Raw genomic sequence first — 288,358 nt, forward strand, 5'->3', positions numbered from 1 at the left:
CTTGATAAACCCTGTGCCAAATCCTAATGCCTTAAGAGTATGCCAGAGAAAATCCCAATCCACTGTATCGAAGGCTTTATTTATGTCAAAGGATGCTATAGTCGAGCTTCTTCCTTCGGCTCTAATAATCTGAATATAAGTAAAAATTCTGCGGAGATTATGCGTGGTGGTTTTACCCCTCATAAACCCCGCTTGATCCTGATGAACCACTTCCTGTATAACTCTACTTAATCTGTTTGCCATTACTTTGGTTATGATTTTAACGTCCGTTGTTAATAAAGAAATTGGTCTATAGGACTCGACCCTAAGGGGGTCTTTGTCCTTTTTGGGAAGAACTATAATGGTCGCCTCTGCCATCGAAAAGGGTAAAGATTCATTGCTATCCAACTCATGACATACCTGGAGAATGCGTGGTCCTAACACTTCCCTATAGCATTGATACAATTCACCCGGCAGGCCATCTGGACCGGGGGCCTTAGCTAGCGGGAGGGAACTGATAACCTGATTCAGTTCCTCTATAGTCACAGGTGCCTCTAATAATTGCTGTGCTTCGGGAGAGAGCTGAGGCAGTTCTAATGCAGCAAAGTACTGCTCTAGTTTTTCCATGTCAGTCACGTTATTAGAGGTATATACTTTACTGAAATGGGCCGCGAACTCTTCCAGGATGTCAGGAGTAGACGTCAGAGGTAGTTCTGATTCTGATATAATTCTTGTAACTGAGTTAGTGGGTCTGTCCCTCTTAAGCAAGTAGGCTAGCGATTTACCAACTTTGTCGAAGTTGGCAAACTGCTGATTGGCATCGGCCTTAAGCCTCCTGTAATTTATTTCTTGGATATATTCTAGCCAAGAATTTTGGGATTCTTGCCAGGCCAGTCGATCCTCTTCAGCTCTAGTTACTAGATAAGTGTTCTCCAGATTGGTTACCCTTGTTTCCATTTCAATTGCTTTCTTCCGATGTTGACTTTTCAGGAAGAAGATTTGTTTGATCAGAATTCCTCTCAAATAGGCCTTAAAAAGAAAAAAAAAAGATATGTGAGCCTTGCTGGTTAACTACTTTGCGGCCAGCTGTTTTTTGCCAGGAAAAGTCCCATCCAGCCAGGCAGCAGCATCATCAGATGATGTAAAAAACTTTGAAGATCCATTAAATTCAACACGAAGTTTGGCAGGATAGATCATGGAGTATTTCAATTCAAGTTCTCTCAGCCTTGCTTTCACTGCGTTAAATTTTAATCTGTCTTTCTGGATTTCTAACGGATAGTCCGGGAATGCGGAGATTTTTTTCCCCATATAAGCAAGATCTGGCTTTTGTCTAGCTAGACGCAGAACAGTGTCCCGATCTCTTGCATTTAACAATTTAGCAATTAAAGTACGGGTAGGGCCACCTGGTGGAAGGGGTCTTGAGGGTACACGGTGGGCTCTTTCGATGGCAAATTGGGCAGAGAAGACATCCCTACCGAATATGGAAGTTAACCAGTCTTCTAGGAATTTATCTGGCCTGTCGCCTTCTACCCTTTCCTCAAATCCTAGGAACCGTACATTATTTCGACGGTTTCTTCCTTCCAAGTCTGAAAGCTTATGACGTAATTCAGACACCTGTCCTGCTAGTGACTTTATATGGGCTTTTAGAGGGTTGACGTCGTCCTCGATCACAGAGATACGATTCTCTGCTTGTAATACTCTATCTTTAATTTTATTCACATCCTCGTGAAGAAGTGTAATATCAGCTTGAACTTTGTGTATTTGGCCGGTCAGGTTTGATTCGCATGTGTTTATGGCCACTAGTAGCTGTTGTAAAGTAACTTCATCTGTGGCTTGCACTGTGTTGAGTTCAGGGGGTTTCTTAGAGGGAGTAGTCTGAGGGGTATTCGGCTGTGAGGAAGAAGCATGAGAGTTCGCTGCTTGTGTTTGCACACGTGCATATTTTTCCAGTCGGGCTGCAGCTGCAGTTTGGCTGGATTTGCCCATTTTGTAACAGGCTGCAATTTCAAGGTACAATTATATTTGGGGCTAGTAAATAGCTTAGTTTACAGTCCAATGTCCCTTGATTTTACTAGCTATAATAACACATGCTGCCCAAACACTTAGCCTGTAGAATCTGCACACATCAGCCAGGAAAGTCACAGCCCCTCTTTCTTACCCCTCGCAGTTCAGCGCTGGAACAGGTGCAGTAACACTCAGTGGCCTCCTCCGTACCGCGTCTCACAGCTTTCCAATAGCCGGGCTCCAATGCCCAGCAGCCTTCTCCCCGCTGACTAGAGCTGCGGCGTCTTCCTCTGCACGTGCCCCGGCACCTCTGCCGCCTACCAGAGTTCCCCTGGCTGATGACGTCTGTTCGCCGTTCTCCTGCTGCTCGCCCAGTGTAGGCTGCAGGCACCGGAAACAGCGCTGGACACACAGCGCAGCACACCAGACTCCTATTCAGGAAAGGAGCGCCACTAGAGGTGAGCCACCCGACCGGTCCTTTACTCGTACTGCTGCCGGGATCTGTGCATTTTTATCCACCTTTACTTGGCGTTAGGCATGGGGAAGGAGCTGACTAGCCAGGGGAGCCGACACTACCTCCCTCACTCACACGCCGCCGTGGCCACGCCCCCCTTCACATTTTACTTTTAACTTGTTTCCAACAGCTACTAATAAGGCATTTTATATTAATGCTAAGACCCACTTTAATGCGATTCTAGATTAACACTAGAATACATCTAACACCACATTCATTTTTATACACACGGTAATAAGGCTGCCCACTCAAATCCAATTTTCTTTGTGGTGCTAGATCACATAATCCAGTTGTGTCATTAAACACTAGTACAGGTAACAGGGTTCACAAGGGAAAAGGAGTCCTTGAAGTGTTCTGTGCCTTCTATGCTGATCTCTATGCCCAACACTATATGGACACTAATAAGAAGAAGGCTTTTTTGTAAGGTGGTCTTTGTCCCCAATATTTCGGACAATCAGGCGGATTCTCTCTTAGCCTCGATTTCCACTGAAGACATATTAGCACCCATTAAAGTCAACACATCCTGATGGCTTTTCTGGAGCATTCTATAAAATACTTGCTCCACAGATAGCTGAGACTCTCCGGGATGTCTTTAATAAAATATTCGAGGGTCAACAAATTCTCTTATATTTTAGTTTGGTTATTGTTAGAGTATTACCAATACCTGGCCGTAACCTTGAGGAGAGGAAGAGGGGATATACTTAGCGCTCACCCTGTAGAGCCAGGATCTTATCGTCCGATTGCCCTCCTCGATGTCTATGATAAACTATTAAGTAAAATACTCGCTGATCGATTGAAATTTATATTAATAACGATGGCCTTGGATGACCGACTGGTTCTATTTTTAGCAGGCACTCTGTGGTTAATGTCTTAAAAGTATTGGCTGCAGTTCAGAAGTTAAATTTAGGAAGTGGCTCAGGTAATCATGTTATCAATTCCCTTGATGCTGAAAAGGCGTTGGACCTGGTCGCGTGGGATCTGCTGTATAAGTCTTTACATTAATTTGGTTTCTCTTCATCGTTTACTTTTATGTGTCTTTACCATTCCCCGCTTAACCCAAAAAGTAATGGCTATATTTCTTCCCTGATCCTAGAGAGGTACACACCAGGGGTGCACATTGTCCCCCTTTCTGTTCCTCCTCACCCTTGAGCCATTGGTGAGTAACATCCGGGCCAATCCACTTATTCATGGTATCTCCATTGACTCAACCACATTAAAAATATGTTTATTTGTTGATGTCATGCTATTGTTTGTCTCCAACTTATCAGTCCCTGCTATTTTAGATACCTTGGCAAATTTTGGTACTTTGCTGATTACAAGATCAATGTTCATAAATCAGAGGTATTGATTGTTACTGTCTCCAATACTCCTCGGTTATCCCAGCTGATTTTGAGATTTCAGCTCAGAGCATTAAATTCTTAAGGCCCCCATACATCGAGGCGATTTGGTCCGATTTCGGCCGATTGCGACCAATCGGCCTGTTAAATCGGACCAAATCGCCTCTCCCTGACATGCAGTCTGGTTCGATTCGCGGTCCCGTGCGCATCGGACCCGACTAGGTGGTCTGACTGGCTGACCGTCCGACCACCCGTTCTGGGGCGGGCGGGAAGCAGGGACGCATGCGATCCATCACAACGGATCGGATCGAGACGTCGCAGGCAGTGTATGGGCACCTTTAGGGGTTGTTATTACTGCCCATATGTCCCATGTCTATGGCGCTAACGTCGCTCCTGTTATTAATAAGATTTTCCGTTTACTAGACATTTGGAAATATTTGCCTCTCTCATTATCAGATGGAGCTTCTGTCCTTAAATCTGTTATTTTCCCTTAGATATCTTTTTTTTCCAATGCTTCCAACCCACATTTCAAAACATGACATTAAAATACTATGCATTTTTCCTATTTCTTTGCCAAGGTAGGAAGCCACATATAGCAAGGACTAAATTATACCTTAGTAGAAAAGATGGCGATCTAAGTATTCCCAATATTTTGTTATTTTCTCAATCAGTGTTTTTAGATACATTCTATATTTGTATACAGGTACTGATTTTTATACACACAAGATTTCCTTACTCCCCGGCTGCACTTCTTCATGCCCTTCCTTCAGCAACACCTTCGGCAGATCTGTTGGACTTTCTGTTTGGGGACACTTATGATGTTTCGGTAGCAATCAACAAAAAGGTTAAACATCCGACACACAGTCCCCTAATAAACTACGTTTTGGGGTAACCCCATTTTCCAAGATACTAAACGATTTCTCGATAGGTGTGATGATTTCTCAGACGTTGCCTGGTAATACCTCTCTGGCGGTCGCTTGCTATCTTCTGCCGTCAAACTCAGTGGAATCGACTAAGGGTGGTCCACCATGAGAGTGTTTCACTATGTTTATACTGAAACCTTGATTCTATCACCCAAATGGGTTGTCCCATTACTTTTTTTGTCTTATCTGTATTATAAAATTAATAAATCGTAAAAAATGTTTTTTGAGCAAACCTTTATGTTGAACATCTTTAAATAAAATGCAAGAGGAAATAACAATTACATTGTATATTTGTTACTAAAACCTTTACATTCTAGAGAATTACAACAGCCCCCCCCTCCCCCTCCCCAATACATAACACACGTAAACTTCTCTGGAACTCGGGTGCTGTCCCAATATGTTAATGTACATCTTTTGCTGCACTAACCAGTGAGACTCTGAACAAACTGGCATTACTTCGGTTCTCTTTGGGAGGAATTTCTCAGTCCCCGTATAAATGTCGCCTGTCACCGGTTGATGCTCATTACATAGTTAGTTGGAAAAAGCCCGGTGTACTCTCCCAGCCTCCCCAGCCACCAAGAGTCATTAGAGTTGTCTATTACTTCAATGATGTCACCGACATGGAAACTGAGTTCATCTGGTTCCAAGGCTTTGAAGTCATAAAGAGCTTTAACCAGCCGTGCCCGAGTGTGCTGGGGTGATACCTGGAGACAAAAGAAAGTCAATGAATCAACCCAGTAACACATGCCTATGTGCCTCAAATAATTATCAGTCACACCATGTCAAAAAATATATATAGTAGGTGCAAATGCAACCTTAAATGACTAATTAGGTTTATGTTGTATAGACACAAATATTTGTATAATATAAAATGGAAATAGATTGCAGCAGCCACACTAATATTAGTAATACTTTCAATGGTATGTAGATGCAACCAGCCAATAAGAATCATCCATTTATCGGCATTATCATACGTTCATATTGTGCTCTAGACTAGAGGTCAAGTACTGTGAAGTTATCTCCTAACAGGTTTTTATGGATACATTTGTGTGACCGCGCCCAGGGCTATTTTTGGGCCCGAATGCTGTTCCTGAAGCTCTTTTAAAAAGTGACATCATCAGGAACGGCATTCCCAGGACCTTTGCAGCCTGCATTGCTGTCGGTCTCCTCCACCGCTGCTTCCTTGGAGGGGAGGAGAGCGCATTGCACATCTCTCCTTTCCCTCACTGTGTCCCTGTTATACTTACCTACTTTTGAAAACTAGTTTCAGGGAGATTATAGTTGGTAATAGAATTTTGCACAGTGCCCCCTTGAGGGGGCACTCAATCCATGTGAATCCAGCTGGCCATTGAGGGGGCTATGTGAATCCAGCTGGCCATTTAAAATGTGGCTGGGCCGTTAGCCAATCCTGGCTGCCAGGAGGACACCGGACTGGGGTGAGAGCAGGAGAGGCGCGTGCTGTGTTCTCCTCTCCCCAACAGCAGCAGCAGCAACAACAGTGAGTTGCAGCAGACTGTGGCAGTAGCAGCAACGGTGAGTTACACTGCTGGTGGGAAATTCTGGCACCGTGGGGCATTTCTGGCACTGTGGGGGCATATCTGTCAGTGTAGGGATATATCTGGCACTGTAGGGGCATATAAGGCACTGTGGGGGTATACCTGGCACCGTGGGGGCATATGTGTATCTGGCACCGTGGGGGCATATGTGTATCTGGCACCGTGGGGGCATATGTGTATCTGGCACCGTGGAGGCATAGGTGTATCTGGCACTATTGGGAGCATATGTGTATCTGACACTGCACTATTGGGGTCATATGTGTATCCCGCCCCTATTTTCATTGGCCAAGCCCCATGAGGCATGTGATCACACCCCACTAAGTATTTTTTTAGACTTGTGCCACTGGCTGGGGGGCATTGTGTAACTGGCACTGCTGGTGGCATGTGTATATTTGACACTTAGAAACATAGAATTTTGGGGGGGGGGGGGGGCATTGTGTACATATAGAATAGAATAGAATCAACTTTATTGGCCATGTATGCTTGCGCACACTCCGAATTTTTTGTGGATTACATATGGCACTGTTGAGGGCATTATGTGTTAAAAATAAGTTTATGCACCAATTGATGCACCCCCTTTGGTTGCTCCTCCCACATCACCTCTGACTTCTGCATCGCCCACAGTTCCTGAACCTATTTTCTGACAAAAACAGCCCTGACCGCACCCTTAAGGTATACAGCCAACATTTCCATGCCATCTCCAGCATCTGGTCTTACCGGATACTTCTTTAAAATTTGCATAGGAAAAATGCAGAAATCTTTTTTGTGTTCATGAGCAGCACAAAAGGGGTGCATTTTGGCTAATAATAATAATAATAATTAATAATGTGTTTATTCTCAGTCGTACGTCTGCCCCTGAGTCCCTACAGGCTGAAAGCAAAACGCCAATGTGCCAGATTCAGTAAAGCAAAAAAGCAGGTAACTGTGTGTGGAACACACTATGGGGGTCATTCGGACTCGGTAAGATGCAAAGCTTGCAGTTTACCTAGTCCCTGTAACGCCGCCCCGCCACCGAATACACGCCCGCCTGCCACCGTATCCCCTCGTAACCATGCTAGAGGATGTGTTAGGAAGACTCATCCCCTCACATGTGCCAACAGCAGGAGAAATCATTCGATGGTCGGCGAACATCAAATGATCTCTCCTGTAAATGGATTGGATTTCTTGTGCGCAATCACAAGTGCAGCTCACCTCCTTTACCAGGAGTTATCAACCTGGTCAGAACAAGGCATATACAAAAATAATTTTAGGAGGGCAGCGCTCTACTGTGGGTACTGATAGCCAATGATACACAAATAGGATATGTTTTACCCGTGTAGATCTCAGACCGCTTCTTTTCCACAGTTATTTCGTATGATCACATGTAAATAAAATGGACAAAAAAGGAAGAAAGTGGATTATTTACATGTGATCATACGAAATAACTGTGGAAAAGAAGCGTCCTGAGATCTACACCGGGTAAAACATATCCTATTTGTGTATCATTGGCTATCAGTACCCACAGTAGAGCGCTGCCCTCCTAGAATTATCTCTCCTGCCTTCACAAATATAAGTCAGTTGAGACTGACTTATATTTGCAGCCACCGGGACGACATGTGATATCAGCCGCTCGCCCCCGACAGCCATCGGCCTGCCATCGGGACGCCCATGAAATTCGGTTCACTGCGTTTGAACCAGAATCGGCCCTTATGTTGCAATGCAAGGGGAGCAAATACATTTATATTGTTTCTGTACAAGGTAAATACTATCTGCTTTTGCATGTAGCCCGCATATGTTAGAGGTATGGATCATTACGTCGACAAGCATTGGGTTGACACCATTAGGTTGACACGCAGAAAGGTTGACATGTCATTAGGTTGACACAAACATTAGGTCAACAGGGGCAAGGTCGACGGTCAAAAGGACGACATGGGTTTTTTCACTGTTTTTGTTTACCCCAATGTCGACACAGTCGCTCACACGCTCCGGGTACACTATTTTATTCTCCCACCATGCCCTAGTGGATGGCAGGTTATGCAATACCGCCTGTCGGCATATGTCAGCTCAAAAAACAGTGAAAAACCCCATGTCGACCTTTTGACCATCGACCTAATGCTTGTGTCGGCATGTCGACCTACTCCATGTCGACCTTTCTTTATGTCGACCTAACGACTGTAATGACCTAATGACCGATGTTAGACATCCTGGTACTTATGTAGTATCTGGGCATCCGATTTAGAAATCGGATCGCATCGCATCGCATGCGACCAAATCGTATGCGATGTGATGGTCAAGATTTTTCCATAGGATTCAATGTTAAAATGGTCTGAGTCCATTTTAACATAGAATTCAATGGGAAAAAGGGGTCCTTTTCCTTTCCCCACTATCCAAGTGGGCATGGAGTTGGATATAAACCCGCTCGCCACCGAGCCCGAAGCGTGGCGAGCGGACACAGAATACTTTTTAAGAAATATGCGTCCCCTCGCGGAGCACGCTTCGCTCGCCACGCTTCGGGCTCGGTGGCTCGCTGCGCTCGCCACGCTATATAAAATCAACTCTATGCCCACTTGGATAGTGGGGAAATGAACAGGACCTTCTTAACATTGAATCCTATGCAAAATCGCATCGCATCGCATCTGATTGTATGCCTTAAGGTGCCCATACACTAGTAAGATTTATCTTCAGATCTGGCTGGTTGGAACAAAAACATTGTTATGGATGAATGACAGTTTGTCAGTTTTCCAGCATTTCCAAGCAAATGGTCAACTGTAATTTGCTCTCATCCATACCCATGTCTTTGTTCCAACCAGACAGATCTGAAGATAAATCTGCGTGTGTATGGGCACCTTTAAGGTAAGGCATACAATCACAAAATCGGACGCCCAGATACTACATAAGTACCGACATCCTCAATTTTGCACTGCAGTTCAGATTTCAGTTTGAACAGACCGCACCCAAATCGAAATGTGTCTGCACATGTTACATCTGCCCCATCGGCAGAGCAACATGGCTTTACCTAATTGCTTGCTTTTTTGCTTTGCTTGCAAATCTGAATCAGGCCAAGCTTTCTAAAATATGGGACTTATATATAAATGTAATGGTCTCTGCTGACCTCTACTGGTCATGTTTCATATCGCAGAACTAAACATTAAACTATGTATGCAGAAAAAGCTTAAGACATAGGGCGGGATGTTCTAACATCTGCAGCCCAGCTCCGCCCCCCATCACTTACATAATTATCGCATATGCAATAATTATTGCAAAGGACAGCTCTTGTGTTAAGAGCTGTCCTTTGTGGTGGGAGGCAGCGGGTCCCAATGGGACCCGGCGGCTCCCCCCTCCCTCCCTTACCCGGCGCTGCTGCTGCGCCGGGCTCTCCTCCTCCCTGCACCCGGAAGAGGATCATAGCGCAGGGAGGAGGTCACAGGTTCAGGCAGTACAGCTCTGTGCTGCCTGAACACAGGTGAGGGGGTCGTTGCGGGGTGGCGGCGGGTCGCGGTAGAAGCTCATAGGCTTCTATGGGGCATAGCCAGATTTTTATGGTGAAGCCCCCGTCGCGCTAACCTGGCGGGGGATGCTTAGAGCATCCCAAAATGCGGTAAAAACTCCAATAACGGGGTTTTTACCGCATTTTTAGTTTAGAGAATCACCCCAATAAGCATACTTGCCTACCTGACCCTCTCCATGAGGGAGAACATGCTCTGTTCCTGGACATCCCTGGTAATGTATGATTGCCATCACCTGTGGTGAAACGCCTTTCTTATCAATTACCTAGCTCCCCACAGGTGATGGGTAGCCTACATTACCAGGGAAGTCCAGGAACAGAGCATGTTCTCCCTCATGGTGAGGGTCAGGTAGGTAAGTGTGAACATAAGTCATTGTGGCTCTTAAGACAAGCCCCCTGCACCTGCAGAAGTAAATAGATGAATGAATGAATGAATGAATGAATGAATGCAGGCACAGTAAAGGCATGTTTGTGTAACTGTGAACACATGCAAAATTGCAGCTAAATGCATATATGTCTCAGAAAGGTGTATTAGGTGCTGATGGTCAGGTCAGGCGCAAATACACCTATGGTGATAATAGTAACCAGCACTAGTGCATTGCTTGTAATAGGCTGATTGTGAATGTACTGTTGTGGCCAATAGTTGCTCTCTACATCTCTTGGGCAGATGTTATTTTTGATTGCGTGCTTTAACTATTATTATTATTTTTTTAAATACTTAAGATTATACAATGTCACTATTCCTAGCATTGCAAAGCAGGGAGATTTAGCCACCCGAGTCTCGCGAGTCTCCCAGATGTTCTGAGAGAGTAGGCAAGTAGGATGCCAGGTATTTAGTAATCTTTGTTGTTATGCTGATATGTAGAAATAAAACTGTGTAAACTTGGGCAAAAATCGCTGGCAATGTGGTCGCTGAGCGACCATATTGCCAGTGATTGGAGTGTGCATCGGCGATAAATCGCCGGGTGCGCGCTCCCATTTTTAACCCCCTTATGATCACTGGTAGCAGGAGCTTGCTACAGCTGGCATCATGCTCCATATCGGAGCTGAAGGAGCTTTAGTACATTTGGAAATGTGTTTTTACTGCATTTCTTCTTGCCCAGAGAATGAGCTGGAGGGAAACTTTTACATATAATAACTGTTATTGTTCCTTTTATCTTCTTATAATCTGATAATGCACTTTGTTAGTGCATCAAAAGGGATAGTCGGCATCCCAACGGTGGTCACATTACCAACAGGGGAATCCTGACACATTCCACTGGTAAGTATTATGGGTACTTGTTTCCTAGAACGGCACCCATCATGGGAATCGCATGTACATCGCATGCCATTATAATGGCATGCGATGCGACCAATGCGATGTCCGCGATTTTACATAGAAATGCATGGTACAATGTAAATCGCGTTGGTCGCATCGCATGCGGCCAAAAAATCGCATGCGATGCGACCGACGCGATTACCGATTTTACTTAGGGAACAATGTTAAAAGGCCCAATTGACCCGATTTCACATAGGGAACAATGTTAAATGGCCCACAGACCCCAAATAGCCACCCTGAAGTGTGAAATGGCCCCCCCAATTGTTAACGCCACCCCACGATCAACGTCAACCCGAAGCGTGGCGAGCGCAGCGATTCCGCAAGGGGCGGCGGTACGCGTCCTCCGACCTTTTCATACCCCCACTATCCACATCGGCGTGGAGTTGAAAATAGAAAGTGTGGCGAGCACAGCGAGCCACCGAGCCCGAAGCGTGGCGAGGGGACGCGGATACCTATGAAGCCCGCGAGGGGACGCGTATAGCTGTGAAGGGCTCGGTGGCTCACTGCGCTCGCCACACTTTCTATTCTCAACTCCACGCCGACGTGGATAGTGGGGGTATGAAAAGGTCGGAGGACGCGTACCGCCGCCCCTTGCGGGCTCGCTGCGTTCGCCACGCTTCGGGTTGATGTTGATCGTGGGGTGGCGTCAGAGGCGTAGCGAGCCCGGAGCCGGTGGAGCACACGCTCCAGGCACAGGAAGCTAGCCTGGCCCCGGAGCTGTGCCGGCACCGCCAGCTCATCCGCCCGCCTCCAACGTTGCCCTGCCCGCTCCCCCGCGAGAGACGTGCTGCTGCTGCGGCTATGTAAAATTCACAACACGTCTCCCGCACGCTGGACCGCTAGCCAATGGGCGCATGCGGTACAGAAGCCAATCAACTGGTGGCTGCTGGACCGCGAGCGCCTATTGGCTAGCGGTCCAGCGGGAGATATGAATTTTACATAGCAGCACTGCAGTTTCTCCCGGACACAGCAGGGAGCGGGGAGCCAGGAGGAGGGGAGGGAGGGGTGGACGCGACGCAGCGCAGCACAGCACAGCAGGGGGAGGGGTGAGGTAAGGTGCACCCTCCCACCCTGCTGCATCCACCCTGCATCACCCGCGCACCCACCCACCCTGCTGCACAAACCCACCCACCCTGCTGCAACCACAGACCCACTCAGCTGCACAAACCCACCCTGCTGCACAAACCCACCCACCCTGCTGCAAGCAGACACCCTCCCACCCTGCTGCACAAACCCAACCACCCATCCACCCTGCTGCACAAACCCAAATGCTGCACAAACCCACCCACCCACCCGGCTGCACAAACCCACCCACCCACCCTGCTGCAAAAACCCACCCTGCTGCACAAACCCACCCTGCTGCACAAACCCACCCACCCTGCTGCAAGCACACACCCACCCACCCTGCTGCACCCACCCACCAACCGTCCCACCCTGCTGCACCCACCCACCCTGCGGCACCAACCCACCCACCCTGCTGCACCCACCCACCCTGTTGCACAAACCCACCCTGCTGCACTAACCCACCCACCCTGCTGCAAGCACACACCCACCCACCCACCCTGCTGCACCCACCAACCATCCCACCCTGCTGCACCCACTCACCCTGCGGCACCAACCAACCCTCCCAGCCTGCTGCACCCACCCACCGACCCTTCCACCCTGCTGCACCCATCCTCCCACCTTGCTGCACAGCAGCCGGGAGCGGGCCGCTGCACAGTTCTGCACCCCTGGGCAACAAGCAAATTCAGTCCCCCTTGGCATCGAGCATGAAGCCCCTTGGCTTTGAGCATGAAGCCCCTGGCATTGAGCATCTAGGTAAGTGGCACTTATGTGTCAAATGTGTAATGGGCATTATGGTGTGTTATATAGTATGCAATGGGCATTGCGGAGTGTTATATAGTATGTCATGGGCATTGCGGTGTGTTATATAGTATGTCATGGGCATTGCGGAGTGTTATATAGTATGTCATGGGCATTGGGGAGTGTTATATAGTATGTCATGGGCATTGCGGAGTGTTATATAGTATGTCATGGGCATCATGTGTGGGCTTATGTGTAATTGGAATTACAAAGGTCACTAAAATGTTCAATGGGCATTACGGTGTGTGGTATAATGTTGGTCTGTGCCAACTTTTCACTGCGCAGGAGCCTCACCTATGACATATTGGGGGAGGGGCGCAAATCATGCCCTTGCTCCGGGCGCCGTGGCACCTAACTACACCACTGGGTGGCGTTAACAATTGGGGGGGCCATTGCACACTTCAGGGTGGCTATTTGGGGTCTGTGGGCCATTTAACATTGTTCCCTATGTGAAATCGGGTCAATTGGGCCATTTAACATTGTTCCCTTTGTAAAATTGCGGTAATCGCGTCGACGCGATTTTTTTCCTTGCGATGCCTAAGATCAATATCGTGGGCGCCATTCTAGGAAACAAGTACCGTATTATGGTTAGGGACTGGGTTAGGCTGCACAGGTAGAGCTAGGTTGTGAGATGGGCAGGGTTAGGGTTACAGTACTCACCTACATGTGTCTGTATTCTGACCATCAGGATCCTGTACACAACGCCCTCTAAACTATAAAAATTATCAATTTATTCCAGATTATTAATATTAGAAACAATTGTATATTGGTAGTTACCTTGTCTGTCTTTTCCAGTGAGCTTCTGTAGAAGGAATTATTGCACTGTACCGATGTCTGACTTCCAGTTGCACCACTGCAGGGCTGGCAGCAAAGACAGGAAAAAACATATTAAATCAGCATTTTATTGTAATAAATTTGGGGCCTGCACAGTTTTTAGCAAAATGGTTGCCACTATTCTGTGGCCATCTTGCAGTGGCAATTACTGTAGGTGACCCAGGCCATTGATGGATGTAATCTAGAGGCATAGGCCAGGTATTGGGCGATTAGAAATGAAATGATTATCAGGGCTGACTTTAGTAATATAATATGTGTTTTGGCCATTTACTTTGGTTAGAGATGTCTAGTCCACCTGCAACAGCTCCCATTATATAGCATTGTAGGTGTTTATGTTCGTTCAGAGCGCCTCAAGTCAGTGTTCCTTGCCAGGGCAGCCAAGGGGGGGGGGGGGGGGGGGGGGGGAGCGGATACTAATTACTCGGACCCAGGCTTGCTGGAGGGGCCATGGTCCGACCCCTCCCTTCCCCCTCCATCCCTCCCAGGTAGCAACAGCAGCACACACTTCTACAGCATGTACTGTGCTGATAGCAGGCTCAACATAAGCATCTCACTGACAGCGTGTGAGCTCATGCTGAGCCTACTGTCAGCACAGCACATGCTGTAGGTGTGTGCTGCTGCTGAGTTTAGAGTTTTTAGAGTTTTCTTTCACCCTCCTCTAAACATTCTGGGGGTGTGGTCCCACACATAGGCCACACCCCCAAAATTTTACCGGGGCCCAGCATTCCTCTCGGCTGCCCTGTTCCTTGCCTCTCTTCTCTTCCCCACCTCTTCCCTCTTATAAGCCCCTTCATTCTACCCTCCTCTCACTATCTCCTCTCCTCTAGCCAATTGAGGTTTGAACAATATTTTGGTGACTTTAATTCTGGGGTGATTATGATTAAAGAAGATGGCCTATAAAGGGCAAATAGTCTATATCCACACTATTATTTGGGGTTTATTTTCTAAGCTATTGAGAAATCTCAGGATAAGGCCCAGTTTGAACCTGAAACCATAAATTCATATGAAATTAATAGAAACCTGTTGTCAGAATAAGCTCATTAAGTGCCAATCGAACAATAATCTCAGGCGTCCCAGCACATGACTATTGGTAAATATACTAAGCTATCAAGAATCTTATGTTACTCTGTAGGGGAACTGGATGCCTTTTCCTGGGGTAGAAGGCAGCAAGCAGCAGCTAAGAAATCATACAAGTCCAGTCTTTGGGGTGCAACTGGCCGCAACCAGTTTTATTCAGCAGAAAATAAAAGTAAACAACAAAAGAAAATATTTTGCCTGTCTAAACACAGGATATTCCTAACTATCTCTAAACAAAACACCAAGTTTTCCAGTCACTACTGGATGGCTTACTTCAGGGCTGGGCAACACCGATCCTCCAGATGTTAATGAACTACACATCCCAGGATGCTTTGCATTAGTTTTGCTATGTGGCCATGCTGAAACTGATGCAAGGCATGCTGGGATGTGTAGTTCATCAACATTTGGAGGGCCGGTGTTGCCCAGCCCTGGCTTACTTGCATCAGAAAGCTTGTTCCTGGGGGCGTGGCCTGGTGGTGAAGGAGACGGGACGTTTCCTGGCAGAGCTCCTGCACACATTTGCCCTAAAATAAAGTTGCCCAACCGAAGTAGGTCTCCTGCTGCCTTGTGGCACCCCTCCCTGCCCTGTGGTGACTCTCCGGTCGGGGGTCGACGGAGCTGCGGAGCCGGGGGTAGGAGAGATCCTGCCCTGCGGGTTGCGGCCTGTCCCCCCAGGTGAAGCCGCGGCCTCAATTTTTGCACTTACCCGGCGCCTGAGCTCCAGAGTCCATTCGCGGCGAATCCCGGCCTCCGGAAGCGCCATTAAACACTGGGAGGTAAGCGCTGTCCTCCCCTGCCTGACCGAGTGTTCCCCCCCCTGACACAGCACGCTTGGCGTCCCGCGGGAGGTGTGGAGCTCCTGGAGTCTCTCTCCTTCCCCTCCGGCGGCGGCCATCTTGGAAACGGCCAGAGACGCAGGGGCTGCTGCACTGAGGAGACAGGAGGGGGGGTGAACTGACACAGTGTGCCGGACACCCCTTCTCCAGGGGGGGCCCTGGAGAGCTCTCTAAAAGCTGCCTGAAGTAAAAATAGGAGGCTTGGACTGAATACCCTGCAGGAGCCTGGTGGACTCTCCTAGGTGTTTCCCTGGCTTAGTGGAAGGCAGTGGGTGGATTGGAGCACTGTGAAGAAACAGAACTCCTGCAAACATAAGGAGAAGTAACCTTACAGACACAGGGATCTTATCACCTGAGGCTAAGAACCTTCACCTGTAAGCAGGAGAATCACAATTTAGGAACTTGGGTTGCTAAAATAGGAGAGTGTAAAAGGTGGTCATTCTGCTTGGACTTCATACATATCCCTATCTCTTTTGCTATCCGGGATCGCCACCTAGTGGTGAAAAAGAATTCAGCACCCAGCTGTAATATTCCTACTTTAATCCATCCTATACTCCATTGCTTTGACTTAGCTTGCAGACCAGTTGCATATTGGATAATTCTTCTTTACGAGGAGGATACCTCTTAAAAGACCCTCACTTCCACAGTTATACTTCATAGGAGCTTCTCCATGAGGATCTTCCTGTCCATCGTTGACAGGCCACTCCAGCAATAATGGCCTGACAAAAACAGTGATCCACGGGCCATGACCCCCTAAACACCCGCACAATATGGGGTGGTGCAGTCGCTAGTTTACCACCAGGCTGAATATACCTTTCAACTCTTCCAATGACACAACACTGCACTAAGGCTGTTCATATACCTACCTTCTATTAATAGCCCGTCTACCTATGGGGAAGACCAAGAAAGGCCTCCAGACGCCGGTGTCTAAAAACCCGAGCGACAGTCAAGCTAAACCCAATATCTTCCGGTATCTCACTCAGGGTCCCGGGACTAGTGCCGACGAGACTCAATCGCCTCCAGCCCGCTCAGAATCGCCACAAGACCCCCTCCAGATGGATTCCCTACCGAACCCCTCCATCTCGCAGAACTCAGAGGTCACACTGACAGAAGTCCTGACATACCTCCGTACCCTACCTACCAAAGCAGACCTCCCATCCAAAAAAGACTTTCTTGACTTGGAACAGTCATTACGCGAAACAATTAAAGTGGAAATTTCGACAATCCAATCTGATCTGAGTCAGGCGACGCAACGAGTCTCAGAATTGGAAGATCAAACCGAAGACATCGTCAATTATCAGGACAAACTCTACGAAACTGCCGCCATACATGCCCAAGAACTGGTTACTCTCCAACGCCGTTTAGATGATATCGATAACAGGGGGAGGAGAAATAATCTGCGGATAAAAGGTCTGACAGAAGATATTCAAGGCCCAGGCATTGTAGACGCGCTCACAAAAATCTTCAACGAGATAACCGAAGCCGGACCAGACAACTCTATTGTTTTTGATCGAGCCCATAGAGCCCTGAGACCCCGTGGGCTGCAAGCGGATAAACCTAGAGATGTCATCTGCCGCCTTCACTATCACAGAGTGAGAGAAGATATCTTAAACAAGGCTCGAAAATTAGAATCCATTGAATTTAAAGGCGACAGAATCCAAATATTCCCAGACCTTTCATGGAGCACCCTCCAACAGAGACGCCTTCTCAAACCCCTTACTGACCTACTTAAGCAGAAGAACATCAGATTTCGCTGGGGCTTCCCATTAAGTATTCAGGCGTCCCATGAAGGCAAACTGGTGACCCTACATGCCCCGGAAGATTTGGACTCATTCTGTAGAGCTCTAGACATCTCCAGACCGCACCTCGCTGAGTGGGTACACCTAACAAAACGGCTGGATCCTCCTTGCCCCCCGTCCGGTCACCCGCGTTGGCAGACGGTGGGAAAGAACTCCAGTGCAGCTACTCCATCCGTGGCGGCCAGACCTGACAGGGTATCGAACCTGGCTCCTCCCTGAGGCACTGATTATCAACTAAAGAGGGAGGGTTTGTTGAACTCATCTAAATGTTTTGTTTTTAGTTAAAAGCTCTGTCTATTGATAGGTGTCCCCGACCTCCTTTGGTAAAGTTGATGCCTGGATACCTTGGCCCTGTCCAAACACCCATGGGAAGTATTAGGGGAGTGGGGAAGAGTATAATTAAACCCCCGATGTTTTGATTGATTTAAATAAATAACTAAAATCACCCCAAATCTCAACATCTAGGTCTAACCCCTCCCCATGGGTATGTGAGCGGTTCCCGTATTGACAGGGTTCCTAGCAGTAGTAAAAGTGTAGTTCCATCTCCGGTCCCACTAACCCCGGAGTAGACGGATTCCACCTTATTTAACACCACCCGCTTCCCTCACATACTCATGCAATGCTCTGATCGAGCCGATAACCCTCAACTTACATGGGAACAGTGATTGATGAAGCCTCCCCCAGTGATCTCCCCCTTCTTGTGGGAAATTACACTTACCAGACATGGATAGCCCTTAGTTAGTTAGCATATCCAGTGTTTCAGTAATGTTACATAACTTAAATTGTTTGAAACAGTTCTAGTTTTATGTTTTGGTCTTAGCCTTACCTCGCGCCTGGTGGGGACTGCGACCACTTACCCCAGTTTGGGTAAACCACACTCTCCTTGGACTGTGATGCCCAACGGTAGCATCGCTAGCTCCAACAGTGGTTTTGTCTTTTTCTTGTTAAGAATTTGTAAATTTCTAATTTTTTCAAATGTTTCTCTTTTTACTTACTTCCTCCCCTTTACCCCCCCTCTCTCCGCCTCTCCCCTCCCTTTACCCAGGGACCACTCTACCTCCAAGCACCTGGAATGGGTATGGACATGGTATCTGAAACTCCGTGCTAGACAACCCTGACATGCCGCAATCTAATACAATGTCACTCAACTTTTGCTCCCTGAATGTGAAAGGGCTTAATGTGCCAGAGAAAAGGTCCACTTTAATTAGAGACCTTAGGTCTAGAAAGATTGATGTGGCTTTTCTACAAGAAACACATTTCAAGCTAGGTGCTTCTCCTAGGTTGACTAACCATTACTACCCTCTAGCATACTCTAGCAGTAATGCACTGGGAAAATCCCTTGGGGTTTCTCTGTTGCTGTCTCGCAGGATACGACCTATTGACATCTCACACCATACCCTGGTAGAGGGACGTTGCCAGGTATTGAAATGCACAATATCTTCACAAAAATACACATTTGTTAATGTTTACTTTCCTAATACAAGGCAGAGGCAATTCTTTGGTAGAGTCTTGCGGCTTATAGAGCCATTCAGGGAAGGTTGCCTCGTAATTGGTGGAGATTTTAACTGGTCCTTAGATCCTCAGCTGGACTGCAACCCAACCCCAAGTTCCCCTCGTGTGCGTGACCACCGTAAAATTAAGCAACTGTTACATGATCATCAACTGATAGACGCGTGGAGGATCTTTAACCCCTCAGTTAGGGACTACACATTTTTCTCGTCCCCCCACTCAGTGTACTCTCGCTTAGATTATTTTTTGGTAGATCACCAGTTTCTCCAACACTTTATACATAACGAAATTGGTCAGATTACCTGGTCTGTTCATGCCCCTGTCTACATCACAATGAAAGTACCATCCCCCTCCCCCCGCCCCTGGTCCTGGCGGTTTAATGAGCTCCTTCTTTCTGACATTAGATTAAAAAAAGAATTGGCCACAGCAATTTCAGAATATATCTCCAATAACGATAATAACCTAGCTTCTCCAATATCGGTATGGGAAGCTCATAAATGCGTACTAAGGGGAAAGTGTATACAGCTGGGATCTTTAATGAAGAAAGAGAGGGAAGCAAGGAAGGTGAAACTAATTGAACAGATAAAATCGTTGGAGACTTCCCATAAATCTACACTCTCCCCAGACACGCTAAGAGAATTAACGGAGACCAGAGCGACGCTCAATCAGTTATTGCGAGATAGAACCAAACTTGAGCTGCGCAAGTGTAGACACAAATATTATCTCTGGGGTAACAAACCCAGTTCCATGTTAGCAAGGGCCCTAAGAGCCCAAAGAGCACAGGCTTATGTTCAGAATGTGACTGACGCGGAAGGGAGACGGGTCCATACCTTCACCCAGATAGCAAAAGCTTTTGAAGAGTATTACACTCGGTTGTATAATTTGAGAGATGATCCCTCCCCATCGGAAAAAAAATTACTTAAACAGGAGATCAACAAATATCTAACAGCAGTGCGATTTCCTAAACTCTCGGAGACAGACCTGTCCTTACTAGAGAAGCCGTTTACTATAGAGGAACTGGAGCAAGCTCTGTCCAATACCCCCTCTGGAAAAAGCCCAGGCCAAGATGGTTTCCCGATAATTTACTACAAATCCTTCGGCACGACACTAATGCCCCTCTTCCTGAAGGCATGTAATGCCATCTCAAAGGAGAGGATCTTCTCCCCACAAAGTCTAGAGGCCCATATCTCTATTATCCCAAAAGAGGGAAAGGACCCGGCTCAGTGCTCGAGTTACAGGCCTATCTGACTTTTAAATACAGACCTAAAATTATTTGCTAAACTTCTTGCCTTAAGGTTTGGACCTCTTCTCCCGGGGGTGGTACATGGGGACCAGGTGGGCTTTGTCACTGGTAGGGAAGCAAAAGACAATACGACTAAGGTGATAGATTTGATACACTTTGCGAAGCTCGGAGAGGCCCATGTGGTCCTCCTGTCCACCGACGCGGAGAAGGCATTCGATAGGATAGACTGGACCTTCATGGAGACCCTTCTGGAACACATAGGATTAGGCCCGAAATGTCTCCACCGTATTTTGGCCTTATACAGTACCCCCACGGCCCGAATTCGGGTTAATGGAGCCCTTTCAAACTCTGTTGAGATTCGAAATGGCACCCGCCAGGGCTGCCCCTTATCTCCTCTGATCTTTGTGTTATGTATGGAGGCCCTGGCGCGTGCGATACGGATGAATGATAACATCAAAGGTATTCAGGTCGGCAGACACGAGCATAAATTGGCGTTATGTGCAGATGACCTATTGGCAACCATCTCGAGTCCAACCACATCGCTACCGTCTCTGATGTCGGAATTCGAGAAATTTGCACGTTTAACTAACTTTAAAATCAATTTTGCCAAGTCTGTAGCTCTGAATATATCTGCCCCAAGGGGTACAGTTGAAGGTCTTAAAAAGGCCTTTCCCTTCCACTGGCACCCAACATACATCAAATATTTAGGGGTCCTGTTGTCCAGAGATAACTCAAATCTTTACCAACTTAACTTTGTGCCTCTGCTTGCCAGCTTAAAAAACGTCTATTTCAAATTGGTCCATACTTAAATTATCCTGGTTGGGTAGAATTAACACGATTAAAATGAACATCCTCCCTAAAATATTATTCTTGCTCTAAGCCCTCCCAATCGTAATACCCCCCTCTTTCTTCAAAGAATTACAAAATATAGTGAGTAAATTTATCTGGGCGAATCGCAGACCTAGGATTGCTCAAAAAGTCCTTGTCCAAAGCCGTGAAAGAGGTGGCCTGCAGCTCCCCCACTTCCTCAGCTATTACCACTCGGTCCACATCACCAGAATTGTAGAAATGTCTAGGCCTACACCATCTAAACAGTGGCCGGCTATCGAAGGTCACTCGGTGGGAATGTCCCCAAAGGTAATCCCATGGCTCCGGAAGATCCCTGTGGTGAGACATCCCACCCTGACCCCAACACTTTCTTGTTGGTGTAGATACAGATCCCTGCGCTATTTTGACCCGGGTGTGACGCTCCTTACTCCGCTTATTAATAATCCTGAATTCCCTCCAGGATTTGAATTACGAAATCTCTATAGTCGCTTTTCAGTGGAAGTGTCACACCTGGGACAATTGGTGGATAGATCTGGCCTACGCTCCTTTGAGGAATTGCATAAAGATATTGGTCTCCCGACGGGCCTCTTTTGGTTCTACCTCCAGATTAGACATTATGTCTCCTCCCTTCCGAAACGAAATCAAGGCTGGGATCCAACCCCCTTTGAGTCGCTAATACTCTCTAAGGAGGCCCCGAACCACCTGATTTCTAAATTTTACCAAGTATGCCTTAGTAACCTACCAGACCCAACGCCTGCATACACGAGGGCGTGGCACAAGGAGCTGGGTCAGGATCTGTCGGGAGATCAATGGAGTCAAATATTTCAATTTGTTTTTGCATCCTCCTCTTCAATCCAAACTCTAGAAACCCAATATAAGATACTATCTCGATGGTATAGATGCCCCTCCATACTACACAAAATGAACAGCGCCCTACCCGACCTCTGCTGGAGATGCAACCAACATATCGGCACTCCCCTACATATCTGGTGGGCCTGCCCAGTTATCCAAGACTATTGGCACCAGATTCATACCGTCTCAGAAAAGATAATCAATTCCTCTCTTCCATTTACTCCTGAATTCTGGTTGCTTAATCTTATGGATATGCCCATCTCCCGATACAAGAAATCTCTAATTAGACACCTAATGAATGCGGCTAGGGCAGTCATTCCCTGTCATTGGAGAACTAACAGGGCCCCTCCCATCACGCACTGGTTCCGCAGAATAGACTTATATATGTCCATGGAAGATCTGTCATCCTTTCTGAAAGGTTCTCCCCAGACCTTTACAGCTACTTGGTTGAGCTGGCTCACCTATAAAGAATCATCAGATTACTCTCATCACATGAGACAGGTCGCTGGGTCGTAGAGATCCCTGGGTACAAATCTCCTCCCTCCTTCCCCCCCTCCCCTCCCCTCTATTCTTTACTTTCTTTTTGACACTCTACTTCCTTTTATAACCGGTACATCTTATTATGGGTACTAATTACATTGTCAATGTTTGATTGTTGAATACTTCCACATCATACCCTGAAAGACGGACTCAGCACCCTACGCCTGTATTTGTCTGTATTGTTCACTTGAGTGCATTACATTACATTGTTTTATTTCTGAGATGTATTGTGATTTTCTTTAATAAAAATTGATTGCACAAAAAAAAGAAAGCTTGTTCCTCTCACAGAGATTATGCTGAAGTGCTGATTAGCCCTCTGTGAGGCCAAACACCAGAGCTGGGCCTTTACTCAGCTTTAACGAAAAAGAAACATTCTCATGGAAGTTTTCCTGTTTCTAAAAGGTGTAAGACCAGAACCTAGGACAAATATACCTGCCCTCAAACACTATTCCAGTGTTCTTGTCACACTTAGAATAGGATCCAGTTGCAACTTAAAACCAACATTAATTTGAAATTATTAGGAACCTGAGGTTAGAAAAAGTGTATTATATGCCAATAGTTTAATAATAATGGAATAATAACCTTAGATATCCCAGAACATGACCAATTAGGGATAATAAATCTTCCCTCCTTTAAGGAACACAACTAAACTGGAAAAGTTAAACTCTAAACCAGGAGTCCTCAAACTAGTTTGCTCTGGGACCCCATCAGACAATAAAAATAGTTACAGGACCCCAGCAAGTTACTGCACAAGGTCATCACATCACATGTGTAGTCAACAGACAGCACATACATGCAGTGGCATAGCTAGGGTGAAGCACGCGCTCCGGACGCCGAAATATCACAGGGTGCCGGAGCAGTGTACTCTGCGGCCGGCTTCCTCGCCCCGCTCATCCACTCCCCGCTTCCCATTTCCTGGCCGGAGACGGAGTCCGCCGCTATTTTCAATTAGTCTTCCGACTGCCGGTGCTCCGACGGGGGATCTCGACTCACAGGGGCTATTCTCCCTTGTGGGGGTCCATGACCCCCATAGAGGGAGAATATAACCTGTGGCGAGCATAGTGAGCCACCAGAAATGCAGCATTGCGAGCGCAGCGAGACCACAAGGAGCTACTTTGCAATCGACCCCCTAGCGGAGCACCGGCAGTTGGGATCCCAACGTTGGGATACTGACTGTCGGGATCCTCACTGTCGGAGCCCCATACCACACCTGTGTGAAGCCATTTATTGTCAAACAACTGTGTTTACTCTTTTTAAATCATGATAATAACAGAAACTACCCAAATGACCCTGATCAAAAGTTTACATACCCTGGAGATTTTGGCCTGATAACATGCACACAAGTTGACACAAACAGGGTTGAATGGCTACTAAAGGTAACCATCCTCATCTGTGATCTGTTTGCTTGTAATCAGAGTGTGGACTCCTGAAAGACCCTTGCATCTTTCATCCAGTGCTGCACTGACGTGTCTGGTTCTGAGTCATGGGAAAAGCAAAAGATTTGTCAAAGGATCTGAGGTAAAAGGTAATTGAACTGTATAAAACAGGAAAGTGATATAAAAAGATATCCAAGCAATTGAGAATGCCAATCTGCAGTGTTCAAACTCTAAATAAGAAGTGGAAAATGATGGATTCTGTGGAAACAAAAATTTCAGCCACAACTTCCAGGAAAATTGTTCGGCATATAAATAAAACTCCACAAATAACTACAGCTGTAATACAGGACTCTCTGAAAAAAAGTGGTGTGGTTGTTTCAAGATGCACAATAAGGAGGCATTTGAAGAAAAATGGGCTGCAAGGTTGAGTCGCCAGAAGAAAGCCATTACTACGCAAATGCCACAAAGCATCCTGCTTACAATACTCCAAACAGCACAGAGACAAGCCTCAAAACTTCTGGAACAAAGTCATTTGGAGTGATGAGACCAAAATTTTACTTTTTAGCCACAACCATAAACGTTATATTTGGAGAGAAGTCAACAAGGCCTATGAAAGGTACACCATTCCTGCTTTGAAACACGGAGATGGATTGCTGATGTTTTGGTGATGTGTGAGCTACAAAGGCACTGGGAACTTAGTAAAAATTGATGGCAACATGAATGCAGCATGTTATCAGAAAATACTCGAGAAAAATTTGAAGTCATCAGCCCAGAAGCTGCACATGGGATGAACTTGGACGTTCCAGCATGACAATGATCCAAAACACAAGGCCAAGTCGACCTGTCATTGGCTACAGCAGCATAAAGTGAAGGTTCTGGAGTGGCCATCTCAGTCTCCTGACCTCAATATCATTGAGCCACTCTGGGGAGATCTCAGAGATGCAGTTCATGCAAGACAGCCCAAGAATTTACAGGAACTGGAGGCTTTTTGCCAAGAAGAATGGGCAGCTTTACCATCTGAGAAAATAAAGAGCCTCATCTACAACTACCACAAAAGACTTCAAACTGTCATTGATGTTGAAGAGGGCAATACACGGTATTAAGAACTGGGGTATGAAAACTTTTAATCATGGTCATTTGGGTAGTTTCTGTTGTCATTATGATTTAAAAAGAGTAAACACAACTGTTTGATAATAAATGGCTTCACCCAACCACTAACCATGAGTGAAAGAAAAGTTTGTGAGTTATCATTCATATTCTCTGACAAATGTCCAGAAAATCACCAATTCTGTGAGGGTATGTAAACTTATGAGCACAACTGTAGATGTCGAGATTCCAGCGCCTGTCTTCTGCTTGTGATTCAGGATTCCAGGGTCTGTATAGTGACTGCTGGAATCCCATCCACAGGTATGCCTTGTGACATTTTCTGTTTGTTGGAGGAAATAGAAGGCCTGGGATTAGGAGGCTTATGCCAAAGTTGTTCCAAAAAACCTGAAACCCATACCTTAGAAGGGTCACCCTTAACAGGTGGCAGTAGGCCATTCAGGAATGTATACCAGCCAAAGGGTGTTCTTTCTGAGACAAACTCACAGAGAGCATTGGGACTGTTTTTGACAGTTGACAATAAAGTCTCTTAGTTCAAGATTAACATAGTGACTTTCAAAGATCTATATGACAAGGGTCCAAGGTACCAGAAGCAAATTCTGATTCCATACTGCCCCGCTCAATTACTGCAATCTATTGATGAAGATCTTTTAGCAATACCTAGAACCTCCAGTAATTCATCTGAACCTTTTAGCCATGTGACTCCGACTCTTTTCCCCACACAAGAGGTCCCCACGCTAGAAACCTTCTGACTCAAGACTTTCCTGTTTAATCAGTTCAAACGGGCATCTTCTTTTCTGCTTTGCTGAAAACTAAATGATCTATGCAGTACATTTAATGGACGCTACGCTTGCACATTCAAATGGAGAGTGCAAGGCGAAATCTGTGGTAAGCTATATTGGTCCATGTTGTTGCGGATTGGTCACTTGTCTCTAATTGAATGCCTTCTGGCACTTTATCTGAGAGCGGAGGATGCACTGTAAATCCCAAATCTCTGCCAAGTCTGAGGAATCTGAATTGCATATGTGTCTGAAGAGGTGCACAAACACTTCAGCGATTTGGCCTCTTTTCATACAAATCCGACGGACCGGGACAAGAATTTGGATGAAAAGTGTCATATTGCATGTGTTTTGTCTCCGATTCCGATCAAATGTGCGTTTCCGTGGGCACTGGTTTAGAGTTGGAGATATTGGACCTGCTGCACGTAAGGTACAGCAGCGGTGAATGGGGTTCCATACAAAGTATTGCATGCAAAAGGACCACATGCATTATGTCACATGCAGTTCTGCTTCCAGGGACGCTCCTGGACGGTTCAAGGGAATTCTTATGTGACTTCTCTCTCCAAGAAGTTGCATAATTGTGTGGGCACCTTGAGTCATGTCTAGCCATCGATGGGTAGTGCTCCGATGGCATTCCCTACCAATGAATCAAGTCATTGTCTATTTACATACCGGTGGTTGGGCTGAGTCTTCTTCCAGAAGGAATATCTGTTTCAGTCTGGAGATGGATGTAGTTTTGTAATAATCAACAAGTTTATTCAGCGACTTGAATTTCTCCATCCATAAACTGTAATTTCCTAACTTGTCTCTTATGACCTTGAAGTGCTGCACATCAACTTCATGCCTAAATAAAATAATAATACAAAAACATGATAAAATAAGGAATCATATAAATTACTGTGTGAAACAGTGGGCTAGTCATCTTAAAGTATCATTCAAATCCAAAGTTACATTTTCATGTCTGAACCATATTAACTTAGTATTCCACTGTAGCTCAATGAAATAGTCCACTGGCCATCATACAAAAGTAGATGATAACAAAAAAAATCCAAGTTATCTGCAGCCATAAGTAGAGGAGTGTGCTAGTTAGTCATGATAACAGACAAAAATACAAACAAAAATGGCACTCATTTATCTGCAACACCAGGTTGATTTTCCCATGTAATTAATTGACAATTTAAGATGAAGAAAAAAATGGAAATTTTCCCAGAATCTCTCACTTTCTGATCCTTCTACCCAATTACATTTGGTATTATAGCTGCCTACCCTCCTGCATTATGCAGACTCCCTGAAATAGCAGCAATCTCCCTCATTAGTCTACCAATCTCCCTCATATCACCTAACCCATATTACACTGTTACATTTTTTGGGTAAAAAAAAGGAATGAGAGACAGATACATTTACATTGAATCATCAGCATTACTTCCCAGCACTTTAGCAAGTATAGTAGCACTTAGTAACTGCTTTAGGACTCATCTACATTTGGATATAAGTAATTTGAAAAGATTCCTCTCAGATGTAGCAGTACACACCCACGCTTCTAGGTGCCAAGTTCACAATCTCTTTTCACAATCTCTCCATATATGGAACTAGACACGCCCTCTGAGTGGAGCATGCCACGCCCCCTCAATGGGGCGCTGTGCAAAATTCTATTACCAACTATAATCTCCCTGAAACTAGTTTTCAAAAGTAGGCAAGTATGGTCAGTATCAATGCATTAAACAATCATAGACAAACACAGAAAGGACTAAACATATAAATTACTTTTTATACACTTGCAATGTCTTTTAAATCTCCATTCTTGTTTGAGCTATGAATAGATTTGATGAATTAAATAATAAAAATAGATCTGATATTAAAAAGTTGAAGAACATAAAAATGAAGCCTTCATCACTACCCAATGACCCCACGCTGGATACGCGGCAAATTGTTGGGTAAGGTGCAGTTTTAATAATCAGCAGCAGATGTCTCTATTTCACAAAAAATAGAATGGGTCCCTGGAAATTTTATTTTCTGAGCATTATCGTTACTCATCCTTCATGAAGGTACTGTAGCTCTGTGATGCTTCATGACCCTGTCTCCTTCTGTGAACCAGAATTGGAGATTGATCTGGCAAGGTCACTAGCTTAGGAAGCAGAAGAGTGTTCATTAACTCCTACAGGGCATTGCCAATATGATTCTTTTAAATGCTTGTATCGTCATTCTTATTCACTGCTTTACTTTAAATTACTGAATCCTCTGAGCCATGCAAAGTACAAGAGGATCTACAGATGGGCTCAAGGGTTTAATAATACTGATCGCAGCCTGGACAGTTACTATGGGGCACAGAGATATATGGAGCTGGGTGATATTAAGGCCATTAAAGATTACGGCAAATAGGGGAGTTCTACACTCCCATGTGTGTTGACTTAGTGAACCCTGCACTTTTCCTCTATGTTTTCATGCACATACCCAGCTAACACATAAGCACTACTTTGCTCTGTAAACATCTCCAGCTGAAGGGATGCACAGAATGAAGTGTTCCTGTATGCTGCCTGTAATATTAGGAATGGAAATCAGACACTGTTGTTTGGGTACCATCGATATTTCCTATCTGATGGAGATGTTTTTTCTGTTCAATATCGAAATTGCTATGGTTGCCACCATAGCATGTTACTACGCTATACTGGTGATGTCACAATTGTTTTTATTGAAGATATCAGGATATAGGTGATAGAAGAAAAACTGCAAACAATATGATAAGGTATAAACAGTGGCGGCTCTTACCAGTATAGAGGAGGGGGGCTGCCGCAGTGCGGGCCTTCCCCTCTGCTGCCGTCTGCTGCTCCCATTCACCGCCGTGCTCCCCGGCCGCGCACGCTCCCGAGTCCCCTGCACGGGGCCAGCATATGCGCAGTAACTTCATACATACTGTGCATGCGCTGGCCCAAGCCTCCGTCGGCTGCCTTTGCAGCAGCCCCCCGGAGGCTTGATTGGGTCCCCAGGTTCCGGCGCAGAGAGAGGCATCCCGGAGGGAGGGAACACCTCCCAATGGGATGCCTTGAGTGACTGGCAGGTCGGACATCCAATAGGAAGTCACTGCCAGTCACAGTGAAGCCAGAGCAGTCTTACAGACTGCATCTGGCTTCACTTTAGGCAGAGATAGTGGTGGATTTTACCGGGGGGGCTGCAGCCCATAGTTAAAAACCGCCACTGGGTATAAATCTCTCCTGGATTACAGTTGTACAGCATGTTTATGCTACAATAACATAGTGACAATCTTGGGCATAAGCAGACCCTTTTATAGAGCTAAGTAAACAACTTGTACCTGCAAAACCATCATGTTCATGTGCTGCTGGGGTGGAGGTTAATTGTGACTGGACACATGGCACCATTGTGAACAATTGATGTGGAAACTGAGGAACACCACGTGCCAATGATGTGAGAGTTAAATGGCGGCTGCCTAAGGGCTGACCAACACGCTACAATTATAAAATTAATCTGGGAGCTACCTGATGTATGCCTAGAATGACAGGTCAGTGAACCCTACGTTTGGAGCTTCAAAGCAAACAGATGGTCACTGCACCTATACTAATAAAGATGCATCGGCGGAAAAGACTTTGAGTTGTACGGCAGTATTAGAATTGGACCTAAGTTGATTGGCGAAGGGTTGCCTTCTCCAACAAGTCATGTTTTCTGTCTCATCAAAGGGATGGACATTGGTGTGTCATGTGAGAAATATTGGAGAACAAACACCCTGCAACCATTGCTAGAAGAACACAAGCTGGTGGTGGAAGTGTTATGGTTTTGGCAATGTTTTTTGGGGAATTCTCTGGGTCCACTTATCCAAGTGGATAGCACACACAACCGATTAGATTATGAATCACATACAACCAAACATGCTGATTGTCTTTCCTGGTGCAGATGAGATCTTCCAACAAGGCAATGTGACATGTCCCATAGCTAGAGATTTCCGATAGTGGTTGAACGAGCACACCCAAGACTTCCAAGTACTTCCTTGGCCTCCTAATTCCTAATTGAATCCAATTGGCAATCTGTGATACCACCTTCATTGTTGTGTTCACTCTATGGATCCTCCACCACACACCCTCCAGCAGCTGCGGGATACACTGCAGTCAGTATGGTTCCAGATACCTGTCCCAACCGACCAACACCTTATTGAGTCACTCCCAGCCTGACTAGCTGCTGTCTACGCGGTTTCTCTGGCTATTAGCTGGTAATCATAATAATGTGACTCCACTGTGAAGGTACATATCTCATTTCCCAGTGTCCCGGACATCGACTGAGGAGTGAAGTAGTGGAGTCAGACATGGGTGCAGGCATCAGGAGCAATTCTACTTCACTCCAGGCTCTACCTCAGAAGCAGCTCACCCGTTGGCGCATGTCATGTACTTTTGACGTCAGGGGTCCTTTATTCTGGTAGATTTTAGATTCAACCGTAGACTTTTGCTTAAAAATGTAGCACAGGTGGTTGTCTTTTAAAAATAGAATAGAGTGTGCTGGAGCTTACTATCTTGATACTTTATCATCTATATATATATATATATATATATATATATATATATATATATATATATATATATATATATATATATTCATACATTTATTTATGTATTAAAATACAATCTATGCTGTTTCTATCCTATATTCACAGCAGATTGTAAACTCCCTTCTCCCTTTTTCCAGTGGTCGCAATTAAAGCACACCCAGTTTTGTGATGTCATTTCCTGCATGCAAATCAGCCTGCTTCTGGGACATAACAGAACATTATATGCAAATACCCAAACCTAACCCTAGCTCTTTGCATGCCCGATGGGGGTGCATGTAGAGGTTTGGTGGTGCTCCTTGGCATTTCTTGTTACAAATAAAAATATATTTTTTTTAAAAAGCGGCACTGTGGAAACTCTTGTTTTTATATAGGGGCCGATTCACACCTGATAGCTGTTGAGTGAATGTGCAACAGTCAGTGTTCAGGTAGACACCACCCTGTTATAGTGAACTGCCCCCTTGCAAATTCATGTGCACGCCGAGCGAATGGATATGTACACCTTGCAAAGACGTCACAGCCAGGGGAATATGTTCAAAATCCTTTGTTACAGGCTAACCATCAAATAATTTTTTCACACAGCACCAGTCATCTCAGAGTAGCCAGCGACTTACTGGGCAGTTGCGGTGAAAACAGGCATATCCGGCCTGTTGCTGACGTCATACACCCTCCCCTAAAATGCTTCGGCATCTTAGGCACGTCTAGCTTTTTTTTCGTCCGGTTACCACCCCCGAGCGGCTTGCGAATAGAAAGAGCATAGGCGTGCGCAGCACATTTTATTAGGGGGTGCACCATCAAAGGGGTGTGCGTAGCTCCACCTATTGGGTGTGTCTAACACCGCCAATCAGGCATGTCTTCCGCACATCTATTGGCACTCTCTACAATATAAAGTCTCTCAGCCGCACCATAATCTCCTGCCTATTTCAGTTTTAATCTTCTAATTACTCTGTGTAACAGTACATGCAAATAATGTCAAAAACATATATAGATGACACACATATGTAGTGACATGACAATGGTCTAATACAATTAACAATGCAAACACACATATAATTGATTGATGGGCGTTTCTTTAAATTGAATACAGTTCTAAAAAGCAAAAGTCTTTGGTTAAAGGTATTGCTGGTATTGCTAGCGACAGAGGTGTTCATAAGGGTGGGCACAGCATTAGGGGGTGCCTGTGCACCCCTAACATTCAATGTGCGCACACCTATGAGAAAGACAGCGAGGAAATCCTAACACTCTATCAATAATCATCCGGCGTGCGAATTTACAGTGTGAGAACTGGTCTGAATAATATAAATAATAGCAACATGTAGGGTGAAATGTAATAGGGTGAGAGAATCAGAAAGTGAGCGATTTGGTAAGAAATCAGTTTTTTTAAATCGGCAATCATTTACAACCAGTTTGATTTTGCAGTGTAAATGATTGCCGCTTTTAAAACACTGATTTCTTACCAAATCGCTCACTTTCTGATTCTGTCACCCTATTACATTTCACCCATGGTATTTCAGGTATTTTATAGTCTCTCACATGTGATAGAATTTTGTATGTATTTATTTCAGTAAATAAGAGGCTCACTATTTCTTGCACACTTTACAGAGAAACCTGCAACAGACAAACATCTTCCAGAGCAGTTAATGCTGCAATAGCAAAGCAGATATAAATATTTCTGGTGAAATCAAACAGAACTGTCTCACACATACTGTATAAGAAGTGTCTTAGTGCTGGATGCATCCCTTTGGCATAATTTTACACGTTATGTAATATATACAGAGCCGTACTCATCTTAGCTGCTCTTGGCATGCCATTCGCCATGGCGCGTGTATGTTAGATGCCCGTGCTCCCCATTCGCGGCAATGAATGTGTGAGCGTGTGAGCCGGTCCCTGAGTGCAGTGAGTTGGATCCTTTCAGCAGGGGGGGGTGGTGTCGGCGGTATATACACCGGGGGTGTGTGTGTGTCGGTATTTAGGTCCGGGGGGTGGCGGTATGTACGCCCGGAGGAGGGGGGGGGGGGGGGGCAGCTCACCTGCTGCTTGCCAGGCGGAGGGGGAACGGGAACTGGGAGCCTGGGAGGTGCTGTGCGCGCATGCGCAGCAGCCCTCCCAAGGCCATTTTGGAAGCGGACAAAGTGCTGCGGGTGCTGCGGCCGCTGCCCGCGGCCCAGCCAGCCCAAGGGGGAGCGCGGCCGGCCCCTTTTTAATGAGTTTTGGGCCGGCCAACCAGGAAATGGCCCTGTTTCCCGGTGGGCCAATCCGCCCCTGACTTGTGGTGAAACACCTTTCTTATCAATTACCTCAGGTGATGGTAATCATACATTACCAGGGAAGTCCAGGAACAGAGCATTTTCTCCCTGAAGGAGAGGGTCAGGTAGGCAACACTGCTCTAACTGTACAACACATTTATTACATACAGGGCCTGATTCCGATGTGGCCGCAGCTTTGATGGTATTGATCCTGATCCTGATCCAGATGGTCATGCAAGGAAGGAATCATTGTCAAGTGATTGATAGGAAGAGGCAGTTTGGTGGAGGCAAAGGGAGTTGTGACATGTCTCAGTGCTTGACTACATTCTTGTATGCATAAAACATGGCACCAAATGTTGTATCTCCCGCAGCAATTCTGCACCATCATAGACAAGCACTCAGAGAGTTGATGTTACTCCCATCTGATTTTATGTTGCCAACTAAATTCTGTATGTGTCTGCTTGACACAAGTCATAACTCCCATCATTTGGAAGTAAGGGATCGGGACCTGCCGCGGCGAAGGCGTTGCCGGCTCGAAAAGGAGGCAGAGCTACTGAGCAGGTGGGCGTGAATCGGGTATAGGGGCATGGCCTAGGGCCACACCGCCCATTTTCATAATCTTCAGGGGCGTGCCCAGCGCTTCCCTAGCAGCTGGGCAGCCCCTGGCTCCTCCCCCTGGCCTCCCTCTCTCCTCCCTGCACTGAAAAGATGATATACGCAGACACACTGCATCTCTTCAGTGATTACCACTCTGCTCTCCAGCTCCCCTCAACAGCCCCCTCGCCCACGGCACATTGCCAGCCACGGTGACGGACAGCTGGACAGTCGCCAAATAGTGGTACTGTCCCACTGTAATCAGTGTATGCACAAGTGACCAATGTTCCCTCTAATTTTATGAAGACTGTGTGCGGCAAAAGATTTTGGCTGTGCAACTTTGGAAGGAAATTTTTATTTTTGTGCGTCACTTCTATATATAACTGGAAAATGACGTTCAGCATTTGTGTTAACTTTTCTTCAAAATGATATTAAACATTCAAAACATTTAAACATTCAAAACACAGCACATGATGTAGTTAATGGGTGAAACACACATGAATTTAGTCCACAACTGCAAAAAGTTGACCACTGCTGCTTTGTGCGCTCTGCTGTAATGTCTGTGCGCATGCTCGGCGAGTTGTGTGCGCGCGCACACGCGCACAGCTTAGAGGGAACACTGCAAGTGACCATCAATAATCGACTGCTGTTACCTCTGGGGAGAGATCATCATTTGTTCTGAAAGTAGTTACTATATATTGGCACGTTCCACTTGTTGAACTACAGGTTTCAGTAGTCTCTTTTATGCTGAAACTTGTAGTCCAACAATATCTGTTCAGCAGCTACAGGTTACCTCAGTGCTTCTTCCCCCACACAATTCCTCTGTGTTTCAGACTTGTTCTTGGGGCTTATGTCTGACAGTTGCCCACGCGTTCCAGGATGCCAGGATCACATCACAAGGAGATCTCTCTATAATGAGAAGCGAAGCTGCCTGCTGAGCAGAATGGAGCAGGCAAGGGATTAACCCCTGTGTCGCAAAGGCAAATACAATCGGTTTAATGCATCTATAGCGCAGTGCTAAATGTTATAATGGGGACCAGAATGTGCGCATACATGTGTGTATGGGTTTTTGCTAAAATGTTCTGAGAATGCACCGGACAGTACAATAACATTGTAAATAAAACAAATATAATAATTGACAGCAGGGGTAGAACAAGGAATTAGCAGGTTTAATGGAAAATGTTTGTAAGTGCCCAACAATATCAGTTCACCCATGGGGGTAAATTTACTAATACTGTGTTCACACTGCTCGTGTGAAATACCGGGCTCCGGGGACTGCAGCGCAACCCGATTTCCGGGACCCTCCCGGCCATTCCGGGAGGGTAGGCAACCCTGATCTAATGTGATCATGCCCAATACTCAATTCATGCTAGGTAAATATAGAACTACAGTATAAATATGTGCCGTGGTCAGGACATGTAGGTGCAATGTCTTATATCTGGTCAGTGTAATACAATTGATTACTTATAATGTACAGTAGTCATTTCATCTAATGTAGTGTCCAATCAATAGATTGTGCTGCACTAGTGTAAAACAGATAGGGGGAAATTTACTAAAATGTGTATTCTACTTGACATGTGATGTTGCTATGGGCAACCAATCAGATTGTACTTATTTATTTAGCACTCTCTAGAATATAGTAGACAGGATCTGATTGGTTGTCCATAGCACCATCACATGTGAAGTGAAATACACATCTTAGTATATTTCCCCCATAGTATTTTTATTGATTGTCCATTGTCTTGCTACTGCTAGGGGTGTCCTTAAACTCACATTAGACTTCTGCTGCTTATTATATTGAAGGAATAACAATACTGTTCGTTATTTACATATATACTTATATGTATCAATTTAGCAGTTGATATTAAATTCTGGACAAATACATTAGTCTTATACCGCTTTCACACTGCCAAAACGCTTCAAAAACCGGTATTTTTAAACGGTATTTAAAACGGGTCTGAGCCTTCACATTGCAGTAGATTACCGTTTTAAATACCGTTTAAGTACCATTCACATCATTCAATCCGTTTAATCCCCTGAACACGTTTTAAGGCAGAATGCAGGGGACAGCCTATCACAGGTCTGTAAGCTGTTGTTTTTACTAAATACTGTTTCAGAGCCATTCTCACTGCATAAAAAACGGCTCGGAAACGTGTAGGACTCTGCTTTTTAAACGTTTTGAAATACCGGTTATCTTTAACCGGTAAATGAACTCTGGCGCTTACCCACTGCAGCCTTAAACGTTTTGAAATGGGAAAAAAACGGCAATATACCGTTTAACAAGTGCTATGTGAAGATGTAGTATCCTTATCTGTATCAAGTGTAATGTAATTATATTATTATCATGTAACTAGGTCAAGTATGTTGAGCAGTTATATTGTGTAATAATAGGAGAGGGCTAAAATGCATACTCCAAAATGGTTCCTCCCGGGATGCCTCATTCCATAAACAAGATAACCACTGCATACTCCAAAATGGTTCCTCCCGGGATGCCTCATTCCATAAACAAGATAACCACCAGAGTTACTACTGCGGCAACATTGTGTTACAGTGTACAGTGACATAATGAGAGGCCATGTAGAGTAGTAGCACAGGAGCTACACACAAAATTAAGTTTATTAAACTAAAATGTGTAGGAAATTTACAACTTTCACAACATAGAAGTTTGCTATGGAAATGCAACTGAATCAGGAAAGACTGTAGAAAGTAGATCCGGTTAAAAGTACATGCCCAGATTATGTAGAGAGAGCCATGGGCATCATAGGCTTAAATATGGAGAAACATGTATGAGTGGTTGATTGTATAAATAGGATGAAGTCTGAATCTTAGCAGTAAATGGCTGTTCAAGTGGAGGTAATGTAGATCAGTGGTTCTCAACCTCGGTCTTCAAGGACCCCCGACAGAGCACGTTTTCCACGTCACCTGGCAGGTGCACAGGTGCACTCGTTATTCAAGGAAACATTTTAAAAGATGGCCTGCAGGGCATGACAGCCACCCGCCGGGGTTGGGAACACCTGGGCAGCATCTGAGCGGGTGCTCAGACGCTGCTCGACATTAGACAGCGCATGCGCAGTCTAATCCCAAAATCCCGGGATTTGGGGGTCAACTCCTGGGATCCTACCGATGCTGATCCTGGGATTGGCCACCCTACTTGAGAATGGGATCAAGAACAAATGTCACAGAAATCCAAAATATACACTGCAACAGCAACTGCATGTACATAGATATTTTCAACATATTGTCCTGTGCATGTATAACGTATGAACTTTGAAATGGTTTAGTCCGGCACCCTGCATTTTGGGATGTTCACATCCCCTCAGTGAACCGGCATTATTGCTGGTCCGCTGAAGTCATCAAGGGGTGCGGCATGGAGTCAGTTCGTCATCTGGGGCGGGGAGGAGGCAGCACTTAGAGCTGCTGCTGCTCCAAGTGCTCCATAGTTTGAACGGGAAACTGGTCGCTCGACCCATTTAACCCGTTCACACTGCACAGCAACATGGCAAAGAACCGGTAAGAACCCTTCTTTTTTACCGGTTCTTATTGCCGTGTTGCTACCCGTTTGCGGGACCTGGTAACCCCTTTCACATCGCATTATTACTGGGTTGAACCGGCAAGAAACTGGCTTGTACCCAGTAATTAGTTGCGATGTGAAAGTGTGCCTGCACTTTGTTTCTAATATTGCCTAATGGTAGGAACTAAAAATAGGTTGTCATGTTATTTAGATTCAATATCCTGTTACAACAGATTACCGATGTTTTGTTACTGTTTTGCAAATGTGCCTAAAAATATACAGTAATATCTAAATTTGTGTAATATTGTCCAATTAACTTGAACTGAACAGAAAAGCAATTATTCATTCAAAACTAAAACTGGAAAGAGGTTAAAGAACACCTACACTAAAGGCCCATACACACTGGGTGACTTTGAGCTGAAAGACGCTCAAAACAGCAAGTTTGAGCGGCTTTGAACTCAAAGCCGCCCAGTGTGTATGGCCCGGCGATGAGCGGTGAGCGCTGCTGCGCGCTCCCATATCATCACTGGGAAAGCCACTCATCTGCTGTTGCAAAATATCTGCTAAAAATACCAGCGTAAGGTAATCATTACAGGTCATTAAGATGAATAAAACTGTTTGCTTGACAATTTTCACACCTATTTTGACATATTCCCTTGGCACTCAAATGGTTAATGTTGTATTTAACTATATCCTGCACTGTTCATTTAATTTCATTGTCTGGGTACAATGGTTAACAAAAACGTGCTTTTTTAACCTTGTGCTTCTTAAGCCTCTATAACAGCTGGTCTCCTATAGAGAGGGTAAACCCAACCCTTAGTAATATACCAGACACAGAAAATATTTAAAGGTGACCAGCGCTGAAGCTCTTTATAGTAAAGCTGCTTCAATCCTTGTGGTCTCTCCTTAATAAGCAGTCTCCACACTTACATAAGTATTGAGTCACGAGTGCATATCAAAGGTATCTTTATGCGGTCGAGAGGTCCGTCTGGAATCTTATACGACACTTACATTATCTTTCTGTCAGCTGTGCACATAAAGGTATATTTGCCTGTAAGTTCCCCAGCTCAGACAGTAATGGTAAGACACTTACATAAGCCTCCTATCTCGCATTCCCATAAAGGTATCTTACACAGGATAGTAGTTGGAGGTATCGTAAAAAATAAGTGTTTAATAAAAAAAAGGCACAGACAATCCACAGAAGTAAAAATCCACAAAGATAAAAAATGAAAAATTCACATACAATAAAAATTGCTGCGAGGGAGACGGAGGGAGAGTTCTCACTGACATTCAGCGCGGCGCGCTGCAGACACAGCCAAGCTTGAGCTTAGGATTGGCATCAGTGAGTCCGGGCGTCTCCGTCCTCCCTTTCTTAAATGGCAGATTGTTCAAGATTGTCTGGGTATACACCGTCACTACATGATGATGAACCCACCTTTGCACCAAGAAGAGCAGAGGCAGAACTCTGGGAGGCAATGGAGTCATCTGCCGCCGGGCTCCTGCTCCCAAGGGGGCACCTCTCCTCCCCTGCAAGTTTAAATCAGTTAATTGAAAGCCATCAATATCACTTCTGCGGCTGAGTTCTGAGAAATATGTGTTCTCTCCTCCTCTCTCTCTCTATATATATAGATACAGACAAATGTAGTGAGCGATATAGATATAAATTGAACACATATATTTCAGAACAGACATATATTTAGTGGTGGTGGTGGTGGCGGGGGGGGGGGGGGGGGGGGGCAGAATATATATATCTTGCCACCGGGCAACTGGAGCGAACTTACTCCACTGCTAAGATGGGTTGTAACTAGGTTGGTGGGGAGTGTGGGTACACACCATCACTACATTTGATGAACACACCATTGCGCCAAGAAGGGTCATAACTAGGTTGGTGGGGAGTGTAAAGTTAGGGGGCGCTGTCGGTGTTACTTTTTAGTTATCTGTTTTAATTACTTTCACTTGTAGCTTCCTTCTTGCCCGGCATGGGTATGGCCGTCTATTGTAATGTGTTATTTAACCCTGGGAGTTCCAAGTCAATTTGTCAAAATAGGTGAGAACATTGCCAAGCAAACATATGTAGTCATCATAATCTGAAATGTTTACCTTATATAGGAAATATAATAATTATTTTACCCAACAATTTTTATTTGAAACTAAATAACAAATGTGAGTGGTGCTGGCATTTTTTGCGGATATTTTGAACAGCTCCCACAGAGATATTGCAAACAAATTGTTAATAAAAGGGTATTGTACTATAAATACAGGTATATATTATATGGGAAGGGACATGATTACATGGGCCTCCTCTGGATCAGTTTTGTGCCTTGTGTCCCTAGCGGAAAAATGGTGGTGGCAGTGTGTTTGTGTGTGTGTGTGTGCGGGGGGGGGGGGGGGGGGGTGTTGGGGAAGAGGCAATCATCCCTTCTAGTACAGGGCACAAAGAGGTCTAGTTACAACTATCAGCTATGATGTCACCATAGTGACTGGTCTAGGTAAGCGAATACACTTACTGATTGGCATTTCAATGTGTTAGGGTGCCCATACACGTTGCGAGAATCGCATGCGTGATTGGCTAGATCGCATCGCACCGCACGGCATGCGTTTTGCATGCAATGTACATGCAATGCGATGTGATCCGAAAGCAGTACAAAAAGTATGTGCAGCACATACTTTTTGTACTGTGCAATGCAATGCCCGCGGGAGCGCGCATTGCACGCTGCTATCGCAGCGTGTATGGCCACCTTAAGTCTTGCACTACGCAACCTATGCAGTTGAAAAAGTATTGGTTATTGGTTGTGCTGCACAGACAACATAATATATCACTGACATAACGTTTGCATACACCCACCAACCTACTAGTCATACAGTATAGTGGCCATTCTCTTGTAGTGTATACCCAGCATGTATTCTTTTGTAGGCTCTGTTTAGCTGCTTGCTGGAGATGCAGAAGATCTGGTGATCTAACAGCAGATGCATTTGGTGACCTCGAATGCACTTTGAATGCATCTCCTTCCATCCTGTCTAATAGCAATTACCAATACCTACTGTAAGTAATCCCTTCTATTCTCTTTAAATTGTAAATAATGTGTGTCTTAAGTATCAGCCTGTAATAAGCCAGTACCCTGATGATAACATGCCATCGGCATTTTTTCTCTGATGTAGTGATCCATGAGAAAATGGGAAAATTAGGTGTAGTCTCAATAAGTGTAGAGTATATGCAATAGACTTCCATAATTATACAGGTTGCGTATCCCTTATCCAAAATGCTCGGGACCAGAAGAATTTTGGATAATGGATTATTCCGTATTTCAGAATATTTTATATTTGAATGCGGTATCTTGCATTTATGTTTCATAAACACATGAAATACAGACACATATTTTATTTTTTCGCCAGCAGTGTCAGTTACAGATGTCTCCACTAGTACCAGTTACATATCATGTCCCCAGTAGTGCCAATTACAGATGTCCCCAGTAGTGCCAGCTACATATCATGTCCCCAGTAGTGTCAGTTACAGATGACCCCAGTAGTGCCAGCAACAGATGTCCCCAGTAGTGCCAGTTACAGATGTCCCCAGTAGTGCCAGCTACATATCATGTCCCCAGTAGTGCCAGTTACAGATGTCCCCAGTAGTGCCAGTTACATATCATGTCCCCAGTAGTGTCAGTTACAGATATCCCCAGTAGTGCCAGCTACATAACATGTCCCCAGTAGTGCCAGTTACATATCATGTCCCCAGTGGTGCTGTTACAGATGTCCCCAGTAGTGCCTGTTACATATCATGTCTTCAGTAGTGCTGTTACAGATGTCCCCAGTAGTGCCAGCTACATATCATGTCCTGAGTAGTGCCAGTTACAGATGTCCCCGGTAGTTTTGAGGGAAAAAAAAAGTACATTCTGGAATGTATGGTTTTCAGAATAATTTGGATAAGAGATATTTGGATTAGGGATATTACACCTGTATACTGCACATCAATCAATACACTCACTTTGTTAATTTATTGATGTTACCATGTAATTAAAACATGTATATGAAGGCAAAATAAACTTTTAATTATGTATATGACAGCAAGACAGGGAAATGTTTAGTTATTTTTTACTATACATAGTATAAAGAAGTACAAGAAGTACAAGAAAGGTTCCCAGCATATTCAACCCTGTTATCCAGAGATGCTCTGATGATGTCACTGACACTGTAACTGAGAGCTCTCTCAGCCAATTAGTGGCTTTCCATTTATTTGTAGGTATTTTACTTGCAGCTCGTCTCCCGGCTCAAGGCTTCCCCTGCCCGGCTCTCTGGAACCCCCTGCCCGGCACCTAGCTCCCTCAATGTCCCCTTGCCGGGATCCCTCTACCTGCAGCTCCCCGGGAGTTGCATGTGATAAATCGCATGAGATTTATCACATGCAAAACTTGGCACATCGAGTGAGTCCTCCCTGGAAGCTGCCGGGGAAATCAGGTCCGATTTCGGCCTAATGTCGGCCTTAACGCTGACCCTTCCACAACTTGGCACTGATGTCACATACCCTCACTTAAAACACTTGGACATGCCCCGGGCAGCCGAGAGGTATGCCGGGCCCTGGTAGCATTTTGGGGGCATGGCCTAATAGTGGGTGGTGTGGCCATCTCCGTGGTTAGGCCACGCCCCCACAACGTTTAGAGGGGGTGAAAAAGTCTAAAGTCGAGGGGGGTGGGGGTGTAATTGTCCCCTTCTCAGCAGCAGCAGCACACACCTACAGCATTTGCATTGCTAGCAGCAAGCTCACCATGAGCTCTCACGCTGTCATTGAGATGCTCATGCTGTACGTGTGTTCTGCTTCTGCTCATGAGGGACAAAGGGGAAGGGGTGTTGGACCAGGGCCCCCGCCGGGCCCCTCCTGCAAGACTGGGCCTGGGTAATTTGTTCCAGCACCCCCCCTCTCGGCGGCCCTGGACACGCCTGCTTTTTTTTCTTACACCCCTCCACCCCCCAGAAAGCGTCAGGTCACCAACCCCAAATGCTGGCTTCCTGTCAGTCAAATTTGCGAGGGGATTGTGATTAAATCAGGTTTGCCTACCCTCCCGGAATGGTCGGGAGTCTCCCGAAAATCGGGTCCCCCTCCCGGCCCCCGGAAGGGTGGGCAACCCTCCCGGATTCAGGAGGGACCCCCGCTGCGCCCCCGATCGCGGCATTTAAATGCCACAATCTGCGGGTCTCAGAGGACGGGGCGGCTAAAATGGCAAAATTGCATAATTTTAGCCCCGCCCCCTCCACGGAAATACGCAAATTCACCTGTTTAACATCATGGGGCGGGGCTTAGTGATGTCACGCTCAAGCCTCGCCCCCGAGCAGCTGCTGAAACTCTCCTCTCCGGGCTTTTCCCGGAGAGGAGAATATTTAAATGTCCAGTCATTTGATAATTGCGTGATCTGCAAATTGGAACATCAGCGACCGACTCTGAATAACCCCCGAGAACCAATCTGAGTAGGGCTGGTATGATAAGAGTATAAGGAACCAAAGACTTTCGGAAAGGGTTAGGTTTGGATAAAACACTCTGGGGCTTCTTGAAAAGGTTACATGTAAAAAACAAATGTTTCCCCTTATCACATGCTGTAAAGGCCCCCACACACTGGGCGATTCTGAGCTGAAAGCAGCTCCGTTTTGTTCTTTCAATTTAAAAGCCGACTAGTGTGGGTTGGGATCATTTGGTCTACAGCATGATGGTTGACAGTCATTAGGTCGACATGGGTCTAGGTCAACATGGGAAAAGGTGGACATGGATCTAGGTCGAAAGGTCATTAGCTCGATAGGTCGTTAGTTCGACAATGTCTAGGTCGACAGTCAAAAGGTCAACATGGGGATTTTCACTGTTTCACTGGGCACCAATATACATCTTACCATAGGCGAATCTAGAATTATGGTAATGGGTGGTCCCAGATGCAGACATAACAGTAGGGGACGTGGCCTCATGGGAAGGAGGCGTGGCATCACAAAAACGGGTGTTGTATTACACTTTAGACCATACACAGTAATGCCCATTACACATTTTAGCAAACTCAGTAATACCCATTACACATAAAGCCACACATCATGATGCCCATTACATACTATATAACAAACCGTAATGCCCATTACATATTTGCCACATAAGTGCTGCTTACCTACGTGCTCATTGCTAGGGGGTTCTTGCTTGATGGCACCATAGTACCCATTACACATGATGCCGCACATGATTAAAGGGGGGGCGGGCTGAGGCGAAAGCGGGGAGAAGAATTGGAGCGGAAGCTGCAGGGATGACAGTCATTGACAGCTGGGCAGAGAGCAGGGGGCTGCCCGACTGTATTCAGAGCACTGCAGTTCACGGCTGTTTGAAATAATACCCCTTTCACAACAGAAGATGCAGGGATTTACCCGGGAATATGGTCCCAGGATCATGCAGGGACATTCCCAAGCTGACCCCTTATACACCAGCCTAGTCCCTGCATTTTCTGGTGTGAGGGGGAGAGACAACCACTCCCCTCTCCTTACCCCCCTTTAACCAACCAGCTATATCTTCGGAACCAACTGACCCATTTACATGAGACAAGTATCATATTGAAGAACTTTTGAGTTGGCTTCGAATGATTTTGGTCCTGTGAAACTGGGCTGTTTGGTTCCAGAGAAATCTGCCCTCAAAGAACATAAATAGTCATGAAATTACATTTAAGAAATGAAAAAAATGGTTTAACCTCAATATCCCTGGAACCAATTAACCCATATGGATCCAGCCTGGTATCAGATTGAAGGCCCAGCAATTTGGGTTTGACTGAGATCAACCTCGAGCTTCAGTGATGCCGAAGGGGGAACTGGCAGCCATTGAACTAGGTGGGGGTCGGAATTAGTGGGTCCCATGTTATTCTATAGGGAAAACATTCCAGCTTTGCCTGGCCGTATCTCCGGTGCCCAGGGGGCTAGAGACACGGGGCTGGGCTCGTTGGAAAGCCCCTTCCCTCAGCTACAAAATGGGCTAATGGGTGGTCCTGTGCACCCCCGGACCACCCCCTAGATTCGCCTATGCATCTTACCTCTGGGCAACTGGGAGGAACTTACGCCACTGGTTATAGGTGCAGTGGCGTAACTATAGCACCGCAACCCCCGCGACCGCGGGGGGGTGCTATGCATGTGCGGGCGCCGGGGGCTGCAGTGCTATAGTTAAACCCCGCTGCCCGCCGCACCAACCCCCGCAAACCCCCCCATCCCCAGTCTTTACCTGTGTTCAGTACGCGCTGGTCCCGGCTCCCTTCTGCTGAGGACCACAACAAAATGGCCGCCCCCATATAGCACACAGTTCTCTGAAACTGTCTGCTGTATGGGGGCGGACATTTTGTGGTGGTCCTCATAGCATAAGGAGGGAGCCGGGACCAGCGCGTACTGAACCTAGGTAAGACGGCGGGCGGAGGGGCGGGTGAGTGGCTGGGCGCCCTCCCTTTAACGGCGGGGGGGCGCCCAAAATGTAGTTACGCCGCTGTATAGGTGCATGTCATCAGCCGCAGTAAGCACCTTTGCTGTGATTGGTGTACCTCAATACATATATATCTCATGTGAGCTGAATGAGGACTTACCTGTATAGACTTTTATACAAGTTGTGTGAGATGAAACACATTTTGTATGCATTTTCTGAATAAACAAATGTCATTCAGACTAATTGATGAGTCGCGTGACCACTCATCATGGATGCAAATAGCGGGTTTTTTCATATAGTGCATGTGAAGAAGCGTTTTACACAGGTTTGTCTGGGTTCCTATGCTGGGTTGGTCGCTACTTGGTCAGATCTGTTCTTCTGCCAAATAGAGAATTATTTGTTTCAGCTCAAAAGCCGACTAGTGTGGGTTGGGATCATTTGGTCTACAGCATGATGGTCGACGGTCATTAGGTCGACATGGGAAAAGGTCGACATGGGTCTAGGTCAACATAGGGAAAGGTGGACATGGTTCTAGGTGGAAAGGTCATTAGCTCGACAGGTCATTAGTTCGACAATGTCTAGGTCGACAGTCAAAAGGTCGACATGGGGTTTTTCACAGTTTTTTACCTGAATGTCAATACAGTCGACATGGACACAGTTTAACGTGCACCGCATCCCCTTGCATCACTCGCTACACTCGCAATGCGTCCGGCATGGTGCCTCGCTTCGCTCGGCACACTATTTTTTTCTCCCATCACACCCTAATGGATGGTAGAGCATAAAATACCTCCTCTCGGCACATGTCGGCTCAAAAAACAGTGCAATACCCCATGTTGACCTTTTTACTGTCGACCTAAACACTGTCCAGCTAATGACCTGTCGAACTAACGACCTGTCGAACTAATGTTTTTTCGACCTAGAACCATGTCGACCTTTTCCCATGTTGACCTAGACCCATGTAGACCTTTTCCCATGTCGACCTAATGTTGTCGACCTAATGACTGTCGACCAAATGACCACATCCCCTAGTGTGTATGGGCAAGCAATGAGCGGTGAGCGTTGATGTGTGCTCCGGCATCATCACTGGCCATGGCACTCATCTGATTGTATTACCAGCAGATGACCGATAAGGGGGATGGCTTTCCATAGCGTCCTGCTATGAAAAGTTCTCCACCCCGTCAAAATCGCTGGCAAGGGGGAAAAAATCACTCAGTGTGTATGGGCCTTTAGAGTGGTGTCCTATGAAAGTATTTTATACTGTGTTTTTATTCCATAACTTGTTTTTGAATAAATACGGTGTCATACCGAAATAAATGGGTTTTGCTTTGCTAGTGTCACTAAAAACCGATATTTTGCATTGACAGCTGTTGTAAAGCTGTAAGCAGAGTTTTGGGCCCGCAGCAAAAAAATCCTTCAAAAAAATGGCATCATAGAATTTGATGTTATTTCCCCTGCACCTGTCACACAAGGATTTAAACAGCTGTTAAAACATTTCTTGGATACTATGCAAAAGATTTGAAGTAGCAGAAAGAATACTCTGTAAATAATACTGAAGTGCTCTTATCCTTAGCTATGTACCTGCTGCATGATAAGATGTCCTGCAACACCAACTGAACACAGTGTGACCACCTGTAATACCAATGCATGGCTAGCATACCTGACTGAGATAGAGAATTCCCCTTTGGATGTCTGACTGGCACGAATGATGAAAGATCCAACTCGCTTGCCCATGAGTGCGTTCTCAGCTTCTGTGCGGGTAATGTTCTCACAATACCATCTGCCATAGGAAGATCAGAAGGAAGAGATTACTTCCGGCTGCACCATGTTTTCATTCATTAGTAAATATTCTATAAATATTTGAACCAAACAAATTAATTATTTTGTAACATATGGATTTGTAGTCAAGTACATTTAAAAATATACAGGGTGAAATTTAATAGGATGAGAGATTTGGTAAGAAATCTGGAGATTTCTTACCAAATCTCTCACTTTCTAAATCTCTCACCCTATTAAATTTCACCCCTTGACTTGACCCTTCTGAGCGACATCTTTTATTATATTGCCTAGTGGGGCAGAAGTATGAAGAAGTGATAAGGGAGGATAAGTAAGCCAGTGGAGGAGTTGCCCATGGCGACCAATCAGCTGCTCTGTATTATTTAATATTATGCTAATTATTATGCAAATTATAGATGTTACTTCATTGCTGATTGGTTGTCACAGGCAAGTTCTTTACTGGATCACTTCTCTTCCCTTATCACTGCTTCCTACATCTGCCCCAGTGTATACACTGAATTTACGATGTGCAATCTCGCGCATCGTTAATGACCCTCTCCCATGACCATCGCTCCCCCCCGTCTCCCTCCTCCCGTTGCTCTCTTCCCCGCCAGCATCGGCAAGTGTGTATGCGGTTGTGTAGGGCCCTTAAAAGACAAGTCATGCTGAGCTGTGTATAGTTGTAGGCAGAGGCGTAACTCTGGGAGGCAATGGAGTCATCTGCTGCTGGGCTCCTGCTCCAAACGGGGCACCTCTCCTCCCCTGTGAGTTTCAATCCATTAATTAAAACCATTGATATCGCTTCGCTTCTGTGGCTGTATTCTGAAATAGTCTCTCTCTCTCTCTCCACAGGAAAATACCTAAACCGCGCCCAAAGTGGAACAGTAGCAGCAACTCTAATGGACCCCTGTTAGCCGAGTCCAAATAGGCAAATAGAAATACAGAAATAGTTTACAGTGCGCTAAAGAAAACTCAACAATTTAAAATTGAACATTTAATAAGTAGTCTTCACAAAGACTTCAATCATTTAAAACACAGCAGGTCTGTTATTGGTATAGATGATGGTGCAGGCCCAACGCGTTTCGTCAACGAATTGACTTCATCAGGGGCTTAGCGGACGTTAAGTCGGCAAGATGTATTAACACTTCTGCAGGATACAGGATTTCATATAGTATCCAACAATTAAGGATGTATATCACAACACTGGACCATAAGTAGCAATAAACGTATAAGGTCGCCAAATGTGGGCAGATAGCACAACAGTGAGGTCTGTGACCAATATCAGCAGTTCACACAGTTATCTGGTAGGGTTCCTATGACACTCCTGAACCTATTAGAGTGAAACCGGAAGTGTACGGCTAGGGATCTGCTGTTGGATCCCTAGCTGTACACCATAGACCACTTCTACACATTATGCAACAAAATAGCATACGCAATTATAGGAAATGAGCCCAAGGAAATGAGCCCAAATTGGTGTAATGTACAATACCATATACCACTTCAACACATTATTCTACACAAAATTCACATAATGCCACATGGATTGAGCCAAAATTCACATAATGCCACATGAATTGAGCCAAAATTCACATAATGCCACATGGATTGAGCCAAAATTCACATAATGCCACATGGATTGAGCCAAAATTCACATAATGCCACAAAGATTACATGAAAATTCATAACAAGCGCAACAAAGAAGGACAATGCGCGCCATAGTCGCGCCAAAAATTTGCACCATGATTCCCATTACACGTTAAGCCACGGACCATTATATTATATTATACCCATTGTCAGCACTGTACAGTTGCCTCTATATTATATTATATATCAGTGTCTACTTAGCGTTTAAATTCATATTCTGACACAGAGAATAAGCCAATATTCACATTCTCACAGAGGCAATGAGTAAAAATTCACATTCTGACCCATGGTGCCAAATAACACACATGCCCCACGGTGCCAGATAACACACATGCCCCACGGTGCCAGATAACATACATGCCTCCACGGAGCCAGATAACACACATGCCCCCACGGTGCCAGATAACACACATGCCCCCACGGTGCCAGATAACACACATGCCCCCACGGTGCCAGATAACACACATGCCCCCACGGTGCCAGATAACACACATGCCCCCACGGTGCCAAATAACACACATGCCCCCACGGTGCCAGATAACACACATGCCCCCAAGGTGCCAGATAACACACATGCCCCCACGGTGCCAGATAACACACATGCCCCCACGGTGCCAGATAACACACATGCCCCCACGGTGCCAGATAACACACATGCCCCCACGGTGCCAGATAACACACATGCCCCCACGGTGCCAGATAACACACATGCCCCCACGGTGCCAAATAACACACATGCCCCCACGGTGCCAGATAACACACATGCCCCCACGGTGCCAGATAACACACATGCCCCCACGGTGCCAGATAACACACATGCCCCCACGGTGCCAGATAACACACATGCCCCCACGGTGCCAGATAACACACATGCCCCCACGGTGCCAGATAACACATATACCCCCATAAGATAACACACATGCCCCAACAGTGCCAAATAACACACATGCCCCCACCGTGCCAGATAACACATATGCCCCCACGGTGCCAGATAACACACATGCCCCCATAAGATAACACACATGCCCCAACAGTGCCAGATAACACACAGAAAAAAAGCATCTTACCGCTGACAGGCACATGGAGGGTTACTTCATGCACTAGCACTGCTCCCTGATGCTGGTAACTGCAGGCCGCTCTGCCCCCTCACAGCAGCCTCTCGCCTCCCTCTGCCATCTCACAGCAAGTAGCCGCGCTCCCTTCCTCCCTCCCTTTTCCCACCTCCGCGGCCAAATCCCTCATCCCTGCACTGTGCGGGTGCGCGGTGACGTCACACGTGCACCCGCGCAATGCACTATTGGGAACGCTGAAGCCAGGAGAGGCTTCAGAAGAAAATGTGCAGTATTACCCACATTTTCTTCTGAAGCCTCTCCTGGCTTCAGCATTCGGAACGGGGGGCAGGAGGACGGGCGGCAACTTAAAAGAGCAAAAAAAGTGTCAGAAATGACAGGGGGGGGACGTGCCTGGGTGCCCCCCCCCCTAAATCCGCCAGTGCCATAGTACTGCTCCATATGCACTTTTGTCACCTGTGCCTGTGCCATGCTAATACTTATACTTGCCTACTACTAGTTTCAGGGAGATTATAGTTGGTAATAGAATTTTGCACAGCACCCCATTGGGGGGGGGGGGGGGGGGGGGGGCTTGTCATGCTCCACCCAAATGGCGTGTCTAGTTCCATATATGGAGAGATTGTGAAAAGAGATTGTGAACGTGGCACCTAGAAGCGTGGGTGTGTACTGCTACATCTGAGAGGAATCTTCTAAAATGACTTATATCCAAATGTAGATGAGCCCCAAAGCAGTTAGTAAGAGATACTATACTGAACTTGCTCAAGAAAGGTCACTAATATGTATCAGGGATTGTTCCATATAAATAGCCACAAGCAATGCATGTAGCCTTCATTGTGGGATCACTGATTTATCACTAAAGCTGGGAAATGTTACTGATGATTCAGTGTAATGTATCTATCTCTCATTCCTCCCCCCCCCAAAATGTAACAGCTACATAGGTGTGCGCACATTAAGTGTTAGGGGTGCACAGGCACCCCCTTATGCTGTGCACACCCAACCTTATGAATGCCTTCCTGCTCCTAGCAATACCAGCAATACCTTTTACCAAAGACTTTTGCTTTTTAGAACTGTATTTCATTAAAAGAAGCGCCCAATCAATTATGTGTGTTTTGCATTGTTACTTGTACTAGAGCATTGTCATATCACTACATACCTGCGTCATCCATATATGTTTGTGATTTTATTTGCATGTACTGTTACACAGAGTAATTAGAAGAGTAATGGTGTGTACACACGGTCGACATGCTGCCGTGCGATGCGAGTCCCGATGCGATCTGAGGACATCGGGACTCGCATCGCACGGCAGCATGTCGACAGTGTAAGAACATGAAGGAGAGCAGAGGACAGTACCTGTCACCAGGGTGCCGGGATGTCAGCGTGCTGCGACACCCGGGGCCGCGGCACATCAAACAGCTCCCCCCGCCGTGCAGACATCAGGCCACACCCCCCGCCCTCCTCTTTAGGCGGACTTCTTCTGGGTCATCAGCCCTGCAGCGCAGCCCCAGGAGAAGCCCCTCTCCCTCTGGCCGCCGGAGCTATAGTGAGTATTCAGGCACAAAGACTATATAGTGCAGATCTGCACTATATAGTCTTGCCTGCCCTCACTATGTCGCTGCCGATTTGCGCTCACTCGGGAGCGCGCATCGGCAGCGCATCGGGCTCGCAATCCCTGAAAAGTACACAATCGGTATACGATATGGCTTCCGATGTGCACTATATCGTCAACATCGGAAGCCATATCGCACCCGTGTGTACACACCTTAAAACTGAAATATGCAAGAGATTATAGAGTGGCTGAGAGACATTTCATATTGTAGTGAGTGCCAATAGATGATGTAAGACACGCCTGATTGGCAGTGTTAGACACACCCAATGGATGTGTTAGACATGCCCAATAGGTGGTGTTAGGCACACCCCTTTGATGGTGCACCCCCTAATAAAATGTGCAGCGCACGCCTATGAACAGCTACATAATGTGGGCAAGGTGACATGAGGGAGATTGCTAGACTTATGAGGGAGAGAGGGAGATTGCTGCAATTTCAGGGAGTCTCCTGCAGAATGCAGGGGGGTAGGGAACTATGCTAATACTGTAGATTGATTCTTATCATCAATATAGACACGATAGCATATTTTTGGCACATTTGTAATGTTTTCCCATTTTTTTGTGTCAACATGAAATTTTTGCAGACAAATGTACATTCTCAATGTGATTTAAAATATGCAGACAATTATATTTATATTGAGGCTTGTCTCATCCAGCAAGTCACTCAGTGTTAATACACAGTGTGTAATGATTCATCTAAATAGTTCTAGACACAAATATGCCTAATTATGTGTATAATCAAACTCAGGTTTTTTCTGCTTGGTGAGTTATATTGTAAATGTCGGGGAAATGCCGCATATTAGCAGCTTTCTGATTTCTAATGTATAAAATAGACTTTAATATTGGAATACAGTAAGTATACATTTTTGGTCTTTGGCCAGCGCTGGAGATGTAAATGTTCTATTTTAGAGACGCTCCAATTTAATTCCCAACATCAATTATCTGCTTATTACTCACAGCTATGTTATTATCTTAATATTTACAAGGGACGTGCACTAATGTAATGTTCTATCTATAGACTAAAATGAGGACTATTGTTACATTATTTAAATGCTACTGAGAAACCTCTTCCAATATTTTTGCAGGGTGCTGGGGCAATGTGTTTGCAGGGTTTGTTTAACCCTTACATGCACCCATAGGCGTGCGCAGCTCATTTTATTAGGGGGTGCACAGTCAAAGGAGTGTGAGTAGCTCCACCTATTGGGCGTGTCTAACACTGCCAATCAGGCGTGTCTTCCATCATATATTGGCACTCGCTACAATATAAAAAGTCTCTCAGCCACACCATAATCTTCTGCCTATTTTAGTTTTCATCTTCTAATTACTCTGTGTAACACTAACAGCACATGCAAATAAAGTCATACACATACAGTATATGGATGACACAGGTATGTAGTGATATGACAATGGTCTAGTACAATTACCAATGCGAACACATATTATTGATTGATGGGCGCTTCTTTAAATGGAATACAGGTCTAAAAAGCAAAAGTCTTTGGTAAAAGGTATTTCTGGTATTGCTAGCGGCAGGGAGGTGTTCATAAGGGTGGGCACAGCATTAAGGGGTGCCTGTGCACCCCTAACACTCAATGTGCGCACGCCTATGCATGCACCTGGCCATGAAATTGATCCGAGCAACTTCCATTCTGTGTATTATTGTCCTGTGGGCCATGGACGGGATAAGTGGTTGGAAGGTATGCTGATCCTTGTAGTGTTATATTGGAGGATTTGTGGTGCTTCGAAGTGCTGTCAGTTAGCTCTCAAAAAAAAAAAAAAAAAAAAAATATATATATATATAGGGACTTTTGTCATACTACCATTGAAGAGACAAATAAAATACAATATTGGAAAATCATTACTTTATTCATTGTTTGGACCATTATGGAACTTACAGACTATTGAAATACTCTGGGTGCTATACCACTGTTGGGGAGTCATATATATATATATATATATATATATATATCCAAACCAATAGTGTTATGTAGCACCCTATATAATTAATCGAGATACCTCTAGTCTTTCCTTTATAATACCATGATTACCATCAGCATTTTCCGATATAAAACATTTATTAAAACATTTAAAACAGATCACAATACAAATCTTGAGGCAAGTTTTCTAGTACAGACGTATTCTTTGGATTTATGGATCGTAATGGTTTTCAATGGATCTATTATGTTAGAGATCTTTAGGCAATGGGCGGTTGCCCGTACTTGAAGATTGAAGAACTATTGTTTATTCATAATACTTGGTGTTTGGACACAGGAGAGCGCACATCTCTAGGAGCCAGAAAGGTCTTTTTTTGGACCACATCTTCACTCCTGTGATCCTTAAGGAGTTTGCTTATTGGAAATTGGAGTATACTCCCAAATATTATATAAGGGGACCACACTTCAAAAATTATACTCAAAAAAACTTTATTCAAATTAGGACTTAAGAACAGTAATGATTCATTAATGGTACCTAAAAATTATGAATAAACAATAGTTCTTCAATCTTCAAGTATGGGCAACCGCCCATTGCCTAAAGATCTCTAACATAATAGAAAGATCCAGGAGCGTACTCCTCTATCCATTAGAGTAAAAAACTTGAGCCTATAAACGGTCCCTGTATTTCTGCAAACTAGCAAAATTATTGTTGATAAAAGACCTATTAAGATCTAATATAAAATTGTTCACCCCTGATGAAGTCTCATAAAGAGACAAAACGCGTTGGATAACCATTGAAAACCATTACGATCCATAAATCCAAAGAATACGTCTGTACTAGAAAACTTGCCTCAAGATTTGTATTGTGATCTGTTTTAAATGTTTTAATAAATGTTTTATATCGGAAAATGCTGATGGTAATCATGGTATTATAAAGGAAAGACTAGAAGTATCTCGATTAATTATATAGGGCGCTACATAACACTATTGGTTTGGCTATTGGTTGTGGATCTCTCTAGTAGGAGATCAAGTGTTATCAAGCGACCGACCCTGCTTAGCGCAAACTCTAGAGATATTGTGTAATATATATATATATATATATATATATATATATATATATATATATATATATATAGAGAGAGAGAGAGAGAGAGAGAGAGACAGAAAGGCTGATGACAACATGGTTATGTTGAAACTTTGCTGTCTTTAAATTAAACATTGTTTCCATGTTTAAAATTGAAGCTCTATATAAGCCCGCCATGTAGGGCCGGCACCTATAGATATGGGTTCTTGTTTTCGGTACATGCATTTAAACAACTTATGATCTGAAAACAAGCCTGGATGCAACACTGCACCAGCTGCACAGTATTTCTGTGTGTTCTAGAACACAGGTTCTCAAAGTCGGTCCTCAGGACCCCACACAGTGCATGTGTGAAATAGTTAGCTCCACCTGTGGATCTTTTAAAATAAAAATTGATCCCATAACAAAAATAAAAAATAAAATGTATCCGTGAGTAATGAATGCACCTGCTGGGTGACCTGGAAAACATGAACTGTGTGGGGTCCTGAGGACAGAGTTTGAGAACCCCTGGTCTAGTACCAGAGACAGGTGATTGTACTGTGCTTAATAATTGATGCTAAATGTTCTGTTTACAGACAGACACAGGTTGAATTAGAAACATGTACAGTATACAGTATACATTCATTTTATTCTCCTTTATTCTCCTGACTCGCAGAAAAGGCTTCGGAGGTAAACAGAAATAAACAGGATAATTATATGCCGCATGCAATAGGATTTAGCCGGTTATATAATATCTTGTTTACTGATGTTTTATTTGAGACCTATTAGGATTAACCACTGGAGAAAAAATTTAAACATAATGAAATTCTGAAAACATCAAATATTTTCGATTGTCTTTTGTTTGTAGCAGTGTGAAATTAGCACTTAAATAGGAACATTACCTGCATAATGAAATCACTCTAATAACACAGAAGTCACAACACGCTCAGCAGCAGCAGAACGAGGCACAGTGAAGGCATATCTAAGCATTCTTATACAGTTATAGTTCCCCCGATTCAGACCTGATTGCACAGCTTCCTACATGTCAACCTAGTGGTGTTGACCTTATGCTTGTCGACGTACTTGCTGGTGACCTACTTATCCATAACCCCCCTCTTGTGTATCAATACAACCAAACGAGATGCCGAATCACAATCAAGGGTCGGGACCGAAGTAGTGTCCCAAAATCTTCACTCAGCATCTCACGTTGGCTGGGTGTCAATATCAGTGACAAACGTGAGATGTCTGTACCAGACACCATCACTAAAGGCCCCCATACACTAGGGTGACTTGTCCTTAGGACAAGTCGCCCCCGACTTCCCCCTGAGCTTCCCCGGCTGCTTGATTTTTTACATGTGATAAATCGTCTCGATTTATCACATGTAAAAAACCCGGGGAGCAGGGGGGGGGGGCTACAGAGGTGGGAGCAGGGGGGCTGGGGACACTGCGGGGACAGCGTCTGTGTCCCCCGCTGCTGGTAACGCTGCGGGGACAGCGTCTGTGTCCCCCGCTGCTGGTAACGCTGCGGGGACAGCGTCTGTGTCCCCCGCTGCTGGTAACGCTGCGGGGACAGCGTCTGTGTACCCCGCTGCTGGGGACGCTGCGGGGGACACAGGCGGCATAGAGCCGGGCAGGGGGAGCCGGCGGGAGCTGTCAGTGCTAGAAAAAAAAAGCCTATACAATGAATGGGCAGCCTGTGATTGGCTGAGCGCTCTCTCAGCCAATTGCTGACTGGCTGAGAGAGCGCTCAGCCAATCACAGGCCGCCCATGCATTGTATGGGCTTTTTTTTTTTATTCAATACTGACAGCTCCCGCCGGCTCCCCCTGCGCGGCTCTATGCCGCCTGTGTCTCCCGCAGCGTCCCCAGCCCCCCCTGCTCCCTCTACCGCCTCGCCGCCCCACTAGGTCCCAAGTCGGGTGGTCGGACGTGCAGCAGGTCCGACCACCCGACGCAGATCCGATGCGCACGGGACCGCGCATCGGATCTGAGGGGACATCAAAACTAGCCGATTTTGGTCCGATTTCGGCCAGATCCGACTGATCTGGCTGAAATCTGACCAAAATCGGCTAGTGTATGGGGGCCTTAAGCCAACAGGTCATAGAATATTTTGAATAAGGGAAGAAGGGATCACAAGTGATCTCTCTCGTTTCCAAATCTATGAAAAGGACGATCCCTATAAAAAGAGTGTCTATTGTTCATAATTGTGAACAAATTATCTAAATCATTTTTAGTATTACAATAAGAATGTAGTAGTAGGGGAGGGAGAATTTTTATAGCATTGATAAGCTTTAGATAATTTATCTTAAAGTGATTTGTAACTGGAAACGAGTCATTTTTTGTTTTGGGAAACAAAGACATCCCTGGGGAAATGTAATAGGATGAGAGATTCAGAAAGTGATAAATTTGGTAAGAAACCTCCAGTTATTTTAAAGCGGCAATCATTTCCACTGCAAAGCCAGTATGATTTTGCATTGTAAATGATTGCCACTTTAAAAAAAAAATGGAGATTTCTTTCCATATCTCTCAATTTCTGAATCTCTCATCCCACAAAGTGTCCCCCAATATCTTCAATAGAACTTCTGCCTTAGTAAATAAACCCCACAATGTGTAGCTAATGACATTGCTGAGAATTAGGAGAAATTAGCAATATTACTCTTAAAATGAAACTGATTCGCAGAAGGATGCAACAATAATGTGGCCAATGGATGACAGCCATTATCCAACATGCACAGTAACTGCATTCAAAGATTCATCTGCTGTGAAAAGCCACTATCTCTGAATCAGCCCCTTAATAGCCACCAGAAAGTATTGATATGAAATGCTTTGGGGGACAGATCTCTTAAATGATATTGATCTTTTTATATGTTACTGCACACCCATTGTAAATACCGACCTTGGAAAATGCATATCCACATAGTTTTTAGGAACATATCCCTCATTCCCCTGGAGTTCAGCCTTATACCAGTTATCGTCTGAGCCGAGAACCTGTTGAGAAAACATATAAAAAATATCATTGATCATTTCATCTTCCAATCTGCGTTTTATATTACACAATATGCCTATTTTTGGTGGACAGTATTTATAACCTCCATGAGCTGAGCTGTTCCCGAAGGTACCAACTTAATATACAGAGTCACATTAATCCTCATTTAAACCTGCAAACTCTCCAGGACATTCTCTTGTGCGATTTCCTCCAAAACATGTACAGTAGCTACTCTAAAGCACACTATCAGTCTCTAGAACAGGAAGACAAATAGCGGTTTTACTGTACGAAACACAGTCAAACAAAGAGTTCTTTGGTCAGAAAAAAATCCCTCTTGTTTCTAGACATTAGTTATCATCAAGAGGAGTGTCATTTAATATGTAACTGCCTTGTCATATATGTATTTAATTTTATTTGGGGCAGCAAGGACTGTGTAATGGTTAGCTTTACTGCCTCACAGCGCTGAGGTCATGGGTTCGATTCCCACCATGGCCCTAACTGTGCGGAGTTTGTATATTCTCCCTGTGCTTGTGTGGGGCCCAGGTACTCCGGTCTCCTCCCACAATCCAAAAATATACTGGTAGGCTAATTGGCTACCAACAAATTAACCCTAGAATGTCTGTGTGTGCATGTACATGTGGTAGTCAATATAGATTGTAAGCTCCACCGGGGCAGGGACTGATGTGAATGCTCAAATATTATCTGTAAAGCGCTCCGGAATATGTGTGCGCTATATAAGTAACTGGTAATAAATAAATAATAAAGAAATAAATGAACCAATAACTGCTTTGCTGTTCTGCTGCTTCTTCGGTTAGGGGTTGGTTTTGAGAATTCTAAATAATGATATATTTGGGTTTGGGAAATAAAATGTAAAAAATGATTTTTTTTTTTTAGTAATTTAAAATGACACAGACTGACCACTGAGCATTCTGGGCAATATATTCTATACGTTAAGAGGCAAAAAAAATTGTACCTGCCAGAACACATCACCACATGCAGAGGCAGAATTACCATTGATGCAGCAGGTGCAATGCACCGGGGCCCCTGAGGACATAGGGGCCCACTACAGAACCTGTCACCCACAGTTTTCCCCTGTCACACCCTGCTTCCCCCCGCCTCCCCCTGTCACCCAATGCCTCTCGCTGTCTCCCAGTGCTGTTTTGCATATTGTGAACCTGGGTTGGGGTGGAGGAGGGAGGCCTAAATTATATTTTTTCCACCTGAGTTCACCAGCGACAAGCTCCATCACTGACCACATGGCAGAAGGTATAGTTATAGGTGGCTAGCACAGTGGGAGTCCCAATCTGTCCCTCCACCAGACATACCCCTTCATATGCAGCTTCCTTGCATGCGGTGCCTCAATATTCTGCATTATTTGGCCACTCTCGGGTAAGCAGGGGGTTACCTTAAAATCAGGAGTTTCTCTGGCAAATTCTTGGAGAGCAGGTGAATACGGTGTAACTGGGAGGGACCTCAGCATGGATGGGAACTTCATCATACTATCACAAAGCGGTTCTACCTTGCAGTCTGAAGTTAGTCAGGTTGGGTATGGGTCAATGGGTCGACCAAATTAAGGTTGGCATGCATTGAGTCCACCACTGAAGGTCAACAGGCCTGAGGTCAACACATGAAAAGGTCGACATGGCTAAGGTTTGACAGTCAAAAGGTCAACTTGACTTTTCACTTTTTTTGTCCCGATTGTCGACACAGTCAACATGGACACCAAAGAAGTGCACCACGTCCCCTCGCCATGCTTCGGGCTATTATATTTTCCCTCCATGCCCGAGTGGATGGTAGGGCATCAAATACTGACTAGAAAAAAACTAAGATACAGCCCTAGAGTTTTTCCGGAAAGAGTTTAATACAATGGCTGAATAAAATAGTTTAATTAATAAACAGATGAATAAAAATATCTCACATTGTACATTTCATATGAGAATTCTCAAAAAATGGAAAAAAATCAATGATAAAAAATATATATAATGATGAATATGGATTTTCCAGCTAGCATTCAATATTATGGAGGATTTGCTTTGTGTCCAAATCAACACCGGTAGGTATATTGCTTTGTGTCCAAATCAACACCGGTAGGTATATATTTACCATCTAATAAATAAAAGTCTTAGCCGACTGAAACGTCGATAAGGAACCCACAGTTTGGAATCTCATTTTTCCATACCAGGACCCTTGAGTGCCGCCCTACCAGCCTGTGTTTGTATTCCGGTATCACATACCTTGGAGGGCACCGGGGCAAGTATCCACTGGCAACCAGGGGAGTGCCGGCCTCACCTACTCGCATGCTATATATATATATATATATATATATATATATATATATATATATTTATATATAAATATATAAAACAACTCCAATAGACCGGCACACTCACTGCTCCCACGCTGTAGATTACTTTGCTGGGTGCCCACACTAAGCGATTTGAACATACACTGTTGGGTGGTGCGGCACTCCCCGCATATTCAAGACAGGAGACGGGTTAAAAGGCAACGTTTCAATGTCCTTTATTGGACATTTTCATCAGGCTAACTGCATACAGAAATGTTACATACCTTTATAAACCATCGTGAAAGCAGGTCTACGTGCGCTCCCACCGTCCAGAGCATAGGTGCATCGGGACTGACGTCATTGCGCCGACCAATAGTGCAACCATCACCATAGAAACATGTAAACACAACAATACAATACAAACTGGCATAGAGGCAGGTTGCGCTAGCAACTACGGACAATAATCAATACTATGATATGAATGCATACTACAAGTAAAGTGCTACAGCAGAATTCATTGCACACACGTATAAGTACCAGGCAAAAAATTAAATAGAATGCAACAGATCATAAAGCTAAAGCTAGTAATAAGTATAAACAATGCGTGTCAAACAACTGATACCTAAATTCTCGTTCAAGCCCTTGGGTGCCAGTGTATCAAGGTGATGTATCCACCTCGTCTCGCACTTCAGGAGGAGGAGTCCACGGTTACCTCCTCTGATATTTAAAGGCACATGATCTATCATACGATACCTAAGTGATGGCAATGTGTGTTTAAATGCAACATATATATAAAACACACATAAACATATAAACATATCAAACAACTGAGTTCACTGGGAAATTGCATCTCAGAGTGCATTCACTGCGCTTCTGAATGTACTCTATTCATGCGACCCATTTTGTGAATGCAAGAACCTGCTTCCATTTGCTGTTCTTTGATCTTCACAGCATGTATAGAAGCACAAGTGCAAATACCAATATATGAGTCAGGGTTCAAACCTCCAGCTTGTATTATTATTGTTAAAATGTTATTTCTGTTTTTATTTAGCAATAATGCTGTGGACATTTCCAGCCATGTCATGTATCATTCTGATCCGCACAGCACTTACATTGTGGAATTCTGAACTTGGCAGTATCTAGGCATGGATTGTGTTTTAAGGCACTAGAATCAAGCAAGGATGAATAACTACTTTGTTGAATTTGGCACTCAGAAAGAAAGATATAGCTATACTGTAGCAGCAGGGTCATCATGGGGGTGGGTGGATGCAGGGACTGCAGTGCCAGGCCCAACCACCACAAGGCTAGGCCAGGTATACCAGCCACATGCGCTATGAAATCTGTATGCTTACATGTACCTATCCTTGTGATCTCTGACAACGAAAAAAGAGCATTTAGTGCCATGATGGCTAACCTATGACACTCGTGACACGATAAGACACTTTGACTGACACGTGTCTTACCAACCAGTGCGGAGAGTGAAAACCTGGAAGTGCGCAAGGGAAGCGGCTAAGCCAGCACACATGCTGCGCTTCCAGCTGGAAGGGGACAGAGGGGGCGTCGCCTGTCCCATGAAGGTAGCAGAGCTAGCTCCCGCTCTCTATAGTCCACCCCTGCTGCTGTAGTCGGGCCTGTGGAAGCACCGGCTGGGGACTACAGACCCACCTCCTGCCACTGAGTCCTGGCACCTGATCAACAGAGGCTACCAGAGGAGCTTTGGGCGAGGTGAGGACTTTGCTCCGGTGACCTGCTGTTGCAGCAGCCACTTTGAAAGGTGAGATCCTGCTATTTCTGTCCAGGAGACAAATTGTGGATGAAGGCACCCGACAAGCACCAGTAATTCAGAGGTTGTGCATGGCGCCCGACAAGGTGTGTATGTGTTTATATATATATATATATATATATATATATATATATATATATATATATATATATATATATATATACCTCCAATTTTTAGCTTGTAAATGACTGAGACCACTCAGTAACTGTTATATAAACGTTTTCGGTTTTACTAAACCTTCGTCAGATATGAAGGTTTAGTAAAACCGAAAACGTTTATATAACAGTTACTGAGTGGTCTCAGTCATTTACAAGCTAGCGAGTGCCGCCGTCTGTATATATATATATATATATATATATATATATATATATATATATATATATATATATATACACACACACACACACACATATAAACATATCAAACAACTGAGTTAAAAATAATCCTGTAGAACACAGGGAAATTGCATCAGAGTGCATCCACTGCGCTTCTGAATGTACTCTATTCATGCGACCCATTTTGTGAATGCAAGAACCTGCTTCCATTTTCTGTTCTTTGATCTTCACAACATGTATAGAAGCACAAGTGCAAATACCTCTATATGAGTCAGGGTTCAAACCTCCAGCTTGTATTATTATTATTATTATTTTTTTTTTTTTTTCAAAACTTTTTTATTGAAGAACTGTTCATTACATAAGTGTCATGCTCTTGTCATACATTGTCTTTTAAGATCATTAGTATACATTTTTACACAAGTAATACAAGAAACCATCTAATAAATGACTTTGCTTTTACAACATTAACAATGTGTCGTGTGTTTCCTGCTATAGTATAGACATCTTACGTTATAGTGGGTCATTTTCGCACCATTTTGTGGCAACAAGCCATGGTATGCACATTTAAGGGTGTTTACAATAACAAGTGAGGGATCCTTCAAAAGGGGGGTGTATTATGTTGTAGTAACATTAGATTATACCATGATGTTAGTTGGACAGCTTTCCTAAGGTTTATTTTTGTCGGTTCTGGTAAAGATTTTATATATGGCAACCAGATTGCAAAAAATTTTTTAGCCTTTGTGTCCTTATTTAATGACATCTCCAGCCAGTCCATCTGGAAAAGATGGGATATCCGGGGCACCAATAGGGGTATAGACAGAGTGTTAGATTGTATCCATTGCGATAAAATGGTTTTACGTGCTGCTGCGGCTATTTTAGATAGGAATATTCGTTGCCCCGCTGTTTGGCGGATGTTATTGGGTACTGGATATATGTCCCATATTGCCCATTCAGGGGTGGCGGTGAAAGTGATATTATATTGCGATTTGATATATGTACATACATTGCCCCAGAAGTTCTGGACCTCCGGACAACTCCACATACAATGCAGAGTGTTTGCTTCAGGCATTTTACATTTAAAGCAACAAGAGTCTTCTGCAGTACCCATCTGTAACATTCGTTTTGGAGTGTAATATGTTCTATGTAGTAACTTGTACTGCATTTCCATGTATGAGGCCGATATCAATGTTTTATTTAACCTTACAAAGGCAGACAAAAGGGAGGGTAATGTTATGTTGGGCAGGTCTACGGTCCATTTTGCCATACCTGATTCTAACGTGTCTACATCCAAGCGCCTTTTTATGTGTAGATATAATAGAGAGGTGGTACATGGTCTATTATGAGCATGTTTGATCATAATGTCTATGCCAGCATTCTTGTCAGTTGCCGGGATTCTTTTAACCTGGCTGGAGACATAACTTCTCAGTTGGTAATATACAAAGATGGGTAGATTCACCTCTGGATATTTTTCACATATTTGTTGGTAAGACATTATGGGGTCATCTCCATCTCCTATAAACTGGTACAATAATCTAAGACCTTTTGCTTCACAGCATTTGATCAATTTGGTGTTTTGTATTATCTGCCTGTTAGTATTAGTGTTATAAAGGACTGAGTTGAATATCGTGGCATGTGTGGACAGCTTGAGTCTAGAGCGTGTCATTCTCCATGCTTTACACGTCGTGGTGAACAATAGATTCCCTGCAATTTCAGGTGGATAGTCCGATGGTCTCATGTGGAGGAGACTCGGCAGAGGTATCTGTGGGCTCATTGCTTGCTCAAGCCCTGTGTCAGCATAGTAGTTTGTGGAGTGTATCCAGTCAATTGCGTATCTGAAGTTAGCTGCCAACATATAGCTTTTTATGCACGGTAAATTAATGCCTCCCAATGACACATGTTGTGACAATTTAAACATGGAAATTCTGGGCTTTTTTCCATCCCAAATAAATTTGCTAATTGCCGAGTTTATATTACGTAAATCAGCCTCTGTTATCAAAAGAGGGAGCATTTGGATGGTATACAATATCCTTGGAAAGGTGATCATTTTGATCATGTGACATCTTCCCAGGTAGGATAGAGGCAAGGACTTCCAGGATTTTAGGTCTGCCAACAACTTTGTTATGAGTGGTGGGTAATTTACCGTGTATAGTTGGGTTGGGTCTACTGGTATTTCAAGTCCTAAATATGTTAACGAGCTGTCTGCCCACATGAATGGGAACTCATTATACCATCCTGATTTGGCCCCTCTGTGCAGTGCCAGTGCTTTGGTTTTTGTTTTATTTATTATAAAGCCTGAAATGTCTTCAAATTCTTTTAATGTTTTTAAGAATCTTGGAAACGCTTCTTGGGGGTTAGTAAAATAAAGTAGTAAGTCATCGGCGTATGCCGAGACTTTCAATTCCGTTCCTCCACATTTTATTCCCTGCCAATCACCTTGTTGGTGAAATAGCCTAATCAGGGGATCAATGGCCAGATTAAATAACAGCGGGGAAAGTGGGCATCCCTGCCTGGTGCCTCGAGCTAGTACAAAGCTTGTTGTGTTTAGGCCATTTACAGTGAGGACTGCTGTGGGACTATTGTAAAGTTTGCGGAAAAAGGATATAAAATTTACCCCAAATTGTTGGGTGTGAAACACTCTTAGGAGATGAGGCCAGGACACCCTGTCAAATGCTTTATCTGCATCGCAGCTCACTAATAGAGAGCCCCCCTGTTTTGCTGACAGGGATTTAGTTAGGGCCGCCACTACTTGCCTAATATTATGTACGGATGATCTACCTTTAACGAAGCCTGTTTGGGATGGATGAAGTAGTTTCGGTAAAACCATTTGCAATCTGCGGGCCATTATGGTGGTCAGTATTTTTAAATCTTGGTTTAATAAGGAAATTGGGCGATAAGAGCCAACCAGAGTAGGATCCTTACCTGGTTTTGGTAGTAATATAATTCTTGCCTGGTTAAAGTCTGGGGGTGCGGCATGTCCAGCTAATATAGAGTTATAGAGTGACAGTAAATGTGTTTTGAGATGTGGTAGTATTATTTTGTAATAATCCGCTCCTAGGCCATCTGGGCCCGGCGATTTCCCCTTTGGGAGACCTTTTATGGTCGATTCTAATTCCAGATCCGTGATAGGTGTTGTTAAAGCTTCTCTTTCAGTTTGAGTTAATATTGGGAGCGACGCCCTCTTAAGGAAATCCATCCCTAATGCTGGATGGTCTGTAGGGGGGGGAGTATAGATTTGTGTAATAATTTAAGAAGGAGTCTGCTATGTCTGTTGTTTCAGTGAGTTGCCTCTGGTCTACGGTTATCTTATTGACGTGGTGTTGTGGGCGCTGTCCACGGACAATGGTAGCTAACAGTTTGCCAGATTTATTTCCCCATCTGAAATATCGCTGTTTTTGAAAGTCCAATGTGCACTGTGCTTTTTCAGTACATAGACTGTCGTATAATGCTTTGGCGTCGGTGTAGCATTGTCTGTTGGTTAAGGAGTCATCTCTTAACATAGCTTCATATGCGTCTGAAACAGCTGTGCTCAGTTCTAAGAATCTAGCATTTAGTTTTTTCTTCTTGGTTGAGGTGTATGATATTACATGTCCGCGTATCACTGGTTTGGACGCTGCCCAGAATAGATTAATGTCGTCTATGTGTTGAATGTTGTCATCGACATAATTTAGGAAATGCTGTTTTAATTCTAGTTGAAAGTCGGGGGAATCTGCTAGATACGAAGGAAACCTCCAGTTGTAGGAATGTCGTGTAGGTGTGGTTAGAGCCAGTTCAAACCATGTAGGAGCGTGGTCTGAGATCAGTATGGGTTCAATGCGGGCATTTTTAACCCTGTTTAGCATGTGTGTGGGTAGTAACCAAAAGTCTATTCTCGAGGAGGTGTGGTGAGGGTGAGAGTAGAAAGTGTAATCTCTCTCGACCGGATGTAAGTAGCGCCAAGGGTCTGCAATGTCCAGAGAGCTCATCAATAAGCCCAGAGCAGGGGGTGGCATGTCACCACTTGCATTGTTATTTCTATCTAGTGACTGTTTTTGCGTGGCATTAAAATCACCTCCTAGGATTACATGACCCTCAGCCCAGCCCTGTAATTGAACAAACAGATTTGTGTAGAAAACAGTATTGGGACCGTTGGGGGCATAGAGTGTTGCTAGGGTGAACAGCTCACCTTCTATCTTTAGTTTCAAAAACACATAGCGTCCCTCAGGGTCTTTCTGGGTGTCTATCACTTCATGTCTCAGGGATTTGTTAATGATGATGAGAACTCCCCTTCTCTTACTCGTATAGGAGGCTGCATAAAATTCCGTGAACCAGGTGTCCCTAAGGGTATTTCGGTCACCCTCCCTCCAATGTGTTTCCTGCAACACTGCCACATCCGGTTTCAGACGTTTCAAGTGCTGCAGGACCTTTTTCCTCTTGAGAGGGGTATTTAAACCCTCTATATTCCATGATAGGAATCGTATGTGCGTGCGTGTGACAAGCATATCAGCGGTTTGTGTGCTCATTTAACCAATACCTGTTAAGGGAATCATGTCAAATAGTGTAAACGTTTGTTCCGTGGGGACCCCAGTCCCAGTGAGCTGGGGCCTGTCCACGAAACTAGTTTTGTGGCTAATCCTATAGTGTGACCCACTATGCCTTTGTTGAAAATATCTAACAGTTCTTACAATATTTTTATTTTTACGAACCCAGTGATCAGGCCAACCTTGCCTGTTGTAACCGGTACTGTAACAATTGGCTAGATGACAGTTTAAGGGGGGGGGGAACTTTGTGTCCTTTTGACACTAACCGGATAATGCGCCCTTGGAGGGCAACTAGACTAAGTGTCACAATTTGAATCCAATAATACTGTAACCAAAACAACATTTTAACGCTATTTCAATGGGTATATACTTGCAAACATATGTCATCGATCATCAGTCAGCGTCCGACATGTGGGAAGCGTCATTCACAATAGAGTCCAGAAAGTTCTGTGCCGAGGTAACTGTGTCAAAGATATGTTGCTTTCCATCACGCTGCACACGTAACTTTGCTGGGTACAGCAGTGCGAACCTGATACCCGCCTCGAACAATGATGTGCATATGGGGGCGAATTCTCTTCTCTTCATCGCTACTTGATAGGAGAAGTCCTGGAATAGTAGCAGACGTTCTCCTTGGTACTGTAGGTCTCCTATTTTACGATATGCTTCCATCACAGTTATCTTGTCCAGATAGTTGAGGAATTTGAAAATAACCGGTCTCGGTCTTCTCCTTTTGTCCTGATTGTCGGGGCCTATGCGGTGTGCCCTCTCGATTTGTATTACACCCGCAGGTGGCAGGCATTTGAGTTCCTCTGGTAGCCATTTTGAAACCAGCTGTAATAGCTCACGGTGTTTAACTGATTCTGGTAGGCCAATGAGGCGTAGGTTATTCCTACGATTCCTGTTTTCCATATCTTCCAATTTCTCCTGGATGGCTAGTATGGTGGATTCCTGTGATGCTATCGTATTCTTTGCAGCGATGAGGTCATCTTCCACGTTTGAGATGCGTTGTTCCGCTTCTTCGAATCGTGAGCCGTATTCACCCAATTGCGAGACCACTGATTCTATGGCTTCCTTTATACCAGATAGTTTCTCGTCAAGTAGAGGTGAGAGTATGGCTGCAATTTCCTGTGCACGTAGCGTGGGGGAAGTGCTCTCTGTGGGGGGATCTATTTCCCGTGACGCTCTTTTGTCGGCCGGCGATGCTGGAGGGGTAGACTCATGCGTGGGCGAGGATCTTTTATCTTTATTTCTCACCGTAGGTGCGTTTCTCCCACCTCTCGGCGTTTTTCCAACATATTTATCCATTGCTGACATGTGTGTTCAGTCTCAGAGGCTGTGATAGCTTTCTTTCCTTAATATCAACTTGGATGGAGTAAATGACAGATGTGTTGTTTCACCACTTTTCCACAGGGAGGCAGTGTTGGCTTGTTTTAAAGATTTGTGGCTTACTTCAAGTTTAGCACTGAAGTGCTGTTTCTTGTCTTCTGGGGCTGTTATAATAATCGATGTGAGAGCCTGTGTACTTTTCCCCTGGTTGTTTGCTTCAGGGCTGCTCTGAGGTTAATGCTCAGTCTTCTGCGTGTCAGGTCTCTTTTTTTTTTGCTGTAGTTTGGTCTGATGAAGCACTGCCTTCCCCTAGTTATGCAGGGTTTATTATGCTTGATATGAGCTTTATGCTTGTGCAGGGTGCTTGGGGTGAGCCTTCTTATTACTTATGCGGAGTCTTTTACAGCTTTTTTTCTCCTTGTCAGGTGCTGTCTGTGTGTGCGCCTGCACCAAGATGGCGTCTGGTGCACTTTTGATTCTGCTCTCTGTGGGCAGTGTTCGTGAGCCTTATGTGGGTTTGGGAGGGTTAGGGCAGATGTAGGGTCTGGTGAGGGGTATTTGGGAGGCCCAGCCCGCTGAGGTGTCCCTGTTCCCCCTCCTCAGGTCACTTGCCTGCCGCTGCGTGTATCTCCGCTGCCGCCTGCCACATCCAATATGGCGCCCGCGATCTGGAGGCGCTCGGTCTCCTGTTCTCCGCTGCTCTGTCTCTTCTCCCCGTGTGATGAGGTCACCGCTCGGGTCCCCGGCGGTCTCCTGTTTTGGTCAGCTGGATTCACCCGGGCAGTGTTCTGGCGGTGAGTAGCCGGCGGGGGTGATCAGCGCGCTTTCAAGATGGCGCCCGCTCTCCTGTATCACGCCGATTCAGGCGCCAATTCCGGGGTATTTTGTGTGGTGGGGAGCCGGGTACCTGCCTCTTGCCCACCTCTATCTCCTAGTCGGGGGTCCACAGGGCCCTGGGACTCCTCCGCTGTATTTTTCTTGCCCTTGTAGGTGACTCTATGTATCTGGGGCTGGAGAGCTCCTTAAGATGCGGCCATCAGCTAGGTCCACCCACCGGAAGTCCCGTATTATTATTTTTAAAATGTTATTTCTGTTTTTATTTAGCAATAACATACCTCCCAACAGTCCCGATTTTAGCGGGACAGTCCCGATTATCAGGGCCTGTCCCGCTGTCCCACCCGCGGGCGGCAGTGTCCCGCGGTGTGGGGGGGCTGTTGGGAGTCCCCCCCTGTCAGCTGCTAAGCAGCGGGGAATAAACGCTGTGCGCATGCGCACAGCGTCTATTCCCGCAGCCAGGGGGCTGGGGGCATGGCTAGAGGCTCACAGAGCCTCTGGGTCATGCCCCCATAGCGGCAAAATGGGGGCGTGGCCTAGCGGGAGAGCCGAGAGTATAGGCCACGCCCCTGAATTAGGCCACACCCCCGAAAATTTCAACGCGTCTACGGCGCGCAGTAGCAGCGTCCCGCCTGCTGAACACGCAAAGTTGGGAGGTATGCAATAATGCTGTGGACATTTCCAGCCATGTCATGTATCATTCTAATCTGCGCAGCACTTACATTGTGGAATTCTGAATTTGGCACTCAGAAAGAAAGATATAGCTATACTGTAGCAGCAGGGTCATCATGGGGGTGGGGTAGGGGGGTGGGGGGATGCAGGGACTGCAGTGCCAGGCAGAGCCAGGCCCAACCACCACAAGGCTAGGCCAGGTGCACTATGAAATCTGTATGCTTCTTTACATGTACCTATCATTGTGATCTCTGACAACGAGAAAAGAGCATCTAGTGCCATGATGGCTAACCTATGACACTGAGTCCTGGCACCTGATCGACAGAGGCTACCAGAGGAGCTTTGGGCGAGACGAGGACTGGGCTCAGGTGACCTGCTGCTGTGGCAGCCACTTTGAAAGGTGAGATCCTGCTGTTTCTGTCCAGGAGACCTGCAGATTACCATCCCTGGGACACCTTTCCCACACAGTTTTCTGTTGAAAACTCTGCAGGCTCCAACCACACTATTCAGTGCTTCTATATGCACTGGTTGCTGCCTTTTTGACGGGTGTAGTATAGGGGTCCAACAGTGCGCTCGCCACACTTTCTATTCTCAACTCCACGCCGACGTGGATAGTGGGGGTATGAAAAGGTCGTAGGACGCGTACCGCCGCCCCTCGCGGGCTTGCTACGCTCGCCACGCTTCGGGTTCGCGTTGATAGTGGGGGTGGTACAGCCTCAAAAATGACATTTGGGGTCCATTGAACATGTTTCATACTAATTTCAATGCATTTGGATGCTTTTCTGTTAAAAATCGCATGCAATCGCATGCGATCAAATTGCATGCGATGCGATTTTTCCCCGTGCGATGGCCATCGTGGGAGCCGTGATACTCCACAAGTACCGAGACTGATATAAATGGCTACATATTCTCTGTAAAGCGCTGCGGAATATGTATACGCTATATAAATAATTGTTAATGAATAAAGGCTACAGGGCCATATGCACTAAGCTTCAAAAGTGATAAAATGGATAGTGATAAACAGCCGACCAATCAGCACCTGCCAGACATTTTTCAAACACAGTCTGTGACATGGAAGTTAGGAGCTGATTGGTTGGTCTCCATTTGTATCACTTTTGAAGCTCAGTGCATCTGCCCCTGTAACACATAAGCATCCTAGTTTCTGTATGAACATTATGAGAGACCTAGTTTTATGAATGTGACAATAAAAAAATAACTTTTTAAGTAAGGCCTGAGCATCTTATACATCGATCGTCATCACTCGTTCCTGAACGAATACAGTATGTTTCCCATTTGCCTATAAGGAATCGAAAATAAAGTTGAAAGTTCAAACTATGACCAGTGACTCACAGCTGGAAGGAGATCAGGTCAGGTGGACCGCGCTTTCGTCATCTGCAAAGTGTACGCGCTGGGTCATGTCATACTGATCATATTGATTCAGGTCTATTCCTGGCAGATAGAGATGTGATAACCTTTTCTTTGACAAACAGACATCCATTACTTTTTTTTATTGCAATCATATTCTCCTTTATTTACCATACGAGAGAAATGAAGGAATATATAGCTTTAAATAAAATACTCTGTGAATTGTCTGTGGGTATTTTTAACCCTTTGAGTGCCAATATCTCTGTGAGAGATGTGGAAAATATCGGCTAAAAATGCCAGCATCACTCACATTTGTTATATAAATTCAAATAAAAAAAATGTTGTGTGAAAAAAGATTATATTTCCCATATAAGGTAAACATTACAGGTCATTATGATGAATAAAATTGTTTGCTTGGCAATTTTTCACAAAAATTTTGTCAAATTCACTTGGCACTCAAGGGGTTCACAAAAAGATCTAAGGGGCTAATTTATTACATAGAACAGGTCACAAACTAACAAGAGTGTTTATGCTTGTCTGTTGGATCGCACACAGGCCCCCTTATCCCTTGTCTAAGAAAAAAATAACCCACCCTATTAAAGCCTCTTCCCAGAGTAATGAATCGCAGCAAGGCCTGTTTATCTGTACACTCTATGGAATTCACAAAGGTTTCTTTCTCCATGTTAATTGACTGAAGCTTTAAGAATGTGAATGGCGCGAGGTGAGAAGCCAGCAATTTCATTTCATCCCTCCAGCAATACATGGCTCCGATCTCTTGGGAAAAGAAGGCGCGAGGAGGGTATAACCTGAAATTGTATTTATTTAAAACGTTTTAGAGAGACAACAATCCTGAACTCGCCTCTGTCCAGGGAAATTAAAGCAGTTTTGTTATGGAGTGTCTTGTTTTCTAAAGAATTGTGGTAGAAAAAAACTAACATATTCGTTGCCAATACAAAATCATTTTATAGTTGCTACTGGCACAATTTGCAGCAGACATTCGTCATAGATTAAATGACTAGTAAGCCCGCACGAAGCAAAAGTTGCGAAAGCTAGTCTACTACTTTCTGTGTTTTTGCATGTGTCCGAAAGAGATGTAGTTTTACTCTCTGCCAGCAGATGGCAGTGTTTTGGGGACTCACAGACACTAGCCATATATGTATATATATATATATATATATATATATATATATATATATATATATATATATATATATGAACAACAAAAGTGGAAAAGCGCCAAATGATCTCTTCAACAAGTGATGGCTTAAAAAGTTAATAACAGTCCATGACTTGAAATGTTGTAAAAATACTCAAAGTAATAAACGGTTTGTCCGATATCTTTATTTGATTGTGAAGTTTTCGTGCATAATACAGAAGTGACCCAACGAGTTTCGTCTTATCAATCAAGACTTCACCAGGGGTATTAGTCTACAATGAATTATAACATAATTGTACAAATCAATTTACAATAAATATTTTTACGTGAGGTGAAAATTTATAGGACAGACTTCGAAGAGCTGTTATTTAGAGATCAGTATTAGAACGAGCTATATAAGAAATAGCTTGTTTTTGAAGTGACTATATTCGTGAATAATTTATCTAGAAAAATGAAAGAAAAGGAGGAAGTGGACATAGGAAGTGGTGAAGAAAAACGTGCTGACAGAATTATTTGAGGTATCATACCTTCCAATAGAGAAAATTGTGTTTGATTTGGTATTTTCCAGATTTGTCAAACCAAATTTTTTGGGATAGAAAATGCTCTCTATAGGATATAAGAGAGGGAGAATGGTTGTAACTGACCATTCTGAGTGGAATTTTTTTTTTAAGTGACACCCTAGCTAAAATAAGTGACTACATACCTAGGTATATGAATGAATCATAAAAGTTAACGAAACAAGGATTTCCACAATCAAGTAGTAGCTGGTACCTGTATAATTTAGATATTTATTTATCAAAGTGAAGTGTATGACGTGAAAAATATTCCCATAAGGGGAAAAAAATATACAGTATAAACAGTGCACATTCATTGCAAGGACTAATTTGTCCTATATTCCACATAGATGCTGTATATCATTACAGAAAATATGTATGGCATAACTTATGGATTATGGATCAAATTTTAAACCTAGATCCACTTATTACCCAATAGAGTCTAGAGGAAACAATATAGAGACATTTTTTTGAATTAGTTAAAAAAGATTTGGAAAATCTATGTAAAAATATTAAGAAAAGTAAGAACAATCTTAGGAGTCACAAAAGAGGAGAAATTAAAAAATTAGAACGGAATGAAAATATATTTATAAAAATGGCAGATAAGGGGGGGGGGGCATTGTCGTGCTAAATCGAGACGACTACTTGGAAGAGGCATATCAGTTGCTTAATGACGAGACCACTTATCTCAAAATAAAATCCAACCCCACCTCTGAAATAGTCAATAAGGTTAAAATATTGCTGGAAGAAGGTGTACGTAAAGGATGTGTCACAGAAAAAGAATGCAAACACATCTTAAATGAAAATCCTTTGATAGCGTTATTTTAATACATACTTAAAATTCATAAGCACCTAGAGAAACCGCCAGGCAATGCCAGCATTGATTCAGCCACCTCTAAACTCTCTGAATATGTCGACTTACTAATTCAAAAATATGTCATCAACTTGGATTCATTTGTCAAAGACTCCACACAAGTACTAGTATAGTTTGGGACGTCAGTCCTTTAGGACGTTAGGGGTCTAGTATCTGAAGGGTCTAGTTATAAAGGGTCATCTTAAAATTAATAGCAGCGTTATACCCGCGTTATAATATCTATAACTTCCTTGGATATCGATTGTGAATTGACTCCTCTCTATATTCCATCAACAGGTAAACCTATTTCAGATTTCTACTGCAGAACATCGCAGCTGTTTGCACTGATTTAAACGGGGTAAACCTATTTCAGATTTCTACTGCAGAACATCGCAGCTGTTTGCACTGATTTAAACGGGGTAAACCTATTTCAGATTTCTACTGCAGAACATCGCAGCTGTTTGCACTGATTTAAACGGGGTAAACCTATTTCAGATTTCTACTGCAGAACATCGCAGCTGTTTGCACTGATTTAAACGGGGTAAACCTATTTCAGATTTCTACTGCAGAACATCGCAGCTGTTTGCACTGATTTAAACGGGGTAAACCTATTTCAGATTTCTACTGCAGAACATCGCTTTAAATCTGTAAAAGCTGCTATTGTGGTTTTATCTGTGCTATGTGAAGAACTTAGAAATATTGGGATAGTGCTACTGCTCTTACATTGGTTTGGTCTGATTAGCACCTTTTGCTGGTGGGGGAGGTGTATTGGGAGGGGCAGCTAATTCAGGATGGCCATATGTTTGTTTTAGGCTTATATATTGAGTATAGTTTGGGACGTCAGTCCTTTAGGACGTTAGGGGTCTAGTATCTGAAGGGTCTAGTTATAAAGGGTCATCTTAAAATTAATAGCAGCGTTATACCCGCGTTAACCCGAAGGAAACCAGAAGGCAAAGAACAAACCATCATTACTGCTGAAGGACTGCATTATACCCAAAAAACTCAGGAATATCATGTGGCCTCAACTCACCTTTGCCATGAGTGGACCAGCCCCACCACCCCTACGGCTGAGAACACCTGGACTACCCCCAGCCCTACCCCTCATGGTGAGCATGGAGCTGTGAGGGGAAGCAGCAGGGTCAGCCTATGCACCAACACTTCACCCATCAATCCCTTGTAAAAGTGTCAGTCCACTGCAAATGTGTGTTCATGTCTTTTCTCTTCCCCCCCCTCCTCTCCTGCAGCACACATCAACCCCACCATGTGCTTTTTCCTGTATTGTGTACCTCCGCAGATTGCACACCCTGCCAGCGCTGACCTATGCAGTGCACCAAGCTGGTTGCCTCAGATGGTATCTCCGCGGACAGGATGTGGATCACGTGGATGTTTCTGTGCAGGGTTTATCATACTACTACAGAAGTATTTGCTTTCCAATATATGCATTGGGTCCTTGTATGGCTCGCCCCTTACAGTGTAACCTTCGTAGTGCGCCCTCCATGGCTGCCTCATCTGGTGCACTTGTGAATGGGATGAAAAATACATGGACCTGAGTATACATTGAAATCATCCATTTTGGGTAGTTTCTTTTAGGGGTAATCTATTTCACCCTGGGTAATCCTACGCAGAGCGCCTAAAATGGCTGCCGCACTTGGTACCTTGTCAGGGTGGAGTACACAACCCATGGAAGTTATTATCCAAAATGCTGCACCACTCCTGCATTATGCTTACTGTGTGCTCAGGGGCTTTTGTCTGTGACATGTCTGTTACTGTACCTCCAACATCCTCTGTATTATGTGCATTGTTTTTTTTTAATGTCTGTAAGCGCCTTGAGTCCTGCTGGAGAAAGTGCGCTATATAAATCTTACTTACTTACTTACTTACTTACTAACTTATATACAAAATATAACTTGGCATGATTCCTATATGTGGTGTACTATAGACGTAGAAGCTCTATATACATCTATTCCCCATGAAGGTGGGCTTACAGCTGTTCAGTATTATCTTGAAAAAGATGCCAGTGTGGATGAGGTTTTCAAAAAATTCATTATTGAATGTATAAAGTTAGTAATGATTAATAATGTATTTGTATTTCAAGGATAATACTTTTTACAGCTACAAGGGGTAGCTATGGGGACCCCGTACGCCCCAAGCTTAGCAAACCTGTACTTAGGCCAATGGGAAGAGAATAACACTCAATTAAATGTCACTTACAAACCTAATATTATAGGGTACAAGCGTTACATCGATGATATACTAATTGTGTGGGATGGAGAAAAATTCCTATCTGAACTTAATATTAATTAACATAATTTGAAGTTCACATCTAAGATCAATAAGGATCAAATAGAGTTTCTAGATCTCCTCATAGATACATCTGAATGGTCAAATAGCAATACTGTCATAGATACATCCACTTTTATTAAAAAAGTAGACAGTAACAGTTACGTGCATTTTGACAGTTGCCACCACAAGAAGTGGCTTAAAAACATTCCCTACTCACAATTTGTGAGAATTTGGAGGAATTGTGCCAACATTAATAAATTTGATGAGCAGGTCGAAATCTATAGTAAAAGGTTTGTAGAAAAAAATTATCCTGGTGACCTTATTGAAAAATGTAAAATGAGACCTAAAACTTGATAGAACTGAATTGTTACAAAATAAAAAGAGGGAATCCAATGAAAATAATTTTGTACCATTCATCACACAGTTTAACTCGGAGAGCAACAAGATACAACACATTTTAAACAAGCATTGGGACATACTATTGTTGGATCCTATTTTGCGTACTGTAATCCCACCCAAACCTATAGTAGTTTTCAGAAGAGCCAACTCTTTAAAAACGACACTGTAACCAAGCATGTTGAGAATACAAGATAAAGGTGATAAACAAAGTTGGCTGAAAAACACAAATGGATGCTATCCTTGCAATAAATGTAAGATGTGTCCTTTTGTCGATAAAGATAGACATACGTTTTGGAACAGTGATAACACAAAATCATGGGATATCAAGAGTCGCATAACTTGCCTTACATCCAATGTTATTTATATGATTGGCTGTAAATGCGGAAAGAAATATATAGACAAAACCAAACGCCCTTTAAAAATCTGCATGTTAGAGCACACCAGGATTATAAAAAATAAATCATGTTTACATAGTGTGCCTAGGCATTTTGAAAAATGTTGTAAGTCCGATCTTTCGGGCTTCACTTTTAAAGCATTGGAACATGTTATATTAAATGAAAGAGGTGGTGACATTCTTAATAAGTTAAGCAAACGTGAGACATATTGGATTCACACAGACAATACTATGGCTCCATTTGGTATGAATGAGAGCATAATCCCCCACCATGCAGTTACCCATTGACCAAGTGCATACTGCCTTTGCTCTGTGTTTTGACAGTGTAATATTCTCCCATGCAGTTTGTGGCCAGTGGTAAGTGATAAGTGGGAGGGGCCCCCCCCCACCCTGTCTAAAGTTAACCGGGCCCCCCGAAGGCTTAATCCGCCCCCGGAGGCACACCTCCCACATTCTGACCACTTCCTAGTGAAGATGGCAGTATGGGAGAAACTTTGGGATGGGCCTACTGATGTCACTACTTATCCAGCACCGTCCCCATCATTGCCCACCTGCTTCTCATCTCCTGGAGAAGAAAAATGCAAATGTGGGTGAATATGTAGTTTATACAGTACTTGTCTATGCTGGTTATTTAAAAGGCTTACCCATATTGTACTAGTATATTTTATTATTTGTCATTCAAAGTGGTGTCCTGTCCTGGCTTTTATATGACAGTTAATTTTTATGACATTGATAAGATGTTGCTACTGGCCACCAACACCCGAATCCCCTACAGAGCTCTTATCATGTCCTGGATACAGCAATGATTAGTGTACACAGGGCCGGATTATAATGGAGGCACAAGGGGTCAGTACCCCTGGGCCCCCCTCTAGCTAGGGGCCCCCTGTGGTTGGCATGTATTTAAAAAAAAAATATATATATATATATATATTATTTTTTTTTTTAGCAAAAGGTTTTGTGCATGGGAGTGGGGTAGTGCTGCAGCTTCACCTATCTGCCAATGTGACAATGATTAATGGTGCTGAGCATTGGGATCCAAGGCACACTGACTGCACAAGTGTGCAATGCATTACTGGGTCCCATGACACTTTGCACCAGAGGGCAGAGGCTGAGACGTTTGTGCTGAGCTCTGATTGGTGGAGCTCATTACATGCTTCTCAGGCCATGGAGAACAGCAGCAGCAGCCTAGTCATGGGAGGGTTTTTAATCAGAGGCAGCACTGGGACTTTGAGGTATCCTACAGAGTAAGGTGCAGAGGGACAAATACAGGCTTTTCATGTGGTATGTATGTGTGTGTGTATATATATATATAAAAATAGATCTGTGGTTACCGGCACTTCAAGATACATATGACAACTGCCCGGGCGCTGCACTTAAAGAAATGGTTATAAACAAAGTTTATACTGCCTTTACTCTGTGTTTTGACAGTTTAATATTCTCCCATGCAGTTTGCGGCCAGTAATGACAAGTGCAAGGGGGCCCCCCTGTCTAAAGTGCCCCAGGCCCCCCGAAGGCTTAATCTGGCACTGAGTGTACAGTATGTACTGGTATAATTACCACTAGTGGAGGACTGCTTCCTGAGGAGAAGAGGGATTAAACGCATGGACATTTATGACAGCCAGCTCCTGGTATATTTATTTATTATCAGTTTCTTATACAGCGCACACATATTCCGCAGCGCTTTACGGAGAATATTCGAGCATTCACATCAGTCCCTGCCCCAGTGGAGCTTACAATCCATACCACATGTACATGCACATTCATTCTAGGGTGAATTTTTTGTTAGGAGAGAAATAACCTAACAGTATTCTTTTGGAATATGGGAGGAACCGGAGTACCCGGAGGAAACCCACCCAAGCACAGGGAGAGTATACAAACTCCACACAGTTAGGGCCATGGTGGGAATCAAACCCATGACCTCAGTGCTGTGAGGCAGTAGTGCTAACCATTACACCATGGCCTTTCTTCAGATTTGATTACAGTACAAATTTGTTCACACAATCGGCAAAACCATGTGCACTGCAGGTGGGGCAGATGTAACATGTATGGGGTACAGTATCTCCTGTGATCACTCCTTAATCTGGCTATGCATCAGGTTGGCCAGGGTGACTAGTCTATGGGGTATATTCAATGCTGTCGGCAAGCGGGGTGAGGTTGGGTTTGTAAGGTGAGGAGGGCTCTTTTTGGCAGGGAAAAGCCATTCTCGCCATCCAACCCCCCTTGCCGTATTCAATATTTTGCAAAAATCCTCACCGGATTCCCTTAAATGGTGAGCCTGCTGCATTTTGAGGTGAGCCCCGCCATTTTGATGGCCTCACTCTCCATCTCTACCTCACCTCAGGGAACAGGCGGGGTTGAAACGGTGAGTGAAGGGAGGCCGTTAAATACTATGATGGTGAGCTATCGGCACTGCTCGCCATATAGCTCGCTGTCTGGGGCTCGCCACCTGCATTGAATATACCCTTATGTCTTGGAGCGGGTGCGAGAGGGTAGTCCATTAATCGGACAGTCAGCGTCTGGGCACACCTATAAACACAACTATCACACACTGGAATCTTCATGGCATGCTTGTATTGATTTCATAGGCTTTTTTCTTAGGAATATTGGTTCACATTACAAAATGGCTGTCTCATCTCAATCAAGCTTTATTAACGTAATGTCTTCAATAGGCATGGAGTGGGTTAAACATCCAAGGCTGTTGTGTGACCTTGGAAAGCAGGTGACTCGGGGGTCCAATAAGGACTTATGGAAGGGCTTAGCTGTGATATCAGGGCAGGAAAGAAAGGAGTCCCTTGTGTTATTATGGTTGGGTGGGTGTTACTTGCGTTGGCTGATAGGTGGGAAATAATGACAGGTGAATAGAATTAGTTCTTATTCAAATGATAATGCTACGTATATGTTTGCTTTTCGGTGCGCTCGCCTCTCATTGGCTTCGGCCTTCACTGGATCACCCACTCAGGGACAGCGACCCCACCCTGATGGGTGGGTAGTCAATGCAGTAGATCGAGTGGATACCATGGCTGGGTGGAGCTTAGTTAATTAGCCATTCTTTCTGGGCCACCATTAATTAATTAATTATTAATAAATTAATCTAGCTTAAAAGTGCTAAAATAAATCAGCTAACAACTTCTGCCAAACCTGAGTCTTTATTTCAGGTTTAGTTTGTTTGTAAGTCTTGAAATGTGATGTATATACATGCTAGAGGTCACACACATCAGATGCTAGGATGTTTAAATAAATCAACATTTATGAAAAAAAGAAAAATATATTTTATTTAGGCATGGACGCCAAAGGGGTAAACAGCTCCTGTCCATCTCAGCTTACCACCATCAAGATACAGTTCTCAACGGGATTTCAGATTGGTTTGCAAATGACTCAAGGAGAGAGAACACATATATATTTCATAACTCAGCGATAGATGTGATATCAACGGCTTTCAATTACCTTATTTAGACTCGCTGGGGAGGAGAAGTGCCCCCTTGGTTGCTGGAGCCCAGGGGCAGATGACTCCATTGCCTCCAGTTGTTTGTGGTTTTTGTTTTTACATCCTCTAGTGCATTGATTCTCAAACTCGGTCCTCAGGACCTCACACAGAATTACAAGTGAAATAATTAGCTCCACCTGTGGATACTTTAAAATGTGTCAATGAGTAATGAATGCACATGTGTACCTGCCGGGGGACCTGGAAAATGTGGGGTCCTGAGGTCCGAGTTTGAGACCCCTGCTCTAGCGTTCACTCACATGCCATTTTTTGCTTGATTTCATTCGGTTCAACATATGCCTTTATTTAAATAAATATATTCTAAGGAAAAAATCTATTTTTGGGGAATGTAACCAATATGGTTACAGGCAATAAACTTTTTGAATCACATTTCCGGTGCTGGATATTATAAAATGCCGCTTTTGTGAGTTGGCAAGGAGCACATTTCCTCCGCTGATTATAATGCATGTACAAATCTCATTAAAATGATAGACTTTTAATTCAGACTAGTGCAGAAGTAGCCACACAAATGAAAACATAAAACAGATTATAATATATAATTGCACCTGCTCTGAGGTGGCGCAGATTACAGAGGCCAATTTAAGCTTTTAACATTCAGTTTTCACAGCATGCTTACCATAATAAATATAACTCATACATCATAGCAAATGTATAAGTAAAGCACACATCATATTAAAACCATTTCCAAGAAAGGATTAAAGGCTATTAAAATCTGCATACTTTTAAATATTTTATGGTTTTATTTTTTTTTTGCATTAGTGCATTAATGTAGTATTTTCATGCTTCACAGCAATATACATAATGTATTAGTCTTTACTTTTTTGTTATACTAAAGTATTTTAAAACCCAAGTTCTAGTAACGTTGCACAATGACTACTTTGAGTAAGCGTTCCTCCAGTTTTACTCCAGTGTAAATTGCTTACTGTGTAACAGAACACAATCATGCACACTGCTTTCATTTTATATGTACTGTAAATGGAACTTTTAAGTCAACATGTCACCACAACAATCAAAACAGGTGTCTCCAGCGCTGCAGAGATCTCTCAACTTCTAAGCGGAATAATTTGCAATGGCATGTGCACGTGCAGTGTAGCACAAAAGATTAGTCTGTGTGCTTCTGCCTTATTGCATCTGCTTTCATTTCAAGTTATTGTGAAGGAAGTAAGGTAGCTGCTGTTCTAGACTTACAGAGTTTTTCATCCTCTGGGTATTATTTGCATGGCTGCTGAGATAAATTGTGGGCCTGGGTTCTAGAAGGGGCATGGCCACATGTGAGGGGTGTGGTCAGGGCCGTCTTAACAGCAGTGTGGGCCCCTGGGCAAAGCAATGCACTGGGCCCTTACCCATTTTCCCCTCCTAGGGGTGGGGGGTGCTATCAGCAGCAGCTTTGATGTCCCACGGGTGGCAGGGGGTGCTCTATCTTCCACTCAACATGTAGGACCTTTACTGCACAGGTGGTGGGAGGCAGAACACTAACATGTGGAAGGGGGGTCCCTTGTAAATGACTTCCAGGGAGGTAGGGGGTGTTTTATATGCAGGGGAGGGTTGGATAATGGAGTGGGCTTAATATTCGTCATTTTCCAGTGGAAGGGCAGCTTGTTTGACTGCAGATATCATCATTATCTGGAAATAGATTTCTTAGCCTTCAATAGTAAAAAACCTAGAGTCCCAACTTTCAGGAGGTGCTGGGGACTTGGGGATCAGAGATCAGGAGCCAGAGCAATCCATTGACAAAAATATAAACCTGTACACAAGACGTTTGGAGCTGGAGCAGGGACCGGCTGCTGGAAGGCTGATATCTCTGGTTCAGGGCATGATAGAGACAAGGCGCTAGTGTCGACAGAAAGGGGAGAGTCCCAGATTTTGGAATATACTCTCAGAAAAAATATGTCTCAGAGAGAACCTGAGAAATATGACTGGGAATTGCAATTAACAGGTCGGATGTGGACTTCTGCTTTGAAGTTGGATATCTCCAGTTCCCCAGGGCCGATTATCAAAATTCTGGTATCCATGGAAAAAGGGGATCCTCAGCTATCAGCCCTTATACACCTGGGGCCCCTGGGCAAGTGCCCATTAAGCCCATACGAAAAGACAGGCCGTTATACCCAACTGGGAAGGGCTTTACAGTGAATACTGCATCAGGTGGGGGCAGGCATTCTCTAGACCAATCCTGGCATGGATAACAGGCACCCCTGTATACTGTGTCATGTAATGACGCATAGTGCATTTGCATCCCCTCTGTCTCTGTGTACTTGCCTACTCTCACCGAAAGTATGAGAGACCCCCGATTTTCAGGAAGATTTTCTGTGCTCCGTGGAGACTGGAGAGCAGACACACCTCCACTGGGAATGTTGGTGGTTCGAGCACTTGATTACACAATTTACAGTAAATTGTCATTGTCCCATCCCCAACTGCACAGAGCCATAAATCACATAATTTTACTGGGGTTTGAGTAATAGCATGTTCCCCCCTCCTTCATTTCAATATATGCAGCAGTGCGCTCTGTAGAACAATGAAATAAAAAGCTGCCAAACCTGAAGCATTGATGAGAAAAGTCCTATTTTTTCTTAATAAAATGAGGATTACAATTACGTATGCTGTAAAAAGGTTACAAGGACAAAGCAGCGCAGGTAATGATGTTTATCCATGTATTTGAACCTTCATATATGGATTGTGGGTCTAATTCAGATTTCGGGCACAACATTTTATTATTTGACCCCATGAATGCTGGATTCTACTGGAGAAGCAGACAGAGCAGCATTGGAGCTGAGGATGAGGTGAGTGTGTATGTATGGGTGTGTGCAGGGCCGGCTCGAGGGATGCTCCATAGAAGCGGCTGTGCTGGGTGCCGACTCCTAAGGGCGGCCTCAGACCAGTGGCGTAACCATTAATTATGCGCCCCCCTGCCGAAAATTTTGCCAGCGCCCCCCCCCCTTCCTATAGTGTTAACAAACCCCCCCGCATAGGGTTAACCCCCGCCCCCATGCATCCGGTACCTCTTGCCGCATCTGTCTTGCGGGTCCCGGCTCTTCCGGCTCCTGCTGCCCCCATACTGCAGACCGTTTTTTAAGGTTGCTAGGGGAGGCCGTCTTTTGTATGGGGGCAGACATTTTCCGAATGTCACTTTTCTATATAAGCAGCAGGAGCCGGGAGAGCCGGGACCCGCAAGACAGAATCGCCGCCGGCAGGGGCAGACGGCAGCGGCTAACTATAGCACTGTAACCGCCCCGGCGCCCACACCTTCTCAGTGCCTCCCCCCCACCTCGGGGGCTGCATGACTGTAGTTATGCCACTGCCTCAAACGGATACAGGGGGAGGCACGTGGTACCTGGGCAGCGTAAGGTCCGGGCAGCCTGAAGCTCCTACTATACGGTGTATTGGAATTTCCTTTTGTACTTACCGCTGATGATGTTCAACTAACCCAAAGAAATGCATAACAATAGCCACTATACCCACACTGACTGACTACCTCTTTAAAATCTAACCACAAAAAGTATCAATCCGTATTATTGAACCAACTTTACAGAAACTGTTATTGGTGCTTGGGAGACCACAAGAGGATGCAATTTAATTGGCAATACTAATAGAACTCTGGGGAACGCCATGGGCGCTGGTAACATAATCCCTATTCATTGGCACTTGTGTTTTTATATTCTGAAGAATATTTGTGGTGACATCTGCTGGCTCGTCATATTATGACCCTCGTTATACTGGATTGCTTTGGTGGTTATCTTATTGTTTATGCAAATTAGTGAACAATGGGATTTTTTTATTATCATCTGCAGATAATTCACTTTTATGTTTCATTTAAAGTTACATGACTTGTTTTTGGTTAGTAGTTCGATTTATTTATATCTTGCAATAATTTTATCATGTACAAACTATTATGACTACATTAGTGACAGTTTAACTTTTATATTAACATTTGTTTTTACTGTAAACACAGGATGCTAGGTCATTAGGTCGACACAAATGAGTTGGATAGGCATTGGTTCGACCACTAAAGGTCAACGTGAAAAATTAATGTCGACCTTTTGGCTGTCAACATTGCCATTGTCGACCTAATTCTTGTGTTGACCTTACAACCCTGTTGACCTTACCCATGCCGACCTGTTTCATGTGTCGACTCAATGCATGTTGTCCTTATATTGTTCAACCTAATGACCCATACCCTTTCATTTTGCATAATTGTTGCCCATTGATGAGCGCTGAATTTTCTTTTTTTTATTTATACATTTGATATTAGGCTTCACAAATTCATAAATGACATCAGATACATATCTCCAATTCATAAAAAAGTGAACAGAAACAATATATATCAACAACAAAAAGTAAAACAATCTATCAATGTCAGCAGTACAATTGCAAGCAGCCAATCACAAGTGTAATTGATAATGTCTTGGCCAACAGTTAATATGCCATAACACCATATGATTGACATGCATTAGATTGATAGATAATAAAGGTCAACAGGTACAAAAGGTGATGAATGGTTGACAGTGTTTAAAGTCATTAGGTATAAAAAGGTTGACAGGTTCAAAAGGTTGACCACCATCAGTGTTATCAGTCTTATCGGTACTCTTTACCTAGCACGGCGCCCACGATTTTGATCGTGGTCATCGCAGGTAAAAAATCGCGGCCATCGCGGGCATTGAATGCACTAAAAAAATCGGGTGCGATGCGACCGACGCGATGCCCGCGATTTCCCATAGGGAACAATGTTAAATGTCTCAATTGACCCGATTTTCCTGTTCAATGCCACAATTGACCCGATTTTTCCATAGGAAACAATGTTAAATGGCCCACAGAGGCCAAATAGCCACCCTGAAGTGTGAAATGGCCCCCACAATTGTTAACGCCACCCCACGATCAACGTGAACCCGAAGCGTGGTGAGCGCAGCGAGCCCGCAAGGGGCGGCGGTACGCGTCCTACGACCTTTTCATACCCCCACTATCCACGTCGGTGTGGAGTTGAGAATAGAATAGTGTGGTGAGCGCAGCGAGCCACCGAGCCCGAAGCGTGGCGAGCGCAGCGAGCCCTGCGAGGGGACGCGGATACCTTCACAGGTAAACGTGTCCCTTCGCGGGCTTCACAGGTATCCGCGTCCCCTCGTGGGGCTCGCTGCGCTCGCCACGCTTCGGGCTCACCACACTATTCTATTCTCAACTCCACGTGGGGGTATGAAAAGGTCGTAGGACGCGTACCGCCGCCCCTCGCGGCCTCGCTGCGCTCGCCACGCTTCGGGTTCACGTTGATCGTGGGGTGGCGTTAACAATTGTGGGGGCCATTTCACACTTCAGGGTGCCTATTTGGCCTCTGTGGGCCATTTAACATTGTGGTACTCTTTACTTAGTAGGGCGCCCGTCGCGGTCATCGCGGGTACATTTATGTCTGGCCGCGACGCGACCGACGCGATGCCCGAGATTTCCCATTGAAACCCATGTTAAACATGGAAATCGTGTCGGTCGCGTCGCGGCCGGCCATAAATGTACCCGCGATGCCCGCGACGCGATGCTCCCGATTTACCATAGGAATCAATGTTAAAAGGCGCGATGGACCCGATTTTACTGTTAAATGGCTCAATGGACCCGATTTGGCCATAGAAATCAATGTTAAATGGGCCACAGAGCCCATTAACCCTTAAATGTCCCCCCAAATTTTTAACGCCACCCCACGATCCACGCCAACCCGAAGCGTGGCGAGCGCAGCGAGCCCGCGAGGGGCGGCGGTACGCGTCCTCCGACCTTTTCATGCCCTACTATCCACTAGGGCGTGGAGTGAGAATATAACAGTGTGGCGAGCGCAGCGAGCCACCGAGCCCGAAGCGTGGCGAGCGCAGCGAGCCCCGCGAGGGGACGCGGATACCTTCACAGTTATACGCGTCCCCTCGCGGGCTTCACAGGTGTCCGTGGCGACGCCGACACCTGTGAAGCCCGCGAGGGGACGCGTCTACCTGTGAAGGTATCCGCGTCCCCTCGCGGGGCTCGCTGCGCTCGCCACGCTTCGGGCTCGGTGGCTCGCTGCGCTCGCCACACTATTCTATTCTCACTCCACGCCCTAGTGGATAGTAGGGCATGAAAAGGTCGGAGGACGCGTACCGCCGCCCCTCGCGGGCTCGCTGCGCTCGCCACACTTCGGGTTGGCGTGGATCGTGGGGTGGCGTTAAAAATTGGGGGGGACATTGAAGGGTTCATTGTGCCTATTTGGGCTCTGTGGCCCATTTAACATTGATTCCTATGGCCAAATCGGGTCCATTGAGGCATTTAACAGTAAAATCGCGGTCAATCAGCCTTTTTAACATTGTTCCCTATGGAAAAATCGCGGTCATCACGGTCATCGCGGGCATCGCGGGCATCCCGATTTACCCGCGATGACCGCGATGACCGCGATGACCGCGATTTTTACCCCCGACGCCTGCGATTTCAATCGCTGGCGCCCTTCTAGGTAAAGAGTACCAACATTGTTTCCTATAGAAAAATCAGGTCAATTGAGGCATTGAACAGGAAAATCGGGTCAATTGAGACATTTAACATTGTTCCCTATGGGAAATTGCGGGCATCGCACCCGATTTTTTAGTGCATTCAATGCCAGCGATGGCCGCGATGGGCGCCCTTCTAGGTAAAGAGTACCGTCTTATCTAATCACCATCAGTGTAATCAGTCTTATCTGACCATTAGTGATATCAATCTTATATGACCACCATCAGTGTAATCATATCTGATAAGACTGATATCACTGATGATGGTCAGATAAGACTGGTAGCACTGATGATGGTCAGATAAGACTGGTAGCACTGATGAGGGTCAAATAAAACTAATAACACTGATTGTGGTCAAATACCATTGATAACACTGATGATGGTCAGATAAGACTGAGAACACTGATGGTGGTCAAATAAGACTGATAACACTGATGGTGGTCAAATAAGATGGATAACACTGATGATGGTCAAACAACACTTCATTGATTGTGGTCAAATAAGACTGATAACACTGATTGTGGTCAAATATGAATGATAACACTGATGATGGTCAGATAAGTCTGATAACACAGATTGTGGTCAGATAAGACTGATAACACTAATGATGGTCAAACAACAATGATTGTGGTCAAATAAGACTGATAACACTGATTGTGGTCGAATACGACTAATAACACTGATGGTGATCAAACAAGACTGATAACATTGATGGTGGTCAAACAAGACTGATAACATTGATGGTGGTCAAACAAGACTGATAACACTGATGATGGTCAGATAAGACTGATAACACTGATGGTGGTCAGATAAGACTGATAACACTGATATTTTTAGATAAGACTGATAACACTGATGGTGGTTAGATAAGACTGATAACATTGATGGTGGTAAAATAAGACTGATAACACTGATGATGGTCAAACAACACTGATAACATTGATGGTGGTCAGATAAGACTGATAACACTGATGATGGTCAAACAACACGGATTGTGGTCAAATAAGACTGATACCACAGATTGTGATCAGATAAGACTTATAACACTGATGGTGGTCTTTTTTGACCACCATCAGTGTTATAAGTCTTATCTGATCACATAATTAGATAAGACTGATAACCCTGAAGATGGTCAGATAAGACTGACAACACTGATGGTGGTCAAACAAGGCTGATAACACTGATGGTGGTCAGATAAGACTGATAACATTGATGGTGGTCAAATAAGACTGATAACACTGATGGTGGTCAGATAAAATTGATAACACTGATTGTGGTAAGATAAGTGTAATACGTCTAATATAGTTAACTATAGCAGCGTGCTGGGGGAGAATGATATACAGATGGAGCCCTCCTTATTTAGCCCTTTAATAGGATTAAGTAAGTAATAGGATTACTCTGCTAATCCCCTACTGTACTACTGTATTGTTCTATGTATTGTATTGATGCTGAGAACAATAGGATAGCCATGGCTAGCCATTTGAGCCATGACCTAAGGAACAAAGTTGAGAAGGGCTCCAACTGTAGGGCATACAAATTGACTGATATTGTTCACAATAATGGTTAGTGACGCAACCCATCCCCTGCTCCGTACATACAGTAATTGATGAGGTTGCCAGATTGAGCTGATTGTACAGATGACAGGGGGTTCGTTAACGACCCACAGCCGCAAACATCTCATAATGGTAATGACCAGACACACTGGACGATATGCACATGATATTGTTAACGATATCAATACCGCCCATATCGTTAAGTACATATTGCCCAGTGTGTAGCCAGCTTTACACAGCACAAACTGTGTCAGCCCATCAGGTTTCTATATATATAAAAAGACCATTGCAGTATAAGATTCCCTCCCTCACTTATAATGGAGAATGACTTCAAGAAGCTGAACTGTGATTTACAATCTGCTTCTCGAGCACCAGCTGAGGTCTTATGGTTACACCAGTCACCTCCAATTTTCTACTTGTCCTGGGTGAGTACACTATGAGTTTTCTATTTATACAGTGGAAGCATAAAAGGTAATGATGGCCTGATTTCTGTGACAATAGGAATAATTTGCTTCCCAGTCAGACTGCAGAAAATCTGCCCTTAATTCTGGCGGTGTGACATGACTGTGTTTATACAATATTAAATCCAATATTAAAAGATCTTTTAAGAAAACACATTTTCAGTTATTTTTGTTTTTTTTTGTTTTTGTTTTTGCAAATGTCATAATAAATTTGAGAGCTGAAAATAAGTTTACAAGTAAACAGCTCTCCCAAAGCCAGATAAAATGTAATGCGCATTAAATCAGTGCAAATGCAGAGACAAGCTACCTTCTATAAATAACTGGATTACACAGTAAATATTGAGTGGAGTGCATAATGCCGAAATCTATTCTTTATGATTATGCTTGATTAGCTTGATATTTTGTCACACAGCCGACTCGTTAAAAACAGGTGAAGCTGCCCTTTAGGAACTGGAGCGGTTTGCGAAAGGCTTGCACACTGCATTCTGGGTAGTATAGCAGGTGACAAAGGGTCAGCCACACAGAGTGAAGCCTTCATTGTTGACAGCTATTTTTGGCAAGCTGCAAACTGCGCTTCCTTTTATTTGAAATAAACAAACAGTGGAAATAATAACACTGATAGAAACAGGAGTCAGGGATTCCATCCGCGACATGGACAAAATATTATCCTGCTCCACTAATGAGGCCACCTCCTAAATGCTGCAACCTCAATAATTGATTAAGGTTAGAATATTTATGCACGCTCTTAAGAAAATACAGCAGTGTGGCAGGAGCAGGCAAAAACGTGAAGATTCATTTAAGGTGCATGTACTGTAGCACTGCAGAAATATGTACAAATAATAAATAACATGTACAAAACATTGCCAGGACCGTAAGAGGCGTAACTCCGGGAGGCAATGGAGTCATCCGCTGCCGGGCTCCTGCTCCCAAGGGGGCACCTCGCCTATCCTGCAAGTTTAAATCAGTTATTTGAAAGTCTTCAATATTGCTTCTGAAGATGACTCCCCCTGCTAGCTGGACATAGATGTCACACATCATTTTTGACAAGTGTCACACTTTGTATTAGAACCCATGACCTGTTCCACTAGAAGCAGATACAGTACCTTACACACATTTCTACATACTGTACATACACACATGCATACATATATTTATATATGTGTAGAGGGCATAGGCGAATCTAGAAATAAGGTAATGGGTGGTCCCAGATACAGTCAAGTAGGGTGGACCCTTGCGCGGCGAAGTCGCGCTGTGAAAAGGGGGGTGGTCTCATGGAAAGAGGGCGTGGCATCACACATTAGACCATAGATCATAATAACCATTACACATGTTTGCAAACTCTGTAATACCCATTACACATAAAGCCACACGCTGTAATGGCAATTACACATAAGGCCACACACCGTAATGCCCATTACACATTGTGCCATACATCATGATGTCAATTACATACTATAGAACACACTGTAATGCCCATTACATATTGGACCCATAAGTGCCACTTACCTACATGCTCATTGCTAGGGGTTTCTTGCTTGATGCCAGGGGCTTCATGCTCTATGTTGCCAAGGGGGAATACATGCTTGTTGCCAAGAGGCAACAGGGGGCTTCATACTTGATGAAAAGGGGGAATGAAATTGCTTGTAGCCAAGGGGAGGGGGGGGGGGGAGTTGCTTGTTGCCAAGGGGATTTTAAATACTCATTGCAAAGCAAAGGGGGAGTGAAAGGGGGTGGGGTTGCTCATTGCAAGGGGGGGGGGGGAATTGTATTTTGCCAAGGGGAGGGAATTGCTCATTGCCAAGGGGGAGTGAGACCGGCAGCCGCTGGATGCCTACAAATAATTTGGTTCCTTCACAAAGTCCATGATAACAGAAATCTGCATGCCAATCCAAAATAGTAAAAAAGGGGAACTAGTTTTCTCTGGGACCCTGTCAGGCAATAAAATACAGGACCCAGCATGTTACCACAGAATGGCTGCCACATGTGTGGTCAGCAGACCATGTAACATTGCTGAGGCACAAATGTGAGGAGTCTGAAGTAACAGGCAATTCAACTGAGTTTTCAGACTACTTGGATCACTGACTGAGAGATTAGGGAAGTCATAAGCTTATCGGTTAGCAACATGGAGTCGGGACCTCATGCTAACATGGTCGTGACCCACTTTGGGGTCAGGACCAGTGGCGGCTCCAGCACAGTCCAAAACACAAATAGGGGACCTACTGTACACCAACTGCCAGTGAGCAAGTTTGGAATTGCAGTTGGGGGCAGATTCTGTGCCTCCCCTATTTGAATTTTGAACTGTGCTCCAGCCCCTCCTCTGGAGCCTTCCCTTGTCAGGACCCCCAGTTTGAGAACTGCTGTGGTAGAGTATAAAGACATCCACAATTTGTGAGCGAAGTAGACCGTCATTGTTGACTAACGTGTTTTGTGCTCCTTAGTGTCAAATTCATCGTGCATGAGCCCATAAGCCCATAAGCCACTACATATTTACTTTGCTCTTATGCCCGGGGGACTCAGAGGTTAAACAACACCAGCCCGCCAGCGCAAACCAGAAAAATGTGAGCTGGCATGGAAGCTTAGTGACTAATTGCTAAGTATTCGCGTCTCATCCTGTTCTGCCTGAAAACTAAAGATTGTTCTAATTACTGTAGGTAAAATCTTGATTATTGACAAATGCTCTAAGTTTCAGATGCACTTTCAGTTTTATGAAATAAAGTCCTTGTTTGCTGCTGGCACACAGATGGTTCCACTACATAAAGCAATAAGACGATGGGTGCTGGAAAAACATCAGTTGGATTACCAACAATAATATTATAAATATTAATATAATTTAGGATGTTAATGGTATTAATACGATCTGTTCTGGCCTGGTGGGAAGTTAGAATGAAATAGAGAACATTACACATGAACCCCCCTCATATATTTGCACTTGCAGTTGCTGCAGTACAGAAAGCTGTGATTAGCATAGGAAGTCCCCACACTGTGAAATTGTCTTAATTATCATTACTAATTGTCATTTGCTGGATTTCTCAAGTTAGCAAAAGATCAAGTGGGGAAACAGTTTATTGTAATTAAAAACAGAAACTTATGCACTAAGACTTTGGCAAAGCTTATTATACAGTATTAGGAGCTTTTGGCAGCCTTGAGCGGGACAAGATACTTTATAAGCCCTTGGTTGGCTATATTACATAACGTGAGATTCACACTGAACATTCACCCAACTTATATTAATGAGATCAGGGCTGCCATCTGGAATTATGGGGCCCGGGACTCATCTCCAGTTTGGGCCCCAGTCCCCCCCCCCCTCACTTGACTTAAAGTAACCTGGCTTCTGCTCCCCCATCTCCTCTTCCGCTGACCTGCAGCCTGGAGGTCCTGTAGCGCAGGCTTCTTCAACTCAGGATGCCGGCAGCCAATTAAAATGCAGCACCGGCTGGTGAGCCAATCAGAGCTCGTGTTCCGGCAGCCGCTCTGATTGGCTGCCGGTATGCAAGCTTGATAGGCTCAAAAGCTGATGCAGCATTTTAATTGGCCACCGGCGTCCTGGGTTGAATAAGCTCCAGGACCTCCTTTGGGGTGGGGGGGTTTGTGGTGGGCAAAATGTGCTACCCCAGCCGTTCCAGAGGCCGGGGCCTAGGACAGCTGTACCCAGCCCTATTGGCGGCCCGGAATGAGATCAAATGACTATAAGCCTGATTCTGATTTGGACGTAAACCCCCCCCCCCAAAAAAACAAGTAACTTTAGGGATGATTCAGACCTGATCAATGGGCCGCGAATTTGCAGGCTGGCAGATTAACAAATGAATGTGCATGCATTCGGATCATAGTGCGCATGCGTGGGGCCATCCACCGATAAAATCTAGCGTATTTTATGATCGCAAGCTGATTGACAGGAAGGGGGGTGTTTGGGGGTGGACCCCAGCCTTATTTTATGAGTTTCGGGAAGACCACAGGCGTACCCAAGCATATTCTGGAAGGGTGTGTGATGTCAGCTCTGGCCACGATCAGTCTGTTTCCATGACGCCGGCTGAGTAGGTCCTGGGTTACGCACAGACTACACACATTCCATGGTGAGTGAGTTGCGAATGGATTTTGCAGCTAATTGGTAGCTTAGTAGGATCTCACTCTGCAGCGGCTATCTGAACGCAAGGCTCTGCATATTAGCAGAGAAGGGATCTGGTCTGAATAACCCCCTTTGTATCTGAAACAAACCATGTTGCAATGCAAGGGGGGGGGGGGGCAAAAAACATTTTTATTTTTTTCTGTGCATGGTAAACACTGTATGCTTTTGCATGTAGCCCACAAATGTTAGACATCTTTATTTTTACGCTGCAATTTAGAATTCATTTTGTACACTCCCCACCAAAATCAAACTCTCTTTGCACCTGTCATATCTGAACCACCTGCAGTGCAACATGGTTTTGCCCTGGTGCACAGTTACTTTTTATTTTGCTTTACTTCAAAATCAGGCCCTATGTGCTAAATGCAATGCAGGCTGTAGCATGGAGTTGCATATGGATGACTGGTGGTGTGGATAGCAGCGGTCAGAATACAGGAGCCGGCATGGGTGGATTCATGGGGGGGGGGGGGGGGGTCAGGCCCTCAAATGCCAAATGAATCCCAAGGTATTTCAAAGATCTCGTCTGCCATGTGTACCTATACTCGTCTTTAAGTCTGGTCAGTATGTCGGAAGGAGGCGTAAAAAAGGGAAGGACCTCTGTCTTACTAGTATTCAACTTGTAGTAGGACACGGAAGAGAACTGCGCCAGTATGTCCAGGCCTATTTTTCCCGCCATCTCTCTGCTCTCCTCTCTTTTGCCGCTCTCTTAGCATGTACACTGGCACCACTAACACCCCTCCCAAACCCTCTCCTATCATGGAGCCCCCCATGTCATTTTCTCCAGGATCCACCCCTAGAAGCCGGCATCCCAAAAGAGGTAATCAAAACAGGTAAGTATACTCACCTTCCCCCTGCACCTCCCCACTCCTAGCACTCCCACTCTGCAGCCTAACCCTAACCCTCCTCCATGCACCCTAACTCTAATCCTCCCCACTGGTGCCTAACCTGATGCTGAACGCATTCTGTAGCATGAATATCCAGCTATTATACATCCCCACAGCGAATAACAGGCTAATTTCCCAAATACTTTTATATAGCTGACTTATGACTTATATGGGCATATAACCAGGCATACGGCAGCGCAATGCCCATAGTCACACATTACCAGTAGTATGAGTCATACAAAGAGCTCAGTGACTTTGAAAGTGCCTCTGTCATAGGATGCCACCTCTTCATCTAGGCAGCTTGTCAGGTTTCGTCCCTGCTAATGCTGCACTAGTCAGCCATAAATGTCATTATAGTGAAGTGAAAACTACAGTATAGAAAGAGTAGCAGCAACCGCTCACCCACAGATGTCACAGCCGAGGACTGTAGGGTGCTGAAGTGTGTGTAAAGTTTGGGAGCTTCATGAATTGGGTCTCCAAAAACCAAACACTTGCACAGAAGCCTATTATCACCAGGCGCGATGCCAAACCTCAGCCATTGGACTCTAGCCAGTGGAAATGGGTTCTCTACAGCCTCAAATCATATTCACTATCTCCCAGTCTGACGGACGAATGTTGGTTTCACAGATGCCAAGAGAACATTGCTTGTATGGTTACAGGTGAATAATGGTCTGTGGCTGTTTATCATGCAGAGGTGGAACTACCATTGTTGCAGCAGGTGCAGCGCACCGGGGGCCCCTGATGAGGAAAAAGAGTCCCACTGGTGCCCCTGTCACCCTGTCACACTATTATATTCTCCCTCTATGCCCACTGGGATGGTAAAGTATTAACAAGTCAGTTTTTGGGGAAAAAAATCATAAAAAATTCATGTTGACCTTTTCCCATGTCGACCTTTTGGTTGTGTTGATCTTTTGAACATGTTGACCTAAACCATGTCAACCTTAGTGGTTGACCTATTGACTGTTGACCTTTTCACTGCACACCCTCTGGACAACTCTACAGACTACACGGTGTGTATTCAAAGTGTCCTATGGATACTCTGTGCAGCTCAGCAGTAGCTCTGCATTCTGCAGGGTGCCATAGCAGGATACAAGCCAAAATCAGGTGACATGGGGTAGTCAGTGATGGTGCTGCCCACAGGCTCCTTTGCAAGGGACAGCTGAACTTCTCGGACACTCCTAGTTACGGCCCATGGGGGTTATTCTGGTTTGCGAGTCCACAAAATCCTGCCTTGCGAATGGTTGGCTGGTGTCACCCATTTGCAAGCGTGATTTGCACGCAGGGCATGCCAATGGATGTTTCATAGTAACATCCATTCGCAGACCAGGGGGAGCCTCCCACATCTTTCGATGGTCGCTGACCATCGAAAGATGTGGAAGATGCATGCATATGTAAGGTTGCAATGAGCAACCTTACACTTTGTATCACATTAAAATTCTGCTGGTGTTAATAAATGGGGCCTATAATATGCTGGTACATATATTAAAGTAGCACTAAAATAACAGAAGCCTGGAGCTTTATACTGTTGTATTCATTCAATGTACTAGCCAATAAATCGTTCCACTGATAAGGTTCAGATACTTTTCAAACAGCGACAGACTCCTCTGATGTCACAAATGATATCAGTATTTCATTAGGTAACAATGTCATATTAGATAATTACTTTTCTCATTAGATAATTACTTCTATATTAGACTGATAACATAATATATGTGATGCATTATTCATTATCGGGGTTGCAGAGCCAGAAAACAATGGGGGTGTTTCTTTTTTTTTTTAACTGCTCTGCTATCTGTGAATAAAACTATTTTACAGAAATCCCTAAAGTGCCCGGTCCTGGTGAACTTTTCTCAGTTATTTTATTTTGACCACAATTGCCACTGGGTGGCATACCTTCTCTGTTTCTTAGAGATCCAAAGAAGAGGACACCAAGCACTACTGATGGAATACATATGAATGACAGCAGATGAGAAGCAGTCAATATCCAATGCTAGCATCTCGATAGAGGGAATCCCGGCCAGATTACTTACCTTCCCCTGGGTATGTGTAAAAACAAGACCCAGACAAGATCCCAGACTGCCGGACCGGACATCAAAATCTGCAGTCTGGAGCTTGTAGTGTCCATCCGGGGGGTGTCCTGTCCGGGGGGGCTTCAGGTGACAGCTGTCATCAGGGACAGGAGGGGGTGAATAAAGCCACCCTGTATGGTCCCGGCATGTAGCAAAAACCATAACGTCCGGACCACACGGGGAGGCTGTAATCTCCTCTTCATGTCCCTGGTGACAGCTATCACAGGCATTCCCCCGGACAAGACACCCCCAGGACTGAACACCCCCCGGACCGGACTGCAGATTTTGATGTCCGGTCTGGCGGTCCGGGGTCTTGTCCGGGTCCGGTTTTTACTCTTCCCCTTAACCCCCACCCTTATGCTCCCTGAAGCCAAACCCTACCTTCTGGCAGGCTTACCCCAACCCCTAATTTTAAGTGCCTAGCGCTCACTCCCCACAGATATACCCTAGCCCCCCTGCACCCTAAATCACCCCCTAGTGCCTAAACCTAAACCTCCAACCCCCCCTCACACTGCATAATGTTAACCAGCCCCACATACACATGACCAAGATGCCAGCAGTTGGGATTATGAAGTCAGCAACATTGTCAATGTCGGTATTCTGACGTCGGTTTTCAGGCCACTGGTCGGGATGCCGGTATCCCTTAGTGATACAGAGTTTCTGTAGGAAATAACGACTAAAAAACAGCTGTCAACTGTAGTGACCACTGTGCATGAAAGGGTTAAGCAATACAAACAAAACAACTGTACTGAGAATTTTATTCAATTTCCCTATACAGGTTGAGTATCCCGTATCCGTAGATCCCGTATCCAAATTATTCCAAAAAACGTGTTTTTTTGGAACAATTCGAATCCCCCCCCCCAACTCTTTTTTTATACTTACCAAGTCCCCCGGCATCCATGGCAGGCCTTCAGCATCCTCTGCGGCGTCTCCAGCGGTCCCAGGAGTGACGTCACCGGCTTGCGCACTCGCGCAAAGCACTCCTGGGACCGCTGGAGATGCCGGAGAGGATGCTGAAGGCCTGCTGTGGACTCTGGGGGACAACGTGGACACCGAGGGACCACCGGGCACCACCAAAGGACAGGTAAGTATGCCTAAAAAAAAATTAATCCAAAAACCGGAAAATTCCCTTATCCGGAATGCTCGTGGTCCCGAGCATTTCGGATAAGGGATACTCAACCTGTATTAATAATCTCTTATTTCTAACATGTAAACTTGTCATCTGGGATTTCTTTATTATCCATGGAATGCTCTATATAATTGAGTCAGTAGCATTATTCTTTGCGATGAATAAATATAACATGAATGTAGAATACAACAGGAGGTCATATGGGTGCAGGTCTACACTGCAGTATACTATAGGGGAAGTGGAGTGAATAAGGTGTGCACACAATAGACAGATAACCTCTGTACATCTGCAGTGGTTACCAAATAATACATCTAAAACTTCCTGCAAGTAATGCAGGGTGCCTCTGTCATGAAGCTCTAGGCTTAGTCATCCTACAGCTGCTCTATTACTCACACAGCAAACGGATGCCATATACTTGTCTGAAAACCACAACCTCCCCAGGCGCAAATTCTGCTGGTTTCATGGTTGACCCTGCAATCTACTGTAGACACCACTCAGACATGAAGTCCTCGGCATCCTAGGTAACAGTTTGTTATTTTAACATCACTAAGGGATGCCGGCATCCCGGCTAGTGGCCAGAAAACCGACGGTAGAATACCGACATTGACAATGTGGCTGCATCAGGACTTTTATCCAATTATTTAAAACTGCTGTAATGAATTGACACTTATTAAATATAATTATAAGTATTCTGTACAATTAGTTTGTAGAAAAACTCAGAAACGTCTTGCTATAAATTATAGCAAAGTAAAATGTGAGGATAGTAATATGCAGATTGTATCAGCATAAAGACAAGGTCAAAAACTAAATACTGGAAAAAAATGGTGTTTAAATTTTACTTTTACTACAATTTGAATATCCCGTATCCAAAATGCTTGGGACCAGGAGAATTTTGCATAACGGATTATTCCGTATTTTGGAATATTTTAATATTTCAATGATGTATTTTGAAGGATCTTGCATTTATGTTGTATGAACACATCAACCACATAAAATACACACAAATATATTTTATTTGTTCAAAGAACAAGGTTTCAAAACATGAAACAAAATTTGTGTACTATCTCAGATATTGAATTTGAATGCCAAGCAATCGTTTTCTTGTACATATATAGTGCCAGTTACATATCATGTCATCAGTAGTGCTGTTACTAATGTCCCCAGTGAGTTTTTAGCAGGAGTGTATGGTTTTCGGAATAATTCGGATAACGAATATTCGGATACGGGATACTCAACCTGTATTAGCAAATTCCCCAATAAACCTCAAAACACTAATACCACTTTTCCATCAAAATCCAGGGTCAAACAATTGATGTTTGACCTGGGATTTTGTCGGCTCTCCACTCTGGGGTCCTGGCTTCCACTGCACTGTATTCCTGGGCTTTTCCCAGGTAGACACATTTTCTACTGAAAGGGAAAACCCAGGAAAGTAGGGCAGTGGGCGGGGCCACTGGGCATCTGCAGGGACCGTTGGGCATCGTCAGACAGACATCGTCTGGACCAGCGGATGGGCAGCATGCTCTGGCAGGGACTGACGTACGGGAAAGGGGCAGTGGGCATCGGCGGGCAGCAGTGATGCGGCAGTGGCAGAGATCTGTGGGCAGTGGAGGTGGTTGCGCAATGGCCAATCTTCCCTGCCTGGGTCAAAAATCCCATATAAGAGCTGGTTCCATGGCTTGTTACCCTGGAAAGAACCCTACTTGTGTCCTGGGTGATAATCCCAGGTCACTTTTTCCTGGGATTTTTACCTTGTCACCATTTCCATTGACAAAAAACCCAGGTAGGTTTGCGTTCATGCACAAATACCTAGAATTGACATGTCAGTGGAAAAGCGGTATAAGGTGTATAGTTTTGTAGTCTGCATTACTAATAAACATCTTCATTGGGCAAGATGATTGTCTGTCTTGCAAAAGGGACCCATTCGTCAACAAGTGATAAAACTCACTGTGAATGATAAAAATGTTGCAATGGTGCTCTAGCCTATCTATCTATCTATCTATCTATCTATCTATCTATCTATCTATCTATCTATCTATCTATCTATCTATCTATCTATCTATCTCTCTCTCTCTCTCTATATATATATATATATATATATATATATATATATATATATAGGCAGAAGGTCCCACACTCACATCCAAAAGCTTTTTAGGATAGCTGGGGTGCACCTCTAGGGAGATCCTTCCGGACAGCCATATATATTTCCAAGTGCTTTGTGATAAAGCAAGGGCACTCACCAATACGAAGCTTAAGTCAGCATATTTTATTAAATCTTGACAGAAATTGATTGACAGGAAGCCGGCATTTGGGGGTGGACTGGTAACCGCCCATTTTCTGAGAGCCAGGGAAAACCCAGGCATGCCCAGGAGTTTGAGGGTAAGTTCTATGATTTCAGCTCTGGAACCATTCGACTGTTTCTATCGCAGCTTCTGAGTAGGTCCTGGGCTATGCACAGGGCTGGATTTAGGGTTATGGCCGCCCCTAGGCACACTTTCTTTTGCCCCCATTAGAGAGGGATTAACAGAGGGGGAGTGAAAGAAGGGGGGAGAGAGAGAGGGAGTTAGGGGGACAGTCAGTTAGAGAGAGGGGGGGCAGTGTATATATACGTGCTGGCTCTGCCTGTCCTCCTCACTCTTGTCCAGTTCAGACTCATTCATCCCAAGGCAGGCAGGTCCCGGTTCCCAGCAGTGCATGGCTCAGTGCTCCTGCGGGAGATGGCAGGCGTGTCCAGGCTCCGAGCTCCCATGGGAGGGGACAGGTGGGTCCTGGCGATGCGCAGCTCAGTGCTCCTGTGGGAGGTGTCAGGCGGGTCCCGTCTCCGAACTCTTGTGGGAAGTGACAGGCGGGTCCTTGTGATGCGCGGCTCAGGACCTTCTGCGGGAGATGGCAGGCATCCCGGCACTAGGTGTTGCGCCGCTCTCGCGGGAGGTGTCAGGCAGGTCCCGGCTCCAGGCGTCGCACGGCTCCAGGCTCCCACAGTCAGTTTTCTTTTATTGCAGCTGTTTTAAAAAGAATCGGCTACATGGCAGGAGGCATGTGCTGCCGCCCCTTATGGGTGCCGCCCCTAGGCCCGTGCCTCATGGGCCTAGTGACAAATCCGGCCCAGGCTATGCACAGACTTCACACACTGGGAAAATAATTCTATAATGGATTTGCAGATAATTGCCGATCCAGCTAATTTTTTACAAGCTGTACTAAGCAATTTGCAGGCTTGTATGGGGCGGGATTTCACTCTGGCGCCCACTTATTTGCACTATTGTATGTTCTGTTACCTGCTTAATTTAACAGAACTATAATAGCTGTACAGTTTCTCTTCTCTGTTAAAATATTTATGGTTAAATTGAAGCATCTCTATATGTACACCCGGTAGTCAACATAGAAAATGTTATGGCTGAACATATGGGTATTAATTGATAAAGCCATATTGACTAATCAGTTAAACGCTAATGATATAATCAGTTATATAATATCATATATAGAAAGTTTGCATATACAGGTTGAGTATCCCGTATCCAAAATGCTCGGGACCAGGAGAATTTTGGATAACGGATTATTCCGTATTTCGGAATATTTTAATATTTCAATGATGTATTTTGAAGTATCTTGCATTTATGCTGTATAAACACATAATATACACACAAATATATTTTATTACTACATAAAATACACACAAACATATTTTAATTGTTCAAAAAACAAGGTTTCAAAACGTGAAACAAAATGTGTGTACTATCTCAGCACTGAATTTGAATGCCAAGCAATCATTGTCTTGCACATATATAGTGCCAGTTACATATCATGTCCCCAGTGATGCTGTTACATATGTCCCCAGTGAGTTTTTAGCAAAAAAAAAATTTTTTTTCACTTTCTGGAATGTCCGTATTTCGGAATAATTCGGATAACGGATATTCGGATATGGGATACTCGACCTGTAATACAATTCACAACCTTGCCACCCAGTGTTCAATGAGACTCAAAAAGGATTGGAGGTCATTACAAAACAAAAACAGTATAAAATGGCCTTTTTTATAAGTAATATTTAAGTATATTTAATTGTCCCCTTAGGATGTTATTTCTGTAGCACTATCTGCTGAAATGATTGCAGATAATTATGTTTATTTATACTAGTTACCAGCCCGTCGTAATGACAGAGCTGCTGGGAGTTGGGGCTCTGTCATGCAGAGGTGTGTGCAGTGGCATAAGTTCGCCCCAGTTTCCCGGAGGCAGGATAAATATAATATTGGTGCCCCCCCCCCCCCCCCACACACACACATGTATGTATGTTATGGATATTATGTTTAAAATAAAGAGAGTGTGATGTCTAAGGTCCTACTATGAGGGGGAGTCAGCCACAGAAGTGATATTGATAGCTTTCAATTAGCGGAGAGGTGCCCCCTTGGGAGCAGGAGCCCAGCGGCAGATGAGTCCATTGTCTCCATTGTCTCCCAGAGCCTCTGGGGGTGTGTGTGTGTGTGTATATTAGATAGGATTAGATTCACTATCAAGCATAATCCTTTGTTTACTGATCAATCCAACATAATATCCAATTTTCATATCAGTTCAAATACCTTCAATATATCCCCTTTTTTGAAGCTCAGCTCATCCTCCCCAGAAGCAGTGAACTCGTACAGGGCAAAAGCCTCCATCCTCCTTGCTACAAAGAAACAAAATAGGAAGAAAGTCATCCTGATGTACAAAAATAGCACAGATTCTCTTTTGCAACAAAAAAAGTAAGTATAATGCATTGCTGTGCTTCACGTGAATCTGATTTCATATTCTTGCCACAGTTCTTCATTTGAAATTTGTAAAAAAAATGGGACACGCCCCCAGCCAACACAAACCACACCCAGATTCAACCAAACCACACCCATATTTATAGAGAAGCCACAACCCCATGGATCGCAGATAAATGGGTGGCACATTTAAGAGAGTACTTCATTCTTGCGTGTATTAAAAGAAGAGGCCTGATTCAGACCAGTTTGCTAGTAATCGCATCCTAGCCAACAGGTAAACGCCGCCTGCCACCCGGCCGAACTCCCGCCTCCCCCACCACTTGAATCCCCTCGGTAACACGGTAATGCATCTTCTCACATGTGGCCGCAAGCAGGAGAAATCATTTGATGGTCGCTCAAAATCAAATTATGTTTTCAGCCTTCGGTCTGAAAAGTAAATCTCCTCGGTGATGTCAGCCGCCCACCCCAAACAGGCATCGCCACAACTGTGTGAGCAGGGGAACGCCCATCGTTTCTATGGGGTGCCCATAAAACTCTGGGAGTTCTCATGCTGCCGCCCCCTGCCCACCCCCATTCTGCCCCTCCTGGAGCAAACGACTCGGCGAGTCCCAAAGGAACGAGTCTGAATCGACACCATAGTTCTGGATGTGCACTTATAATATCAACATACGCTAACAAGCCAGGGCTTAATAAAATAAGAATTCACCTTCATTTCATTCTTGGCAGTTTCTGAATTATCAACAGTGTCTGCAGCATTCATGATCGTTAATGCTCAGTACAAAGGAACAGAACTCTATGGAAGTGGTCATTAGGCATTTTTCCCCCTGATGTTGCTTTTTAAAAATAGGAAATTCAAGGTTCTGTGGACACTTTAATAATCGTTACCGTTTGAACCCTTAGCTATTCAAATCAATGTACTGTTTGCATCAATCTGTGGACATGTACAATATATATATAAACACCCAAAATAGTTTACACGATTTATTTTATTAATTACAGGCCATTATTATTGTAACAGCAAAGAGTTTATAGCAATTTGTGTACAGCGAAGATGCCATTCCTAATTATGCGCCACAGATTTCTATTTGATACGTGCACAATGTTGCATAATGAGGCTGGAGGTGTCTACAAAGGTGAATCTTCCGTCTCATTCAATTGAAGAAGCCTGAATATTAATATAAGTCAAATCAATTGAAGCAGCTGTCTCTGTGATATAAAAAGCTTAATCTGTAAGCCAAGAAGCAGGGAAATGATTGGTGATTACTTTAATTTGGCTGCAGTAACAATGAGGTAAATCAGACAATAGGCAATTGGTGAAAGCGCTCACTCTCCAAACTGTGACTGGAGCGCACATACAGTACCCCCCAGCTTTTCATAATCCTCACCTGGGATGTAGTGTGCATGCTTTCACTTCATATTGGCCTGTTTATGAATGTGGCATGCTGGGCTACAAAGGGGTGCATCATCAAAAGGTTCCTAAGGAGGGGTTTAAGCGCTAGGGGCAAGTGTGCTGTACCGTGTACAGATGGCTGCCTTCTGGTAGAGGGATGCATTGCCGCCCTCAAATAGGGAGATACAAAAAGGAAAAAAACAGTGGGCGCCTTCTGTACACTAAAACTATTTATTACACAAATAACACACAAAAAAATATATTAAACATAAAACAATAATATGCATGCATGCAATACCTCAATAAAATATTAAAAAGCCATTTCAATGTATTTACTTTGTGGTGTAACCTTTAGTTACCAGTTCCTGGTTGGATGGATAAGTCCCTGGGTGTGGACAGATGTTACAGTCTCGTACAATAATGGTGTGGGCAAATTTATTTGTAAATCCTTCCAGATGGAATCAGGTTTTCCAGGATGAGTATACAGCGGTGGAAATGGTAAAAGGTGCAAATTCCTTATTGATGATCGGTGCTGTCTCCTTCAATTATACAGGTTTGCGCAAGATTGCCTGGTGTGTAGGCTCAGCCAGATCTTGTGTTGTTTAAGCACTTATCCAGACTCTGTCCTAGCCAGCTGCCCAACTTTGGGCTGAGATAGACAGTGCTCCGATAGGCTAGGATCAGACCAACACTTAAATGTGTTGCCATCTGCGCAGACCTTTTTTGACAGGCAGTGGCTGCTGGACTTTACTCACAGCCGGCTGCACGTGTGTGCAGTGGGGACCGGACTGCCGGGGATATGGTTCAGGTTTAATATATTTTTTTGTGTGTTATTTGTGTAATAAATTGTTTTAGTGTACAGAAGGCGCCCATTGTTTTTTTCCTTTTTTTACAAAGGGGTGCATGACTGCACTAGGCCGGATTTACCACAAGCCTTGCGGGTCCCAAGGAGCCATACTCCATCACAAAGATTGGCTTCAAGTTACATGTTTTACAGTAACAGGCCTTAAACTGGATACACACTTTGGGAGGGATGCATTAAAATACATTGCCGCCTCTCGCCGCACCGCTGCAGCGATGCTAGTGCATATGTTGTCTCCTTTGTAAAGCGCAATGGAATATTCTATATAAGAAACTGTTAATAAATAAATAATAAATAAATATATATTCACATATGCGCCTAGCATTGCAAAGTGGTGATGTGGTATGCGGGGGGGTCTCCGTCACATTTCTGGCTCAGCGACTGTCCCCGGCACCTCCTCCTCTCCCCTGCATGCGGAAGGACATCCGGCTGTGACATACTGCTAGAGGGAGGAGTAGTTTGATGGAGTACGGGGAAGGGGGTAGGCGTATACAGCGGGCAGCGATAGAAGCCCATCCAAAGTGGGTATCGCCATCCAAAGGTGGCGATACCCTGCCCTTTGAAGACGCAGCAGCCGGTTATTAGTACATTGGAAAATGTGGTAATTTCTGTCAATTTTCCCTCAATTTGTTTCCAGATTCTGGTTCCAACCAACCAGATTGACCAGAAAGTCTTATAGCGTGTATACAACTTTAGAACAGTACTAATATCACTTATACTGGCAACAGGTCTGTTACTGGGCATCTGCACAATGTTCCCAGAGGAGCACTGCGTCAGCACCTTGGCCCTTATTCTGATCGGTGCGAATATATATGCGTGCGTTCGGCCCGCCGATGTTTTGTGTCTGCGCATGTGCAGAGGCGTCTCTGCGCATGTGCGAGCGGGGCGTACGGCCAAATTCCGCATGATATGTGAACACTCCGAACAGGGGGTGGAGAGGGGCGTGAAGGGCTATTTGGGCTCATTACCATATGTATACGCCCCGCGTTTCATGGGAGTTCCCATGAAAACGCTGGGCGTACGTATGGTAATGCGGCCGTGACGCACGTGTAGGGGGCGGACATATGACATCGCCGGATGTCAGCTGCCCGCCCAGATCTCTGCTTTTGCACGGAAAAATGTCCGTGTGGTCTGAGGTTGCGGGTGCTGGTGGAGCACTCGGTCCTGCATTCGATGGTCTGCGACCATCGAATGATGGGGGAGGTTCCCTTAGATGGAGGAGGCGTATTCCGTGAAAAATACACGTGCGGTCCGTTCGGACAGCTTCTTACCGCATACGGACGGAGTTGGCGATCCGTATGGAAGGCGGGGTTTCGCACGCACGGTCCTGGCCGCATAATCGGCTCCGGCCGCACCGATCAGAATAAGGGCCCTTGTGACATCACACAGACTCACGCCACACTCCGGGAGTCCCACTGTCTGCAGTGCATAGGAGGGACCACAGCCAGTGCCTGCACAATGACTGCCACTGTCAGCATACCATAGCTGGATCATCCATTCTTCAACCCACCCATTAGGACTGAAGGGCCAGATTAGCCTAACCCATTCGAAGTGAGATGGGGGCTCAAACCAGTTTGATGCCTAGGCCTTTGATGGTAATATGTTGGGACACAACTATTAAGTTGCTACTATCCTGCCTTTTTTTGGACAGATAGGTATACATCTTTTACATGTAGTAGCGAGCTTTAGAGGTAAGGTAACTGATTATGGACTATGCATCTGATATGTAATATGATGGGGGGGGGATTTAAATGTCTTATTCGCTGGCAGCCACTAGATAGCGCCCGATATAGCCATTAAATTGATGCACTATTTGGGGGCGCACAGACACTAGCGCTCACATTATGTTGTCACGTCATTTTGACAGGCTGGTAACTAGTGTACAAATAATTCAATCTGTGTTTCTGTGTCTTTCGTTGTCCACTGCATATACATTTTCTGAGTGTAAAGGCTATGTTTGCCCCAAATGCATTTGGTTTCAGTTTCACACAGCAGAAAGTTTATGCTTATGCAATTCACAAAAGTTTTGTAATGTGAAAATGTTTTTCATTCAATGGAACCTTATAGGCCTTTAGCCCCCTCGGTGGTGTGACCGGAAAAGTCTTGGGCTGAGCTGCGCTGCAGGAGCAGACTCTCCCAAAAATTTCCATGCATGCCACTGTAAAGAATGGGTGCGCCAGTGGTGCCTCCAGCGGTGAACCACTGGCGCCCCACCATTCCTCCTGTCACTGATACAACCCCATTACCGATCCTCCCTGTGACTGCCTACATCTCTGATCCACCCTGTTGCTTGGGTGAGGATCGGGGGCCACTCGGGGAGGATCAGGACTGCTTTAGGAGGTTCGTATGAGCTCAGTGAGTTCATGTGTTCGGGCTCGAAGCATTCCCGAGCCCCTCCAAATGGCACAAACTTTTCCAAGCGGCTGCAAACAGCTGAAGCCGGCAGCAGCAGCCCCAGAGGAGCAGGGGCTGCTGCAGATGGCAACTGCTGCCCCTTCTGTGGTGAGTATTTCTGGGGCAGGACAAACCTACCCTGATAGGTTTGTTCAGCCCCAGGAAAACCCACCACTTAGGGTCCACTTAGGGGCTCTGTTTATTGTGTTGTATTCAGTGCCATTGAGGGGGGGAGCAGGTATTTTTACCCTGGCCTAGGTCTGATGGAGGTGCCCGGGTCCTGCGCACCCTCCCCTGCTGCAGAGGAAGGGCATGTGCAATTAGAGAGCAGAAGCTGTTTCCCCACTGTCTCCCCCGCTCAGCACACAGCAGAGAGGCAGCTACAGCAGCAGCCTGTACGTCAGCACACAGCCCGCACCCCCTGCAAATTGTTTTTACAGGGGATCACAGATACCTATGGTGTCGCTGATCTGCAAGTGCCCTACAACTGCCCTGCACAGGAAGCAGGAGGGCAGCTGACATCCAATGACATCATGAACACTGGGCATTCTCATGGGCTGTGCCCCCCACCCCTGCCCCACGCCTCCCGCCCGCACTGCTACTTGCGAGCTGGATGCAAACATGTCCATGTCCGCTCGCACCCTGCGTCGGCAGATGCGCAGACGAAAAACTTTAGTCTCCCATGCAAACTATTCAAATTAGAATAACCCCCATGATTTCAATTTTTTTTAGGAGGGCTGAGTTGACATAGGGTGGAACATTCACCCTGATCTGGTGCTGTGACCTTGTGGGTTGTGCTTATTTGCTGCGCATCGGGATCAAATTGTCATCGGGTGTGGCAAAACACGGTGCACTTTGCAACAACTTGCTAACTACAATATATAGTCAAAATCAATAGCCAAAATTACACCGTGTATACACCGTGTATACACACAGCTTAACACTTAAAATAAAAACCATATTGTATGCTTAGCTGCTGCTGATTTGCACTTTCATCCAGAGATGACAGGTTTTGGAGCAGATACTTTCCAGACTCAGAGGAAGACATCGGCATAGATGTCTGTAGTGAGCACTGTAGCTTTCCAACAAAGCATGACCCATTGGGCTTAATTATTTGGTTATCACTTAGCGGCTTTTTAAATCTATTAAAAGAGAACCGGTGTTCGTTATAAAAATGTTACACATCTAAAAGATGTATAAAGATGTTACACATCATTTATCAAACCTTTGTAATAAACATATCAAATTTTATTATGAATATTAGGTATATTATTTTCAATACTATATGTAATATTTTTTTTAATCTTTCATTGTTTTCATTTTTCGATTGTTTCAAATTTTTTTATACTAAAATGTAATAATTTTGTAGATAGGTGGTCCTTCCATACACAGGTGTGACCACATCATATGGCGCACCTGTCCCTTCATTCTTAATCTCAGACGGATTACTTTTATGAGTGACATCACTATATACAAAAGCCTAAATCATTCTCACCTTTTTGAGGTGGAGTACCACCAGAAAGACAAAATTACACTTTAACAGAAAGTGAAACCAAAATGATCTGTTTCAAACTTCCTGGATGTGGACAGAGGGAGCTGTCTAGACAGAGATTGGAGGTAGGAGCAGACAGTGACTAAACCGTTTTTAACTAGTATTTCTATAATACTGTAGTCTAATATACTAAATTAAAGGTCTTAAGGGGCCTACACATGGGGAGATTTGCTGAACGATGCTAGATATCTCAGAACGCTCAACAAGATCACTCGTCACACAGCGATGTGTCAGCGTTGTGTGATGAGCGATCTGTCACCGGAGAGACACTGGCCCAGACCGATTAATATCCAGCATGCTGGATATTTTATTTGACACGCAATAGCAATGTGTGGGGCGGTGCATTGATATCTCTATGACCCCTACAAGCAGAGCGTTGTAGGGGCATTTTCTAAGTGATCTCACTAGATTGCTTAGAAAATGCCATTACATCGCTCCGTGTGTAGGCCCCATTTGTCTGTAGATTTGCAGAAAATCATATGGCATTGTATATGTCTGCTTTGTTTTGAGTTATGTGGCAAAATCTCTGCCTGCCATTTACAATGCATCATCATTGTGCTCTTAAAAATGTGATGGTGAACTTTCTCTTTGAACTTGATTGATGGTCTGGAAACTGTGGCAGTTACTTTAAGACACCCGCTGAAATTTAACTCCTAAGAGGGAGAAAAGGCTTAAATGTTCTACCCATCAAACCTTCACTTGGTTGAAACCGGGCACATTCAGTAGGTTTAAGGTTATTAAAACAATAAAAAATGTCCTGATACGGAAAGTCGGCCACCCCAGGGAAAATCACTAAAATGCTCAGTGTGTATGGACCTGTACTGCTGTACACAGTGGCGCAACAATAGCTCTGCAGACCCCGCCGAATCTGTCGCTGCTGGCTGTGCGACCCCCCCCTCCTCACTGCTGCCGCCTGGTCCATTGTTGCCGGGACCAGCAGATCCTCCTGTCTACAGTCCCAGCGCTCCTCCTGTTAGAATGTCACTTGCAAAATGGCCGCCCCTTCACAGCAGACCGTTATTAAGGATGCTAGTGGAGGCAGCGACCTCCTCTTGCATCCTAAATAACGGTCGGCTGTAAGTGGGCGGCCATTTTGCAAATGACATTCTAACAGGAGTAGCACCAGGACCGCAGACAGGAGGATCTGCTGGTCCCGGCGGGCAGCAATGGACCGGGCAACAGCGGGGAGGAGGTCGAGGGCACACAAATTTTAGTTGCGGGTGGGGCGCCCAAATGGTAGTTACGCCACTGATTGAATATGCGTAATGGTTTGTTTGTGCTGTGGTTGAAATAAGTGAGTTCCACTAAACACACTTCAATGCTGCCAATAATAATAATAATAATGCAAGCTTAGGGAGCTGCAAATACTTGCTTTTTAATAATATGCATCAATGTCAATGTTGCCTGCCGCGCTTTTTATGCTGTGCAGCAAATGGCTTTGAGTGGTTGTTTAAAAGCAAGAACAAACTGCAAGGTTTTCTATTCACATTTATAAAGCTCTATTGTAGTTTTGCCAGCAAATTGGGGACCCAGATACAGGCCCCTGATTGTTCTTTTGCAGTCTATTGTAGATCGTGTAGGCCTCTCACAGCCAGCACTTTACACCTGTTTCATGGCAGTAGGCTGCACAGAGGGTTAATAATCACATGCAATATGTAGAACCACCTGGCTATCGGCTACTTGCGGTTCTGCCACTGAACCTGTGTCATGGGAGAGTTTTCGAAGCTCTTTATTCTGTATTCAATTTGTTCCGAAAATGTTTTAAGAACGTTGTCCCCTTTCATTAGGGGATGAATATCTTTGACTGAGCCTGGGGGCCCAGCAGTAATCTAGCCCAGCGCCTGGTGCCTGATTTAACAGCCATTACAGGCTTCTATTTTTTTTCTGTATTCTTTTTTTTTTTTTGCCTTTTATCGCATGACTTCTCCAGAAATGTATTTGTGCTCATGAGGACAGCCGGATCCTTTCCCCTGGCTTTGATTAAGAGGCTGAGGAAAGAACGGTTAATGAGCCCGCCCTAACGAGTACTGATCAGTTTGCTCTGAAAACCTGATGTGTGCACGCTCCAGTGAGCCCTCAATGTTCGCAGGGGCTAAAAATGAAATATTAAAAGAGGCAGGTTTATATAGCAATGAAAAAAACCTTTTGCTCTGGAGTATAAAACTGTCTGCCTGCAAAACAATAAGGTCCATTTATCAAGCCAATTGTTGTACTAAAATGATGAGAGGTAATCATATCAGGCTATTCATTTTTTCATTTATTTATGCCCATCCTGTTTTAGCGGCTGAGAGATGGGTAAAAGTTCTAGGTAATATTCTAGGATATGTTTATTTCCGGTGCATCAAGAGTTTAGGAAATACTTGTTTGTGTAAGGTAAAAAAATAGACCAATGACAGAAGGAAGATAAGAGGAATAACCAATGTTACCGTCTATTTTCTACTTCATATGGATGGTTTTTTTTTTGTGGGAGGTTAATTATTTTGTGATGTTTTGATGTTGTTTTAAGTCATTAACAAGACTATACCTGCTAATATCACTAATGCTGCTTTCAGACCGCATCTCTGGCTTTGACCCTGTATTTGGAAACGTTTCCAAAAACGGGTCTGCCAGATAAAACCCCTTTCACACCGCAGCACTTAAACGGTATATTACCGTTTAAGTGTCGATTTTTTGACACTGGCAGACCCGTTTTTGGAAACTTTCCAAATACAGGGTCAAAGCCAGTGCAGCCTTCAGCCCTCCCCTCCGTGCAGCTCCCCCCTCCTCCCCCCCCCTCGCGCGTGTCGACCGAGAGCGTGTCGACGCCCCCCGCGCGTGTCGACGCGCCCCCCCCCCCCCGCGTGTCGGCGCCCCCCCCCCGTGTCGACTTACACCGTGCCGGTACCTCCGTTGTGGATCCCGGCACTGCAGCTCAGTATGCTCGGAAAGCACTTATGAAAAAAGTGTCTTCCAGAAAATGGCTGCCCCCATAGGAAACCCTGTTTAAAAAAACTGTCTTTCGTATGGGGGCAGCCATTTTCTGAAAGACATTTTTTTCATAAGTGCTTTCCGAGCATACTGAGCTGCAGTGCCGGGAACCACAACGGAGATACCGGCACGGGGGGGGGCGTCGACACGCGGGGGGGGGGGGGTGTCGACGCGCGCGCGGGGGGGGCTCCAGTGCTGTGAATACTTAATGAGCGCTCATTAAGTATTCACTGTGCTGAATTTAGGACCCAGCTCATTGGCTGGGTCCTAAATACCGTTTCAGAACCGATTTTGAGCCTAAAATACCGGTTCTGAAACGGGTAGGACCTTGCATTTTAACCGGTTAGAAAAAACTTTTTTTCTAACCGGTTAAGTGGTCCTGCACCTTTCAGACCGCACACATTACCGTTTTAAAACGGTAAAAAAACGGCAATATACCGTTTTTAAAGTGCGGTCTGAAAGGGGCATAATTAAGCCACACATCATAGTAGTAGTGCATCATCAATGTTTGTACAGCCTGCAGCCATATCTTTGCATATCTATCTATCTATCTATCTATCTATCTATCTATCTATATATATATCTATCTATCTATCTGACAAAGACAAAACAGTGCGCAATTGATCAATTTCAAATTTGTGTTAGAGCATAAATTTCCCAAAAGAACCTTCAATAAAAAATTTAGGATATACAGTATTGTCCCAGGCAACAATTAGCCAACATAGGAAAGTTCCTTGCTTGAATCTGTGATGCACTCAGTTTATGTAAAAACCGGCTGCTCCGTATATACACACACTACCGTTCAAAATTTAGCTTTTTTTAACATTAAATTAATTAGAAATAGACTCTATACATTGATAATGTACTGAATCACTATATTAGCAGCAAACATCTGTTTTTTAAAGGAATATCAACATAGATGTATAGGGGCCCATTTCCAGAAATCTTTCTAGTGTTCTGGTACATTGTGTTTTCTAATCATGTTAGAAGACTAATGGATGATTAGAGAACCCTTGTGCAATTATGTTAGCACAGCTGAAAATGCTTTTGCTTGTTAGAGAAGCTATAAAACTGGCAATCCTTTCAGCTAATTGATTATCTGGAGCATCACATTTGTTGGTTTGATTATACTCTCAAAATGACCAGAAAAAGAGATCTTTCATGTGAAACTTGACAGTCCATTCTTGTTATTTGAAATGAAGGCTATACCATGCGAGAAATTGCCAAGAAACTGAACAATTACTACAACAGTGTGTACTACTCCCTTCAGAGAACAGCACAAACAGGCTCTAACCAGAGTAGTAAGGGAAGTGGGAGGTACCATTGCACAACTGAGCAAGGAGACAAGTACATTAGATTCTCTAGTTTGAGAAATAGATGCCTCACAGGTTCTCAACTGGTAGTTTCATTAAATGGTAGCCGTTAACATATACAGTGAAGCAGCGACTCCAGAATATTGGGGTAGATGTATGAAGCAGTGATAATGGAGAAATGAAACCATGCCAACCAATCAGATGCTCTGTCAAATTTTATATTATGCAAATTATAGATGTTACTTCAGTGCTGATTGGTTGCCATGGGCTGCTTCATACACATACATCTGCCCCATTATACCTTATAACAGCAGCCTAAAGAGAAAACTTTCCTAAACCTTTAGGGTAGATATTGTTGATATAAAAAGACGGTGCTGGGAGAGGGTAAAATAAAAAGATTTAAATGTCGATTGGTGTTTATTAAAGCTCCAAAAGAAAGATAAATTAAAGTACTAGCCAATCTGCTTCTGCCTTACAGCTGTGTTTGAAAAGTTACAGTTAGGAGCTGGTTGGTTTATACACTGGTCTGGGCCTTTCATTACTTGTATTAACATTGACGAGAAACTATTATCTTATACCACAGTAAATAGTATTTTCAAAAGCAAGGTGTTGCCAGCGGGAGTTGTATTGCCCCAGTATTTGCCAACATCGATATGCTTTTGTAAAACCCTTACCATTGCCAGTAATATCCTTTTTTATGTCTGATATGTAGATTTTGATTTGTACAGAGGATGTATTTGTGAAAATGATGTTGAAGGAGTAACGTCTGTAAGAAACTATTAAACTTCACCTATAAAATTAGTAGCACAAGTGTGCATTATCTGGATGTGCTCATCTTGGCTACATACGGGACTTTACAAAAAATCAACAGGTCATAATACGATTTTAGAAGATTTATACCAAAGTTAAATTTGGCGCTGATCTTGGGTGCTTCTATTTCTAAAAGAGCAGCTGCTTGGATGGGGGGGTATAGTCAACCCTTACAAATATTGCACACAGATACACATAGATGGAAGCAGCGCTAAATATTTAGTATAAGCATTCAAAATTAAATAAATAAAAACATTTAAATAAAATGGGATTGCCTGTCAAATTATATTGAATTTTATTTAAGACAATAAAGTTTAATATAGTATTAATAAAAATGGATTTTGCAATCTATCTCAATTCTGATATTTATTTAAAAAAAACAGTAATTTTAGGAGCCACCTTGGTAATTATAAGTTCAATGGCATTTTTTGTTGGAGGAAGTTCTATAAACCTTGTGGAATTACCCAAATTGATGTCCTCTTGTTTTAGTTGTGGTGGGTGCAAAACCCTTATGTGCCAAGTTGGAGATGAAGGATGCCAAAGTGGAAGGCTGCCGTATTGGGGGCTCCTAAAACACCAGTGTGTTTTACTGATTTCCTTCAGCTTCTTCAAGGTGATTTGTTATTATAGTAGCCAGCACCCATGGAGAAGGGTTGCCCTATTCCCAATTCATGTGGGTACAACAGAGGTCTCATGATTTGAATGACCTTAAGTTAAAATAATTTAGAGCAACAGTATATAACTCTCTCTGCACATGTTACATCTGCCCCATCTGCAGTGCACATGGTTTTGTTCATTTGATTTAATGTTGCATTTGCAATCAACTCAGACACTCTATATATCTATCTATCTATCTATCTATCTATCTATCTATCTATCTATCTATCTATCTATCTATCTATCTATCTATCTATCTATCTATCTGTATCCAGACTCATGACAGATTGACTCTAGTTCGGCAGTCATTAGGTCGACCGCTAATGGTCGACAGTGGGTAGGTTGACACCTTCAAATGGTCGACATACTCAAGGTCGACAGTGATAGAAGGTCGACACAAGCAGAATATACACATGGTCAACACTGAAAAGGTTGACACAAGTTTTTCATGTTTTTTGGGTTTAGACCGACTTGGTTCCTTTACCATCCACTAGGGTGTGGAGGGAGAATAGAATTGTGTGACGGAACAAGGCAAGTGCAGTGAGCCATGCAAAGGGACCCGGTACACTCATACGGTGACCATGTCGACATATGTCAACATATGTTGACATAGACACAAAATCATGAAAAACTCATGTCGACCCTTTTAGTGTTAACCACATGTATGTCAACCTTTCGCTTGTGTTGACCATCTGTCACTGTCGACCTTGATTATGTTAACCATTTAAAGGTGTCAACCTACCCTCTTCGACCATTAGTAGTCGACCTAATGACTGTCAACCTTGATTCAATCTATCATATACACCATAACCCTATTTATCTATCTATCTATCTATCTATCTATCTATCTATCTATCTATCTATCTATCTATCTATCTCTGTCTGTCTGTCTGTCTGTCTAAAAAATAATAATTGAATAGCAGTGGCGATAGTGAACAGGCCCCTATATCTGGCTGTTCTAGTATGGAACATCTATAGATTGTTAGGGTGATGCCACCACGATCACTGCTATAATGAGGGCTGCAGCTGGTGGTGCTCTGCTATTCTGGAGACCAGACAATGAAGACATTAGTTTACCATCCTCATATAGAGAAAGGTGTGACATGAAAGAGATTACTCACTTCTGGTGATAAAGCGCTAGGTTTTGTTTTTAGTATTTACTGTAGTTTCACACCTGAGAAGGAGAATATACTGAAGTCGGTATACAACACAATTTGGCAGCAGTTACAGTCACAGTGTCTGTATGGAACTAGGGGTCCGATTCAGGATCGCTTGTAGTGATCGAAATTCGGCCCCAGCCCCGATGGTCTGGGTTTGCAAATGGCTTCGGCGAGTTATACATGAAAATGCTGTCCATTCCCCTGGGAACACAGGCAGGTTGATGCTTGCTGGGGGCGGGCACATGACGAGAGATCATGGCGGCTCTGCTCTGCGGAGCAGCCATGATCGCTGAGGAGAAGCCGTGAGCAAGCTCATGGCATCTCTTCAGTGCAGGGAGGGAGTAAAGGGAGTGCTGGGAGCGATAGGCACGTCCCGAAAATGCTAAAAACGTAGGTCGTGGCTCCAAGTCACACCCCTCTACTGAGATCACGCCCACCCGTCCCTTAGACTTGCCCTTTTTTTTCAGGCCTGCTGTCCCGATTTATAAATAACAAAAGTTGGGAGGTACAGTATGGTTAATGTAAAGTTGTAAATAATTATAACACTATAAATGGCCTATAGCCTTGATGGCTAACCTTGACACTCCAGCTGTTGTTGAACTACACATCCCAGCATGCTCTGCTTCAGTTTTGCTATTTGGCCATGCTAAATCTGATGCAAAGCATGCTGGGATGTGTAGTTCAACAACAGCTGGAGTGTCAAGGTTAGCCATCAAGGGCCTATAGTACTGGTACTGTATGTGGGGGCCAAAGTTGTAGTCAAATCAGTTATAATATTACTGTTATACATACTTACCTACTTTTGAAAACTAGTTTCAGGGAGATTATAGTTGGTTGTAGAATTTTGTACGGCGCCCCATTCAGTGGGCGTTTCATGCTCCACCCAAAAGGCGTGTCTAGTTCCATATATGGAGATATTGTGAAAAGAGATTGTGAACGTGGCACCTAGAAGCGTGGGTGTGTACTGCTACATCTGAGGGGAATCTTTTAAAATTACTTAGATCCAAATGTAGATGAGCCCATAAGTAGTTAGTAAGAGATACTGTACTTGGTAACGTGCTGGGAAATGGTGCAGATGATTCAATGTAAATGCAGGAGGGTAGGTAACTATGCAGTTCTGCATACACTACTACTCACTGGCCTCATTTTCATCTATACACCCTGATACATATTAGGCTACTTGGGATTGATACATCACTAGTCAGTTACGCCCATGCATTGTGAAGTGGAGACATTGGTGGATTTACCGCTATGAGACTAAAGAGGTCACTTAGGGCCCAGTGGGTTCCAGGGGGCCAACATGTGTTGTATGGTGACCTTTTTTTAGTTGAGTCAAAGCTCCTGCAGCAGCCGCATTGTCCCCTCCCGGTAGCCACCCTCCAATAAAAGGTAGAAACCTGAGCATTGCAGGAAAAGAAGGGGAGAATAATTTTTTTGGGGCAGCAAATGGCTGGGGCAGGGCTCATCAGTTTAGGTGGAGGATGGTCGAGGAGGAGTCAGGGCCAGCGCCACCACTAGGCAGCTTTAGGCATTTGCCTGGGGCGCCGGCCACTGGAGGGCGGCATTTTGGAGCACCTTTTAGGCAGGTGAGCGGCGCCCCGCACCAACCCCCCCAACCGAACCCCCCATCCAATTTGTTATCTTGACAGGCTCCATGAGGTCTGAATCCACCGCTGGGTGGAGATGATCATGTCATGCAAGACAAAAATAAAGAGAAGCCATATCTGTCCACAAAACAGACACAATTCTAAATCCTTCCCATCATCTTGGATTGATGCTCAGGGAGATTGCCAGGCATATTAATACTAACTACTATGCAAATATAGTACATTCAAAATAGTTAATTTATGATACAGACACATGTCTCCTGAAACAACCCTAGTAGGTGGAAAAGTAATGCAGGAGCTAAATAATATAATTAAAATCAGCAAGAGTTTAGCTAAGGAATTACGAAGAACTTATTTTAGTATATTTTTAGGGGATAGATTTACTATCACTATCAAATCCCATGCTGATGTTCTGCATTCTACTTCATTTATTTTTCATGGAGAACCTTAATTGTGTAAATATTAGCATTTATTAATAGAAGCAGGAACTACCGCAGAGCGATGATAACTTATGGTCACCGCATCATGGGATTAAGCAGCATGACATATTGGCTGACCATTAATTAGTTCATTAATTCATTCATTTAAATTACTTTTGCATTATGAAGAATGAAATCATAACATATATTTTAACATTCATCAATTAACTTTGCTGTGTATATCAATTACAGCATATCTGTATGACATAAGTAACACTAACAGACAAATCTATTATGCAGAGGTGATACACCCAGGGCTGTCTTAACTGCCAGGGCCGCCATCAAGGGGGTGCTGTGTGGGCATAGCTGTCCTGGGCCCGGCCACTCTGACAGAGATTGAAAGGCCTGTGTCATTCATTCCGCCCACCACATCCTCCGACTGCCTCTGCTGAGCTGCCCCCCCACTGAAGCCCACTGTTTCTGGACCGCAGTCTTCTCCTTCACCTCCAGATGCTATCAGCCATTTAAAATGTGGCACCGTCTTGTGAGCCAATCAGAACTCGCGTACTGGCAGCCACTCTAATTGGCTGCCAGGGTGCAAGCCCCTATTGACTTTCAAGTTGGCGCCATATTTTTAATGGCCACCAAAATCCGGAGGAGGAGGAGAAGACTGCGGGAGCAGTGGGGTTCAGCAGGGGCAGCACAGAGGAAGAGGGGGGGGGGGCTGCACTTTGCTTCACTCTGCTCTCCTCCAAGTGAGGGCAGTAAGTGAGGGGTGGGGTGGTAGGCGGCAGACTATAAATTAGTCCCGGGCTGCACAATTTCTAGCATCCGCCCTGCTTGTAGGCCATAAGCAAAGCAATGCACTGGGACCCCGACTTTAGTTTAAAAAAAGTCATAAAGTTCCCATGGTATCTTTCAGCATGCTGTTAGCTATCCAGCAATTAGCGTGCTTACAGCCATTAACTGTTTGGCTGCAGGCCGGTACTAATTTTGTGTAATTCACCGTCAAAGCAACCGGGCAGCAATACCTATTCCAGCAAACCCCTGCTCGATGGCCCCTAGAATTGTGGGGCCCTAGGGCAGCTGCCCAGTAAGCCCATATATTAAGATGACTCTGGATACACCCACATGTCCTCTCCATGCTACCCTGGCTGCACTGGCACTATGCTTTCATTTGCTTATGGAACTTTGGGTCAAATGTAGTAAGCTTTACCAAGTGATCAAGTGGAGAGTGATAAAGAATGAAGAATTACTAGCCAATCAGCCCCTATCTGTCACATTACAGACTGTGTTTGAGAAATGACAGTTATAAGCTGATTGACTGGTACTTTATCACTCTTTATTAACTTTATCACTTGGTAAGGCTTTACACATTTGGCCCAATGTTACTTAATTTCTAGGACAGGTTTTAAAGAACATGCACCTGCAATTCTCTCTATTGTACAATGTTTATCCAAACACATGTTCTTATCTCAATGCTAAAAGGTCCATCCCCCAGGCAGGAAGTAGGGTCACGCCCCACCTCTCTAATGGCTCCCACTTGCTACGAAGAGGGGCAGTGTCAAACTGAAGTAGGAAGAACCCAACAGGGAATACAGTTTCCGGCAGGGGCCCATGTTTAGGGGTGTGGCCAGAGGGGTTGTAACCAGCCGCAACATTGTTTTGGATAACCATTAGAGAGTGCATGGACTGGGCCCTTTGATAAATATACATAGTAAATACCGCTAGTGCATGTATGATATGTACCAGATTAATAACAACAATGCTCTGGAGAAAATTTGCTAAAGTCCTGTACAGTATAAGGTAAAATATGTATAATGTAATTCAAGTGCACAGTATGGTACCTGATCCCTAAGCAGGGGGTGGGCCCCAAGGCAATTAGGGGCCCCAACCCTGGGAAGCAGACCTAGGGGACATTGGTGTATTTGTAATTGGTGTAAGATTTGCACTGGGTCCAGGGGGAGCCGCCTGTTAGGACCAGAAAAGGTTCCAGGTGCCCTAGGCTAATGCACATGTACTGTAGCTCCGCCTGTAATGCTACTAAACACACATGTATGGGCACTCAGTGACTCACCAGTCATACTGCCCATATGCATTTCATTATACAACTGGCATTTAGGATTTAAAGCTTGCGGCGTGTGAAGGAGACTTTGGCTTTAGGCTGCCCAGCTGGCACTGTAGCACAATGTACATAAAGTGATGGTTCCATCAGTAAGGTACATTGGCACTGCCATCTGGCAGTCACCCCACTCTGCACAGTGCATCAAGATGGGTAAAAGCTAACAAGCATAGATAAAATTAAGCTTTCATTTTATTACTCAGATGTCACCAGCAAAGTGTCCCCTCCCAGTGGCGTAACAATGACACTGCAGCCCATATGATGGCTTGGGGTAGACTGCACTGTGGGTGCTCATTGTCTCTACAGATTCCAATGGGTCTGGCCATCCATATGGAATCTGATGAAAATGTCCCTCCAAGAATGGCTGCCACCTTGGAGGAGACAGATGCTAGAGGTCCTACTGGACACAAGGATAAATGCTAGCGGTCCTACTGGGTAGTATATATAGATACCCGGAAGTTACAGATTCTGAGTTGTGAAATACATACCATATATACTCGAGTATAAGCCTACTTTTTCAGAACATTTTTTATGCTGAAAAAGCCCCCCTTTACTTATACTCGAGTGAGGGTCCCACTTGAGTCAATACGTTTTCCCAGTTTTTTGTTATAAAATTAGGTGCCTCGACTTATATTCGGGTCGACTTATACTCGAGTATATACGGTATATACTATATATATACATATATATATATATTGTCCCCAAAATATGTATTAGTTCCCCTGACAATGGGCATGTATCTCAGATGCTGCGTGGTTTCATTTGGGGTTAGTGTTGAATAGTATATAATGACAAATGCAATCATGAATCCAGATTAATTTCCATTACACTGCTGTAGGCAGCCAATCTAGTTTACATGTAAGTTTTGAATGGCTCGGTCAGTAAAACTAGCTGTGGACCTGATTGCTAATGGTACCAATCATACTCAGAGCAGTAATAGATGCAAATCCAATGTATCACCTAGAAATAAATAAGGTGAACTGATTATTGAGTGTTGAACAGGGCAGGCGACAGGGGGGGTCAAAGGGGACACTCGTACCGGGCCCCGACCAGTTGAGGGGCCCCAAGGCTTTGAGGGACTAAGGGGCTGTAAGCATGCACAATGCTGTGCTCTCCAATCTGCCCTTCCCTATTATATTGCATTGTAAATATTATCTGTTTATGTCTAATAATAAAAAAAATACATTCGATATGCAATGTAATAAAAATCCGCATGCGGTGTTGGGGGCCCGAGATATTATTGTTCCGGGCCTCAAGATTTCTGTTGCCAGCCCTGGTGTTGAAAGGTAAGACATTTTTAAGATGAATTTTACCTGCATAATCACCCGGTCTTATACTTCCGCTACAGTCTTAAAGTTTTTAATTTATTTTAGGATAAATGTGGTCTCTATCTATATGGCCTACATCTAATACGCTCCTATATGTAGGTCCCAGCTTGATTCCAGACATATACTTGCTTTATTTAAGAGCAGCAATTGATTTTAAGGCAAAATCAAACTGGCATCAGGAGTGGACTGGCAACCTAAACAACAGGGAAGATTCCTGGTAGGCTAATGTGACTGCGAGGCTGTATGTGGCCATGAGAAAGTAGATGTGGATGTGTAAGGAGGCCACATTTTTGGTGATTTTTCAAGGGCCAGTTAAATTTCCACATCCACCCAAGGGAACTTTAGTGGAATTAACATTAAGTTGCAGACATAACTGCAGGAAATGACACAAGAATGTCTGCAACTGTGTCGAACTCAGAATATGAGGAGAGCTTCCGACCCTTTAACAGACCCCACCCCTTCAATAGACTCTGCCTCCTTGATGGCTTCTTCCAGAAATTTCCCAGGCTGTTTTTGTATCCTAATCCATACCTCACTGGCATTAAGTCTAGCCAGTATCTACCAGAAATTATGCTAGGACCAGCAAATCGGAACCTGTTAGCATTGGGCTGCAAGTCTGATTCATATTGAGTTGTCACATATACAAATAGAGAGTTTGGGCATACAATAGCAAATAGATGTACTGTACATGGCCGAGAACTGAGTAGAGACAACGTGGCATGTAACTCTAGAAGTGTCCTTAGAGAGTCATGGGCATATTAGTGTGACAAGAGGAACCTGGTTCTGATGCATCTCTTACAACTAGCATAGGACTGGTGCAATTGCCAGTACTAGGGGTAAATCGGGTTATTTAGACCTGATCGCACTACTGCAAATTCACAGGCTGAGCAATAATTGATGCTTATGGCTCATAGGAGGGTATTCAATCGCCGGTGACCATCTCCCCAAGGGGGAGATGGCCGCTGGGCCCTATTCAATGCTGTCTTCCCCGACAGCATTGAGCAGGGTTTCTCGGCAGAACGACAAGCCGGCGGGGACCTGGGGGAAGCGGCAGGGACCCGGGGGAAGCGCCGTCGGAAGGGGACGTGCGAGCATCTTGTGCGTGCGCATCCCCTTTCGCATATCAGATGGTGGCTGGCGGGGGATGGCGGCTGGCGATTCTGACACCATCCCCTGCAAAGACCAGGCCGGCTCCATCTGTAACATGTGCAGAGAGAGTTAGATTTGGGTGGGATGTGTTCAAACTGAAATCTAAATTGCAGTGTAAAAATAAACGAGCCAGTATTTTACCCTGCACAGAAACAATAAAACACCCAAATCTAAATCTCTGCACATGTTACATCAGCCCCACCTGCGGTGCATATGGTTTTGTCCATTAGAGAGTGATTGTGCCTTTCCCAGTGAATCAGAATACCCCCCCTTATGTACAGTAGGAGCCTGTCTCATCTATCTTCCTTTGGCCATGGCTCAGGATGGCTAGCCATGGCTATCCTATTGTTTTCAGCTGCAATACAATACATATACCAATAGAGTAGGGGATTAGCATAGTAATCCAATTACTGACTTAATCCTATTATAGAGATAGATGGCAGTGGTTCATTATTTCCCTCACTGGTTAAATTATGAAAAAAACAACAACTTAATGATCTTTGTAATAAGGATCTGTTTTATATTCCAACAAATAACTCAGGCTCTCAGACGCTTTCCGAGTCCCAGAGAGCACACCAATGCCAGCCATCGATTGATTTATTCAGGCCACTCAAATTTAAGTCAGTGGAGACTGGCTTATATTTACGGCCATTCCGCCGAAGACAGGGCAGGTGGTTGAGGTCATGTGACGTCAGCCGCCCACCCCCGGCACACCTCCGCCAGCCTTAATTCCCATGGGAATGCCCATGAAACACTGGGCATTACCATGGGCAAAATCTGGCCCGCCGCCCACACTGCCCTGTGCAAACGGGCTGGCAACTATGTATGTCGCCAAGTCCGTTCGCCCAGGGACCCTGGGCAAACGGACCCTGGGCGATGCACATGCGCAGAAAGAAAACATCGCTCCCCCGATGTTCTCATTTGTATTTTATTGTAAATAATTCCTTTTTTTTTCTTCATTTTTCTATTATAATAATTATGATAAATGTTGTTTAATGATTATTTAATATGATGGTGATTATATGTTTTAGAAATTATATTATTATATTAGTTTGATTCAGCCAACACAAAGATATCTTTAAAAGCAATGAACCTGGTTAGGTGTTTCTATTTGGAGTCATTAAGCATGAAAATACTATAGCAACAACAGGGGTGAGTGATGTGATATACAGGCGCAATGCTTGGAGCCGCCGGGTGGAACTCGTTTGTCTGGGTCCCTCACAAACCCTTCACCGTCACCACAAAAACAAAAATACAAACGTGACCTCTCAGGCGCTCCACTTAAAGTTATGCGAATATCTTTATGGGGCAGTGGGAAGAAGAATGTATTTGGAACCACTGTCCCTATGGGGCGAACCTGGTGCTCTGGAGAAGATATATAGATGATGTGTTTTTTATCTGGAAGGGGGGGGAAATCTTATTGGAAGAATTTTTTAAATATTTAAATACAAATGATCTTAAAAATTGAGTTCTCATTTGAGAAAGATTTTAATAAAATTAATTTTTTAGACATATCCATATACATTGAGAATAATGAAATTTTGACCATGAATTACAATAAGCCCACCGATTCTAGCGCTTATATACAGGCCTCAAGCTGCCACCATCCTGATTGGCTTAGGTCCATACCTGAAGGACAGTTCCGCCGGTTAAGGCGTAACTGCACAAAGGTAGATGTTTACAATAATCAGGCATCCAATATGAAAGACAAATTTACCTCATCAGGCTACAAGGAAGAAAAAATTGACACCGTCAAGAATAAGGTGGCGGAAATGGATAGGGAAGGCCTATTAGCCATTAAGGCCAAAGAGGAAAGAAACACTAATAAATTGGAATGGTCATTTGTAACCACATACAATAGTCAATACAGAGCACTAGAAAAATCCCTCAAAAAACATTGGGGGATTTTACAAAAAGATCCAGTCATTGGAGAACTCCTTCCGGAACACCCTAAATGCATTTATAAAAGGGCACCGACTATCAGGACCAGCTTGGTCAGGAGTGCGGCCCCTCCGACCAGGCCTATGACCACGGTTAAATCTAAAGGTTTTTTTCGGTGCGGGATGTGCCTGGGATGCAGGGCGGTTCCTGGCACATCATCCAAAATTACAGAGGTCATAATTAATAAAAATAATTTTGCTATTAGGGATTTTGTGACGTGTAATAGTAGCAGCGTCATCTACGCCATCGGTTGCAGCTGCAACCTATGGTATATAGGTCGGACCTCTAGGCCACTGAAGGTGCGCCTAGGAAAACACCTTAGGAATATAAGGAAAGGAATGACCACTCATGCGTTATCTGAGCACTTCAGGACGCATCACCAAAGTGACCCAAAGGGGATAGTTGCTTTTTGTGGCCTCAGACAAATTAAAGAGAACTGGAGGCACAAAGGTCTATCAAAACAATTAGCTAAAGCTGAGATGCAACTTATCTATGATCTAGGTACACTGATCCCTGGAGGATTAAACTCAGATTTTGAAATTAAGTGGTTTCTGTAGTGGTTTTCAAAATGCACCTAGCACTTTCATACTATTATGCACTTTCTGGTGGTGACGGGCAATGTTCCCTCTAATTTTACGAAGGCTGTGTGCGGCTAAAGATTTTGGCTGTGCAACTTTGGAATGAAATTTACATTTTTGTGCGTCACATATATATAATTGGAAAATGACGTTCAGCATTTGTGTTAACTTTACTTCAAAATGATATTAAACATTTAAACATTCAAAATATAGCACACAATGTAGTTAATGGGTGAAACACACATTAATTGTGTCCACAACTGCAAAAAGGGACCACTGCTGCTTTGTGCGCTCAGTTGTAATGTCTGTGCGCACGCTCGTCGAGGTGTGTGCGCGCGCACGTGCGCACAGCTTAGAGGGAACACTGGTGACGGGTTATGGTCCAGAATGATCATGTGTTTTATAATGAGTTACTAATTTTTTCCATATTTGCACTGCTTCCACAAGGGCATATGGGAACAGAATATTCCTAACGGGCGTCCCACGGGCAATACACAAAGTGCCAGAATCCGGAGTAATAAGAATGTGACAGCGCTTCTAAACATTACCAAGGTAACCCGGAAGTGACGTATCGCAACACCACTTCACCTTGGTAACTAAAAAAGCCAAGAGCCGGGGAAGGACGACTACCAGAATGCGTCCTAACATCACCTTGACAACCCGGAAGTGACGCACCGCTAGAGATTAATCCAGGAAGCTAAGGAATGGGACATGACGGCCTGCTGCGTCAGAGCCGGAAGTGCGTATGTCAGCTAAGGACCATGGGACTTGTAGGAACACACTGATTAGGGTCCAGCTGGCATACGCAATTAGGGTATATAAGTGTGAATACCGCCTATGGTCGAGTACACCTTGAAAAAGTCCTAACAGGAGGACGAAACGCGTTGGTGAACTGTGGCTGTTATACACACTATCGCTGTGGGCAGATGGTGAACGGAGGACTGGGGAGCAGGTGCCGGGAATCCAGTGTCAGCACCACTGTTAATTTGTGCTGCAAGCGCTGTAAGGAACGGTTTAACGACCAGTTCCCACCATACCTGGTAACTATTCCATCTGTATCCCTGTCTGGATATCTGAACTCCGCAACTGCACACAGCACTTTATCTATTCTTGTGGATATAACTTCTGTATTGTTTACATGCAAATTGTTTTTATGCTATGTTTTTATATGTGCATTTTATTCATTAAAAGGGGAGGGAAGCGTGTTTAAAACTTGCTTCACTATTGTTGCTTTATTTCCTCTTTTTATATGATCTATATTGGGGAGAGATACCCTGATCACCTTTAAGTGGAGCGCCTGAGAGGTCACGTTTGTATTTTTGTTTTTGAAGCATGAAAATACTGTTTGACCAATGAACTATATATATACATAGGGCGGGATGTAATAAGCCGAAAATGCTGTAAAACCCATGTTTTACTGCATTTTCATATACTGTATACTAAAACCCCACCACCGCATCACCGCAGGGCAGGATAGAAGGGCTTTGATCGCCGCCCGCCATCCACCGCAGACTCCTAACCCTCCCTCCCCAGCTTCCGTGCTGCTCCTCCGCCCCTAGCAGCATGTCACAGCCAGACGGGATGTCCTTCCGGCTGCAGGGGGGAGGAGGAGATGCCGCATGGCCAAGGAGGTGATGGAGACCCCCGCAAGCCACATTACAGGTATCGTGGCGGGCCTCCGTCACCGCACCGCGATGCCAGCCGCAAATTTTAGCACACATGTGCTAGCATCGTGGTGGCAATGTATATTAATACATCCCGCACATAGTGAGTATATAAAGGCTCTCTGACTAATTTATTACTCTTTGAAAACTCTACCCTATATGAACTCCAATTTGCCCGACTCCGAGGAAGTTTTTTGCCATTTTGTGGAACAGTGGACCCTAGTCACGCTGTGATCATTCCATCAGCCAGGAGAGTGGTGAATTTGCCGGCTAACCACAGATGGCGCACCCTTTGCTAGCGGTATGTAGTGGGAAAGTGATCAGCGGTGTGTGACTGCAGCTTCCTAACACTTATATCTCATTTGGCACTGGCACACTGAATAAGGGGTCCCTAGCTATTCGGGAGAATATAAATGTGACAACATGGCAGCACACGGTGCTAACACTAATTCAAGCTGGACATTTTACAAAGGTGGGGTAAGACACTCTTATGAAAGACACATGCATTAACCTTTGGTGTAGCAGGTGCAGTGTACCATGGCTCCTGAGCACTGAGCGGCCCACTGCAGCCCCTGTCAGCTTCTTCCTGTCACTCACTGTTTTTGCCTGTCACACTCTACCTCTCCCTCTCACCTTCCGCCTTTCCCTGTTACACTCTACCTCTCCCTGTTACCCTCCGCCTCTCCCTGTCACACTCTGCCTTCCCCTGCCTCTCCCTGTCACCCTCAGCCTCTCCCTGTCACACTCTGCCTTCCCCTGCCTCTCCCTGTCACCCTTTGCCTCTCCCTGTCACACTCTGCCTTCCCCTGCCTCTCCCTGTCACCCTTTGCCTCTCCCTGTCACACTCTGCCTTCCCCTGCCTCTCTCTGTTATCCTCTGCATCTCCTGATGACTCACTGCCATGTTGCATATTGTGAACTTGGGTTGGGGTGGAGGAGGGGGACCAAAATTCTATTTTTGCACCTGGGCCCACCACCGCATGCATTTGAAAGATTAAAGGTGACTTCAGATCTCTCTAAGGTGTTAATAGAACATTGGAACATAGAAAAACCTGGAGGAGTGATGTAGTTCAACCAACAGACAATTATAGCATTTTACAATCATCTAATATTTATTTTGTATAATTAACCCCTTCCTGACAGAGCTAGTTTTTGCGTTCCTGACAGAGCCATTTTTTTCAAATCTGACATGTCTCACTTAAGTGGGGATAACTTTTTTTTGCTTTTACTTATCCCAGTGATTTTGAGATTGTTTTTTCGTGACACATTGTACTTCAAATTAGTGGTAAATTTGGGTCGATACAGTCTGTGTTTTTTTGTGAAAAATACCAAAATGTCGTGAAAAAATGGAAAATTTAGCGATTTGCAAAATGTTAAATTTTCTGCTTGTGAGACAAATAATCATAAGACTCAAAATAGTTAATAACTAACATAGACCATATGTCTACTTTATGTTTCCATCATTATTTCAACTTCCTTTTAATTTTTTTGGACACTAGGAGGCTTACAATATGAATAGCAAATTCTCAAATTTTCAAGAAAATTTCAAACACTGATTTTTTTAGGGACCAGTTCAGTTCTGATATGACTTTGAGGGACTTGTATGTGAGACACCCCCATAAATGATGCCATTTCAAAAACTGCACCCCTCACAGTATTCAAAACAGCATTTTGGAAGTTTGTTAACCCTTTAGGTGTTTCACAGGAATTAAAACAAAGTGTAGGTGAAATTTCAAAATTTCATTTTTTTTGCAGATTTGCAATTTTAATACATTTTTCTAAGGAACACAGTACATTTTACTAGAGAAATGTGACTAAAAATTGATTCCCCCAATTCTTTTGTTTTCAAAAATATCCTATATGTGGCCCTAGTGTGCACGTTGACCAAACCACAGGCTTCATAATAGAAGGAGCACCTACTTGATTTTGGAGCCTCCTTTTTATGAGATTATTTTTTAGGCACCATGTAGGTTTCTAGGCACCATAAGATGCTAAAATTTAGGAACCCCCCCACAAGTTACCCCATTTTGCAAACTACACCCCTCAGGGAATTCATCTAGGGGTATAGTGTCCATTTCAAACCCCCAGGGGTTTCACCAATTGTGGTACAACTGGGCAGTGAAAATGAAAAATTACATTTTTTACACAAAAATGCAGTTCTGGCTCAAAATTTTTCATTTTCACAAGGAATGAAGGAGACAAAGCACCCCAAAATCTGTGCCCCAATTTCTCCCGAGTACCGCAATGCCTCACATGTGAACAAAAAATACCAGTTGGGTGCATGGCAGGACTCAGAAGGGAAGGAGTGATTTTTGGATTTTGCAGCACAGATTTTGGTGGAATGAATGGTGGGTGCTATGTTGCACCAATACAGTGGAACCCCCCCACAAGTCACCCCATTTTGCAAAGTACACCCCTCAGGGAATTCATCTAGGGGTATAGTGTACATTTCAAACCCCCAGGGGTTTCACCAATTTTGATACAAGTGGGCAGTGAAAATGAAAAATTACATTTTTTTACACAAAAATGCAGTTCTGGCTCAAAATTTTTCATTTTCAGAAGGTATGAAGGAGAAAAAGCACCCCAAAATCTGTGCCCCAATTTCTCCCGAGTACGGCAATGCCTCACATGTGACCAAAAAATACCAGTTGGGTGCATGGCAGGACTCAGAAGGGAAGGAGTGATTTTTGGATTTTGCAGCTCAGATTCTGGTGGAATTTTGGTGGGTGCTATGTCGCATTAGCAAGACCCCCAAAGCACCAATACAGTGGAACCCCCCCACAAGTGACCCCATTTTGCAAACTACACCCCTCAGGGAATTCATCTAGGGGTATAGTGTACATTTCAAACCCCCAGGGGTTTCACCAATTTTGATACAAGTGGGCAGTGAACATGAAAAATTACATTTTTTTACACAAAAATGCAGTTCTGGCTCAAAATTTTTCATTTGCAGAAGGTATGAAGGAGAAAAAGCACCCCAAAATCTGTGCCCCAATTTCTCCCGAGTACGGCAATGCCTCACATGTGACCAAAAAATACCAGTTGGGTGCATGGCAGGACTCAGAAGGGAAGGAGTGATTTTTGGATTTTGCAGCTCAGATTCTGGTGGAATTTTGGTGGGTGCTATGTCGCATTAGCAAGACCCCCAAAGCACCAATACAGTGGAACCCCCCCACAAGTGACCCCATTTTGCAAACTACACCCCTCAGGGAATTCATCTAGGGGTATAGTGTACATTTCAAACCCCCAGGGGTTTCACCAATTTTGATACAAGTGGGCAGTGAACATGAAAAATTACATTTTTTTACACAAAAATGCAGTTCTGGCTCAAAATTTTTCATTTGCAGAAGGTATGAAGGAGAAAAAGCACCCCAAAATCTGTGCCCCAATTTCTCCCGAGTACGGCAATGCCTCACATGTGAACAAAAAATACCAGTTGGGTGCATGGCAGGACTCAGAAGGGAAGGAGTGATTTTTGGATTTTGCAGCTCAGATTCTGGTGGAATTTTGGTGGGTGCTATGTCGCATTAGCAAGACCCCCCAAGCACCAAGACAGTGGAACCCCCCCACAAGTGACCCCATTTTGCAAACTACACCCCTCAGGGAATTCATCTAGGGGTATAGTGTACATTTCAAACCCCCAGGGGTTTCACCAATTTTGATACAAGTGGGCAGTGAACATGAAAAATTACATTTTTTTACACAAAAATGCAGTTCTGGCTCAAAATTTTTCATTTTCAGAAGGTATGAAGGAGAAAAAGCACCCCAAAATCTGTGCCCCAATTTCTCCCGAGTACGGCAATGCCTCACATGTGACCAAAAAATACCAGTTGGGTGCATGGCAGGACTCAGAAGGGAAGGAGTGATTTTTGGATTTTGCAGCTCAGATTCTGGTGGAATTTTGGTGGGTGCTATGTCGCATTAGCAAGACCCCCAAAGCACCAATACAGTGGAACCCCCCCACAAGTGACCCCATTTTGCAAACTACACCCCTCAGGGAATTCATCTAGGGGTATAGTGTACATTTCAAACCCCCAGGGGTTTCACCAATTTTGATACAAGTGGGCAGTGAACATGAAAAATTACATTTTTTTACACAAAAATGCAGTTCTGGCTCAAAATTTTTCATTTTCAGAAGGTATGAAGGAGAAAAAGCACCCCAAAATCTGTGCCCCAATTTCTCCAGAGTACGGCAATGCCTCACATGTGAACAAAAAATACCAGTTGGGTGCATGGCAGGACTCAGAAGGGAAGGAGTGATTTTTGGATTTTGCAGCACAGATTTTGGTGGAATGAATGGTGGGTGCTATGTTGCACCAATACAGTGGAACCCCCCCACAAGTCACCCCATTTTGCGAAGTACACCCCTCAGGGAATTCATCTAGGGGTATAGTGTACATTTCAAACCCCCAGGGGTTTCACCAATTTTGATACAAGTGGGCAGTGAAAATGAAAAATTACATTTTTTTACACAAAAATGCAGTTCTGGCTCAAAATTTTTCATTTTCAGAAGGAATGAAGGAGACAAAGCACCCCAAAATCTGTGCCCCAATTTCTCCCGAGTACGGCAATGCCTCATGTGTGACCAAAAAGTGGCAGGACTCAGAAGGGAAGGAGTGATATTTGGAGTTTGCAGCACAAATTCTGGTGGAATGATGGTGGGTGCTATGTCGCATTAGCAAGACCCCCAAAGCACCAATACAGTGGAACCCCCCCACAAGTGACCCCATTTTGCAAACTACACCCCTCAGGGAATTCATCTAGGGGTATAGTGTACATTTCAAACCCCCAGGGGTTTCACCAATTTTGATAAAACTGGGCAGTGAACATGAAAAATTACATTTTTTTACACAAAAATGCAGTTCTGGCTCAAAATTTTTCATTTTCACAAGGAATGAAGGAGAAAAAGCACCCCAAAATCTGTGCCCCAATATCTCCCAAGTACGGCAATGCCTCACATGTGACCAAAAAATACCAGTTGGGTGCATGGCAGGACTCAGAAGGGAAGGAGTGATTTTTGGATTTTGCGGCTCAGATTCTGGTGGAATGAATGGTGGGTGCTATGTGGCATTAGCAAGACCCCCGAAGCACGGTGAAATTATGAACCTAATATTCCATAGATGTGTGGTATATTTTAAAACACTCCTTTATACATAGGCCGGGTTTGTCGGGGCAAGTGTCACACTGGAAAATAGTTTGCTTTCTTATTCCCTTTTTATAGCAAACTTTGCACCTTTTTTGTGTCCTGCCCTTTTTTCCAGTGGAGGGGATTTCATCAGGAAAATGCTGCCCTGGTACAATACGGGGGCCAGTACTAGAAGTACTGGGGCCCTCTGCCTGCTGGTTCCCAAATATTAGGCCCTTTATGACTTCCTCTTGAAAGTGCATAAATGTCCCCCTCTGGCCGGTAGAACGGAATAGCACGTAAGCGTTATACAGTGCCATCTGGATGATATACACGGCCACCTTCTTGTACCAGATTTTTGTTTTCCGCAGGGCACTGTACGGCTTCAGTACCTGATCTGAAAGATCCACTCCGCCCATGTACCTATTGTAATCCAGGATACAATTAGGTTTTGAGGTGTGGGTACTGGTACCTCGTACAGGGACGGAGGTGGTACTGTCTCCGTGAATTGTTGTCAGTATAAGGACATCCCTCTTGTCCTTATATTTGACCAACAACATATTTTCGTTGCATATTCCCCTGCTTTCACCCCTTCTCATTACTTGGGCAATAAAAAAAAAAAAATGAAGGGGTTAAAAATAAAAAATTGAAGGGGTTAAAAAAAAAAAAAAAAAAAGGTCCTGCGCCAAAAATTGAGCACAGATGTTGGTCAGTAACGTCTGTCACTGAACAGCGCTCAAAGGCAACAGGAATTTGATCAAAAAAAAAAAAAAATAGATCAACCCTGTGCCGAAAAAGCTGATCAGTGATGTACGTCACTGATCAGCGCACAGTGGCCACAGGACACCCACAAAATCACAGTGTGTGTAAAAAAAAAATTAAAAAAAGACCCCACAGCACTCACACAAAAAAAAAAGGTGATCAGTGATGCGACACTGATTACCAGTGAGGTGCAGCAGGTGCACAACCTTTGGTGCAACTGACAGTGCAACTGACAGGTATATATAAAAAAAAAAAAACCTCTGTACCCCCAAAAAAGTTGCTGATCACCTCAGATATAGTGATCAGCACAAAAGGCGGGGGCAGCAGACACAAAATTTAGCACTCTCTATCACTCTCTGTCACTATCTCTCTCTATCTCTCTATCTCTCACTATCTATCACTCTATGACACTGCAGCAGCAGCACTGACAGGTATATCTATATATAAAAAAAAACCTGCGCCCCCAAAAAGTTGCTGATTAGTTAATTTATACTGATCAGCACAAAAGGAGGGGGCAGCAGTCAGTTATATAAAAAATATATAGCACAATCTGTCACTATCTCTCTCTATCTCTCTCTCTCTATCTCTCTCTATCTCTCTATAACTATCACACTGCAGCAGCACAAAATATAGCACTCTGTCACTAGGCCTCTCTATCTATCTCTCTCCCTCTATCTCTCTCTATCTCTCTATCTCTCTCTCTCTATCTATAACTATATCACACTGCAGCAGCACAAAATATAGCACTCTCTGACACTATCTCTCTCTCTATCTCTCTCTATCTCTCTCTATCTCTCTCTATCTCTCTATCTCTCTCTATCTATCTCTCTATCTAGCTATTACACTGCAGCAGCACAATTTCACAGCACAGGAAGGCACAAGTAGCAACAGGATCCAGGAAGCATCCAGCACACTACAAGCACAGATCAAGCAGTGATCAAGCAGTGATGAAGCAGTGATCAGGTAAGTATGGAGCAAGGTTCTGGTCAGTATATGGCGGCAGGTGGGCACGGTGACCGCACTGCACGTTATTCCAGACCGGAATGGCGTCTGCAGTGCAGTCACCGTTAGTTTAAACCCCCCTCCATGGCTGTGATTGGTCCGTCGGTCCGACGGACCAATCACGGCCTTTGGGGGCGGGCGGGGTGAGGTGGGGTGACACCAGTGTCACCCTTACACCCCGCGGTGATTGGTGCTGTACTTTACAGCACCAATCACCTCCGATCCCGTGTCACCGGCGAACGTTATTCGCCGGTGACACAGGAAAACGCTGTGAATGGCTGTTCACACTGAACAGCCAATCACAGCGATCGCTGACGGGGGGCGGCATCGCAGCCCCCCCTGGGCATGCACGGACATGTCTGCTGTCAGGGACAGCAGACATGTTGAAACTGTCACCGCGTCTATAGACGCGGTGACAGTTTAAATCCATGACGTACATTTACGCCATGTGTCGGGAAGTGCTTCCCGACCATGACGTAAATGTACGTCAAATGTCGGGAAGGGGTTAATGTTGGTAATTTATATTTATATATATTTTTTTATTGTATTCTTATGCAGCAACCGGCTACTACAGTATGTAGTATGACGAGTCAATAAATAAAAACCATTTGTCATGCAAATAGATTTTTTGTCGTCCACATCTGTTGGCAAAGTAAGCAGACCGCATAATATTTCAGCACAATACTATTTGCTAACATTGTTGCTGAATGTTCCTTCAGAAATGTAAAACCTTGTTAGATCACAACAAAGTCTTTCAAAAAGTCTTCTGGTAATAAAGACGTCTTCAGGATATTTTTTTCTTCTTTGTTTGTTTCTATAGTTTCTGAGCCAACCTTTTGTAAAAGTGTGACCTGCATCCACACAACCAAAGGTCGCAATGCCAAAGGCAGTTTTTCCACAACCCTGGACCTTCTTCCCATATAAAGGAAAGGTGCACTGGTAACAAATGCCACATGTAGATGTCAAACTCTGAAAATGGAATGTTTGCTGAATATTAGGAGTATCTGTTGTGTCCCATTAATAAATGGGCTCAGTACTTGTTGCAGTACTTGTTGCAGACCATAGCCATCTACCTTAATCTGTCACAAACATGTCACAAATACTGTAAGTATATACAGGGGAGATTCATTTCAGCGTGATATGAAAAGCAGCAAGAAGGGGGCTACCAGAGCTATTCAATTGACCATGATGTTAGGCCTGGCTAGAGGAATTCTGCTCTAAATCCAAGTAACCTGGTTGCCATGACCCAATTGCATGACAAAATAGTACAGTAAAAATGTTCTATATACAAACATACCTCCCAACTTGTGACAAACGCAATTAGGGACCATCGAAATTAGGTGAGGGGGCATGGCCAGTGGCTCTGTGAGCCGCTGGCCATTTCCCCAGCCCCTTTGACAGTTGGAAAGTATGTACCTATAGAATAGGTACATATAGATAGATGAGCATGGCTTTACCTGTAACGTTACTAAGATATATGAATGCAGAGGAAGATCAGACATGTATTTCACCTTCTATAGAAGCAATGAGTAATTCAGCCGTAGAAGGCAGTAAAACAAATTGTCTGACAATCATTATAATAAAAATAGGACAGGAGTTCTTCTTCAGTGGGTTCATTAAGAGATTATAATAACGCATGGAAGGTAATTCTGGGAAGGTTATATGGTTGCAAATATTCCTATATAGTGATAAGTGTTTGAGGCATGTTATTCAGCGTAAAATAATAGTTGCTGGACGTCTCTGCTGATTTCGTCCTTGACTAATTAGTTTTACCCTATAATTTGTTCTCTAGCGAATGAGCACATTTATTGCCCTTGTCATAACAGTGCGGCATTACCAAACCTATTTTACTGCCTTACTTAATGCTATTTCCCTCAGCTGGGCTCTCATGACTATTGTCTATGGGTGTTATTCAGACCTGAATAATCGCAGGATGATCGGTAATCGTTGGACTGTGCATGCAGCGGGTACAAGGACAGAAGCTGATAGTCCTATCTCTTTCCACGTTATTCATTCCTAGTTTGCTACATCTCCCCTCTAGTCTCTTCTGTTACTTGGGGGCTAATTCTGTTTGGCTTGGTATGCTGTGAGGATCAAGCCAGAGAGCCCGCCCTGCTGCCCTGCTGAATCACCGCCCCGCACCGCCGTTTCCCCTATCAACCATGCAGGGGATGTGTTACAAAGACAAGTCCTTGACCATCGAACGATTTCTCCTGACTTCACAATTATAAGTCAGTCTCTACTGCCTTATTTTTGAGGCTGGTGGGACAAAGACATGGCGGGCGGCTGATGTCATATGACGTCAGCCGTCTGCCCCCGGCACACTTCATCTCACCCACATTCCGATTGGAACGCCAAGCGTTTTCATGGGGACGCCCATGAAATGCTGGGCGTTCCCATGGATGACACCCGACCCCACTGAGGTCCGCCCATGGCCCGCCTCGCTCCCTGTGAATGGCTCGGCGACTATGCAAGTCACCAAAGCCGTTCGCAAAGGGGACCCGCACATGTGCATAAAAAAGGGATTTTTGTAAGAACTTACCGTTCGAATCCCTTTCTCTGATATGGTCCTGGTGACACAGCTCAACACTGGGATGTAGGAGGGTCCGAAGGAGCCAGGCACCTATCCTAAAGCTTTAGAGGGTAGGCTCCTCCCCTACTGCATCCCTGGACTCTTCAGTTCAACTTTCAAAGCCACTGGAATACATTAACTCAGTACAAACGCCTGCACATATTATATGCACATTTTATAACAGAAACTGTTAACTTTTAACCATTTTAACATGAACATCATGAAATTCTGGCATACTTACTGAGCGTAAGGGAGGGATCGCTGTGTCACCAGGACCATATCAGAGAAAGGGATTCGAACGGTAAGTTCTTACAAAAATCCCTTTTTCTCTTTCAATGGTCCTGGTGACACAGCTCAACACTGGGACGTTCCAGAGCCGGTCCTTTGGGAGGGTACGCTCAGGTCTGCAGCTCTCAGCACTGCTCGCCCGAATGATGCGTCCTCCGACGCGAACTCATGGAATCTATAGAATTTGGCAAATGTGTGAACAGATGACCAAGTGGCAGCTCTGCAAACCTGCTCCGCTGTGGCCCCATGTCGGACCGCCCAAGAGGTAGCAACTGACCTGGTGGTATGCGCATTAATTCTGGCCGGTACAGGCCTACCCACTTTGGTGTATGCAAAAGCTATCACAGATCGCAACCACCTAGCAATGGTCTGCTTAGATGCAGGCCAACCAATTTTATGTACGTCATACAATACCAATAAAGTGTCAGTCTTTCTAACACTCTTCACTCTGTCCACATATATGCGTAAGGCACGCACAACATCCAAAGTCTTCAACTTGTCCCTTTTCTTGGAACCCTCTGGGGGTTGAAACACAGGTAGAACTATCTCCTGATTTAAATGGAAGGCAGAGACTACCTTCGGTAAAAATTGCGGCACTGTTCTCAGAACAGCCCTGTCATCGTGAAAGATTAAGAAGGGAGATTTGCATGACAAGGCTCCCAACTCAGACACCCTCTTAGCAGATGCTACTGCTAACAAAAAACACTAACTTCCACGTGAGAAACTTAAAGTCAGCCGACCTCAAAGGCTCAAAAGGTGCCTTCTGAAGGCAATCCAAAACCAGTGACAGGTCCCAAGGTGCTACTGGTTGCTTGTAAGGGGGTTTCAGTTTGGATACCCCTTGTAAAAAAGTTTGAATCTCTGGTAAAATGGCAATTCTTTTTTGAAAATAGATGGACAAGGCCGAAATCTGCACCTTCAACGACTGAAGGCTTAGGCCCGAAGAAAATCCATCTTGTAAAAAATCCAACATTTTTGATAATTTGAAGTGAGATGTGTGAGCTTTTTGCCTCTCACACCATCTAATATAAGTCTTCCAGACTCTATAATAATTTGCAGAAGAAACAGCCTTTCTGGCTTTTATCATAGTCTGCACTACTGCGTCAGAAAATCCTTTCTTTTTCAAAATGGCGGTTTCAATAACCAAGCCGTCAAAATCAATCGATCGGAATCCAGATGATTGAATGGGCCTTGTCTTAACAGGTCTGGTCTCAGAGGTAGACGCCATGAATCCACTGATAACCTCTGAAGCCTCGAATACCAAGACCTCCTTGGCCAATCTGGGGCCACAAGGATCACCGGGACCTTCTGGTCCTGTACCCTCTTTAACAGTCTTGCTAACATCGGAATAGGAGGGAATGCATAAAGAAGATCTCCCTGCCAATGGGTAGTCATGGCATCCACTGCCTCTGCTATCGGATCTCTCGTTCTGGCATAGAACCTGGGCACCTGATGGTTGAACCTGGATGCCATTAGGTCCAAATCCGGAGTTCCCCACATTGCAGTGATCTGGTGAAACACCTGAGGGTGTAGGCTCCATTCTCCTTCCTTGAGCTCCTCCCTGCTCAGGAAGTCTGCTTCTATATTCTCCACTCCTGGAATGAATATAGCCGATACTGCAGGAACATTCTGTTCCGCCCATAGAAAGATTCTGGACACCTCCCACATGGCCAATCTGCTGCGTGTACCTCCCTGGTGATTCAGATACGCCACAGCTGTGGCATTGTCGGTCTGAATCCTCAAGGGGGAGTTCCTTAACCTGTCTCCCGCCAAGGAAATCACTTTCCAGACAGCTCTCAGCTCCAAGATGTTGATTGGCAACGCTGATTCCTCTGCCGTCCACAGGCCCTGCAGCCTGAGATCCAGGGCTACTGCCCCCCAGCCCCTGAGACTGGCATCGGTAGTTACTATCAACCAGTCCCAGGTCTGTAATGACCGACCCCACTGAAGGGAATCTACCTCTGTCCACCATTTCAAGGAGTCCCGAGTGTCTGCGGACAGCACTATCAACTCCGTCTTCATGGTCAAAGTGTTTCCTGACCAGGCTGACAAAATGTTCCATTGGAATACTCGAGAGTGGAACCTGGCAAATTGAAGCGTTTCGAATGACGCCACCATTTTCCCCAGGAGTTTGAGGCACCTCCATACTGACAAGCTCGGAGCACTGAGGATCTCCTGAACTAGATTGACCAGGTCCCTGGCCTTTATCTCCGGGAGGAATACCCGATGGAGATGGGTATCCAGTATGACTCCCAAGAACTGGATCCTCTGTGATGGTACCAACTGAGATTTTTGTAAGTTTAAAATCCAGCCGTGAGCCTGCAAAAAACTGATGGCCTCTTTTAAATGACTTTGAAGCAGTGTTGCTGATTCTGCTTTGAACAGGAGATCGTCCAAATAGGGTATTACTGTGATTCCCCTGAGCCTCAGCACTGCCGCCATCACAGACATTATTTTTGTAAATACCCTTGGCGCGGTTGCTAGGCCAAAGGGTAACGCCCGGAACTGTAAATGCAGGTCTCCTATGGCAAATCTCAACAGCATCTGATGTTCCGGGTGAATGGGAACGTGCAGATATGCGTCCTGGACATCCATGGACGCCAGAAATTCTCCCTGGTCCAGACTCAGGAGTACAGTTCTCAAAGACTCCATTTTGAAATGGTCTACCCAAAGGTGAACATTTAAGGACTTCAAATTTAGTATTGGTCTGAAAGACCCGTCTGGTTTGGGCACCAGGAACAGCGTGGAGTAAAATCCTTTCTTCCACTCTGCCCTGGGAACCGGGACTACCACCCCTTTTTCCAAAAGGGAATGAGCCGCTCTCATAAGAGCTGTGCGCAGGAGCGCCTGCTTTGGTATGGGTGTGGGGATGAACCTCTTTGGAGGCCGCCCTCTGAAAGGGATTTTGTAACCCTGGGTAATAATCTCTAAGACCCAGGTATCCTGGTCTAGAGAAGCCCAAGCGTCTCTGAAGTGTGTAAGACGCCCCCCCACCTTTATCCCTGCCGGGCTGATCCCCTGGCAGTCATGCGGAGGGTTTTTCCTCTCCCTTAGAGGCAGGCTTCTTATTGAAAGAGCCAAACTTGGACCTTTGGGATTTGCCCCTGGAGTTCTGGAACTTTCCCCTGAACGATTGTCCCCGAAAGGACGCACCACCTCTAGGGGAGGGCCGAAAGGACGGCCTAAAAGCAGCAAATCTGGATGACTGCTTTGTTGAGGAGGCCGGCAGAAACGTACTCTTGCCGCCTGTGGCTTGTTTTATAATCTCCTCAAGCTCAGAACCAAAAAGTAACTTTCCCTTGAAAGCTAACATTTCTAAGGCCTTTTTGGACTCATTGTCCGCTTCCCAGGCCTTAAGCCAGAGTACCCTCCTGGCATTTATGGAGACTGTGGATACTCTGGTAGCCATTTTAAGAGCTTCCTCCTCTGCTTCCACCGCATATTCTGCAGCGGCCTTAATCTTTTCTGCTACCAGCAAAGCACCGTGGTCAGCCTGCAGCATGGTGCATAGCTCACCAGCCCACTCTATAATGGCCTTAGAGACCCAGGCTGAAGCAATAAGGGACGCAGGGTAAACCCCACCCCTTCAAAAATAGCCTTGAGGTTTCCCTCTAGCTTTTTATCCACAGCATCTTTAAAAGCTGCACCACCCTGTACAGGTAATACCGTAGCTTTTGATAAGCGTGCCACAGAAGCATCCACAACAGGCACCTTTTCCCAGAGTTCAGAATGAGACTCCGGCATGGGGTACAGACTAAGGAATCTTTTAGGCATCTGTAGCCTCTTATCTGGGGTTTTCCAAGCCCCTTCCAATAGTTCCTGTAACCCCTCATCTGAGGGAAAAGTAACAGCCTCCTTTCGCTGTCGCTTAAAAACACCCTTAACAGGGGTCTTATCCTCAACAGACAGTTTTAACGCCTGTTTTACAGCCACAATAAGATCCTCTATACCAGCAGCAGAGGTCTCTTCAAAATCATCACCCTGGTCCCAGGGTGTGTCAGTATACTCTCCTTCCTCTTCCTCTAACACATTGGGCATAGCATAAGACCTTTTAGGGGTCCCTGTAACCTCATCCATTTTGTCCAGTATTTCACTGAATCTGTTGATCCCCTTAGCAGTATCCTGCATCACCTGAATAAGTGCAGGATCTGCCTGGGTAAGAGGTAAGGAGCCAGACGACTGCTGAGATGATGGCCTAGGTCTCTGTGATTCTACCAGCACATCACTCTGCCTGTCCAGAAGCTGCACCAAAGCGTTTACCGACCTGCCTAGGGCACTGGCCCACGCAGGTTCACTCTGCTCTCCCCTATGGTGTTCACTGCCCATGGGTCTCACATCAGCGCAAGTAATACATAAGCCCCCCTTGGCCATCTGCTCAGGGACAAACTTTTGTGTGCAAACATTGCACGCGCTCAGTGCACTAAGGACTCCCTCCCCCAAAACCACAGCCTGATGCTCAGACATGATGCAAGTGAAGCGTATATATATATATCTCAATATACACAGTGCAAACAATTGTACAAGCGTTTATACAAAGTCAATGCACCCAATCACTTAGCTGTCTGTAGGTTTCAACTGCGGGGAAGCGATGCCCAGGAAATCCAAGTCACTCTGCCAGGATCAATAAGCCAGCTCAGCTCCGCTGCAAGCGTTCTGAAAGGCGCCAAAGTCAGAGTGAAGGAAGAGACCAAAGTCCCTGCTGCTGCGGGGTCCGTGACCTTTTGGCGCCAACCACCCCCAGCTAGCCGCTCCTTAGGTAGGATTTCCTTGTTCCAGTATCTCCCCCTCAAATGGGGACCACTTGGAACATGCCTGTCACAGCGCTGCTGTCCTCTCAGTCAGGAGCTCAGCGTGTAAGCTCCGCATAAAATGGCCGCCGCCATCACGGAGCGCCTGTCCCCCATGATCCCCACCTAAATGTGGAGCCGGTTTCAGGCTACTCCGGAGCCCAGGCAGCCTCTTAATAGAGGCTGTAAGCGCAGCACAGGGAGACCAGACAGAGTCTACCCTGTGCACAGAGAGCTGACAGGACGCGCTTCTGTCAGCTCCTGCTGCGCTAGCAGTGTGAGGATTCACTATGAAAATCCTCACACTGTGCCTACCTAGCTAGGGTAATAGTTAATAAAATAATAAAAATCCCCTAACTACTCTAATTCTTCGGCTGCTCCTGCAGCCCTTTAGAATAGCACCCACTCCAGTGGGCACCTAACACGAACTGAAGAGTCCAGGGATGCAGTAGGGGAGGAGCCTACCCTCTAAAGCTTTAGGATAGGTGCCTGGCTCCTTCGGACCCTCCTACATCCCAGTGTTGAGCTGTGTCACCAGGACCATTGAAAGAGAAAGACCATGTGCAGTCCCCCTCCCATCGGAACAGGGCCGAATTTGCCCCATTCCGAAGGAATTAGAATCAGGCCCTTGATGTGTTGGATTCTGCTAGGACTGGGAGCAGACCTGATTGTCAATACTGGGGACATCTCTATTGCACATGCGCAAGTCACTGGAAAATGGTGATGGCACTCATTTTCCCAGTGTCAATTTCTGCTACTCAGCCAACACCGGACATGGGTGCAGGATGTGCGGTGTATTGGCAAAGGGGAGTTATATGGAACTTGATTTGAATAAGATATCTCGGTCCCTGTAACTTACCACATGGCTTTCCAGTACTGTACTAAATAGCTACACAAATAAAACCCCTCGTTACATAACCCAGCATACACACGGGCCGTTTTTGCATATATATGTAGAGCAATGATGGAGAAAATCGCTGGGCAGGAAATTGCTCAGTGATTTTCGCAGGGGTGGATGACGTTCCATAGCAGGACACAAAAAGCCGACCACCTTGTCACTTATCTGCTGGTAATAACAGCAGGTGAGCGGCCGGTGAAGAGCTCGCATCACCGCTCACCGCTCATTGCTGCCCCGTACACACTGGGCGGCTTTTGAGCAGCTCACATGGCAAAACTGAGCCGCGTTCAGCTCAAAATCTCCCAGTGTGTAAGAGCCCCTTTCATTTTCAAAATGAATTGAAAAGTCAGGAAGTCTTATATATTGCCATGGGAAAGTTGCTGTCACCTAAACCAACATCATTTTCCTATTTTCTGTATATCTTGGCTCCAGAGAACAGTATATTGCAGTTTCCTTACGGGATGTAGAATTCTTACTGCTGCTAGATACGTTTAGGCTTATGTCCATTTTGGCTAAAGGGCATTATTCCTGATGTGGATCATCAATCGTCCAATAAAAAATGATCCTGTAGTCGGATTGTGCTCCGGAACAAAGGATGAAGATAACCATGTCAGCGACATGCTCACTAGAGCTCAATAAGGCACCTGTTCAGCTTAGAACATACAGCCAGCTGTGTAATGCATATTAATTACACGGCTCAGGTGGCCAGCCTGTCCCCACCGCTCTGTGAGTCACCGGGAGCAAGTGGCAATTCTCTCACAGTCTGAGATATCCTGGACAAGTGCATCTGCGTCAGCCAAATATAATAATGCAATCAAGTCCAGATTTTATAGAGAAAGAATAAACCTATGTATGAAAAAGCAGGATATTTGTGTGCCAGCTTAAAACACATAACACACACACATTGGTTATAAATATTAAAAGTCATATGGACGGTACGGTTGTTTCAGTTAATCTGACCATGACAACACATCAACAATTTCATCTGTATCAGAATAGTGTGTACTTTTTCAGAAGAAGCCCTACTGGATTAATGACTATTAGTCATAAAAGACAATAAAACGACTATTTATTTTATTACATTTTAAACCACGGTTAGCAGTTTCTATCTGTCTCCTATGCAACACTCCCCCCCCCCCCCCACACCTTTCCTTACCCCAAGTTATTCACCACAAAGCGGCTTGGCATGCCGCCACAAGCTCTGTACGTTTTCTACTTTGCTAAAACTGGGACAGCACTTAGAAAACAACTGTTAACCCTTAGTGTATCAGGGAAACCAATAAGTCGCAATGTTTTTTCATTCAACCATAAGACAGCAGAAAGATGAATAACTACGTTTGCATATAATACAAGTAACAAAAATAATTAAAAACATTTTCGGTGACAGGCATCGAGTGCTCTGGTCAGCACAGGGAAAGGCTATTCAATTAAATAGCATTTATCCTGCAATGTAAAATTTGGGCGCATATACCAATTTTTTTTTATTTTCAGATTGCCCCAGGAACGTCACAGGGCTGAGTAAGTGTAGGATTATGCGACCGCTGCACTCGGGGGGGGGGGGGGGGGGGGGGGGGATAAATCCATTCAATGGTGAGCGATTACGAATGGATTTCCCCCTATTCTCATGGCTAAGATGACATTCGCAGTCGTGCACAGGGGCTGGAGGTTCACTCTGATGGGGAGGCAACTAACTGGTCAAGTTACGTAGGCAGCTCAGTGATCCGGTCTCAGTCGTGCACTGTGCCACTGACCCTGGTGCTGACGTCTTTATCTTGGGTCCAATCCCAATGTCTCTGGACATGCAAGGCAGCCCCAATCTCGCCGCCAACATCACAATTCGGTATCCACAGCCTCTGATTGCAAAATAAAAAATAAAGTTGTAAAGACAAAATAAAAAGAAATCAACTAGATCCAAGGCAGCCCCCATAACTCCAGTGTCCTATCAGGACTCTGAAGCAAGGGAGCCTTCTGTTTGTAGTAGCACATCCACCACTGGTTTAACTTTAAGGTGATCTTTATAGCTTACAAAAATGTAATAATTCTATTGGTACCTGCCAATGAAACAAACATACACTAATATGGGTTCCGTGGAGATCATCAATCTTTAAATCAGCCAAAGGCTTTGTTACACATGAACCATTTTAATGATTCCCGTCTAACATAAGAGAAATGTGTAGTATAGTCTCCTATGACGTCTGCAACTCTGCAGCAATTGAAAAAGTATAAACCGTATAGGCAGTACAAATGAATTTGTGTGTGTTGGCTTCGTTCTCCTATTTGGGCTCTTGGTTTGGACGGGAGTGTGTGTGACAGCCTTCTGTATTAATAGCGGAGTATACCAGCTGAACAAATGAACGCAACAGACAGACTGTGAAGCAAGTGTTATTACTGAAATATAGAAACCTAAAGCCTTAAGTGAGCTACAGTTATATTCTTTAAAGGTCTAGAACCAAATCAATTTGTATCTTGAAAATTCAATTCTCTCATCAAGGTCTGTCTGTGGGTTGAAATAAAAAAAAAAAATCCAATATTGATTATAATTTAAAAAATAATGATAGCTTTAAAAAAAATCGCACTCATTTTTCTTTTAATACGTGAGCCCGTTTTTTTATAAAATAAAGGTTACAATTATCACAGTTAAGCTAAAGTAGCAGGTAATATAGTTGCACAAGAGAACCAAAAGAGAAAAAGGTTCAAAAGTATAAAATATTATAAAATGTCGCATAAAAGGGTAATTGCCCTCTTAAATTTTTAACTGTCTGTAAATACCATTATCAATATGATGTGTGTTAGAACTTACATAGCATTACAAATATGCAAAGTAAAGATTTCCAAAATGTGAGATCAACTGTCATGAAACACGTGTCATTAAACTCATGAAATATAAAAGATAAATTGCGATATAGTGTTCCATTTAAAAAAAAAAAAAAAACAACACTGCATGCTTTATTATAAAACAGAGCTGTATAATACCTTTTTGTGAACAGGCTAGTCCCACAATTAATAATCCACAATCAGGTAAAATAAATAGGTTTAAAAACAGACTTTGAATTCGGCACTGACATACAAATGTACAAACACGTACAAGATTAAAAACTATTTTAGCTTATCTGTCCATTGGGAGAAATCTATGTACAGAGTGGGAAATTTACTAAAGGAAATTTGTAAAAAAAATACCATATATACTTGAGTATAAACCTACCTTTTCAGAACATTTTTTATGCTGAAAAAGCCCCTCTCGGCTTATACTCGAGTGAGGGTCCCACTTGAGTCAATAAGTTTTCCCAGTTTTTTGTTGTAAAATTAGGTGCCTCGGCTTATATTTGGGTATATCCGGTAGGTGTATTTGTATCCAGAAATACACTTATTTTTGACATTTACTATCCTGAAAATACGGCACATCAATACGAATACGAATTGCCGTATTTTCAGGATAGTAAATGTCAAAAATAAGTGTATTTCTGGATACAAATACACCTATTTTTTTACAAATTTCCTTTAGTAAATTTCCCCCAGAGACTCAATGCGTTCTAACTTATGGGGGACATTTAATAGGATGAGAGAGTAAGAAAGTGAGGGATTTGGTAAAAAATCTCCAGTTTTTTTAAAGCAGCAATCATTTACACTGCAAAACCAGTTTGATTTTGAAGTTTAAATGATTGCTGCTTTAAAAAAACTGGAGATTACTTGCCAAATCTTCCACATTCTGAATCTCTCATCCTATTAAATTTCACCCTATATATTTTTGGGGGGGGCATCCCCATGAAAAGGCTGTGCGTTCCCATGGTAATTTGGCGATGACACGGGTGCCGGGGGCTTGCAGCTGACGTCAGCAGATCTTAGCTGTCCGCCCTCTTCCCATACAAGGTAGCCACAAATTGTAAGGAGGGGAGATCGAGCTTTCGGGCATTGTCATGACAGCGCAGTGGACACTGCCTGGCGCTGTCTGTTTCGCCGGAGGTCATCACATCATACGTGATGCAGAGGCGTCTACATGCCCTCCTACGGCGGACGGATCGTGCAGGGGACGCCTACTCAGTTGCCGAGCATGACACGGGTCACGTGACATCACGTGACCGTGTCTGTTGCCTGGCAACGCGACTGATACAGACGGAGCTCCGAATGCGGGCCGCCGCCGGTATTGCCGATACCGGCAATCGGCTCCTGGCGGTGAAGCGTGCCGGTCGCTCATGATGTGTAGCGGGGTACCCTATATCATCTTGATACATGTAGGTAATTGTATGCCTTCATTTTCTATATTGTTTCTGTTTCTTTTTCAAGTGGAATTCAATCACTTCCGGGTGATGTGACCCCTACGAACGGGTTTATTTACTCCAAAATAGCATTTGTGCACAATAAAATTTATCTTATTTCATTAGACTGCCTCCTATATAAATAAAGTAAAATAGGTATTATAATGAATACACAGTTCTTGTATGTTAAGTGTTTTTAGATGCTAATGAACACACAGGTGAATCATCTAGACAATTAGCAATCAGGTATAAAACCATGCTCAGAGCTCACAACAAACATATTTGCTCCTGATGAAGCCGGAGATTCCGGGGAAACGTGTTGAGCACCAGTAAAAATTGCTGTCCAAACTGCCATCCACCTACCTGCCAGTGACGTGTCCACCACCCCACAGATGACCCTCAAAATTTCTGGATATACAAATCATCTACGATAACTGCACGATCCCTAATTCTTCCAGGCAAGCTAAGAGGACATTCGTTTTGGGAAACCCTGAGTCCTTGAAAATATAGGACAAACCACAGGACACCGTGTCACAGATCCTGGCCTAAAAGCAACCAGGCACAATGGGATGTAATATACAGCTTCATTCATTGAATTTGCTATCTAAACAGCTCAAAGTTAAAAATCAAGATAGCTATTTATGATTGTGTGCTATGAACTGCCTATTCTAGAGCGATTCACCTTTTATATTTTATTCATTTTTAAATCTATTTGATGTTGTAATAATAAATTGTTTATATACATTTTGAGAACCGTGTATTGTAGATTTCTTTACAGCCAGCGCTGGCACACTTTTTCTTTTTTATTTACAATCCATATTTGGGCCTGACAAACCCAGTGCCAGCAGCTGTTGATAGCGCACCACACAATACTCTTTTTATTTGTACAATTTGTAAGACACCAGATATAGGACCAGATTCTCTAAGCATCAAAAGTGATAACATGGACAGTGATAAACAGCCAGCCAATCAGCTTCTGCCTGACATTTTTCAAATGCAGTCTGTGACATGGCAGGTAGCAGCTGATTGGCTGGCTGTATATCACTCTCCGTTTTATCACTTTTGAAGCATAGAGAATCTGGCTCAGTGTCTTAGATTTGCGTGCACCTTAGAAATCATTTGATGGTTGACGATCATCGAATGATTTCCTCCCTGCACCCAAGCTGCTAATGCTAAACATCCATTCGCACACATGCGGTGGATCTTGGCTTGCAGGGGGGGGGGAAGCGTTTGGGTGGGTGTTCGGCGGCATTTTAAGCACATGCATAGCTGCAAATTTTGCTGCTTTGCATGTGAACCAGAATTATCTCACTACTGTATAAAGCAAAACTGAGGGTTTTTGCGTCAACACCTATTATATATTGCTAGTTCCTGGGTAGATGTCAGTGACTAAGGCCTTCTAAACAAGGGACCCCCTACTTTCCTGGGACCAGGTGAATGGAAAAAGGCAAAAGTTTAATATTTATTATATATGGTTGAAATAAAAGACATTGCCTTTATCTCCCCTTCAACAAGCACTGTCATTCTTCTTTCAGTTTCAAAATCAATATGAATAAATCAAGAGGCGTGCGCTGCTTCAACAGATAAAGAATACATATGAATGTTATTCTCCAACACAATTCTAATATGTGCATATTACATCTGCAGAACAATGACAGAGCCTTGCATTCTTCTACTTTGTCATGTCTCACTCATTTAAAAATAAACCCCAAGCTCTTGTCAACCTGCCTCATTCTTTTCATAATTGGCACCATGGCGTTCAATAGAGTATCACCAGGAAAATGCTGAATTCCTGCATTAAAAAGAAATCTCCATTGTTATATTTCAAAAACAGTAAACTTCTGGTCCTAAAAGCCTGACAGTTGTGATGTGTGTTTATGTACATTGCGAGACTCGCAGGTACAACTTTGAATTCTTGCATTGACATGTAGTATTTTTGTAGTGACAGAAGGTGAGGAACAGTGACAGATCGTTAGTTGTTTTGTGTTCTAGAGAATACATGTTTTGCAGATCATTTGTGATATACCCTAATGCAGCAGTACATGTGTTGTAGGTTTTAGTAAAGAAGCAATTGCCACTCGTAATAATATGGCAGAACATCATGCCAGAGGCGTAACTCTGGGAGGCAATGGAGTCATCTGCCGCTGGGCTCCTGCTCCCAGGGGGGCACCTCTACTCCCCTGCAAGTTTGAATCAGGTCATTGAAAGCCGTCGATATCACTTCAGTGGCTGTTACCCCTCCTACCAGTCTCTATTTTAAACATAATATACATAACATCATGTGACAAGGATCACAAACACGGGGACTCAGATGAAGAGTTTGTTTTTTTTGAACAGCAGGTCACAGCATCTCAGGTCAATACATATGTAATTGTAATTACAGGCAGTAGCATACAGGCAATCTCAGCATCACAGACTTTTGCAAAGGCTCCAGTGGTCCCTACAATAGCCCACACACCCCCAGCCTATTGCTTGGGCAGCTAATACACCATCAAGAGCAAGGTGGCTCTGCCCTTGAAATCCTTATATCAGGAAAACCCAAGCGCTGCTGATTACACACCTGAGATTCTGCTACTGCTTCTAAAACCTGGTCTGGATTCTCCGTGTCAGTGGCGCATGCAGGGGGGGGGGGATTCTGAGTACCCAGAACCCCCCCAGGAGCCCAGGCTGAGAGTTGAGGGTCCCCTCTTTCCATGGGTATACAAATTTAAAAACGGCCCTTGGGAACCAGAGATATCTGACTTCAAAGCAAAGGTCCCCATCCAAGCCTGTTAATTGCATTTCACAGTCAGACATTTCAGGTTCTGTCTGACATAGAGTTTTTCTGAAGGTATATTCCAAAAGCTGGGACTCCCCCCCTTTGATAGACATTAGTAGCTTTGTCTCTACTGTTCCTAGAACCAGAGATAACAGCCTTCCAGCAGCTGGTTACTACTCCAGCTCCACACACCTGGTATGTAGTTTTATATATTCGTTGGCAGATTGCTCTGCCTCCTGAACTCTGATCTCATAGTCACCAATACCATTTGGTAGGTTAGATTCTCTAGTTTATAGTTCCAAATCTAAGAAATATATTTCTGGGAACTGGAGATATCTACAGTCAAGCAAGCTGTCCTCCCACCAGTAAATTATGAATAATAAGCCCACTCCACTATACACCCCTCCTCTGCATATTAAACATCCTCTACCACCCTGAAAGTTATGTATCAGGGCCCCTTCATTCAGCCCAATGCCCGCTTCTCTCACCTCATCTTCCACCATCTGTGCAGTAAAGGGGTAATTAGTGAAAATTACTGATCCAGGCCCTAAATGCTGAGCGGTTGATATAATACCCCCTACCACCCGGGGGACATCAAAGCTTCCTCCACCCCTACCGCTAGAGGATCGGTAGGGGCCCCAATACAGTGCTATGCCCAGGGGTCTACACTGCTGTTGACGCCCCTGTATGTATATATATATATATATGTATGTATATGTATATATATATATGTGTGTGTGTCTATATATATATATATGTATACATATATATATATGGGTGGTGAATGGGTACCCCAAATTGTGCACTCTACTGAAATAGAGCAGCACCTCTGTAGGGTCCCCTGTTAGACGGGACCGAAAGTTTAGAAATGCAGAAAGGAGTTCAGAGGGCGCTCTCCAATAAAACAACAATTAAAAAAAAAAAATTATTAACATTTTGATCAGAAAGTGAATTAAAAATCCAGTGGATCAATACAATGAAGTACTTTGTTCACAGTTGTTAGATGTCAAGGTCAACAAAAGAACACATGCAGCCCAACACGTTTCGTCACACACGTGACTTCATCAGGGGCAATATGAAGAGATACACCTTCTTAATTAGAAATGTCGCTAATTCATAAAACCTTTAGACCAACTTCCAAGTCTAGAGACAGTCAGGCTTTGAAAAAGGAACGGTTGTTCGCTTTGACCTTAATGAGGTGAAGTGTACTGGGTGAGATCCAAATATATATATATTTTATTATTATTATTATTATTACTTATATACTTTTGGTCTATCTATAATACTTTAACTGAAACGGCATATACTGGGTCACCTAAGTGTCCATCTCCGTACTTTGCTCCGCCCCTCTGGAAACCCCCTCCTGAAAATCCTGCGTTTGCCCCTGCATGTTACTTTCATGTGGGGAGATGCTGTCTTTGCCACAATACATACATACATACATATATACACACATGCATACAGTACATATATTTATATGTTTATCTTGCCTCAGGGCCACTGGGACAAACTTACGCCACTGCCTCATGCATTTCACTGGCATTCTCTCAGACTGACCAGTCTACTATGCCCCTTCATTCCTGGGAAGCTGCCGAGGTGTCTCTGTTTACTGACATCTGTTTAAATGAATTGCTTTGTTATCAGTTTGGCCCTTTAATACTGCTGGGAATAATTGTGGTCAGGCAATTCGTCCTAGCTGTGTTTGGCGGCCGAGCAATGCCAGCCTCTGGGAAGGGTAGAAACAGCTTGCCTAATAAATAGTGGTGTAATTGATTTTACAAAGCATTTCCCTTGCTGGCACATGACCAAAAGCATTACCAGTAGCACTGGCAGCTGCTTAATGTAGAGTATCGGTATTATTAACCCTTTCATTGCTGTAAAAGGACAAGTGCCAGGTCTGCACTGTAGTTTCTCTAGGTACAAAGCACAGCCATTTTTTTTTTCTAGAGTAAAAAAAAAAAGGGTCAATTCCTTATGGATATTTAGAAATAAGTGTCACATTGCAACTAATGACAGCACATTTTACATAGAAACTTATTTTGAATGCATTTGGAATAAATTATGAAGACTGCTAATTGTATGTCATAATGTGAATTGGGAGTACTGTGTACCATAATGTGTGAATCTTGTCCTGGGCTGGGACTGACAGAGGGCTCTGGCCATCTCTGCAGCTACGTACTAGTGTATAACTATATATAAATGTCTTCATCAAAATGGGCACCACCATGGAGGAGACAAAGCTCCGACAAAATGGTCTAACAAATACATAGGAACACAAGGAAACAAAATATATAATGGTAATCGGAGATAAGGTAATATTGTGTCTGCATGATTATGGCAGAACTGCTATCACACTGGGAAACTCTGGCTGTAGGCTGTGCATTAAGGCTGGTGGTGGGGATAGTGTATAGGTGTGTGAGAGGGAGGTGGATAGGGCAGAGCTGTATTATATGTAAAAGAGGGAGATAGCTGAGGTAGGACCATATATGTGTGAGAGGTAGGAGGCGGCGGTATATACAGTATATATATATCTAAGAGAGAGCGGTGACTGAGGCAGGAATGGGTATATATGTCTGACAGGGAAGTGGTTGGGGTATATGTGTGTGTGTTTGTGTCATGGAGCTGCCATGAGGGTATTTTTATATACGGAATTTGAGGCATGGCTAAGGTATCAATCTATATTATAGATTGACATAATAACTGCACCCATTCCCACAGCTGAAACCTAGATTTTTTTTTTTAAATGAGTTTATACACAATTTATGCCCCACCCTTGCTGTGGCTAAAGTTCTGTTATCTACTGCTCAGAAAGTCTGGAGGTTTACGTCAGTCCTGGGCCCCACGATTTCTGATGGCAGCCCTACTTTCCACTGTGAAATACAGATGGAGCCCCTCTCTTTCATTGCCGGCGATGGGGACCGGGGAGGCGGCAGATGGCAGCGGGGAGCTCCGTCAGAACGGGCGTGTGAGCGTCTCTTGCACCCGCGCCCCCTTCCGATGGCTGGCGGGGCCTGGTAATTCTATCGCCAGCTCCTGCAAGCTTGACAGGCTCTCCATCTGTAGATCACTACTATGGTCCTAAAATAAAGCAGGGCACTAATATGGGGCATAACATTAACTAAGGCACTACTATGGTTAAAAAAATGAACTAGGCACTATTAAAGGTCAGAAAATTAAGTGTCTCTATAGAATCATTGGGACAAGGGCCCCTTCAAAATGTTGCTATGGGGCCCACAAATTTCTGGCTCCATCCCTCGTTGGGGATTTGAGGGAAAGTAAAGATGTAGCCATAGTACAAAGTAAGGGTGTATTGCTCAGGATGTTGACGCCAGCATACCTTAGAGGGAACTCTGACAGGTAAGTTTATTTACCCTCTCCCTGCACCCTCCTTATTTCCCCCTGCACCCTTCGAGCATCCTAACCACCCCGTAGCCTGACCCTAACCTTCCCCGCTAGTGCCTCACCCTAACCCCCGTACCCCATCATCTAAACCTGATGCCCAGACCATAAGCACCCTTTCTAACTGCCAAAACATACCCAACCCTTTCCCGCAGCCTTAACCTTCCCCTCCCCGCATCCTAACTCTAAAGCTCCGTACCCTCAATTGTCACTGAGCGATATATCGCTCAGCAACCAAATTGCTAAGTGTCCAAATTTCATCAGCGACCAGCGATGGTCGCTGATGGAAATGAGAAAATCTGCTGGGGGAAGCCGCTCGTTGCCAAGAAGCTGCCGGGGGAAGCAGCTGGTCACAGGAGCATGTTCCTGTGACCAGCGATCACTTCAGGACTGGTCGTGGGAGCACTCTGCCAGCGACCATAGCCCCGTACACACAGGAATATGGTCACTCAGCGACCATATCCCTGGAAATTGTGGCTGAAATCACCCCATGTGTACAGGCTTAAGCCCCCCCACTAGCGCCTAACCTGCTCCGTATACCTACCAATCAGGATGCCAGCTGTCAGTTTTCCAGCATCGGCATAATGATTATTTTCAAGATCCGGTGATGGTCTTCTGAAGGCAGTTGGGATGCAGGCAACAGTATACTGAATACCAGTATCCTGACCAACTGGATGCATCCCGGCTGCTGCTATGTTTATGTTTAATAAAGCGGACTTTAAAAAAGTTTACATTTAATATTCTGGTTTAATATACAAATAACACTTGTTAATTATTTATGCCATTCACTGCAATGCGTAAGTATTATGTGCTGTGCCAGTATTCCTGGTGCAAAAAATCTCATCATGTAGATCTATATCATTTTCGTGGAATTAGTCGTCATAAGTCTTTTATATGACAAGACCAGTGGTAGGGTTCTAAGAGTTTTTCTCGCCATCTGCAAAGGCGTTGCAATGTAACTTCCTGCATGATATTTTACAGTATTATATTGGAGTATACTATCTCCAGTGGATCTGCACACAATATAGTCCATTTTGAAAAAAAGAGTTTATGCTACAAGAGTTAGTTTAAGTGGGTCGGGATCCAACACTTGTCCATGGATCGGAGATAAAGAATCATTCAATTAAACCCTCTCTGCATTTTCAGCCTTGTGCTTGCCCACATACACTGTAGCAGTACACGGAGACTCTGAACCTGTGAAGACATTTTGTACAAAGCGTGGTAAGTACTAATTGGCACTCACCACTCTTCTGTCAATACATATCTGCCACAGAATGATCAGGCCTCATTATGGGCCTTATTTTGGTTCATTCTTTCTGACAAAATCCTTCTTAGATGGGCAAAACCATGTGCACTGCAGGTGGGGCAGATGTAACATGTGCAGAGAGAATTAGATTTGGGTGGGGTTTTACTTCAAAGTGAGATCTATATTGCAGTGTAAAAATAAAGCAGTCAGTATTTACCCTGCACAGAAACAAAATTACTCACCCAAATCTAATTCTATCTGCACATATTACATCTGCCCCACCTGCAGTGCACATGGTTTTGTCCATCTAAGAAGGATTTTGTCAGAAAGAATGAACCAAAATAAGGCCCAATATTACTTGCTGAATTTATCCCAGCGCAGTACAGTTCAGCCAACAGTAAACCATAATGTGTTCAAATTATGCTATAGTTTAATGGAAAGAAGGATTAGCATGCAGATTCTGCACATATCAGCATATAACTATTATTAGTATGTTAGTCTGATAAAGAACCCCACTCTTGTAGTGAATTCATAATCCATCATCAGACTGCAAATTGAGTCAGGTCCTGTTCATCAAAATATGTTTCATGCTTAGCATTGTTTCAGTCTGTCTGCGGTAGAACTGAATTACAGTATTACACGTGCCATGATAGCAATTAGGTTTTAAGGCATATAGGGCCAGATGTATCAAGCTTCAAAAAGTGATAAAATGGAGAGTGATAAACAACCAGCCAATCAGCTCCTACCTGTCATTTTTCAAACCCAGCATGTAACATGACAGGTAGGAGATGATTGGCTGTTTTTTTATCACTCTCCCTTTTATCACATTTTGAAGCTTGATACATCTGGCCCTAAGAATGACTTGTTCAGTGTTGACCTGGAGCATGAGGAGCATCCCAGAAGAATACAGTAGAGAGGGCCCATAATTAAGGGTTTGGCCAGCCACCGTAGAGGCTTGGCTAACCATTAGAGAGTACATGGTCTGCAATAAATACTGCTATACACATACCTTCCAACATTAGATGAATGAGAGGTGGGGCACTGCATGCGGCCATAATTTTTGGAGCATGGCCTAGCAACAAGGGGTACTCAAAAGAGATGTCTAAAGAGGAAGACAAAGGATGAACAAAGTAGGTTTTTTGGGGCACACTTGAAGATTTAATAAGTAGTGAGTGAAAGAATGAAGAATGGGTGCGTTCAAAACATAACCTTCATCACTTAAAAAGATGTCATATATATCAAAGAGGGTGATGTAATAATTAATATCTAAACTATATCTAAATATACAGTATTGTAGGCGAAAATTTCTTAAAATAAGGTATCCAGATTTGAAGGATTAATGGCACACAGATGTGCTCAGGCAGAACTCTGGGAGGCAATGGAGTCATCTGCCGCCGGGCTCCTGCTCCCAAGGGGCACCTCTCCTCCCCATGCAAGTTTAAATCAGTTATTTAAAAGCCAACGTATTGCTCTGAAATATATATGTGTTCTCTATGTCTCTATCTATATTTATTAAAATAAATATATACTTTATATAAGGTTATATAGGGTTGTGTGTGTTTGGGGGGCACCAATATATATTTTGCCTCCGGGCAACTTGAACGAACTTACGCCACTGGATGTGCTGGTACATATACTCTTGTATATATTTACATAATAATACTATGAATTTGCTTTATTTTGAGAGTATATTATTTGTCTCCTTGCCGGGGGTCGCGTAGCTAGTTAGCATGCGGGAGTCTCGTTCGTTATCGGAATTAACCAGACAAATCACTCCACCAACTAAGAATGGCCATGCACCACCACCCACACAATCGAGAAAGAGCTATCGATCTGTCAGTCCTTTCCGTGTCCGAGCCGGGTGAGGTTTCCCGTGTTGGGTCAAATTAAGCCACAGGCTCCACTCCTGGTGGTGCCCTTCCGTCAATTCCTTTAAGTTTCAGCTTTGCAACCACACTCCAATGGGTGTGGCCTTGCATATGCCAGCCTCCCATTCACTTCTATGAGACACAGCAGTGATGCAAACGGGTGCAGCTTGCAGCGTTGCTTGAGCATAGAGGTCTATAGTCATCTGCTATATGGAGAAACACTGTAGCTGGTCATATGCAGGGGCAAACCCAGGATATCTGGAGGGGAGTTCTGAAATGCTTAATTTACCAGCACCTACGCAGCACAATGATCATGGTAAGCCCCTTACCAGCTTCTCTCTATGGTGCAATAACTGAGCACTCAGATCTACAGACAAACACACAGTTGAAAAAACTGCTGAGCATGTGCAGCATCTCCTTCCTGCCTTTTATACACCATATAGTGGCTGCTAGCGAAAATGTGGGGAAGGGAGGTTTCTGGGCAAACAGAACCCCCCACCCTGTGTTTGCCTATCAATGAATCTATACAGTATATGTATAAAAAGGCTAAATACCCTTCACCTCTGAGGTGAAGTACCGCCAGTGACCACTAGAGGCAACTCGATGGACCAAATGACTTCTTAAAAAAAAGTGAAAGCAAAATGATCTGTTTCACACTTGCTGGATATAGAGAGGGAACTGTGAAGACAGAGATTGGAGGTAGAAGCAAATAGGGACTAAGCCGTCATTTGATAGGCTTTTAAATAGTAATATATAATTCAACTGCACAGTCTTATACCTGATTCCCTATGGAGTGCCACCTCTGTACCTCTGTGTGCCAGTAATACCCTGCTTATTTATAATATACAGTAGTCTAGATGAGGTACCTGGCATTGCTCGGGTTTGGTTGCGCAATCAGCATTACTTGATCTTTATCCTTTTTTTGTTTTAAGCTTAACCGTTCGCTATGCCCGTGGTGTGACCAGCATACATCTCTCTGTGGTGGGCTCCCGGATCTGACCACAGTTTTTTTTCTTAAACCCCATGTCCTCTATCCCCTCTATTTATGCAACTCTGTCATATCTTGCATCCCTGACCCACTTTTTGTTGTGGCCGGAACCCCTTTTTAGGCCTCTGGCGGGGTCGGGATTTGGGGTCTAAGTGGCCATGAACCTAAGTTGACCCCAATCAATGTCCTTTAACCCCTCTATGTTATGCAACTGTGCCATATCTTGCTTCCCTGAACCATTTTGTGTAGTGGGTGGACCCCTGTGTGGGCCCCTGGGACCCCCACTAGGGTGATAGGGGTGTCTTTACCCCCCCCCCCCCCGGTATTTTTTCCCCAGATTGTAATTCATAAGTGTACCAAGTTTGGTGTAAATTGCTCCAGGTATTCCAGAGTTATGCTGGATCCTATAGATTGTAAGCTTGCGAGCAGGGCCCCCTACCTCCATGTCGGTTTGTTTCTACCCAGTTTGTTTAATCACTGTTGTTTACAATTGTAAAGCGCAATGGAATATGCTGCGCTATATAAGAAACTGTAAATAAATAAATAAACATACACACGTACACAGATAAATGCAATTTTATATATACAGATTTTTCTTTTTATTTTTACGTACTATTCTTGTTTAATGACTATCTCTAATATGACTTAAACCAGCACTAGAGGATCGGTTGTCTTTATTAATTATTTGTTATTATTATTTCAAAAGAAAACACAGCCTTTGAACCAACGTTGCTGTTTTCCCTATTGTACTAAATTTTCCACATTGGATGTTATTCTTATTTCAATGTAGATTTTTGTCAAAAGGTTTTATTTAAGTTTAAAACAAGAAATTTAAATTGTTCTTTGATTTCGCTTGAACTGTGGATAATTTGCATATAAATTATACAAGATACATTTGCATAAAATCCCAGCATACTCACAATAAAAGTAACATTTTAGACACAATTATTCTTTGACAGCCAAAGATTGCTACTGAACACAGCCTGGAATTTACATTTAAGGTCACAGGTTGGATGTCTAATCAGTATTGCGTTATGCTGTCCCTTAATTTCCACACAGTGTAAAAAACATTCCTTTTAATTACATGCTGGAGAAATAAACTCTAAATATACATTTAAAATTTGTTTGACAGTGATCAAGAACATCTGTACCCATATGTACAGACTATAGGGTCAGACCTAAATGAGGCTAGAAATGTCTAGCATCAAGTAGTATTAATTCTCAGGTACCAGTTAAAGTTAAAGTATTATTAATAAAAATAATATACATAATAATCTTTATTAGACTTATTATGATAATGTACTTAATGTTCTAGAGATACTGAGCACTAGCATTGAGGATTTGTACAGTGGTGTAAGTTTGTCCCCTATATAAATATTTGTAAGCATGTATGTATGTTATGTATAATTTATTTAAAATAAAGACAGAGTGACGTCTATGGTCCTGCTAGGAGGGGGAGTCAGCCACAGAAGCGATATTGATGGCTTTCAAATAACTATTTGAAACTTGGAGATGTGCCCCCTTGGGAGCAGGAGCCCAGCAGCTGATGACTCCATTGCCTCCCAGAGTAAAGTGCCAACCAATCAGCTCATAATTGTCATTGTACATGCTTTGTTGGAAAATTTACAGGTGCTGCCAGCCAAGGACAAAGTTAATGGCAGTGTGGCTGCCCCAGAACAACTGTCCACCCTAAACAAATGTGTTCAGTTACATCCAGGGCACGATTAAAGGTTCCAGGTGCCCTAGGCTAATACACATGTGTCGTAGCACAGCGTATTGTAGTGAGAGGGATGTGTACGCATGCTATGGCTACCTTTACAGTAAATCCAGGAGATCTGATAATTGTAGCAGGTAGTGTTGCTCCACTATACATAACTGCAGATGGGTTAGTGGGAAGCTATGCTCCTGCTACCCATAGCTTTTAATATGCGGTAGCTGGCGGTGGCAGAGGGAGCGTGAATTCCAGTGGCGGATCCAGGGGTGGGGCTGCAGTGCAGTTCACACTATAAATAGGGGAGTCACACCAACTGCCACACCAAACATAATTGGCCAATGGCAATTGAGAGCTGATTGGCTGGTACTTTATTACTCTATTTTATAACTTTCCAAAAGTAGTAAATAGACCTTTGTCTACCCCAGAATAAGTGTGCGTGTACATGTGGTAGGGAATATAGATTGTAAGCTCCACTAGGGCAGGGACTGATGTGAATGTTCAAATATTCTCTGTAAAGCGCTGCAGAATATGTGTACGCTATATAAGAAACTGTTAATAAATAAATAAATATGGGTCGATCCAATGACCCATTCCCAATTTACTAACCAGCAGGTTGACAAGACTGCTGCTCATCGGTGGCTTTGACCGATAGATTGAAAGCAACAATAGAAATAAAGGCTAAATCAGGCTTTACTTGGGATTTATTTCTATTGCCGTTTTAAATCCATTGAACAAAGCCTTTAACAATCTCCTGATTATCACTTAAGTTAATAATATGGTGAAGGGTGGTTGAGTGGTGAGCAGGAAAAATTATTGTGGGTTCAAGCATAAAAATAAATGTAGGAATAATATCAAATCATTTGATTACGTGAAATTCAAATAAACTATTCAAAAATAAAGCAGATTGTGAACTATATGCAATAAGCTAAGTACAATGTAGTATTCAGTTATTCTAAATAGCAGCAATCATGCCCAAGACAAAAAATTAAGTAAAAAACAAAAAAATCCATGTTGGTATTCCAAGCCGCCCTTCAAATTTCCCCATATTAGAAAGACCTAGATGTTAAGTCAGTTGGATGAATGGATTTTTATTACTTCTGTTTTACATAGGAACAGACAAGCACTTATATGAATGCACTGGAGTGTGACAATAAGCAATCTGCATTCCATATATCTCTTCTAGCTTGCATCTGCTGCTGTAAGCACATACCGTATTCTCTAGACTTTTATTTCAGACTCGCAGCTAGATTATATATACAGAGAATGGGATGCCTTTACATATATACTAATTATGAAAATTAACCTAAAACAACATTTGGGAAAGCTGCCAACTGATTAAACAGTCGTTTATACCGTATGGTGCCAAATAACCGTGGTTTTAGTGGAAATGCTTAATGATCATTGTAGATAGCAAGACCATTAAAACCCACTTTTATGTATACAGTCTATAAATCTGCAGGTTGTACAATCTATTTGAAAAAAATTCAGCCATCTATTAAAAAAGACTTGAAGAAAAAAAAAATGACTTTGTTTACAAAATGATTTTCCGAGGCCGGTTACCTTTGTAAATTTGTAAAACAAATATGTGAACAATAATGCTATGTTTAATGGTTTAACAGTTCCTTATGCTATTTCAAAAATAAAAGTATAGGAATTCTAATTGATTACTTTAAAAAATAATTGTGAAAGAAGTTGTCCACACCATATGGACATAGTGGGGGAAATTTAATAGGATGAGAAATTCAAAATGTGAGAGTTTTGGTGAGAAATATCCAGTTTGTTTTTTTTAAAGCGGCAATCATTTACACTGCAAAACCAGTTTGATTTTGAAGTGTAAATGATTGCCGCTTTAAAAAAACCTGGAGATTTCTTACCAAATCTTTCACTTTCTGAATCTCTCATCCTATTAAATTTCACCCAGTTATTCTAGTAAAGTAGTAAAGACATATTTTGAGTTGCAATAATGCTACAGAGTTAAGAATAATTCAGTTCTATTCTGATCGATCTATGGCAAGATCAAAAATTGCAAACATACATAGGTTAGGCGTGTTGTGCGTAGTGCCAGCTGAACTCTGAGGATTTTTAAAGGGGCACCATTTACAAGACATGGTTTTGCCTTGTAAATGATTGCCCCTTTAAAAACAAACAAACGTGGAGGCTATTACATTCGGCAATAAATGATAAAGACAAATATTTTGATATCACATAATGGGCTTCAAAAAATTCTTGTGTCTGTGAATCTGATCCCCATGAAAAGTGAGTAAATAAATTGTGAAAAAAAGATGTTCTCTAATTGTCAAGTAAAAGTTTCCAAAGCTGCAATTCTCCTGGTGATACCAGGACAGAAGTCCACTATCACTTGTTTAAAAGACAAAAAACTTCTCTTAAAAAGTACAAATACGAAAATAGCTAAACTTCATAATCTCAATTCTGACACTTGCCCAAGATCAAATTTAACACTGCAATACTACTTAATTTATAGTGCTAGTTCAAGGTATAACCCATGTTTAGCCAAGTACTGTACCTGTCCCAAAGATTTGATAATTTTGTGCCACAGGTCCAATTGGTTCTTAATATGGTCCCAGCAAATCTCTGATCTTGCTCCCCTCTTTCTAAAAGTGTAATAACCCATCCACAAACTTATTTATCAGGGGAAACAGATGTTGGTCTCAAGGAAATGTATTAAATCTTTTGAGATATGTTTGCAAATTTACAATGTAGTACATATGTGTCCATATAGACCTATTCTCAAATCATGCCACATAGCTTCAATTGGCATTCCAGAGATTTTCTAACTATGCCATGCAACTCGCCACAGACTGTTTCACAAAATATTTGTGTTAATATGTGTGTTAATAAGGTGCCCATACACTAGTGCGATTTGGCCGAGGAATCAGGTGAAAAGTGTCCACACGTGTTTGACATCCCATGCAATCCAATATGCGGTCCTGTGCGCATCAGAGTCTGAGGTCGGACATGCTGCACATGAGAAAAAACAGATATACAACCATCAGTGCATGTTGCGGGTGCTTTTTAGCACCCACAATATATCGCATCCGATTTCCCTTGAACCACCCCTGGCATCTCCCCGGGAGTCTTTGTACATGCAATTAATATTGCTCTGCTTAGTGCATGTCGTCACTCTCCTGCCATCCACTGTTCTACCTTTCCGAGCGAAAGGTGGTACAAGTACTAAATAGTCAGGTCTTACATTACAAGGGATAAAATAAATCGTTTTTTTATTAACAATATAGTAAATAAAGTAAATATCGACAAATGAAAGATATAAGTATTTTATATTATAGAATGTAAAACTAATAAATATGGTATAAAAAATAATGATACTTGTTTGCTATGGATTTTTAGCAAAACATTGTCTTTGATTTTATGGATTTAAGTTGAAAGTAAAAAAAAAATTCTCTATTTATATATGCATAAATATCTGCAGTTGAATATATATATATATATATATATATATATATATATATAAAAGGTACTAAATAATTATTTTGCATGAATTAGATAAGTAAAAAAAATGTTTTCAACATTAAAGATATGCATGCTTTCTTTTTCGATGCTGTTAATTAAGTTACAAGTTCTTTTGTTGTCTTTGCACAAATACAAGTAGGAATCTTGCGAACAATCATGCAAATTAGAAATCACCTAAATACATATTTATTGCAATATTTATTATTTGTTTTTTTTTTGTAACAGTTTATTATATAGCACATAAAATTCCATTGCGCTTTACAAATTAAAACAGTAATAAAACAAAGTGGGTAGGTGCAGACAGTCAAAGTGGTAGGAGGGCCCTGCTTGCAAGCGTACAATCTATAGGGAAATAGGCTTTAATACACACTGGTTGGCATAGAATGTACCACTATAATTCCTAGTCATTATACAGCAGTTAGAGAATACCATATGGAGATCCAATACAAGCTACATTCTCTTAATAACGTATTAACTTAATAATAACAGCTGTTTATTCTTTTACTACAGTCAATCATCATACAATGATATATGACATTGCAAATGTAAGCAGTTAAAAGTAAAGTATTAGTTAGACACATCATCATCATCATTTATTAGGAAGGTGCTACAAAATTCTATTAAAGAAACATTTTTAGGTTGTTTAAATACATTTTCACTGAAGCATTTGAAAATGTTAATTGAATACTGATCTTAATTATTCCCTGTCCCTACCAATACCCAATCTGTATCAGCCAATAGGGCATAACCAAGACACTGTTATGTCGATATACAGTAGTGATATACAGTAGTGATTGTTGGCATGATGACCATGGGTACACAGGGACTATCATCTAAGAGAAGAAAATAACTGTTCATTGAGGATGGTGAGAATGATCTTGTTTTATTTGGCAAATACAGAAGATGTATTCAATATATTTTTAGTTGTTTTAATAATTAATCAAAAAAATTAAATTTATAAATAAGTATACTTTAATGGAACTACTATTGACCTGTGTTATGAGGAGGCCAAAATTGTGGGAAAAGGGGGGCTGGTAGTCGCATGCCCTGGGTGCTGTATGTAATACCCATACAGACATTCATGCATGCAGTGGAAGGTGGTGGTGGAGGGGAAACAGAGCGGGGTCAAATGACTGCATTATTATTATTATATAACGTGAAAATCCTAGTTTCTGACCAGGTTATGAGACCATGTAATGGTTATAAATATATCTTATTAAGCACTAGGTATTAATGTTGATGAGCATCATACACAATCGTTACAAATATGCAAATATTTATTACTCCAGAAGGAATTTGCACCATGAAAACATGTTACTTATATGTTAGTTGGGCACGCACTAAGCTATTTGCTAAGTTTTCCGCATCCCCTCGCAGGGCTCGCTACACTCACCACGCTTCGGGCTCGGTGACTCGCTGCGCTCGCCACACTATATAACATCAGCTCCACGCCGACATGGATAGTGGGGGTATGGGCGCAGCGGTGTAGCTAGGTGCCACGGTGCCCGGAGCAAGGGCATGTTTCGCGCCCCCCCCGATTTGTAGTAGGCGGGGCTCTTGCGTGGCAAACAGGGGACACGGCCTAACATTATACCACACACAGTAATGCCCATTGCACATAAAGCCACATGCTGTAATGCCAATTACACATAAGGTCACACTTGATGCCCATTACATACTATATAACAAACCGTAATGCCTATTAAACGTCACACAGACATTACATAGTACACCACATGCCATAATGCACATTATACATTTTGCCACACACCATAATGCCTATTACACGCTGCGCCTCACACTGTGATGCCAATTACACGTTGCGCCTCACACCTTGATGCCCATTACACACTATGCCTCACACCGTGATGCCCATTAGATGTTGCGCCTCACACCATAATGCCCATTACACATTACGCCTCAGACCATGATGCCCATTATACAACACATGGTGATGCCCATTACATATGCCACACACTGTGGTGCCCATTACACATTATTAAACATAATTTGACACACAAGATGCACAATACACATTATTTGACACACTATAATGCCCATTACATATTATATGGCACAGGACAGACGGGGGGGGGGGGGGGGGGGGGGCAAAGATGGACAGATAGAACAACATAGATAGGAAGATGGACGAGGGGAGGGGGAGCACAGATGGATGGATCAAGGGGATCATAGACAGATGGGGACAAAGTACCATGCTGGGGGACAGACTGACAGAAGGATGGAGGGGCAGCATAGACAGAGGGAAGAGTTGGGGGGGCAAAGACAAACTGACAAACAGAGGCTGGGATGCTCACCATTACTTTCTCTCCTTCATCACACAATGGCAGCGGCTCCTCCTCTCTGTGCGGAGCAAAGGTGTCAGCAGTGGGTCCTCTCCCTCTTCTCCCCCCTTCATAGTGAGGCTCTGAGCAGCAGTGTCCTCATGATGCGGCTAGTCAGTCCCTCCCCCTAGTCAGTCCCCCCCCCCCACCAGCTCTGGGCTCGATGACACCATGACACGATCCCTCTACTCCCACCATGACACCGGCAGGCAGGGAAACGCGGAGACAAGGTAAAAACCAGGGCACTGGCTGCAATCATGGTGGGGGGCCTGGATGCAATCGTGCGGGGGGTGCAATCCCGGCACCCCCCGTGCGCACGCGTATGCGCTGGGAGACGTGCACTGCTATTTAAAATTCAGGTGTCCCGCTGGACCGCGCTGGCCAATAGGCGCTCGCGGTCCAGCAGCCCCCAGTTGATTGGCTGCTGGACCGCAAGCGCCTATTGGCTAGCGCGGTCCAGCGGGACACCTGAATTTTAAATAGCACCGCGTCTCCCAGACACAGCGGGGAGCCGGGAGCAAGAGGGGCAGATGGCGCGGCAGAGAGAGCGCAGAGGAGCGGGCGAGCTGGCGGTGCCGGCACAGCTCCGGCGCCATGAAAGTCCCCTGCGCCCGGAGCTGGTGCTCCACCGGCACCGCCCTCGCTACGCCTCTGTATGAGCGTACTAACTATAGTGGGCGCCCAACTAACATATAAGTACCTAAAAACATTTTTATTTGTTGTGTTGGCTTTGCTGCAAACAACTTTTTTAAAAATTTGGTACTCTTTACCTAGAACGGCGCCCAAGATTTGGATCTTGGGCATCGCAAGGAAAAAGGCAGTGAGCCCCGCGAGGGGACGCAGATACCTTCACAGATACCATTGTTCCCTATGTAAAATCGGGTCAATTGGGCCATTTAAAATTGTTCCCTATGTGAAATCGCGGTAATCGCGTCGGTCGCATCGCATGCGACTTTTGGTCGCATGCGATGCAACCGATGCGATTTACATTTTAACATGCATTTCTATATGAAATCGCGGGCATCGCATCGGTCGCATCGCATGCCATTATAATAGCATGCGATGTACATGCGATGCCCGCGATGGGCGCCGTTCTAGGTAAAGAGTACCAAAAATATAAACCCTTTTTTCTCTTTTTTCCAATTTAATAAGATCGCTATTATTATTAATAATAAACATTGTTATTATTATTATTATTATTATTATCATCATTTTAAGATATAGTTGAAAAATCAAAACAACAGAAAATTATTAAAGTTACACATAAATTATATATAAGCACGAATGCAATAATAATAATAATAATAATTATTATTATTATTATTATTATTATTATTATTATTGTGTGCGTGTGCTTTTCTTCATTTTATTTGCTACATTATATATGGAATGATTGTATCTATGGTTATAGTTTACCATTTACAACCCTGCTAACATTGCAGAGTTTTTGCTATTCTTGTTTACTGTTCATTTTGTCGAGTTACAAAACAATGTCATTATATCCTAGGTGTGGATGTCCACATATCCACTAGCATTAGTCTATTTTTATTCCTGGTCTTGGAACTGATGTTTGTCTCTGTGATGTAATGTCCTTGTTTTATTTATGAAAATAATAATTGTAACTGTATATAGATGCTATTTACATGTGGTGGGGGAGCATTAAGGTGAACAATGCCAGTGTGCAGAATACTGAGTACAACAAAATGTGCCAGCCAATAGCGGCAATAAAAAAAATCAAATTATAGAAAGCTTTCATTGGGCAAACATACATTATCTTCCAGCACAGTGTTAACATTCTAACATTCTATGTCATTAATTGGACAATATCATTAAGAGAGGGCAATTTTGTGAAACCATACGGCAAATTTTCACTGGTTGGGTGTCTTTATTAATAAAGGCAATGTACTTCAAATAACAGGTGCCTTAGAGGTGATCAAATGAATATATATAAATATACAGTATTTGAGATGAATTAAAAGATTTTCTAATCTATTTCAAATAGAAAAATGTTTCAGCATGAGCACATCAGTTTACGGAAGGGTTCTGCACTGCAGAGATGGTTAAACTGTAGAGTTCCTTATCACACAGGGTAGTGAAGGAATATTCCCAAACAGAATTTAAAATCGGGTTGGGTATAGAGATGTAGGACACCTTAGGTCGCCTACGTCCAAATATGACTTTTCCCAATTTAATAATCTTTTCAATAGATGGCTCACCACCGCCTTATTTGGACTAAGCTGGAGGCCTTTTTATAGTAAGGAGTGCAGGGCCGGCGCCACCACTAGGCAGCTTTAGGCATTTGCCTAGGGTGCCGGCCACTGGAGGGTGGAAATCGGGAGTAGGCCCCCCCTGGATGGAGGTGAGCGGCGCCAACTCTCCCCCCACCACCCTGGAGCGACTCGGCACGGCCGCATCAATCGCAACCCCCCACCATGGAGCGCCGTATCACCCGGCACCATCACACCCTCCCCACCCCATGTAGAAATGCGGCGGCCGCATCGCATCCCCCCACCTCCTGTGAAGCACCGAAGCTGCCTGCGCCGCATCACCCGGCAACATCAATGCCCCCCCACCTGGGGCACTCCGGTTCCTTGCACCGGCCCTGAAGGAGTGTCTTTCCCCAGACGTGATACTTAAGTCCTACTGTTATTTATAGCATGGCACTGATACCTATCTACCCGTGTCCGGGTATAGAGATGTATCTATAATTCTAACAAGCATTGATCAAGTGATTGATCATTATCTATTTATTTTCTATGCAAGGCTACAATGGCATTTGTCAAACTGAGATTGTTGCTTTGCCTTTAACTCAATGGGCGCTGAACCCCCACAATTTTACAACACAATTTCATTTTTCTACTTTTTTAGCCTCAAATATTATATTTTATTCCCATAGATTGTGTTCAGATGTGCTTCACATAATTGGTGTTTATATAATCTACTGTACTTTAACAGCTTATCAGCAAGTTCTCCAGATTCTGAGAATTCATGACGTACTTCATGTTTAAAGGATCAGGAACATAAGAATTTATTTATTTTATACTTTTACTTTTTTTCCCCTTTTTTTTCCAGTTGACAAAACCGAGCCTGCAATAGCTTTCCCATTGTACTGCTAGTAGATCCAATACAAATGAATAGATCACAGGTAAGTACTTTTAAAGTTGTCTGTGTTATATAGATTGTTTGTGGCTCTTAAGAGGCTTAAAAACCGTGGGTCCATTCAAACTTGTCATTTTGTGTTGCTCCAAAATTTACCGTAACTATTATCTTACTTATCAACTTATACATGGACTTGTAGTTCCTAAGCCAGCTGTCTTTCCCAGCCAATATATAGGGTACTTTTGTTTGCATTATACCATGTACAGGAATGTCCAATACCAATTTTACTTCTATTTTAACACAAAAAACTGTATTTTAATTTTAACATTAATTGCAAATATAGAATTAATATTAAAAATATATATATTTTTATCAGTAGGGTATTTGTTTAGAGATAGTTGACTGAAGATTATTACATTTCAGAGTTTGCCTATATAACTGAGGATACACATTTCACATCAAGGACGTTGATGCATTCTATAGAGGATTCCTTTGTTATAAACGTGTCTCATATGTATCATTTGTATACCAGCAGATGAGTGGTGGCCACCGGCAATGATGCAGGAGCCCGTATCAGCGCTCACCGCTCATCGCTGGCTTATACAGACTGGGCAGCTTTTGAGCCGAAAGCAGCTCAAACGACAAAACTGAGCTTCCTTCAATGTGTATGGGCCTTTAGTCAGAGAATGGGAAATTCAGTTTTGTACAAAAGAATAAAAAATAGTGGAAGGCTTTCCAACTCGCAGCCCCGGAGACTAACTGACATTCAGTCTTCCAGAGGACCACCATAGTCTCTGCTCTTTGATCCAGCTCAGAGCTACCTACAGGTACAAGTAAGTACTACCTGCTGCTAGGTGCCATTCTCTCTCTTTTTTTTTATGGTGCATTTTATTATGCATGCAGACCAGCTAATATGAAAGGTATAGACATATTAAAACACGCAAACATAGTATAAAACAATATATATTAATTTTCAGTGGAAAGATCTTAATACATCTGGGATCTCTATCACATTTATCACAAGTGCACAATGTTGCTGAGTCCAGAATGTAAAGAAAACCATTGCAAAAAGCATTAAATGGGGGGGGGGAGATTATTTTCATATCCGAATGCCTTTGCCCTAGCTTGACCAAATATGATATCATTACATTATGCCCATGATGGGATGTGTTGTATACAGTACATTTAATGGCTCATTCATAACTTGGACAGAATTGATGTACAGTACTGCAGTGTGTATCCAGCCAGGGATGGAACTTATGGGTGGTTGGCACAGGGGCAAGAATATTATTTGGACCCCCCCCCCCTCCTCCACTCCAACCCAAGTTCACAATATGCCACACAGCAGCGGGTGTCAGCAGTGGGCCCCTTAGCCTCAGGGCCCCTGGTGCAATTCACCTGCTGCACAAATGGTAGTTCTGCCTCTGTATCCCGCACAAGTCACAAACTTTCTCCAACTTTAGGACCTTTTACCAAAAATAAAAGCTGCGGGTCTACATGCATGATACACAGACAGTAACAGTAAAGCTACAGTACTGTATGATGTACATTTACTGTCCACAAGCCAAGTAAGCCCTTTGCTATGTCAAGGACCTGCATGTGCATTGTAAAGCAATTTTTACAGCCTGTTTTCAATAACACAGGTTGCATTAACTTCTCCCTTGCCAAAACAGACAATGCATGCAAGTTCTGCCTTACCTTTGTAATTGCTTCTTTATTTATTCTGCATTTACTGTCCAAAGCTGCACACGCATTTGAAAGTGACAATATAGTCGATAGGACGTAGGCTTTATATAGCATAGAGTTAATGTGCTTTTGGGCAGACGTTTAGGTTCTCTTTCTGTGTTGCATTTACATTTCCCCCAATCAGCATTCGTTTAAACCACACAGGAAATCTCTCAAAGATGACAGCATTGGGTGCTAGAGAATCATTTACAAAGTTACCATTTGTCTATTTTCTTCAACATTCCCAGACACGCATTGTAATATAAAAGTGTAACATATCAATAACATTAAGTGACTATCTAACACAGGGGTCAGGGAACTTTTTTACCTTTTACCCCAAAATATATTTCGATACACAGACGTTACCCCCTTGATTTGAAAGGAAGGAAATCATATAATTGTAATACACACTTTACCGGTAGAAATTGATGGTATATCCTGCAAGTACGGCACTCAGCCTGGCAGCAATTGATGATGATTACCATGTATGGCTGTGTGTGGTACAACATTTGTACCACACACAGCCATACATGGTAATCATCACCATCATCAATGGCTGCCAGGCTGTGTGTGGTATAGCCATTGATAATGTGACTTCCAGGCATTCATTGGTGTCAGAATTTCAAGATGATATAGTGACCGTCTGCAATTTATTTTCCCCTAGACAATAGATGGGTATATCTTGACAGGAGCCTATAACCAGGCAAAGAAACTTGGAACCACAGCTGCAGTACAGACTGTGCACAGCCGAGATGGTGCAGCAACTAGTTAACTCTACTGAAGAAGCGGGCGGACTTGGAGGCGGGGCCTGGGCATCATGCAGGGAAGCGTGTTATACACAAGGCCCTGACACACTGCACTGCGTCAGATCCTTGTACACTACAGTACTGTAACACACAGCCGGGCATGCATATAGAATCTATATATAGATGCAATGAAATTAAATTCCTGGGGGCATTACCCCCCCCCGGAATAAAATTTGACCCCTTTTGGGGGTAATTTACCCCTGGTCCCTGACCACTGATCTAACATCATTATTTGCAGCAAACATCAATTTCTATATATTTTTTTATCTATTCATCTATCTATCTATCTATCTATCTATCTATCTATCTATCTATCTATCTATCTATCTATCTATCTATATATCTATATGGAAAAATAAATAGATGAATCTGCGCTAATTGGCAGTTGCCAACCAGCTGGTATATCAAGGAGCTCCTTTGATAATGAGACACTACGTCCAAATCTGGACTGCAGCTTCCTCCAAAGGGATCCCAGGACTCAATAGGGATGAGAAATCTGTCAGAAAAGCGCAGAGGAGCGCTCCATAGTGTAAATCTGTAATTTATTAAAACACAGACAGTGCTGAGCAGAGGCGTAGCTAGGGTGGCTCCGGTGGAGCTTGTGCTCCAGACGCCATAGGTTTGCAGGGCGCCCCCCTGCTGTGTCCTGTGTGCCGTCGCATGTATGTGCCATTGCTGCTCACCGCCGCAGGGACCTCCGCGAAACAGCTGTCTATCCCACATCCAGCTTACACCCTGAGCTACTGAGGGGGAACCAGACTCCTCACCTTTGCTCTCAGGCCCTGAGCGAAAGAGACCCTGAGATTCCTTCCCGGCAGACTGACATTTTTTCCGGCTGCAATCCGGCAATATTCTGAGTGGTGGTAAGACCCCTACTTAGGGGCCATTTCCAAGAAAAACAAATGTTTATGATTAACACCTTCTTTGTTTGCCGATTTACATGATATGCTATATATTGGAACGTAACTTTGGAACATATACCATTGACCCAGCTATATACCTGTATTTATAACTTAGTGCTTCCACTGCCGGGAGACAAACTTAGGAATCAACCTTTAATGAAATAATTATCTGTAGAATACAATGACGCTTTCTGAGAGAGATCACCAGTAGTTAAGACTGTTTATTTATTCATTCATTTGTCTAATTGTGTACTCATCTGTTTTCCTGTATAAACCCAGGAACCCACATAACAGGGAGTCCCTGAGAGATTTATACACGCACAGGAGTTAACTGATCATATTAAACAATGGATCAATCCTGGTTCTGACATAGACAAAAAATATTTTTCTTCTATCGGGATACAGATTCCCTCTAGCTTTTTCATGCTTATTGTTTCTTTCTTTTTCTCATCTGTGGGGATTTTTTCATACTGCACTTAAGGGTAGAGTGCACCGCTCATCGCCCACCAATACTGAAAAGCAAGTGGGAGAAAGCAGCGTGCACAGACACCCAAGAGTGCGACATATCTGTTCTTAACCTGTACACTTTCAGGATATAAACCTCACTGATTGAGGGTAGACTTCCCTGCAAGGGCACAGCCAACCAGGGAGTCACCCACTCTAACATTGAGGGTAAATACCCTAACTCCTTTCACACCCAAATCTGCAACTGTCACACGGGTAGACTCGCTCAATTGTAAGGACTGGTAAAGCCAGCCCGGCAAGAACAATCAGCAGCAGTCACCGTGGTAACAAACAAACTGCAGGGGTGTACTTACACGAGTTTGTCCCATTCTCTATTTCTTATCTCTGGTGTTCTATACACCATTTTTAGGTTATACAAAAAAATTTACTCTCTCAAGAAAACCGTGTTCATCCTTCTACTTCCTGAACCCCATTTTTTGCAAAAAAGGACTACCCCTCCCATCCTTTCAAATAATTAAAGGGAGAGATCAGGCCTGATAAGCATTGATACTAATAAATAATATTATTGGTGTAAGATAAACATAAACAAATATTCGCGGTCCACTCCACACACAGTGGTACCTCCACCCCCCCCCATTTTTTTGTTGTGTGATTGGTAATCCCCAATCAGGATCTTTTCTTAGATTGGTTATTTCAACAGACCAAGTCACAACAAATCGAAGAACTCATAATATAATAGAGTTCTTAAGAGATAATAAACTCTTTGTATGTTCTATGTATGTTCGTCCTGTCATGTCATTTGAAAAAACTTTTTTAATGAATACATAATTAAACGTTAAGTTTTAATATTCAAGCGTGCCCCCAAAAAAAGAGAGTACTTTCTCTTTTCTCTTGTCTGTATCTAACACAGGGGTCAGGGAACTTTTTTACCTTTTACCCCAAAATATATTTCGATACACAGACGTTACCCCCTTGATTTGAAAGGAAGGAAATCATATAATTGTAATACACACTTTACCCCTAGAAATTGATGGTATATCCTGCAAGTACGGCACTCAGCCTGGCAGCAATTGATGATGATTACCATGTATGGCTGTGTGTGGTACAACATTTGTACCACACACAGCCATACATGGTAATCATCACCATCATCAATGGCTGCCAGGCTGTGTGTGGTATAGCCTTTGATAATGTGACTTCCAGGCATTCATTGGTGTCAAAATTTCAAGATGATATAGTGACAGTCTGCAATTTATTTTCCCCTAGACAATAGATGGGTATATCTTGACAGGAGCCTATAACCAGGCAAAGAAACTTGGAACCACAGCTGCAGTATAGACTGTGCACAGCCGAGATGGTGCAGCAACTAGTTAACTCTACTGAAGAAGCGGGCGGACTTGGAGGCGGGGCCTGGGCATCATGCAGGGAAGCGTGTTATACACAAGGCCCTGACACACTGCACTGCGTCAGATCCTTGTACACTACAGTACTGTAACACACAGCCGGGCATGCATATAGAATCTATATATAGATGCAATGAAATTAAATTCCTGGGGGCATTACCCCCCCCCCCCCGGAATAAAATTTGACCCCTTTTGGGGGTAATTTACCCCTGGTCCCTGACCACTGATCTAACATCATTATTTGCAGCAAACATCAATTTCTATATATTTTTTTATCTATTCATCTATCTATCTATCTATCTATCTATCTATCTATCTATCTATATATCTATATGGAAAAATAAATAGATGAATCTGCGCTAATTGGCAGTTGCCAACCAGCTGGTATATCAAGGAGCTCCTTTGATAATGAGACACTACGTCCAAATCTGGACTGCAGCTTCCTCCAAAGGGATCCCAGGACTCAATAGGGATGAGAAATCTGTCAGAAAAGCGCAGAGGAGCGCTCCATAGTGTAAATCTGTAATTTATTAAAACACAGACAGTGCTGAGCAGAGGCGTAGCTAGGGTGGCTCCGGTGGAGCTTGTGCTCCAGACGCCATAGGTTTGCAGGGCGCCCCCCTGCTGTGTCCTGTGTGCCGTCGCATGTATGTGCCATTGCTGCTCACCGCCGCAGGCTATTATCTAACATTGCCCATCCATTCATTGCGGTGCAGACATACATTCAGCACAGCAGTCTCCACTACCCAAACAGCCCCTGGTGACGCAGCAACCCGGCGGGGCTGGGGAGATGTAGGGAGTTTGAGGTGACAGGTAGAAGCACTAACCGCACTAACAGCCAGCGAATGGAGCTTCCAATCCACAGCCGCAGCGGCACCTGGTGACGTCATCACCAGGCGCGGCCAGGGAATTGCCGGGTTGTGAGCTGAGACCACGGAGGCCCCAGGCCCCCACAGCCCTAAAAGAAGCCGGGAAGCGCCCTGAGAATAACACAGACTGAGCCACGCACCCAGCCCTGATGAGAGAATGACTCCATGGTGGGGGATCCAAATTCTTAACCCCTTCCTGACAGAGCCAGTTTTTGCGTTCCTGACAGAGCCCTTTTTTTCAAATCTGACATGTCTCACTTAAGTGGGGATAACTTTTTTTTGCTTTTACTTATCCCAGTGATTTTGAGATTGTTTTTTCGTGACACATTGTACTTCAAATTAGTGGTAAATTTGGGTCAATACAGTCTGTGTTTTTTTGTGAAAAATACCAAAATGTCGTAAAAAAATGGAAAATTTAGCAATTTGCAAAATGTTAAATTTTCTGCTTGTGAGACAAATAATCATACCACTCAAAATAGTTAATAACTAACATAGACCATATGTCTACTTTATGTTGACATCATTATTTCAACTTCCTTTTAATTTTTTTGGACACTAGGAGGCTTACAATATGAATAGCAAATTCTCAAATTTTCAAGAAAATTTCAAACACTGATTTTTTTAGGGACCAGTTCAGTTCTGATGTGACTTTGAGGGACTTGTATGTGAGACACCCCCATAAATGATACCATTTCAAAAACTGCACCCCTCACAGTATTCAAAACAGCATTTTGGAAGTTTGTTAACCCTTTAGGTGTTTCACAGGAATTAAAACAAAGTGTAGGTGAAATTTCAAAATTTCATTTTTTTTGCAGATTTGCAATTTGAATACATTTTTCTAAGGAACACAGTACATTTTACTAGAGAAATGTGACTAAAAATTGATTCCCCCAATTCTTTTGTTTTCATAAATATCCTATATGTGGCCCTAGTGTGCACGTTGACCAAACCACAGGCTTCATAATAGAAGGAGCACCTACTTGATTTTGGAGCCTCCTTTTTATGAGATTATTTTTTAGGCACCATGTAGGTTTCTAGGCACCATAAGATGCTAAAAGTTAGGAACCCCCCCACAAGTGACCCCATTTTGCAAACTACACCCCTCAGGGAATTCATCTAGGGGTATAGTGTACATTTCAAACCCCCAGGGGTTTCACCAATTTTGATACAAGTGGGCAGTGAAAATGAAAAATTACATTTTTTTACACAAAAATGCAGTTCTGGCTCAAAATTTTTCATTTTCAGAAGGTATGAAGGAGAAAAAGCACCCCAAAATATGTGCCCCAATTTCTCCCGAGTACGGCAATGCCTCACATGTGACCAAAAAATACCAGTTGGGTGCATGGCAGGACTCAGAAGGGAAGGAGTGATTTTTGGATTTTGCAGCTCAGATTCTGGTGGAATTTTGGTTGGTGCTATGTCGCATTAGCAAGACCCCCCAAGCACCAATACAGTGGAACCCCCCCACAAGTGACCCCATTTTGCAAACTACACCCCTCAGGGAATTCATCTAGGGGTATAGTGTACATTTCAAACCCCCAGGGGTTTCACCAATTTTGATACAACTGGGCAGTAAAAATGAAAAATTACATTTTTTTACACAAAAATGCAGTTCTGGCTCAAAATTTTTCATTTTCAGAAGGTATGAAGGAGAAAAAGCACCCCAAAATCTGTGCCCCAATTTCTCCCGAGTACGGCAATGCCTCACATGTGACCAAAAAATACCAGTTGGGTGCATGGCAGGACTCAGAAGTGAAGGAGTGATTTTTGGATTTTGCAGCACAGATTTTGGTGGAATGAATGGTGGGTGCTATGTTGCACCAATACAGTGGAACCCCCCCACAAGTCACCCCATTTTGCAAAGTACACCCCTCAGGGAATTGATCTAGGGGTATAGTGTACATTTCAAACCCCCAGGGGTTTCACCAATTTTGATACAAGTGGGCAGTGAAAATGAAAAATTACATTTTTTTACACAAAAATGCAGTTCTGGCTCAAAATTTTTCATTTTCAGAAGGTATGAAGGAGAAAAAGCACCCCAAAATATGTGCCCCAATTTCTCCCGAGTACGGCAATGCCTCACATGTGACCAAAAAATACCAGTTGGGTGCATGGCAGGACTCAGAAGGGAAGGAGTGATTTTTGGATTTTGCAGCTCAGATTCTGGTGGAATTTTGGTGGGTGCTATGTCGCATTAGCAAGACCCCCCAAGCACCAATACAGTGGAACCCCCCCACAAGTGACCCCATTTTGCAAACTACACCCCTCAGAGAATTCATCTAGGGGTATAGTGTACATTTCAAACCCCCAGGGGTTTCACCAATTTTGATACAACTGGGCAGTGAAAATGAAAAATTACATTTTTTTACACAAAAATGCAGTTCTGGCTCAAAATTTTTCATTTTCAGAAGGTATGAAGGAGAAAAAGCACCCCAAAATATGTGCCCCAATTTCTCCCGAGTACGGCAATGCCTCACATGTGACCAAAAAATACCAGTTGGGTGCATGGCAGGACTCAGAAGGGAAGGAGTGATTTTTGGATTTTGCAGCTCAGATTCTGGTGGAATTTTGGTGGGTGCTATGTCGCATTAGCAAGACCCCCCAAGCACCAATACAGTGGAACCCCCCCACAAGTGACCCCATTTTGCAAACTACACCCCTCAGGGAATTCATCTAGGGGTATAGTGTACATTTCAAACCCCCAGGGGTTTCACCAATTTTGATACAAGTGGGCAGTAAAAATGAAAAATTACATTTGTTTACACAAAAATGCAGTTCTGGCTCAAAATTTTTCATTTTCAGAAGGTATGAAGGAGAAAAAGCACCCCAAAATCTGTGCCCCAATTTCTCCCGAGTACGGCAATGCCTCACATGTGACCAAAAAATACCAGTTGGGTGCATGGCAGGACTCAGAAGGGAAGGAGTGATTTTTGGATTTTGCAGCACAGATTTTGGTGGAATGAATGGTGGGTGCTATGTTGCACCAATACAGTGGAACCCCCCCACAAGTCACCCCATTTTGCAAAGTACACCCCTCAGGGAATTCATCTAGGGGTATAGTGTACATTTCAAACCCCCAGGGGTTTCACCAATTTTGATACAAGTGGGCAGTGAAAATGAAAAATTACATTTTTTTACACAAAAATGCAGTTCTGGCTCAAAATTTTTCATTTTCAGAAGGTATGAAGGAGAAAAAGCACCCCAAAATATGTGCCCCAATTTCTCCCGAGTACGGCAATGCCTCACATGTGACCAAAAAATACCAGTTGGGTGCATGGCAGGACTCAGAAGGGAAGGAGTGATTTTTGGATTTTGCAGCTCAGATTCTGGTGGAATTTTGGTGGGTGCTATGTCGCATTAGCAAGACCCCCCAAGCACCAATACAGTGGAACCCCCCCACAAGTGACCCCATTTTGCAAACTACACCCCTCAGGGAATTCATCTAGGGGTATAGTGTACATTTCAAACCCCCAGGGGTTTCACCAATTTTGATACAACTGGGCAGTGAAAATGAAAAATTACATTTTTTTACACAAAAATGCAGTTCTAGCTCAAAATTTTTCATTTTCAGAAGGTATGAAGGAGAAAAAGCACCCCAAAATCTGTGCCCCAATTTCTCCCGAGTACGGCAATGCCTCACATGTGACCAAAAAATACCAGTTGGGTGCATGGCAGGACTCAGAAGGGAAGGAGTGATTTTTGGATTTTGCAGCTCAGATTCTGGTGGAATTTTGGTGGGTGCTATGTCGCATTAGCAAGACCCCCCAAGCACCAATACAGTGGAACCCCCCCACAAGTGACCCCATTTTGCAAACTACACCCCTCAGGGAATTCATCTAGGGGTATAGTGTACATTTCAAACCCCCAGGGGTTTCACCAATTTTGATACAACTGGGCAGTGAAAATGAAAAATTACATTTTTTTACACAAAAATGCAGTTCTGGCTCAAAATTTTTCATTTTCCTAAGGTATGAAGGAGAAAAAGCACCCCAAAATCTGTGCCCCAATTTCTCCCGAGTATGGCAATGCCTCATATGTGACCAAAAAATACCAGTTGGGTGCATGGCAGGACTCAGAAGGGAAGGAGTGATTTTTGGATTTTGCAGCTCAGATTCTGGTGGAATGTTGGTGGGTGCTATGTGGCATTAGCAAGACCCCCGAAGCACGGTGAAATGATGAACCTAATAATCCATAGATGTGTGGTATATTTTAAAACACTCCTTTATACATAGGCCGGGTTTGTCGGGGCAAGTTTCACAGTGGAAAATAGTTTCCTTTCTTATTCCCTTTTTATAGCAAACTTTGCACCTTTTTTGTGTCCTGCCCTTTCTTGCAGTGGAGGGGATTTCGTTCGGAAAATGCTGCCCTGGTACAATACGGGGGCCAGTACTAGAAGTACTGGGGCCCTCTGCCTGCTGGTTCCCAAATACTAGGCCCTTTATGACTTCCTCTTGAAAGTGCATAAATGTCCCCCTCTGGCCGGTAGAACGGAATAGCACGTAAGCGTTATACAGTGCCATCTGGATGATATACACGGCCAGCTTCTTGTACCAGATTTTTGTTTTCCGCAGGGCACTGTACGGCTTCAGTACCTGATCTGAAAGATCCACTCCGCCCATGTACCTATTGTAATCCAGGATACAATTAGGTTTTGAGGTGTGGGTACTGGTACCTCGTACAGGGACGGAGGTGGTACTGTCTCCGTGAATTGTTGTCAGTATAAGGACATCCCTCTTGTCCTTATATTTGACCAACAACATATTTTCGGTGCATATTCCCCTGCTTTCACCCCTTCTCATTACTTGGGCAATGTGCGTTTTTGGGAGGCCTCTTTGGTTCTTGCGCACAGTACCGCAAGCTGCTGTACCTCTTGAACCAAGGGCCTTAAACAGGGGGATGCTAGTGTAAAAGTTATCCACATAGAGGTGATAACCTTTATCCAGGAAGGGGTGCACTAAATCCCAGACAATTTTTCCACTAACACCTACGAGGGAGGGGGGGCATTCTGGCGGTTCAATTCTTGAATCCTTCCCTTCATATACCCTAAACCTGTGAGTGTACCCTGAGGTGCTTTCACACAGCTTATACATTTTTATGCCATACCTTGCCCTCTTACTGGGAAGGTACTGGCGGAATTTAACCCTTCCTTTAAAATGTATAAGGGACTCGTCTATGCAAATGAATTTATCTGGGATGTACATCTCTTCAAATTTGGCACTGAAATGATCAATGACCGGCCTGACTTTGAATAGCCGGTCAAAGGTGGGATCATCTCTGGGTGGGCACTGTGCATTATCGTTGTAATGCAAAAATTTAAGGATCGTCTCAAATCGAGCCCGGGGCATGGCCATACGGTAAAATGGGGTGCTGTACAGAACATCTGTACTCCAATATTGCCTAATTTCTGGCTTTTTTACTATGCCCATATGAAACACCAGACCCCAAAACGTCATCATCTCTACTGCATCTACAGGGGTCCACCTAGCAAATGATGACGTGGGGTTTTGAGCAATAAACTGCTGGGCATATAAATTAGTTTGGTCCACCATTAAATTTATAAAATCATCAGAGAAAAATAATTTGAAAAAGTAAATTTCTCTGAGACCTGTGGAATCAAATTGGATTCCTGGCATGGCCAAAAACTCAGGAACCTGGGGCTCAAAATTGTCTGGTGGTGGGGTCCATACGAGATCAATTATTGGGGGGGGGGTCTCAGCTGCTCTACGGGGGCGTCTTTGAGGGGGTCCCTCATCACCAGAGGAGGAAGAGGAGCTTAAGGCGAATCCTTCAAATTCCCCGCTTGCATCACTGGCTGTGTCAGAGTCAGAAGCAAGCATGGCATATGCCTCCTCCACTGAATACATTCTTCTGGATGACTGGGATGACATTTGGGATGACATTTGGGATGCCATTTTTATTTTTGTGTTACTGGTAGTGAAATGTTTCAACACGTGTATAGTGTAGGGGGGGGGTACAAACTTTATTTCAACCAGGGGGGTATGTAGTGTGTAGTGTGTATGTAGTGCAGAAAAAAAAAAATACTTTATACAAAAAAAAAAAATTGAAGGGGTTAAAAAAAAAAAAAAAATTGAAGGGGTTAAAAAAAAAAAAAAAAAAGGTCCTGCGCCAAAAATTGAGCACAGATGTTGGTCAGTAACGTCCGTCACTGAACAGCGCTCAAAGGCAACAGGAATTTGATCAAAAAAAAAAAAAAAAATAGATCAACCCTGTGCCGAAAAAGATGATCAGTGATGTACGTCACTGATCAGCGCACAGCGGCCACAGGACACCCCCAAAATCACAGTGTGTGTAAAAAAAAAATTAAAAAAAGACCCCACAGCACACACAAAAAAAAAAAAGGTGATCAGTGATGCGACACTGATTACCAGTGAGGGGCAGCAGGTGCACAACCTTTGGTGCAACTGACAGTGCAACTGGCAGGTATATATAAAAAAAAAAAAACCTCTGCACCCCTAAAAAGTTGCTGATCACCTCAGATATAGTGATCAGCACAAAAGGCGGGGGCAGCAGACACAAAATTTAGCACTCTCTATCACTCTCTGTCACTATCTCTCTCTATCTCTCTCTATCTCTCTCTATCTCTCTCTATCTCACTATCTATCACTCTATGACACTGCAGCAGCAGCACTGACAGTTATATATATGAAAAATAACCCCTGCACCCCCAAAAAGTTGCTGGGGGTGCACAAAAGGGGGGCAGCAGACAAAATATAGCAGTCTCTATCACTCTCTGTCACTATCTCTCTCTATCTCTCTATCTCTCACTATCTATCACTCTATGACACTGCAGCAGGTATATATATATATATATATATATATAAATTACCCTGCGCCCCCAAAAAGTTGCTGATCAGTTAATTTATACTGATTAGCACAAAAGGGGGGGCAGCAGTCAGTTATATAAAAAAATATATAGCACGATCTGTCACTATCTCTCTATCTCTCTCTATCTCTCTCTCTCTATCTCTCTCTATCTCTCTATCTATAACTCTATTACACTGCAGCAGCACAAAATATAGCACTCTCTGTCACTAGGCCTCTCTATCTCTCTCTCTCTATCTCTCTCTCTCTCTAACTCGATGACACTGCAGCAGCACAACACAGCACAACACAGCACAGGATGTCACAAGATGAAGCAAGATCCCAAGCAGTGATCAGGTAAGTATTGAGCAAGGTTCTGGTCAGTAAATGGCGACAGCTGGGCACGGTGACCGCACTGCACGCTATTCCAGACCGGAATGGCGTCTGCAGTGTAGTCCCCGTTAGTTTAAACCCCCCTCCATGGCTGTGATTGGTCCGTCGGTCCGACGGACCAATCACGGCCTTTGGGGGCGGGCGGGGTGAGGTGGGGTGACACCAGTGTCACCCTTACACCCCGCGGTGATTGGTGCTGTACTTTACAGCACCAATCACCTCCGATCCCGTGTCACCGGCGAACGTTATTCGCCGGTGACACAGAAAACGCTGTAATTGGCTGTTCACACTGAACAGCCAATCACAGCGATCGCCGACGGGGGGGCTGCATCGCAGCCCCCCCTGGGCATGCAGGGACATGTCTGCTGTCAGGGACAGCAGACATCGTCCCTCTGTCACTGCGTCTCTAGACGCAGTGACAGTTAGAAGCCATGACGTATATATACGTCATGTGTCGGGAAGTACTTCCCGGCCATGACGTATATATACGTCAAATGTCGGGAAGGGGTTAAAGGTAAACATGGGGTGTGCACTGCAGGGAGTAGGGACGCCAGCTCCCTGCAACACATCCCCTGGTGTTTTCACAGCACAGCCCGGTGTTACCCTGTCATAAGGAAAGAGACTCATTGCCTCCATCAGCCCCATCGAAGCCCCATTTGTTAAACCTTATATGCATGCTTTGTCATTATTTTATTCACCTTGTATTTTGTGGCATGTATTTACCTTTGTACCATTTGCAATATTTTTTCAATAAATCACAGTCATTACACTGCAATGTGTGGGGGAGAGGGGGGGGGTGTGTGTTTAGTGAGCGGGGCGCCATGACATGGGCCTGCTCCGGGTGTGCTGGCTGCACCCTACACCACTGGTGCTGAGTGAGTACAATCAATGAGGACTCGTACCAAATCGGTATGGGCTGGTTACCACAAGATTCTACCACCATCCGGAGCACTGCAAGATCACAGACCCACGCCGGTCACACTGGAAATGGAGATGGCGTGTTGGAGATTCTGAACAGGAACAGACGTGGTGAAGGAGAGCCGGGCACAGGTACAGCTGATGTCACCAACCCCGCCCTAATGCGTTTCGTATCAAACTTCATCAGAGGGCGTGGTTGGTGACGGGCAGCTCATTGTTTAAAAGCAAACAGTGACCAATCATGATTCTAAGATGCAGCAAACTAAGCAACAAAATTACAGGCTATAATTTAGCAAGACAAACTATACATATAAATAAAAATACCACAGACTTCGTCAGGGGGTGATGAAGTCCGATCCTGTGACAAAACGCATTGCTTTGATTACAAACTTTGCATTTTTTGCAGGGATAAAAGCCATTGGCCATTTTTAGGTTACTGGGCGCAAGAATTGATTTTAGTAAAGTAGCTCTCCTAAAGACAACTTGAGGTTTACAAGCGTACACAAAATATGTAATACAATAAAATATCACTTTGTATATACAGGGAAAGGTAACACTATGGGGACTCAATGTTCACACTCATTGTGCTCTAGAAGTCCTGCATCATGTTTGGGATGGGTGATATGCACTCCTTGATAACTGTATGTCTCGGTACCTACCATGGCAGTGCTTTCGTGCAGCAGATGAGATGACTTGGCCTCGTGCATTCAGGGTAGCACTGATTTGGCCATGGGTCCCTGTTCATCAGCATGCAAAGGGTAGTAGGTTCCAGAGGCACATGCAGGATTTAATTTGGTGGGTGGGGTGTAGGTTTCAGTATTGCACACAGGTACATAGCACACCACACACATACACAATGCATGGTACTTGTGAGTTATCCGGGCGTCCGATTTTTAAATCGGGTCGGATCGGGACATCGCATCGCATCGCATTCGACCATCGGATGCGATGCGATGCGATGACCCGATTTTTCCATAGGAATCAATGTTAAAATGGACTGAGTCCATTTTAACATGGAATTCAATGGGAAAAAGGGTCCTTTTCATACCCCTACTATCCAAGTGGGCATGGAGTTGGATATAAACCTGTGGCGAGCGTAGCGAGCCACCGAGCCCGAAGCGTGGCGAGCGTAGCGAGCCCCGCGAGGGGACACAGAATACCGTCCCCTCGCGGGGCTCGCTTCGCTCGCCACGCTTCGGGCTCGGTGGCTCGCTACGCTTGCCACAGGTTTATATCCAACTCCATGCCCACTTGGATAGTAGGGGTATGAAAAGGACCCCTTTTTCCATAGGAATCATTTTAACATTGATTCCTATGGAAAAATCGGGTCATCGCATCCGATGATCGCATGCGATGCGATGCGATGCGATGCGATATCGCATCGCATCGCATCTGATTGTATGCCTTAACTTAAGGCATACAATCAAAAAATCGGACGCCCGGATAACTCACAAGTACCCAATGCATACACCAACATAACACATCACACACATACATATTGAATACACACACAGACTCACACACACACACACACACACACACACAGTACACACACACACACACACACAGTACACACACAGACATAGCTCACCACACACACACACACACACACACTGCATACGTTGCACATATACACATTGCACACACATGCATAGCACACCATATTATGCACATTACCAGGGCCGGCTTGCCCGTTACACGAAGTACGCAGTTGATTAAAGCTACATGGTAATCAGGGTGCTGACAGTGTCTCCTCCATTGCTGTCAGTGACCTTAATACTATGGCACCTTACTGTGTGGAGAGTTGGGGACAGCCGCCAGCCTGGTAGAGAGAGAGCAGTGGGCAGCCCAGCGGTTTTCAGAGCAGGTCCATGGCTATTTGAAATGTTGCGCCGATTGGCTGCTGGACCATGAGCTCCTATTGGCTCACGAGCAGACATGAGATTTCAAATACCGCCATGCTAGCCACTCTGCTCTCTGCCTGGCTGTCACCGCTCTCTATCCAGCTAAGCAGCAACGAGCATTTAACTCCCTCTTGGCATTGAACATTTAACTCCCCTGTTACAACAAGCATTTAACTCCCCTGTGGCAACGAGTGTGTAATACCACTTGGTAATGAGCATTTCCCACCCCCATGGCAATTTGTGGGCGCCCATGAAACACTGGGGGTTCCCATTGGCAACATCTGACTTGGCCACCCCACGCCCCTTACCCTCAGTGCTCCATGCAAATGGCTCGGCGACTATGCGACTATGCAAGTCACCAAAGCTGTTCACCCATTGACCCTTCACAACAAATACATAGGTCCCCCATGCGAGCACGCGGGTGACCGAATCACTCAGAATGACCTCCATTGCACACATAATACATCATACACATAAACACACAGATCTCTTTCACCTAAAAAAATGAATGCAGGCAAATAAATACAGCCCCCAAACCCTCATACCAACACCCCGCCAGCATCTCTCCACATGCGAGTGTTGAGAAACATAGTAACCTGCAGCTCCAAGTGAAAGCACTGGGAATTGTTGCAGTACCCCCTACATTCAGGCAGCCTCTACTGACAAAGCTGTGCTCCACTACATCTCCCCAAGCAATGGACCTCCTATCACCCCCTGGTTGTGGTCCTGGTATACTATAGACAGAGTACTGGTATGGCACTTACAACAAAATAGAGTTCTTGAACAATGTCGTAAATAATCGTCTTTTAGCCCTCCAGTAATTTAACTGGCGAAACACTCACTGTCTTTTGAGTGGCAGCTAATGTTCTCCTTAAGGACTGTTGCTGTAATGTCCCATAAGTAATGTGCTGGAAAAGTAATGAGATATAGTAATATTCAGACCAAATATTGGAGGTAATGGCACATCCACCAGGGAGTCAGGAGGCCTGCTTGCATCAGTCACCTGCCAATTGTCTCTGGTCACAGTCTGGTCACTGGCTACAGAGAGTTCTGGTTCAGCAATAATTAAATTAACCCTTAAGCCTACCGCAGTAAGACTGGACTCCCTCAAGCAACCTCACCCTAACCCTTACCTGTTAGTGCCTCCTAACCCTAACTTTCCTACCCCACACCCTAGCCCTAACCTTCTCCCTGTAGCCTAGCCCTAACCCCACCTTTTGCGTGCCTAATCCTAACCTATCATCCCCTCTCCATATTCCTAATTGTCTCTCACCCCCTCATCCTAAGATTAACTGGGCTCTGAATTCTTACAATCGGGATGCCGGCAGTCGGCATCTCCTGCGCTGTCGGTATTCAGGCACTTGTCTTCTCACTGCGAGTTGGTGTTCCGGCATCTGTGGGTGGGCTGTACGGTGCAGTAGGGCACCAGGCAGTGCGGCCGTGTGGTGCGGCTGAGAGCAAGGCAGTCTTTACGTCCGAGAGCCAGGTGGGCGGTGTGCCCAGGAGCAAGACGGGCGGGCGGTGCGACCAAGAGCAGGTTGGCCGGGTGGTGCAGAAGAAAGTGAGGCGGGTGGGGCATATCCTTTGACTACATCATGCTGCGCAGAGCAGCACAGCCGGGTGCGGGAGAAGCTGGGTAGCATTTGATCAGACACTGCTTGGTATTAGACTGTGCATGCATTAAAATTCAGGCAATTTTGGTGCCAAATCCCAGGATTCTGATGATCCTGATCCCGGGATTGGCCATTCTAAACAGGTCCCATTTGCACATATGGAAAAGTTGTACATTGTAGTATAAAAATTTTTAGTATGTAAGATATATAAAATAATTTTCCTCATTAAAGTTTGTGTCCTTTACAAGGCAAATCAATGAGCTGTCTAAGGATGGGTTATGGTTGGCAACAAAGTGAAATTACTCAAATTTTAATGCTACAAATGTCTAAATAAGAAGTTTCTGCATTGGTAGATCTAAAAATGATTCATGAAACTATTTGTTTTAGAACGTTTATGGCAGTGGGCATAACAGATGAAAATGAAGCCAATTTAGTTATAGCCTGAAACAACAGAATGACAAGGCTCAGCGCTGTATGAAATGATAACCTCGCTGCCTTTGCAAAGTGTTTAGCAGTTTACGATTTGTCTATTTTTCTACTGAACACAGCATGATCCATGTGTTTTATAGACATACGGAAGACAGAGTGCAGAACGTCTATCTTTGTTGAAAGATGTTTGTTGGTCCTCAGTCTGGTGCTAAGGGAAGGGCAAGCTGCCAAGTAGATGACAGATTAGCATTTTGTACTGCTGCTAGAATAGAGGTGGCTGGGTTAAGTAACACAGTATTCCACTTTTCCACCAGAAACTGCATGCATGTTAATCTAACACCCGCACAACCTCGAAAGAACATAGAAAACCGTACTCTGGATCCCCATTTTACAGTACTTGCCTGCTGTAATGCTAAACAGATTAGTTTTCCCACTCCGTGAGAAAGGGGTATACTGTATTTCAGTTTCTTGGCACTTTTGATACACTACTCATATTGAATTCAACATGTGCCACTACCGAAGGAGAATAAATGGCATGTACCCACACACAATGGCTGTTCTGTCCTAAAGGTCCAGTTATAGAAAGAGAGAATGCTCTTTACTACATTCTATTCATGCATGCAATATATGCAATTATTCAGATAGAAGCAGACAGCAATATATTGTATAAGAGCAAGAAAAAAATGTGTATGATACAGCGCTAGGTTTTATTCTGAAATTAATTTAATTCAATTTTTTTAGTAAGATTGTTTTGATTTATTAAACAATAAAACATTTATAATTCTAAAATACAATGAACATTTCATATGAGAATTCTCATGAGATAAAAAGGGGAATTTGTATAAAAAATTCAATATTTAAAAAGGTATTTTCCAGCTGGCATTCAAATATATTGGGAGAGATCGATTTTGTATTCAAATCAACACCAGATGTGGTATAGTTACCAGACAGTTCAGATGTCCTTGATTATAAGGGTTGATGGAGTCCCGGGGATTGCCCAGTGTTGGTTGCCCAATTGTCACTCGTTTCATGAATGGTGCAGTTTTTAGGTGGAAGAATACCAAACTTGATTGCAGCAGAGTGAGACTTCAATGGCGAAAACTGGTCCGGAAAAAGGTCTGATTGAATGTCCAATGGATGTCTGGAGCTGGTGTGAAGGAATATGGCTCTCCAAGTGATTGCTTAAGCTGGAGTGCTAAGGCTCAATGGGTTTCGGCGTGTTCACACGCCTTCTTCAGGAGCTGGATTGTGCACAGCGACTCCTGGAAGCATCGGGGGTGGCAACACGTGCGTTCCATTGGCCAGAAGCCGAGTCAGTGTGCGTTCCATGGCCGGGGACGCTATGCGCAGTTTGGCGCTGAATATTGATTAATTGTCAGGTATAAATAGCCGGGACCAGGGGTATGTTGGTTGTGGCCCTGATCCCTTGGAGAATATCTGGTTGTCTAATAAGTCACCCATATGTTTTATTACTCAGAAAACGACGCAATTGAAATAAAGACTCGGACACAAATAACTGGACTCATAGACAATAAATAATGACTCAGACAACTGTATAGATTGGAAAATTAAGCTCACAGCCAGAATTTATTGAATCGAATGGCTGGATTGAATTAATTAATCAAAAGTGGCCAAGCAGCATGGCCCCTCTGCAACAGCTTATGCAATAACTAAATAAATGGGCGTGGCCTCGACCACGCCCTGCGTGACCTTACTGAGTAGCTCCATTTTCCCTAAATTGGCCTAGCCCTGGTCCATCCCTAAGATGGTGACCTGGTCCCCCCCTAAGGTAGTGACCGACTCGCCGCTCTCAAAGGGGAAATGCTAGTCAATTTCTGTCACGCTAATCTCTTTTCAACCGAGGAGCCATGCTCTCCGCCTTCCTCACCTCACTTACAAGGCCCTAAGCCTTTGCAATCCTCCTTTTCACCTTGCTCTCCCTCCTTGCAAGGCCTTAAGTCTTTGCAACTCTTTCTCGTCACCTTCTGCTCCTTACTTGCAAGGCCCTCAGCCTTTACAAGCCTCTTCATGAACTTACACAACCAAATTTTTTCTTACTTCGGGTGGGTGGGTGGGAATCCAAAAAACAGCAAGAGGAATAATTTACCTCAGCCAGCCCTTAAATAAACTCCTAAGCCCCTCCCCCTACTCTGCTATCACTGGCTAGCTGCTCTTCCTAACACCCAATAGCTTCCTCTGACTGAAACACCAATGAGCTAGAAGCTAACTAATTCTTCATACAAAAACAGGGTGCTTATCTAATCTCAAGCTCAGGTAAGCTTTCGATTCTATTAAGTCACCCATATGTTTTATTACTCAGAAAACGACGCATTTGAAATAAAGACTCGGACACAAATAACTGGACTCGTAGACAATAAATAATGACTCAGACAACTGTATAAATTGGAAAATTAAGCTCACAGCCAGAATTTATTGAATCGAATGGCTGGATTGAATTAATTAATCAAAAGTGGCCAAGCAGCATGGCCCCTCGGTAATAGCTTATGCAATAACTAAATAAATGGGCGTGGCCTCGACCACGCCCTGCGTGACCTTACTGAGTAGCTCCATTTTCCCTAAATTGGCCTAGCCCTTGTCCATCCCTACGATGGTGACCTGGTCCCCCCCTAAGGTAGTGACCGACTCGCCGCTCTCAAAGGGGAAATGCTAGTCAATTTCTGTCACGCTAATCTCTTTTCAACCGAGGAGCCATACTCTCCGCCAAAACAAGGCCGCCAAAAAAGGCCGAAATCCGCCACTTTTAGCAAATCACCCTTCCCTATCCAGCACTCCTAGCAAGGCTGTGACAAACAGCTTCATCCCTTACCTATTCAAGTGCACTCCATCTGCTCTATAGAGCTCCACTGCCTCATACCTAATTTCCGGGTGCTTGATCACAACACCACCAATGCTCCACACAAACTTGGACACGGCTGCATTAAGCTTCCTCCTTACCCTGTCCGAAGCAGCTCCTCCTTGTGTCCCTCTCCATACCCTCCTCGGAATCATCTCCGACCAACACAATCTCACCTCGGGCCATCTTTCTCTTATGCCCTGGAGATCATTTTTTTTATTGCTATAATTAATTCAACGCCCTTGCATGACCCTAAGTCATTGCCTCCGGCGTGAATAACTAACACATCTGGAGCACCCCATTTTTCTTCTGAGGCCAACAATAAATCCCATAGCCTGAACCAAGAAAGACCCCTAATTCCAATCCATCTCACCTTACTAGCCCATGACCTAATCTCATGCTTTCCTGCCCAATATACATACGAATGCCCTACAATACACACCCTACCCACCACATCAGCCGAACCTATAACAAAATTATATAAAATATCATTAGAAACTCATTATTAAATAACTTATGCTAAAGCAACTAGCCAAGGTAAGGTAAACTCAGCTTTTTAGGCCACCCAGATGGATGTGAACAACACAAAACCTCAGATTTTAAGAGGAAAAAAGTGAAACGCCATCCAATCCCCCTTGATAAAAGGCAGGCGGCTTATGGCCCTGGGTTACCTAAAGAACAAACTCGCCAGGAGCGCACTCTCTATAACCTATCCCCCCTAATATAAGCCTTAAAAGCAGAGGATTTCCAACGCCCTAAGCGCTTTATCGACTCTTCTGAAACGCCTGCCGCTGCCGCGCAAGTTGCTGCTCCTATTCTGAAAGAATGCGACCCGTACTCATCTTCTGGCAAACCTAAAGCCACTAAACATTTATTAAAAACACTACAGAATTGAAATTTGGTTAGCGGCGTCCCATCCCTATGAATTAACCACTAGGCTCCCCCAAGCGGCCTAACCGACTCAAACTTATTTGCCAATTCCACTGGGCAAATCTCCTTCCTTTCTTCTGCCTTTATAGAAATCCACCGTTCTCTTCCCAACTGGTCTGTTTTGGACCTCTGAATCTTTATTAAAATAAGGTCTTCTTTTAATAAAACATTCTCCTTCAAAACCCCTGATACCAAACAAGTCTTACTCCTAGCAACTAACTCCCCCACCCTGAATGCTCCCAAAAAGGCTAAGACAAATGCCAAGCTGAATAAGGCTGATTCGAACTCGTCCACCGCTATCCCCGATACTGCCTTAACTAAATCCCGAAGCAGACCCGGATCTATCGGCCTTCTCAAATCACCTTCCCCCTTCTGCTCCCTTGCCCACCTTTTTAATGCCTTGGATAACAGGAAAGATTTAGTTGGGTCCCTAAGACCCTTCAACTTTGAAAAATAAGCGATCCCTGCTAAAATACCTGACATTGCGGCCCTAGACCTTCCCTCCTCATGGCATGACCAAACAAAATCCAACATGGCCTCCTCTTGACACTTACCCTCACCCCACCTTGCAGAAAAAAATGACCATTCGTTCCAAGCCGCTGAATACGTTCTCAGCGTACCTGGTGCCATTGCCTTCAGAGCTAAGCCTTCAATGCCGGCTCGATGATCTGCCATAAATGAACAGGACAAATCACACCCTCTGAATCTGCTGTCGGGGCCAACCACCTAAATCTATCCCATTGAAACCTGGATAATGCATCCGCAATTTCATTCCTCACCCCTGGAACATGCTTAGCAGTAAAGGAAATGTTTTCTTGCAAACAACGCAGAATGAGGTGTCTAAGCAAACGCATTGCCTCCGGGCAAACTGACCTCTGGTTATTAATCGAATGGACGACCCCTAAGTTGTCACACCAAAAGAGAATATTATTATTTGAAATCTGCCCCGCCCATAATTCCACAGCTACAATTATTGGGAACAGTTCCAAAAGTAACATGTTACCCGTAAGCCCCCTCAATTTCCACGATTCCGGCCACGATTCTGCGCACCAATGCCCCTTAAAATACGCCCCGAATCCCCTTGCTCCTGATGCATCTGTAAACAACTGCAATTCCTCATTCCTCACTGCCTTCTGCCAAATCCTGACCCCATTAAAATCTTGCACAAAGCAAAGCCATACCCTCAAATCCTCCTTTAATTCCCCCGAAATTCTGACAAGATGATGAGGCTTCTTGGCCCCTACTGTGGCCCTTTCCAGTCTACGACAAAAGACCCGCCCCATAGGAATAACCCTGCAGGCAAAATTCATCAAACCCAATAATGACTGTAATTGCTTCAAAGAGACTTTCTTGACCCCTAAAAATGCCTCTAACTGCTCCTTCAGCTGATCCACTTTGTCCCTCGGAAGCCTACACATACCCAGTTCCGTATCTATTTCAATACCCAAATATGATAGTTTTCTAGTTGGGCCTTCCGTTTTTTCCTCCGCAATAGGCACCCCTAAAACCTTAAACAAGGCCTTGACTGAAAAAAGCAACTCTGCACACACCTCAGTACCTGCAAGTCCTATTAGCAAAAAGTCATCTAGATATTGAGTCACTCCCTGTTGCTTACACCCCACCTTAATGCACCACTGCAAGAAGGTGCTGAAACATTCAAAGAAAGAACAAGAAACCAAACAACCCATCGGTAAACATCTATCAATATAAAACCTGCCTCCCAACTGAAAACCCATATATCTGAAGGAATCTGGGTGTAATGGCAAGATCCTGAACGCGGATTCAATATCCACTTTAGCCACAAGGGCTCCCTCACCGTAACTCCGCACTAGGACCAACGCTTGGTCAAATAATTCATAGCTCACGCTACAAACCTTCTGATCCAATGCTTAATTCACTGATCCCCCTTCCGGATCAGATAGGTGTTGTATTAACCTATACTTCCCAGGTTCCCTCTTAGGTACCACCCCCAGTGGAGAGATGCATAGGTCCGCGATTGGGGGCTCCTCGAAAGGACCTAACATCCTGCCCAAACTCACTTCCCCGCTCGCTGTTGCCCCCCCATCATGCTCAATACCCCGCGCAACTTGCTGCACTGTTGCCGCTGCACTTGGAGGCCTGGCCCCTATAGAATGGGGTGGGAGGGGGGGTAATTGAAAAACGCCCTGCTGCCCCAAATTGGGCACACCCTGCTGCCCGCTAATCCCATAAAAACCCACAGGTACCTGGCCGTAGCCCGGATTAACCGCCCATACCTGTTGCCCTTGGCTGCTGGGACCCACGCCCCTCCATGCCTGACCCGGGGGCTGGTACATTAGCTGCTGCGGATTGAACCATTGAGGACCATCCAACAACTGACCCTGCATGCCTTGCTGGCCCACAGCCGTATTAAAATACGGGGACCAGCTTCTGAATTGAACTGCCTGAACCGCTGCAGTATTATTTGGAACCCCACTAAATCCCTTGGGCCCTATGGGAGGAGCGACCGGCATCGGCCCCTGCCCCAATACCGGAGTAGCTGGTGGTTGCGCAAATACAGCTAACGGGGAGGACCTGACCCTCACTATGGGTGAAAAGGCGCCTCTCCCTGAATGAGGAGACTGCCAGTCGTTAACTCTAACATCTGCCTGTCTGCGCGCAGCGGACAGGTTCACTGCCTGAACCTGCTGCTGCATATCTCCAGCCCCTGAGGCTGTGAGAATGCCCCTTGCTGCATTGTGATCCTCAGCAGACAAAATGTCCGCCGGGGATAAGGGGGCGGGGCTAGCCGCCACCTCTGTACCCCCACTTACAGAAACATCCCCCCTTAATTGGGGGCTACCCTCCCTGCTGGGCGCCCTGCTGCCCTGCGCCCCCCTCGCCAACCAAGCCTGCAGGCCAGAAGGCGAGGGGGCCGGGCCCGGCGTCCTCACCATTGCGGCCGCCATTACTCCATCGTATACACCGGCCGGGCGAGCAGCCGCCCGCCCCGCCGATGCACTGCGCCCACGCGCCCTCCCTCTAACCCCCGCTGAGGTACTTGCGGGAGCTGGGGCTCGGCGCGAACCCCCCACCGCTGCCGCCGCCATGCGAGCTCCCCTGGCTGCCTGTGATGACGCGGCCGCCAGTAACGGCCTTGCCGCCTCAGCCAGACGCCGGGGAGGGGGAGCGCTATGATGGGGGCGAGACATTACCCTACCTACAGAAAATTATCACCCTGCACCTAGAAAAAACCCTGCGCAGCTACAATGGCCGCAAAGCGCAAGCAGGCTGCACTGAAAAGCTCACAGGAAAAGTTGGTCAGAAAATTTTTTTTACAAGCTTGTAAAAGAAATTGTAGAATTAGGGACAGATAAGCAAAGAATAAAAGGTTGAATAAGAGAGAAATTATGAGTATAATAAAGAAACACTTAGCCTTATCAGACTCCAGGGAGCAGCAGTCTCCAGGAATCCAAAAAACAGCAAGAGGAATAATTTACCTCAGCCAGCCCTTAAATAAACTCCTAAGCCCCTCCCCCTACTCTGCTATCACTGGCTAGCTGCTCTTCCTAACACCCAATAGCTTCCTCTGACTGAAACACCAATGAGCTAGAAGCTAACTAATTCTTCATACAAAAACAGGGTGCTTATCTAATCTCAAGCTCAGGTAAGCTTTCGATTCTATTTTTCTTTGGTGACCTCTCATTGCTGCTGGACTTTGGTTCACTCCTTGACAAAGATCACGGTTAGTGATCGAAACGTTGGAGATAAGGATTATATCATCAACAGGTCTTTTTTTGATACATTATCGTTTGTTTGTTTTTACGAGTTTAAAAAAAAAAAACATCATTGTGGAGAGTGCTTTTTCTTACCTAACAGTAAGATAATTGGATATATATTTGGACATAAGTGTATAGTAAAGTAAATTGCATCCTATAAAATCGCATGCGATCGCATGTGTTTTTGCGGTGCAATGCGATCGCATGCAATGTGATGCGATCGCACCGCCTGGGGGTAAAAAAGCAGTGAATAAATTACGGTACTTGTTTCCTAGCACGGTGCCCGTCGGGTTGAATGCATGCCTTAAGTTTAAGGTACTTAAGGCATGCGATCGACGCGATGGACCCGGTTTTCACACCTGTGTTCCATTGAGGCACCCCACTCATTGTCTAAAGGTGAAAGTGCAAGTGCAGGCTTTGTGGATCTATATATGTATGTGTATATATGTATGTATATATATGTATGTATATATATATATATATATATATATATATATATATATATATATACAGCAAAGCATGAATCCAACAATTGTTTCGAGCCTACAAGCTCGTCCTCAGGGATCCCTGAGGACGAGCTTGTAGGCTCGAAACAATTGTTGGATTCATGCTTTGCTGAATAAAGAAATCACTGTTTGAAGTCTCCGAGTGACGCCCCTGCTTGTTGGTGAGCTGCTGCATTGTGTATTTTGGGGTATCCCCCCTGGGAAGGCACCGGAGCAGGCCTTGAACTACAGTGGGAGTGCCGGATCTATTGGACATATATATATATATATATATATATATATATATATATATATATATACAGAGGTAGAGGTGTAGGCCTGGCACTCCTCCAGCAGTACAGGTAACCCAGGTGCCTTCAGGAACAGAAGTACAGGATAGTGAAGAGACAACAGCGGCACTCTGGGGATTTTTTTCAAAAAATCCCCAGAGTGCCGCTGTTGTCTCTTCACTATCCTATATATATATACATATATATATATGTATAGTGTCCGTGTGTAACCGAAACACCGCCATCTGCTGGCAGTGAGTGAGACTACATCTCTTTCTCTTCCACACATACAAAAACACAGAGGCAATCACATATACAGAAACATAGAGGCAATCAGAACGTGGCAGACTAGCTTTCAAAGCTTTTGCTTTGAGCGGGCTTAGCTTTTATATATATACAGTCACAGGCACAGTCACTGGTGTAGCAAGGTTTAACATTTGTGGGCGGTTCAGATCAACCCCTGGACGGTGAGCAATGATGCAGCCCTGGCATGGTTGGCAGCTAATGCCAGCTATAGAGATCAGAGGACCTGTTTCTAGGGGCATGTATACAGCGTGTGTACATGTGAAGGGAACACCTGCCCCCTCCCCCGCCACCCATACTGCTGAGTTCGGGGAGACATCCTCTCTGATCTGGAGCCAGCTCCCCATGCAGTCAATGAGGGAGTGTGACAATAGCTGTGACCTCCCACACTGACATTTCTGCTGATGATCACGGAATCCAGTGGAGGACCCACGACCAAGTACTGGTGGCTACTGCACTCATACTCGCCGTTATGTTCGTCCCTGTGATTTGTCCTTTGTGGTGGGTGGATTTGTAGAAGGAAGAACCAAAGCTGCCTTATACAAATGTGAACGATTCACTGGATCCACTCGCCAGGCAGTTCACAGAGGGGAGAGAGGGACTGGGGTGATGGTGGCGCTGGCCCATGGCAATGCTCAGCATTTCATAGGGATCATGAAAATGTTGGGTGTTCCCTTGGGTGCGCGGGCGGGTCGATGCCTGCCAGGGGCCAGTGGCAGGCATCGACCACATGACATCAGCCGCCTGTCCTGTCTTCCTCCCCGTGGCTGCGAATATAAGTCAGTCTCAACAGTGTTGGGAGCTAAGTCCTTGGGCTGTAGCAGCTGCAGGGTCTGGCATGGGCGCCTGGAGGCCAGCAGCACAATCCTGTTTGAGGGCAAAATATATTATTTGCTAGGTTCTGCTCTTTCCTTGGATTCTGGCACTGGGGATCAATGGCAGCCACCCTCCTGCTATAAGAGGGATCTGTCTCAGCTCATTGGTTCCACTTCCTGGTACTCTTTGCAGTCGTGTTCAGCTGATCCAGCAATCTAGTATTCAGCTCCTTCCATGTCCAAGCCTTGCAATCAGTTGTGGTTTGCCTCCGAGACCAAACAGGCTTGCATGTTACGCCCTCCTCTTCTTTGGCACCTCTCCTCATTCAGACTATCGTCCCACTTTGATCCAAGTTTTACAACTCACCAATCTTCTTCAAGTATTTATACTGGACCCTTTATATGTTTTCTTTTTGCCACAAAGAAGTATGTGTGACCTCTTCTGAGCTTTCAGTAATTTTGCCGCAAAGACATATTTGTAAGCATAGTTCAACTTTCAGTAGTTTTACTCAAAGACGATATTGGCAAGTGTAATTGTTTTTATGCAGATATCTTTCATTAAATCTCCACGTCCTGAGTCAGCGGTAGTTCCTGAACATCACACGAGACCATCAAAACCCACATCTGTGACATTTGGCAGTCAGTGAAGAGGTATGTGGAGTTCTCCTCTAACTACAGTATATAAAGTAAATGTGTTTACACTGGTAGTTCATTTACTATTATGTTCAACTATTCACAACAGAAAATACCAGAAGGTGTAAGAACTTAGCTGTCATGATCACCTATGGACCATAATGTCTAATATTTAACTCACTTTTCTCTTGACTTTGCTAATTGAAGCCTTGTAATTTGTGTATGTGTGTACGTGTTTATCTGTGAACATTTATTCAAGCGTAACTACTTCACCAAAGAGAAAAAGACACATCTGCTGCTGATACATATAACCTGATGTAATGTGGCAGGATGTCAGGAAGACCACAATATTAGAGCATGTGGCTGTTTTCACCAAATAGCAGAGGAATGGAAAACCTATTGTCAAAGCCATCTGCAAAAATTGGGGGGAAGCAAAGGCAGTCAAAGAATCCCGTATAGGAACAAAGAAAATATCACAGTTAAGCCCCATACACACTAGAAGATATTTTAAAGATATTGTTTAGAAAGGGGCTACTTACTGAGATTGTTTAAAATATCCTCTAGTGTGTACACTCAATATTGTTAATGATGCATGCTCCCACACATAGTTAAGGACCCCAGTCCATAAGAACAAAGAATGCCCACCAGGTAGGCTAATAGTGGCAGGAGTAGACTCCCTCACAGCAAACATATCTCATTTCCCAGATTTAAAATGACAAATCTACATGAAATTACAATGCTCTTACCTCAAAGATTCTACCAGTCTTTTGAGGGAATTGTCAATATTTGATTGGGTGCCATCTAATAGATATGGATGACCATAGAGGTACAGACATTATGTGCATTGGTCTCCCACACTTCGAGATTGGAGTCAGTTGCAAGAATCTTATTGACACCAAGTTACCACCGTTTAATGGGTTTTTCTTCTTGACAGCATAAAGTTCATATTGAACCATAACTACTTTGATTTCAATGGTATGTTTCATCTACAAGAACAAGGCACCGTGATGGGGACTAAATTCTCCCCATCAAATGCGAATATATAAATGAACACCTAGGAGTAACATTGCCTATATGAAGCAGTGTGCCAAGCAGTGTGCCAAGCATGTCCCCATGCCCGATGCATGGCGAGCGAAGCTAATTGAGGACCATTGTCGACATTGACACCCAAAGAATGTGAAAAACTCATGTCGCCCTTTTGAAATTCTACCTTTTAAATGTGGACTTTTGACCATGTTGACTTTTGGAACCTTTTAACCTTTTGAATGTCGATCTTTTGACCCTGTTGACCTTTCGGCCCTATTGGCATACAGTATTGCATGTCAACCTTTTGACTGTCTATTCTAGACATTGTAGATCTATTAATCCACAACCATAAAAAAATCAGTGCCAACAGTGAAATCCATTATTATCTTTGGCTCACTTTTTTACTTATGTATACAATGATTTGCTACCACTAAAAAGGACATCATAGAATTAGAAAAAGTCCAAAGGCGAGCAACAAAGCTTATTAGGGGAATGGAGAATTTAAGCTACGGGGAGAGATTAAGCAATTTGGGACTATTTACATTAGAAAAGAGACGTTTAAGGGGGGACATGCTCAACATGTACAAGTATATCAAGGGCCAATATAAGGAACTGTCACACACCCTCTTTTCTACTAGAAAGGAATCTAGGACACGAGGGCATGAGTATAGATTAGAAGAAAAAAGATTTAATTCAGCTAGTAGAAAGAATTTCTTTACGGTCAGAACAGTCAAACTCTGGAACTCTCTTCCCAGAGAGGTGGTAACGGTGGCTCATTAAATGCATTCAAGGCAAAGTTGGACAAACATTTACTGGAGAAAAACATCCATGGGTACAAATAAGAAATATAAATTGTCTGTAAAATACCAGAACCTACCAAATCAGCAATGGATATCTATACCAGGTTGAACTAGATGGACGCAAGTCTTTTTTCAGCCTTACCTACTATGTAACTATGTAACAACAGAATCAACACAATAATACCCCGTTCACATTGCAAATGCCGGGTCGCACCTTGGATTTGGACATTGGGACATCATCCGGGAGCAGGGTGGAGCTGCGGCACATCAGGTGGGGTGGGGGACGAGGCAGCACTGAGGTGATGCTGCTGACTCCTCCATTAAAATGCACCGGACCTGGTAGCTCGACCCGGTTTACCCGTTCACACTGCCCAGCAACCTGGGTCTGGCCCAGGAATAACACTGCTTTTATCCCGGGTCGGATTGCCTGGTTGCTGGACCTGGGACATTCGTCATGGTCCTTTTACACCGCAAGCTGTCCAGGATTGACCCGGTTATTTGTGCAGTCTGAAGGAGTATAAGAAATAAAGTAACTGACTCCGTACCTCAAATCTGTTGTTTATGATGCATTTCTATTTCTTTATTTCACTGGATCAGCGATACGAATTAGACATTTTCTGCAAAAATTACACAAAGTGGGCATCATTTTGGTGAATTTGGTCTATTTTTTATTTTCAAATTGTGAGGAAGAAATTAACAAAATTAGCTGCAACATAGCATATAGTATAATACGAGCACCTGTTTGTGCACGTTATGGATGAAAACAAAAAAAAAAATATTTAATTATTATTGTGTTTTTTGTTTTTTAAAGAGATACCTTAACAGTTTGCAAAAAAAAAAAAAGACATAAATACATTATAATTCCTATTTCATCAAAGAGGCACTTCAGAGACAGAAAAGAAACAACTAAAAGGCAAGCTCAATCTGTCTCCCCATGTCCAGTCCTTGTTCGGTCTGAAAACTATGACATTAACACTGAGGCAGACCACTCTCACACTGACTGTCAGTGATGAAAAATGTTTTATACTGTACTTATTGGAAACGGCATTCACAGCCTCTCTACAATTAAATACAATTTAAAATCAGTACCTCCATGCAGGGGCACCGACAGGTCGGCCAGATCCAGGTAAAATGGAGGGGCATGGCCACTGGGCGAGGGCAGAGCCTCCGGGAGGAGAATGGCCACACCCCCTTGAAAAAAAATTAATGAGAGGAAGAGAGAGGACAGGCTGCTGCTGCATCTGTCTCTCTCCCCAGCTCAGCACACGGCACTGAGCAGCATGTGCTAAGCTGGGGAGAGAGGCTGTGCTGTCCTATCTCTCCCCACTGCCCAGCTCCCTGCAAAGGGGGAGGAGGGAGCAGGACCTGGGCCTTTCCAGCAGACCCGAGTCTGGGTAAAAAGTACCAATTCCCCCCCCCCCCCCCCCCTCTCTCTCTATCGCCACTGCCTCTATGCAGAATTAATTTCTGGACTAATGGGTTTCTGATGTTTTCCCTTTTAACTGGGTTATTTTGCTTAAATATAACAATATAAATACAATAAAACCTTTTTTTTAACTAACTTTCTTTTCAAACTGCAGTTTAACTAACAATAAAAAAGTATAATAATAGAACGCTGCCATTTATATGAAAGGATTAGTAGAATGAGTTGGCGGTGGAAAGACTAATAATGGGTCTGAAAAATTCTGAACATTGAGGTCTTCAGGGGCTTCAGAACTAGCTCTTCTTGCCAGAGTACTGTGTATAGGATTGGTAGCTTGGGTGGAAGTGAAAGATGTATGGAGAGCTGAGTAGGAAGGTGATGGCTCAGAAAGACAGGTGATGTCCTGATAAGATGCTATAGGCAGCACAGCAGTACACGACGCCTCCAATGTGGATAAGGGTGCCATCACTAAAAAGAAATACAAAAGACGTTATTTTTTTTGTCATTTTTTGCAACAACAATTATACTCTTTAATCCAATTGGCTAATTTTACTGGAGTCCGGGGGGCGGGCTTAACAGTGTGTCTTATGCTGATTCACTCAGCACTGGTGATCCCTGGGGGCCATATATTCAGGGCAGACACAGAGGAAGCAGGGGGGAGGGGGTCAAGGGGGACACTCGTAATGGACCCCAACCTTGTGAGGGGCCCCATTGCTCTGAGGGGCTCAGGGGCTGTAAGCATGGCTGCAACAGTGCAGCCATAGCAATGGTTTATAGAGGGACTGCCTGTTCACCTGGGTTTCTGGAAGGAAAGTTACAGGTACCCCAATCCAGTAACCCCCCCCTTGTCTGGTTACTTGTCCAGCTACCAGTACTAATGCGTTAAGTGACATCATGTAACACCGTGAAGCACAATGCTGCACCCTCATTTCTGCCCTATTATATTGCATAGTGAATATTAATTATCAGATTTTATCATAATAATACAAATATATTCAATGTAATTAAAACCTGGGTGTGCAGTTAGGAGAGCCCCAGAGAAATCCATGTACCAGGTCCCAAGATTTCTGTTGCCGGCCCTGCATATACAGTATTACATACATGATAACATGTATGTGTGCATGTATGTACCTAACCCCCCCCCCCCCCTCCACCACTACATGGTTGGCGCTTCAGCCAACACTGGTTCCCATACACAGTGGCTGAAGTCGCATCAAACAAACCCTCTCTCATGGGTGACATATGAACACCTGCCTGGCAATGAGTCTGAATGTGTGTAGGTAGTGCGGCAATGCAGCAGTGCAGTTTTGTCGCATGTCTAGTTCCATTGTGTTTCATCTGGAACTTTGCATATTTTTAAATTAATTTCTGAGTATTTCACATTGCAGCCCAGAGTCTCAAAAACAATTTGGCATCTTCAATGCAAATAAAATGGCAAATATAAATAAAGGGTCCATATTCTAGTCCGTTCTGTGCCGCTCAGTCAAGCTGGGTGGCATATTGAGCCTTGGTCTACCAGGACATATCTAAATATTATATGTATATATACAGTATGTAAATATCTTTCTAAAGATACTTGCAGTGTCTGAAACATAGATGTTGCTAGGTATTAATGTGCCAATCTTAACCCTTTAAGTGCCAATGTTGCAGTGAGTGATCTCCAAAATATACCTCCCCCATTGGTCCCTTTGACCTGCCCAGCACCCCACCACCTGGCTCCTGCATACCACTACCAGTCCCATGATGACAGGGCCAGCAGCCAGCAGTGATGCTCCTGATCCCCCAGCTACCATTTACCACTGTAGCAATGACAGGGAGAGTAGCTGGCAGTGATTATGCCCATGATCTCCTCCTTGCTGATCCTGGAAGCCCAGAAGTAGGCGTACTTTACCATTTTTGCCCATGCACATTGTTGCCCATGTGGGAGCAAATGACTGATTACTGCTTTCCCTTACACTGCCAGATTATCAACCAGCCAACTAGCTGACTGATTGCAAATATATTGTTGTGAAGTGTGGTCAACATAGGGAGCACCAAAGATAATAAACAAGAATTAAGATTTATGAACAGAATTATTATGTGTAAACTCTACTCACAAAAGTCAGTACTGTAACTAGAGATTTTGGTGCCCTGTGACAGAAAGTGTATTGGTGATTTTGCCCCATATGCACCAGAACTACCCTAAATTCAAGTTATGCCGAACAGTAGTATCCCTTATTCACATTAGACACACACAGCAGTGCCCCTTACACATTATGCCAAAACAGCATGGCTCTCCCAGTACCAAGAGACACTGTAGGAGACAGTTGAGACAGGAGGCTGCAATGTATACAGGCAGGCAGCTGCATTGCTGCCCACTCTATTGTATGGTCATGGTGTACCTGGCTACTCCCATAACTGTTCCCTTGCCAGTGGGACACTGGTCGGCCCACAGGTGGGACAGTTGGATAGTGTTCAAAAGTGCCAACAACAAGTAGCGTATCCAAAAAAATTCACAAGTATATTCAACACTACATAGTTGAACCATAGAATGGTTGGAAAGCACCATCTGATTGCAGCCCTGACTACAAGGAAGACAAAATGCTATTTTCTTATTGGATAGCTTTTAGCTTTTTTTTAGCTTTTACCCAGAATTACCTCTGTTTTGTATTTCCAAGCTAAGCTTAAGAGGACATTGGCTGACAAGCTGACCATTGACGTTGGAGTGCATACTCTGACTTAGGGGAGCATCTGCGACCATCTATCTTGGTGTAAACCTTTGTTAGGAGTGGACACAGGCTGGCGCGGACCGCAGTCAGTCTATAATGTGTATGCAAAGGCTGATGTGGTATGTGTATAATTTGCTGAGAACAGGCTGCCTAGAATGTGCAGGCTATGCGAACCATATACTAGAAATCATTTTCTGGTTGTTAGATACAGTACCATGCAGTTACTTGCCAATGGGCTATAACTTTTTAATTACAAGATCTCTTAGTTTCACATTTAGAAACATAAACTTGGCCATAAATCCCGATTATAAAAAGATTGCTTTCTAAATTAGACCAATTTTCTTAATAAACTCCTATAAGGCCTTCAAAGGCATTTTTACACGCAATGGTGCGGGAAAGCTCCTGGGACGATACAAAAAAAAAACCTCATAAACAAGTATAACAAACAATCTTTAGAATTCATTAAAATGTTCAGTCTGTTCTTATAAGTAAATTGTGAACTCTTAAGACTGCCCTCTGGCAGCTATTTCGTAATCTAGCATTTCAAGTTTATTCTCTTGATTTATGTGAAAGCGTATCCTTAATTATTTCCAATTTGTGCCCTGTGGAGTAACAATCTAAATCCACTATAAAGTCTGTCCTAAAACTCTGCCAGGCCTTTCTACATACTAAATATTTATAATGTATCCACTTATCTACTTTTACTCTACAGAGAATATGCATCTCCATTTAAATCGTTCGAAACATTGAGCGTAATCCTTGCAGACTCATCCTAGGGAGAGATGGATGATTACAGGCTGCCTCTGATTCTCTATAATGTCCTTTGTAGTGTACAAATCTGAGGATCTTGCAGACAAGATATTACAAATAATGCACCTCGGCTGGCTGTGATGAAGCTAAATTGTAGGTTATTTGATGTAAATAAGAGAGATAAACCAAGACAAACGGTATATGTGCAATCCCCCTAGCACCCGTAACTCATAAATAAAAGTTCTGTAGTCGGACATATTTAGAGATCGGTGAAAATGATGCACATAATAATTGCTTCGTTACAAATTTGGACGTGAAACATAGCACATTTGTTCTCTGGAATATTGCCTTAAATGTTCATTACCCAGGCTACACAACATGGGAGAGTGAATTAACTATTGTCATCCCAGTTTTATTCATAGACAACACAATCTGTAAAATGTGATGTTACAAATACAGGGTCTGATTCAGGATCATTCAAAGTGATCCAAATGCGGCCCCCGCCCCGACGGCTGGGGTTTGCACAAGCACATTTCCGGTATGTGCAAACGCCGGCACTGAACGGCTTTGGCAATTTACACACTCGCTGGGCCGGGGAAGGAGGGCAGGAAACCGGGCTGGACCATGGGAACGGGCAGCTTTTTATGGGCGTCCCCATGAAAACGATGGGCATTCCCATGGGAACGCAGACATGCCGATGCCTGCCGGGGGCAGGTGGCTGGCGTACTAGGATGTCCCCTTCTTCGTCGTTTGCGGAAGAAATAAAAGTCAGTTCAGACTGACTTTTATTTCTGTAGGCAGGATAAATCTTTACTTGTTTCCTAGCACGGCGCCACCGATTTCAATCTTATGTCATCGTGTCTATCAGATCGGGTCAATGCGATGCGATCAGACCCGATTTTTAATTGTACAGCCACCCTGATGACTGATTACTATGTTAAATGTACCCAAACACCCTATTTTTAATTGTACACTCACCCTGAGTGTACACCCTGAGCGCAGCGAGCCCAGGAGGGGTGGCGGTATGCATCCTCCGACCTTTTCATACCCCCACTATCCACGTTGGCGTGGAGTAGATTTTATATAGTGTGCCGAGCGCAGCGAGCCACCAAGCCCGAAGCGTGGCGAGCGCAGCGTGGCGAGCACAGCGAGGGGACGCGTATTACTTCACATGTATTCCGTGTCCGCTCGCCACACTATCTAAAATCAACTCCACGGTGACGTGGATAGTGGGGGTATGAAAAGGTCGGAGGATGCGTACCGCCGCCCCTGCGCTTGCCACGCTTCGGATTGGCGTTGATAGTGGGGTGGCGTTAACAATGGGGGGCATTTGACATAATAATTACCCATCAGGGTGGCTGTACAGTTAAAAATTGGGTGTTTGGGTGCATTTAACATAGTAATCAGCCATCAGGGTGGCTGTACAATATGAAATTGCGTTGCATCGCATCACATGCCATTGTAATGGCATGCGATGCGACGTGATTTTAAAATTGAATAGGAAGCTCTTAAAACCCGAATATCGGGTCAGATCGGGTCCCATTGCATACCTTAACTAATGGTATGCGATGGGACCCGACGGGCGCCGTGCTAGTAAACAAGTACCAATAAATGATCAACCGTTGCTTAGCGAACCTTGCTGAATCGGGCCCACAGGGTCTGATTCATGGTCACATGTCATTTTGTCAATTTTGTAGTTTCCCGATGTGTATGAAACTGCACAGCACAGGTCCTGCAACATACTTGCCTACTCTTCTGGATTGTCCGAAAGGCTACCGTGTCCCCCTTCCTGCCCTCTGGAAGGGTAGACAAGCCTTTCACAATTAGCTACCCCCCCCCCCCCCCTTCCCTACAGCCTACTCCTTTGCTCATTTAATTACCGGTTGGCTCCTTGGAAAGGAGCCACAAATTGCAAATTGATGCAAATTGCGTCATTTTAGCCCCTCCCCTTCCCCGAAGAGCAGGAAATCATGGCATTTAGTGTACTGGGGGTGGGGCTTGATGAAAAGCTCTGGCTCCTCCCCCTGCAATTGTTATAGAGAGCCTCCTCTGGGGACTATGTCCTGCAACCAGCACCATCTTGACAGCATTTTAGGCCCTGCGCAAAGTAATGCCCACCCATTCACTGGAACCAATACAAAAAAAATCATAACATGCCCCCTATCGCAACTCTGATTGTGTGAGCACCACCCACCCCTGATCAAAGCCACCTAGAATTGTGATTCCCTACGCAGCTGTCTATTGTGCAATTGATCTGCCTGCAACCTTGCATGCAGTGTGGCGGCAGATGTCATATGAGTGAAAGTCTGCAGCCGTATAAGTCCAGCATTGCTGTCCTGTGCTGCAATATAAGTATGCTGTATAAGTCCAGCGGTGAAACCCTGTGCTGCTGTATAAGTATGCCTTACAAGTCCATCAGTGCTGCCTTGTGCTGCCGTATAAGTCTGCCTTATAGGTCCAGCAGTGCTGCCATGTGATGCCGTAAAAGTCTTTCATACAAGTCCAGCAGTTCTGCCCTGTGCTGCCGTATTAGTCTGCTTTATGAGTCCAGTGGTGCTGCCCTGTGCTGCCGTATTAGTCTGCTTTATGAGTCCAGTGGTGCTGCCCTGTGCTGCCGTATTAGTCTGCTTTATGAGTCCAGTGGTGCTGCCCTGTGCTGCCGTATTAGTCTGCTTTATGAGTCCAGTGGTGCTGCCCTGTGCTGCAGCATAAGTCAGTCCAGTGGTGGTGTGATGTGCTGCCATATACTGTAAGTCCAGCGGTGCTGCCCTGTGTTGCCGTACAAGTCCAGTGGTGCTGCCCTGCGCTGCCGTATAATTCTGCCGTATAAGTCCAGTGGTGGTGTCCTGGATGAGGTGAGTGACCAGTTTGCCAACACAGACATTCAACGTTTTTATCATGTCCACATTCCACATGTCATAAGTGTAGACATGATGAAAGTCATAGTCACTGTCAACATGCTATAGTGTCAACATGCTGCATCTTGACATTTTAATCACATTAACATTCTCATATACACCTGATGTATGTCGATATGAGAATGATCAGCCTAATATGCCACACCCCTGTTTTCATGGAAACCCCATGGCCAGTATCTTCATAATTCTCAAGCTCTGTCATGGTTTCCATTGTCTACTCCAGCTCTGTCTCATCCTACCATCTTTCAGCCCAGACTACCTGGATACTAGGGTGACCAACTCATCCCTTTAATCCGGGACACATATTAATTACACAGGTTCTGTGGCATTTTAAAACCAGGTGAAATGGAGTCTTGAGGTGTGGCAGTTTAAAACCAGGTGAAAGCCAGCCACAGAACCTGTGTAATTAATATGTGTCCCGGATTAAAGGGATGAGTTGGTCACCCTACTGGATACCTGCCACCACACCATTAGTGACCATACTCTTATCAAACTGTTCCATTAATGAAACCTTTTAGTTTTGCTTATTGCTCTCCAAACACACACACACACTCACACACTACCTTGTACATGCCCAAGTCTTTGCCTGGGGACTACAAGGTCTGGGGAATTGACGTGATAGTAATTTTTGCATACTGTGCATGCGTAAAACACTGGGCAGTGAGCACCGGAGCACCCCAGGCTCGGGGGGGGGGGGGGGGGGGGTGTGCTCCGGTGCTCGGTGGAGGGGGATGCTGGTGATTGAGCCACGGTGCTCCGTGGGGTGGGGGAGACGCTTGATGCTCACCCGCCCCTGGCCGCTGTACAGGGGGGGTGCCATGGATTGCGGCGGCAGCCTGCCGCAGAGTTCCGGGGCGAGGGGGTGATGCCCGGTGTGATGCGGCAGCAGGCCGCTGCATCATTTCCCGGGGGTGGCGGGGGGTATAGGAGGCACTCACCATGCACTCTACTTGGAAGGACAGGGGGCGGGAGAGGAGGAGCAAGGTCAATTAAAAAAAAAAGGCAGTAATGGTGGCAATAATGCTGCTCCATCACTCTCACAGTCACAGCCCGCTCTCCTCCTGGTGCCTGTGCCCGGGCCCAGTATTGCAGCAGCCTCTGCACGGCACAATGTATCCCCCCTGGAGCCACTTACCTCTCTGCTCCCTGCTGCACACTGGCGCCCTCCAGTGGCCGGCACCCTAGGCAAATGCCTAAACCTGCCTAGTGGTGGCGCCAGCCCTGCCCCTGGGCACCCATTATAGATACGCCACTGTTTACCACTGCTATATCTGGCCATTTGCACACAAATGCTACTGTACTACACAATGACTCACAACTTACTTGGGTTCAGGCTTTGGTCTGTACTGTAGTATGGTCTGTAAAGCAAACTTGAGAAAGGATCTGAATTTCTCCTTGTCAGTGCAATCTCTTCAGATAATATTGTTGACAGATCTGGAGTCATAAAAGTTGGATCCTGTCTGTGAGAGGACTGACATTCAAACCCTGTTCTGAAGGGGTTTTTGGAAAAGAAGGGCTTCCGTGGCCCTGGCACTGATTCACTAGTCATTGGAGCAATATCTATTAGTTCAGTCTCCTGCGGACACATAGCTGGAGCTGCTATTATCTGCGATGGTGGTAGTTTACCAGACTGATATATAGGGGAGCTATTTGCACAGGAATTATCTTCCAGTCTTTGAAATGGGATTGTCCCAGGCCTGCTGAAGGCAGCTGATACCGAAGCTGGGCAATAGAGTTTCTTTAGTTCTTCAGCGAAACTGTTCAGTTTTGTCTGGCTGCTCTTGTTGCTACTTTGTCTTTTGTCATCTGCGGTCTCTGTGTTACCTTGTGCTTGTTTTGGAGACGCTATAAAAGTATAGTACTTCTTGGATGGTCTTTGAATATCTCTGTGTGTTTCATGTTCTGGCATAACATATTTACTTTCTGCACCTGGGAGATCAAAAGAACACGTAGCCAATTTATAAGTGATAAGCATTATACATTAACATATTTATCATACAGGCTTTTAACTCAAAGTTCATCAGAGGACCCGGTCCGCCACCAGGCCCAGGTATTTAATAACCACCTCAATCCACCTCCCCAGTGCCATTGCTAATATGTTTGCTCATGCCAACAGCTAGAATAGACTTAGGGCTATTTCACACGCTCCGGCTACTGCCGGGTGGCAAAACCCAGCACGGCCAAGGAGCCGTGCCTCACACAGAAGTTTAGAAAGGTGGGAATGGCCACAGCCCGGCCTTTTTGGCAATTTTATATGTGAATTTATAATTGAGTTTAATAAAGTTTTTGAGCAGGGGGAAGCCAGGGAGCCTCTACCTATTTTCCCCCAAAAGGAAGAATAGACCCTGTGTGCCAGGATTCCTGCTGGCGAAAATTGGGATCTTGCTGTCGGCATCCTGACCGATGGGATCCAACTGTCGGCAAATTATCTAGATGCCGCAGACACCTCCATTTTTCAGTATGTTTTTCGTTTATGTACATTATTTAGCAATTTAGGAAATCTCTGCTTATTATCTGGTGATTTCTATTGAAAATATTAGAAAAACCAGGATACATTTTTTTGGCTATTTGATCTCGAATGAATTACATATAGAGTTTTGCAGATCACTAGAAAATTGCTGTAAACTAATATTTTGACATAAATTGGAGACAATTACCTGCCGCATATAGTACCTCCCAACTGTCCTGCTTTGGGAGGGACAGTCCCACTTTCTGCAATTGTCCTTCCGGCCCACTTTGTGGTCACAGTTTCCCGCAGTGTGGGCCCAATTCAGACAGAACCACAGAAGTGAGGGAGCAGTCCAAACAACACAGGAATGTGTGAACTGCTCAGTGGGAGGGTCGCGGTGGATGCTTGCTCTCACTTCTAAATGGAACATTGTATTATTGGCGAGTAACAATTATTTTCTGATTTAATAATTTAAATCTTATTGTCCATGTCTGTCTAAATGCTGACGCTCTAACCTATAGGAGACTGACCTGCGTTCTCGAAACATGTTGCTTGCAAAGATGTAATTAATGACCCTACTCCAGTGTATGTATTTTACCACAGTGATGTGTGATGAGGTAGAATGTAAGCAGGGCCCTCTTCTCTTGTGTGCTTTTTCTTACCTTACTTATTACTTACTCTTTGATGGCACCAACAAAATAAATGAATACAATAAGGGGGGTTAGGGGGGCCTTGGTTATGGTATAGCGGATCGACAGTGTCGATTGACCATGTTAGGGTAGACCATGACATTAGTCTAACTTGTCTAGTTATACATCGAAAGCTAGTCAACGCCATCTAGATCGACAGTAACAAAATTCAAGCACTAACGTTAGGTCGTCGGGAGCATGAGCAACAATCATAAAGTCGACATGAGTTTATCATGAGTTTATCATGTGTACATACTGTACGTCAACATGGACACCAACTAAATGTACAGTCTTCCCACCCATGGATGGTAAAGTATCATACCTCCCAACATTGGATGAACGGCAAGCGGGACACAGCAGAATTTGGGGCGAGTGGTCGAGCTGTAAGGGGCGCCCGCAATGTTCCTTCGAGGCCACACCCCCATTTTTGCAGCTGAGGGGGCATGGCCAGCAGCTCTGTGAACTGCTGGCCATGCCCCCAGCCCCTGTGACTATAGGAATAGCATGGGTGACAAGGGGAACTCCCAACTGCCCCCCCCCTCCACTGTACACTTCTGGCCTCAGACAGGATGCAGAAAAGTCCCCCAAAAAACAGGAAGGTCCAGTGAAAAGCGGGACAGTTGGGAGGTATGAAGTATGAACCAAGACGGTCTAAAGCAAAAAACATGATAAACTCATGTTGACCTTATGACTGTCGATCGCTTTTCCATCGATCTAATGCTTGCGTCTAACTTACGTTACTGTGAATCTAGATGCTGTCGACTATCTATAGGCGCCTAACTAGATGTGTTCGACTAAGCGTGGTCGACCATAACATGGTCGTGCTAGACACCGTTGATCCGTCGACCGAATATGCTTACTCCAACTTTGGATTACAATTATGCCCTTGCCTTGGCACCCACACCGCACCTAGTGAGGACATCAGCTGCACATGACACCCTACATGGATTACAAGCCTGCATAATTATCGCCACTTAGACTCTCTCCAACCATACCACAAATACCTAGTTACATTGGTTCTCAAAGGCAGCAAAATAGGAACGGGACTTACCACCATTCACCACTATTGGTCCGGTCCACTGCATATTCCACCTACTATCATTGCTCCCATCCCACACCTGTTTTTATTATTACTGTTATTGTTTTTTAATTAATCATTACTTATTAACTGTTAAGAATGTCATTAAAATATATTTTACTGTAAACTTTCCCTGCGCCACTTCATTCTTGTCCATATTTATCTTTTCTGTGGGACTGACTTCCCCACATTCAAATGGCTGCTTTGGCTACACACCCCTGGCAGCGCTACCCAGGAAGCCTTTCTTGTACTTTCATAGGAAGAGTAAGGAGGATTTTGTGCTGTCCTAATTCATGGATTTGCTGATTGTTGTCTTTTCATCTTGTAGCTGTCTTATTCCTGCAGAGATTAGAAACAAGGCACTTATTGCCCTGCATGTTCACAAGCCTCAGGGGGGAGAAGCCAGTATAAGTCTAAAGGCTTTGGAATTAAACCTGTATCCTATTGGTTCTGTGAGCTTGAGATCCAAAACTACAGAAGCAGCACAAAGCAGAATATTTTTATATTGAAAGGGGAGTACAGGTTGAGTATCCCTTATCCAAAATGCTCGGGACCAGAAGATTTTTGGATAACGGATTATTCCGTATTTCAGAATATTTTTATATTTCAATGAGGTATCTTGCATTTATGTTGTATAAACACATCAAACACGTGAAATACACACAAATATATTTTATTTGTGCATAAAACAAGGTTTAAAAACATGAAACAAAGTTTGTGTACTATCTCGGGTACTGAATTTAAGTGCCAAGCAATCATTTTCTTGCACATGTTTAGTGCAAGTTACTGTACATATCATGCCCCCAGTAGTGCTGCTACAGATGTGCCCAGTAGTGCCAGTTACATATTATGTCCTCAGTAGTGCTGTTACAGATGTCCCCAGTAGTGCCAGTCACATATCATGTCCTCAGTAGTGCTGTTACAGAAGTCTCCAGTAGTGCCAGTTACATATCATGTCCTCAGTAGTGCTGTTACAGATGTCCCCAGTAGTGCCAGTCACATATCATGTCCTCAGTAGTGCTGTTACAGATGTGTCCAGTAGTGCCAGTTACATATCATGTCCTCAGTAGTGCTGTTACAGATGTCCCCAGTAGTGCCAGTCACATATCATGTCCTCAGTAGTGCTGTTACAGATGTCTCCAGTAGTGCCAGTTACATATCATGTCCTCAGTAGTGCCGTTACAGATGTCCCCAGTAGTGGCAGTTACATATCATGTCCTCAGTAGTGCTGTTACAGATGTCTCCAGTAGTGCCAGTTACATATCATGTCCTCAGTAGTGCCGTTACAGATGTCCCCAGTAGTGGCAGTTACATATCATGTCCTCAGTAGTGCTGTTACAGATGTCTCCAGTGGTGGCAGTTACATATCATGTCCTCAGTAGTGCTGTTACAGATGTCCCCAGTAGTGCCAATTACATATCATGTCCCCAGCAGTGCTGTTACAGATGTCCCCAGTAGTGCCAGTTACATATCATGTCATCAGCAGTGCTGTTACAGATGTCCCCAGTAGTGCCAGTTACATATCACATAGTTGCCGACTTTTAGTCTTCTCAGGGAGAGGGCAGCCAGCTCTGTGAAGCGAGGGGCGGGGCCATCTATGGGAGGGTAAAGGGGCGGAGCCACATAAGTAATGCTCTGTTGGGGTGTGTCTTGAGCGGTCTCAACATTTTAGCCCCGCCGTGCAATGCCGGTATTTCAGGCATTGAGGGGCAGTTTCCGGGAGGTAGACAGCAATGCCGGAGGGTTGCCCCCCTTTCTGGGGGCCAGGAGGGGGACCCGATTTCCGGGACCCTCCCAGCCATTCCGGGAGGGTAGGCAACCCTGACATATCATGTCCTCATAAGTGCTGTTACAGATGCCCCCAGTAGTGCCAGTTACATATCATGTCCCCAGTAGTGCAGTTACACAGGTCCCTAGCAGTGCTGTTACAGAGGTCCCTAGTAGTGCTGTTACAGATGCCCCCAGTAGTGTCAGTTACATATCATGTCCCCAGTAGTGCTGTTACAGAGGTCCCCAGTAGTGCCAGTTACATATCATGTCCCCAGTAGTGCTGTTACAGAGGTCCCCAGTAGTGCCAGTTACATATCATGTCCCCAGTAGTGCTGTTACAGAGGTCCCCAGTAGTGCCAGTTACATATCATGTCCCCAGTAGTGCTGTTACAGAGGTCCCCAGTAGTGCCAGTTACATATCATGTCCCCAGTAGTGCTGTTACAGAGGTCCCCAGTAGTGCCAGTTACATATCATGTCCCCAGTAGTGCTGTTACAGAGGTCCCCAGTAGTGCCAGTTACATATCATGTCCCCAGTAGTGCTGTTACAGAGGTCCCCAGTAGTGCTTTTAGCAAGAATTTTTTTTTTCACTTTCTGGAATGTATGGTTTTCGGAATAATTTGGATAACGGATATTTGGATAAGGCATACTCAACCTGTATAATAATAACATAATAAACCATACTTAAGCTTCATTAGTATATTATATAACTTTTTTAATTATAATTGAATTCCTAAAGAATTGTTATTTTGAAATTATTTATATCTATCTCCAGAAAACTGGCACTCATTTAATATTCTTTCATTTTCAGCATGCTCTAATTCCATTCACAACAAAGCCCCCCTATGCAAAAAACATAGATCTCCAGGCACTGCTTATTTTAAAAGTCTTTTTTATATTTTTTAAGAGTGAATCCAAAAAAACTACATGCCAGTGTAATCATGTAGATAAGTTATAACACTAGTTTAGCCATTTCTCCTACGGTGTTACCACTTCGGAGTCCCTCTCGCTCCGTTTTAAGGAAGGTCGGCCAGGGTGTCAATCATCCATGTGAAAAGATGCAAAATAGAAGACCTTTCGGGTGACATCCCGCAATGGACTACAATCGAGGACAGCACCACCCCCAGATCTGCTCCGCAATGCACACCAGCTTGCAGGTAAGAAATTGTGGCTGTGGATGTGGACGCACACTGCGATTCCTGACAGCCGGCCATTAAAGGTGGAAGCTGCGGTGACCTCCAGACCACCTTATCTGTTAATCCTGGGCCGTGACTTCCCATTGCTGCAGGAGCTGGTTACCGTGCACTCGATCACATGCTCAAGGTGTGCACAGGTACTTCCCAGGTTAATTGATGCTGCGACTTGCAGCCAATCACAGGCAGGCAGGGGGGATATAAGTCTTGTCCGTTTCCTGTGATACTCTCCAGAGTCAGCGTCCAAGGCTCCCAGGCTATTTCTCCCAGTGATATCTGTGCAGGGCAGCCGAGAAGAATGCAGGGCCCCAGTAAAATTTTGGGGGTGTGGCCTAAGTGTGGGAGGTCTGGGCACCTGCCGCACTTAGGCCAAGCCTCCAAAATGTTTAGAGGGGGGTAAAAGAAAACTCTAAAACTGTAATCTCAGCATCAGCACACACCTACAGCATGTGCTGTGCTGACAGCAGGCTCAGCATGACCTCTCACGCTGTCAGTGAGACACTCATGCTGAGCCTGCTGTCAGCACATGCTGTAGAAGTGTGTGCTCCTGTTGCTACCCGGGAGGGACGGAGGGGGAAGGAAGGGGTCTGACCAGGGTCCCTGCGGGGTCCCTCCTGCAAGCCTGGCCCGGGTAATTAGTACCCACTCCCCCCCCCCCCTCTCGGCTGCCCTGTATCTGTGCACCTGTGCTGCTGCTAGCAAACCTCCTTGTTATCTTCATTTACCAGACACTCTGCTGTTTACCACCATCAGCTCCCGAGTAGTATCCGTGTGTTCCAGGTCTCTGCTAGTAGGCATCACCATCGGCTCCTAAGCCACATCATCATTGGCTCCTAAGCTGCATCTCCATTGGCTCCTGAGCCGCATCACCACAGGCTCCTAAGCCGCATCACCATCGGCTCCTAAGCCGCATCACCATCGGCTCCCAGGCCATGTCACTATTGGCTCCCAGGCCTCATCTCCAGTGCTCACAGGCTTGGCATTCCTCCATCCCAAACGCCTGGCCGTGCGCTTAAACCTTGATGTCATCAGCTGGGTTGAGCTTTGGAAGCCTCTCTCGCTCCTGTCCCCTTTTCCTCATCTCATTTAGCTCTTCATGCAGCAGCTGAATCTGAGCTTGTTGCCCTACATGCATCATCTATACTTGAGCTTGCTGCCCACCTGCCAGTTCAGCAAACTTTTGTTTACTAATTCCTCCATATTACCTTGCGCTACCCTTTAAGGGCAAATTTAGGAGGTTTAATATAATGTGCCAGACTTTCACAACAGACAAGGCTGACACATGCCTGCTTTGCTGGCTACTTAACAAAATACAGCAAGCAACTTTTATAATGGTACGTGGCCCTTTAAGGCTAGCTGCCTTTTAATCACTCCTATCAACTCAAAGTTGTACTGTTATTCCATTACAGCAGTGGTTCCCAACCTGGGGTACTAGTACCCCTGGGGGTACTCTGCAGACCAGTTGGGGGTACTTGAAAATAACATTGGTAATGGCGGAAGAAGGAAAAGTCTTTTGATGGCGGCAGAAGACTCCCATTGCCATGGAGACGAACCACGTTGTGTCACTTTTGGTTCTGTCTGCAGCATCATTAGTGTCTCCTTGTGCTTTTGCCTGACCAGCAATCCACTAGGAGCTACCTATCAGCAATCATCTGCCCCATGTCAGGTGTCACGAAAGCAGTGGCATTAATCCTACAGGCATTAGTGGGAACCCCGATGACAGTACACAGCCAGTGGTCAGACACAGAGGATTCCTGACTGCATACTACTCCTCCACTACTCCTTAATATAAGGACACGCATTAGTACACGCATACTGCTCACTTCTACTACACTCGTTAGTACTGTGGATATTTCAAATTGAGATGAGGGGGTACTCAAAAATTAAAAGTCTAATCAAGGGGTACGGGAAATAAAAAAGGTTGGGAACCACTGCATTACAGGCACAAACTGAGGAGGTTTGCACAGGCTCGCTAACCAGTACTTGAGACACACTGCAATTTATCCTTTCTAGGTCCCAGGCCAGCTGCACAGCATGTAACCAAAGTAAAAAAAAAACTGTTTTAAACACAGGATGCAGAGGTTCTTCTGCTGTATTATAGATTGCAGCTGTAGTGCTTCTCGTTGGGTGCCAAATGTGAGAAGGAAGCACATATATTGGATCAGATTTTTGTAGCAGGTAAATAACATACAAGGTAATCAACACAGCAAGAAAGGTTACAGCATTGCAGCAAACAGGTCTCACACTATAGTAGAAACACTTCAGAAAGCTCCAGTGGTCTCTATCATAGCCCACACCCCAGCCTATCACTTGGGCAGCTATTCCATCATCAGGAGCACTGACCCTATGCCCTAGAAACTCATATATCAGGAGAACACAGGTGGTGCATTTTCCACCCAACCCAGATCACACCAATTAGGAAACCTGGACTGGATCTAATTTTCCTGCTGCTGATCTAAAACCTGGTCTGGATTTCCACATTATCCCATACCTCCCAACATGACCCATGCCAGGAGGGACACAATGCTCTGTTCCTGGACTTTCCTCTTAATTTATGGATTGCCTTCACCTGTGTGGGACTGGTTCATTAAAAAGTACGGTGTTTTACCACAGGTGATGGTAATCATACATTAAGTGGAAAGTACAGGAACAGAGCATTGTGTCCCTACTGGAGAGGGTCATGTTGGGAGGTATGTTATCCTCATGTGGAAATATGCTGTACAGTATCTACCACGTATAATTCAAGTGCACAGTCTTAAACCTGCTCCTCAAAACAATGATCCTCAACCACGGTCCTCAAGGCACATCAAGATTTTATAGTTATCCATGCTAGATATAATCAAGCTGTCTGTAGTTCAAATTAATACCCCTTTCAGCCCTCTAAATCAGCCCGGGTTAATCTCAGGCAATGAGCCGTGCCGTTTCAGACTGTAAATGCCGGTTGGCCCCTGGGACCGCTACACTAGTCCGTCCTGGGAGCGACCCGGCATTTGTGGTCTGACAATTGTGGTCTATAATTCAACTGTGCCTAAGCCTGGATAGCCATATAGCCTGGACTGTTGGTGTGTCTAGAGCAGTGGTTCCCAACCTTTTTTCTCTCCCGTACCCCTTGAGTAGGCTTTTCATTTATAAGTACCCCTCCTCTCATTTTGAAATATCCACAGTACTTATAAGTGGAAGTGAGTGGTATGCGTGGAAGTGAGCGGTAGCCGTGGACTAGTATATGGTCAGGTATCGGGTCCCTCTTTGTCTGGACACTGGCTGTGTATTGTCTCCAGAGTTCCCGCTAACGCCTGTAGGATTAATGCTTCTTCCACCCATGTCAGTACAGGGCAGATGTTTGCTGATGTCTGAGGGCAGCACAGGTAGCTCTCAGTGGATTGCTGGTTGGGCAAAACGCAAGGAGACGCTGATGATGCTGCAGATATAACCGGATGTGATGCAACGTGGTTCGACTCCATGACAATGGTAAACTTCTTTTGTCATAGGTAGACTTTTTCTTCTTCCGCCATTACCAATGTTATTTTCAAGTACCCCCAACTGGTCTGCAGAGTACCCCCAGGGGTACTAGTACCCCAGGTTGGGAACCATTGGTCTAGAGGTCCGTGGTTGAGGACCACTGCCCTAGAGGTACATTACATTTTACTATTTTCATACTCTCATTTATATTATTTTCATGTCCTTAATTTGGCATTTATTAGGGTAAAAGACTGAATAGTGACTTTATTTGTTATTATACATTATTGTTATACTCGATTATGATTCATTATTGCTTAACTGTGATTATCTCTGACATTGTATCTTGACAACCTGCTTGAATGTATTCTATCATGCGGTATAATAAATAAGGCATTCATGTAACAGCAGGTATGTGATAAACTGGCAATTGCCCTGCGTGCAATTTCATCTGTGGTTGCGATTGGTCACATGAAAACTTCTTCTGCCCAGTAGGTTCCTCCTCCTCATCCCATCTTTAAATTTCCTCCAGGTTGATTGCTGTTAAAAGCCAGTTAACTTTTGAGATCCTTAACTCTTTGATTGCCAAGTGGATTTGTCAAACTAATGGTGTATACACACGTTAGATGTGCCTTAAGATCCTATCAACGATCTGATCAGATAGGATCGTGGATAGGATCTTAAGGCACATCCGATTTGCATCCTATCTTGACTATATAATGCAGATCTGCACTATATAGACAAGGCAGCCAAGACTTTCTGGCTTCCGATACGTGAACGCGCATCGGGATTGGATCGGGATCACAAGGGTTAAAACCCTTGCGATCTGCATCCGATGTTGACTATATCGTCAACATCGGAAAGGAAATCGGACCGTGTGTACATGTGTACACAGCATAAGTGTGAAATTGCCAAGTAAACATTTTTACAGTATATACATCATAATGACCTGTAATGTTTACCTTATATAGGAAACATTTTTTTATTTGAATTTATATAACAAATGTGAGCGACGCTGGTGTTTTTAACAGATATATTGCACATCTCTCACAGGGTTGATACCTGTGGCCAACAGTATATAATAGATTATTACAGTGGCTGCCAAACTTATTTGGATCATGGACCACTGGGTATCGGTATCACTAGTACAAAGGTTTCTTAATGACAGGGTTGCCTACCTGACCCTCTCTTTCAGGGAGAAAATGCTCTGTTCCTGGACTTCTCTGGTAATGTATGATTGCCATCACCTGTGGTGAAACACCTTTCCTATCAATTACCTAGCTCACCACAGGTGATGGCAATCATACATTACCAGAGAAGTCCAGAAACACTGAAACAGAGCATTTTCTCCCTGAAAAAGGGAGAGGTAGGCAACCCTGCTCAGTGCCAGATTAAGCCTTTGGGGGGCCCGGGGCACTTAAAACAGGGGGGCCCCCTTGCACTTGTCATAACTGGCCGCAAACTGCATGGGTGAATATTACACTGTCAAAACACAGAGTAAAGGCAGCATAAACTCAGTCAATGGGTATCTGCAAGGGGGAGATATATATACATACATACCACATGAAAAGCCTGTGTTTGTCCCTCTGCACCTTACTCTGTAGGACTGTAGGAGACCTCACAGTCCCAGTGCTGCCTCTGATTATAAACCCTCCCATGACTAGTCTACTGCTGCTGTCCTCCATGGGCCTGAGCATGTAATGAGCTCCACCAATCAGAGCTCAACACAAACTTCTCAGCCTCTGACCTCTTGTGCAAAGTGTCATGGGACTAATGCACTGCACACTTGTGCAATCAGTGTGCCTTGGCTCCCGATGCTCAGCACCATTAATCATTGTCACATTGGCAGATAGGTGAAGCTGCAGCACTACCACACTCCATTGCACAAAACCTTTAGCTTTAAAAATACATGCCAACCACAGGGGGCCCCTAGCTAGAGGGGGGGCCAGGGGTACTGACCCCTTTTGTCCCTGCTTTAATCTGGCCATGACCCTGCTTAATGATATTAAAAGTAGATTGTGTGTACATATCATACTAAAGTTCAAGTCTGTGATGGTGGACAGGCTTGTATATCGTTTTTTCCATGTATTTTACAACTGCCGCCACAAGCTATTATTTTGTCTGTCACGTGGAGCATAGATAATTTTATATGGTCCTGCACCACCAACCAGTGGAACCCGTGGAAGGGCCCTGGTGCACTCAGGTGTGCCACAGGACCCAGTTTGGGATCAACTTGATTATCATATAAATTTGTGTTTTGCAGTGGAAAGCAATACGAGTGACCTTGTACGGTAAGTCCTTTCTATCACCCTCTCAAAATTATATATGTAAAGTAATGGTCTTTTTTTCTATTTCTCAACATAGTGCTTAAAAAGGTTAATTTCGGATCTAGATTCCATTGGATGTAAAGTTATAGCCTACTAGACTTTTTCCTTAAATATAATTAGTGCAGAGAATGAGGCAGAGGATTCCGCTATTCTTTATTTAGTCCCTAATTGCCACCTCTGCTGATACCTGAAGCAGTGAAATGTGATTTATATCAGTACTTAGCGAGCACCGTTTCATTTCTTCATAGCTAATAAAACAACCAGTAGCTAGAGACTCTCCCGGCATATATCATTTAGAGGGGAACAAAACCATAACCGTAACTTTCCCACCAAACATCCTCCTATCATTTTTACTACTTCAGGGCAAATTGTTACCCCTAAGAAAATATGACTGGCAGCGAGGTCATCATATGTAAATATATGAAGGGTTATCAGAGCCAATCTATCAATATGTTTGGTAGAATCTATGTCCTGTCACACAGATGGGTGCCTATATATTAGAAAGGCCTGGTATTGCGCTCAGTACTAAGTATGTACCTGTGTTTATAGGCCCAGATCTACAGATGCCATTATATTTATGGTTCCTATTAAGTCACAAAAGGTTAATAGCAGGGAAGATAGAACTAATGAATAATATCCAGGTGTTTTTATAATCCATGTGATGGAGGATCTCTCTCTATCACAATCTATAATCAGTAAATCCAGCCAGATAAAATCTGTCAAGCTCCATTGCAAGGCTCCTAAGGGGCCTACACAAGGGGAGAGATTGCTGAGCCATCTGTCAGGACCAATGTTCTACGGTGAGAACCCTGGCCCTGCCCAGCGATATTACTAGATGTATCCAGCATGCTGGATATTAATCGTCGGGCGATAGCGATGTGCAGGGCTTCTCATGGCTTTCACTATGGCTGCTACTCAGCGAGTGATGTAGGGCAGCCGACAAGGGGGTGCTAGGGGTGCAGCTGTCCTGGGCCCGGACATTCAGAGGGGCCCAAGGGTCCAGCAAGGAACCCCCTGTCTGCACCATACATGTATTTTCTATACTGTCCCGGGTCTCCCCCGCACAGCAGTAGCACTGCCGTCCTGTTGGCGGGGACAGCAGCGATGGTGGCAGCTGCAGCAATAGCCGCTGCTCATAACCTCCCAGCAGGAGGCAGTAGCAGCCTCTGCTTGCTTGTGCTGAGCGATGTGAGGCACCACGGAGCCGTCGGCATCTACTGTGTCCATGTCCAGTCCCACCACGTCGGTGGGGACAGGAGCAGCGGTGGCAGCTACAGCAATAGCCAGAGCCAGATTAAAGTCTAAATGGGCCTGGATCTGAAAATGATTAAGGGCCTATTATGAGCAATAATAGGGGTTGTGGCCAGCACCTAATAATGTGGGGGTTTGACCAGTGTTCTGGTTGGGTGGTCTGCTCATGGATGTGTCTGTATTTGTGTAAATACTTTAAACTAATTATATATGCCTGGAAAAGGCAGGGGGCTGGCATAAGAAAAACGCAGGGAGATATATTGTCGGGTGCACTCCAAAGGTGCACCTGCAGGACGCCGATGTCCTAAGATACTTGTGGGGTGAGGCGGCACTCCAGTCATAAAAAAATTACTGAAAGCCAAAACTATAGACAACATTTCAGCACCTTTTATGTGGTCACCTAAGTTTACCACACCCATAGGCGTGCGCACGGGGAGTGCCAGGGGTGCACAGGCACCTCCTAATGACCAGCACCCCCCGCACGTATGCAGCACTGTCCTCCCCTGCCAGCCGCAGTGTGGAGCTGCCCGGCGGCTGCCTGTCGCCGGAAGCAGTTTCCGGCGCCAGGAAATGCATCTATGCGCCCCGGCCCCACAGCCAGTGGCTCCATAAACAGGGAGACGGGGGGTCACCTGCGGCAACGCTCCTCACTCCGAGTCCTCCTCCCCCGCTTACTAACCAGGAGCACCATTGATCTGACACCTGCAGCAGCGCTCTCTCCTCATCAGCGAAGCTCCTTCCCCTGGCGCCCCCTCCCCTCCTCTGCCTGGCAGCAGCAGCTTTGTCCCCGGCCCACACACTGCTGCAGTGGCAGCTAGCTCTCGCCTTCCGCTCCAGGCTCCAGGCAGCTCTGTCATTTATACATGACACTGCGTATATACTGTAGCACAATGGGGCATTATATGTGTATGGAACTACAGGGGGCATTAAGTATGTGGCACTACAGGGCCATTATATGTGTGGCACTATGGGGGCAGTATGTATGTGGCACTGTTGAGGCATTGTGTGTGTGGCACTACAGGGGCATTATGCATGTGGCACTATGCGGGGCATTATGCATGTAGAACTAAGGGGGGCATTATATGTGGGTAACGAGCATGTAATCCCCCCAGACAATGAGCATATAACCCCTTGCCCCTTGGGCAACAGGCATGTAGTTCCTATGGCAATGAGCATGCAAACCCCCCCCCCATGTGAAGGGGCATGTAACCCCCTGGCATGGAGCATGTAAACCCTGGCATCGAACATGTAACTCCTGACAACGAGCATGTAGGTAAGCGCACTTATATGGCATAACAAGTAATGGGCATTATGGTGTGTGGCATAATGTATAATGAGCAATATGGTGCATGGTATAATATGTAATGTATACATATATACACCATATAAGTGTGGTGTAATGGGTAATTTGGTGTGTGGCATACTGTGTAATGGGCATTGCTGTGTGTGGAATAATGTGTAATGAGCATTACAGCATATGGCATAATGTGTAATAGGCAATTCGGTGTGGGGCGTAATATGTCATGGGCATTATGGTGTGGGATGTAATAGGTATTTGGCATAACAGTGTGTGGCTTAATATGTAATTGGTATTATGGTACCTTTATGTGGCCTAATATGTAATTGGCCTTATGGTGTGAAGCAAAATTGGCATAACAGTGTGAGGCGTAACATGTAACGGACATCACAGTGTGGGGCGCAACGTGTAATGGGCATTACACAATTATACCACAATGGGCATTGTGGTATAATGTGTAAGGCATATGGTATACTATGTAATGGCTGTGTGATGTCTAATAGGCATTATGGTGTAAATTTTGGCGCATGCCTTTGGCGCGCACTGTCGCTATTGTCAAGTCCTGGCATAATGTGTAATGGCATTATGGTGTGTGGCATTATATGTAATGGCCATTACAGTGTGCTGAATTATGTGTAATGGTCATTATACTTTAAATTTTTGCAGCACTCCTTAGGTGCACACTGTCCCTGTTTATAGTATATGAAGGGGGGGGGGGGGGAATGATTCACTCTGAAGTGCATATACATAAATAAGTCACCTATTTATTTTGCATTTATGCCCATTAGGTTGTGATGGACACGCCCAGTAGGCGGCGATGGACACGCCCCTCCAATGGTGCACCCCCTAAAAAAATGCCTATGACCACACCATATACCCCTTATACAAATCATGCAACACAATAGTAACCCCCTTATACTGTACTTGCCTCTTACACATTATGCCACTTGGAATTAACCAAAATCACACTGATTGAGCCAAAATTCACACTATGGCACACAGACTAAGGCAACATTTACATTTGCCACATAGATTGAGCCAAAATGCACACTATACCAGGCATGTCCAAACAGTGGCCCTCCAGCTGTAGTGAAACTACACGTCCAAGCATTCCTCGACATAGTTTTAGCATTAGAAATACACAGAAAAAACACTCCTGCGCAACCCTGCACCATGGATAGTATATATGAACATTTAAGCTTCTGTATATAAATGTACATTTATTGAATAAAATTCATGTCATAAAAACAGGAAGTTCATACAGTTTGTACTCTTAATATTGAATAAAAAATAGGGGGTGGTGTGACCTAATACCGGTATACAATTTGGACTTACATATACATACACACATGAAACATATAAAAACCCTTAGTAGGGTATTTGAATTTGTTGCAGTTCACTTTTTCAGCGATATAACGGAGGTGTCTGCCGGCAGACTTCAGGTCCTCTCCTGCCGCTGTGGCTGGATAGCGTGGCGTGCCCGGAGGTCCCTCTCTGTTAATCGACAAGTTTCACCCGTGGTACGGGCTTCATCAGGATATGCAGATTTTCGTAGTCTTACCCCAGAAACCCAGCGGCACCCTATCAAACCACCGTGCAGTCAGTCATCCTCCATTTTTTCTATAGTTTTTCTATAGTTTTAGCATTCCCTAATAGCAAAACTGTGGCAATGCATGATGGGACTTGTAGTTTAACAACAGCTGGAGGGCCATAGTTTGGACATGGCTGCACTATACCAAACAGATTGAGCAATAATGCACAATATGCTTCATAAATAGGGGCATTAAAGTGCGCATTTGAAATAATAACCCTTTCATAAAAGAAAATGCAGGGACTTACCCGGGAATATGGTCCCAGGATCATGCAAGGACATTCCCGGACTGGCACCTTTTACACCAGCCTAGTGTCTGCATTCTCTGGTGTGAGTGGGAGAGAAAACCACCGCAAAATCTCTAGAACCAATGAACCCATATGGACCAGGTATCAGATTGAAGGTCCAGCGATTTGGGTTCGACTGAGATCAACCTCGAGCTTCTGTGATGCCGGAGGGGAAACTGTCAGCCGGGGGGAACCGGGTGGAGGTCGGAATTAGCGGGTTCCATGTTATCCTATAGGGAAAATGTTCCAGGTTTGCCTGGCGGTATCTCCGGTTCCCGGGGGGGCTAGCAATGTGGGGCTGGGCTCATTGGAAAGCCCTGGCCCTCAGCTACAAAATGGGCCTATTTGGAGAGTGGGCCTGGAGCTGTAGCTCCATCAGGCCCATTGTTAATCCGGCCCTGGGTAGAGGACGGGAGGGGCGGCAGAGGAAGAGAGGGGCAGGTATAGAGGAGGTGAGGGGGTAGAGGAGGAGAGAGGGAGAGTAGAAGACCTGAACGGCGGTAGAGGAGGAGAGGGGTAGGAGTAGAGGAGGTGAGGGGGTAGAGGAGGAGAGAGGGAGAGTAGAAGATCTGAACGGCGGCACAGGAGGAGAGGGGTAGGAGTAGAGGAGGTGAGGGGGTAGAGGAGGAGAGAGGGAGCGTAGAAGACGTGAGGGGCGGCAGGGGTAGAGAAGGTGAGGGTGAGCAGGGGCTTAAATTGTTTGAATCCCCCTCCCCAGCAGTGCAAGTGGTTCTTGTACCTAGTCCAGCAGTGCTGCAGTGGAGTCTCCTTCTGCTCACCGGGCACCGAAACTCCTGGCTGAGTGTAGCAGCGCTGGGGCTCGATAGCTCATTATAGCAGTGCAGGGGCTCCTTGCTCACTGTAGCGGTGCTGGGGCTCCCTGCTGCAGCGGTGGTGCCGCGCTGGGGCTCTCTGCTCATTCTAGTGGCGCTGGTGCTCCCTGCTCACTATAGCAGTGCTGGAGCTTCCTGATGTAGCGGTGGGCTGGCGCCGTGCTGGGGCTCTGCTTACAGTCACTGGACCTTGCTAGGGATTCTTGCTCACTTTGGTAGTGGGGCAGCACTGTAGGACAGGATCTTCAATGCGCAGCTGAAAATGGGCACAGGACAGCGGTGCACTGCCCGCACATTGGTATATACATTTTTTAAAAGGGTGCAGGGGATTGCCTGCGGGCCCCACCAACCTCCGGACCCCATAGCAATTGCATCCCCTGCACCCACAGTAGATACGCCATTGACTTTAAGCCTTGTTGGTAGGTGTATCTTTGTGTACTGTATATGTGTGTGTGTGTGTGTGTGTGTATATATATGTGGTAGTGTGAAGAGGTTAATGCAGTGGTTCCCAAACTTTTTTAATCACGGCGCCCTATAGTATCAGAAAGTTTTCCGTGGCACCCCTAGACCAAAAGTTTTTTATTGAGTACTTTAGATTTTTTTTTTTATTAAATAAATTGTGTTTATATGTCATCCTTAGTTTCAGTTATGTGGTTATGTACATGATTCGCTTCTGTTTGTCCAAATACTTTATGACTGGAAGCCATAAGTACTGGTTTTGCCTATTACATTGACAATAAATAATTGAATTGGGCCTGGATCACAAACCCATGGCACCCCTGCCAGTGCTCCGCGGCACCCCAGGGTGCCACGGCACACAGTTTGGGAACCACTGGGTTAATGTGTTAGTGGGCACTGGGATGTTGAACTTGATCAATGAATGAGGTGGAGGTAGTTAGTTGGTGAGTGTAGTAATGGGTGCTAGGTGGAGGTAGTTAGTGGGCGAGTGTAGTAATGGGTGCTGCTATGTGATTTATAGGAGCTGGTAGGGTGGATGACTGTGCTAATGGTGCTGGGAGGAGGGCTTGGTAATGAATTGGGGACAGATAGCTTAATGGATGCTCGCAGGGGTGCTGGTGTAATAGGTTCTTGGACAGGAACAGGTTTGCAGATGCTGTGTGGGGGAAAATGGGTTATGCGTGCTGGCAGGGGCATGGGTCATTGGGTTGACCAACCCAAGGTCGACGTGCATTGAGTCGACCACTAAAAGGTCAACATGAATGGAAGGTCGACACAAGCATTAGGTTAGGTCGACAGTGAAAAGGTCAACATGGACACCATATCGGTGCCCCGCCATGCTTCTATTTTCCTTCCATGTCCTAGTGGATGGTAGCGCATGAAGTACCGCCTGTCGGAACATGTCGGCTCAAATAAAAAAGTGAAAAATGTCGAGCTTTTGACTGTAGACCTAGCCATTGTCGACATTACATCCATGTCGACATTAGACATGTCGACCTGTTTCAGGCATTGACCTAAGCCCTGTTGACCCAATACATGTTGTCCTTAGGTGTGTCAACCTAATGACCATGGTGGAAGGGTTGCTAGGGGTCAGTGTGGGTTGTTATATTTGGGGTGATTCACGTGTTTGTAAGAATTTAGTTCCCATCAAAAGCTAATCATTTTTTGCCAATGTTTAGTCCATAATAAGCTTGTAGAAAACAGTCACAGGACTTGGCTGGGTGGTAACAAGTAGTTTTTATTATAAAGTAACTGAAGAAAATAACAGAAATAAAGTGTTTTACTGTAAAATAAATGGTCTACACTACATCACTAAGCTCATCCCCAACATCACTAGGAACCCCTCCCCCCACACATCACTAGGCACCCCTCCACACACACATCACTAGGCACACATCCCCACATCACTAGACACTCCCCCCACATTAATAGGCACACCCCCAACATCATTAGGCAACCCCCTACATCACTAGACACTCCACCCACATTAATGGGCACACCCCCAACATCAATGGGCACACCCCAACATCATTAGACACCCCCCAAATCACTAGCCCCCCCCCCCCCGACATCACTAGACAACCCCCCACATTAATTGGCATACCCACCACATCACTAGGCACCCCCCCACATCACTAGGCAAACACCCCCCACATCACTAGGCAAACACCCACCACATCACTAGGTAAACACCCCCACATCACTAGCGCCCCTCCCACACACACATCACTAGGCAAACACCCCACACATCACTAGGCAAATCCCCCCCCCCACGACAATAATAGGCACATCCACCACACCATTAGACACCCCCCTCCCCACATCACTAGGTACCTCCGCTGTGGTGGCATACATTTAGGCCCTTAGAAAATGTCAATTCCATGTGGACCTTAATCTGGTACTATGCGAGCTACATAAGATTTGACATAATCAATATACACAGAAAGTAAAAAACTGTGATTCGCGACCCCCCCCCTTCCCGCGATTCGCGACAAAACCCCTCGCCCCCCCCGCGCGATTCGCGACACCGCCCCCCCCTTCCCCTGTGCGCGCGTGATTCACGGCAACCCCAGGATTAAGTGGCACATGCAAAACACTGACATGGCTATGGTCGACAATGAAAAAGGTTGACATGAGTTTTTGAAGATTTATTTTTCAATTTTTTGAATGTTTTCATATTCATTCTCATGTGTCGACATGGACACCAATGAAGTGGCACACTTATGTCAACATTTACATGTGTTGACCTTTCTGTGTTGCCCCCCCTCCCGCGATTCGCGCCCCCCCGGAACCTTCCCTCCCGCGATTCACGGCATCCCCACCCCGTGACCCCCCCTCCCGTGATTTGCGGCACCCCCACGAACCCCCCCCACCAACTCCCCACACATCACTAGGCACCCCCTACATCACTAGACACTCCCCCCACATCACTAGTACCCCCTACACCACTAGACACTCCCCCCACATTAATAGGCACACCCCCAACATCACTAGGTTCCCCCCACATCACTAGTACCCCCTACACCACTAGACACTCCCCCCACATTAATAGGCACACCCCCAACATCACTAGGTTCCCCCCACATCACTAGGCACCCCCTCCATCAATAGACACTCCCCCCACATATTACGCACACCCCCAACATCACTAGGTACCCCCCCCCACATCACTAGGCAACCCCCTACATCACTAGACACTCCCCCAACATTATTAGGCACACCCCCAACATCACTAGGCACCCCTCCCCCCACACATCACTAGGCACCCCTCCACATCACTAGACAACCCCCCACATTAATAGGCACACCCCCAACATCACTAGGCACCACCCCCACACACACATCTCTAGGCACCCCCCCCCCACATCACTAGACACTCCCCCCACATTAATAGGCACACCCCCAACATCATTAGGCAACCCCCTACATCACTAGACACTCCACCAAAATTAATGGGCACACCCCCAACATCAATGGGCACACCCCCTACATCATTAGACACCCCCCACATCCCCCCACATCACTAGGCACCCTCACCCCCACATCACTAGGCATCCCCCCACATCACTAGACACTCCCCCCACATTAATAGGCACACCCCCAACATCATTAGGCAACCCCCTACATCACTAGACACTCCACCCACATTAATGGGCACACCCCCAACATCAATGGGCACACCCCCAACATCATTAGAAACCCCTAACATCCCCCCACATCACTAGGCACCCCCACCCTTACATCACTAGGCACCCCCCCCACATCACTAGACACTCCCCTCACATTAATAGGCACACCCCCAACATCATTAGGCAACCCCCTACATCACTAGACACCCCACCCACATTAATGGGCACACCCCCAACATCAATGGGCACACCCCAAAATCACTACCCCCCCCCCCGACATCACTAGACAACCCCCCACATTAATTGGCATACCCACCACATCACTAGGCACCCCCCCACATCACTAGGCAAACACCCCCCATATCACTAGGCAAACACCCACCACATCACTGGGCAAACACCCCCCACATCACTAGCGCCCCTCCCACACACACATCACTAGGAAAACACCCCCCACATCACTAGGCAAATCCCCCCCCCCCACACCAACAATAATAGGCACATCCACTACATCATTGGACACCCCCCTCCCCACATTACTAGGCACCTCCCCTGTGGTGGCATACATTTAGGCCCTTTAAAAAAAGGTCAGTTCCATGTGGACCTTAATCTGGTATTATGCGAGCTACATAAGATTTGGCATAATCAATATACACAGAAAGTAAAAAACAGAGCATGCAGCGGTTTTATATCTAATATATTTGGCTACATCTGTCACTCAAAGTGTGTGAGTGTGTTTCTAACGCTGGGTGGAGCCTCTGACTCACATGACTGACTCACATGACAGAGTGAGAACCAGCCCAGTGAGCCTACAGTGCCAGATACCCTCTGCCTCCCCATGTCGCAAGGCCCCCCCCCCCGCGACCCCCCTCCCGCGATTCGCGGCACCCCCCCCTTCCCGGGATTCGCGACACCCCCCCCGCGCGACCTCGATTCACGGCAACCCCAGGATCAAATGGCACATGCAAAACACTGACATGGCTATGGTCGACAATGAAAAAGGTTGACATGAGTTTTTGAAGATTTATTATTCAATTTTTTAATGTCTTCATATTCATTCTCATGTGTCGACATGGACACCAATGAAGTGCCACACTTGTGTCAACATTTACATGTGTTGACCTTTCTGTGTTCGCGGCACCCCCACCCCGTGACCCCCCCTCCCGCGATTTGCGGCACCCCCCACGACCCCCCCCTCCCACCAACTCCCCCCATCCCCGCTTTTTAATTAAACAAAACAATACACACCGCCTTCCAAATTATATGCTCTCTATTTAACACATTTCACCTATAACTCAAGTTGCAATACAGGCATCTTTCATACAATTCTAACCATATTTCTCATATACAAACGTTCACAAAGCAGCCCCTTACGCCGGTGTGAAGAGCGCCCGTAGGGCGCGATGAATCACCTAGTTGTTATATAATTACTATATATTATTCCTATATTAATAGAACCGCCCAGCACAGTGATTTCCTTATTTTTTTTGTGACTAAAATATACTGTCAACAATCAAGCATTGGACATGTCAAAATTTGTGGATGTCGACTATTTTTAACTAATATACTGTAGCACATGTATGTATTTTTGAAGTTCTGTCAGTAGTTATAAAGCACCAACAAAAATGGGCCTATTCCAAGCTAGCTAGAATATCACATTATGACATCACAATTAGTATGGAATCACATGATGACATCACAATCAATAGAAGGCAATAAATTGCTGCTCCCTCAAGCTTTGGCTTAGATAGGAAAGTAGGAGTGGATGTCTCTGGACAGAGATATGGCAGCTATGCCGATTTACTTTGTGATATGCGTCAGCTTGCTGACAATCTTGGCCGAAGGCCGGCCTTTGCCTACAGCAGAAGGATCTCCAGTGGTCACCATGCCACATGCTGTACGGCACCATAGCCTGGATTTCGGATTACCCCATAATCGCATTATGCGACTAGTGATGATTATAGGCCTTGTCCTTGGACTTCTTTGCTTTGCAGCTATATTATTCTGCTGCTTGAGATACTGCTATAAGAATGTAAAGGAAATCCTGATGAAGAAATGTCTGATAGAGAAACTGGAGCTACTGACTGGGTCCCAATCTATTCCTAAAGATGTGGATTTAGAATCCATCGTGATTCATGGGCATACTACACCAGAACCAGGACCGCGCAAGTCCAACAGCGAGGAATCAGACAAAGCAAATCAGACCATCAAGCTTCCAACAACCATGGGCAAAAAGGCAAAGACCGGAATCAAGACATCAAAGGTACCTAAAATAATAGGTACACAAATGGGCAAAATAAGAAAAATCAAAGATAAGAAGCCCAAATTTCTCAGAATTCCAGTGTTGAGGAGTGAGAAGGTTAAGGCATTGGTAACCCAGATCCTCTGTGGATATTTGTATAGTATCGGATCACCGTTACCAGCCCAGTGTACGGAACCAGCTCTCCAGTACCAGCCCAGTGTACAGATCTAGCTCAGAGGTACCAGCCCAGTGTACAGAACCAGCTCAGCGGTACCAGCCCAGTGTACAGAACCAGCTCAGCGGTACCAGCACAGTGTACAGAACCAGCTCGCCTGTACCAGCCCATTGTACAGAACCAGCTAAGCGGTACCAGCTCGGTGTACAGAACCAGCTCAGCGGTATCAGCCCGGTGTACAGAACCAGCTCAGCAGTATCAGCCCGGTGTACAGAACCAGCTCAGCGGTACCAGCCCAGTGTACAGAACAAGCTCAGCGGTACCAGCCCAGTGTACAGAACCAGCTAAACAGTACCAGCCCGGTGTACAGAACCATCTCGGTGTACCAGTCCGGTGTACAGAACCAGCTCACCGGAACCAGCACATAGTACAGAAACTTCATACTCTCTGTATTTTAATAAAAGCTGTTCTGTACCTAATTTTGTTTGTCCTGTATTATGTGATATTATATAGAATATGCAGCACTGCTGAAACAATAGGTCACACATCAGACACATTTATATATCCATAGTACTGTTATAAATACATTGTTCTTGTTAGTAAATAGTAACTTAGGGGTATGTGTATTTCCCATACACGTGAAGCTACAAGGATAGATTAACAAAGTAGGAACATTTATGCTGGAAAAGAGATGAGTAAGAGGAGACATGCTTAACATGTACAATATATCAGGGGACAATACAACTATCAGGCACCCTCTTTACTTTGAGGTCAGAGATTAGGACACGTGGGCATGCGTTCGGACTAGAGGAAAAGATTTCGTACCCTTTTTTACTGTCAGGGCAGTAAGGGTCTGGAATCTCTCCCAGAAGTGGTGGTGATGGCAGACACATTAAACACTTAATATAAGGGTTAGATAAACATTTATCGGTAAAAAAAAAAAAAAACATTAACTGTTAAGGGGTAATAATAACTATTATTTAGTCAATGTTAAAACAAAGTGAATATTTAAAAGAGGGGATGACAAACCTCGCTCATTGGTGGAACTTGATGGACACTACTCCAGGTGGTACCATCATTGTTATATAACAAAGCACTGATTGGCTTTCCTCCCAACCAATAGCTGTATAGCAGCTAATTCTAGCCAATAGTATGTGTGTATATGTGGTGGAAGAACTGTCTTGCATCCATTATATTTGGTGCCACCTCCACCAGCTCACATTGCCCGTCCATTGGACTATTTGTGCAGGCAGCGCTGTCTCCTCTCAGTAAGCCGTGGCTCTGTCATTATTAGATGGGGCGGTCCTAGTCTGATGGCGCTGGGCTGCGGCAGGAATGGGACCACAAGGAGAGGAGCCAGAAGCACACTGAGCGGAGACAGGACCAATGTGGACTCTTGTAGGAAACACCAGGGACTCAGAAGTGTATGTGTTTTTTTGCTGGGGCATTTATTATGGGTATATGAGGCACTGCTACCATGGCCATTATTATTCTATAACTGGCACTGCTATCCTGCTCATTATTGTGGGTAAATCTGCACTGCTAGCACAGGCATTATTATAGGTATACAAGGCACTGCTACCATGGGCATTATTATAGGTATAAGTGACACTGATAACGTGGACATTAATACAGAATGTGTATAAGTAGCACTACTACCATGGCATTATTATAGGTATACGAGGCACTGCTACCATGACATTATTATGCTATAACTGGCACTGCTACCCTGCACATTATTGTGGGTAAAGCTGCACTGCTACCATGGGCATTATTATAGGGATAAGTGACACCGATAACGTGGGCATTAATACAGAATGTGTATAATCATGTGCATAAGTAGCACTACTGCCATGGCATTAATATGGGTATAAGCAGCACTTCTACCACAGACATTATTATGGGTCTGTGGCACTGCCACCACTGCAATTATAATGGAAATGTACACTGCTACTGTGGGCATTATTATTGTGATAAGTGGCACTGCTCATATGGGCATTAATATGTGTGTAAACACCACTGCTAACATTGGCATTGTGTATAATGGGCACTCTATGTAACATATCATGAATATAGGGCAGTCCTGTGTGTTATAATGTGAGTCAGGGACACTACTCTGTGGTGTAATGTGAGTCAGGGGCACTACTCTGTGGTGTAATGTGAGTCAGGGGCACTACTCTGTGGTGTAACATGAAACAGGGACACTATGTTTGGTGTAAGTTTCTGACAATAAGATTGTGTTGCTGTGTGGCATAATTTGAATTGAGGTTATTATTGTGTGATCATGCCTATTGTTTTTGATACCACCCTTTTTTTTGCACTGTGCATCTTCGGCGCCTAATGTTCCTTTAGACAGTTTGGGGGTTAGGGCACAAATTTGAACTTTGCATCTGTCCTGGCTCAGCCTTATGGGAGGGGAGTAGGTGGCATGCGAAATGAGTTCCAACACTTCTCCGGGACCACTTTAAGCAGGGGCGTAGTAACTAGTACTGCGAGGGCCCCATTGCAAAATATTGAAAGGGCCCCCTTCCACCACCAGAAAGTAGAGTACAGGACTAGAGGAGAGTACAGGATGACAGGACGGGGGTAGAGGAGGAAAGGAGGTAGAGGAGATGGGGAGAGGAGGGTAAAGGATGAGATGGGGTAGAGGAGAAGAGAGTTCATGGAGGAGGACAGTGGGGCGACAGAGGAGTAGAGGGAGGGGTAGATGAGGAGAGAGGGGCATAGTTTAAGGGGGTAGAGGCAGAGCCAGATTAAAGTCTAAATGGGCCTGGACCTGAAAATGATCAAGGGCCTATTATGCGCAATAATAGGGGTTGTGGCCAGCACCTAATAATGTGGGGGGGGGGGGGTGACCAGTGTTCTGGTTGGGTGGTCTGCTCATGGATGTGTCTGTATTTGTGTAAATACTATAAACTAATTATATATGCCTGGAAAAGGCAGGGGGCTGGCATAAGAAAAACGCAGGGAGATATATTGTCTGGTGCACTCCAAAGGTGCACCCGCAGGACGCCGATGTCCTAAGATACTTGTGGGGTGAGGCGGCACTCCAGTCATAAAAAAATTACTGAAAGCCGAAACTATAGACAACATTTCAGCACCTTTTATGTCAGGGACCGGCAACTGGCGGACCGCGGTCCATCTCCGGACCGCAGAGGATAGAAAAGTGGACCGTCTAAACTCCTGAAACTAGCTGTGCGGTGCTGCTAGTTTCAGGAGTTCAGATGGTCCACTTTTCTATCTGCCTGCAGCGGTCCCAGGGATGCATTGCGGCTGGTGCGCGGGTGATGTCACTGCGCACCCGCACGCAGATAGTGAGGAGTTACAATCGGCGCCATATGTAGAGGCTGCCACAGCTGCTTCACAAGAAGACTGTGCGGTGGCAGGAAGGCCCAGCGGGAGCTGTGACAGCATGTGGACCAGGGCCGGCTCTACCACTAGGCAGCTTTAGGCAGCTGCCTAGGGCGCCAGGATCTTGGGGGCGCCATCAAGTCTACAAATCAAAAAATCAAGGATGTCTATGAGGATCCTTGTTGTCCTTAATGCAGGTGGTGGCTGTGGAACTTCTAAGACCTCTGTACTTTCCCTTGAGTCATACTTCCTACATTGCTGCCCCCTCCTCCTTGTACTCTGTTGTGGGTGGCAAAGGGTAGGGTGCAGAGTACCTCAAGGGAAAGCAAGGGACTTGCCCACCTTACCAGGGGGGGGGGGGGGGGGGAATTAAGTTGAAGTTTTGCCTAGGGTGCTGAGAAGCCTTACACCGGCCCTGATGTGGACCTGTCGGAAGCAGCTGCAGCAGCAGGGAACAGCAGGGTTGATGACAGCCAACTCCCAGTAAGATTTGATACAGGATGGGAGTATTGGTTTTGTTTTAATGGATGCTATGTAGTGGGAGGGGAATGGGGAGGGGAGGGGAATGGGGAGGGGGTCTCTCAGGTGAATGAGATATATGTATATATACATGTAGGTGTGTGAGTGATGAAAAGTAAGGTGCTACAGGTGCCCTTCAGCTTATGTGCAGGTAGGAAGAAATTGGCGTCACTCCAGAGGACTTTCGATAGCGTATTTTTATGTGAATATGATAATCAATACATGCACATCGACTGTGTTGACGTTTCAATGTCAGCAAGACATGGGCATCGAGTCTTGAGAAAAATGTCTTGCTGACATTGAAACGTCGACACAGTCGATGTGCATGTATTGATTACCCCATATTCACAAAAAAAAAAAAATTTCTTTTTGTTCTGGACCTCGACCAAAATATTTAAAAATATACGGACTCCGGTAAAATTTACTTGCCTACCCCTGTTTTATGTAGTCACCTAAGTTTACCACACCCATTGGCGTGCGCACGGGGGGTGCCAGGGGTGCACAGGCACCTCCTAATGACCAGCACCCCCCGCACGTATGCAGCACTGTCCTCCCCTGCCAGCAGCAGTGTGGAGCTGCCCGGCGGCTGCCTGTTGCTGGAAGCAGTTTCCGGCGCCAGGACCTGCATCTATGCGCCCCGGCCCCACAGCCAGTGGCTCCATAAACAGGGAGACGGGGGGTCACCTGCGGCAGCGCTCCTCACTCCGAGTCCTCCTCCCCCGCTTACTAACCAGGAGCACCATTGATCTGACACCTGCAGCAGCTCTCCCTCCTCATCAGCGAAGCTCCTTCCCCTGGCACCCCCTCCCCTCCTCTGCCTGGCAGCAGCAGCTTTGTCCCCGGCCCACACACTGCTGCAGTGGCAGCTAGCTCTCGCCTTCCGCTCCAGGCTCCAGGCAGCTCTGTCATTTATACATGACACTGCGTATATATACTGTAGCACAATGGGGCATTATATGTGTATGGAACTACAGCGGGCATTAAGTATGTGGCACTACAGGGCCATTATATGTGTGGCACTATGGGGGCAGTATGTATGTGGCACTATTGGGGCATTGTGTGTGTGGTACTACAGGGGCATTATGCATGTGGCACTATGCGGGGCATTATGCATGTAGAACTAAGGGGGGCATTATATGTGGGTAACGAGCATGTAATCCCCCCCAGACAATGAGCATATAACCCCTTGCCCCTTGGGCAACAGGCATGTAGTTCCTATGGCAATGAGCATGCAACCCCCCCCCCCCCCATGTGAAGGGGCATGTAACCCCCTGGCATGGAGCATGTAAACCCTGGCATCGAACATGTAACTCCTGACAACGAGCATGTAGGTAAGCGCACTTATATGGCATAACAAGTAATGGGCATTATGGTGTGTGGCATAATGTATAATGAGCAATATGGTGCATGGTATAATATGTAATGTATACATTTATACACCATATAAGTGTGGTGTAATGGGTAATTTGGTGTGTGGCATACTGTGTAATGGGCATTGCTGTGTGTGGAATAATGTGTAATGAGCATTACAGCATATGGCATAATGGGGTTTATTCTAGTTCATTCTTTCTGACAAAATCCTTCTTAGATGGACAAAACCATGTGCACTGCAGGGGGGCAGATGTAACATGTGCAGATAGAATTAGATTTGGGTGAGTTATTTTGTTTCTGTGCAGGGAAAATACTGACTGCTTTATTTTACACTGCAATATAGATCTCACTTTGAAGAAAAACCCCACCCAAATCTAATTCTCTCTGCACAAGTTACATCTGCCCCACCCGCATCGCACATGGTTTTGTCCATCTAAGAAGGATTTTGTCAGAAAGAATGAAGTAGAATAACCCCCAATGTGTAATAGGCAATTCGGTGTGGGGCGTAATATGTCATGGGCATTATGGTGTGGGATGTAATAGGTAATTGGCATAACAGTGTGTGGCTTAATATGTAATTGGTATTATGGTACCTTTATGTGGCCTAATATGTAATTGGCCTTATGGTGTGAAGCAAAATTGGCATAACAGTGTGAGGCGTAACATGTAATGGACATCACAGTGTGGGGCGCAACGTGTAATGGGCATTACAATGTGTGGTATAATGTGTAAGGCATATGGTATACTATGTAATGGCTGTGTGATGTCTAATAGGCATTATGGTGTAAATTTTTGGCGCGCACTGTCGCTATTATCAAGTCCTGGCATAATGTGTAATGGCATTATGGTGTGTGGCATTATATGTTATGACCATTACAGTGTGCTGAATTATGTGTAATGGTCATTATACTTTACATTTTTGTAGCACTCCTTAGGTGCACACTGTCCCTGTTTATAGTATATGGGGGGGGGGGGGGGAATGATTCACTCTGAAGTGCATATACATAAATAAGTCACCTATTTATTTTGCATTTATGCCCATTAGGTCGTGATGGACACGCCCAGTAGGCAGCGATGGACACGCCCCTCCAATGGTGCACCCCCTAAAAAAATGCCTATGACCACACCATATACCCCTTATACAAATCATGCAACACAATTGTAACCCCCTTATACTGTACTTGCCTCTTACACATTATGCCACGTGGAATTAAACAAAATCACACTGATTGAGCCAAAATTCACACTATGGCACACAGATTAAGGCAACATTTACATTTGCCACATGGATTGAGCCAAAATGCACACTATACCAGGCATGTCCAAACAGTGGCCCTCCAGCTGTAGTGAAACTACACGTCCCAGCATTCCTTGACATAGTTTTAGCATTAGAAATACACAGAAAAAACACTCCTGCGTAACCCTGCACCATGGATAGTATATATGAACATTTAAGCTTCTGTATATAAATGTACATTTATTGAATAAAATTCATGTCATAAAAACAGGAAGTTCATACAGTTTGTACTCTTAATATTGAATAAAAAATAGGGGGTGGTGTGACCTAATACCGGTATACAATTTGGACTTACATATACATACACACATGAAACATATAAAAACCCTTAGTAGGGTATTTGAATTTGTTGCAGTTCACTTTTTCAGCGATATATTAAGCAAAGTGGATGATAACAGCACAAAGCATAAAGTTCCATACTCCTGTGTAATTTAAGAAGTACTTGTGAGGGGGGGACTAGGAGGAAGGTACCGTTTGGTGTTCCGTCACTGTCCTCGGAAAAACGGAGGTGTCTGCCGGCAGACTTCAGGTCCTCTCCTGCCGCTGTGGCTGGATAGCGTGGCGTGCCCGGAGGTCCCTCTCTGTTAATCGACAAGTTTCACCCGTGGTATGGGCTTCTTTAGGATATGCAGATTTTCGTAGTCTTACCCCAGAAACCCAGCGGCACCCTTTCAAACCACCGTGCAGTCAGTCATCCTACATTTTTTCTATAGTTTTAGCATTCCCTAATAGCAAAACTGTGGCAATGCATGATGGGACTTGTAGTTTAACAACAGCTGGAGGGCCATAGTTTGGACATGCCTGCACTATACCAAACAGATTGAGCAATAATGCAAAATATGCTTCATAAATAGGGGCATTAAGGTGCGCATTAAGGCACACATTAAGAATTTACACCATAATGCCCATTACATGTTAAGCCACACACCACAATCTCCATTACGTATTATGCCAAACACCATAATGCCTATTAAAAATTATGCTACATAAGTGTTGTTTACCTACATGTTCATTGCCAGGGGTTCCATGCTCACTGCCATGTGGGATTACATGATCATTGTCAAGGGGGAATACATGCTCACGGTAACTGGGGGACAGCCGCCGCTGGGCAGAAATGACAGCGATTGACAGCCGGTCAGAGAGCAGGGGGTTGCCCGGCTGTATTCAGAGCACTGCATATCCTGGCTATTTGAAATAATAACCCTTTCATAAAAGAAAATGCAGGGACTTACCCGGGAATATGGTCCCAGGATCATGCAGGGACATTCCCGGACTGGCACCTTTTACACCAGCCTAGTGTCTGCATTCTCTGGTGTGAGTGGGAGAGAAAACCACCGCCGCCCCCCTTTAAACAACCAGCTATATCTTCGGACCAACTGACCCATTTACATGTGGTCTTCGAATGATTGAAACTGGGCCGTTTGGGTCCATGAAATTACATTTTAGAAATGAAAAACAATTGGTTTACCCGCAAAATCTCTAGAACCAATGAACCCATATGGACCAGGTATCAGATTGAAGGTCCAGCGATTTGGGTTCGAGTGAGATCAACCTCGAGCTTCTGTGATGCCGGAGGGGGAACTGGCAGCCGGGGGGAACCGGGTGGAGGTCGGAATTAGCGGGTTCCATGTTATCCTATAGGGAAAATGTTCCAGGTTTGCCTGGCGGTATCTCCGGTTCCCGGGGGCTAGCAATGCGGGGCTGGGCTCGTTGGAAAGCCCTGGCCCTCAGCTACAAAATGGGCCTATTTGGAGAGTGGGCCTGGAGCTGTAGCTCCATCAGGCCCATTGTTAATCCGGCCCTGGCAATAGCCGCTGCTCATAACCTCCCAGCAAGCCAGCAAGACGTAGTAGCAGCCTCTGCTTACTTGTGCTGATATAAAACAACAAAACAATCAGGCACGGAATTTAGAAGATTGCTCCACCATTCAATCTATATATTATATGTAAATACTCACAGTATTTTTTATAAAGAATTGGATATTGCGGCCACTCCCAGATGCAATTCTGGAAATTGCCTATAGTAGCAAAGAGGGAAATATTCACAATAATTTGATTAAATAAGAAAGATCTGTATCCATGTATATATATGTATAGTACGCAAACCATACTATTAGGACATACTATTAAGGTATAATTATTGGGAATATAACCCCGCACATAAGGCGATAAGCCTTAATTCACTTAGGTATAGGTAATACACCATAAATTAATATTATTTAATGATTAATTAACATATAAAATTTCAAACTAATTCCAAAAAATATTTAAAAAAAATAAAATTAGTAGTTGATCTTAAAATTAACACTTATTACTAAAACCAACACCACTATAATATTTTATAATTAAATAAAATTAAAAACGACTAATTCATTTAACAGGAAGTGATGTCACCATTCACTCCCTATATATACCCTTGCTGGGGCAGATGATAGTTCACTTGGTGTTTGGACACAGGAGAGCACACACCTGTAGGAGCCAGAAAGGTAATATATTGTCACTCACTTTAATATTATTTAACACTTCTATGGAAGCACATAATTAATTAATTTACATGTATCGGGTAGGTCTTTATTCCTTTATAGACCACATCCATACTCCTGTGTTCTTCAAGGAGATCGCATTTTGGATATTGGAGGTATGATAGATGATTAATGATCACTATGTCTATATAATGCCCACCACCCATATAATCACACTAATTAGAATTTATGTAATTTATATTTCACAGTATATACCGGATTATATTATAAGGGGACTACACTCCAATTGATTATATACTTAAAAAACTTTTTATGAGGTCAGAACAATTTATCTCATTTAACGGTATGTATAAAAATTACATTTAATTTAATTAAATGGTCAGCTATATTGTGGGAGTCTTTAAAAATTAAAAATTTAATATTCTCCATTTTTCTATAACACATTATTAGGTACTTAAATACCCGAATTAATCTAATAGAAGTTCTACAAATTCCATTACGGGCACCGCCTATTGCCCAAAGATCTTGTTCTAATTAAAGATATGCGGGTTTACATCCACTACAGGTAATTATTAATCATCACTCTATTATTAATTAACACCCTATAAATAGACCTATAAGATTATAAATATAACTATATCTATTCCAGCCAAAAGCTTGAACCTATACTACTAATCAACAAATGTATTGTTATTAAAGGACTTAATAAGGTATAGAACCTTAGACAATTAATATTTACCAATTAAACTTAATTGGGTATTATAGGTAAACCCTTGAATTTACATCTGTATTTATATCCACTTCTAATAAACTGTTTGAGTCTATAACCGGACCGCATACCACTGCAAATTTACAATACTGTTGATTAAAGACCTAAGAAGGTACAGTACCATCATATTTAATCTAATTACATGCTAAAGAGTGGTGTTTTTTTCACACCAATTATCAACTTTGGGTGCAGAGTTTTTCTTGTTCCCCACTTATTCATTTAGGATATGACTAAACACGGTCTGTCAAAAATATATTTTTTTCAAAATTATTTATATCCTTTGTCTTCCTCTGTTCTTCTCCTTCTCCCCCCCCCTTTTTAATTTGATTTCGATTATCATGTACAACTGTATATACTTGTACTTGTCTTTCCTATGTTATGTTATGCTATGTTATGCTATTTTAGAATTTTAAAATGATGTTCTACTTTTTGTAGATCCACTACAATACTATTTTCACCCCTGATGAAGTCTCATAAAGAGACGAAATGCGTTGGGTAACCATTGACTACCATTGTGATCCATAAATCAAAGAATTCACCTGCATTAGAAAAACCTTCCATAAGATGTTATGAGGTTTCTGTTTTAAATGGAAAGACAGGAAATATCCTGATAAGTCTATAGGGCGCTATTTAACACTTGTGGTTTGGACATTGGCTTTTTGATCTCTCTAGTAGGGGATCAAGTGTTATCAAGCGACCGACCTAGCATAGCGCAAATTCTGGAGATATTGTACATTATATATATATATAGAGTGAATGAAAAAGAGAGCGCCACACACCTGGAAAAATTTGATTATTAAGAATTTTACTGTAATAAAAAATCAATACATATAAAAACAATAACAACAATAATATAGTATAGTAAGCTCCCTGTAAATAAGGGGATAATCGGAAAATATATAAAAAGTCAGAATCAGCTCCGGATAGGTGCCTGCACCAGAATTGATAAAGAGGAAAATCTTTATAAAGTGGCATCAGATTAGGTTGATTCTATATAATTGTGTCAGTTCTTTATTACAAAGTGACAGAAATGATGTGCCACTATTTGTCCGGTGGAAAGGGATTTGTCCAAAATCAATGAGTAAGTATTGAGGGACCCTCAAATAATTTGTAATAGTACCTCTATGGTTTAACGGATTTCCACAAAACCTGCGGTCGCCTGGAGGATGGTACTGTAAATCTTCAGTGCGGCTCTAACTACGACCCGCCAGGTGGTCAGCTGTGAACGGCAGGCCGCTGATGGAGATTGAGCAGGGAGTGAGCCCGCACTAACCTGGGGTGTAATCACAGGTGCTCCGTTCTGTGGCTTCCAAATTTTAGCAGGTGGGAGATCGTCTGCGCTGAATTGCGGTGGTGATATTAGAGCGATATTAGAGCGGCTGCTCACAAGAGGTGTCAGGCAGTCCGGGCAGAGATCTAGCAGGGTGGTCTGTGCCCCGTATTTATCCTTGACGTGTTTCTCCGCTGTGTATCAGTGGCGGTTTCATCAGATGGATACAGATCTTTCTTATTTAATCAAATAAAGGGGAGTATTTCCCTCTTTGCTTGTGCTGAGCGCAGCTTAATAGAAACCAGGGGCCAGCAGCAGCGCAAGTACAGTAAGTGCATTGTGGTGGAGGGAGGTTGATCCTTTATCCTTTGATCTTTATGTAATATGAGGGAGAGGTTATGCCCAGCTGTGCTTATGTGTGTGTATATATATACAGTATATATATATATATATATATATCTATAGGTAGCATACTCTGCCAAGGAATTTTAAAGGTGGGGGGTGGGGGGGCTGTCTATTGGGTCAGTCCCGGGCCCCACAATATTTAGTGGCAGCCCTGTTTCTAAGCGATGTAGTGAGATCACTTGCCCTGAAATCTCACCGTGTGTAGGCCCCATTGGAGGGACTATAGGATAATGTCAGAGCCATGTTTTGTGTGATCGCAGGTGTAGGCTGAGACACACTCTAGAAACAGTAACAACAAGGTTGCGTCTCCTCCAAAAATATATGGATTTTCAAAACAGAAATTAGGGGTGTGCACTTTTCATGTTTCGTGTTTTGGGTCTAAATCTCCGGCAATGCTTTGGGTCTGGATCTGTTCCAAAAAAACACCCTTCTGTGTTTTGTGTTTCGTGTTTTGGATCTGTATTTTTTTTTTTAAACATAAAAAACTGCTAAAATAACAGAATTTTTTTTTTTTGCTCCTACGCTATTTTTAACCTCAATAACATTCATTTCCCCTCATTTCCACTCTATCCTGAACATCTCACACTAAACTAATGTTTTTAGGCCAAAAGGTTGCACCGAGGTAGATGGATGACTGCACAGTGACACAAATGGGCGGCACAAACACTGGACCTGGTTGCATCCCTGGACTGATACGGCACACATGGTGGCACACATGGAACTATACAGCACACATGGCAGCCCTCCTGCAGTTAAGGAAAAACTTTTTTATTCTTTTCATTTAAAAAAAGTCCGCTCTCCTGGACTGATGCGGCAAACTTAGCAGCACCCCATGAATTATATGGTACACTTGGCTCACCGCTGGAATTATACAGCGCACATGGCGACAACCCTGGAATTATACAGCGCACATGGCGGCACCCCTGGACTGATATGGTACACATGGGGCACCCCTGGAATTATACTGCACACATGGGACACTCCTGCAGTAAAAAAAAAAAAAAAAAAAACTTTTTTATTCTGTTAATTAAAAAAAGGACAGCTCCCCAAGACTGATAGGTGTTCCCTCATTGTAGAATCAGAATCAAAATCAGCTTTATTGGCCAGATATACTTGCATATACTAGAAATTTGTTTTCGGTTTGCTGTGCAGCAGCCAGGTGGGTAACAAGTAAACAGCATACAGTATAAACAATAAACAATATAAACAGGTGGGGGAACATGTACAGTCATATAGAAAGTTATTATTATGTGCAAAGGGTTATGGCACGACTAGTCAGTGAGGTGTTCATGAGTTCTCGTGTCAACAGGTGAACCGCTTGAGGGAAGAAATATATACTTTATGTTAAAAAAAAAAAAATCAAACAACTTTGGTGGCACTCCCAGCTGAAAAGTATGCTGGGACTTGTACTCCTTTCACAGCGTGATAGGCACAGTTAATATTGTAGGCATTCTTGAGACCACATAATTTTGGACCCTCAGCTGGCTCACCTATGGATGGCAGCCTTGGTGGGGACCTACAGGTGATGGTATGGGTCTGTAGTGTCTGTGCTATGGGACAGTGCATCACTGTCATATCCAGTGCATCCGCCTCTGCATCACTTCTTCCCTGTCCACAACCAATGGCTGCCTTATAGCAGCACAATGACACATCATGCAGGGAGATAGAGGAGACCGCTAATGCAGCACCAGCTTCTCCAAAGCCTCACCAGCCCAGCACACAGCAGTAGCAGTCTCCGCTCTCTCACAGCATGATTTGCTGCACATTGGTAGTGGGTAGACGAGAAGTGTTATGGGGCACTGTTGAAGCCTGGTGCACCAACATTGCCTGCACAGCTCCCCTGGTTCAGGGGTAGAAACAGACCACAGCAGGCCCATGGGAAGTGAAGAGGATGAAGAGCAGGGGTGCTGGTCTAGCAGTAAGATGGCTGGTTCCTGGGGAGAAACATGCTTTAATACGCCAGAGCTAGTCCCATGGAACCCAAGTAGCCCACACCAGGTTTCAAGTGAAATATATCCTTAAGAGAAAAAACACAGCCCCTGAGCCAATGGAGTATGGGACAAACCTGATCAAGCTTATGTCCAATCTGCCCCAAAGTGTAGCTACAGTATGTTGTGTAGAGAAATGTGAAGAATGTTAAAAGCATAATCTATATTAGGGGTGGATAAACCTGTCCTCAAGATCTACAGTTCATGTTTTTTAGGCAACCTGTGGATCTATAGTAGGAATGAATGCAGCATGTTTGAAAATGTGACAGTTGGTAATGACTGCACCTGTGCACCAGCTAGGTAACCTGGAAAACATGGACCATTGGTAGATCTCAAGAACCAGTTTAACCACCCTGGTCTATAACAATTGTAAAACGGTTTGCACAATGAGTATACATGTATTCAGTGAAACAAGTTACTGTATTATTAAGAGACCGTACCTGGAACTTGATCTGTGAAGCCTGTATGTAATAACTGGGATGTATCTTCATTAGTCAGTAACAAATCCTGCAAAGCCAAAAAGTGAGTGCAGCTGTAAAACAATGCAACCATACAGAGCACAGGACACAATAAATAGCTTTTCTTTATGAACAAAGAATTAGATACCAGAGAAACTAAATCATTTTAGACTATTAAAATATATATTTTTTCTGATCCGTATATGACCTTTTGTTTGTTCCATGCATCATTAAACGGTTTTAATGTTCTCAATATGTCAGCTTGATCTTTTGCACAATCTGAAAAAACATGGATATAGATTTCTTTACTTCACTGCATCTTAAAGATTTGTTCTTTTATGTTTTTCAGTGTGTTAGATCTCTAGTTTCCCATTTGTCTCATTCAGGGGCGGATCCAGGAGAAAATGACAGGGAGTGGCACCATGATAGGAGAGGGTTTGGGGGGGTGTTAGTGGTGCCAGTGTACATGCAAGTGAGAGCAAGAGAGCAGTGAGAGAGAGGAGAGCAGAGAGAGGGCGGAAAATAGGCCCTGGCGTTTAAAGTACACAGGCCCACCTTCGCAAAAAAAGTGAAGGATGTAGGGGGTGTGGCCACTCAAAAGGGGTCGTATCCTTGAGTGTAGTGTACCACACCATATACAACCTAGACCCCATTATACTTGCCCCTTGCACATGATGCCAAATGGATTGAGTCAAAATTCACATGATGCCAAATGGATTGAGCCAAAACTCACATAATGCCACACGGATTGGGCCAAAATTCATATAATGCCACACGGATTGAGCCAAAAGTCACATAATGCCACATGGATTGAGCCAAAATTCACATAATGCCACATGGATTGAGCCAAAATTCACATGATGCCACACGGATTGAGCCACACACCATAATGTCCATTATGTATTATGCCAAACACCATAATGCCTATTAAAAATTATGCTACATAAGTGCTGCTTACCTACATGCTCATATATGCTCATTATATGCTCAAGGGCATATAATAAATGTGACTACATTCAATTGAAATATATTTTCACTTACTCCTCACCAAACAATACCAATACAAACCTTTGTCTTTACCTTGTCAAACAACCACCAGCGTCTTTTCTCCTACTGTATGTCAAATCCCATCTCTCCATTCCCATGAAATCCCTATCACCTGATCCACCTCCTTCTACCTACTTTTTATGTTACCATCCTGTAACCTTAACTCAACACTATACAATATTCCCTTTTGTATTCAAAAAGCAATCAAGATCTTTGTTTCCAGCTCATTATGGGGTGAATTTATGAAGCTTGGAGAAGTGTTATCTATCCCCATAAAGAACGTTATGAGCAAGGTGATAATGGTTCAGCCAATCAGCTCTTACCTGTCAATTTACATATTGTAGCTGATTGGCTGAACCATTATCACCTTGCTCATACTGTTCTTTATGGGGATAGATAACACTTCTCCAAGCTTCATAAATTCACCCCTATGTTCCACCTGCACTTCCTTAACCTCTCATTATCAGCCTATTCCCCAACTTAAAACACTCCCTTTTAGACCTTATGTCCACAACCTCCATATTTTATATGATCACATGTGTTCTCTTTGTTTCAAGGTTACGGTATAGATGATAGACAATTTCTAGGTCTACTGTCACTAGATTGACCACTAATGGTCCACAGTGACTAGGTCAACACCGTAAAAGGGCAGATGTACCTCAGGTCGACACTGCCAAAAGGTCTACACAAACTTATGGTCAACATATTCTATTTACAGTACCTTGTGCACCACATATGTATCACAATGAATTATTGAGTGAGTTATTTAACTTATACATTTTTTATTGATGATTTTGTGTTATAATATGCATGTATTTGTTATTACTGTTATTACTTTGTTTGCATACTGGCTTAAACTATAGACTTTGTGGTGCCTTTCATTATGACAGTGCTGCTGATGTTTAGCTCTTTTAGTTTGTTTTCAGAACTTTAATTGTGAATTTCACACAGTATCCTTCACATATACAGAATACTGAACGTTGATCTTTACATTGACAATATAACTTACCTCTTTGAGATATGATTACTTAATATAAGAAAAAATGCAAGTTACATCACAAAGGGTTCAGTATGATTTCCCGGCGGTCAAGATGACAGAGGTCAGAAAGGTAAGAATTCCTCCATCCCGTACTGCAGAATGGGTGTGGTACATGGGTCTGACAGTTGGGATCCCGACAGTCATTAGCCCGAAGTCGGGATCCCGACTGGCCGGACCCAGACAGCATGGTGAGCGCAACTAAGCTCCTTGCGGGCTCGCTGCGCTCGCCGCGATGCAGGCACGGTGGCTCGCTACGCGAGCCACCTATTCTATTCTTCCTCTATGGGTTCGTGGACCCCCACAAGGAAAAATAGCCGACGGCCATCGGGAACCCGGCTGTCGGTGTTTTGACAGTCGGGATCCCGATGTCGGGTAATTGCCTGTCGGGATCCCGACTGTCGGGACCCCGTCTGGCAACCCTGCAGAATAACTCTAACCTCCCCCATTAGTGTCTAACCCTCCCTCCCTGCAGTCTAAACGAAACCCTCCCCCCCATAGTGCCTAACCCTAACCAGCCCTAGGTGGTGCCTAATCCTAGCCCCCCCTGCAGCCTAACCCTATGCCTCCCAGTATGTGGCTAAACCTAACCCCCCATCCCCGGATACATACTCACCTTACCCGGTGGCTGGATGATCAGGTTCTCCTCATTCGGGATTCCAGCACCGATGTCCCGGCGGGATGGTGTCAGGGTTTCTGGTGTTGGGATCCTGAGCGACGGGATCTCAATCACCAGTATTTTAACTGTATCCCATCACAAAGGCTATACCGCTGCACTTTTACTCTTTTGTAAATTAACCTTATACTGACTACACACTGAGACAACATGTCGGCAGACCGGAGGCTATGCTGACAGATCGGTTGGTTCAGGTAGGTAGGCACGTGTACCAATTGGCTACTGCTCTGTCGTCCTGACATCACAGCTGGTATTTAAATCAGACCTATCTACAATCAGCTGCAGAGTTGACACATTAGGGTATATTCAATGCGGCGGCGAGGGGGGTTTGTATGGCGAGGATGACTTATTTTCGGCGAGGAAAAGCCATCCTCGCCGTATTCAATGTTTGAGAGAAATCGTCGCTGTGAGAGGACCGCTACATTTTGTGGCGAGCCAAAGGTTTTGATGGCCATACTCGCCTTTTCCACCTTGCTGAAAAGAACAAGCGAGGTGGAAATGGCAAGTGAAGGGGAGGGCGTTGAATCATCTGATGGTGAGCTATCGGTACTGCTCACAGTACAGCTCGCTGTCAGGTACTCGCCGACGGCTTCGAATACACCCCATTATGTCTGTGAACCATGTTGTTCACAGACATACTGTATCATTTCTACTTGACGATTTGCTTGTGATACATCGAACAACCAATATCTAATGTCCTTGTCTATCCAGATTTAGAGTTTGGCTTTAGACAAGAAATAAATAAAATACATAAATAAAGAAATAAAATACAGCACCTACCATTTACTATACAAACCCATATTGTTAATACAAAACACACTACATATGACCCTAATGACATGGGTTAACTCCAAATCCAAAACTTCTTAAATCCTCAACAACATAAATAAAAACTATCCCAAGCTCATCAAACTATTTTCACTGCATTAATAAATAATATGGTAAATTCATATGCTGAACTCATAATGTAGAACATTGACATGCACATTCTTCAGTCTAGGGCAGTGGTTCCCAAACTGTGCGCCTAGGCTCCCTGGGGTGCCACGGAACACTTGCAGGGGTGCCTCAGGTTGGTGGTCCAGAACCAATTCAAATTATTTATGACCAATGAAACAGGCAAAATCAGTGCTTGGGGCTTCTAATTATAAAATATGTGGGGAAACAGAAGTGGGTACTTGTTTCCTAGAACGGCCACAATCGGGGGTAATCGTGTACCTTAACTTAAGGTACATGATTACCCCCGATGGACCCGATTTCCTTTGAAATCAGGTCCATTTTGCCGGCAAAGGCAAAATCGGGTCCATCGTGTCGGTCGGGTGCATTAACATGCACGCGACGCGACCGACGCGATGGACCCGATTTTGCCATAGGGTTCAATATTAAAATATTTTTAACATTGTAATCGGGGAAAAAAATGGGAAATGGGCCAATATGGGCCATTTCTCATTGTATATGCTCCCCCCCCTATTGTGAACATCACCGCACGATTGACGCCAACCCGAAGCGTGGCGAGCGTAGCGAGCCCGCGAGGGGCGGCGGTACGCGGCCTCCAACCTTTTCATACCCCTACTATCCACGTCGGTGTGGAGTTGAGAATATAAAGTGTGGCGAGCGCAGCGAGCCACCGAGCCCGAAGCGTGGCGAGCGCAGCGAGCCCCACGAGGGGACGCATATACCTGTGCCCTGAAAAATATTCTGATACTCTAGGGTGCCATAAATCAAAAAAGTTTGGGAACCTCTGGTCTAGGGGGTAAATTTACTTTAAGGTTCTAAAAATGCAAATAGGTGATGTTGCCCATAGCAACCAATTAGATTTTATAATTTCTCTATTGCATCCTAGACAATGATAGACAGAATCTGATTGATGGCTATGGACAACATCCACACTTTAAATTTTTAGGACCTATAGTTAATTTCCCCCAGATGTCAATAACATATAAAAGACAGTGTAACTATAGAGGGTGCAGGGGATGCAACTGGTATAGGGCCCGGGTGCTTGCGGGGCCCCAAGACAATACCCTGCACTCTTTTTAATAGTGCCACTGCCCTTCCCCTGCATCCATATTGGCCCAATTCAAATACCTGCAAAGAAGGTGAGCAGCGGCAGGAGGCCTGGGCTGTGGCGCAGAAGCAGGAAGCTTGGCGGGCCAGGTATGGTGTGCAGTATACCCAGTGCCAGGAGTCCCGGTGCCAAGTATTGGGTGTGGGAGTCCCAGCACTGTGGATCGGATGTGGGAGACCTGGTGCCGGGGAGCAAGTGCTGGAGACCCGGCGCTGCTGGTGCCGGTGACAGGAGGACCCACAGTGCTGATGACAAGGACAGAGACACACAGTTCCTACTTGTACAAAGGGAAGGAGGAGATTAAGAGGGAAATATCTCCCACCCCTCTCCCCTGTCTCTTCTGCTCACCTCCTCTCTCTCCATTCTCTACTCCCTCTCTTTCTTCTTATTCTAACCCTCTTCCTCTCACTTCCCCCTGACCCTTCTATTTCTCCTCTATCTCATCTCCACCTCTTCTTCGCACTTCCACCCTCTCTCTTTTCTCCCTTTTCCCTCTGTCTCTATCAGTCTCTACCTGGCCCCATCTCTCACTTCCTGTCCCTCCCCCTTTCTCTCCCTGACACCCTATCTTTCTCTCTCCTAGTCTGTCCCCCTTAGCTCCCTAACACCCTCTCTCCCTGAAACTCACTCTCACTCCCTATCTCTCCCCTTTTCCCTTCCTGACACCTGTTTTTACTTCCTGTCTCTCCTTTTTCTCCCTGACACCTACTCTCACTCCCTGTCTCTCCTCCTTTCCCTCCCCGACACCTGCTCTAACTCCCTGTCTGTCTCTCCCCCTTTCCCTCCATGACACCCGCTCTCACTACATCTCTCCTCTTTTCCCTCCCTGACACCCTCTCACTCCGTTCTCTTCCCCTTTTTCTCCCTGACACCATCTCTCTTTCTCTCTCTCCTCATTTCTTTAACTGACACCCTCTTTCATTCCCTTGGCCAGATGTACTAAGCTTTGAAGGTGATAACATGTAGATTGATCAATTACCAGCCAATCAGCCCCTAAATGCCATGTTAAAGGCTGTCATTTTTCAAAATGTTGCTATGGGGCCTACAAAGTGCTTGTTACGCCCCTGTTACATGAGATTCTGTACCATTAGCCATTGAAAACCAAACACATAAGACAGGTATAGAGCATATAAACATCAAACATGCTGCAGATAAATTGCTCTATTGCTCTACATTGTGCATTTAATTTCATATAAAAGATACATTGATAATTTTTAAATTGGACGCATATTTAAAGTTGGAATAACAGTGAGTATATGTAACACTCACGTAGATCGAGAATAGATCATTTGCAATGAACCATCATTGTTGCTATAGAAACTTACAATTTTCTCTATAAAGGTATCTTAAAAAATGATAAGAGAAGACACTGTTTTGCTTCTTCAAGGTGTTATTGAGTCAATATTTCATAGGCTAATAGCTATAGAAAACACACTGGGTAAGATTCTGTGGCATACCTAGAAAATATGCATATCTATATATATCTATGCTGCATGATAAAGAAGTGCAAAGCTGCAATTTCTTTACAGGCACTTTCTCTTGAGAAATGATTACAATCAGTGATGAGACATCCTATAAACAACACAGTACACACCCTTGTTTGTCACAACACACTTGATAAAGTTGCCTGTGATGTGGGCAATGCCACCGTTTTTTTAACCTGTGTCACTAAAATCGAGCCTTGTGTATTATAAATGAAGATTTAAAGCACTTTATTGGGAACAGGAATAAAACATGCTAGCTAACAAGCTACACAGAAAGTGTATCTATTGCATTTAATTGTTGTTGTCTTGAAAAGAACAATGAAGTTAAAGGCATATTGCCTATATTTCTTTAATCTAACAAAATGGTTGCCATGCTATGACCCAAAGCGCCTGAGGATGCCATAGGAGGGTGGTAAGAACATTTATCTGCTTAGGGCAGCGTTTTTTAACCACTGTGCCATGGCACTCTATTGTGCCTTGAGCTATTCTCGAATGTGCCCCCCGAAGATATAGATGTCCACACCAGTTTACAGCCACCAACACCAGTTCAGCTGTTTTTCACTGGTCTCTTGTTTTCATGTGTGGCACAATATATATTTTTTCTGTTACTTGTGGGGACCAGTGTGTTTTCACATGAGGCCAATGGGTTAGTTTTTTCCCTGTGGGGGTCTGGTTGTGTGCCATGGCAATTTTAAAATCTTGTTTGGAGGGCTGGAGTTGAAAAAGGTTGACAATCACTAGTTTAGGGTATGCCTCTGCGTCCCACCTCCTGAACTACTTCTATGTCCTCATCCTCTGTCCAGGATCCTGGTACAAGGCTTTAGTGTAAGTACAGTTACCTCTCCTTCCATTTTCCCTATTGTGACCTAACCAAACCCCCATGTTTGTCTTGTCCTCCATCTGTACCACTATTCTCACTTTGTGTCTGTCACCACTGTAATATTTACCTCTCTCTGTTGCCAACATGTATGTGCTCCTATTCATGCCTGTTGCCATGTTTGTGTGTATATCTCTCATCCGCCCGCCCTCCTTTTTCTCCAATTTGATCCCCATCTTATTCTACTACTACAGCGTTCTTTTCTGCTCTTCTGATCCTAAGTATCTAAGTATTGAAAGTTTTGGTCTAGGACCAAAGAAAATCACAGACACCGCTAGACAGAGAACATTTGGGAATCACTATTCTAGCAGATAAACAATAATAAGATCTAAGGATACACTTTTGTTCCCTTTCCTTGGCCATCTGCAAATAAAGTATATAGCCTACCTTCTCTGCTGTGATTTACAAGTAGCACATGGTTTCTCCATTTTAAGGCCTAAGCAAGAGTTGTATGCTAACGCAATGCCAATTTTTTAGTCTATGGAACTGCTAATGTTATCAAGTGAAGCTGCCACTAGGAATGAAAAGAGATGCATCATGGGGCCATTGCAAGTCATTTGCAATATGTGTACACACTTGCAGCCTATACGCATCAACAGGGAACATTGACTGCTCGAGTAGGCATATGACTACGCAGACTGGACTCGGCAGTATATGAAGGGAACCACAAGGTTAATAGAGACTAACCCTGCATTTCCCATAAAAGGATACATAATAGGATACAATGTAGCTGTTCCCACCATTGATGTCTATGGGGGGAAGTTGAAATGACTGCACAGTTGCTAATATCCAATCAGAGAGCAGACGCCCTTGCTGATTGGCTGGCAGCTCCTACAATGACAGGAGTTCGGTGTTCATTGCAGAATTTTACTCAGAGTTATTGTAATCTGTATGTGCTGGATTACCTGTACAGGGTCCATCATATTCCTCTGCACTGGAATATGTTGTGAAGATGATTTAGTTGCTTCAGTATTCACCTTGACGTTCGGTACTTGTTTTGCTTCTATAAGTGATACAACCGCATTAACTGCTGAAACAAAGCATATAAGGGGCTGCTTATTGTCAGTCTAGATAATTGTTTGCCATACAAAAGCTTAACTGGGTTTGGTACATAAAATTATGTCACAAAAAATAAAAAGATTTTTCATTCATTTTTTTCCCATCACATTACAAAACGTCTCTGTGTAAAAGTGCTTGCTTATTTTTTCATGTACTGGGACCGCCGTTTTTCAGCCAGTCAGCAAAAGTCTGACTTTTGGTGACTGGCTATGGGTTACATAGAGGAGGAGCTTACAGCAGCACAGGTCCCACGTGCCGCGGTCTCTGTAAGGGTCTTCGGTCAGTGCGGATCCAATGCTCTCCGAGTCCCTACTGCAATACACACTGCACTCACTCTGCATCACGTCAGGTGGCGGTCCCCCTGCTGCAGAGCTAGTGTGGACAGCTGAGCGACGACTCAGCTGTCCAATGATAATTGATCCTGCAGTCTGCGGCACCCCGATTGGCTGCCCGGAGGAGGAAGGACGGTGGATCCCTGTGTGCACAGAGCAAACTCAGTGCTGCGTGCCATCGCTGAGTTTGCTCTGTGAACACAGGGATGCACCGTCCTTCCTCCTCCGGGCAGCCAATCAGGGTGCCGCAGGCTGCAGGATCAATTATCATTGGACAGGTGAGTCGTCGCACAGTTGTCCACACTAGCTCTGCAGCAGCGGCACCACCACCTGACGTGATGCTGAGTGAGTGCAGCGTCTATTGCAATAGGGAGAGCATTGGGGCCGCAGTGACAGGAGACCCTTACAGAGCGGGGGGTTCTCCTGTCACTCGCCCCCCTGATGGCTAACGTCCGGCGGCAAAAGTCTCCATTGCCTCTGGGAGTTACGCCACTGACTGGGTTCTTCACCATCGACTCACCATCGATCCAACATTTTGGAAACTCTTGAAAAAGTAAATAATGAGGTACTGTTTCAAGTGTTCGGTAGTAAGATTGTGTCTTCTTCGATCACTCAAAATATTTTTATAAGTGGAAAAGGACTGTTCCACATTCACTGAGGTAACTGGGCAGTAATTGAATTTGGATGCTATGTTAGCACTTATTGTTTTCTTCCTGGCTGCTTCAGCAGACTGCAGCGTTCTAGGCTCTTCTGGCATCAACTACACAGACCCTCATCTCCAGCGCTGATGGATCAAATGTCAGCATAGCATGTGAGGGCGGCACAGTGGAAGACTTCCTCCCTGCGCCGCATGATCACTGTGATCTGGCATTTCCTCTGTGCCGCGTGATCAGAGGCGTAGGGAGGGCGGAGCCGGTGGAGCACGTGCTCCAGGCGCAGAGACAGCAACTGGTGCCGGAACCGTGCACCCCGATCCCTGCTCTCTCCCCTGCTCACTCCCCGCCAGGGCCGGATTTCGAAGGTACCTATCATGGGCGGCAGGCTGTGACCAGACAGCCGCTGCCAGCCAGGGAGAAGTGAGTGACAGCTGTCCCTTCTCCTCCCTCCCCCTGCAGAAGCCGACTCGCTTCCCCCACACCGCACACATACCGCTTCTGCTCCCGCTGATGCCTGCTCAGTAATGCTGGGGCTGGCTGCCGAGATCTGATCAGGCAACTCACCCAGGAGCCGGCATCAGCGGCGGGGGGGCATGAAACATGCCCTTGCTCCGGGCACCGTGGCACCTAGCTACACCACTGCGCGTGATGTCACAACCCAGGGACGTAACTAGATATTCATAGGTCCCATAGCAAAAGTTTGTAAGGACCCCCTATTTAGCAACTGATGATTGTATATATAAAACATATTACTTAAACAGCAAAGATGGCCCCCTGCAGCTCTGGGCCCCATAGCAGCTGCACCACTTGCACCTATGGTAGTTACGCCCTTGCTTCCACCTGCCTCCTCTGCTGCAGAAGTCTCTCTCTTGGCAGGCAAAGGTTCAGGAGATTCGAAGGGGATCTGGCCGTACTGACTTTTATTAAAATGGTTTCGCAGCCTAGAGCAGTGTCAGACGTAGCGTACATCCAAGGACCCCCACACTGCGTACATATTAGCCTGGCCTGCACACTCTACCACTACCTGGCCAGCAGCAGCAGGGTAAAGCAGTGATTCCCGGGTGGAAGGGTGCGGGGTCTAATACGTGAAGTGCCCCCTTTGGAAAAATATGCACCATCATTAGATTTTAGGTAAAATATGCAATAACCAGTGAGAATGGTCAAAATATGCAAATGCATATAATCCTGTCTCTATTAATGATTAATGAGTAGTCGTCATTTGTAGAAGAATAATTAATACTCTACCTGTAGGTCGAGCCTTGTAGATTGTATGTAAAGTAGAGAGGAACATTTGCCTTCTCAGAATACGAGCTCTTCCACGTTCTAATTTCAGCTTTTCTACATCCATCAATAGTTCAATAATGTTTCTAGACTTTTGCCGTACATACATTCCTGTAGAGAAAAACATATGTACTGTTTATACACGTTGTCTGCATGGGTTTCGTTGATGTTTGCCCACTTTAAATGTTTGTAGATGCCCACCTACTGGCACCCTTGCATCACTTACTGTATTCTTGAGTAGAACCTTTTGGGGCCTTAGCGAAATTTCGAAAAGGTCCACCCATCTGCAGCAAGGGGACGTACAGGGTGGCACACACATACTCACAGGGGTAGAGTAGGGAAACACAGAGTGACACATACATGGGTATAGTGGGGGTACCTAGTGTCTCAAGGCATTTTTTGTTATTCCAAAGGAGGGAACTATTAAATATGTATTTACTTGTTTAGTTATTGGACCTCATTCAGGACCGGTTGCTGCTGCATCTTGTACAGCAGTGATGATTACCATTCTGAACGTGCACAAATGGGTCCTGCAACACAGGACACAGGATGGCAGCAGTCTGTCAGTGATTCTCTGCTGCCGTCTGTATGGCGGGGAGGAGATGAGGCTGTCCTATGTCTTACACTGCAAGAAGCCCCATGTTGGTAGAGAGATCGGATGCAGTATTCTGGGATGCAGGTCGGAACACTACTGCAGCAGGAGTACCGATAAGTCATTATCTGAATGTGGTCTTATTGATGATTAACTTACCCTATAAAAAGGCCTTTTGTTGGCTTCAGTACAAAGGAGCATTTTTCACTGTGTGCATTAACGAAAGGGCTGGGAATGCTGACAGGAGCCTGCTCCAGATCCCAGGAGCTCACTGTAGGTTGCCCACAGATAGGGCAGTGCTGGGGCACAGAGCTGCTGCCGTTCTGGCCACGGCCCCAAATAATATATTTCCCTCATAGCTCCGCCATTTCCACGCCCTTTTTTTGCCATTACGGCTGCCCCGTCCCTGCCTCATGGAGCTGGCTGCCCTCTCTCAGAGGCAGCAAAAAAGTAGGCAACCATGGTAAGGGGTAGTAGTAAATTTGTTTGACTCAACCCAAATACTATCGGCCCCTAGGTCCTAGGTTGTGGTAGTTTTTGAGTGAAGTCAAACAAATTTAGGGCAGGATTTTTGGACAACGGCAAGAAGTACACATTGATTATTTTAAAATGTACCATGCTCGCTGAAATCACTTGCAATTTGCAACTCACTCACCGTCGAATGTTTTTCTCAGTCTATGCAAGTGTGCGTAGCCCTGGCTCTTCCACAAGTCTGCGATAGAAACAGAATGATCGGGGCCAGACTTGTCGTCACACACCCTGAAAACGCCTGGGCACATATGCATTTTTCCTGACACTTCCTAAAATGTCCCTCAACCACCCTCAAATTCCAGCGTCCTGTCAGTCAAGTTGCGTGTGGATTGCAAATTTTAAAAAAATGATCAGATTTTCTGTTTGACCTCCCCGTCGTGTCAGTTCCGTTCGCATAGGTCCTGAGCCACGTCGGACCTGCTAACTGTCTGACCTCCAACTTGGCTCACCTCCCGGCAGTGGGGATGCATGCAATAATATTGCATGAGAAAGGAATGCATGCGATGTATCGCATACGATCCTGCCACCCGGGAAGGTCCCGGGCAGCTCATTGGGGTCGGATGGCCCATATACTGCTATGATACATCGCAGTAGTGTATGGGTACCTTGGGGGGGGATAAGGGCCGGCGCCACCACTAGGCAAATCTAGGCATTTGCCTAGGGCGCCGGCCACTGGAGGGCGGTATTTCGCCCCCCCTTGCCGCCCGGGTACCTGTCCTGCGGCGTATATGTGCGTAAAAGCTGGCGGCCGCAGCGGGGGGGGGGGGGGGGTTCCCTACAGTCAATAAGAAATAACGAGCGCTATCCGCCGGGCTATGCGGAAGCGCTTCTGTTTTGGAAACACTGGCCGCACGCTGATTGGCTGAGATTCAGCCAATCAGCGTGCGCCGTGCGGCCAGTGTTTCCAAAACAGAAGCGCTTCCGCATAGCCCGGCGGATAGCGCTCGTTATTTCTTATTGACTGCAGGGACCCCCCGCTGCCGCCGCCAGCTTTACAGTGCCGCAGGACAGGTACCCGGGCGGCAGACACCGGGGCGCCCCCACCCCGACTTGCCTGGGGCGCTCTGGTGCCTTGCACCGGCCCTGGGGGGGATGCACTAACATCCGCCGCCCCACTTTGCCACACACCGCCAGCTACTGCAACGAAAATAATTGCATATTCACTAACATCTTGCATTAAGAGTTGCCCATTGCAAAGCAGACGGCGACATGACAACAGGTCCCCCCCCCCCTCCTGGTGTGCCTGACTTCTTGCAGGGCTCTCCTCCTCCTCCTCCTCTGTGCACCTGAAAGGGTAAGCATATTGCTAGGGAGTAGAAGGTCACCGGTCCAGGCAGCACAGTCGGAGGCTGCCCGGACACAGGTTAGGGAGGGGCTGCACAGCCAGTGTGGAGCGGCAGGGGCCGGTGCGGGGTGGCAGGGATCACAAAAAGAATCCCATAAGATTTTATGGGGTATTGGCAGCAGTAATCCGGTGTGTGGGTTTTAGTGCATACAAAATGTGTTAAAAACCTGGATAATAGGGATTTTACCGCATTTTTGCTTTAGAACATCCCACCCCTTAAGAGTTCTGTATCATGCCAGTAACAAGCATGACTCTGACCACATGAAAGCAAAGAGGGTAATTCCATGATTTCTTACTAATGCAACTTGAAGCAAAAAAAAAAAAAAAAACTATACAGAAAACAATTATTACCTTGGTCTTTTCCATCATTGTCTATGTGCTTAAAGTCTGTCAACAGCTGAATATTATAAGCTCTTTCTAGACAATGTACAATGACTTGTCTCGATCCATTCCTAATTAAGTAATCCAGCAGTGTTAAAGATTTGTAAACATGACGCCAGTTTTTACCGCTGTCATTCATCCTCTGCCATATAGTTTGCATAATCTCTGACAGCGAGTCAGCGTAATACGTCATTTCTACAATATCCATCATTAGGCTTCCGGATGGTCCCCATGGATCGTTCGATGTGGCCTCCCTCACTTTCACCACCGCATCCGAATACTGCTTCACAAAATTCTTCAGTTTCCTTCGCAAAGACATTCTGAATATATCAGTGAAAGACAAATCACTTGAATTAGTTGCTCGCTGATGCTTTTCAAAGTAATTGGAAATTAAATATACTATAAGGTAAATGAAAAGAAATGTGACAATGTATTTCCTTTAAATAGTCATATATGTTAACTTAAAAATGCAAGAAAATAACAAGTTAATCTGGAACACTAATTTACTGTATTACAATATTTTCTTTGCATGTAAAAAGTACCACACCCCAAAAAATCAGCTAGGGCCTGGTACTGGGGCCCTAGCTAAAGGCCCCATCCACTAGTTTGATTTGGCCACTTTTCATCTGATTCGAGCTCCTGGAACGTGGCCATATCACATGCATTTTCCTCCGACTCCGATACAAGCCACATTCCCATGCACCTCGGATCGGAGTCGCAGATCGTTATGGCTGCCATGAATATTAATTGAGGCCCGTAGCCATTAATGGGATCACATACGATACATTGTATGCAGGAGGACTGCATACAAAGGATCATATGCAATCCTGCCCCCCGGCAACTGCTGGGAGAGTTGATGGGGTGTCACATGCGATACCTTGCACTATTGGATGGTGGCCTACAGTGTTTGGGGGCATAGACATACTGGGCCAGATGCACTAAGCTTCTAAAAGTGATAAAACTAAGAGTGAAAAACGACCAGCCAATCAGCACCTACCTGTCATTTTTTTAAACCCAGCCTGTAACATGGCAGGTAGAAGCTGAGGGTTGGGATCATTTGGTCTACAGCATGTTGGTCCACAAGCATTAGGTCGACATGGGGAAAGGTGGACATGGGACAAGGTCAACATGGGTCTAGTTCGACATGGGTTTAGGTCGACAGGTCATTAGGTCGAGACAATCATTAGGTCGACGGTGTCTAGGTCGACAGTCAAAAGGTTGACATGTTGTTTTTCACTGTTTTTCCCCCCGCATGTTGACACAGTCAACATGGACACAGTTTGAAGTGCACTGCATCCCCTTGGATCGGTCGCAATGCTTCGGGCACACTATTTTGATCTCCCACCACGCCCTAGTGGATGGTAGGGCATGAAATACCGCCTGTTGGCACATGTCGGCTCAAATACAAATACCTTTTGAGTGTCGACTTAGACACTGTCGACCTAACGCTTGTGTCGACCTAATGACCTGTCGACCTAAACCCATGTTGACCTAGACTCAGGTCGAACTTGACCCATGTCAACCTAGAACTATGTTGACCTAATGGTGTTGACCCAATGCTTGTCAACCAACATGCTGTAGACCAAATGACCGTATCCCGGAGCTGATTGGCTGGCTGTTTATCACTCTTCATTTTATCACTTTTTTAAGCTTGATACATCTGGCCCACTGTATCTTATTGCAAATACTAGTTCTCTCTTTACGTTCTTCAGAGGGCATGGTCACGTCATATTTGGGAATAGTTGTACCCGCCTGAGAGGCCTGATCGCATACAAGGTATTATTATTTAATGTATTGTTATTTTTATAGCACACACATATTCCGCAGCACTTAATATGGCCACATGGGTCTGGGTTGAAGAAATCTTTTAGGGCCGATTGTGAGACGTGGAGGAGGCGTGGCCAGTGCTGTGTGGCTATGACCAGTTCCATGGAGATGTGTACTTTTTCCATCCCATTGTGTCATCATCATGATGTCCCATTGTTATTCTAGCCATTGTGTGTGCTCTAAGCCTAAGGCTAGTAAGAAGAGCACTAGACACCCTAGATCACGGGTGTCAAACACAAGGCCCGCGGGCCAAATCCGGCCCGCCAGACCTCGTCATGTGTGCCGCGCAGCCGCCGCCAGCCTTCACCTTTTATTCTTGCTTCTTTTTTTGACACAAGAAAGCCGCCTCTTCAGCGCATGCGCGGCAGCCTACAAGCCAGAGAACGTCTGCCCTCTAGCGGCACCGGCCGTTCTTCACAGGAAACCTCCACTTGTTTTTATATTGAGCGCATGTCATCCTGTGATGTGACAGATCCAATGGCTGCCTGAACCCTTCTCTCCTGTACTGTAAGTAGGTATGATGTATGTGGGGGGGGGGGGGGTCTGCTTATTATTCTGCTTAAAAGTCTGATTATAATTAATTTGAGAATATAATTCCAGTAGGAAGGTTGCGCACTGCTGATATCATCCGCAAGAAAACTTTAGAACTCAACTCAGTGTTGTGGCATCACTATGGAACACTATGGAACATAAGGGGCCAGATGTACTAAGTGATAGGGCCGGATGTATCAAGCTTAAAAAAGTGATAAAATGAAAAGTGATAAACAAGTAGCCAATCAGCTCCTACCTGTCATATCACAGGCTGGGTTTGAAAAATTGACAGGTAGGAGCTGATTGGCTGGTTGTTTATCACTCTCAATTTTATCACCTTTTTGATGCTGGTCCATAAAGTGGAGAGTAATAATCTACCAGCCAATCAGCCCCTAACTGCCATTTGACAGACTGTGTTTGAAAAATGCCAGGAGCTGATTGGCTGGTTATTTATCACTGTCTACCTTATCACTTTGTGACATTTAGTACATCTGGCCCAAGAAGAGGTCTAGACAGGGCAATAACCTGCGTGTGCGTCTGCAGATACCACTATCAGTCGCACCATCTGCTGAGTACAGAGCATTAATTTGAGTATTCCATTAAATGTTAGCAATTCAGTTTCTCTTTATAAAACCATTATCAGCAACACGTCCACAAAACTCCAATACTATTCTTATGCCAACACCCTGTAACCACACCGGAACACACAACACATTTCTAATACACTTCTTTATGCGTGTCTGACTCTGTTCTGTGCCTCTGTGTGATCACTATCAGGAGTTATCCATTGTGAAATGTAGATGGGAAACACCTCTCTGCTGCATCTAACTAACCCAAATGATTAATAGCAGCTGTGTTTGTTGCTACCACAGAGAAAAAACAATACACACACATACCCTCCAACATGTAAATTAAGAGGGAAGTCCAGGAACAGAGCATTTTGTACCTAATGGAGAGGGTCATGTTGGTGTCACTCACCGGCCACTGACCTCCAGTTGACCTCCAGCAGAAGCCGCCAAGGCATACCTGCCAACATGACCCTCTCCAGGAGGGACACAATGCTCTGCTCCTGCACTTCCCTCCTAATGTATGATTGCCATCACCTGTGTTGAAGCGCCTTTCTTTTCTATTAACCTGTTCAACACAAATGAAGGTAATCATACATCAAGAAGAAAGTCCAGGAGCAGAGCATTGTGTCCCTCCTGGAGAGGGTCATATTGGGAGGTATGGCCAAGGGTCAGGACACAGGTCAGGTGCATTATAAAGTGACAATATATAAGCAGGAACATATAGCAAATATATAAGTGGCACTCTAGACAGCTTAATTACGTACAGCAGAGCCAAGTTATATTAGGGATGGCCATCGACGATTAGAAATCATTGATGGTTTATGGCCGATGTCGAATAGTTTTTACATAGATGGGGGAGAACCAGATGGTTTCCCACCACTGATGTCAAGCTAAAATGAATAGTTTTGTTTTTCTTTTTTCATCAAGGGGCCGGGACATGGAGCATAGCTCTGCCCCCAACACCTATGAAGCCCCGCCCCATATTTTGATCCGCAGGCCAATCTTTCAAAGCAAATGGATGACAATCGATATGTAAAAACATTGATGGTCATCCATTGCATAGTTATACACTATCGATGGCCAGTTGCACTTTTGCCATCGATGGCAACCATCGATGGCAAAGGCAACGATGGCCATCCGTAGCTGCATAATTTGATATACTCTCTGTTGCACTCTTCTAGGCATGCCTAGTGACATCCATAGGACGCGCTTACTGCCACCTATCATTATAATACAAGTGTTAATCCAGACAAACTTGAAACTAAGCTTGACCTAGTCCCAGATCGTTCCCTACCATATGTTCCCTAGCTCCTAGTGCTGGAGAAATTGGGGACTACAGGGCACACCCTATCATATTCGGTGGTCCTGTCCTGTTTCCTCCCCTAACTAGGAGATGACACGTTCTCTCGCCTATCCCAAATCATTGTTCTCTCTAAACCCCCCACACCTGCTAATCTCATTTTCTCTGCCCCCATAGATCACATCTCTACAGAGTCCAACAAACTCCTCCTTCATATGTCCTGTGTATCCCAATACCAAATTGCTCACAATTGGAAACCCCCTTATGCCCCCAGTCACCAGGATTTGATAAAGTTTAGTTTGTGGATAAGATGGAATACATATCAAACTTTCACAACAACACAGTAAAGAAATTCCATTCCGTCTGGCTCTCTTGGTACACATTCTGTACCACAGCACCCCTCTTCTTGCCTCAAAGGGGTTTATTTGCTACGATTGTAGTTCTAATAAATATGGGATGTTGCCCATAGCAACCAACCATAATTTACTTATTATTTATTTATTACCTTGTAGAAGATAATAGAATCTGATTGGTTACCCAGATAATCTTGAATTCCCCATATATCAATCATAAGGTGCCCATAAACGTTACAATTATTGTATTTAATATTGGATACAATATCGCATCTCATTGCATCTCGGTTTTGCAATAAGATGAGATGGGATGAGATCTAGTACAAAAAGTATATGGTGCACATACTTTTTGTACTAGATCTCATCGCAAAACCGAGATGCGATGAGATGTGATTTTGTATTCAATATTGAATACAATAATTGTAACGTGTATGGGCACCTATAGTCAGATATATATACATCCAGTGTTGCAGTGTTGCAAGTAAGGGGGTACGGCGTGGTACGGAGTACCTGTAAGAAATATGTTGCAGGTACGCAGTACCACTTACCCCCTGACCCACTGTCAATTCTATTTTTATTTTAAGTCTAAATATAATGCATCCGCAGCCCGCCCACCCAGCGTTATGATTGGTGCTGTATGCAGCTACCGGCTACTGCCGACAGCATGAAGAGCAGGCTCCACTATTGTAAGCACAAGCTGCCCGGCTCTCCCCCAACCAAGAGCCAACCCACCCCCAGTCATTCCCTGTTTCTCATTCCCTGTCTCCTGATGCCACGCCTCTGATGTCATTTAGTCACCTCTAGCTTTTTGTGACCACGCCCCCTCAGACACATGGTCACGCCCATTTTTGGTGGAGGCTATCAGTACCACCAAGAATTTTTTTTTACTTGCACCACTGTATACATCATCCCTGTTGCCTCCGACCCGTTACTAGGCCTCATCCTCCTCCCTTACCCCTTTTGTTTTTTCCTACTTTCTTTCCTTCCAACCCACATTTTGTTATACACTTAACATCTTTTACTCTCTTTCCCGCCTTTTTATACAATGAGCCCTTCTTGAGATAAACAAATTGTACCTCCTGTTTTAATAAATTGCAATCTTAAGGTGGATCTGCTCTTTACAGTCTTTCTTATTGTTATTACATTTGTACTAGGACCATTATTTCTGATCACTGATGCCATACTGTATGTCACTCTCACAGTGTCAATGTTTTTGTTGATACCCTTCTTTATGTGCATTCAATAAAAAAATTGTGACTAAAAAAACCCATGAAACTAAGCTTGAAGCATATATTTTACTCCAAGCAATTTACTTACTCACTGACACACCTCCCAGCTCACTAACCCCCTATCAGCACACATTGCCCCCTACTAGCATCCACTGACACCCTCCCAGCATTCACTGACCTCCCAGCATGCACCAATTACCTCTTAGCACTCTTGAGCACACACTGACACTGAATTCACTGACCTCCCAGAGTCCCAGCATGCACTTGTTCTCAGCACACATGGACACACCTCCCAGCACTCTCTGACTCCTTCCCAGCAGATACTGACACCAAGGCCGTATTAATCCTTTGGGGGTCCTTTAGACAAGGGGCCCCCTCCCACTTGTCATTACTGGCTGCAAACTGCACAGGAGAATATTACACAGTCAAAACACAGAGTAAAGGCAGTATAAACTTGGTCAATGGGTAACTGCAGTGGAGGGGATTAATATAAACATATAATATATATATATATATATATATATATATAAAATATATTTTATATATATATATATATATATATATATATATATATATATATTATAGTCAGTCCCAAGAACCAGCACTCACAGGGTTTAACCAATTTTCCAGTTTATTTACCTTGCTCCGCTGCCTTCCCCTTGTAAGATGGGCCGCGGTCCACATGTATATATAGATTCCAATGAGCGCCACTCAGAGACTGGATACAAATACCAAACTTAGGTGAGTTTTATCAGCAACGTTTCGGGGCCTTCACCCCTTTCTCAAGCCACACCCAAGTGAATTTCAAAATATACAGTGCAAACTTAAATACTTACAAGACAAGCAGCAAAAAAAGCAGCTCCTCCCCCTGTGGTTTGCGTGCATTCTCTGGCATCTGCTGCGTCCTCCAGTGCCGCTACCTCCGTAACCCAGAAGTGCGTCATCAGGAAGTGACAGTCCGGGAGCCCGGAGTCATGTTTCCCCCTGCCGGGATTGGAATCCGCGTCTCATTGCCGTGGAGACGGGGCTGCCTTGGAAACCTTGACAGCCATATTTAAACGTACAACGATAATGTGCAAACATAGGGGTAGATTTATTAAGCTCGGTGAAGTGATAAAGTGTCTGTTTTTTATCACCGACCAATCAGCTCCTATCTGTCATTTTTCAAACCAAGCCTGTAACTTCACAGGTAGGAGCTGATTGGCTGGTGATAAAAACCAGACACTTTAGGGGAAATTTACTAAACGAAATTTGTAAAAAAATAGGTGTATTTGTATCCAGAAATACACTTATTTTTGACATTTACTATCCCGAAAATACGGCAATTCCTATTCGTATTGATGTGCTATCAATACGAATACGAATTGCCATATTTTCGGGATAGTAAATGTGAAAAATAAGTGTATTTCTGGATACAAATACACCTATTTTTTACAAATTTCCTTTAGTAAATTTCCCCCTTTATCACTTCACCGAGCTTAATAAATCTGCCCCATAATATATATTAACATTAAAGTGAACGTAGTGCATTAAAAACCCTTCAATACTGGGGATTTGGCAGTGATCTGTCATTATGTGAACCAACAGTAATTGACAATAGCAGTCATTTTACAAGTGCACTTCCCAATTTCTACACCTGTAAATCAGCATTTTCAATATAAAGTGCTAATTATATACGTGATAAAAAACTAACAATTATGAAAATGTTGAAAATATTAAAAACTCCTCTGTGCTAAACTATATCGTAATAAACCTCATTATAGATTCCGTCTCTATTACTAGAAAACAATATTACTTCCTGCATCTTAATGACAACAGTATGTTAACACCACCCTCCTTTGTTTATTAAGAACCTCTACTACTAATTAAAACTAATAGCATGATTTCTATAAAAAACAAGGAGACCAAAAAAAAACAAGAACAGAGGAGTTTTTGTTTTAAAGGTTTTTATTGAATTTTTGCATAACAATAAAATTAAATGTGACTACTGTATTTGTCACCAAAGGTAAACATGCAAAGATATACAGTACTTTTACATCTGTGGGTTAGCTAGTAATCATGTGTCCATGTCCTAGTATAAACAAAAATGCAACAAACATATTGACATTGAGTAAATGGAGGATGCCATTTCATCATGAAAGAGGGGGGTGATGTGGTTGAGACGTAGTGTACGTTTGTCAAAAAGCAAAATTTGGAACATTCTAGAAACCAGATCAGTCAACGTCGGGGTAGAGGGGGAAATCCAGTAAGGGAATGTATTGTGAGCATTTTAAGGCAGATATCCAGTTGTCAAACCATAGGCATAAACAGACTAGGGGGTAAAGAGGGAATTTAGTATGGTACATATCGTTGATGAAGTTCATAATTTTTTGCCAGAATTTTAGGATTTTGGAACAAGCCCAAAAGCAATGAAAAAATTTAGCATCTCTCATGCCATATTTCGGGCAGGGGCCCTTCGCATTAGGGGACATATGTTTGCTTTGTGCAGGAGCTATGTACAATGTATGTCTGGTTTTGAAGTGAACTTCTTGTAAATAAGAAGACTGCAATAGCTTCAGTGTGGTGGGAAATGATTTAAATAATATATGTGAGTTAGATATACCTGGGATATCAGTATTACAGGCTTGGACTAACATTGTATGTGGGGATGTATTAGGGGGTATAATGAGTATATCATAGACAGTGGCGTAACTATAGCTCCGCAGCCCCCGCGGTGGCGGGGAGGCGCAGAGCAAGTTTGGGCGCCGGGGGTCTGCGGGGCTATAGTTACCCGCTGCTGTCTGCGGTGCCTGCCTGCCGTGCCGTGACTGCCGTCACAGTCCCGTCTCTCCTAGCGCTGGCTCCTGCTTCTATAATGAAAACGGACACTTAGAAAATGGCTGCCCCCATACTGCAGACAGTTTTCTGTCTGCAGTATGGGGGCAGCCATTTTCTAAGAGTCACGTTTCATTATTAGCAGCAGGAGCCAGCGCTACGGGACCGTGACGGCACGGCAGGCAGGTACCACAGACAGCAGCGGGTGGGCAGGTATGGGCATGGGGGGGGGGCTGCAGAGGGGAGGGGGAGTGGGGGCGAATTTTTTTTAGCGGCGGGGGGTGGGGGGGCGCATAATAAGTAGCTACGCCACTGATCATAGAGGAATTTCATCTTAATCTTGTGTTTGTGGAATAGGAGAAAAAGTGGTAATAGTGGCTCGTTGTCACGTGTGGAGAGAAGAGAGGGCATTTTCGATGCTACAAAACTGACTTGGAGGTACATGAAGAAATGGGCGTTGGGAAGGTTGTATGTGGTTTTTAACAGGGAGAAAGGTAATATAGATCCACCAGGGTCGAAGGTTTTTGTGGCTAATTCTAGCCCTTTTTGTTTCCAGGACTGGTAGTGGAGGTTAGACAGTGATGGAGGAAATAGAGGGTTACCTCAAATCGGCAGGTATGGTGTGAGGGAGTGATCCCTATGGAGATATTTATTGAGATGTATCCAGGCATCATAAATACTATGAAATAGAACATGATCTGTTATGTAAGGGGGGATAAGCCATTTCGGGGAGAGTAATAAGGCACTAAGGGAAAAAGGAGCGAAAATCGCCATCTCAAATTGGGTGTCAGCATATACAGAGGTATTAGCTAACCAGATCTGTGATATCAGATTTAGGGATTGTACAGGGAAGTACAGTAGTTGTAAGTGGTATAATATTTTTGGAAAAACAATGGTTTTAAGAACCGCTGCTCTTCCTAGTAAGGATATAGGAAGTTTATTCCATCCATCCAGTTGCGTTTTAATGGAATCTAATAACGGGGTGAAGTTGGTTTTATATAGGATATAACTTAGGCTGTGGTGGTGGGGGGTACACAGCACAGGGTTCGGGGTGGGGTGTGAATAGTTAGGGTGTGGAGGTGGCAGGGCTGTGTTTGGTGTGGCTTAGTCACATTGCCAGATGCGGGCTAGGCTGGAGGTCCGAATTGGGTTAGCCACTAAGCCATGCCCCCTCGCATCAGATGTTCGGACCCATGCCGCTCTACTCTTCTTTCTTGCAGACCCGGGCAGCCTGACTACTGTGAGCAGGTGCATGCTGGGGGCTGTAGCAATGTGGGCTGAAAGTTAGCCACCGACTCCCAGTGTGTGGCGTTGGAGGGGGGAACGGCCGGGGCACTGGGCAGGGGAGTGTCGGTGGGTGGATCTGTGTGTGTGGTGGACGCTGTGCGGGCAGCGGATGTGTGCGTGGGGGGGCATATGTGTGTATAACGCTGGGCGGGGGGGGGGGGCAGAATATTCTAAGGCAGGGGGGCTGGGCGGGGGGCTGTAACTCCGCCCTGTGTTATACACACAGAGTGATTGACAGATGTGGCTAAATATATAGGATTTAGGATTTCACAAATATATTTTGTGAAACATACATGCCAACCACAGGGGGCCCCTAGATAGAGGGGAGCCATGTGCCCCCCTTAATCTGGCCCTGATTGACACTCTCCCTGCACACACTGGCCCCCTCCCAGCACACATTGACACTCCCTGCACACACTGACCACCTCCCTGCACACTCTGACACTCCCTGCACACACTGACTCCCTCTCACTGCCCCCAACAGAAACTGACACACTCCCTGCACACACTGAACCCCTTCCCTGCACCCACTGACACTCCCTGCTCTGACCCCCTCCCTGTACACTCTGACACTCCCTGTACACACTGACCCCCAGAATAATTAGTAAAGCAATCACTTATGTGATAGCGTATTACACTATTGCATATAAAACATAATTAAACTGTAACACATTAATTTTATGTATGATGCATATAGGCAACAAGTGCAGAATAATAGTTCTCCAGCTGCCTTCACTGTGGACACAGCAGTATGTGGGTTGAATCACAATCACTTAGAACCTAGTGACATCACTAAGCGTAAAGACCCTCCAATGATTGGGCAATGGATGCACTTTAAAGGAAAACCATTCTCAAAGTAAAAAGTCTTGTAAATATGTAAATGTCAAAGTACTTTAATTACTCTCCCTGGAGAATTGAATCTTAACAGACTGCAAATGACATTTCAGAGATGCAGAGCTTTGTTTAGAAGAAAAGTAATTATTTAATATCGTACTTCTTTTAAAAAACTAGCTATAGTCGTTGTTACATTATCTAGCTCTGGGTTTGACTTCAAAATTCAGAGATGTACACAAGCCGACGGTTTACATACAATGTTTACAGAACTGTGCATAGGCAGATCAGGTCCTGTGTTGTAGCTGATTAGGCTGCAGCCTAGGGCGCCTGGACTGGTGGGGGGGCTGCTTGCAGGTGACAGCCAAGGATTAAAATGAAGGCCTAATTTATTTAATGCTTGTTAGCTATCACTTGTGGGTGGTAATGTTCTTAAGGTGCCTGCCAGGTGGCTGTGCCATTTTAACTTACTGATGTCCAGGCAGCACAGAGCTGTACTGCCCGGACCTGTGACCTCCTCCTCCGTGCACTGATCCTCTTCCGGGTGCAGGGAGGAGGAGAGCCCGGCGCAGCAGCAGCAGCAGCACCAGCAGCACCAGGTAAGGGAGGGAGGGCAGAGCTGTCGGGTCCCCATGGGACCCGCTGACTCTCACCGCAAAGGACGCATATGCGATAATTATGAATGCGATGTGCGGCTATAGGGGGCAGAGCTGGGGTGCGGATGTTAGAACCCCCCAAAGCCTCCTTCATACGCCCCAGGCATTAGATGCTGGTTGTATAACCTTTGTTACATTCACATGGGTAGTATAAATGGTGTCCCTGAGCACCCATACATATGTATTTAGTAGCACATGTGTATTAGCCATGGGCACATGGAACCTTTAATTAGGCCCTGATTAAGTGGCTCCTCTGCAACAATTTGAGAACAATATGGGGGTGGCAACGAAGAGTAAACATGCCTGGGCCATTGTCTTAAGGCCCCCATATACTATGCGATTTGGTCCCCATTTCACCCGATTCAGATGGATCGGGCAGTGAAATCGGGCCAAATCGCAGACACCCGGTGCGACCCGATGCGCGGTCCAGTGGGAGGTCGCACCGGCTGCACATAAGATTTGCGAAATCTTATGTGCAGCCGGTAAGGGGACACAGAGGCGGCAGACACTGACGAGGGGGACGGGCAGGGGATACCGGCAAGGGAGACGGGCAGGGGACGCAAAGGAGTCGGGCAGGGGGAGCCAGAGCAGGGAGCTGTCAATGCTCCAGGCAGGTGGAGGGCGCAGGGGGGTGGGGGACGCTGCTAGTAGTGCAGAGGCAGCGGACATAGAGGCGGCAGTAACGTAGAGGCAGGCAGGGGGAGCCGGAAGCTGTCAGCGCTGAAAAAAAAAAGCCCATACAATGAATGGGCAGCCTGTGATTGGCTGAGTGCTCTCTCAGCCAGTCAGCAAATGGCTGAGAGAGCGCTCAGCCAATCACAGGCTGCCCATTCATTGTATGGGCTTTTTTTTCCAGTACTGACAGCTCCCGGATCCCCCTGCCCAGCTCTATGTTACTGCAACCTCTGTGTCACTGTCCCCCGCAGCATCCACTGCCTCTGCACTACTAGCAGCGATGTATCATTTGCAAAACTTGGCACATCAAGTGCCTAATCGTGTGTGTCCCTCCCGGGGAGCTGCTGGGTGAAATCAGGTCCGACTTGTCCTTAGGACAAGTCGGACTAATGTATGGGGGCCTTTAGGCAGCCAAGACCGACAACAGAAATTACATCCAGCAGTGCACAGGCATAAAGAAGATAATATATGTTAGGTTGGAGGTGTATGGTGGTAAACTGTAGGAGGTGGCGGTGTGGCTGGGGTGGTGTTGAAAGTAAGGGTGAATTGGGTGGGTGAGGGTCAGCTGGAAGGGTTGGATGAAGGTGTTTCGGGGAGGAAGAACAAGTGGGCTGCTCCCCAGAGTTGCCTCTTACACGTGTTGAGGCACTGGCAGCCAGGAGTCCGCACTCCTCCTCCCCAGCATCAGCAGTGACGGGCAGGCCGGGACAGGGTTGAGCCAGGCAGGTGGCAGCAGCAGAACCAGCAAAAATAGCGGTGGTGGTGGTGGCCATCCTCCGCAGCAGCAGACACCGCCGGGCAGGGAGAGGGCAGAGAGACCCGGGCGGCAGCAACAGCGGCGGCAATAATGGCGATGGCGGGAGCTAGGGGCCGGGTCACGCACCAGGCAGGGCTGAGGGAGGGCGCAGCAGGCCATAGTGCGCAGAATGGGGACACTCGGGGAGCTGTAGCCCATGGGCCGCACATGATGCCGGCAGCTCTGACCTGTCCATCTTTCGCTCCCGTGACACGCCCCTGATGGGTGAGAGGGCACGGGTGCGGTGACATCACAGGAGCTCCGGCGGCTTCCCCGGGGAGTATGTAACCGAAAAGCATGTGTATCTATAAGGTTTATCTTGTGCCCTGCTCCAGCTGTAATGTGTGCAGCTATAATGTGTGCAGAACATGTATATGGGGGACTGCTCCAGGTGCTCAATCTGTGACTGTGTGTATAACTCCGCCCAGCATTACACACACACTCACAGATTGACAGTTCTGGGTTATTATATAAGAGATTAGCATATTCTGCTTGCATGCATAGTGGATATTATGTTTGGGGTCAATTTACTGACTCATTCCCCATTGCTCCTTACCGAGGACACATATATTTATTGCTGAGTTTTACAGGTTTTCAAATTTAATATCTGAACACAGTAAGATGTATACATTACAAAACACCAGCAGAGGTAACACAACTGTAATAGTGATGACTACATATAGGCATTCTTAATAAGTGACAATTTTACCTGGTGGTTTCTCAGTAGCACTTTATAAAGGATGAAATGTGCCCATGGTTAGGGTAGCAGCCCTCCAGCACTTGGCAAGATGGCAGTTACCCCCCCCCCCCAACTGACAAATGCCTACTATATAAATCACCTGCATGTCCATATCCATGTGATATGGTGACACTGACAGAGATATGGACAAATCATAGGAACCATGAATTTTAACTAATTGGGGCTTCACCCCCACTTCCATATCACAGAAAGATAACATAGTAGTAGATAGTTCCTGCTGCAACACCAATATTGGGGATTCCTTTGGTGATAAACAGCCAGCCAATCAGCTCCTATCTGCCATTTCACAGACTGTGTTTGAACAATGTCAGGCAAGAGCTGATTGGTTGGTTGTTTATCACTCTCCATTTTATCACTTTTGAAGTTTAGTGCATCTGGCTCAATATGCTCAGACTGCTTAGCTTAGAATACAAACATATTGTAAACTATTCAGTCAGAGCATTTGAAGAAGGCTACAAGGTAGCTGAAACGCGTTGGAGGAACAACTGACCCAACATTGTAAACACATCCCGCTAACAGGCTGAGGCGCCAGGACTTTGGAAGCAGAGACGCTGACAGCCGGCGTGTGCACACGCCAGACTGTAAACGTCAGTTACATCGTGGGACCGAGACCGCCGCAAGCAGAGGTGAGCCGACTGGTGCAGGGAACCCGTAGAGAGGTGAAGCAGGCACAACCGCGGACCACATCGGTATCCGTGGCGGTGTCCTGTAAACCTCCAAGACAGGGAGACTTCACAGTGAGTGTACCGCAGCACAGGCAGCAGTGTTAACGCGCAGCCCCGAGTGCATGCGGTCCCACTGTAAGAGTCTCCAGAAGTCCGGGCAACCTGCGACAGCAAGCAGATACTTTCCCCCGAAAACCGGGCGCCGCTGACCACCAATGCGAAAGAGGTACCTGAAGATTCACCTTTAAAAGGACTGTGTACACCCCCAGACTTTGTCAGATAACGGGACGCCGTTTTCTGACACACTGACACTACCAAGTTTGCTAACCAGGATCAACCCGACTCACACAAGCTACCAGGAACGCGTATGCACATCAAACGTTCACTACTCTGGTTTTGTTTTTTGTTTTGGTATACCTATTCATCCAATCAACCATTCTTGTTCTGTGATTTTGCATAGAACAGGACATTACAACAGGAATCAAACTCCGTTTAAGCACCGAGTCCCTGATCCCTACTTATTGATTTTTGTTGTTTTTTTTGTTTTTGTTTTTGTTTGGTTTGTTTTTGCTTTGTTTTGTTTTGTTTTAACTTTACTTGATCTTATTGATGGACTAATTGAATTATTGTACTGATTATCAGCATCATTCATTCACTTTAATATTACCAGTAAAGCTTCATTTTATTTAAATTAACACCACGGTTTATTCATCATTTAATTCTACATTGATTTCAACCATAAAAAGGGCGGAGCGCAGCACTAAACCAACAAATATTCTGCAACTAAACCTAGCGGATAAGTCATCCGTTAAATGCGGCAGCTAGCCCAAGGATTCAGTGCGCAGGTGCAACCCCCAATACTGTATATTCAGTCAGAGCAACACAACCCTGTTCTTCTTATGAATACACAAATACACACCTACAAAAATACCTGTATCAGACACATACCTAAACCCAACTGCTTTTCAGTGTGTAATCACTGTCTCCTGACAGTAGCAGGAGCTGCTTCGCCTGCTGTGATTAATATATACTCAGGGCACATTTTAAACCAGGGGTGGGGAACCTTTTTTGTGCCAAGGGCCGTTTGTATAAGGAACAAATCCTTCAGGGGCCATATGTAAAAATGTATCTTACAAATTGTCCTGCTGCAGCCGTCCCACGCTCCGGCGGCTGCCGCTGAATAGGACTGACTGCTGTTGATTATGAGGAATCTTGCAAGAACTACCGACCTCTCACAAGAATTCCCCTGTACTTGACTCCCGGCAAAGCCACCGGATGGGTGGTCACTCAGACAGGCTACGGGGGCAGGGCATACGGCCCCCGGGCCTGAGGTTCCCCACCACTGTTTTAAACCAATGTAACAAAATTGAGTAATGCTATTGGTCAAAGATAGATGATTTTCTATTGGCCTAAAACTAAAATAATAATAATAATAATAATAATAATAATAATACAGTATATGCAAGAGCAGCAGTGGTTTGTGGGCTGGAAGTATAAATATACTGATTTTTTGCGAGCCTTTACATGTCATCTGCAATGTGTACATCTGAACAAGTTCATCCCTATGACATAAGAAAAATATCTAAAAAAAAGTGTAAAAGATGAATAGAATTATATTTATCATGAATCTGACAAGTCATATTTTTCTGATGGTTTGCTGTTGAAAAAACTTTATTATTTTATTCATAAATTACTGAACATAATATTTAACATTCTGGGCCTGATTCAGAAATGTACTTAAATCAATATTTATGTAAATATCTGATGTTTAAATCTTTTGATATTTAGTCACCTGATAATGTGCAGATCTGATCCTACATGGTTGCTTGCAGTATACCAAAAGCCTATCCTGTCCTATATATTGGTTTTAATTAGGTTCCTGACATTTCTTAGACTGCATGCAGAGCAAGGTGAGACCTGCACAAATGTTTAATGGATTATCAGATTGGGGGGTGCATTTCTGGGTTGTGGGCCCCCCTGGACTGGTGTGGCTGTTTGGCCTCAGGAGCAACACAAATTAACACTTATTTTCATTTTCACTTTCATCCCTATTGTGTGTTTTATTTCAATGTAATTCATTTCTAACCTTTACCTCTCACTACTTCACCTCTCACTACTTTATCTCTCATTTTTTTTACCTCTCACTTACTTACCCCTGCTATCTTTTAGCAGCCTCTCTCACTAACCTATCCTCACTTTGTTTCACTATATATTTCTTTCAGTCTTGTGTTGCCCTGGGGTCACTCAGCTGCGCCATTTTGGGGTGCCCTGAGCCCTAGATTTGTACCCCGCAAAATGTTAGGGACTTGCCCGACTAATGAGGTCACCTGGACGCGGTGGGCAAGCCGTTACTTATGGCCATAACTAAGCGAAGAACCTCGCTAAAAATGCAAAATTTTATTGCAAAAATTTTGAAATTGGGAGTTTAATTTGTGCACCTGCACACCTTTGACTTTGTATGCAGTTCTACTGAAAGGTCTCCGCAGGGTCGCACCTCTCAATTGGTGTGCACCCCAGGACCCCACCCCTGTATAGTATACCAAAAGCCACAGTATGATGGACATAGATATGGAAAAACAGTTATTTTGTCATATTACTTTTCACTATAGGAATTTTTATAATAGGTGCAATGTGTGGGTCCAGAGGGGACCACACCGCACACAAAGCACCCATGTTTTGTTACTTACCTTTCCATAGTCCCACACTGGAGCTACAGTGAAGACCAAAAATCACTGGCAAAATGGCCGCAGTATGAATTCCACAGAAGGAATTTTGTCTCTTGAACATGGCAGGTGCCAAGTTTTCTGGAAACCTGCGCATGCACAGTAGGCTCTGACAGGATGCAAGAGTCTAGTGTGCCATGAGAGAGCACATGAGCGCAGTCACTGTGGGGGGGGCTTTTTGAACTTTTCGCATATATTGTACCAAGTTTGTAGAAAATGGGGACACTGTTTCCAGTGAAACAGTGTATTTTAATAGTAAAGAAGCCTGGTCAAACAAGTATAGAAAACAGACATGGAGGTTTAAGAAAAGTCCCACCACCCAAGTGCTAATGTTCAGCCTGCTGCTGTAAAAGGCAGCAACACTCAGCTATGCTCAGTCCCACAGTTAGTGCACAAGTAATGGAACCCATACACCAGCAAGGGGCTATCCTGTTTCCCAACCCACCAACCAGAAGCGCTGATCGGCAGGCACAGATGATCGGTGATCCATCTGGGAAATTTATTTTGTAAAACGTCCAGATTCTGCGATTCCCACTGACAACTTGCGATGCTAGCCACCAGTCCCCGCATGCATACTGGCACCTAGTAATGCCGTGTGCATAACAATTTTAGCACTTACTCTTGTGGTAAGAGCCATCCTTTGTGATGCTAGGAGATCCGGGCTTAGGACCCAGTGTCATATTTTTCCATGCGCTGAATGACACTGACCTTTACACTGAATCACATTCCAGACTTGGTGCATATGCGTACCGCGGCCAAACCTCTGGAAAACTTTTTTTTTTAGTCCAAACCTCAATTGCTGCTGCAAACTGCACAGGCTCCTTCCTTGGGTGGGAGCAGATCGCGTAAGAATGTGAGAAATTTAGGTGAGAGGTGACCCCTCTCCCTACAACCAGGACTGCCATCAGAAATTGTGGGGCCCGGGACTGAGAAAATAGGTAGGGCCCCCACTATTGTAACAAGTGTGCAGGCGGGAGCAACTGCTTGTGAAGAGGGGTGCTGGCGGCCATGCGGAGATAGATCAGCCTGGGCCCTACCCTCTGTCAGAGTGGCCGGGCTGGGAATAGTTGTACCCATAGCATCCCCCTGAAGGTGACCCTACCCACAACATATGTATATACAGTATATATATATATATATATATATATAATTTGAAAAAAAAAAAGATTAAAAAAATAGTGCACAAATCAATCAGATTTGTGAAAAAAACAGTCAGAGGAACCACAAGTCCCTGGCAAATCTGCTGCCGACTGATTTCTCATAGGCAGAATTATAGAAAAGCACTTACAGTAAGTGCAATTAGACCGAGCTGCTCCATTCTCCACCCGAAGATAACCTGAACCCAGCAGGTGGGAAATCTAGATGAACAATAACAACGAGCGCTCCATAGTGCAAGTATCCTTTTTTAAATTTTTAATAAATCACTTAAAACACCAAAAGAAGGCAATGGATCATGTACCGAGGTTGGTGGCTCCGTAAACCGCAAGTTTAGAATATAATCAATCAGCGCACCGAGTCTGATATAGTTGGAGCAGGTTACTCTCTCACTGGCAGGTATTCAATGCGGCCGGCGAGAGGGTTAAACAGCAAGGATTGCAGAAAACCAACGATCCTCGCTGTTTAACCCCTGCGCCGGCCGCTCACTCTATTCAACGTTCTGGGGAAATCCTTGCCGTCACAGGACGGCGAGAATTCCCCAAAACAGCGAGACCTGCGGCTAATGCAGAAAACTCGCTGTATTTAGCCGCGAGTCTCGCTGCTTCTGGAGCCGAATACGCCAAATCCCCCTCGCTCAAAAAATGGAGCGAGGGAAAATTGGCGTATGAGGGGGCTGCGTTGAATACTGACAGGGTGAGTGGTGACAGCGAGCAGGAAGCTCTGCTCGCTGTCGCCACTCGCCCACAGCATTGAATACCTGCCACTGACTCCGGCTTATAACACTGACGCTCGACCACGCCCCTACATGTGTCATCATCCAGACTTCCTCAGAGGGCTGGCCCAGCATCGGTCAGTAGCCTCTATATATATATATATATATATATATATATATATATAATTAAACAGCTGAATTCTGTTATTTCTTGCAAATTGTTGTGTTGTGTTGTGATGACACCAGTTCCAATTACAGGTACTGTATATCACACACGTTAATGAATACAATACTGGCGACTATGACTTTGATCCTGACTTTCATGTGATATGTGTTGTAACATTTCAATGAATGTCTTTCACACAATTAGCAAATGTATAGCGATTTCATGTAATGAATGTATTCATGTCTGTGTGAAAGCCTTTGTGGCATTTTGTTCTGGTTTGTAAAGTAATAATAATGTTTACCAAGTGGCTCTATGCCGCTTGTCAGATATTCCTTAGAAACAACATTCATTAGTAAAAGCACTTTTATCTCAAGCAATTACTTGATTAGCAGAACGCAATAAAGTGTATTATGGTGTCCAAAATTAAAATACGTCAAAGATGCACTTTAGAAACTGACATTTAAATAGAATTCTAAACATTGAAATGGCAAGAATACAAATACATCAACAAAGTCTAAATACAAAGTGTTGCATTACATATCATTTTAGAACAGGGCCTATAAAAAATACGATGAAAAAAAACACAAATTTCCTTGGTATCTGCAGCTTCACCTGCCAGTTTCCACTCCATAGTAAAATATTTTGAGGTCAGGGTCAATTGGTATCCAATAAATTAGAAGCTGACCATTGTGTTAATTAAAATTAGTTATAGGGAGATGTATAAAATCTTATTAGAGGACAAGTCATATGCCCCTGTCAGATCGCACCTATTTACCGTGTTCATGCTAGTTTGTTGTTAACGGTTCGACCTGTTAATAGGTGCGATCTGAAAGGGCTTGCCTGGTACAGCAACCCGGCATTAAGGATGGGTAACTTAGCAGGGATTCTTACTGGTTCATTGCCGGTGCAGTGTGAACTCGTTAACTGGGTTGAGGGACACCTCACCCCCTCCTCGATGATGCTTCGGCGATTCGCCCCGCCCCCGCATGACGTCAGCACATTTCTTGCTTCAGTACAGCCTGAGAGGTACCAGGCAGGACCCTTTCCCCTATTGCAGTTGTTAGCAGGACTCCTAGGACACAGCTAATGAACTTGTAGTAGCAGCGGGAGAGCCGCAAAGCTTCATTGGTGTATATACAGGGGCCCCTTTAGGTGGCAGTTGACTCCATTGCCTCTGGGAGTTACGCCTCTGTGTGGAGATTTGTCTCCCTAGTAGTTTTTCGACAGGGTTCCCTTCAACATGTTGCTATGGGGCCCACAAAGTTCTTGTAATTATAATCTGTTTGGTTGCTATGAGCAACGCCACCAATTTCCCAAATTGGAAGATCTTATATCTACCAATAAGACTTTAAACATTTTAATTAAACTTCTTGTTTTTTTTTTAAATTTTAGCCTCCCGAAAGTCGGAATCCCGGATTTTTTCGTCGGCTTCGGAAACTAATTTGACTGTTTGTATTCAATGTACTGACAGTCAAGTGTCGGAAAGTGCTCAAATTGTTAAAAATGGATGTGTATTTTTGGAAAAGGGCTGTGAATTCATCAATCCACAACCGGTTCCAACAAAACTGATCCGACTTTAAAAGACAGTTGGATTTAACACCCTTCATTGCTGTCGTTAATGACATAATTGAATAGGTGAGTGACAATATTTCCCCTGTCAGGAAATATTGGCATAGATTTAGTACCCCCTTCAGTGGCAAATGCAGGATTTTTAGAGGGGGGTTTACAAATGCAATCCAAAATTTCCCACTCTGCAGCGCATTGGAGTAAGTACGGGATTCTTGGGGAGCGGTAACGGCCCTAAACATCAGTCTTTTTATGCACTGGAAACTGTATGGAATACAGTATTAATATTTAACAGTACAGATGGTCTGTAGTATAGGCTGTATCAAACATTTAAATAAGATAAGAGGTCAGGAAAAGGTTAAACATATCATAATGGTACTCTTTACATAGCACGGCGCCCACGATTTTGATCGTGGGCATCGCAGGTAAAAAAATCGCGGGCATCACGGGAATTGAATGCACTAAAAATCGGGTGCGACGCGACCGACGCGATACCCGCGATTTCCCATAGGGATCAATGTTAAATTTCTCAATTGACCCGATTTTACTGTTCAATGCCTCAATTGACCCGATTTTTCCATAGGAAACAATGTTAAATGGCCCACAGAGGCCAAATAGCCACCCTGAAGTGTGAAATGGCCCCCACAATTGTTAACGCCACCCCACGATCAACGTGAACCTGAAGCGTGGTGAGGGGCGGCGGTACGCGTCCTACGACCTTTTCATACCCCCACTATCCACGTCGGCGTGGAGTTGAGAATAGAATAGTGTGGCGAGCGCAGCGAGCCACCGAGCCCGAAGCGTGGCGAGCGTAGCGACGCGGATACCTTCACAGGTAAACGCGTCCCTTCGCGGGCTTCACAGGTATCCGCGTCCCCTCGCGGGGCTCGCTGCGCTCGCCACGCTTCGGACTCGGTGGCTCGCTGCGCTCTCCACTCTATTCTATTCTCAACTCCACGCCGACGTGGATAGTGGGGGTATGAAAAGGTCGTAGGACGCGTACCGCCGCCCCTCGCGGGCTCGCTGCGCTCGCTGCGCTCGCCGCGCTTCGGGTTCACGTTGATCGTGGGGTGGCGTTAACAATTGTGTGGCCCATTTCACACTTTAGGGTGCCTATTTGGCCTCTGTGGGCCATTTAACATTGTTTCCTATGGAAAAATCGGGTCAATTGAGGCATTGAACAGAAAAATCGGGTCAATTGAGATATTTAACATTGTTCCCTATGGGAAATCGCGGGCATCGCGTCGGTCGCGTCGCACCCGATTTCAATGCCCGCGATGGCCGCGATGGGCACCGTGCTAGGTAAAGAGTACCATCATAATAAATACACAAACATAATAGAACCAATACTGCACTTTCTAAAGCTCACAATCTCCCACTTCATGGTAAGGCTCCCGTCTCTTCCCCTGGCAGCTGCTCTCTGGTCCATTGTGATGTTTGAGGGCTCAGATTCACACATACAGTAAATGTGGTAGAAGAAGCTAATACACCAGGCATGTGCAGCAGCTCTGCCCTGTCCCCCTAACACTGCATGATGCGGCGGCAGCTCTAGCTATCATATCATATACCAGTGTTATTATCATAATTTAGGCACTTGCCAAAAGGGGGGGGGTCATAATTTAAGCCACTTGCCAAGAGGATTTGGGTTTCCGGGCAACCAGAACCCCCCCCCCCCCCACACACTACTTATTCCCATAGACCAGGGGTGGCCAACTGGTCAGAGGTAAAGAGCCGAAAAATATCGGTAGTCAAGCTAAAGAGCCGACATCATGCGTGCGCCGAAGGCGCATGCGCCTAAAAAAGGGACGTACTCTATTTTGACCCCTTGGGTGGGTGTGATACAAATATGCCTCCAATAGTGCAGTGCCATATATACATATGCCCCCAATAGTGCCAGGTATGCACCACAGGGTGCCGGGTATGCCCCTACGGTGCCAAAAAGCTGCTATGCCCCCCACAGTGCCACAAGCTGCTATGCCCCCCACAGTGCCACAAGCTGCTATGCCCCCCACAGTGCCACAAGCTGCTATGCCCCCCACAGTGCCACAAGCTGCTATGCCCCCCACAGTGCCACAAGCTGCTATGCCCCCCACAGTGCCACAAGCTGCTATGCCCCCCACAGTGCCACAAGCTGCTATGCCCCCACAGTGCAAATTTCCCAGCAGCAGCACTCACCGTTGTTGCTGCTGCTGCCAGGCGGGGAGAGGACAGTCTGGTGTCCCCCTGCAGTCCTCCTGACATGTCACTGATGGGAGGAGAGCACAGCACACCGCGTGTCTCCTTCCCCCTCACTTCCCTGTGACTAGGCCGTCCACCAATCAAAGCTCGCTTGCCTGCTCCTGATTGGCTGCTGGCCCGCGAGCTCTGTTTGGCAGACGGCCCAGTCACAAGGATGCACAGTAAGGGGTAGGAGGGATGCGCGATGCGCGCTCTCCTCCCCTCAGAAGGAGAAGGGATTCAGGGAACCGGCAGCAGGGGGGACTGGGACAGGCGGTGGGCGGCGGACAGCAGTGGGAGCAGGAGCCGCACTTTACAAGGGGGAGAGCCGCATGAGGCTCAAGAGCCACAGGTTGGCCACCACTGCCATAGACTTTTAGAATTGTTGTCAGTGCTGCCAGGCTTGTCATGATACATCACCGCTATAGTGTGCACCAGAATTATTCCTAAATCCTACCGTACACAGATTTAGCAGAGATGAAATGAAATAAACCCTTGACGATCGCTGAACATGACATTTTAAATAATTTTGACCATGCATTGTAATTTTCCTAGTCGCAGTCTAGTTTCCAAGAAGAAAAGTGCAAACAGACAAACATAAATGATTCATATTAAAGTGTGCGGATTAAATGGATTTTTGAAGATGAAACCAAAATCTCTGCCAGGGACGGCAAGCTTTTCTTGAATACACGCCAAAGTCTATCTGCACAGTAAATGAAGAGAAAGTTCTGAAGGTGAAAATCTAGCATACAAAGCTTAACTAATTTGCTAGATTGTAAAAATATATTTTAATTACTGACTGCTTAGTGATTAGCTGAGATCAGCTGGACTTGGAAAAGAAGTCTCCACAGGAGTGAGCATTTATGTGAAGTGATGATGGCACCGCAAGGAGGAGAACGGCTTTGAAAAGATCACTTAAGAGTTGTACTTGCTTAATGCCAGATAACAGCTTACTATAACACCCGATTTCTCATGGCTGTTAAGGGTTAAACTTATCTAGGTCATTCATTGCTTTTTCCAGCTGAATTGTTGGGGCTAGATCACATTACAAAACTGATTACTCATAAGGGCAAAGCAGTTGGCATGTGAAGTTTATGAAACATTTAAAAATATTCAACATTCATATGCAACCGTTCTTTTAATAGAGTATTTTAAATAACCGTGAGACAAAAACATGTGAAAGTATTAGCATAAGGCAGTAGTTCCCAAACTGTGTGCCGCGGCTCCCTGGGGTGCTTCGGGACACATGCAGGGGTGCCGCGGGTTGGTGGTCCAGGACCAACTCAAATTATTAATGGTTAATTATTTATGAGCAAAACCAGTGCTGGTGGCTGCCAATCATAAAATGTGTGCAAACAGAACCAATTACTGCCCTTTACCACATAACTGATCCTAAGAATCGCATATAAACCCCATCTACTTAATTTTTTTGGGACCTAGGGGTGCCGTGAAAAAAATTCTGATTCTCTAGGGTGCCGTGAATCAAAAATGATTGGGAACCCCTGACATAAGGCCAAATGTCAGATACATTTTCATGACCAACTCGGTTCCAGAACTGGACCCACTTTTTTTTTATTGGTGATCTTGTAACTTTATACAAATCACAATTTCCATCTTTGATTATTAGAATAACGGAGTGCCTGCAATAGGCATGTAGTGGGTTAAACATCCCCAGCTGGTGTCATCACTGGCATGCATGTGACTCGGGGATCCTATGGGATAAGGGGGTTTGGCTAACTGTTAAGGAATATAGGGGCAGGAAGGGGAGGAGGCTTCCTCTTCTTCCTGCAGAAATTCCAGGGGAAGGTCGTGTGTCAGGGGCTCCCAGCGTGTCAGGGTCTCCCAGTTGTGTATCAGGTACCTCAATCCTGCGTCAGGCATGGCCTCCTCAGCCCCGGCTTCACGGCCACGGCGCGCTGCCCGCCACCCTGCTCGTTTTTCGGGCAATGATGCCACTGACGGTGGTGATGTTCCCCTCCTTCCCCTGCAGCCTCCGGCGCCGCCCGCTACTCGTCGCGGGTCGCGGGGGTGACGCGCGCCGGTAGAGGCACTGCGCCTGACCCGGGCCGGCGCGTCACGCGGGGTCAGGGGGTCTCCGGAACATGGCGGTGCGGCCGGAGCCGGCGAGGACACTGAGCGGGCAGCATCACTGTCCCCAGCGCCGAGCCGGGCTTCCGACGCACGCGCACAGCGCGGCAGGTCAGGGCGGGGGGGGGGGGGAGGCATGCCCCTGCAGAGGAGGCTAGATACGGGGACCTGGCCGCGAGTCACGCTGCGGCCGACCAGAGGCGGCACAATGTGAGGAAGTGTGGCAACTCAACCAGGCACACTAGGGCTGGTCAGCTTGGGGATGAAAGTGAAGGGCTCAGCCGGATACCGCAGGGTGGCCGATCACAAGGGGGCAGGAGGGAGCCTGAGGATGGTGGAGGGATCACTGCCAGGCGGCGGGGTGATGCAGGCCGTGCTGGTCGCTCGGACTCTGTGGAGGGTCCTGGGAGGGGCCACACGCGGGCGCCCCCTGCCACTGCCTTCAATCCATCACTACTGTCCTCTGCCCTCTCCTCCATGGCCAGCGCCCTGGGTTCCCTAGCTGATAGCCTCTCCCCCGGGAATAGGGATCCCAGGAATAGTAGGAGCAGGGGATCGAGGTCACAGGGAGAGCCCATACCGGGCTGCTCCCAGTTCATGCAGGCCGTCAGGGAGATGGGGTCGGCTGTAGCGGCCATAGAGGGCCGGCCCACCACGTCTAGGCAGGCACAGCGCGCTGCTGGGGTGCGCAGGAAGTCCGGCAGGCCAAGACGTAGGTCCCCCGAACCCTACCAGGATGACTCACCCTTACCCCTGGAAGAAGAAGCTGACGCCGTCGACACCAGTGATGACGCAGATGACGACGATACGTGGGCTGCACAGCCAAACTCCTCAGGTGAGGCCTCGTATGAGGATGACGCAGGGTCTGCGCTGGGCACCTCCTCTAGCGGGTCAGGGAGCAATCGTTCTTCCTCCTCCTCCTCCTCGGCGGGTGGGTCTGATGTGGGGAGCTCCGCTAGGGCACGCAAGCGTGCAGCTAGATACGCCAAGAAGGAGGCAGGGAGGAGGGCGCAGCAGTCCAAGCGCAGGAAGCTATCCGCTATATCCCGTAGAGAGAGGAAGAGACGAAATTTGCCCGCATTAGTACACTGCGACTATACGGCAGTATGTAGGGGTTTGTGCGAAAGCTGCAGGAAAAAAATTGAGAGGGGGGATTACGTTGACGTGTTTAGTCTGACCGAGGACTCCAAGAAAGCGTTCAAAGCAGCCAAAGAAAAGGGCGGCATTGGCTCTGAGGCCTACAGGTCTTATGACAACTGGCTGGCGGGCTTTTGCGTCTTCGCAGCCTGTTACTCGGAGGATCGGCCGGACGAACACATGAACGTGATACGATATATCCACATGGTTCACAAGATGCAGCGCACCTATGGGGGTACGGCTTGGCGTACGTACGACGAGCAGTTCCGGCGCAAGCAGGACTGCTTGTTCATTCTGGACCTGGGATGTAAGGATATGGAGATATGGATGGGGCTCACGCGCGTGGGGTCGGGGGCGATGGAGGCTGCCTCCGTGCCCCCGACTCCCCCTGCTGCCGCTCCCGCCTCTCAGCGGCCGGCGCAGGAGGCCCTTACGGCCCGACATTTCACGGCTGTGAATAGGCCCGCGGCGGTGGGCGCGTCAAAGGGTAAATGCTTTGCGTTTAATAACTCCTCCTGCCAGATGGGCCAGCGTTGTCGCTTTCGCCACATCTGTATCAATTGTTCGGGGAACCATCCCGCCTCTAACTGCTTTCGGGGTCCCCGCCCCTCTAAAGGGGCGGCAAATGCCACACCCAGGCAGCTACAAGCGGGAATCCTAGATAAGGCACGTTCACCGGTGAACGTGGCGGCCATGGCCGATTGGCTTCATCGCTACCCGGAGAGGGTGGTAGCCACTTTTCTGTTTGAAGGTTTTAGCGTAGGTTTTGTGTTACCAGTTCGGGGGAGGTGCGGGGCGGGTCTTATCGCAACCTGCAATCCGCGCGTTCCCTCCCTGAGGTTTTGAGGGAGAAGGTGGACAAGGAGATTCAGTTGGGGCGCATGGCAGGCCCTTTCTCACACCCTCCTTTAGAGAACCTGGTTATTTCCCCAGTTGGAGTGGTTCCCAAGAAAGCCCCGGGGAAGTTTAGGCTCATACAGCATCTGTCTTACCCAGCGGGTTTCTCTGTCAACGATGCCATCCCAGAGGAATATTGTTCGGTGACTTATCAGTCATTCGACGATGCCCTGGCCATGGTATGGTCGTTTGGACGGGGGGCACTCATGGCTAAGATAGATGTTGAGTCTGCTTTTAGGCTGCTCCCCCTACACCCCAGTTCATTTAGGTTTATGGGCTTCCGCATCGGAGAGGAGTATTTCATCGACAAATGTCTGCCGATGGGGTGCTCCGTATCTTGTGCATTTTTTGAGAAGTTCAGTACCTTTCTGCACTGGTGTGTTGAGAGTTCATCTGGTGGGGGCGGGCTCGCCCACTACCTGGATGACTTTCTGTGCATCGGGCCGGCTGGCTCCGATCGCTGCGCCAGCGTCTTGCTTAGGATCCAGTCACTTTTCCGGCAGTTCGGGGTCCCCATCGCTGACGACATAACTGAGGGATCCTAATAGATACGGAGCGGGGCTGTTGCAGCCTGCCGGCAGATAAGGTGGTCAGGCTCAGCGAGGCCATTCAGCAATGCGAGAATAGGACTAAGATTCCCCTACGCCAGGCTCAGTCGATTTTAGGGCAGCTCAACTTCGCCTGCAAGGTGATTCCCATGGGCAGGCTTTTTTGTAGGAAGCTGGAAAGGGCCACGGCGGGAGTGAACAAGCCGCACCGTTTAGTTCGCCTGTCCGCCGAAATTCGGAGGGACTTGGCGGTGTGGTCCTCGTTTTTAGAGGACTTCAATGGGGTGCGGATTTGGCTTGCTCCAACCGTGGCCAACGCGGAGCTTCAGTTGTACACGGATGCAGCCGGAGCGGCTGGCTTCGGCTGCTTCCTGGATGGACATTGGTGCGCCGAGGTGTGGCCACGGGAGTGGTCCTATCAGGGCCTCACCCGGGACCTGTTGCTATTAGAACTTTTTCCCATCATGGTTGCCATGGAGATCTGGGGCCCGCGCCTGGCGAACAGAAGCCTGCTCTTCTGGTGCGACAATTTCAGCGCGGTGCACGCTATTAATCACCAGAAGGCCAAATCCCTCTTAGTGTTGAGAATCCTTGCGCAGCTTTCCCTGCAGTGTCTGTGTCATAACATTTTGTTTAGGGCTCAGCATGTCCCAGGCGTTGCTAATGAGATAGCCGACGCTCTTTCGCGTTTTCAGTGGCAGCGTTTTAGGGATCTTGCTCCCCATGCTGATATGATTGGAACGCCCTGCCCCTCTTATGTTTGGCAGGTGATCGAGCCCGACTGGAGGGGCTAGCGGAGTCCTCTTTAGCCCCCGCTACACTGCGAAGTTATCGGCAAGCCTGGGCGGAATGGGAATCGTTTTCAGGAGGGGGTGCGCAGCCAGGTAGGCGGGGTCAGCAGCGTTTGTTATCTTTCCTTTGGTCTTTGTATAGCTCTGGCAAATCCAGGGCATATCTTTCTTTGCTAGGCTCAAGGGTAGGCCAGCTTTCACTAAGGGTTTCCTAGTAGCTAAGGCCATGAAGGGCTGGGCCCGGAGGGCGCCAGCCCCTCCGGACTGTTGTCGGCCGATTGATGCCTCGCTTCTTCAAGATTTACTGGAAGAAGTGGGGCATTGCGCTAGCTCTGCGTTCGAGACGCTACTGTTTAGGTTGGCTTTTTCCATGGCTTACCACTGCGCTTTTAGGATATCGGAGCTAGTTGCCCCTTCGAAGTCTAGGGATGCGACCCTGCTGCTGTCCGACATACGCCTAGAGGGTGGGGCATTATGGTTTAGGATTAGGAGGTCCAAGACCGACCAGTCAGCCAGGGGCAAATGGTCGTCCATGGCCCCCGTTGCCCCCGATTCAGTGTGCCCAGTATCATTGGCTACATTATATATGCAGGTGAGGCCACGCTCCGAACGATCCTGGCTGCTACACTATGATGGCTCTCCCGTGACGTTGTATCAGTTCCGATGGATGCTGGGGCTCTGTCTGTCTCGATTAGGGCTGTCCCCAAGGGACTTCGGCACACATTCATTTCGCATAGGTGCCGCTACTGCGGCAGCTGCGGCTGGCTGGTCGGTGGCGGACATTAAATCCCTAGGTAGATGGCGCTCAGCGAGCTATAAGAAGTATATCAGGCCCCATCTGCTGCCATGAGCGTTGCTGTCCTTGCCTGTTTGACTGTCGAGATTGTTTGGATGGTCATTTGTTTACCCTACCCTATGTCCACCCTACTCGGGGCTTAACTACGCTCTGCTCTTGGGCCAGTGTCCGGAGTTTTGTCGTTTTCTTGCCTGACCTGACGGACTGAATCTGGTGCTCATCAATTTGGCTATAGTCTAATTAAGAGTCCCTCAGCAGGTCTAGTCGTTTTTCTCCGGCCGAGTACACCTTTCAACCCTTTCCTTTCCAGTACCCCACCCTTTACCCTTGTTTGTCTCTTTCCCATTGTGTCCTGGTATGGCTTCAATCGTGATTGGGGCATGTCTACAGGCTCTGTTTTAATTGTGCCTTGAATTAGTCATACCAAATTTGTTTTTTCTTTTTGGCAGATCCTCCTAAATAAATAAAGGTGCTCCCAATTAAACAGTCCATTCTAACCCCTATTTCATTTCTCTTGCATCTCTCCCCTTTAGGTCGGGGAATCGATAGGCTCCAAGTGTGGGTAGTCGGTCACTCATTCGTTTATTGGGCGGCTAGACTAGCTAGCGCAGGTAAGGGTCCCTTCTTTGCCTGCAACCGATTAATTCGGTGGTTAGGAGTACGGGGCATGTCCTGGGGGGCCCTTAAGGAATTCCTTTTGATCTGCGTACGCAAGTACGGATTACCATCAGTACTAGTGCTTCATCTAGGAGGCAATGACCTCGGGAAGGTGCCTCAGTTGGATCTGCGTAGCTGGATCTTGGACGATCTTGCCGCCATTAGCGCGGCCTGGCCCGACTGCACTATTGTGTGGTCCTTTATTGTTCCCCGGCTTAGTTGGAAAGGGGTTAGGAATCCTAGGGCAATTGATGAGTCCAGAAAGAAACTTAATGCTGCAATAGCTCGGTGGGTGATGGCTTCCGGAGGGGCGGTGGTCTCTCATGAGAGGATCAGGTTTGGGCATAAGCACCTATTCCGACCTGATGGGGTTCACCTGGTTGATGAGGGCCTCTTTATGTTCCTGGAGGATCTGTTAGTGGGCATTGAGTCAGTGGTTTAGATGGTGGCGGTGCGGGGTATTCCGTTAGACACCCCGCTTTGGCGGGAAAGAACGGCAGTTTTTAATAAATTAGTTATATATATATAGGTGTTTGAGTTTTGCGTACATGGCTTGTTTTCGGTGCACTCACCTCTCATTGGCTTAGGCCTGTTGCTGTAACACCCGTGTCGGGGTCAGCGACCTCACCCGGAGGGGTGTCTAGTCAAGACGACAAGGTTGAGTTGGATACCGCTTGTTATGAGTTAGGCCAGTTACGTTTGTAGTTGGGGTGGAGTTTAGTTTAATAGCCGTTCTTTCTTGGCCACCATTAATTAATCAATCAATTCAACAACAAAAATTAGTTTCAAAGTTTACAAATAAATCAGTTAACAATTTCTGCCAAACCTAAGTCTCCGAGTCATTATTTCAGGTTTATATAGTAATAAGGTTTAAAGTGTTAAGGTTTGAACATGCTGAAGAAGACGGGTAAGATGATGGGATGTTTAGAATAACGCAGTGCCTGCAATAGGCATGTAGTGGGTTAAACATCCCCAGCTGGTGTCATCACTGGCATGCATGTGACTCGGGGATCCTATGGGATAAGGGGGTTTGGCTAACTGTTAAGGAATATAGGGGCAGGAAGGGGAGGAGGCTTCCTCTTCTTCCTGCAGAAATTCCCGCCCTCCCTCCCCATTGGGTTAGTTGTGAGGGTGGTGGTTTTTGTGTTAATCGCGTTAGCTGATAGGTGGGAAAGAACGGCAGTTTTTAATAAATTAGTTATATATATAGGTGTTTGAGTTTTGCGTACATGGCTTGTTTTCGGTGCACTCACCTCTCATTGGCTTAGGCCTGTTGCTGTAACACCCGTGTCGGGGTCAGCGACCTCACCCGGAGGGGTGGGTAGTCAAGACGACAAGGTTGAGTTGGATACCGCTTGTTATGAGTTAGGCCAGTTACGTTTGTAGTTGGGGTGGAGTTTAGTTTAATAGCCGTTCTTTCTTGGTCACCATTAATTAATCAATCAATTCAACAACAAAAATTAGTTTAAAAGTTTACAAATAAATCAGTTAACAATTTCTGCCAAACCTAAGTCTCCGAGTCATTATTTCAGGTTTATATAGTAATAAGGTTTAAAGTGTTAAGGTTGAACATGATGAAGAAGACGGGTAAGATGATGGGATGTTTATACATCATATTACCAAAATATTTTTTTTTCATCGTAAGCATAATCCAACAGATGAAACATTATCAAACTATATCCAATTCTATCCATGTGCTTATTCATCTATGCAGCACATTTCACATCTATATATATCCTTTATTTGTGGGACATACCATGCCATACCTCCCAACATGACCCATTCCAGGAGGGACACAATGTTCTTTTTTTGTACTTCCCTCTTAATTTATGATTGCCATCACCTGTTTTGAACAGGTTAAGTCAGGCATGTCCAAACTATGGCCCTCCAGCTATTGTGAAACCACACATACCAGCATGCTTTGTTTTAGTTTTCCCTAATAGCAAAACTGGCAAGGCATGATGGAACTTGTAGTTTCACAACAGCTGGAGGGCCATAGTTTGGACATGCCTGGGTTAAGTGATAAGAAAGGTGTTTCACCACAGGTGATGGTAATTCTAAATTAAGGAGGAAGTCCTCAAATACTTCTTGTATATGACAAGAGTAGTCGCTAGTAATGATCAGGGGCGAATTTAGGGATGAGGGCACCCCTAGGCACAACAATAATGTTTGCACCGCCGCCTAATTGTATTATTTTTATTGATTACTTATAATCCCTCATTTGATAATAGCCAATATAATGGATTTATAAAAAAGCCACTAACTGTGACATGTTCTTTTATTATGAATACATATTTTTACTAAGTCAGTTTACAGGGGCAGTATCTGCATGTCCTGTCCATTTACACTCTATTTAAGATGGAATATAGTACAGTACAGTGGATATTTTTCAGTTATTGGTACATTTTGGGCTGACAGTACCATCAGAGGCATCCAAGTGCCGCCCCCAAACATGTGCCGCCCCTAGGCACGTGCCTCACGTGCCTAATGGGAAATTCGGCTCTGGTAATGATCCTCCAATATAATGAGTTCTCCCTCTGGGGGTTTTGGAATTGAAGTGTGCCTGACATGACAGACATTAAGGAAAGCTTAAATAAAACAGATACTGTTTGTAGAAGAGGATGATGGACAGTGGAGACAGGGAACAAAGGTTGAACAATGTTATATAATTTAATATTTTATTTATATTATATCATTTTAAAACCTATCCAGAGCTGATTTCAAAATTAATTTGTCACCAAGCCCCCTTCCCCATCTCTGGGCCTGACTGCAGGACAAAAGATGCTGGAGCCATTGCAACTTGGGCATTTGTGCAGTGTAGGTCTGTAATCATGTGAAGTATGTAAAAATCGGGTTTGTGTCCTGTATTGTGCACTCAGTGGCGTAACTATAAATTTTGCTCCCCCCAGCCAAAATGTTTGTGGTGCCCCCCCCCCCCAGACATAACAGAGAAGCTGAAGCGGGTGAGAGGAAGAGAGACCAGCAGACACTGCTGCTTCCCTTGGCTCCAACACTTCCCAGGCCACCATATAACGCCCATCCTGTACACAGTAGCCAATAGCCAGCTATGTGTACAGTCAATTGAATCAGTGGGGGGATTTGTCGTCTCTGCCATGGCCGCACCCGCGCTGCGACTGAGTCACCTCCGGTGCTCGGCAAGTGGGCAGCGGCAGGCAGCAGAATGTCAGTGCATTGAGCGGGTGCCGGAGCCCACACAGACTCTGCTGCCACTTGCTTCCCCAAGCGGCAGCTGGGGCTGCCTTACAATAGTTACGCCACTGTATGCACAGTATTCTAAGGTTTGAGTTGTGAATGTCCCTGCTCCTATTTTTGAATACTACATTCACACATTTCAATATTAATTGGTTTCTGTTGTTTCCTCATCTGGAAGACAAAAATCAGTTTAGAATTTAATGTGAAAGCTTCACTTTTGCCAAACTAAATCTCTTTGGACCATGAAGTCACTAGAGCTGTGTTCGTTTGACTGTGAATCCTGAAGTCAGCACTCTACGCAGCCTATTAAAACATTTTCATAGCTAATTCCCGAAGATTATAACTAATTCTAAAACCAATTATTCAGTTGAATGATATATTTCAAAGTTGGGTCAAATGAAAAAAAAAATTCAAATTTATCACTAAGAAATAAATGCACCTTTTAGTCACCATGAACATGCTTAGTTTTATTTTTAAATAGTTAATTTAATTGGAGAATCTGTCTACTGCACACTAGCATAGAGCAGCTGATTCACCTTGCTGGAACCACACAGAGAAACCTGGATGAGGGGGTGGATTTTTTTGGCAGCATGGTCAGATCAGGTGTAAAAATGTCATGGGTAGGACGGTATTAGAACACTGCCCGTGGAGGAGAAAATGACATAATAGTCTAGCAGAAAGCAGAATACAGAACTAGTTTTTAGACGAATATTTCTATTAATTGCTGTAACAATTAATAAGCAAACTTTTTCCAGTGCAACACAGTAGTGGTTTTTTTTTACAGTCAATACATGTCATCTGTTGTAAGATAATTATTTTAATCAAACTAAACATGCATCCTGCTGATAATACTGAGCATCAAACCAGCATCTGCCAAATCCAAGCAAAATAGAAGAACGCAGGGGTAAACCATGAATCTGTCCAAAATTTTGTGATGGCGTTACATAAATGGGGGTTAACAGCAGGCAGATGCATAGCAGCACATTAGAACATGTTTTGTTAGAAATAAGTGGATCATTTGCAGAGGACAATGGTTAAGTATAATTTTTCCTGTAAACAAGAGTCGTGTACACAAGAAACATTTTATTCACTGAGAATAGATGATAGCTGCAGTCATTTATTAGTGGTATAGTCATTACCCAGGACTAAGGCCAGTGGCTTATTGGCACTGACATGATGCATATGGCTTGTATTTTTTGCACAAATACCATATAGCAGGGGTGGCCAAACCTGTCCTCAAGATCTACCAACGGTGCATGTTTTCCAGGCAACCTGTGGATCTATAGTAGGAATGAATGCAGCATGTTTGAAAATGTGACCGTTAGTATTGACTACAGCTGTGCAGCAGCTAGGTGATCTGGAATACATGGACCGTTGGTAGATCTCGAGGGCCGGTTTGGCCACCCCTGCCATATAGGATTACAACCACATACAGAAAGAAAACCACTTTTAATCCTAGTTCTCCAGTGCTCATTTGCATTAATATTGTGCGTGCTTGGATTGTTTTGGATGCTCCTTGTTTAACCCTTTGAGTGCCAACATCTCTGTGAGAGATGTGCAAACTATCCACTAAAAATGCCAGCGTCGCTCACATTTGTTATATAAATTCAACTAAAAAATATTGGAATTAGAAATTCACAGGTTAAAAAAATAGAGG

At 44.8% G+C, this 288,358-nt stretch overlaps 2 protein-coding genes across 3 annotated transcripts; both read right to left on the reverse strand.

The window, feature by feature from the left end:
• Window positions 1-5,125: 5,125 nt before the first annotated feature.
• Window positions 5,126-166,119, reverse strand: GRAP2 (GRB2 related adaptor protein 2). The gene is made up of 7 exons (XM_083156125.1): window positions 166,024-166,119; window positions 99,659-99,744; window positions 56,046-56,137; window positions 45,727-45,846; window positions 26,428-26,599; window positions 13,756-13,839; window positions 5,126-5,461 (listed from the first exon to the last, which is right to left on the reverse strand). The coding sequence occupies exons 2-7, from the start codon at window positions 99,734-99,736 to the stop codon at window positions 5,264-5,266; spliced, it is 744 nt and encodes a 247-aa protein (XP_083012251.1). The 5' UTR covers window positions 99,737-99,744; window positions 166,024-166,119; the 3' UTR covers window positions 5,126-5,263.
• A 29,774-nt stretch (window positions 166,120-195,893) lies between these two features.
• ENTHD1 (ENTH domain containing 1) lies at window positions 195,894-267,401 on the reverse strand. 2 transcript variants are annotated; one of them, XM_083158005.1, is made up of 7 exons: window positions 267,317-267,401; window positions 253,710-254,059; window positions 250,855-251,001; window positions 248,468-248,589; window positions 240,363-240,429; window positions 203,570-204,175; window positions 195,894-196,338 (listed from the first exon to the last, which is right to left on the reverse strand). In XM_083158005.1, the coding sequence occupies exons 2-7, from the start codon at window positions 254,056-254,058 to the stop codon at window positions 196,070-196,072; spliced, it is 1,560 nt and encodes a 519-aa protein (XP_083014131.1). In that variant the 5' UTR covers window position 254,059; window positions 267,317-267,401; the 3' UTR covers window positions 195,894-196,069. The 2 variants fall into 2 exon arrangements, with proteins under 2 accessions (XP_083014131.1, XP_083014130.1); XM_083158004.1 differs by having other exon boundaries at window positions 248,468-248,592.
• Window positions 267,402-288,358: the final 20,957 nt, after the last annotated feature.

This window comes from Crinia signifera, chromosome 8 (genome assembly GCF_055691185.1).
Source record: "Crinia signifera chromosome 8, ASM5569118v1, whole genome shotgun sequence".
Lineage (NCBI taxonomy): Eukaryota > Metazoa > Chordata > Amphibia > Anura > Myobatrachidae > Crinia > Crinia signifera.

Bases quoted from the DNA above. Each gene is read 5' to 3' on its own strand.
- ENTHD1 (XM_083158004.1), bottom strand. From the start codon at position 254,058: ATGTCTTTGCGAAGGAAACTGAAGAATTTTGTGAAGCAGTATTCGGAT. The intron at 251,002-253,709 runs GTAATAATTGTT...TTTTCTCTACAG, and splicing joins CAATGATGGAAAAGACCAAG to GAATGTATGTACGGCAAAAG. The intron at 240,430-248,467 runs GTAATCCAGCAC...TTGGCTTTGCAG, and splicing joins ATATGATGGACCCTGTACAG to GATTTGTTACTGACTAATGA.
- GRAP2 (XM_083156125.1), bottom strand. From the start codon at position 99,736: ATGGAGGCTTTTGCCCTGTACGAGTTCACTGCTTCTGGGGAGGATGAG. The intron at 56,138-99,658 runs GTATTTGAACTG...TTTTCTCAACAG, and splicing joins AAAAAGGGGATATATTGAAG to GTTCTCGGCTCAGACGATAA. The intron at 13,840-26,427 runs GTATGTAAATAG...CTTTGCTGCCAG, and splicing joins AAGACTCAGCCCAACCACCG to CCCTGCAGTGGTGCAACTGG.